Here is a 229,978-nt window from a genome sequence, read left to right on the forward strand (position 1 = left end):
TACGTCCTGGACGTAAAATGGCTCTTTGAATATTGTGTTCTCTACCTACCTTATGTACGTTGCCTAGCGACAGCGACTCTATGCATTTAATCTTGGTGACAGCACGTTGGATTGTCATATCCCAGTTCACGTTTTCCGATGGTTTTTCGTTCATAACTCACCAACGAAAGCGAAAATGAAAATTCGAGGTGCATTCGGACCCCCTTCCATCTACCTATATTCAACATTTCAGATATCTGCGCGCTGTAGATTTTGCTGGGCATCGCGCTCGCGCACAGACAGACAGAAAGATAGACAAACACTTCCTTTTATTATTATAGATGATGCATCAGCTTAACTTAATAATAATTATTAATGGACACATGTCTGAAGTATGTTAATATTAAATTAATTTTTAAAATAATACAGAAAAGGGAAGCATTTGGATGTAAATCGAGAGCTTTGACAGCACCCCAGCGGAAAATTAGATCCCACCAAACCACATATTAATAAAGAAACCCGACGTATCACCATTAACACAGAACACAGCAAATACAGGCGTAATGTCCCCACAGGACACGCCCAGAAAAGAAAAGAAAGCACGACCCAGATAAAACCAAAATTTAAGACCACAATGTAGAGTTAAGGAAATACAATAAATAAAATTTACAGGATAGAACCTGTTCACATAACGTCACCGAGGCCCAAAAAACTAAAATCGCAGGTTCAGAAGGAAACAGTCATAATAATATTCAAGGAGCAATTCACAAGATGCAATTATCGCGCCGGCGACAATTCACAATATCCCCCAAAAAATGACAATAAAAAGTTACATAACCGTCAGGCACGAAGAGATAAAACAACAATAATAATCAGGAGTGATAAAATAAGGACCAGGCTCCATATCTTTTGCTCTCGGGTTGTCCAAGCCCTCGATTCAAATGCACGTTACAACGTCATTTTTGACAAACGTTAAGGTAAATTCGGGTATACAAAATAGTTAGAACATGGATCTCATTAAAAGCCCGCAATAGGGATGAAATTTAACTAACTAAACTCAAATAAATATTCCAAGAGAGAGAATGTTTTTAAATTGACCGAAATAATAATTATAATAATAATAATAATGAATTAAAACAACTTTAGAAACTGGTTTAAGCGTAGGTAGTGTTAGTTCGAACACGGGAAAATGAAATGCCAAAACACGCGGAAAGATTTACCAAAAATTCAGCTGAGATTAACGAAAAAATCACACGCAGGAATGTGTAATAACACACACCACGACAGCAAAATTTTAACAGTATTCATCAAAGGAACGGCACACGGAAGAAACAAAGGCCGTAATCACTCGCAAAATGGAGAAACAATAAAAACCAAGGGAAAATCAACTTTTCAATCGCGGTGGAGGAGAATTTAGAAATTACCTAGGCAATAATGGCCAACTACGTTACAAATACATAACACACTGAAACATGACGCCTTACCACCAAACTAAAATATATTTTAAAATGACAAATGACACACGGACGATCATATAACAAACTTACACAAAATTTGAGCACAAGGAAATGATAACAGCGTACATACCTTAATCCATAATGCCTAGGTAAGGCAACCGTGTTCCAACTATCACTACAACTCACCAGTAAGAAATAAACTTATGATATTCACATTCTAACAACTACATATTTACACAATAAGTACTACAGAACAAATTTACACCTTAACAAAAAATATAATTCCCCAGATGGGAAGGCTTAAGGGGATCACCCTATACCAGTCTGCGAACACATTGTTTTTGCAGCGGGAACGTAAGCCATGTTCGAGACAGCGTCTGCTCTCCAAACCTTCAAGCGCAGAATGATTCACTTCCAAGTTCCCCGCTAAGAGTGACACGGAATAGGCCGGATACTCGCCCTGGTGGACGCTGTCAAAACACACACTGTAGTAGCAAATATAGTCTCATAGATGGCGTACGAGTACGTGTAGCTATCCGCAGTGCAATTATACTCTTACAAATAATAACACCCAGTATAAATATGTGACGAAAGGTTCACTTCTGGTACAGACAGAGTAGGTGACCAGTAGGCAAAGAGTTCAAGGTGCTAAGGCACAATTTATCAGAGTCCACGAGATACGAAGTTTTTATTAATTCAATACTTCAAATATAATAGAAGTACAGTCTCATATAATATATATATAATCGTGGTATATCACAGCTACGTACAATAACTAGGCCGTGAACACGAGGTCCATAGTGGAATGAAATAATTCACCAAAATTACAAGTGCCGATGAGAGACACAATTTAAATATATGTCCAATAGACAGTTGATTGACAAAGTATATGACATAACTAGCCTATTTAGATTAATAACGCTTCAGGATGAACGCACATTTGTCAAGAGCAGATATTGTTTTTTAAAGGGTTGTGATAAGAAGGAATGTTTGCGTGAGTATCTACCATCATCAGGTGAAATTATCGGCATGCATGAATTAGGGTGTGCATTGTTTAAAACCCTTCCAAAGGAGCATAGTAGAGAAACAAGTGAACAGCCTTTACAACATGTTTGCATGCTCTTTGATTGGTTGTGTTTTAGTGCATGCAGGGAGGTAAACAACATATGTAAACCGCAGTGTCGAAATAACGTTAGTGTAAAAGAAACATTTGTAGAGTAAATACCTCATGTTATTTCTAACAGATACTGAGTGTAAAGCAGTTGAAAAGGCAATCGTAAAGTTTTATGCATGCGAAAAGAAAATAAGCACTTTTACTGAAGTAGAGTTAAATGCATTACCAAAGGCATTTTTGGTTAATGTAGCTGCGAATGCTGTAAAGAAGATTTCGGTAAGGTACCTCGTGAGTGGACTCAAGATCCTGTTTTGTCAGAATTTCAAACTTGTAGTTTACATCATGAACACGTAAGTTTAGGTAGAAGACCTTCTGTGAGACAGTGTCGTACATGTCAACTGATTAAACTGTATCACGGGCCTAAAACTAAGGAGTTGTTTTATAAACACGTATCATGTCTGCGAAGAGAGTAAACAAGGGAAAGGTGATGAAACGTGCAGGGAGAAAGATGAGGAAGCATGATGGGCATAGGCTCATCAATAAAGTGATTGAAATTCTTCCCTTCGAGCTTCATCTTCCCTCGGCCCTAGAACACTTTCGCCTGACACGTAGTTATATGCTGTCTGCTAAGGGCATGTCGACAAAACAATCCTAAACAAAGACGTGTAGTTTATAAAAATCTGCTTCGTAAAGTTATGCTGCGTGTGTTATTACCTAGTGCATCAGCTGCTGAGAAGATAGCAGCACTTCTTGTTGTTCGTCCAATAAAAGGTAAGCTGAGTGACAAAGACAGTAAAATAAAGAGGGTAAAAATGTATATATATTCTAAAATAAATATGAATTGTTAAAACATATTATAGTTGTTATTTAATTCTACAGCGTGCCCTAGTAACTTAGAAGAAGGGAGAGGTAAAGGATTAAAAACATACACATGATTTAAAGAACATCCTCTTTATTAATCCATGAATTAAAGCTGTTATTAAAACCAAGCCATTTAACATACAGTTTATCCCAACGACGTCAAATAACACGTTCAACTGAATAGTGATCAGGGTATTTTGTTTTTGCAGTTCTTCGATGTAGAATCCTCCTTCAATAGGTTGTAATCTGAGATCGCGAAGCTTAACACTTCTGACTTGAAAAATGTCAGTGCTTCAGTTGGGTGTGTATCCTTTTGAGAAGACAGGCTTGTGTTTGCTGATGCGAACAAAATCACCTTCTTTAAAGCGATGGTGACGTGGGTCAGATCTTTTAATTACAAGATGAATAGCACCTGGCGAGGTGTATTCCTTGTAACAAGTCGTGGCTTTGTTCCGATAGTGCAATGAAGTGTATCGTTGTAGGTAGATACAAGTCTAAGTAGCAGATCAATCCAACGATATGAACCTTACGCTGTAAATTCTCGTCACATCATTGTTTTTAGTGTACGATTAAAGCGTTCTACAACACTTACCTTGATCAGTTTGAAGAAGCAATGGGCAGCGTTTGATTCTTCAACAATATGTTTACATGCTTCTTTATCTTGAGCTGCTGTGTTAGAACGCACAGTTTGTGCAAAAGCAAACTTCTTTTCTTTGTGCCTTTAAATATTGCGCTTAACAGTCTTGTTACACATAAGACGGCTGGCGTTATGTTTCTATTTACTATTCGTTTCTTCAAGAATTCAAGAAATCTTTCCAAAACAAGCTCCTTTTTGCGTGTTAATTTCCTCATACAATTTCGTCTCGATTCTCAACGTAATACTCGATTGTTCACTCTGCTGGTTTTAACAATGAACAATTCTGCATTTTCTTAATCACGGCCATTTGGATTTTGTTGGTCTGAATAATCTTACTTCCTGTTCATGTCCTATTTGATTCGACATGTCTGTATTTCCTTTCAATATATTCACGGCCTATTTCATTCCATACGTCTGTACTTTCTTGTAACATATTCACAGCCTTTTTAATTCCATATGTCTGCATTTTCTTGTAACATATTTTTCCACTGCAGGACTTCTGACATTTTATCGCAATTCACGGCAAAATTTACGATTCTAACGTATCGTTTCGATATAATCAGGGCAACGAAATGGTACATTTTCTTCCCTGATACGGATAAATAAATGTACTGCTCGCAGTGTATTTATTTTCATTTCATTTCTTTATATAAATGGACATTTTAATTGACCTGTCCGAATAACCCTGTCGTTCATGATTTTAACTTTGTACTTTATACTCTATTTATGATCTTCTTTATAATATAATTTCATGATGGATGCATTGTATAAATTTCTGTGCGTTTCTGTTAGATTTTGAACTACATAGGCGTTATTACCTAGCACTTGCTTTATAACGTAAGGACCATCAAATAGGTGAACAAATTTTGAAAATATCCGCTCGGAAACATGATAATTAGGTGTTTCCTTGATCATTACCATATCATAATTCTTGAAAGGTGGATGAAATCTTTTATCTCGAACAATTTTCAGTCGTCCAACAGCATGTTCTCTAAGTCTTGCATTTACCATCTTGTTGATTTCTACACTGCTGTGTCTTGATTCATCATTTCCCCTAAAATCTTATTCCAGGGTCTCTTTGGTTGTTCGTTTAAATGTACGACACTAGGTATTTGTTTGGTCGAATCATGGAATATATTATTAATACTCCTTCAATTATATCTATAACGTTAATCCATTTCCAATGACTTTCAGAACAGTATATCCTGCAATATTTGGATATCTCCCGCATACATCGCTCTACATAATTGGCTGAAGGATGCCTTATTGTGCATAATATATGCTTAAATTCATTTTATAAATCGCCTCTTGAAATTCAGCCGATGTAAATTGGGTACCTCTATCCGTTAATATTTATTTCGGCTTTCCCATTTTAGGTATAACACCTCTATTTATTGCTTTAAGCACCTGCTTAGTTGTGGCTCTCTGAATTGGCTGCAGTGTCACAGATTTAGAAAATATGTCCATGGTGACAATGATATATATTATGTCCTCTAGTAGCTGGTGGCAATTTACCGAAAATTTCTATTGCAAAATTTCTCTTGGGGCTGTTGGTAGTATGGCAATTGGTTCGTGATTAGTTAGAAATGAATTGTGCTTCGTTCTCTGACAAGTATCACATGTCTTAATTACATTTCTAATGTTTTTTAATTCCTTCCCATGTAAAATTTTCTAATATTGTTCTTCCTAGTTTTCCTTTCCCCGTGTCCTATTATTCTATGAGTATACCAGATAATTCATTTTTGTAATGTTTTGGTACCATTATCCTTAATTTATTCGTATTCTTGTTAATATATTTCATTAACATCCCGTTCTTCAGTAAATACTGATTGTTTTCATCCGGTTGCCTTTTATTCTCTACATCATCACGCCCTCTTCTCATAATTTCTGGGGCTAATTTCTCATCTGATCTTTTTAAGTAAGCAATATCCATCAGTTTTTCTAGGAATTCTTCATCCTGTTGTATTAGCTCAATCTGTCGTATTATTTCTTCATTTTCTGAAGGATTTCTACTTAGTGCATCTGCGAGAACGTTATTTTTCCCACTACAGTGTTCTGCTTTGATGTGAAATTGCTGAATAAATAAGATCCATCGTGTGATCCTCTCACTTGACATCGCCGCTTTAAGTCCAAATGGCAAGGCTTTATGGTTGGTTCGAATTGTTATCGGGAATCCGTGTATAATTTTCTTCCATTGCTGCAGTGCGGAAACAATAGCTAATAATTCTTGCTCAGTGGTCGTATAACTCAGCTCATTGTTTCGCAGCTTACGACTGGCAAATGTTAAATAAGTTTAATTCATACTGTCGTCCGATACTCTTGATATTTACAAGCACCTATATTGGAAGCGTCAGTTTGAAATATGAATTCTCTGGTATAATCTGGATATCCCAATTTAACACTATTAGCTAGTAATGTTTTCATTTCATGAAACGCTTGTTCTGTCTTGTCATTCCATTTCCATTTATTGTTTGCCTTTAACAACTCTTGTAAGAGAGCTGCTGTTTCTATATACCCTTTACAATGATTCGCCAAAAACTGGGTCATTCCTAAAAATTGCCTGACTTGCTTAATTCGTGTTGGGCGAGTTAATACACATATTGCTGGGATTTTTACTGGATTTTGTTTTATCCCATCACCGTCAATAATGTGTCCAACAATATTTGCTCTTGGCATAACCTTGATTTAGCTAAATTGATTTTAAAGCACGTATTTTCTAAATTTTATAGCAAACGATTAAGTTTATTACAGTGGTCATCGAATGTTTCGCTTGCAAAAACCAAATCATCCACGTAGCATATTACATATTCTTTCACCTCAAGCAATAAATTCTTGTCTAGAGCTCTTAGCAATACTGCACAACTGTTATTCAATCCGAATGGCAATCTCCAGTATGCGTAAGATTGGTTGATAAACATAAATCCAGTCAGGAGTCTTGATTATTCTTCCAATATATATGGTGAAATGAAGATGTGAAATCTAATCTTGTAAAATACTTAATTTTCATAAATTTCTTCACCATATCGTTGATCTTCGGCAGTTGATCAAATTTTGGTATTAATTTTTCATTCAATTTTCTAGCGTCGAGACATATTCTCAAACTCCCGTTACTTTTCTTCGCAATTACAATTGGATTTAGATACGGTGTTGTTGTCTTAATGATTCTTGCATCATCTACCATTTCCTGGATAATCTCCTTTACGTCTTGAAGATATTTCTCAGGAATATCGCACGATTTTCCCTCATATGGTGCCCAATCGTACACTACAATTTTGTACTTGAAATTCGTTATTTGGCCAGGTTTGTCCTTGAATATTTCGGAATACTTTCTAAAATTGCATACAATTTTTGTTTTTTTAGCATTCAAGTTGGTTTCAGCAATCTTTTTCCACGTATTTGGTTCTTCCCTTCCATCTTCAACACTCAAAATCCTTTCTAAACTTTGTATTATTTTTCTTCCTTCCTCAGTTTCACTCTGCCTTCTTTGTGCTGTATATTCTTCCACTTGTCTTTGTATTTCTAATCCCTCAAATTTCATAAGTTCTAAGTCCTGCGTCTCTTCATTCAATTTGATTCTATCTTTTGTTATCTTTCCATCAACCTCGATAGTGGGAATCTTATTTCCTGCTTTCTCAAATCAATGGTCATTTCTGTGGTTACCATAAAATCAATCCCAAGGACTACTTGTTACTTTATCCTATTCATTACTATAAATGGATGTTCGAATATAACTTTGCCAATTCCCATCTTTAGATAAGTTTGTATTTTACATTAAATTGTCTTATCTGGTATTATTCCTCGTATTTTAGTCAGCGCAACTGGTATTATGGGCAATTTTTCTCTTTGATTGACTTTATCAAAGAATATTTTTGATATGACACTTATGCTCGCTCCAGAGTCGACTAAACAGTGCGTCTTCAATCCGTTTACTCGCAAGATACTGATGGGCAAGCGTTCTTTGTTATTTCTATTATCTTTTTGCACTTCTTTCAATAATTCATCTGGGTCTATATCCCAAGATTCCATTTGTAGAATATACCAACTTCCAATTTGGCAAGTTAATTCATCCCAAGTACTATCTGTTTCATTTCCTAACCTAAAATTGGCGTTTTTGCCGGGAATCCTATTCATATGCTTGGGCTTCCGGATTTAACTTTTGTTCATCTCCTTCTATTCTCTTATATTCTCGTAGTTCCAAACTTTCAGCTCCTTTTAAGTCTGCGTTTAAGTTCCGATCCTTGATTGCGTCTTCCCATTTCTTCTTCTCTTGGGTCTCTCTTCACAAATCCTGAATGTACTGCCTACTCTCTACTATTATAATTGTTAATCTGTGCTACTTGATACATTGGTCTTCTTCTATAATTGCCCCTATCTCTACCGTTCCTTTATTGGTTATATGGTCGAACTCTTGTATCTATTGTGAACTGTTAATCTTACCCATCATGTGTTGTTACCACTACGTAATCTTTCCTTAATCCGGTAGATGCCATCTCACGCGTTAGCATTGTTAAAGCATTTCTTTTCTGCCCCGTCTTGTTGGGTTATCTTTCAGGTTGGTAGTGTGGGGAGTTTTGACTTGAGAAGATGGAAGGATTGGATTTCCAAGCCGCCTTTGTGGCATATAAAGATATTTTAACAGATTTAAGATGTCTTTATACACATCTCGGCCTTTCGAGAATGTTAATTGCTTATGTAATCGAGGTATTTATTTTTCTTTAATCTTATCTTGGTTTTATTATTGCTTCGTTCTGTGCTCACCAAGGTTGGGTTAGAAAGGCTTCCCTCATTACGCGTGTTTCTAATTTATTTGTGTGTTAACTTTGATTTTCGTTTACCGATTCGCTTTGCTTGTTTAGAGAACAGAAGGTGATACAGATTCATGTGTGTGCGCGTGTGTGTGTGTGTGTGTGTGTGTGTGTGTGTGTGTATGTGATTGCATGCTGTGTGGATTCCGAGACCTTTTACTCATGTCGCTTCATTAACATTCCGCTTGAGCTCATGTTGTATTATTTTATCGCGTGTTCTGTATAATTCATGTCCACTACATAGTGTAGCTGAAGGCACATAAATTTTGGTCGCCCAACATGGCGCTAGGAAAGTATTCCCTCAACGAACGGTTTATAATATTGGCGCCCAACAGTGCGTCAAGACTGAGAATACCCGGCGTGGATATAAAAAATAATAAATGTTAGACACAAGACAAATTTGGTCGCTCAACAGTGAAGTAAGACTGAGAAGAAGATAATAATTAAGACTGGGTACTTATGATTGAAACCAAGAGAATAGAAGGACAGTAGAAGAAAATAAATTATTCTACGGTATTACTTAAAGGAAAATGGAATGGAGAATAAGTTAAGAATTAAGCAAGAAGTCATGCGGATATATAGGGGAGCGGATGAAGAGATAGATGAAAATAATAATAAAAAAAATTGCAATAATAATTTGAATAATTGATAGGTTAGGATGATTAATAGTATTCATTTAGATTACGATATGATTTTACATTGAGGTAGAGATAGTTGGATTAATAATTTCAGAAATGTGATTATAATCTATTAGTAAATAGAGAAATATAAATTTTAGCGAAATTAAGTAATATAAATATTAAAATGACAAGTATAAGTCAGCTCCGCTCGCAATTTGAGGAGTATTAGAAGGAAAAGGATCAGCGGTAGAGTGTCGGCCTCCGGATCCCAAGATAGCGGGTTCAAACCCGGCAGAGGTAGTCGGATTTTTGAAGGGCGGAAAAAAGTCCATTCGAAACTCCATGTCGTACGATGTCGGCATGTAAAAGATCTCTGGTGACACATTTGGTTTTACCCGACAAAATTCATTAAATCTCAGCCATAGACGCCCAAGAGAGTTTCGGTTTACCCGGTCTGCCACCTAGTGGGTGCCTAGAGTAAAACGGAACGTCGATATTGACGATCAGACAGCCAGATGGCGTCAAATTGAAATGTCTGCACACGGTAGCTGAGGCCATACGATTATTATTATTATTATTATTATTATTATTATTATTATTATTATTAATATTATTAGGAGATAAATAAAACAACTATGGAGTTAGAAAAGCGAAAGGAGAGCAGAAAGGAATAAGAGAAATATTAAAAGAAATTAGCAGAAAACAAGAAGATACACGACAAGAAATGACGAGAAAACAAGAAGAAAGACATAAGAAGCAGTTGGAAGAGATATTTGAAAGATTTTGAGAAGAATACCAGTAAAAACAAGAAGAATACCAACAGAAAGAAGAAGAGCTGCAAAGAAACCAGATGGAGGAGATAAAAAAATGGAAGAGAAACAAAGAGAATACCAACAGAAACAAGAAGAATTTATACACTTCGTTCAACGATGTTATAGTGTGATGATCCTTTACGAATAATAGGATTTGTCTAAGTCTGCAAAATATCCATTAGTGTTGGAATCACCACCCCGTTTGAATAAAATCTTTGTCCCGCCAGCCTTTTCTTCAAATTGGGGAAAAATAGTAGTCTGAGGGAGCCAAGTCTGGAGAATAGGGGGATGTGAAACGAGTTGGAATCCTATATCCATTAATTTTGCGACCACAACTGCTGAGGTGTGTGCTGTTGCGTTGTCGTGATGGAAGGGGACTTGTGGGCCAATCGTGGGCGTTTTACTTGCAGCTCGCTTTTCAAACGGTCCAATAAAGATGAATGATATGCACCTGTAATAGTTTTACCCTTTTCCAGATAGTCAATGAGGATTATCTCTTGCGAATCCCAAAAGAGAGTCGCCATAATATTTCCGGCCGAAGGAACGGTCTTCGCGTTTTTTGGTGCAAATTCCCCCTTGGTGACCCATTGTTTAGATTGTTGTTTGGTCTCAGGAGTATAGTAATGTATCCATGTTTCATCCACAGTGGCGAAACGACGTTTAAAATCCTGCGGATTCTTCTGGAACAGCTCCAAATCATCCTTGTAACACTTCACACGATTCCGTTTCTTGTCAAGGGTGAGCAATCGCGGCACCCATTTTGCGGATAGTTTTCTCACGTCCAAATGTTTATGCAAAATATATGTACCCGATCAGTCGAGATGCCCACAGCACTAGCAATCTTACGCATCTTAACTCTTCTGTCATCCATCACCATATCATGGATTTGATCAATGATTTCTGGATTCATAACCTCCACTGGTGGTCCAGAAAGTTCAGTGACCCTTGTGCCCCTATGGCTAGTCCGAAAATTTTGAAACCACTTATAAATTGTTCTAATCGAAGGTGCAGAGTCACCATAACGTTTATCAAGCATCTCTTTAGTCCCCTGAGGCGTTTTGCCTTTCATAAATTAATGTTTAATCACCACACGAAACTTTTCGTCCATTTCTTGAAAATCACTCGACTTCCTTTATTCACATGAATGCCAAAGACAAAGAAATAGACCAATATGGCTGAAACTTGGTGTGCGTTCATTAAAGAGATTCTACTAACTAAACATGACCTCGATACGCGCCGGTGGTGCAATCTCTCGGACTTTGCATAGACTTTTCAAACCACCTTCGCAATACCCAGCACCTACGCCCTGGGACTTATATATCATAACACATACGTTATAAATTTATATAATACACCGGATAATTACATCTCATTCGCACAATGGTTAAAATTTGTAATCAATTTCTATCCGATAGCCACCTCCTTTTTTGGGAGATACCAATATACATCTTACTCAGTGTGGAGCTCATCTAGACACCTTTAAAGGCACACAGACATGCTGTAAATCAACATAATCTCATGATTCTTAATGATGGTTCCCCTAACAGGCTCACTTCTCCTGGTTCATTGCCTAGCGCAGTCGATATATCACTTTGTCGCTACATCCTTGCCTCTATAACTACGTGGAGGATACTAAGGTACACTCATACAAGTGATTACTTTCCCATCATAATTACTTATGGACATAGGTATATTTCTAAGTACCCTCCTTACCACCACTCCACGGGTCAAATTCATTCCCTGCAACATTTCAATGCTTCGTGCTTTAAGTCTTTTATGGTAACACAGTTAGAGAAATGTCCATTAACATAATTATCCTATCATTCAATTATGCAAATAATAACACAGTATCTTGACCTATCCCATCCTTTTAAAGCACCTTCGAATACCATAACACCTGGTACCTCTAGATTAAAGTGGTGGGACTCTGAATGCCAAAAGGTAATCCTCAAACGCAGGAGACTTTTCAGAATATATCGAAAAACTTTAACCCCTTCACACTACTTTCATCTCAAACATCATATTGCTCATGTCAGACGTGTCTTCAATAAAAAACGAAGACAAGCCTGGAAGACTTTAATATCCTCCTTCCATACACATATTTCTGCATCTCAGTTATGGAATGCCATCCATGCCCTCACTAGGGCTTCCACTCATATCCCACGCCCTCATATAACGTCGAATATTCTTAACGACTTTTTAACATCCCTAACTCCAGATCATGTAATTTCTCCTTATACCTCACCTTTCTCTGCTTCTACTAGTCTTCAGTCCTTTTTCGTCCCATATCTCTCCCAGAGCTTACGTCCATTCTTAACTCTTGTAAATCGACCACAACAGGTCCTGATTATATCTCTTATGCTATGTTACAACAATTAGGGATAAAAGCCTACAAGTGCTTGTCAAGTACTTTAATTTTGTGTTAAACACTACGACACCTCCTCCGGAATGGAACAATTTTTCCTAGTCCCGGTTTCAAAGACTTGTCGTCCAATGACCACCGCTCACAATATTATCATCTTGTCTGCGTAAACTATTTCTCAAGATCATGCTCCAACGGTTTCTATGATTCTATGGTATTATTCTCTTCTTTCAAAGTATCAATATGCTTATTGTACAGGTATGAATGCGCAGGATTCAATTAATATGGTTGTCAATGGCATATTATTGGCTAAATCTAGGAAACAGCACACTATTGCTGCCTTCCTTGATATTCGAGGAGCCTTTGATTCAGTCCCCCTGAATATGTTATGGGACGTGTTATTACAGAAAGGAATCCCTCATGCCTTCATAACTCTTCTACGCCATCTGTTAATATATCGCACTCTTATTTTCAAACCTCCACTCACTACACAATCCCCTCGTCAAGCTACTGTCAGCCTCCCTCAAGGTAATATACTCAGTGGAATACTCTTTGCATTATATTTATCCGACCTTGAGCAACTTGCCCTCCAATCTAGAATTCGTATGTATGCTGGCGACATACTTATCTATTTTTCCCATAAAGATGTGGATATTGCTCGGAATTGTATAACACAGCTCCTGATTAAAGTCCAGTTTTGGTTACACACTCACGGGTTATCCTTATCCCCTGATAAATGCTCTTCGGTAATGTATACTAACAAGCGTGTTTATGATTCAGAAAGTTTACTGTGCGATACATATGAAATTCGCATACGTTCGCATCAGAAATATATTGGCATTATAATTGATCGTAAATTACATTTTCCCCAACATTTACAACGCCTACGAAACAGTGCTGCTACATAAATTAAGCGACTAACAGCTATTACGCGTCGTCCTTGGGGAGCCGATCCTGTTACAGCAAAATTAGTATACTGCTCCACCATCCGTGCTGGCTTGGACTACTGCGCACATATCATTGATATTCCATCACCATCCTCCCTTGAATCCTTCATTACGATATAAAATCAAGCGCTAAGAGTTTGTTTGGTGCACTATGTACCACTCCTACTAATGCATTATTAGTAGAAACTGGTGACCCTCCTCTTCTGCTCCGATGTAGATTTCTTGCCTCTAAATATCTTCTCAAACGACTTTTCGTGACCTTGTACCCAAAATACAACTTCTAGCTGAATCATTCCCATCACCTCTCACACAAAATTGTAGTAGTAGCTTATATTAATTACCTTGTTATTGTGTGATCTTTGTGAACTATCCTAGACAATATTCCTTTCGTTTCATTTTTATTTGCAACGAATAGGTTATTTTTATTTTTTCCTATTATTGCGTAATAATGGCTATGCAATTCAAGTGTAGGAACTGTGGGTGTGGTCAGGCATTAAGAAGCTCGAGGTAGGAGTTGGAGAGTTTGAGGGAGAGGAAGGAAAGTATGCCTCCCTCAAATAATGTACCGTACAGGATACAGTAGGTGTAAAGGAGGGACGGGAAGGAAATCGGGGAATTGTAGAAGACAGGTGGTCTAATGTTTTAAGGGGAAGGAGATTTCAGGCTAAGGGCTCTGTTCAGGATCAGATTTCAGGACAGGTGTCTGTGAGAAATCGGTACGAGTCACTGCAGGTTGAACAACCGAGGGAAGATGAGGAACAGGGAACTGTTGCTGAGTTGTGTGGAAGTACGAGGAAGGGAAAAGGAAGGAAAGGGAAATGTAGTTTAGTGGAAAGGAAAAGACAGATGGAACAGGGTCATGGGAGGGAGAAAAGGGAGGAGGAAGTAGTTTCTGCAGAATTGAGGGAAGATAGGGCTGACCAGGAGGGGAGGAGATCAAATGAGGTGGGTAGGGTTGAGGCTCTGGTCATGGGCGATCATCATTAGACATGTGGGGAAAGTGTGTGGAGGAAAGGGCATCGTTAGATATGTGGGGAAAGTGTGTGGAGGAAAGGGATCCGGGTTAGAATGTTGTGCAGGAATTAGGTTGAGGCAGATGTTGACGAAAGTATAAGAGAGGGAAGAGGGAAAGGAGAAGGTGGTAGTGTTTCATGTTGGTACTAACAACGTAAGGCAAGCAGGTATAAGTACCAACATATTTGGGGATGTGTGGGATCTGGTAAATGCAGCACGGGTGAAGTTTAAGGAAGCGGAGATTGTTATCAGTGGAATACTGTGTAGGAGGGATACTGACTGGAAGGTGATTGGAGATTTAAATGAGACTATGGAATGGGTATGTGAGAAACTGGGAGTGAGATTTCTAGATCCTAAAGGGTGGGTAGTGGACAGGGATCTGTGCTCAGATGGCCTTCATTTAAGCCGGAGTCGTACATATAAGTTAGGAAACTTGTTTAGAAGGAATATAGGCAGGTACATTCAGGGAACGGGTTGGCCTAGGGTTCGGTGTTAAGGGAACAGGGAACTGGAAATCAAGTAGGGATGACATAAAAATGTTAGTACTCAACTGTAGAAGCACTGAAACAAAGGAATCCAATTAAGTAATTTAATAGATATATACTTATCAGATATTGTAACAGGAGTTGTATCATGGCTGAGAAATGATATAATGGATGCAGAAATATTCTCACGGAACTGGAGTGTGTATCGTAGAGATAGGATAGGAATGGTAGGAGGGGGAGTATTCATTATGGTGAAAGAAGAATTTGTAAGCTACGAAAATATTAAGGATGAAAACATGAAATTCTGGGTGTAATGTTCATCTCTAAAGATAATAGGCAACTTAATGTCTTTGGAGTGTACAGACCGGGAAAGAGTAGTTGTGGCGCTGAGTAAGAATTATTTGATAAGATGATCAGCTATGTTGGAAGTGATATGGAAAGAATGTGATAGTAGCAGGTGATCTCAATTTACCATATGTCAATTGGGGAGGTAATGCGAACGACAGGAAGCATGAACAATAAATGGCAAATAAGTTAATATGGGAAGGGCAGATGATTCAGAAAATGATGGAACCAACTAGACGAAAGAATATTTTGAATGTTGTGCTGGTAAAACCGGATGAGCTCTATAGAGAAACTGAAGTAATTGATGGTATTTGTGATCACGAAGCTGTTTTGTCGTAGTTAAAAATGAATGTGAAAGAAAGGAAGGGAGGACTATTAGGCAGTACCGTATGGCTGATAAAACAGGCATGAGAGTTTAAAGAAAGTAACTATGATCGGTGGAAATGGTAAATAAAAATGTAAAGAGACTCTGGGATGGGTTTAAAGCTATTGTTGAGGAATGTGAAAATAGGTTTGTACATTTACAGGTGGTAAGGAATGGTAAGGATCCACTATATTATAACAGAGAAGTAAAGAAACTAAGAAGGAGGTGCAGGTTGGAACGAAATAGAGTTAGAAATGGCTGTGGAAGTAAGGAGAAATTGAAGGAACTTACTAGGAAATTGAATCTAGCAAAGAAGTCAGCTGAGGATAACATGATGGCAAGCATAATTGGTGGTCATACAAATTTTAGTGAAAAATGGAAGGGTATGAATAGGTGCTTTAAGGCAGAAACAGGTTCAAAGAAGGACATTCCAGGAATCATTAAACAAGGGGAGAGTGCATGCGAGGATCTTCAAAATGCAGAAGTATAGGGTTATCCTATGAAATTTTTTGCCGCTAGATGGCATGAGTGTACTACTCGGACTAGAATGAGATTGTTTTTCAATACATGTAGTACGTGATCAGGCCTAGGTTATGCATAGTAAAGTTATGAGTGAGAATATGGATGATGCCAATAGTGCCGTATTTAATATTTATCCGAACATAGATAAAATGAATATGATCACTTTAAAAGAAGAGGAAGCGAGGAGGGAGAGTTGTTGGTAATAAACAAGGGCTTTGTCAAAGGTACGATAGAGATGTTTTACACGCTGTCTGCGCGAAAGTATTTTAAATAATAAATACAGGGATATAATCAGTACATATACACTGGTACTATAATTATCTATGAATGTTTGTTCCTTTTAGATTGCGGGCTTATATGAAAATGGGAATACATCGGACAACGGAGACGCCAACAGAAAATAGGTTTACCAGTAGGCCTATATTTCCAAGTGACATGAACTTTAAAGAGTTATCAATCTCCTTTCTGCCTCGTGTGAAATTATCACATATTCACTTGATGGACTACATCGTTTTCAGAAAATCTGAGATCGATGGAGCTCCAGAGAAGAATTATAAGTCATTATGTGATGCCGGATATAATTTATTTAATGAAAAGTTCATTAAAATCATTAAGTGTGTGTTTGAGAGTGATAGGGTATTTGTACTGTCTTCTGTGAAATCACAATTCACCAAAAACAAAGAGTACACTGTTAAGTTGATACTAGATCGCTGTGGTACCGGCATTCTAGCAGCAAGTTGTGAGTGTGTAGCAGGTATTGGACCCAAAGCCTGTTGTAAGCATACTGCGGCCCTTTGTTATGCCCTTGAATACTTCAGCAAAACTGGTTTTATAAAATGTTCAGAAACATCAACTGACGTTTTACAAACATTTCACCAGCCTCCACGAAAAAGGAAAGTACATGGAAGTCCCGTAAAAGTGTCAAATCTGCCCATAGCAACAGGTTCACGGTTATGTTTTGATCCAAGACCAGCCTCACTCAGAAACTAGGAAGGTTATGAATCATATGTGAGATATTTAATTGAAAATTCAGGAATGAAACTGTCTTATTTAGCATTATTTCCCAAATCAAATGTTAACATCTTGTCTGTTGCACATGATCATTTTTATGGAACAGACACAAACTCAAATTATTTATCTCAGTTAGTGTCTGTCTCTGAGGATTCCATAAAAGATATAGAAAGGGAAACAAGAGGGCAATCCAGATGTGCGCTATGGTACAAGGAAAGGAAGTACAGGCTAACTGCAAGTTATTTTGGTAGAATATGCCATACTAAAGATGCCAAAACTTTGGCCCATACAATAATTGCAGGTAGTCAATACCAAAATAAATTTATGAAGTGGGGTTTGGATAACGAATGTCTGGCAAGGAGCAGGTATGAAGAAACTACAGATCATATTGTATCCAAATGTGGGTTGATTATTCATCGCACCATAAACTATCTAGCAGCAAGTTGTGATGGACTCATTGGGAATGACAGAGTGCTGGAACTGAAAGGTGTGCCAAGCCATGAATATGACAAAGTATCTGCCAGTATTGCACCTTATTTAATTGAGGACAAAGATGGCATACATTTAAAGCAGTCGCACAACTATTATTTTCAAATACAAGGACAGTTGTTTATCACTGAAAGACAGTTCTGTAGTTTTGCTGTCTACACAGCTGTTGATATGGTAATCATAAACATTGAGAGGAATGAGGAGTTTATTCAAGAAATGCTACCACAGCTTGAGAAATTTTACTATGAGTACTTTATTCCAGCTTTAATGGAAGAACTAGCTACATGAGCCATGGTGTAATGAACAATGAAGATTGTTTTTATATCATGCTTCCAGCAACTGCTCACTTGTAACATAATATAGTCTATCTACCATGTTTTGCTTTAGTAGGTTTCATTTTATTGTAAATATATAAATAATAGCTATCACATGATTGATCTCCTGAAATTGCACAACATGTAATATACAAAAATAATCCTACCTGACAGAGGAAGTTTGCTTATGTGAAGCTTTGTTTGTAGAATTTTGTATGTTTTCCCTAAGCCTATAGCCCTTTCAATGTGTATTCTTTAAGAAGCAATTCTCCTAGTCATGGTATTTTCCATAGTGGAGAGCTGCCTTTTCCCTTTCAAGAAGGGTGGAACATTTATACTTACTCCCTTTGAGCAAAGAATTCCTCGGTCAACCATTACTGAGTCACCCTCTTCCAACAAGTCAATAATATTAGATTTTATGAACAACTGCCTGTCTGAAACTGATCCACCATACGCATCTAATATAAAACACACAAATCCTGATGGATTTATTGCAATCAGTAGCTTCACAGTGTTACAGTTTTTGTATGTAGAAAATGTTTCCTGTTGGGCACTAGAAACCTTGGGCTTCATTATTGGAATTTCAGTACAGTCTAAAATTACTCTTGTATTAGGATATTGCTTCTTAAATTCCATAGGGGAGTTTTCCCTCATAGTCTTCTGATCAGCCCAAATATTTAATTCTTTGAACTGGAAATACATACAATTTATCCATACAGAAAAAATTAGCCGTACTGCTGTTACATTTAAACCAAAATCATATGCAAGTTCCTTATCTGTTTTGGCCATTCTCAATTTCATCATTGTTAAAAGGAAAAATTGGAAATACCTGCAGACTAAATCTACCCCTTCCCACGGCTTGAAACACTAAATAAAAATGGTCTCTGTTGTCAAAACCTGTGAAGAGTTGCACTGCACCCGATATTGTTAGAAGTCTTTCAATATCAAGTACACCCTCACTATCTTTGTTTTGGCATGCAACATCCCTAAATAAGTTACCGGTACCGCTTGATAATGGAAGGTTCATATTTTCATTAACAATAGATGACTGACACTCTTCAAATGCTGCTATAGGTAAGTCATTGGTGTCCAGAAGCACAGCTGTCTCTTGCCTTGTCATCAGATCATCCTCCTTCTTTCCTCTGTTACGTGCCCTAACCTCTCTCATCTTTACATCTGAGCCGGTGTCAGGAGTCCAGGGAAATACAGATGGCACTGCATGTAATTTCAACCGCGACCTTTTAAAATCAAAATATTCATAGTCATTCGAACGATAATATAATTGCAAGTGGCAAGTACCTATCTTCTGTACCTCTACACACACTTTAACACATTTAATGTCAAATAGCCCATAGACATACTAGTAATCATTTATATACTTATCTACGTACCTAATAACGTCCTTCTATAATCATCGCTCCTAAAATGTGCTGAACAGACTCTATCATTCTTCGTAATCTGGCTCAGTTTAAGATTCTTCCTTCTGATTGAATGTATCCACTGTTTTCTAAGTTTCACATCTTTCGAAAACTGATGGAACGAAAATGTTATGCCTCGGTTTTTGCACAATGGCACACAACAGTAATCCGGGATTTTGCTGAACTTAGGATACCACAATAGTACTTATGAGTCAATTAAATGACAGCGATATTCTAACCTTCAAGCACTGAAACAAATGAAGGTGGAATGGCGTAGTCCGAGTAGTACATGCGCGCTACCTATTGGTACTAGTTCAGGATAACACTATTCAGTCAGCAGTATGTAAAGATTGTTGGTTACAAGGATAATGTCCATAAAGGGGTGATGAGTAATACTAAAGAAGTATTAAAATTTACCTATGATGAAAATAACATTGACAGTAAGATACAAATATTGAAAACTAGAAAAGCAGTTCGGACTGGTAAGATTTCTGGGGTTATACTAAAGGGAATGGGTTGGGATATAGTTCCATATCTGAGATACTTATTTGATCATTGTTTGGTTGAAGGAGCTATACCAAATGAAAGGAGACTTGCTATAGTAGCCCCTGTGTATAAAGGAATGCGTGATAGACATAAAGCTGAAAATAACAGGCCAGTCAGTTTGACATGCATTGTATGGGAAAGCATTCTTTCTTATTATATTAGACATATTTGCGAAATTACTAACTAGTTTGCCAGAAGGCAATTTGGGTGTAGGAAAGTTTATTCCACTGAAGCTCAGCTTGTAGGATTTCAGCAATATATAGCAGATATTCTGGATTCAGGAGGCCAAATGGACTGTATTGCGATTGACCTGTCTAAGGAATTTGATAGGGTAGATCATGGAAGACTACTGGCAAAAATGAGTGCCTTTGGACTAGAAAACGGAGTGACTGAATGGGTGACTATATTTCTAGAAAATAGATCTCAGAGAATTAGAGTAGGCGAATCTTTATCTGACCCTGTAATAATTCAGAGGGGAATTCCTCAAGGCAGCACTATTGGACTTTCATGTTTTTTTTATATATATATCAATGATATGTGTAAATAAGTGGAATCAGAGATAAGGCTGTTTACAGATGATGTTATTCTCTACAGAGTAATAAATAAATTACAAGATTGTGAGCAGCTGCAGCGTGACCTCGATAGTGTAGTGAGATGGATGGTGGGCAATAGTATGATGATAAACTGGGCTAAAAGTCAGGTTGTGAGTTTCACAAATAGAAAAAGTCCTCTCAGTTTTAACTACTGCGTTGATGGGGTGAAAGTTCCTTTTGGGGATCATTGTAAATACCTATGTGTTACTATAAGGAAAGACCTTCATTGGGGTAATCACATAAATATGATTGTTAATACAGGGTACAGATCTCTGCACATGGTTATGAGGGTATTTGGGGGTTGTAGTAATGATGTAAAGGAGAGGGCATATACGTCTCTGGTAAGACCCCAACTAGGGTATGGTTCTAGTGTATGGGACCCTCACCAGGATTACTTGATTCAAGAACTGGAAGAAATCCAAAGAAAAGCAGCTCGATTTGTTCTGGGCGATTTCTGACAAAAGAGTAGCGTTACAAAAATGTTGCAAAGTTTGGGCTAGGAAGACTTGGGAGAAATGAGACGAGCTGCTCGATTAAGTGGTATGTTCCGAGCTCTCAGTGGATAAATGGCGTGGGAGGACATAGTAGACGAATAAATTTGAGTGGTGTCTTTAAATGTTGGAAAGATCACAATATGAAGATAAAGTTGGAATTCAAAAGGAAAAATTGGGGTAAATATTCGTTTATAGTAAGGGGAGTTAGGGATTGGAATAACTTACCGAGGGAAATGTTCAATGATTTTCCAATTTCTTTGCGATCATTTAAGAAAAGGCTAGGAAAACAACAGATAGGGAATCTGCCACCTGGGCGACTGCCCTAAATGCAGATCAGTAGTGATTTAGTGATTTATTCCCATCACGCCCGCTTTTATCCCACTCCACACAAGTACTGTATATTGTCATCTTTTCCCCTCCCCAATTGTGTTTACACTTTCACTGACGTCTTACTATAACACTGTTACGTCCCGTCGTTTTTTATTTCCGACATCAACTACACTTTTCTCTTTCTGTCATCTACAAAATTGTCCATATATTAATTTTCCTCCGTCCAGCGTTCCACACTCTTACATGTATTCACCCCTCAGTAGTTTCACCTCCCTTTCCTAATTGTACCTTAAATGTAGACCCGGTCTTGTTCATTGTGTAAAAAGTCGCTTAGATGGGTCACTAGCGTGAAGATCACCTTGTGTCCTTGTGATTTTCCTATATCCCGTAGTATTGTATAAATAATCATATTACAATCAACTGTCTATGTGCTACGTTTTCTAGTGAACTATTTCAAGTGCTTAGGAACCATATTGTGTGTCAACTGCACTCTTTTCTTAACTCATTCTGCAGGTCATTGTCAATCAGATAATCTTACGGACAGCATTGGTGTCCTACTATATAAGAATTGTGTGCGTGTGTGTAAGTAGTCCAATTACGTATAGGTATTGTGTCTGGGTGACATAACGAGCCCAAATCCATTTCAAGAACAAGAACAACAAGATTGACTGGTTGATTGCAGTAAGGAGAGATGTTCTGTTCTGTTCGTGAAGTTTATGTGGGCTCGTTATTTCGCCCAGACACTATACCGTATGATATTTGTACTAAATCGACACACGCACACAATTTCAATAAAGTAGTACACCAATGGAGTTGACAATGTTTTCGGAGGACGAAGTACTTAAAGATGGACGGAAGTAGACTATGCAGCAGACTCACAAAATGGGTTCAAAGCACGGAAAGTAGATCAAGAAAAGACGTATCACCTAGACAATTAAGAGTGAGGAATTACGTATACAAGACTAGGAGTTATAGGAAAAGCACAGGGACACAAGGTATACTAATCTTCACGCTAGAGTGGCCGTCTCAGCGACTTCTACAAAACATACACACCGGGCCGACATATAAGGGACAAGCAGGAGATGGCAGGGGAACGACGGAGGGGTGGATATATGTGAGAGTGTAGAACTTTGGACAGATGGAAAGAAATATCTGAGCAACGTATATGGGGGATGTAGGGAGGCCAAAGTGTCAGTGAAATCGTAAACAAAAGAGGAAGAGGGGCGACATTGTGTTGATATGAACATCAATAGTGTTTATTTTGTAGGCTCCTAGCATTCGAGTGAAGAATGCGTACTACCATTATTAAAGATAAGGTGTAAACTTTCGCGAAGTTGACTAATAACTGGTAAGATATTGGGGTGATCGCCAATTAGTTGAGTAAGCTGCATGAGAAGGTGGAGAACACACTGATGAACATGTTCTCGCTGAGGAAGTGTAGTACCTGTTTGAGGATGCTGTGCGGGTTGCAGAGGCATTGACGGGCTCGATGTTGAGGGAGTGGGCTGACTGGGTTGAATGGGGTTTTTATAACTCAGAGATTGAGAGGGGTGAGAAGATGTAGTGGATTGCACTAGCTGGAGATACGCAGCTCTATCATAGCCGGGAGAAGGTTTAGGTGGCAAATCCTTAACAACCACTTGTGTGAATTTGCGTTTGCGAGGGGCGTCTGGTAATGGAGAAGGATGTTGAGAGGGTAGGGGAGGAAATTGTTGAACGTTATGATACTCAGAATAAGTAGGTGGAAATAGTCGAGCAGAAGCTTCTGAGAAGGAAATGTTATCAGTGCACATAAGTTTTTTGATTTCCACTTGCTTCTGATGAACAGCACAATCTGATGAACCCGTTTCGTGTTCCCGATTGCAATGTACACATAACTTGACATTAGCAAGACAGTCTGAGGTAGAATGGTTCATACCACAGTTGCGACAGCGAAAGTTAGTGGACTGGCAATTGCGTAGGGTGTGTCCATAACGCTGGCATTTGGAACAAATAATGGGGTAAAATATAAAGGGATGGACTTCTAACATTACATGATAGATTGAAACATATTTGGGCAACGTTTTGGAGCAAAAAACAATCTTGATGGAGCCAGTAGGTAGATATACTGACTGACCATCTTGGAGGGATTTATGGCGTAGGCGATGAACAGAATGAACTTTGACGTCACTCTGAAGTAAAGTAAGAATATCGGATTCAGTTAGATCTTTCTCAACACCGCGTATAATGCCTACGCGGAAGATATTTGAGTGAGGAATAAAGGCATGCCACTTTTGTGTCTCAAGGAACTTATTCTGCAGAAAGTCATTAGCATGATGAGGAGAGTGAAAGTTTACCTGAATCCGGTTACGGCGTTTATACTGGATGGATTTAATAGGAAATTTCCTTTCATGGAGTAGACGCCCTATAGCCATAGGGTGTAGATTGCCAATGTTATTACCTTGTTTGGATGAAACAAAAACAAGATATGGTCCTGGATGGTTTAACGGGTATAAATTACATGCACTAGTATTAGGAGGTTGAACAGGAGGGGGAGGGTTAGGATTGCATTGAGTCGCAGTTTGCAACAAAGGGGTAGGAGTAGAATTATCATTCACGGTTGTATCCATTTTCACTACTTCTTCCCGTTCAACATTACTATTTGACGCGGGATGAAAGTCCCGAGTACCTCCACTATCAGAACTCATGCCACCACGGCACAATCACACGCAAGCTAGCACCAGAACGCACGAGTAAGTTCTAGAAATGTCAGACACCGAACACGAAACCTCGAACACAACGAACCGTACAGGACGATGTCGCGGACGAGACTCAGTAAGGAGAGATCATTGGGAGCCAACCCATGCAAATATATTATGTTCAGATCACTTTATACCTTCAGATTTCGAAAGTGGTCGGCAGGTAGCGTTCTATATCTTTTATGTCGTTGGTTTACTATCTAGCTCTTGTATTGTTATGATAATATGATGGGCTTCGCGTGATATCGGTGTACCCAGTCACAGACCCGATAGTAAAACTCAAAGTATGGAAGAGGCTAAAACGCAATACATACAATTAAAAAGGAGATTATTAATTCAACTACTAATTTACAACACAGAGGAGTCACACAAGGACACAAAGGTACAAAGCTTGACGCCAGATTCAACTATGCTCGGCGACTTGCTTCCTCACGAACATGGCTGGGTCAACATAAAATGAAAAGACAAATGGACAGATATTAAAGTGGGGATTTAGTATCCAACATGACAATTGAGTAGGTAACGCGAATTGTTTTCAAAAAAGGCTGTAATTCTTTTCTTCTACTAACTTCGAGAAACGGACACTGAAACAAGATATGGTTAATTGTACCAACCGAAGTACGACATTTACAGAGGTTAGACTCAACCAACTTCATACGATATAATTGATCAGGCGTGCACATATGATTTAGCCGCAAACGGATAATATTAGTTATGTGACGTCTAGTATAATAATATTTATTAAACCATGGAGAGCGCGGGACGTTTGGAAGAATCGTAATCAAACTCCGTCCTATACGACATGAGGTGTGGCTCCGCTCATCCTGCCATAACTGTCTTAACTTCTCTCGACAACCGCTCCAATAATCAGTGAAGGGTAACGCCAAATGGTACTCAACACCCTAACCTTGAGCAGCCGCCTGAGCCAAGGCGTCCGCCTGTTCTTTATCTGTGATATTTGAATGACCCGGAACCCAAAGTAAAGTAATCCGTGTACCTAATTGGTGTAAATCTAAACAGATTTTACGAAGGTATTGAATATACCAATTTGACCGGAAACTGCGATTATTTAAGATTTGGAGCACACTCAGGCATTCGGATACAATGTAGGTACTATCTAGATGCGAATACTTGATGTACAGTAAAGCTTGACGAATTGCAAAATCATCCGCCGTAAGAATAGCTGTCACCGCTGGGAGTAAGAATTGTTATGAAATGTTAAATCGGCTGAGAAAAAGGCAGCCTCCACTCCTGAAGGGGTGCGAGTTTTGGTCCCGTCAGTATAGAATATTGGTGAAAGAGAATGAACATCCTGGGACAAAGCTAGACGGACATATTTCCTAGCACCGTGTGTCCGGGCCGTGCCAAAGGGTTGAGAACCACCGAATGCTGGTAAAATATGAGCGGGGACATAATAGTTTGCTTGAAAGGGAAGAATGTAATTAGCTGTGGACGGGGTACGTATAATAGAAGTGCGAAGGGAACTAAAGTAATAATATGCCCAGACAAGTGCTGGGTAACGGCGTAGTGGTGTACCTTTGTCTTGATAGTAACGTACTAGTAATGATAATTTAGGGAAGATTGGGTGTGAGGTAAGAGAGAGAGAGAGTCCTTAGAATAAACTTGGCGGCAAGCAATTTTCTCCTGAGATTTAATGGGAATTCCGCAGCCTCGACCAATGTTGCATTGTTGGGGAAGATTACAGAGCCCCAATACATAGTTTAATAAACTTTACATGAAACGAAACCAATTTAGCAAACTTTTGATTGGCCGCCGTGTCTATGAACCCCGAACCATAATCCATGGTCGAACGAATAATATTGCGGTATAACATGAGCATAGTACTGGGATCCGATCCCCAAGATCTCTGTCGTAGGGTAAAAATTATATTTTTTTGGAAGGAACTTACCCATAAGGTGTTGAACGTAAGAGTGCCATAATAATTTCCTGTCAAGGCAAATACCTAGATATTTAATCGACTGGACAATCGGTATCGCAAAACCTTGGAAGCGTATAGGCGGGTGATCAGTACGCTGGGACCAAGAGAATATAACCGCTCGACATTTATCGTACGCCACTTCTAATTCATGATCGTGAAGCCACGTATCGAAATCCCATAGAGTCGTATGTAAGGACTTGTAAATAGCTTCAAGTGATGGGAGACTTAGATATATCACTAGATCATCGGCAAATTGTATCATGCGTGCACTTCGTGTAATAATTTTCTCTAGGGACTTCGAATATAGTGTAAATAAAATAGGACTGAGAATGTCTCCTTGAGGGAAGCCCGTAGACGTCATACGTGCCTGAATATGAGGAAAATGTTTTTAACTGAAGCGTTCTGTGCGTCAGCATGTTCAAGAGAAGATTAACGAAGAGGGGAGGAAAGTTATAATGGTGCAAGTTTTGGAGTAGCACTTGGAGGTCAACATGATCATAAGCTCCACGAAAGTAAACTAAAGATAGCCAGCAAGGGTTCTTTCCGACAGCGTGCTAGATTGATATCAGTTACCAAAAGGTTAATGGCATCAGTGGCAGAGCGACCCGGTAGGAAGGCAAATTGATGTTTGGGCAACAAATTATAAAAGTCTAAAGACCATTTTAGGCGTTCAAGAAGAATCTTTTGGAACATTTTTCGAAGGCATTGACCCAGGTATATGCCCCTGTTACTGTCGGGAACTACGGGATTTTCCCCTGGTTTTAACCGGGGGACCAAATAAAAGTCGTTCCAGGAGGAAGGGTTGTGAGCAGACTCGAGGCAACGATTGAATATCTGCAGTAAGTTCTAGCGCGCCAAGGGGAGAGTTGCTTTAATACTGAATACGAGATCTCATCCCGTTCAGGGATAGGAGTATGGGATGTATTGATGACCAGATTTAATTCTTTGATATCAACTGAGCTAATGAGCGATGAACATTTATTGGAACTAGGAGGAATATAGAAACTATACTGTGGGGCTAAAAAATCCGGAGTAAGTTGCTGAAAGAAGCGTAAATGACCCTCATATTGAACTGTACTCTAGATGAATTACTAATAAGACGGTTGGACAGGCCGGCAATTGCTCGCCATATATGTTTGGTCGGGGACTGTCTATTAAGAGATGCAATGATCCAAGCCAGGCGGAGTTCGTCGTTAAAGACCTTTTTAGTTTTGGGCGACCAGTACTTTAGAGTGTAAGTACGCTTGGAACGTTCCAAAACGGTGAAAGGAGCGAAGGGCTGCCTTCCGTTGTGATATTAAAGCCGCACATTCAGCGTCCCACCAGCGTGCATAATGAATAGTTTTGGGTCGGAAATGTGGCTGTATCGGATGGTATAGATCTAAATATTCTGTGATAATTGATGTGAAGGTATTATAGGGCAGATGTTGACCATCAAAAACAGATAACTTTTGAACCAAAAACTGTTGAAACTGGGGTGTATTGAAGGGGAACATGCGCCTACTCGCTTTAAGCGGGGGCAGAGCGGCTGGTTGACTGTCAGCCATCCTAATAAAATGGGGAAATGATCACTCGGATGAGTGTCCTTGACTACCTCCCATTCCATTCTGTATGCCAGCTCCCTAGAACATATAGTTAAATCTACAGAACTCTTATTTAAAGAGGTGACGTCACTCGAGTAGGTGAGCCGTCATTCAAAATGCGTAAATGACATGAGGCCGCTATTTTATTCCCTTTAGGGCATGAGACCTCGCATCCCCAGCTCTGATGGTGCCCGTTAAGTTCGCCCCCGACGATAAAGGGGTGCGGAAGTTGCGAGAAAAAATTCGTTCAATTAGAATATGAGCCTTGGATTTACGGTGGACAATAGATAGAAATAAAATGTATGTTAGCGACCAAAATGGCGACCACCTGTGTTTCAGGTATTCTATAATGCAAAGGTGTCGAAGAGAATTGTAGGTTCTTAGATACCAAAATGCAAGCCCCATTATAGCTATAATTGTTTTGGCGAATACAGGTATAGTTTGCTGTGTGAAATCTTTTGGCTGGACACAACGAAGTTTCACTAATCAAAATTATATGAGGGTGATATAAATCAATCAGTAAAAATAGTTCGCGTCTCTTATGTACCACACTACTTCATTCCACTGTAGAATTATCATGAGGGGAGGCAGATAGTGCCAATGAATTGATAAGTGTCATTACTTCCTCCTGCATGGTGAGGAGCATCTTTGACCATTTAGAATCGTTTTCTACTGCCCGGGCATAAGCAGATATTTTATCTGAAATAGCTGTAATTGTGGCAGTTACCAGGGTCGAGTCACGGAATCGTTCTTGGTACGAGTTAGCATTAGAAACAACACCCCTAGGAGGAACCGGTATGCTCTTCCCAGATACAAAAGACACGGGAGGTATTGCACTCGTGGAGGAGGAAGGCATTTGTAGAATTGCACGATGTCTGTGTACATCGTAACCTGGGGAACGATCTGTCTAGGCAGAGGCGATGTAACAACTGCCGTGAATTTTCGTTTCCTGGACGGCGGAGGTTGAAGAACTGGAGAAGTTTGCGGGAGAGGAGGAAACTGTTGGAGGGACAAGAGTGGGCCGAATCTATTTTTTAGAGGAGGGAAGAAAGATTCTGAGTTGAAATTAGAAACTTCCGTAACCTGCTTTTTCTTCAATTCTTGTTGGCGTTTATGTTCGGGGGACTCAAAGGATCCCACTGAATGTTCTCCAGAACAGTTGATACATTATCTACGAGAATCCGTAAATTCTTGGGTTTCGTGATCGTGGGCGCAACTGGCACATCTAAGGTTTAGAGCTCTACAATTTTTCCTAGTATGGCCATAGCGTTGACATCTACGGCAAATAGTAGGTTGATAAACAAGGGTTCAACCGGGGTACGAACCTGGTAAATAGAAATGAAGGCAGGTAGCGTCTGGCTACGAAAGGATAACTTAATGGTGCCTGTGGGAATATATGTGACCTGTCCGTCCTGCATGGAGCGTCTGTTCATCCGCTGAGCGCCGACTTTAGGTACGGGCGTTTCAGCGAATTTGCAAATTTCATCTTCAGTCAAATCCCTATGTACCCATCTGATAACTCCAACCTTATGGAGAGACGCTGAAGGAATAAAAGCTTTAAGCTTCTTTTCCTTTAAAATAGGATTTGTTAGGAACTGATTGACCTTGGTCTGAAATTCAATTTGTATCCGATGTCTATATCTCCGAGAGATTTTTTAAAAGCCGGTTTCCACTGATTAACATTTAACATTTTGATACTGTTGTCCAGCCACTATGCGAATAGTAAAACAAATCACACATTATCCTCTACTATCTAGCTCGTTGTTTATTATGTCTGCGTGTCTCATCACGGCCGACTTGATGCGTCGCCCCAACTGTCTCGCAATGTTGTATGGTGAAGTTAATTGTTCAGAGTATCTGCAGGTTAATATTGAGATTCTTTGGTGCATTTCATCTTTCTGTAAACATAAACAAGGTAGAAAAGAAGAAGATGGATTTGTTTCTATTCAATGTTTTGGTTTTCTTGTGTTGTGCTTTATTGCAAGGAAAGGAACTGATTAATCGGGGAAGTTTAGTCGACATGGAAGATGTTCCTTAATTATTGCTTCAATATGTGGATGTGTAATCGATTAAAGAGAATTATTGAGATTAGTGTTTGGCGAGAACTGAAAGGCGTGTTTCATTATTTAATAGTGGCTGAATCTATCATCTTTTTACGTTGATCGGCGAAATTTGGTGTATGTTTTATTGTAGTTGACAATTATACTCCCGGTATGAGTGTGTCTAGTGTGAATCAAGTCAATATAATTGAAAAGGATATGGGTTTTGAAGAGGATAAAACTGCCGTCCAACCAGTGGAAGACCTAGGTAGTACTAACAAGAGTGAGGTATTCAAGAAACCTTTGCTGTTTGTCGGTCCTCGTAAGGGAAAAGTGGTAGGAAAAATTCGTGCAGTTAACAGACCTTCTGATGATTCGCAGGGTGATAGTGACAGTGTACCGGACAGTAGTGATTATATTAAAACGGAAGAACGAGAGGAAGATACTGTTCCTGAAACAAAACAGCAAAATAAACTTTCTCCTGCCCAGAAATTGAAAGATATTGCAGTACCTCTCCCATATAAGGAACCGAATTGGGGTGGTATTCCTGAGGAACATTATGCTTTTGAGGTCTTAAAATCAGGAAGCATTTTGGAAAATATAGATTTGTCTTCAAAGTCCTTTTATGTGTTTGGGCGGTTGTCAACATGTGATGTACGCATGGCTCATCCGACAGTGTCACGGTTTCATGCTGTCTTGCAGTATAAGAATGTGGAATCAGAGGATAAACCAACTGGCTATTACATATATGATCTTGGAAGCACTCATGGGACATTCCTTAACAAACATCAAATCAAGCCAAATCTGTATGTTCGAGTTCATGTGAGTTATTTTTTGTACAATTTATTGTTGTAACCCTAGTGTGTTCTCATATTTATGATAGCTCTTTTTCCTTATATCCATTTGAATGCTTTAAAAATCGAAGTTTCTTGTAATGTGCTACTGTCCATTTTACATTATTGCATTCTTTGTTTTTTATAAGCCTAAATCAGAATATATGAAACATTCAAACCTTGCATATGCCAGACACTTACGGAAACAGACAGCACTTCTTTAACAGGGGCTCATGTTTAAGTATGAGAAAATCATTTTAAAATGATCTGAAGTGAGTAAAGTAGCAGAGAGGAGAGATGTTTCCTTTATACTTACCAGGGACCCATAGAACTACCCCTAGATGTATGTTACGTATATAAAAAAAAATAACTGAGAATATGTTAGTCCAGTGAAATGCGATCATTTTCTATTCCTTTATGGCCATTTGAGATCAAGTTAAGCAACAATCGACATTACTGGAAACCTTCTTTACAGCCCAAAATCTTTTCATTCTTTCTCTTGCAGCCTGTCTTCTTTCCTCTGTCCATCCCCTATTCCATTTCTGTTTGTCATGGAAGCCGCTGAAGCATCCATCATTAATCTATACTTTTTTCAATTCAGGATGTCTTCCCGATTTAATCCAGACTGCTCAAGATTCTTTTTTTACCTCCCTGAACTATTTGTTGGAAACTTTAGGTCTACTGTCAAGTGTTTTAAAAATCTGTTTTGTCAGCCTCTCCTCGTCTATAAAATTCTAGTCCTATGAAAAGCAGTGGACATCTTCTCTCGCCTGGTGTAGTTTGCTTCTCTCTCTCGCTAGTTTCCAACTGTACGATTTCTCCGAGGTACTCGAAGCTGTCAACTCTTTCTTATCTTACCAGGCTCTGTCTTCAAGTGACGAGGGGCTGTTCTGATATTGGCCATGTAGCCTATTTGGTTTTCTCAAAGGGAATTTGGAGTCCTGGTTTATCTGCTTCCTGATTTAGTATATTTATCTGCTCTGTAGCTGTGTTAGTGTTTCTAGACAGGATTGTGAGGTCATCTGAGAATGCAAGGCAGTTGATCTCGATTCCATTGTTTGATCATCCAATACTTGGTTGAGCAGTCCTTTCTTTTCCAGTTCTTTTTGGCATTCGCGAATGATCTTCTCCAAAACACAGTTGAAGAGACCCCTGTTTTGATTTCTAACTCCTTCGAGAGTTCCCTATGAATTTTGCTTTTGAATGGGTGTCCGTTAATGTCTGTTTAATCATTTCAGTTGTCCTGGCATCCACTCTGAATTCTACCAGTATGTAGAACAGCACTTCCCTTCCCTTTTTTGAAGTCTACGAAGAACACTACCAAATCTTTGGAGATGTAGTTTTCCAGTATTTTCGGGCTCCGGATCTGCTCCACGCATGATCTTCCTTTTCTGAAGCCCACTTGATATTCTCCAAGCTGATGATCTATTTGCTCCACTAGCCTTGTCTGCAGTGCTTTGGATAGTACTGTGTACATTACAGGAAAAATGGAAATCCCATGGTAGATAGGATCTGTTCTATCACCTTTCTTCTGTAAAGGATGAATCAGAGCTATTTTCCAATCAACTGGGATTACTTCACACTCCCAGATCTTTTCTATTTCTTGCCTTAAAGTTTTAATTGTGATTTCCCCACCACTTTTCTTTGTTATCGTTAATATTTTACAAAGTTCTTTTTCATCTGGTGGGACTGAATCTTTGTTCCGGATTTTTCCTAGGCCCTTTATCTTTGGGCTCTTCACAGTTTAGGAGTTTCTCAAAGTATCTGGCCAAGATTTCACAATTTTCATCCTTGTTCACTGCCAGTTTTTCATCTTCCCTTTGAAAACTCAAGCTTGATGCTTGATACCCATTTAAGTATTGCTTGGCAGTCCTGTAGAAGGTAATGATATTGTTTTTCTTAAATTCTGTCTCAATGCTGCAGATCTCATCAGAGATTTGGTTTCTTTTGGCTTGCCGGAAGGTCTTTGCCATCTGTTTGCACACTGCTTTGTATGTCTTGAATTTGTAATTCGTTTTGTTTGCATACCATGCTTTGACTCTGCTCTTCTGTCAGTTACCTCGTCACAGTCTTTGGTCCACCATCGGTCTCTGCAGATACATTGTAATGGCGAAATTTTCTTGTCTGCATTTGCCATGTTTTCCCAGATATCTGCCCAGGTCTTGACTTTCCCGCAGCAGTATTTAAAACTAATTTCTGTTATCAAGCAGCTTTCCATGGTTTACCTTTATCGCCCTATGTAGATGCAGTCTTTTTTTGTTCAATGGAAGGGGCCTGAATTTTATGCATTTCAAGAAATGATCCGAGTCTAGATTGGCTCCCTTCTGAACTTCTACATTCATAATTTCTCTAATGTTTCGTCCTGAGATGGCAACATGGTTCAAATGATATTCACCTTGTCGGCAGCCCTGAAGATGGTTTTCCGTGGTTTCCCATTTTCACACCAGGCTGTACCTTAATTGAGGCAACGGCCGCTTCCTTCCCACTCCTAGCCCTTTGCTGTCCCATCGTCGCCATAAGACCTATCTGTGTTGGTGCGATGTAAAGCAACTTGCAAAAAAAAAAAAAAATATATATATATATATATATTCACCTAGGTCTTTTTGCGGAGAGCACCATGTTTTCTTTTTCCTTGGAAGTCTCTTGAAGTAAGTGGACATGAGTTTAAGGTCAAACGTTTCACACATTTCATCAAGCCTTTTACCATTTGTGTTTGTTCTGTTATGAGCCAGGTAGAAGCCAGCTATTTTCCAAAACTGTCGTTCTCTTCCGACTTGTGCATGGAAATCACCCATAAGAACTTGTACACTGTTGTTTGGAGTTTTCTGTAGTTTGCTCTCTAACTGGTCCCAGAGTGCTTCCACTTTCTCAGAATTTCTTGGGTTGTCTTTGTTTATGGGGGTGTATGCATTGAACAACGTATATCTCTCGTTTGCACATTTCAATGTTAGAATGGACTTTTTTTTGCTGAGGGAGAACTGAAGTCCATTGCACAGTCTGTTATTTGCATATTTTGACAAAATGCTTTGCCAAGTTGCTGCAGATTTCTTCCAATTTTCCGTTCAGGTTTTCCTTTGAAGATCCTATATTACTCTGAATCAAAGGTGTTCATGTCTGTGAAATGCATCTATTGTAATGCTATATTAAGATAGTCTTCTTTTCCATTTCATCCAGAGTCTGTTTTAATTTTCCTGTCTGTAGCAGAGTTTGTATGTTGATAGTTCCAAAATAGTGACGCTTCTTCATCCGTAGGCTTCTGGCGATAGTCATCGTCGTGTTCGTCATTAGTCCATCATTGGTCTGGCTACCAGATGGCTCCAAATCCATCTTGCATGCTGGTACAGACTCCCCAGAATCCGAAGGCCTATGTGCGCCACCTGAAGTGACGGTGGATTTCCGTTACCGTGTACCACCAGGGGTAGTTCTTTCTCAAAGCATTTCCAGCATGCATAGTGTTACCTCATGGTAAGATTGGAGGATAGATTGCTCCATCCATTGTTAGAACTACAGTTGTGAGCTGTAAAGCCAGTTCGTCCGCCCTCTCAGCTGTTGGGAAACTTCTTCTTCCGCCATTGAAGCATCTGACTGCAGTCCTTTTTGCCTCAGTTGATCCTTGGGCGTTTATTTAGATAAGCCTTATTCACACCTGTCCTGCATATCTACAGGATGTCGCCTATCAGCCATTGGGATGCACTGTGTTGGAGTTGAGGCCCCCCACCCCAGTGTCTCACACAGGGTTATGTCCTGCCCGTACTCAGTTCAGAGCAGAACTTCAGCGCAAGCTAATTGTGCACAGCGTTACTCCTGAATATTTGAAGGCATTGGTAATTTTTATCGGAAAATAGTGTCTTCCAGTTGTTCTTCCTCCTTTCCTGAAGATCATTTATACTGTCTTTGAGTGGTTTATGGTGAACTCATTGTTACTGGCCCAGGTTTCAAGTTTATTTATGGAGTCTTGTCGTCCTTTCGTAAATGTTGAAGCAAGTACTATGTCGTCATTGTATAAGTACATGACTAATTTGTTTTTAAAATTTTATGTCTCACCGACACAGATAGGTCTTATGGCGACGGTGGGACAGGGAAGGGCTAGGAGTGGGAAGGAAGCGGCCGTGGCCTTAATTAAGGTACAGCCCCAGCATTTGCCTGGTGTGAAAATGGGAAACCACGGAAAACCATTTTCAGCGCTGCCGACAGTAGGGTTCGAACCTACTATCTCCCGAATACTAGACACTGGCCGCACTTAAGCGACTGCAGCTATCGAGCTCGGTACATGACTAATGCCGGGGTGGGTATTTGCAGGGGGCTTAGTGGATCTCCTTGCAGTACCCCTTTGGTCTGGGTGATTTCATTTGAATCTGTGAAAATAACGAACCGTGAAGTTTGAAAGTGTCGTGGTGATGTGTTCTGGATATATTAAGAACTCACAGAAGGAGTAAAATTCATTAAATTTTGTTGCAAGACCAATGGTCTTGTCACTAACCGCACCAAAGTTGGCAACATTGTGGAGCATATTTTGATGTCGTTTCATCTGCACCATGTTGGATTCCTAACCTCTGTTTTGCACTCCCTGTTAGTCAAGTTTTACCTGGAAACCTACCCTATTTAAAGCCAGCGCTCCTAAATTTTGTAAATAGGCATATTTCTTCCAGTCATCTTACACCTTAAAAAATTATATAAGCTTAACTTACCTTCAGAATGAAATAAATAACTTGTATAGACACATGAATTTGGTTTTTGAAAGACTTTTATCATCAAAATACTAGACTCGTGACTTTCTATTTGATAATCCAAGTTTGATTCCTGGTCCTGTCATGGGGTTAACCCCAGTTCAGCAGTCTCAGCCATTCTAAATAATGGTTTTCCACATGTACCTCTGGTGAATACCAGAATCGTACATGCCCACGTAGTCTTTCTTTTCAATCTGGGGCCTATTAATTACGACTACGCTGAACCAAAGAGATTCATCAGCTCTATTTTAAGAATATGGAACTGTTGTCTATGATTTCCTGTGTTACTAAGAGGCTGTGTTAACACATTGTTTGCCATATGTGTACATGAGAACATTAATTGTCTGTAATTTCCCATCCATATATGGGGCCATAAATCTATTAAAAGTATGGATGCGCTACAATCACATTTGACCATTATGTTTGAGGGCTGTTTAAGACCTCTTCCTGACATCTGTTTGTGATATTATATTTAACTAGGTTCTATTCTTGTTCCCACAAGGGAAACACTTTCAGCCAGGATATTACATACAGGACCACTCAAGCAGTCAAAGCGATACATGACATTAGTGATATACGTTAGATGACTACGGAGGCAGCCTTTCTAAGTGAGCACCGTCACGTACGGTAAACGAGCTAGAAAGGGCTGTTCCTCTTTGAGGAGCTTCATTTGATTCTGCCTTTGTCTTGTATATTAAGCCATGACAAAGTGCTAAACGAACTGCAGCAGAAGAAAATGGCGATTTGGCTGGACTTCTGCAGTACGGATGCTTTAGAAGACTGGAAGAAGCCAACTCTGAGTTGCACCGTCTTGTGACCCAGGTAGCAGTACATGGTCCACCTCAGGATATGCAGACAGAAAGAATTTCACAACCCTGGACCAGACGGTGTGCCCAAGCTCTGTGGTGCAACATGCTGTAGATGGCATGTGTTAAGATGGAAAAGAGAGGGTAATCTCTTACAAAGTTCTGTATAAAGGAATAACCACATATCTACATCATTGTATTACTGTGTCAGTATTAATGGCTATTGGCTGCAATAAATTATTATTATTATTATTATTATTATTATTATTATTATTATTATTATTATTATTATTATTATTATTATTATTCCATTCTTCTTGTAGTGTGCTAATGTGACCCCATATGGGTTCGTTATGAGTACTTTGCTAGCCGGCGAAGTGTTTGCTTGTCTTGTGGATTGTTTGAGTTGGTGAGTTGTGATGCTGGTTATTTGACTGAATAGGACTTTGTGAGCAAATCCATTGCTAGGGACTTGGTAACAGAAACCTAGATGATCTATTAAGTATTTAAGCAGTTACGTGGGCGAAGAATTTAACTGCAGTGACTTTGAGACAGGTACAGGCATGTTTATGACTAAGGATGAGGAAGAAAATGTGGGAAGTAAGTATGAGAAGGGAACTGTGGATTCTGTTTCGAACCAAGGAACAAAGAGTAATAAGACTTGTGTAAGTGGTAATTTGTGACCCTGCATTGGTGCTCAGCTTGACATTCTGTTTATGGGAGTTTAGATTCTGAACACTGGGTGAGGTGTCACTTCACAATATATATAGTCTGGTTGTTATAGATGAAATAAAAAGTTAAATGGTAAAAGAGACAAAGTGCAATGTCCAACAAGTCATACTCAGCAGTTACTGTAAGTAGATCAAGCTGGCTAAGCGAATGGGTCAATACAACTCCTTGAGTTCTGTTTCAGGTCTCTGTTGTCTGTTGGCCCAGAGGCTGGTTGGATACTCAAATAGCACAACCAAAAGTTATGCGGTTACAGGGAAACCGCAACAACTGATGGTGGCGCGTAAATGAGGCGTACTAGGCAAGATGAGGAATGAAGTAGTTTGTCATTGCTTTCCTTACTGGGTCAGAAAGTGCTATTGCAGCACGACTAACCCTATGAGTAACAACAACCTTTCATAAGAATCAGGCGCACTGGTTGTGCTCTGAATGTCATTACTCAGCTATACCCAGACCCAAGAATCATGTTGTCACAGCCATGGATGAGATTGGAACTTCGGTGGAAACTATATTTTGGTCTGGGCTGTGCCAAGAGACAGAGGCAGAAGTACTTCATCTATCAAGAAATGGCAGGTCTAACCAATGAATGTGAATTATGCTTTGAATAAGATAGGCCTAAACTAATGGTGAGAAGAACTGTGAAAGCCCTTCACTATGTACGAGAACAACTCATCCTTTCAAATGCATAGGTATGCTAAACCTAATATCAGAACATTAGTTTACAGCCCCATAGGTGTGCATTTGTTCATACAGTTAATGATAACCAATACAACCCAATTTGGGGTCGCACTGTTTAATCACATAATTGTATATAATTAGTTGGGCTACTATATCGTAAAGATATACTCGTTACTGTTTCCAAGACATATATATTTCACTCCTGCTAGCTTTCTTACCTGAGCATTCTTTATGGCGAAGAGTTCCTTTGTTATACCTTATCAGGTGTTAGCACTGCATGACAATCAGAAAGTATCTTGATACTACACAATTAGGTTTGTGACTCTTGTCCTGTTGCTCCCCAAGAAAGTGCCTCTCTGTCAGGCACGCTTGAGGTATGTAATCAGAAGGTCTTCCTCGTTTTGCTGGTGGACTGCGCTGATACTCTTATAGAAATCCCATTATGGCAAAATTTCTGATGTCAGAAGTACTGTACTAATTGTCCTTTTTTGAAGCTTATTGTACAATATTCTTCCATTTGTTATGGTATTTTCTCATTGAAACTGCACTAAGACCTGATACCACTTCAGTTTCTTGTGAACAAATGCATAGTTAGTTTTCAGTTGATCAAATTTAATTTATCAACTCCATTAATTTCATAGTTTAATTTACAACTGATTTGGGTTTTTCGACAGTCACGTAGCCATTTTTACTTATTTTTTGACATCTTCTGCATCTTCACAATCTCAGATGTGTGAACGGTCAATAGCATGTTTACCCGGCCAGTATCCTGCCACGTTCCCGCTAGCATTTCTTTTGGATGGAAGATGCCAGAACTTAGGTTATTGCCCTTTTTTCATTTTCAGGGTTTTCATCTCTTGAGGTAGTCCTTTGCAGTTACATCTCACTGTCCCACAGGCACCTTTCTCAAAAAGATGGGTGAAAAGCGCAGGGCTTGAAAAAAATTTGTCCACATTACACAATTCTGCCAGTATTCTCAAAATCCTCTGTTAGGCTTCTCACCACTTTCTCTCCCAAAGTTTCCTGAGAGACTGCCACATCTCTGCCCTTTCCTGCATAGTCTGAAACTTGCAAAGGAAACCACTTTTCCTGTCGTACAGTGTCCATAATTTCACATCCCTTTTTGTCGATGGCTTTGAAGGAAGGTATTGCTTACACAACAGCCTTCCTGTAAACTTCAGCATAGACTCATCAACTGATAAGCATTTTCCAGGTGAAACGTGTTCCAGGTACATATTTTCTACAATAGAAATGACAGGTATTATCTTGAATAATGGATCATAACCTGGTGACCCCTTAAGAATGTGGTTTTTATTGTTATTTACAATTTCAAGTCGCAGAAGCTGTGCGTTTTGTAATCTACCACTTCTGGATAACATGAGTGAAGTGTGAAACTTATTTCCATTTGGATCCTGCCAGTGCCATTTGCCGCATTTGTAAAAAGAATTACTCACAAGGAGGAAAATCTTGCAACACTAGCAACCTAAAGAAGCACGTCACCTCAGTCCATAAAATTGTTTCTACTGAAGACGAACATCCCAGTCAAAAAACATTTGAAACAGTGGAAGTGTAACAAGTGAAGAAATAGCAGTGGAAGAGCTTGTGCCTGTCCCATTTCAAAGTCATTGTCCTCATCATAGTCATTAACCTCATCACAGTACTCAGATACTAGCCAGCCTACTCTCACATTTTTTCTGGGTAGTAAATCCAAATTTAAACTGGGAGATTATTGATTGAAGGTAATTACCAAGAAAGTAGCTTGCATGATATGTAAAGACAGCTAGCTATTTAGCATTGTAGCAGTTGATTCAGCATCTTGAACTTAGATATCACACCCTCCCGCTTCAGAAGTGACACTACTCAAAATTTGCCAATTTGTTGTTAATGGCACAGCCGAAACAGGTAGAACGTAAAATGACATATCTCAGCCTCCAGTAAGTGTCTGACAAGTAGCAGTGATGTCACTTCTGAGCAGCGTGAAATAGTGGTGTCCTTCATCAGCTGAACCAACACATCTTTGAATACACCATGTACCGTGCACAATTCATTATTCTGTCATTTACCTGGTAGCCCTTCTCTATGTACTGTACCAGTCTTTCCTCACAATAAAACCAACTCTATTATTGCAGTTTCACACCTCCACTTCAAACAACTGAAACTCATTCCTCAGTCTCTTCTGTTCCTTTCCACTTGATTTCATTCAATCCCAACAATGCAATGTCCTGTTTTTCCATATATTCTATTAGTTCTTCTGTCTTGCCAGTAAGGGTCAAGATATTTATGCTTGCTATCTTTGTCGCTGGTTGCCCACTTCACATGTCGCCCAGGACGAGAACACCAGGAACTGCACATCGCTTTTGGGAGACTCCCTAACCGCTTCTGAGTCCTCGACTCGCTCTCGATTATTTTATAGGCTATTAGTACGGTGGGCATGCCACACTCAATGGCATTTTATACCTACTGCCAGGATTCTTTCAGGCTGCCCCTAACGTAGGGAACAGATGCCGTATTACTATATATAGTCTGCGGAAATGGCCATATAAGAAGACTAGAACATGAATTCATAGAGTATTCTAAGTCCAATTATCTCAATTAAAATTTTGCAAAGTGTTTTGATGTGTTAGAATTGAAATTTGAGTATCTGACAACATCGGATCTGAAGTGTGTTACTCCTGCTATGGTAGGAAGACAGCAGTCAGTTTTCCAGTGTGTTAGCTTAGTGGTGAAGCATTTTTTGTTACATTTGTGTAATGAGTGCTTGGTTTACAATTCAAACCCCCAGAAATACTTTTAAGTAAGATTATTTTTTCTTGTTTTACAGATGGTAATTCACTTGTTATTATCCATTTATCATCATTTTCTCTATAGAATGAGGTGTTGTGTGGTCGGCACAGCAAACTCTCTTGGCTGTTATTATTGGTTTTCTAGGCTGTTTATGTAATGTGCAAATATGAAATTTTCGTTCAAATAAAACTGAAATTAGCACAAAAATTTACAAAATAATAATATAAAATAAATCCTTTGAACATGCATCTCAATAAAGTAACACATACGTCATTGGCTGATCTACAGTAACTGTTTGAATTTGCCCCCATTAACAGTAATACATAGTTCAGGGCATCAAATCATTTCCTTCTGCGTGTTTAGCAACCTTTCTGCGTTAAATGAAACAACACCAATGTGAATGTGCCCCGTTAGCTTGAAATTGTCCTCAGGGTGGTTGCAGACATGGCAAATTTTTTCTGTGAGGTCACCTGAAAAGTACCACCCTGAGGACAATTTCAAGCTAACGGGGCACATTCACACTGGTGTTGTTTCATTTAACGAAGAAAGGTTGCTAAACACGCATATGGCTTTTAGTGCCAGGATGTGTCCAAGGACACAGGCTCGCCAGGTGCAGGTATTTTGATTTGGCGCCTGTAGGTAATCTGCGCGTCGTGATGAGGATGAAATGATGATGAAGACGACACATACACCCAGTTCCCATGCCAGGGGAATTAACTAATTATGGTTAAAATTCCCAACCCTGCCGGGAATCGAACCTGGGACCCCTGTGACCAAAGGCCAGCACGCTAACCATTTAGCCATGGAGCTGGACGACATGGCATTGAATCGTATGGAATGATCACAACCAAGGCCAAGTTGCATTCAAATGTTGTTGCACAGTCCTTCCCCAATATGCTGGTGCTTCATCTTGATGAAACCAAATTCTTTGACATAATTGAAGTGATATGCCTTCTGTCAGCTCCCGAATGCCATCCTGCAAGAAAGTAAGGTATGTGCATGCATTTAGTCTATATGGTAATAAACATGGTTCTATCATGGAGCTTTCTAAAATTGCAACCCGCTCGTTCATTGACCAGTGCTGTTGGAAGGCCCTTTCATATTGGATGTGAGGGTTGGCTAAAGCTCAGTAATGGACATTGTGAATATTTAATACTCTTTCAATCATAAATGTGGCCTCTTCACTCCAAAGTACACAGGCAGTAATGTTTGGGTCCTGGTGATGGCACTGTAAAACCCACACAGAATTCTAACCTCAGCTGATGATTCTCTGGTCTCAAAAGTTGCACTCTTGTGAAATGGAAAATGTGTGGATTTTCCTTTTGAACTATTTGATGCACAGCCAGAAGAGCCAGCCCTGTTTAATGTGATATGTGATGGACAGATGTTTAAGGGTCATCAGACATTTTACATAAAACACGTTGGTCATTCTCTGTTATTCTGATGGTGCAATTTTGCCAAGTATCATGCCTGGTAGGTATCAAAATCCCTGTTTCTCCAAGATGGTGTTCTAGGTGTAAAAGAGCGTTGTAGTCTGGATGATGCTGGTACGTATTGCCTTCTGCATGAATCTGCCAGGAAACTGAAAAGAACCTGTTTTCTTGCTTGTATTGTGCTTAAAATACATAGTATTCTATATGATGCTAAGCTATTGACATTTGATTATTTATAGGGGACTGGAAGATGCAAGGCACAATAGTCATATTGCCAAGTAAAAGCCACAAATGTCGAAACGTAATATGTAGGCTATTCATAAGTAATTAACTTTTGCTAACAGCCACAAAGAATAATACAACATAATATGCTGCAGTGATCTCCGCAGAAATTTTCATCAGCCGGGTGGCAGGAATGAGTAGCTGGGCAGGGAATTCTACGTAAAAAATTAATATGATAAAATCTCAATTTATCCCCCTCAGGGCATTGACAATGATAAAAGGTAGGTAAACATTAACTGCAAAATTGAATTATTCTAGTATTATTATCACGAACAAGACATAAGAGTATTTTGAACTAGTGTTCTACTCTACTGCTTCTTTGTTATCATGTAACTCTGGGGCTTACCACTCGGTTGCTGTGGAGTGCCATATGCGTTTGTAACCTCATGCAGAATCGAGTGATCATATGCGATTCCACGCTAATCCATACACCGCTTGAGCACAACACTATGCGATAGTCAAGCTCAACGTTTAAACTCCCATGCAATCGATGCAATTTTGCTGACTAACAAATTTTATTAAATAAACAGTTTTAACTGTTTTACAGTATTTACGTTTTAATTTGGAGCACCCAACGACTCAAATATGTATTAATATTACGTAATTAGTATCTGTCTAGATTGTTAGCCAGGCGGTCTGTAAAAACGGCAGGGCCCATTAAAAAGATCCTAGGGAGAACACTGTGCTGTGGTCTGATGAAGTGAACTTTTATAGGATTTCTGCAGATGAAAAAATATGTGTGTGATGGCCACAAAACAAGAAATATGCTCCATGTACACAGAAACACAAAATTTTTGGTGTCCTTTGGAAGGAAATTCAGAAAACTTGCTACTCCAATGTCCAAAGAAAAGTGCTAACATTTAGTCCGATCAGTGTGCAGATGATATTGAGCCGTTTTGAAAAAATCAACAGGTTGCCTGCAAAGTACTAGCGTAATCTCTCTGTATAAAAGGCGAAGTCTGTAATCAACGCCCAGCCAAAACTTTGGGGATACATTTATATTATAGTGTAGGTGCTCACTAAGGGAGGATGTTTGTTTGGATATTCCTTCACTAAGGAGGCAAAAAGAGGGGTGAATTGTTTAAATGAGTACATCTATATCTCTAAAACTTAACAGTTTACAGACGTAAAAATTGGTATTTGGAATCTACTTTAAAAATAAAAACAGGAGTGAAAAAGGGGTGAATTTTTAAAATGAGTATATCTAAAAAATGTAACATGTTGCAGACGACAAAATGGTACAATTAATCTCTTAATTTTGTTTCCAGAAAAAACACTTAGGGATGGTCAAATCGACTGAAAAAGGGGTTGAATTATTTTTATTAGGATATTGATACCTCAAAAACTGAAGATGTTAAAGACATGAAAATTGGTATTTGCAATCATTAAAAATGAAGAAACAATGTATTTTTTTGTTTTTTTGGAAAGTCCACTTAAGGGGGTTGTAAACGAAATGAAAGAGGGCTTGAATTCCTTTTATGAGGATACTTATATTCCAAAAACTGAAGAGGTTACAGACATGAAAATTTGTATTTGGAATCTTCTTTAAAAATAAAGAAACACATACTTTTTTGTTTTCTGAAAATCCACTTTGAGGGGGGGGGGGGGCATGAAAAGAAGTGGAGGAGGGGTTGAATTCTTTGTGTGAGGGTACTTACATATCAAAAACGAAAGATGTTACAGACGTGAAAATTGGTATTTCGAACCTCCTTGAAAAATAAAGAAACTTTTTTTGCGGGGGGGAGTTGAAATTTTTAATGAGGATATCTTATGTCTCCAAAACTGATGTTACAGTCGTTCATGTTGATAACAGTGACAAAAGCATTTATCATCTATCCTGTAGCAGAACCAGTAAAAAATATTGGAAAATAATATTTTTCAATCTTCTCGACATTGCTGTATTTGATGCATTTGTTTTGTATTCTAAGAATACAGATAAGCCTATGGACCGAGATGAGTTTGTGGACTGCATTGTACAGTGTTAGCTTTAGCAGATGGAGTTCAGCCTGAACATCCAATACTCGGCCAACAAGATGAACATTGTCTGCAACATTTACCTGGGCGAAAAGAAAGATTATGCATAGTTTGTTCGGAAGATCCTGCTATAAAAAGAAAGCAAAGTAACTTCTGGTGCCCTAAGTGTTATTCTGGCATTCATCTTACTTGCTACCATATGTTGAAACACTTCTACAGGCCCATAGTAAAGGGGAGGAAAAGAAAAACTCTTGCGAGTGACTCGAAGTAAAAACTTATGCCCGAAGAAGAGATGTATATAGTTTTTGTTTTTTGTACATAACTTTCTGTTCTTTAGTTTTACGGTAAATATGTACTCTAAGTCTTTTGTTGCTAACAAAAGGGTGAACATTTTATACATTTACCTTTTGTTTCGGTTTTGTATAGTTTTAAAGCTGCGTACAGTGAAAATTGAAACATGTTTTTTTTCAAAAGTGAAAAACTGAAATTCACCACCCCCAATAAAATGGAATCAAGGTATGTACTCTATATTATTACATAATCGCATTCTCTAGTTTATACTGAACAAAAAGATATGTAATATGATATTTTTTACTGTCTTTTGTATTTTTTATGAATTTAAAAAACTTAGACGTTACAGTCGCTTATCACTTAGGAGGTTTTTACGTATCACTTGGAGGGTTAATCTGTAAATGAAGGTCTGCAATACTGTAAACATGCATATACTTTTGTATATCGATCTATATATACAGTATTCATTGAAGTTGATTTTTAGCGATCTAGAAAGTGTGTGTCTGCCATTATAATGTTAATACTTTACAAATCGATAGTGACTGTCAGCAGGAGGGCATTTGCTATTGTATTCAATACTCTCCCACATTGACTTTGACTGACAGTAGGAATGGGGTCCTTCTCCAACTCCTTTGTAACTGGCATTAGTAAGGAGGGCCTACCATTGTAATGAATAATTCCCTTCTCGATTTGACTGGCAGAAGGTAGGGAAGCATGCAATTTTCTTCAATACTTCCTTATACGATTGTGTCTGGAAGCAGGAAAGGGGGCCTACCATTGTAACGAAAACTCCCCAAATCGGTTGTGACCGCACAATAGACAAAGGGGGCCTTCTATTATAATGAAAATTTCCCAACTTGATTGTGAATGGCAGTAGACAAATGAGCCTGCCATTATCATCACAACTCCACAACTCGCACTTTACATTGGAAACAATGTATGAGGACCTCCTCATGCTGTTTCTCGGATAACGCTAAGAGACATGCAATTTAAAAAAAAATATTCACTGCATATACAGTAATTTACTTCGATATCCATATACAACGTAGAATACCATGCGAAGCACGGGTACATTTGCTAGTTAAATAATAATGTGTCAGTAATATTTTTGGTAAAATAATTAAATTGACAGTTTACAGACAGTTTTGTTAATAGGCACTATTACTTTTATCCAGACTAAAATATTTATATCATAGTTTTTAAATGTTTGCACCAGTGCTGATAAAAGTGACACACATTTTCCTGAAGATTACATGTAGAATGTACAAATGCCTATTTTAGAATAAAAGTTCCTTTTGACCTGATCCTAGATAAGCACATCAGTTTGATATTATTTCTATTACATTGCTGACTGGTTATATTTTTGTGCTGTTTCTGTATGAATGTATGTATGTATGCTTTCTTATTTATTTCTTGGTTAGCGAAAGCAACATTTTCCACATAAGTAATTTTCAATAACATTTATTAGACTTTACTGCTTAAAGAGCAAGGTTTGATATTCGAGTGTGATCTGTAATTCATTATCTTTTTCAACACTTTCTCCATTTCAAAATATTTACTTCAGTCTCTTAAACCTCATAAGAGATAAGTTGTAACTAAACAGTAAATCTTACTACATACCTCTGACCATTGAATTACTCAAGGTATTGTGTACGTTTTTCTGTCAGTTGCTTCTCTCCTGTAGGAGAAACATCCTGCTTCTCGATTTTGTTTATAGTATTTACTGGAACCAGAATTACTAGGTAAAATCTGGAAAGAATTTCATTGTAGTGCAGCAGTACACTTTCTGTACTCCAGCTTCAAACATTTTTAGTATAATATTTAAAATTACAGTTAATTTCTCAACCTGTAATGATAAACTACTTTTCTAAAACCTCTCTTTTATTGCATATTTATTTTTCTGAGAACTTTTTCCGACGTATTGTCTTACTAAATCTACCAAACGCAGCATAGATGTTACATCTTCATCTTAGTCACCTACCATTTTCTCTCCAGCTGGGCCATCATCACAAATATTTTTGTGGATTCCTACAATGACACCCTTGCAGGAATTGAAGATGGATCAGAGCAAAAATTTTTCTTACCATGAGCCAAAAGAAGGTAAGCTAATTTCAATAACAGAAAATTGTATTGGATGGAGATATTGAAATTACGTTAAATGAATGGTTGCTAGATGTATGAAAAGAGACATGGAAATATTGAATTACTTAGTAATACAATTTCATTGCTCATATACCTCCTTTTATTTTTAATGATGAATTTATGTTTAAGAAAGTACTTCTTTTGTTATATTCTGATTCATTGGTATAAAATTATTTCAAATAATGTAATGTTCATTTATAAAAAACCAAGGAAAATAAAATGCCATTCAAATCTGATATGGACATAGGAAAATCAACATGTACTAACATGTACATTCTTAATTCTTAATAGACTTTTGTACATCATTACTTACCTCATTTTGTAACCTGATTGGAATTCTTTGCTCCTAGATTTTCATTATAGGCTTCAGTTTCTTTTGACTGAAGTGGTGGTGTTGTTGATTGTTCTTGTAATGTGCAAAGCAGTATGGTTATTGGTCCCAGACAGAAGTTCCTGGCAGTTGTTATCCAAGAAAGAAATCAAAGAAAGATGCCCCTATAAAAAAAACAAGAAGAGTTTTGTTTGTAGTAAATACTACTAACATGTACATTCTTAATTCTTAATAGACTTTTGTACATCATTACTTACCTCATTTTGTAACCTGATTGGAATTCTTTGCTCCTAGATTTTCATTATAGGCTCTTATATCTTCTTGTTGTATGAGTTCCATCTTAAACTTAAGTCCCTCTTTTGTTCCTTCAAAGGACAGTTTGAATTTCTTCTTTCATCAACATATGATCTTATGACAGATTTATTTCCTAATGCTGCAAGAGTGTTATTTTTCCATTTTCTTTCATTGAAACTTATCATCGTATTTATCAGTAATTTAGGCCATGATCGTTGTATAGAGGATTGCTTTTCCACTGTGGTTCTTTCCACATTTTTTTCCCTGCGATTTTCATCATATCATTTGAATGGAATTCTAGTTGCAAAAACATGTTCCCTATGAATACATTCAGGAAGTCTTCAGTTTCTTTTGACTGAAGTGGTGGTGTTGATGATTGTTCTTGTAATGTGCAAAGCAGTATGGTTATTGGTCCCAGACAGAAGTTCCTGGCAGTTGTTATCCAAGAAAGAAATCAAAGAAAGATGCCCCAATAAAAAAAACAAGAAGAGTTTTGTTTGTAGTAAATACTACTAACATGTACATTCTTAATTGGACACTTATTGTGCTTGCTATTCATTCTATATATGATAAGGTAGTTTTCTTGTGTCTTTTCATGTACAGATTGTATATCTATACCATCATTGTGGACTGATACATTCTTTTTGTCAAAGAATCTTGAATTGTTCCTGATAACAGAAAGTAAAGCATGCAAGATCAGTAAACAACTCTCACTGTGATTAAAGTACTAATATGTCCTTAATATCCTTTCTGTTTTGACCATGTGTATCTTCTTCTTTTCTTTATGGGGCCTCTAAATATCAGTTCCTAATTAGCATCGACCTCTAAGATCTTTTGCTACCATGTTTTTCCTTCATTCCCACCTAGACATGCCTGCTCGCTTCACAAAGCTGGAGGTTGTTCTTATTGGGTCTTCTTGGATTTTTTCTCTCTCTTTACCTGGTAGTCCTGGAGTGGAGAGTCTGATTCTACCCAGCGCCTCACATTCAAAAAGTATGTGTTCAGCTGATTCCTCTGCTTTATTGCATTTCCTACATTTGAAAATGTTCTTATTCCTATAGTTCATTTTCAGATTTTCTTCAAGACATGTTGTGATAGCTATCATTTCAGCTTGAAAGACTGTAGTGTGTCTGCCCAGGGTCATCTGGACTAATCTCTCAGTGGTAACATATGATCAGAAAGCATGTGTAGAACTTCCTCTGTTATTACTCTGTTCATTTTACAGTGTCCTAGATTGGGTCTTTGTGCATTCCAGATGTGTATCTTAGGTAATCATTGACTGTTGGATGAAAGCTTATATTGTATTAAGTATGTTTAGTATTCACAAAGGACCCTATCCAATCCTATCCAATTGACCCCCCTAGATATCAAAATAAGAGTTGTTGGACAAGAAGTATATTAAATTACTATGTTGTGTGCACATTCTCAGCAGCTAATGGCAGATAGTTTCAGTGGGAGAGGGGGAAGATTTTCTTGACTTGGAAGAGTCAAATAATGTATTTGTTTACAACATGCGCACCAGACACACATTACTGTGGCCTTTTGTATGATTCATTGTGAGTGATAAGCAAATTGAATGGAAAGAGTTTAGGATTCACCTCAGGTTTAGCTTTACAGCAGGGGCTGCCTGGCCGAGGAGGTAAAGGCTTGCTCGGTTCACCCGGAAGGACGTGGTTTCGATTCCCCGTCAGGAAGTCGTAAAATTTGAGAAACAAAATTTCCACTTCTGGAGGTGCACATGGCCCTGAGGTTCACTCAGCCTACACCAAAAATGAGTACCAGGTTAATTCCTGGGGGCAAAGGCAGCCGGGCATAGAGCTAACCCCTCTACCCCATCGAGTGCCGAGGTTGCAGATAGTGGAAGCCTTTACCTTCCACCCCTCTAGGGGCCTTCATGGCGTGTATGGGGATGACTTTGCTTTGCTTTTTTTTTTTTTTTTTTTTTTTTTTTTTTTTTTTTTTAGCTTACAGGAGACAACTTACTCTTGGGTACTGTAATGGCAATTAATAAAGTTAATATTTCTTGTTTTCTTATACAAGAACTGAAGAAGATGGACTTTCAAGAGAAAGCCCCCAATCTTTCTGAAAAGAAAAGATGATTGCACTGAACTTTCTGTGTAAGTATTTTTGTTTATTTATTAAAAAATGTTGTACAAAAGAATAAGAGGTAATGGCCCCGAAGGAGCAGTACTTGTGCTCAGGGTCAGTGTTTAGCGAAATTTGTTGATTTGGAATATTGAATTTAATCATGCATGTATACCTCATGTTTATGTTGTGTTTAGGTACCGGCACGTCATGTTCTGATTAGTAATTAATAGCATTGGCCTCCGGAGAGGCGTGATGCAAGTCTTTCAAGTTGACACCCATCAGTGGCCTGCGTGTCTGTGAGGATGGTGCCATACCCAGGATGAAATCTAATGTTGAAGATGGCACAAACACACAGTCTTCAAGCCAGAGGAAATAACCAATGAAGGTTATATTCCTATAGAAGTTCTTTTCCATTACTTACAACATTGGCTGAATGGTCAGCGTAGTTGCCTTCGGTTTAGAGGGCTCCGGGTTCACTTCCTGTCTGCGTCAGATATGTTAAATGGTTAATTTCTCTGGCTCGAGGACTGGGTATTTGTAATGTCCCCATCATCCCTGCGACTCACAGATCACACACAACACACAACACTATCCTCCACTACAATAACATGAAGTTTCCCATACAAGGCAGATGTCGCCCACCCTCGCCGAAGGGTCTGCTTTAGAAGGGCTTCACCAGGCTCATAATAGCCACACAAAATAATAATGATAATAATAATAATAACAACGGATCTCTGGCTGCAAAGCTGATTGGATGTTGACAGATCTTCAGCCTTGATGTGGGAAGAGTAGGGTATCCACTAAGGTAGCTGTGGTTTGAATCCCAATTAATACAAGTGAGATTTTCAAGAAGGAAAATCATAATCTGCTGATTTAGATTCTCTGCAACAGTGTACAGTAGGTCCCCATGCCATATGATTTTTTTTTCTTTCCTATTGGTTTTACATTGTGTAATGTATATTTACATTACATTGCATTATACCATTAACTGTTCTTCATGAGATGAAACTTGCATTCTGGCTCGGGGGCTGGGTGTTTGTGCTGTCCCCAACATCCCTGCAACTCACATACTACACATAACACTATCCTCCACCACAATAACACGCAGTTATCTACACGTGTCAGATGCTGCCCATTATCATCGGAGGGTCTGCCTTACAAGGGCTGGACCCGGCTAGAAATAGACACACGAAATAAAATTACACCAACTCAGACAGATCTTGCGGCAATGATGGGATAAGACTGAAGGAATCGACTATGGCCTTAATTAAGGTACAGTCTGATGTGAAATTGAGAAACCATGGAAAACCATCTTCAGGGCTATGAACAGTGGACTTCAAACTAACCATACGTTGAATTCCAAGCCAACAGCTACACGGCCCGAACTGCACAGTCAACTCACTCAGTCATACCTTGTGAATTAAGATAAGTAATTAGTTTTATCTAAATCCACATACATGTATTCCATATTCCGTAAAAATGCCCATTGACAAGCCTTTAAGTTTAAACTTATGTATTTTGATATCATTTGTGAGATTGAAATATCACCTTCCTTAGACCTGTTTACTTTGTATGAGCGAGAACCTTACCATTGTAGTATTGTCTGTACTGATGTGTGTATTCACAAGATGCTGTGACCATAAGAAGAAATACTTCTTGGATAACATTGGAGCTGAAATTAGATCACAAAAAAAATCTTGAGGATGGTCATTAGTAGTTATTACACTGAAGTAGATCTTGGTTCATGGATGTCACACTAACTTTACTATGATGAACTGCTGTTACCTTGATTTTTTTATTTCAGAAAAAGAAAAAAAAACAATAAAAAGGGATAAAGTGCAATATTATGTTATATTGTGTTATGCTTTGTACAATTCCCAGCTTCTGTTGAATTCATGACTTATTTTCCTTTCTCAGGTGTGAGGATGAATCCAACATATTAAATATAACCAAAAATTAAAAAAAACAAAAAAAAAACAGACAACCAAAACATATTTTTAAAGTGCTAGATTTAAGTGAATGTATATGCTTTGATCTAAATTATGTTTTAATAAAAAAATTGAATAGAATTGTTTGCAATTGGGAACAGTGTCTTACTCACAAGTCGAGAACTGTTCTTCACGAGTTGAAACATACATTGTGAAATGTGTGTTTAAATTCATTGTAGGTGGGGCACATGCTGAGGTTCGGAGGAAGCACACGCATGTTCATCCTCCAGGGCCCTGAAAAAGACATGGAGAAAGAATCTGAACTAACTGTTACTCAGCTTAAAGAGAAACAATTGCAGAAGAAAGCTCAAGAGTTAAATATAGGAGCGAATGCAGAACATTCTTCAGAAGATGAAGATAAAGGCATAGATTGGGGAATGGGTAAGGATCCTCTCTGTTTTACTGTCCAAGAATATATTCAGAAATACATAGATTTGAAACTTGAAATGAACTTTCATTTTGCTGTAACTTTAGTTTTATTTATACTTTATATATGTATCATTCATCCTTGTTCGTATGATGAAGTTCTGATAGGGCAGTATACTGAACTGAGTTTTTATTTAGTGATTTGCAATTAGGTCTGTATTTTTATGATATATTGGAGATTAATAAATGTGTTTATGTGATTAAAACATGTTGTTTGCAGACATGACATTCAATTCAAAACTTGTTGGCATTTTGTGATGTAAGTTACTGACATTGCTTTATGATTTAAAAGGGTTGACACTAATGGCTTCAGTGAACTGACTTATGTCCTTTGAAATGTAGATATATTACAGAATGTTGAAGATCCCATGGGTAGACCACGTCATCAATGAGGATGTTATCTGTCATGGTAACAATGTGATAGGAAAGGACCAGGAGTGGGAAGGAAGCAGCCGTGGCCTTAGTTAAGGTGCAGCTCTAGCATTTGCCTGGTATGAAAATGGGAAACCACGGAAAACCATCTTCAGGGCTGCTGACAGTGGAGTTTGAACCCACTATCTCCTGAATGGAAAGCATAGGCCTGATTGTTACAAAAATTATTTAAACATATTTGTTACACATATGTGAAAAGGCAGGCCTTTCAATATCATTTTTCCTACTTCCATTCAGTTCCATTTCCACCTTGGGGAGCACACCACTTTTCAATTTCTGCTCGATTTTTCTTCTAGTCTCCAACTGTACTTTTCCCTACCCCTAACTCCAAAGCAATAGTTTTGGCTTCTACCCCAGGATCTAGTCGTCTTATAGCACGTAGTTTCTCATCCATAGTCACTACAACATTTTTTCATATATAACCCATATCGCAATCTTTAATTAAAATACAATGGAGTGCACAAAACAACAGTCTGATAAACAACTGACAAAACAAAGAACACAGAGTTGCCAACAGAGCTGCTCTCTACGTGTGCTCATTGTTGTTTGTGAGCACTGAAAGAGGGCTTCTATGTCTCATTTGTTTTAGGAATTAGGTTTGACACGTACATACCTACATACGTACATACATACATCTTCGGTATAGACCGTTATGCCTTTCAGAATTCAGTCTGCAATCCTCTGTGGGCTGATTGCAGAAATGGTGTTTAGACGATATCTACGCTTAAACAATGTCTTAGTATGGCTGCTGCATTGCAGAGACATTAGTTATCACTTAGACACTGTCTAAAACTGGTGTTCAACCGACCATGTTTAAACACTGCCGAGAACACGGTTTAACCTCTAATGTGAGGAGTGAATCACAATCATACGTTATGTACCATGAAACACATAATTTCTGTTATCATGTTGAGACGATTCCCGGAAGAAAGGTTAGTCCGACAGCCTCTCTGTGGGTCGTCCGCTACGAAATTGCAGCAATACATAAAGGTGTGGGGAGGTACAACTTAAAATAAGATTTTGCTATTCAGGAGACTTGTTTCTTGAGACTGACAAAGGGACAGTCTGGTAACTGTCAACTTGGCTACAATTCTTGGCAACCGATATATTTTATTATACACGGGATAATTTCCATGGAATTATAGGTCACTTCGACTACATACATGTCAGAATTACTTGTCTCAATCGTCAGAGGGCTGTCACATATATCAACTAGGAGGGATTCACTCATATTTACTGCCAAGTAAGCACACATAGTAGTGACAACTAAAAAGTAGGTTGTATGTGTTTTTTTTTAAATAATCATTGTGGTAATTCAGATAAGTTTTTGGCATCTGTAAGATAGGAAAAGGCAAGTGGTGATGATGGTGGTGATTATTGTTTAAAGAGGAGGACTGGAGAAGAAGAGCCATTGCCATAATAAAAGCTCTAGTATTTGCCTGATATAAAAATGGGGAAGCTACGGAAAACAATCTTCAGGGTTGCCGATGATGCGGTTCGAACCTTTGGTCTCCAGAATGCAAGTTACATCTATATGGCCTATACAACTCATTCGGTTACACATTACTATTGTTTCATCTTCCCTTCGCCAAAGCTATTTATGAGTAGATTACACTCGCTGTAGCAACACTAATGAAAGCTGCACTTCCTCGTATGGTGGTGTGTCGCTTTAGTGTCAATAATAATATGAGATTTAATTTCCACCAAAAGCGAGATTCTTATGTGTGGGCAAGTCATGTTCATGCTTAACCATATTTGAGTAATGTGTAGGAAGACAACAGCTGACTAGCGTTTGGCATGCACACCGACGAATTTCATTGGTTGCAACAAGCAAAGAGTTGCATGACAGATACTTGTATCTCCATTTTCGAACCATTATTGATACTTTGAATGATGTCTAGTTCAACACCAGTTGAAGATTGTTTATGCAATGGAAGATTGTGCGCAACTTAGACGTTGTCTAAGGCTTCAAACTAGTCATCGTCTCTGCAATCGGCCGTGTGAATTTACCAAACGTCCTCACAATCCTCTATTTGTAACTAGTCCTGTGGCCTTATTTAGTTCTATACCTCTTATCTTTAAATCATTTGAAATTGAGTCTTGGTCTCCCTGTACTTCACTTACCCTCCATAACAGAGTCCACTATTCTCCTAGGTAACCTATCCTCCTTCATTCACCTCACATGACCCCATCACCGAAGCCGGTTTATGCGTACAGCTTCGTCCATTGAGTTCATTCCTAACTTAGTCTTTATCTCCTCATTTCGAATATCCTACTGCCATTGTTCCATCTGTTCGTTCCAGCAATAATTCTTGCTACTTTCATATCTGTTACTTCTAACTTATAAATAAGATATCCTGAGTTCACCCAGCTTTCACTCCCGTAAAAGCAAAGTTGGACTGAGAACAGACCGGTATAAAAATAGTTCCCTCCAGGAGTTGACTTCCTTCTTACAGAATACTGTTGATCGCAGCTGCGAGCTCACTGCATTGGCTTTACTGCACTTTGATTCAATCTCACTTACTATAATACAATCCTAGAACTCCGCCATTGTCCGGTCCCAAGTCCGGAATGAGAAAGGAGGAGGGTTTGCTGGTCTGGCACCCAGCTGTAAAATTGCCAACGCCGAGTGTTGGGCGGCGGGAAATAACCTGACTCCCTAAGGGGGCCAACGGCTTCGGGCGAATGAGCCCCTTTGGGTGGGGTGATGGTCCCCACAGTGGAGGAAATGCCACTGGAATCCATTATGCAGCGTCTGTTCTCCAGGTTAGGGGCGGCTGCACAAGGCGTCTGTACTCCAGAGGAGCGGCCTCATTATAACCTCACTGGATCACATCCAGAGTTGTAATTCGGGACCTAGTCCCACACAGGTGACACCTTGACAGTCAACCATGGAAGGTCTTTTAAGGAATACTCCACCGGCTGAACCAAGAGTTCAGAGAAGGCAGCATTCGGATACGGTGGGCTGCCACCTGAAAGATACCGTGAAGTCGGAGGCACGGAAATACCCCAGTACTACATACACGAATGAGACAAAATCAAGAATCAAACCAAAGCAGATAACATACTTCTCTACACACAACATAAACTCACTCATGCAAACCGGTAAACTAAAAGTGATCACCGACATAATGGACCAACACAAAATTCTTATCATGGGATTACAGGAAATTAGAAACACTGACCAGGATGCCTTGGAATCTCAAGGGTACAGACTTTATAAAGGTATACCCGGGAAGAGAGTGATGAAGAATGTCCCACAATTTGGAACAGGATTTTTGGTCAGCCTTAAAATAATAAACTCAGTTCAAGAATTCAGATCACAGTCTCCACGACTCTCAACGCTCACCTTAAAGGCATCTAATAAAATCTATACTATAATAAATGCCCATGCTCCCACTAATGATAAAAACAACTCCTCAAAAGACCAGGAGGAAACAGGAGAATTTTGGGACCTATTGGACCAGACCATAGATAACATCCCCAAACACCATATAAAATTATTAATAGGTGACTTCAACGCTCAACTAGGCAGAGAAAGAAAATACCGTGACATCATCGGAAAATGGCCAGCACACAAGAAAACAAATAAAAATGGAGAGAGACTAGTTGACCTGTGTAGAAACCATAATTTAATCTCAAAATCTACATGTTTTAAGAGGAAACCTCAAAAACTCAAAACATGGAAACACCCTGACTACACTAAAGGAGAATGGCAACTGGACCACGTCTGCATGGACAAATACCACCACAAAGAGATCTATAACGTCAAAGTCCTCCGAGGAATAGACACAGGTTCAGATCACTACGTAGTTAAAATTAAAATTAAACTAACTCCCCAGAGGAGACAACAAAAGCAAGCCCTTAAAACTAAAAGAAAAATAGATCCTACCCAGCTAATCAACAACAAAAATTACCAGAAAGCAACTGAAAAAATAAAAATCACAGACAAACTTGAAGACTTAGTACACAACCTTAAACAAATTGCAGAAGACCTAGCTCCAATTAAACCACGTAAAAAACACCAATGGTGGAACAGTGAATGTGATGAAACAGTGGAGAAAAGACATCAGGCATGGCTATTACATCAGTCCCAAAAGACAGAAATATCCTATCAAAAGCTAGTAAAACAGAGAAAAGAAACTACCCAAGTCTTAAGAAGAATAAAAAGACAACATCATAAGGACACCCTGCAGTTAATTGAAGAACAGTTCAGTAAAACTAAATCAAGGGACTACTACAAAACCTTCAGAAAGCAGCTCCAAAAATATGAACCCCCGACCCTACTGATGAAGGATGAAGATGGTAATGTGGCCCATAACAATAAAGACAATGCAGAAATTCTGGCTAAACATTTCAACAAGCTTTTAAATTGTGAGGAACCTACAGAACTCCTTCATTTGGACACCAACACCCCGATAAAAACATCACCAGAAAACATCAATCCCCCCACAATAAAGGAAGTCTACCAAGCTCTGAATAAATTAAAAAACTACAAAGCGCCAGGAGAAGATCAGACCTTTGCGGAAATCTGGAAATATGCAGGAACCTCAGCAAAAGTTGCCCTCCATCAACAACTTGTCTCTATCTGGATTAAAGAAGAACTACCAGAACACTGGACAACAGCCCTCATTCATCCTCTGCACAAAAAAGGGGACAAAACCGACCCTAATAACTACAGGGGAATCTCTCTCCTAGACATAACATACAAAATATTTTCAATAATCATCCTTAATAGGATAAGTTTACAACTTGAGAAAGAACTAGGAGAATATCAAGGAGGTTTCAGACCCTGGAGGAGCTGTCCTGATCAGATCATGAGTCTTAAGTTGATAATGGACTATAACAGGAGAAGAAACAGAGATATGGTGATAACATTTGTAGATTTCAAGAAAGCTTATGATTGCATCCATAGAGAATCTCTGTTTAAAATTTTAAGACACCTTGGACTACACCCCAAATTAATAAACATGATAAAATTGACTCTCACCAATACCAAGTCAAAAGTGAAGTTTAGGGGTGAAACATCAGAGACATTTGAAATTAAAACTGGACTGCGGCAGGGAGATGGGCTCTCACCACTATTATTTAACTGTGCTCTAGAAATGGTAATGAGGGAATGGTTTAGAAAATGTCCCCCCAAAATAAAGATTGGCCGAAAAATCAAAACAAATTGCCTGGGTTTTGCTGACGATTTAGCATTACTAGCAGTGGACATAAAAGAAGCAAAAACCCAGATATCAGAACTTCAAAACATTGCAAATAAAATTGGCCTCAAAATATCATTTGAAAAAACAGAAATTATGCCCCAAAAACCAACACAGCTAAAAGAAGTCACCATAAATGGTAATAAAATCAAAATAGTAACTCAGTTTAAATATCTTGGAGAAGTAATAACACATAACTTAAATGAAAAAATCTCAATCCAAGTAAGAACAAATAGATTAGCTAAAGCACAAAAATTAACATGGGATATCTACAAAAAGAAATGTCTATCAATAAATTCAAAAATAAAACACTACAACACAGTTATAAAACCGGAAGCTACATATGCAGCAGAAACACTCTTTTACCTGAATAAACAATCAAAGACTGACAGACTTCAGAAAATTGAAAGGAGGATTGGAAGAACCTGTATCAACAAAAAATATCAGAAAGATGGACAGTGGCGGTTAATACCTAACAAAGTCGTGTACAAAGAGCTAGAACCCATTACAGATACTATGCGTAAGAGGAGACTGGGATTCTTTGGACATATCATGAGGATGCAGGACTCAAGACTTCTGAAACAACTAGTACAACACAATCTCGTCTCAAAAAATACCACAACAGGATGTAAATGGATCAGAGAAGTAAGAGAGGATCTGAAGGAAATAGGCCTTACAACAGAAGACACCAAAAATAAGATAAAATTGAATACAAAACTCAAGAATACAAACCTCCGCTTTACCCTTACACAAAACAAACCAACAACACGCACATTTTCAACTGAGGAAAGGGCACGAAGATCGGAGCGTCTGAAGAAGTACTGGGAGGACCGCAAAGCCCGAACAATCCCTTCAAAGAGACCTGAACGACGGACTGACTAAAGTGATCCTATGTGGTCATAAAAGAAGAAGAAGAAGAAGAAGAATACAATCCTAGGAAAATATACCTGTTTCAGCTTTGTATTCCCAATCTGACATTCACTTCTTTTGGATTTCTTACCTGCTGACAACAATTTAGTCTTGGAAAGGCTAATTTTCATACCATACTCATTGCACTTATTTTTAAGTTCCAAGATATTAGACTGCAGGCTTTTGTCATAGGCCAGACTACTTACTACATTTCCACCTACCTGAATCCCTCCCTGCCGCTTTATACCTTTCAGCAGATAATCCATGTAAACTGTGAACAACAAAGGTGAAAGATTACAGCCTTGTCTAACCCCTGTAAGTACCTTAAGGGCAGAAGTACGTGAATAAAACGGAAATTTTGAAAAATAAAATATTTTGCTCTTAATTTGAAAAGCGCGCCTTCCCGAACAAGAATATGTATGATTTATATGCATTTTTATTTGATTTCACAAAGAAATTAAGAATAACGTGAAGCCTTGTTTTTTTGCCACGCCCCACGTTTTGAACACTATTGACATATTTAGTCAATCAATCATAATTTCTTTACTAATTGCACGAGGATCTTGTGAGATGGCTCATTTCAGAAGTTGGTGCTTCCCGCGTGTCGTGAACAAAAGACTGCACACGGACGCAGTGAAAGAAACGTGTTTGTTTTTGTTATTACATGAGGTAAACATACTCCAAAAGTTGTGAATTGTAACTCTTAGAACGTCTTTCATATAATGTATGGTATTTAAAACATGTAAAAATGCCACAAATTAAGTATTTCAGTAAGAAACAACACCATAAAGGCAACAAATGCACGAAAAATACACTGAATGTTAGTTCGAGTCCAGTGCAAGACAATAATTCATCTTCTAACCCCACAAATACAATAGACTCATGTGTTTCAAGTGCTTCAAAGAGAAAGATTAGTTATCATTCAGAGGAAAACAAGGAAGAAAATGATTGTTCTGGTGGCAGTGTAATATTAGATTTAGATATTATATCTGATTTCTTTCGGAACCATGTCATGTGTAAGTACTATCAAAATGTCAATTGTGTGAAGATTGTAGACGATGTAAATAGTAGAAGAGACCTAGCACGTAAAATCATACTAGTATGCAGTATTTGTAAATCAGAACATTCATCTATGTCATTAAGTGTGAATAGAAATAGAATATGTAAGGTAAATATTAGGTTTTCTTATGCAATGAGGTGAATAGGGAAAGGTAAGAAATCAGAACAGGTATTTTGTGCCATAATGAACCTGCCACTTCCATCAAAAACATTTGTCGAAGCCAACAATGTAATTTTATATTCATTGAAACATGTTTCCTTGGGTTGTATGGTAAATGCAGCTAAAGAAGCCAAGCTTCTAAATTACAATAGTAGTGATGTTGTTGTTGCTTGTGATGGAAACTGGCAAAAACGTGGTCATACATCACTGAATGGTGGTGTAAGTATAACATCTGTAGATTCTGGGAAGGTCTTGGATGTAGAATGCCTGACAAAGTACTGCCATGGTTGTGCTGTGAAAATAATTTTTTTGGGCCTAGTAACATGGAAGCTGCAGGTGCTGTGGCAATGTTCAAATGCTCTTGGTGTGAGCGAGGTTTGAGATATGTGAAGTACCTAGGTGACGGTGATTCCGAGGGAGTAATAAAAGTAAATGACCGTAAACCATATGGGGACAATGTTAAAATTGAGAAACTTGAGTGTATAGGCCACGTGCAGAAGAGGTTATGGACTAGGCTTAGGAAACTGAAGAAAGATTTGGGTAAGCAGAAACTTTCTGATGGTAAGATAATCAGTGGTCGAGGGAGGTTGCCTGATGAAGAAATTGATAAGCTGCAGCTGTATTTAGGACTTGCTATAAGAAGAAATACAGGAAATCTTCAAGCAATGAAACAAGCCATAAAAGCAACATTATACAAAATGTCAACAGATGAAGAACCAAGACATGACCTCCGTCCAGAAGGTGTGAATTCATGGTGTGGCTTTCAGAAAGAAAAGGCAGGAGGTCCTAATTACCACCACAAGAACTCACTTTCATTGGCTGTTTTGAATGCCATAAAACCTGTGTATAAGGGAGTTAGTGATGACACTCTGTTGTCTAAGTGTTTACATGGTGGCACACAGAATGTCAATGAAAGCTTTAATCACTGTATTAGGCAACGCATTCCAGAAACTGAATTTGTAGGCTTTAGAACCCTTCAAATAGGTGTATTGGATGCAGTGATATGCTTCAATGAGGGCATGATGTCAAGAAAATATGTTCTTGAAGACATGGGTATAAAGCCTGGGGCAAAAATGTTGAAGGCGATGAGGGGCTTTGACAGTGACTTTGTGAAAAAATCCCAAAAGCAAGTGCAGAATCCACTAAGGAAGGTAGAATTCAAAAAAGAAACAGAAAAAGGAAGAGAGAAGATGAGGAGAGCCAGCAGCAGGAAGAATATGGTCCTGGAATGTTCTGAGATAGGTGTGAGTGAAGCACAAACTTTGACTGCAGTTTCCCGAAAACTTTTTTTTTTTTTTTTTTTTTCACATTTAGGTACACATTGCTCCTATACTATTCTTCTTCTTCTTCTTGCGTTACGGCCTCTGTAGGACCACGGACAGCTCCTTCATGGATTGCATTTTCTTCTTGTCCTCCCAGAACCTCTTCATCCTTTCTCTTCTTCTCTCCCGCTCTTCTTCCGAGATATTCAGTATCCTCTTCTCTTGTCTACTCCAGTATTCTATACTATTCTACCTAGAGATATGAAATTTTGCACACTCATGTATGACTGTACTGCGATACTAAAACTCGAGAACTTTTAGTGTTGCTTCTAAATTGTGTTTTTTATAAACCTTGTTACAATATTTTAAAATTAAATTTTAATTTATAACTGAAGACATAAATATTTATCAAATGTTAACAGTCTAGAGTTTCAAGACTTTCATGCATCTATGAATGTGTGGTGATAATTGGGAAGCAGTGGTACCAGTACTTCAGTAGTAATGTGTACCAGCATAACGACATGTTTCAATAAGACCTTGAAAAATTTCTCATGTTCAAAAAATTCCTTACAAGAAACTAGAAGTCTAAATACTATAAATTGCAATCCATTAGGATCAGAAGGGCTTTGACTTGACATGGTAAAATTGGTGCATTTCTATCTTTCACGTTATAATAGATATTGTGAGAAATGTTATGGTAAGTTTCAGCATTATTTCAGTGGGCGCTCACGTACTTCTGCCCTTAAACCAAGAAGTCATTCTACCACCAGTTCTCACTGCAGCCCGATTGTCAATATAAATACCTTTGATTGATTTTATTATTAATCTGCCCATAATCCCATAGTGCCCCAATATGGCAAACATCGTTTCCCTCGGTATATTCTGTCATATACTTTCTCAAGATCTATGAAACATGCACATAAATGTCTATTCCTCTCGTAGCATTTTTCAGTTACCTGGTGCGTACTGAAAATTTGATCCTGACAGTCCCTCTGTGGTCTGAAACCACACTGGTTTTAATCCAGTTTCCTCTCAACCATTGATCGTACCCTCCCTTCCAAGATGCCAATGAACACTTTGTGCGGTATACTGATCAATGAGATACCTTGATAGTTGTTGCAATGCTTCTTGTTCCCTTGCTTATAAATAGGTGCAACTACTGCTTTTGTCCAATCAGAAGATATCTTACTAACACTCCATATTAATCTTATTTCTCTACAAAGCCATTCCTTCCTTGCCTTCCCACTATATTTCAACATTTCAGATCTATTGTCATCTATTAACAAAGTTTATTTACCATCCTTTCCACTTCATTAGGTGTAATTTAACCATCATCATTGTCCTCCTCCCCATGAGCTTGGTTGTTCGCAGCGTCACCAGGAAGTTTTCCTTTTATGTTGAGAAGATTTTCAAGATTTGTAGTGCTATTCCTGGACTTCTTGAAGGGTTTTAAAAATGTGGTTATGTTGTTATTCTGTTTGCCCTAAGACAACGACGAGTTCTTATCGTTCTGAAAGTGTCGCATGCCCCTTGTGCTAGTTCAAGGTTCCTTCCCTAGATGTATAGGCCTACTTTAATATCTTGGTGCCATTCTCTGTTAGAGCTATGACCAAATCATTAGTTCTAATTAATTTAATTTATCCATCAGAGGGTCTTTTGTCTTTCACCAGTTACCCAATGAATCTTCATCAGCATATCAGTTATGCTCAATTAATTTTTCTATTTCAATTCATCTAATCGTCTTCCAAGTTTCATCTGTCAGTCGTAGTATATGTACTATATTTCCTTACCTTATCATAACATGGTGAAGTCACGACAGACCCAGCAAGCCGTTGATGGATTAAAAAGTTGTTTTTAGGAAAAGGAACATTAAGTCGGATGGATATATCAGAAGACTAGACAATGGACTTTGATTGGGAAAACTGAACATTACGACATTAACAAACAAAGTGGAGGAAATTGTGGATGTGATGGAGGAAAGGAAAATAGATATACTAGGTTTGGCGGAGACTAGATGGAGAGGAGAAAGTAATAAAGAACTGAGGAATTGTTTCTGGCTGTACTGGAGTGGAAAGGAAGGGTTAGTGGAGTGGGAGTAGTAGTGAGAAAGGGACTGAAAGTGGAAGTTAAAGAAATAAGTGATGGAATTATAAAAATAAAAAATTTGTAAAAAGAAAGAGCTTGGAAGTACTTCAGGTGTATGCCCCTCGGGTAGGCTGCACTCAGCAAGTGAAGGAAGATTTTGAGGATCAATTGCAGAAACAGATAAATGGCCAGCACATTATAGTCATGGGAGATTTAAATGCCCAAAAAGGCATGGACGGGAGGGACTACGAGAATGTGCTGGGACCAGAAGGTTGGGAAAAGAGGAATGAAGAAGGAAAGAAATAGCTGGTGTTTTGCAAGAGAAATGGTTTGATAGTAGGAAAGTCATTGTTTAAGAAGAAGGAGAGCCACGAGATAACTTGGTATAGCAGGGATTGGTCACTGAAATCAGTTGTGGACTATATGCTCTTCAACTCTGATATGAAGAGGAACATCACAGATGTGAAAGTAATACCATCAGTGGCCTTAGAAAGTGACCAACAGCTATTGGTAATGAATCTCCGAATACTGAAAGAAAGAAAAAGTACAGAAGCCCAGGAAAGGAAACTGAAAGAGAAGGAAACCAAGGAAGAGTATCAAGAACTAATAAGGAAGACGATTCAAGGACAGGAGAGGTGATTCAAAAGTACATTGGTAACAGCTGCAGAAACAACATGTGGAAGGACTTGCGGAAGGAAGAAATGGAAGGAGACATCATGGTGGAATGACAGAGTGAAAGAAGCAGTAGAGAAGAAAAACAAGACCTTTCTCAGAGACAAGAGAAGAATATACGACCAAGCAGGTGGAAGCTAAAAAGGTGGTTGCAGAGGAGAGGTGGAAGTGGATGGAGAAGTGGACACAGATGATGTAGGAAGATAGCAAAGGCAATCAGAAAAATATTGTATAGAATGATGAGAGATAAAAGGAAGAGTAGACAGTGGAAGTGGACAGAACAGAGGATAAAAATGGTAACCTAGTGGAGAAAAAGGAGGAAATGAAACTACTCTGGAAGGAATACTTAGAGGACCTCCTAAATGTGGTTGAATTAAGTGAAGAAGATCATGTTCAGGGTATTGATGATAGGTGTGAGGAGAAAATAGAGGAGTTAACCTGGTCGGAAGTGGAGGAAGCTGTGAAGAGGATGAAACTGGGAAAAGCACCAGGGACAGATGAGTTAAGTGTGGAGATGATAAGAACTTCAGGGGAAGTGGGTACACAGAGGCTTTACAGGATGAAGTGGGTAGTGTGGCATGAGAAAAAAGTACCAGAAGATTGAAAGAAGGGTATAATAGTACCCATCTTTAAGAAAGGAGACAAAAGAAAATGTCAGAACTACTGTGGTATAACCCAGATGTGTCACTGTGCCAAGATATATGGATAAGCAAATAAGGAAGGCAGCGAATTCAGAGAAGAACAGTATGGCTTTAGACAAAAAAGGTCAACTATTGACCTCATATTCACAGTGAGGTAGCTACAAGAACGGCACTGTGAGTATGGAGAAGATTTGGTGATGGCCTTTATGGACATAGAGAAGGCATTATGATAGTGTCCGTAGGAATAAGATCTGGGAAGCTATGAGAGTAAAAGCAGTAAATGAGCAGATAGTGACAAGGGTGAAAAATATGTATGATGGAAGTGAAAGCTGTGTTGAATAATAACACCGTCCATACAAAAAGGTATGGACGGGAGGGACTACGAGAATGTGCTGGGACCAGAAGGTTGGGAAAAGAGGAATGACGAAGGAAAGACTGTCATTCCACCATGGTGTCTCTCTATTTCTTCCTTCCGCAGATCCTTCCACATGTTTTTTCTGCAGCTTTTACCAATGTACTTTTGAATCTTTCCCATTCCTCCTCTCCTGTTCCCTATGAGAATCAACACTTATATCAGTTGTGTTAAAGTCAGAACCGAAAGAACTGGATGGTTTAAGTTAATAAATGGTGTAAAGCAAGGAAGTGCCCTCTCAGCTCTACTATTTATAGTGGTGATGGATGATATAATACAGAAGATAGCACAGACCATTGGGGAGAGAAGAATGAAAGCAGTGTTGTTTGCATATGATCTACTGATATGGGGAAACAGTGAGAGTGAAGTGCAGGAACAGCTAAATGTATGGGAGGAAGTTGTGTCATCTTATAGAATGAAGTTCTCAGCACCAAAGGGGGAAGTGCTGGTAATGATACAAAACAAGAACCGAGCGTATAATGGCACGACATTAGCACGAAAGTAGTTGAAAAGAGCTGAAAGTTTTAAATACCTGGGAGGTGTAATTGAAGAAAATGGAGGAAACAGGATGTAAATCAATGAAAGAGGAAGGTGTGCAAATGGATTCTTAAGAGTGTGGGAGGATTGATATGGAACGGATGTACCACAGAGATGTAAAGGAATTATCTCCAAGACTTATTTTGTACCAATTTTGACATATGGATCAGAAATGGGGGTGATGAAAGAGAGGGATAAAGAGTGAAAATGAATTTTCAGAGGTGTCGAGTAAGTTTAACAAGAATGGGCAGAGTAAGAAATGAGAGAGTTTGGGAAATGGTAAATGAGGTACCCCTATAGGAAAAGATACATGAATCAAGGATGCAGTGGTATGGACATGTTAAGAGAATGGGAGAAGAGAGGATACCAAGAAAGATGTTAGAAATGAAGTTGAAGGGAAAGAGACCTCGAGGAAGACTGAGGGACAGATGGCTGAAAGGTGTAAAGAAAAGCTTCGAGGCAAAAGGAGGGAACTGGGCGACAGTGAAAGAAGAGGAATGGTGGGTGAACAGAAAATTATGGAGAGGAATACGTTCCAAGCAGACTCGGCTTGTGGTTGGAAACTGCTCCAGATGAGAGATGAGATATAATACGATTTGTGTCTTGTATATTTAAAATTTCATTTTGATGTGCATATAGTGGGCTTGCATATTAAAGCACTGCTGGCAGTAGAGACCTCATAATATACTTCCAGTCAACACAGTGATCACCAGACACTAAGTGGGCTGAGTGCTGGCTAAGGACAGACAAATATAATACTCCAAGGTCACTTGGTATGTCAACTTGGAAGAGCTCCCTCACTAAGTGGTCTCTGGGGTTGGCAGTATTTTAATTTGAAACCACTGTATGCTGATATACAATTATAATCATCCTCCTCCTTTGATCTCAGCTGCCTTGTGCAGGTATTTTGATCTGACACCATTTAGGGTGCCTGTATCTAAATTTTGGTGCTCCATTTTTCTCTACTGGATAGCAGAGAAACAGAGTTCTATTGGATGATGAATGGCTTGTTATTTATTAATCTTGTTGGGTAAACACCAAATGTATTATTATCAGAGATCTTTTACATGCTGACATTGTACGACATAGTGTGTTACATTTCTTTTAAATACCCTTCAAAGATCCAAATACCTCTGCTGGGTTTGAGTCCACGATCTTGGGATCCAGAGGTGAACACTTAACATCTGATCAACAGAGGGAGCTATATACTGTATTGACATAATATGTTAGATCACAGCAATACATTCATGAAACAATCTCTCTAATCTATGTAAATAAAGTTGTAGGGGGTCCGCTGTCTGTAATTTTCTGTGTTTTGCCAATTTTTCAGATATCCAATTTAGATCAACTCAAGACCGTATCAGTGGTTTTTAGCTTTCGTGTGTGTTTGTCTGTCTGTTCCACCATCACGGCGAAATGCCGGATAGATCTTGACCAAACTTTATATACAGAGTATGCCCATCCGGAAGGTTTAGATAAACTATGATTTAAAAATCGCTGAATAGACTGGGGGTTTATAGGGAAACGACAACAGTTTTCTTCCATTTTCTCTTACACTATAAATTTTTTGTAAAATCCGTGGACTATATGTGAATTGTCCCTTCATTTTAAAGAACTTTTGTTATGAGCATAATTTTGCTTATTTTTCAAAGAACGGAGAAAATTACTACTTTCTGCAGGTTTCATGCTCTGCATTGAGTGGCCGGCAGACCAACAACAAACCTACCGGTTACCATGGCAACGTCTCGGGCTGCTTGCCAGCAGGGAAGTAAGATAATGTCATTTTCGTCAACATTCCTATAAACTCGTGGTTCTTGGTTGTTCGTTGCTTATAAGGTGAGAGAGAGAGGTCATTGTGCCATTCTGTGGGATATTTGTGGAATACCGTTGGAGGTTACAATCGTCTTTGAATAGCACTAAAGAGGTGTTCATATTTGAACATTACTGCAGAGTGTAGCCCATGATTTCACACTATATGGTGTTTTCTGGCATTTGCTATAATTTTAACTGTATTTCTCTTCTATTTCTGTTTTCTGCTTTAATTTCTTGCCTCTTTAGGCTTAAGTAATAACACCATAAGTCATCATTTCCTATCTGTTTACCCAAGAGTCCCTGCACCTAATTTTCTCCTCTCTTACTGCCTCCTTGTATCCGTAACTCATATCATCACAGTTTAATGACGAACTTTTCATTTTACAATACATCCACTTGGTATTTACATATTTGTCCTATCCGGCTGTTCTCAGTTATAATCCTATTTTCTATTAATTTCAACTTTCTTAACTGTAATACTTTCTTCCTTAATTAGTCCGTATATATGCAAGTGCTAATCCAGAAACCTGGGTACACTTTCCTATGAGGAAAAATCCCAAACTGTTGAAATGTATAACTTTTCGGCCCCGGAACATATCGAAATATGGAGGCAATTTCAATGACGGTGCAGACCTTCGTTTTGGGGTAATTGGTAGCTAAACAGTAAGTCGTATCACAAAATAGATAGCACAATCGGCTTTCAATTTGGAGAGATCTACAACTTTGGTCCTATGTCATATTGTCGTATCTTGATCCCTTATACGTTAGATAAAGCTGCAATTTTCAATATTAAGTTAATGTTGTACTTTTTACACGTATATCTTATTGTTTATCGCACTTATAGGAAAGATAGAATCATCAAATTCGGTACACACATTGACATGACTAGTGACCATATGTCAACCAAATTTTATGATTCCAGGTGGAACATAAATATCTGGAAAATAAAGTAATGTTTGATAACTGTACCCAAATTTTACTCTGTTTAATGTTTCTAACTCAGTCTAACCCATAAATATAGGAGAAATGAGACAATTTAATAGGAACAACCATGTAGAACACTGAAAGAGGCGTCTGATGGCAGAATCCGGTCATTGATATGACGTACCGTTTAAAAGCAGTAAATCTTGCAATGAAGGTCTGCACTTATAAATGTGTCCATGCTGATCTGTATAAATAAATTTGTAGGGGGTGCGCTGTCTGTAATTTCATTTGTTTTGCCAATTTTTGAGATATTTATCTGATTTAGGTCAACTCAAGACTTTATCAGTGGTTTTAGCTTTCATGTGTGTTTGCCCATCTGTCTGTTTGTCCATCTCTTCCACCATCATGGCAAAACGACTGGATAGATCTTAACCAGACTTCATATATTGAGTATACTCATCCAGGGGAAGGTCTATTTTCTCTTATACTGTTGATTTTCTGTAAAATCCGTGGATTAAATGTGAAACGTCCCTTCATTTTAAAGTACTTTTGTTATGAGCATAATTTCGCTTACTCTTCAAATGACAGAGAAAATTACTACTTTCTACGGGTTTCATGCTCTGCATTGAGTGGCCGACAGACTGACATTGAACCTGCCGGTTAATATGGCAATGTCTCTGGCTGCTTGCCAGCAGGGAAGTAACATAATGACATTTTTCGTCAACATTTCTGAAAACTTGTGCTTGATATAGATGTTGATTCCCATAGGGAATCTGAAATATTTGTCCTGAATGAGCAAATTTATAATACCAATATAAATGGTCCGTTATTGGACATTATAAATTTTCCAGCTAGCTCATTCTTGGTTGCCAGCGTTTCGCCCTCGTGTGCTAGGGTGGGCTCATCAGTTGGTACCTAGCACACCTACCAATACGCTGGCTAGTGCATACCGTGGAGGCCACTGCGTAGGCTAACTGGAGCCACCGGCAGTGCCAATGCACTAAGAGACTTTGTCTCATCACTAAAAATTGATGCCTGCTTGGCCATCAGATGATATAGATGTTGATTCCCATAGGGAATCTGAAATATTTGTCCTGAATGAGCAAATTTATAATACCAATATAAATGGTCCGTTATTGGACATTATAAATTTTCCAGCTAGCTCATTCTTGGTTGCCAGCGTTTCGCCCTCGTGTGCTAGGGTGGGCTCATCAGTTGGTACCTAGCACACCTACCAATACGCTGGCTAGTGCATACCGTGGAGGCCACTGCGTAGGCTAACTGGAGCCACCATTTTCATGGCCGCTGACAGTGGGGTTCGAACCTACTATCTCCCGAATACTGGATACTGGCCGCACGTAAGCGACTGCAGCTATCGAGCTCGGTGGTTTATGAACCTGGTAGGGAGCTGTGTATTGACGAATCCATGATGTTGTGGCGTGGTAGGCTGATGTTTCGTCAATACATAAAGAATAAGAGACATAAATACGGCATCAAGCTGTATATGCTCACGGAGCCAGATGGAACAGTTATAAATTTTACTGTCTATACCGGGATAACAGATGACTTAGGTGGGAAAGGCCATGCTGCAAATGTAGTGCTCCATCTTATGCAAGGCCAGCTACATTCAGGACATGCACTCTGTATGGACAATTTCTGTTATAGCTATTCTCTGTCTGCTACTCTTCTCAGTAATGGGACACATTCTACTGGTACGCTCAGAGTTGGCAGGAAGGAAACACCAGCCAGCGTAGTTGAGAACGAACTAAAAGTTGTCTGCTCTTATGCTAACGGCATAGCCGTGGGAAAGTGGCAGGATAAGCGCGAGGAACGATTCATTTCCACAGAATATGAGCTTGACATGGTGGAGGTCAGCAACAAGAGAGGGGCCAAAAAATTGAAGCCTAAAGTAATAGTGGAGTATAATAGACATATGTCAGGCACAGATCACCACGACCAAATGATTTCCTACTATCCTTTTACAAGAAAAACAACAAAGTGGTATCGAAAATTAGGAATTCATTTGGTTGAAATGATATTATACAACTCCTACATGCTGTATAACAAGTTCTCTGTAAAGAAGGTATCACTTTACGACTTTCGACTGGCAATAATTGAGGAGTTATTACCAGCTGACTACAGGCCACCGTTTCGTAGGCTTCCAAAATCTCTCGCATCGTCTACAGGGACTCATTTTGCCAGTAAATGTGCAGCTAAGGAGAATGGACATAGACTGAGGAAACAATGCAAACAGTGTTACGAAGAGGGGCGGTGCAGGAACAGCATGTTCTACTGCAGCGAGTGTCCAGGACATCCAGGCTTGTGCCTTGAGAAATGTTTCATGGAATTCCACAAGAGACAGAAATAATTGACCACAAAGAATGGCATGTCTCCCTGTGTTTGTTGTAGCACACTGTATTGACTAGTTACATTGTACAGCTTATGGAGTATTGTAAGTAATATAAGTATACATTGTTCATACAACAATAATAAGATTCTACTGCACAGTATTTTTGTGTGAAATATTAAAAAACTTATTTTTCTGTTGTAAAGAAGTTCTACAATCGAACAAAACATTATTTTCCTCGTTTCACTTCATTACCAGTCATGACGCACGTGCTGCTTCAAACGGTACCGAAGGCGAAAAGTTCATCGGTAGTGCCGCTGACGCAGCGTGTGCGTCATGGCTTGTATGCACATAAATAATATTGAAATAATTAAAATAATAATTTAATGCATAAGGACACAGAAATGAACTCCTTTAAACGAAAAAATATTGCGGTAGCACGGTAATGGTTGCCGATGTTCGAGCGGCTGTGAACATGTTAAACAACTTTTGTTATGTACATAATTTTGCTTGGTCACTGGGCACTCTTTCCTTTGAGGGAAAATTCCAGGCTATGAAATGTATTACTTTTAGGCCCTGGAAAATATCAAAATATGGAGGCAATTTAAATGACGGTGCAGACCTTCATTTCGTGGTAACTTCATTCTATACAGTATGTCATTTCACAAAGGAGATTACCGGTACACAATCGCTGCTCAGTTTGGAGAGATGTTCAACTTTGGTCCTATGCATTATTGTCGCATCTCTGTTCTTTATACTTTAGATAGTGCTGCGTTTATCGATTATAATCAAATCTCTCAACTCTATTTGGACTGGCATTAGGAAAAGGGGCCTGTCATTATAATGAGAACTATCCCTCTCTATTATGAATGGCAGTTGGCATGTGAGCCTGGCGTTATTGTAGAAACTCCCAAACTCAGTTGTGAATGGCAGTAGGAAATGTGGCCTTCCATTATCATAAAAATTTCTCCAACGTGCACCTTACATCGGAAACAAAGTATGGGGTCCTCGCAGTTTTTTTTCTCGTATAGCGCTAAGAGGCATGCTATTTAATATACAGTAATCTTACTCACTGTGTGTACAGTAATTTACGTAGAACTCTGTATACAAGGTAGAATACCGTAGCAAATGACGGGTACATTTGCTAGTTTGAAATAAAAACATTCCTAAATTACTTGAAATGTATACAGTATGAGGTATTTTACTATAAATCGTCCATCCCAGGCAGGGACGACCACTGCTAATGGGAAAATTGTTACAAAATTATATTTTCAATTTAGGTTACATAGAAATTGTCTGAATCTATTGTGTGAAAATGTTAAAAATTTCTGCTCAAATACTAATAATAACAACATATATGAACTAAAAAATTTATTCAAACTGCTCCATTATAAAGAAGTATGTTGTGAAATGTATGGAGTTTCTTAATATGTTTAACACAGTAATTATATCTTGTACATAGATGGCATAAATTTTGTACTTTCAAATCTCACAATAACGTTTTAATTAGGGTCTCTTATTTATTGATCTTCTTTGTCTGATTCCTTGGCTGAATTGTATTCAGCATACTGTCCTTCAGTTCAGAGGGCCGTGGCTTCAATTCCCAACTGGGCTGGGGATTTTAACTGCATTTGGTTCATTCTTTTGGCTCAGAGACTGGGTGTTTGTGTTCGTCTTAGTACACTTCTGTTCCTCTACATCCATCATACCACGCTACCAGCCACCACAGAAGTACAATAGTGAATACATTCCTTCACATAGGATTGGGATTGACAAAGGTATTTAATTGGCTGTAAAACTCGGCTAAATCCACATCAGTGGGTATTCTTCAAAATAGTTGGTTTTGGTGGGAACATTGCACAATATTTCTATGAGCAACAGTGGAATGAGTATCTGTGGAATGATAGATATCCCAAAATATTGTCAGAATACATGCAACAAATTTAAACATTGGTTTAGCAGTGTTACAGGTGATTTTATCATATTTTGATAAACATTGATGACATTGTTTCTGATGCAGGTGAGGATGCTGATGAGGAAACAGACCTTGCAGAAAACCCATTTGCTTCAACACAGAACGAGGAGTTGTTCATCACAGATCCCAAGAAAACCTTACGAGGCTGGTTTGAAAGGGAAGGTTACGAGTTGGAATACGATGTGGAAGAGAAAGGATTTGGACAATTCCTCTGTAGGGTTGAGTAAGTTATTTTTCATTTACAGCTTTCCATACTTTTCTCACTCTATCAATTTCTCAAGAGTTTTCTTTTCTTTCATCTGTTATTGAACATCGTAACTTTTTCTCAGTTGTTAATTCAGTAGGTAATGCACATTGAAAAACTACAGTTAACTTAAGCTCACCAGACAAAAAATTAATCTTTTTAGTGCGCATGCACAGATGAATCATTAAGCCTGTACAGATGGTTCAGCGAACAAGTCCCATGCTCAACCGCGCACACACTGCCACTACTTGAGCATAAGGCAGAAGCGATCAGTAAGACATTGATGTTTCAAGCGGACAGTGTACGTGAACATGGGTAGATGCAAGGATATGACAGAGTGGCAAAAAGGGGTAATCATGCCTGGCCGTGCCCATGGCCATATGGTCTATAAAGTTGCTGAATTTTTTGGTGTTTTGTAGCGGACTGTTCATTGTGTATACAAGCAGTGGTCACAAAACACGATGTCAGAATTGTGGTCGGAAAAAATTCCTGGCTGGGAGGGTCTGGAGACTCATTTTGTGGCTTGTGAATCAAAATCGCTTCCAAACCCGACAGGAATTGCTGCAGTCAGTGAATGAAGGTCCATCCCAACATGTTAGCGAGAGAACATTGCAATGGGAATTGCATGCAATGAATATTTGAAGTCGGTCACCTCGCAAGAGGCCATTACTCACACACGTCCATGAGGCTGCGCATCTTCAGTGGGCTAGAAATCGTCGAACGTGGACAGTAGCTGACTGGTGGAACGTAATATGGTCTGAGGAATCACGGTTTTGTTTGTATTCCAATGACTCAAGTCATCGAGTGCACCGAAGGCCAAATGAAACATTTCTTCCTGGATGTTTGCAAGGTCAAGTTCAAGCCAGAGGAGGGTCTTTGAAGTTTTGGGGGTGTTTTACATATGGATTGGGCCCACTCACTGAGGTGACCACTAACATGAACCAGAATGTTTATTTAACCCGACAGTGGTTGCTAGGATGAAAGTAACGCGAGTGGTCATGCGTTGAGCAAAATGCTCAAGGTATGATATGACGTGTTTACACAATAAATACCAACTGATTTCAAGAATAAATGTATTAACACGTTAAATGAACATCGAATAAATCTCAAATGGTTATAAAGAACATTAAAAATTACAAATAGTAATAAAACCTCAAATGGTTATAACTGTATCTGGAAAAAACAATTTCCAACTTTCTAAAATAGTGTGTGCGTCTTTCGCAGTGCCTTTTAAATAAGGAGGATGAGTCGCTATATTTTCAGCACAAGTACATGAGTGTGGATTTCTTCTTGGTGGGTGTCTGGCCCACTTTGTCACCTTATCTTTCCCTATATAAACGTTGTCACTAAACATGTAATTCTCATTTACCTCCAACAAATGTTGTTCGCCAGCTAGAGATTGCTCTCCAGGCATGGTTCCATCAGCACGTTCTTTTAGATCGGACTGTTCACTTTTACAGTCCGAGTCACTGTTTTCGCCCTCGTGTTGATGACTAGGAATTTCATCGAACCAAGCTAAAATATTACGACTTGAAGCCATCGTCATACACTAATTACACAACACATTAATACAATAAGTTGCAAAGAACTGTTTCAACTATGAAACAACATACAACAGTAGCAAAACTATAACACACACAGAAATTAGTGCCAACATGACTGGTCATGCGTGGAGCAAAATGCTCACCGTTGATGGTCACTGATGATTCCTCCCTCCCTGGCCCTTCTCAAGGTCACAAATGTGCGTTTCAATGCATCCGTCCTTCTTTCAAAGCTGCAGTGCGAAGGTATATCAGGACTCAAGTTCGAAACTACATGCTATATAAAAGAGCAGACGATTTTCATTGACCTTAGCAGTTTGCTAATATAGCGACCACTGGCGGGTCAAACATTCTGGATGATCAGGTGTTGCCTTTCAGTCAACATCTGCATGATGAGTATACTATTGATACCCCGATTTTTCAAGAAGACGACAGCAAAGTTCATCAGGCTGGACGCATATATGTGACTGCTTTTATGAACTCCCCCCCCCCCACTCTGTTATGTCTCGATTGGCTTGCAAAACCACCTAACTTGAACCCCATTCAAAATTTGTGGGACATGTTGGAACCGTGGGTTAAACGCCGACATCAGCATCCCCACAATTTGTTGGAATTGCACGATCAAATCCTCAGTGAGTGGCTTAACCTGGATGCACCGTACCTGCACAACCTTGTGCAATCATTTCCTAACCGATTCTAGGTGGTTAGGCGGAGTTACACGGTAATGATTTCTCCCAGGGTGACTCATTTTTTTGTCCAGATAACTTATTTACACTTGTCATATTGAAGTAGTTAAACCAGTTTATTTTCCCTTGAGTATGTTTTATGTAACCAAATTTGTCATGTTTATGCTATAGTAAATCCTCTATAGAATTCCTTTGTTAAGAAAGCTGTACGTTCTGAATGCCCAGGCATTTGGATAACAATCCATTGGCCGTGATGATGGATGGTTTGCAATCTTCATTTATTTGTGTGCACCATCTTTGGTTACTCTCACTGAAAAAGCCATCAAAGACTATTTCTTAAGTGCTTCCATTATCAATAGAGAGAATATTCAGCTTTTTACATTTAGTGATTTTAGATTTAGACCTTGGTAATAATTTTTCTGTATCTCTCTGCGACACCTGTGGATTTTAGTATTCTGTCGAAATTACCCATTTTATACCAAGAAAAGAATCTTTTTAATCCATTCTCATAATAAAAAGTTATACTACAATTTCAGTCCCTTATCAGAATATTTGGTTTTTTTTCTTGATTCAAAGATATTGTGTTTTCAAAATCATAATCTGTACATACATACATACATACATACATACATAGTTACCGTATTTATCCATGTAATTTTCCCACACTTAAATTTGAAATGGAAATTTGGGGGGAAATAAAATTTTGCATAATTTTCCAGCCATGATTATATGAAAGTTTTCTGTTATTAATGTGTTTTCTATTTTTTTTTTTTTTTCCAAAATGTGCAGTTGCAAGCATTAAGCCATTTTAAAACCCAACATTCTTCCGTTGAATAATGCAAGAAACATATATAGAGTGGTGTTCAATATGTCATGGCTAGATGCTACGGAAGGTAACACACAGAATCGAAATACTAAGCCATCCTCAAGGTTACAGAACAGATGCATGGCTCCTAATATCCCAGTAAAGGATGCTACTTTTTGTGGATACAGGTATTTTAAGCAGTGTTCAAGCAACTGGGTTGATTACCAATTATTTGACATATTCACCTCTTTTTCAGCCATTTCTGTTCATGAAGTTATCTGACAACCTGTAATGAAATAGTCACTTTCGAAGATATTAATCCTGTTATGACATTTCAAAACACTTAATTTATAAAGAAAACCGGGCGAGTTGGCCATGTGGTTAGGGGCGCGCAGCTGTGAGCTTTCACTCAGGAGATAGTGGGTTCAAACTCCACTGTCGGCAGCCCTGAAGATGGTTTTCATAGTTTCCCATTTCCACACCAGGCAAATGCAAGGGCTGTACCTTAATTAAGGCCACGGCCGCTTCCTTCCCACTCCCAGGCCTTTTCTATCTCTGTCGGAGCGATGTAAAGCAAATTGTAAAACTAAAAGTATTTGAAAGGCACAATGGTCTACACTGAGGCCCTACAACAAAGGCAATTACGTCAAAAGTATAGTGTGTAGCCAGCACATTCTGAGGTCTGTGTCATTTAATGCATTTAACATGGTCTGTTACGTTCATTTCCATAAATATTTGTTAGGTTTACAATGCCTCTCTAGCCATAGCCGTATTGTTTCAACAGCTCCTCGTCAGTTTGTATGCTGCAACTCAGAAGCCCAAGTGGCAACACTAGATTAAGAAGACCATTCAGATCATCAAGCTGTGCATAATGCAGACCTGCCAATGATGGATTTTCTGTAAATTGTATGGATTTCATGCTAATGTTACGGTATTACAGTTTAGGGCATCTTTATTATGGATAATCTTCTTTATAACGTTCCACATGAAAAAGAAATGTTTTATTTTAAATGAAGCGCCAGGTGATATATTTTGACATCACGATACCCAAAGAGCATACGCGCATTCATATCATGCCTTGGTCTGGCCATCTGGTTGGTCTTTGTTCTTGCCTTGTGCAGCTTCACAATATGGTGCCATATTCATTCAGTCAGTGATGACCCATGGTTCTTGGTCCAGGTCGTAGCAGGGGAGAGGTGATACTCCCACGTGGCTTATCCCAGGTGGTGGACAGGGGGGTCCTAACCGGCTTGCCGGCGGACTTGAGGAAAGTAAAATACCTCTCACGGACCAAACACACAACCCCCTGTGGGTGGGGGACACAGATGAAGAATACACATACAGTATCCCCTGCCTGTCGCAAGAGGCCAATAAAAGGGACGACCAAGGGATGATCAAATTAGAACCATAAGACTACTTGTGATTTGTACCACCACGCGGGGAGCACCAGGGGTCGCTTTTACTTCTGCGTAGTACCACCACGTTAGTTACCCAATAGGTTTGTGATTAGTAGCAATAGAGTACGTTGGCGGCTTCTACAGTTCCTATAATTCGTTCCCCTATATGCGCAACACCATGGGATTAGCGACACCATCATTCTGTCTTGCCTATGCTTGGTACCCACTATGTGAGGAACACCAGGGGATAGTGCAGGTCCCTGTGGTTAGTCCACTTATGTGAGGAACGCCATAGGTTTGCGTTGCCTGTAAATAGCGCTGCATTGAGCAAAACACCATAGGTTTGTGTTACATATGCGAATTTCATTACCTGTGAGTAGTACCATAATGTGCGGAATACCGCGAGTCTACGTTACTTTTGATTAGTACCGCAACATGACAAATAGCATGGTTCTATTTTCCTAGCGATATGTACCATTTTGAGCGCCCGTAGACCTGGATTTTGGACCCGTTTCAATTACAAACATCATCGGTTCAGTATTGTTGTATAGGCGCAGTCCCTTTATCAGTAATACTATTATTTAACGCTAGTTTCTGGGAATATGGGGCATTGCGGGTCGGATCCACTGATTGTTTTAACTTCATATCCATCCATTCTTCGTCCTCACGTTTTTGAATCTGGTCAGTGGAATATTCTGGATTTTTAAATTGTCATACAATTTCGTCTCATTTCGTACCATTAGGGGCCGATGACCTAGATGTTAGACCCCTTTAAACCACAAGCATCATCATCATCATCATCATCATCATCATCTTGGTCTAGGTTTCTTATGCAGCAAATGAAAATACTGTGCTCCAAATGTATCATGATAGATATACAGAAGAATGGCCATGTTTAATGTTGTTGTTGTTGTTGTTGTTTGAGTCATCAGTCCATAGGCTGGTTTGATGCAGTGCTCCATGCCTCCCTATCCTGTGCTAACCTTCTCATTTCTACGTAACTCATTATCATCATCATCATCATCATCTGGGTATCCTTCCAGCTGGCCGAGTAGGACTTTTGTGGACATTAATCCTCCATTGGTTCCTGTCATTATAGAGTTTGTCTCCTTTCACATCCTGCAGTGGTCTACTGGGACGTTCAACAGGTCTCCTTCCAGGCACTGCCATTTCCAAATATTGTCTGGGGGTTCTAGTCTCTTCCAACGTACAGGTCACTTGCATATCATTTCTGATGCAGTCATTTTTAACTTTGTCTCTTCTTGTTTTTTGCATAGCGGATGATAAAAATTGCATTTCACATGCTTGCAGTTTGCTTATGTCTCTTTTCAATAACACACAGGTCTCCAACCCATATGTCATGATTGGCAGGAGGTAAGATTTGAACATTGTTTGTTTGGCTTTTACGGGAACTGCTTTGTCCCACACTGCGTGGAGTCTTTTGTCACTCTGTTCTGGATTTCCAATTTAGCACTTTCCTGGTTCAGTACAATACTTCCAAGATAACTGGAGCTTTCTACACATTCAGTTCTCTCTCCATGATGTTTGAGGTCATATTCGCTGGGTGTTCTACTCAATTTCATTGCTACTTGTTTTCTTCTTACTCACAGTTAACTTATATTCTTTAAATTTGTTGACCCAGCAATCTAATTTCCTTTAGACTTCTTGCTCCGTTTCTCCCCAAATGGCAACATCATCTGCAAACACTAATGCATTCAAATCTTCAGGTTCTGCAGCTTTAATTTCCTTAATGATTACATCCATGAGTGCAAGGAAAAGTAGTGGAGATAGTGCACTGCCTTGTTGTACACCTCTCTTTGTTTGGAACCATTCAGATCTACCATTCCCTATTTGTAAACTACTTTCACAGTTTTCATATAGCAATTGAATCTTACGAATTAGAGAACTCGGAGCCCCTAGTTTATGCAGACATTCCCACATTTTGCTCCTTGGAACACTATCATAGGCTTTTTATATATCTAGGAACACTACTATCAGATCTTTCCCTTTTTCCCAGTACTTTTCCATTAGTTGTCTAACAGCAAAAATTAGGTCTATTGTTCCTCTGTTGCCTCTGCAACCGTGTTGTTCTTCTTCAAACTGATGTTCTACCCTTGTTCTTAATCTCTTCACTATGATCTTTTCTAATATCTTGAGGCAGTGTGGTAGCATGGTAGTTCCTCTGTAGTTTGTGCACTTTCTTCTGCTTTCTTTCTTGCATACTGGTATGATCAATAATTTTTTCCATACCCCCTGCGGGTGGAGGACGCTCATGTAGAATACACCTGCGGTATCCCCTGCCTGTCGTAAGGGGCGACCTAGGTGTGGACATGGATTGCAGTTTGGTACAATGTGTTGGACCCCCTGTGGATGGGAGGGGCTGAATACATTCACGGGCAATACCTGCCTATCGTAGAAGGCGACTAAAAGGGTCATGTGGCCATGGTCCCCGCTTTATTTTTTATTGTTTTTTGAGGGTTAGTTGTAGACCGATTCAAAATTCTTGATGTGCGTGCTGTTTGGAGATGGGCCTCCTACGTGTGCGATTATGCTCGAAAGCCCGCACAGTGACCACCCAGGGATCAGCGGGTGGGAGTGTCATATCCTTGCAGTAGTATCCTCCTGACAACACAGGTCCCCGCACAGCCGAATGCCAGAAGGACATATTATTATTAATTGTTTTTTTTATTTTTTCTCTATATTTAGTGCTCTGTACACGCTATGGGGTACATGCTATTGTGGGTGATTGGAGGAAGGGAGTCCTAGTGCTCATTGCCTCAGTCATCCCGTATTAGACGTCCAACATCGGACCCCCGTCAATACTGGCTACGACCAGGTGGGTACAGTAAAACCTCGTTAATTCGAAGTCGTTGGGACTAAAAAATCGGACTTCGAATTACGTGATTTCGAATTAACCGCCAATTCGCAATTCAGAAGTACCAACCCTTGCCGCGTTACAAAATATCCTAAGGCCCGTTACTGCATGCAGTTAACCTTGCTTCACAGTTTATACCTTTCAAATGCCATGAAAAAAAGAACTATTTCCAAAATGTATCCAAGAAGGTGCATTTACAGTATTCAAATAATGCACTCAGATTTCTCACTGGTAAACATAACCTCACGCAACAAAAGAAAGAAAAGAAAAGCACGATTCAAAGACGAGGAGAAATCTATGCTGGCTCCCATGTGCAAGTGCTTTATTAATTGGATTACTATACTGCATGCATTTTAGATGCCTTGTATTTACACAGAAAGTACCCGATGCCCTTAAAATCGAACTTTCCTATGACTCTATCCTTGTACGATTTCCTGCCATGGCACTTCTCTCGTACTTCAGAAACGTAAACACTTGCCGTGTCACAAAGTATTCTAAGACCCATTAATACATGCAATCACCTCGATTCACAGTTTAAACCTTTCAAATGCCATGGAAAAAAACTATTTCCGAAATGTATCCAACACGGTGCATCTACAATGTTCAAATTGTAACCGCGGTCTCTGACAAGTACAGTTACACATAAATAATAATATAGAAATAATAATGATAATGAGATAGGAAAGTGACGCAGTGGCGGAGAATTCATATAAACCAAATACAGGGAACACTTACAGGCCTAAAAATGACAACTAAGACAGGATAGTGGAACGTGCTGGGAAGCCCTATCTATGAGGTCCATGGGAACGTATGACGTTATGGGGGAGAAAAGACTTACAATAAACACCCTCTAGCTCAACTATATTAAAAATGACAAGAAAGTTTTACAAAATACAGTTCCACGACACGGAAACAAGACATACATAAGTAACTTAACATAAAATTTGATTTAACAAAGAAGGTGATGCTACATTAAAGGTATAGTTTAACCCTTTATAGGGCAAAACTTTTTTTGTTCATAATGGTCAAAAAAGTAACATACTTACCTTCTAAAGTAAATGCTAGAACCAACAAACCTTTAATCAATAGCAGCTAAATCCTTTTATGATAATCACTACTAAAATTGTTTGACAAAATTTTAACCACAATCCTATTAGGGACATGCGTATTTTGTGGTCAATAAATTAACCACATCCATATATTATATTCATTTATTGAATTTGTTTTATTGGACTCATTAACTATGGTTTTGAATATACATTCAGAGAAGAAAGTCATCAATATCTCAAGTGGAGAAGCTAAATTCACAGTACATTGGGTCCAAATGGGCAAGAGAATACAAAGCTTTGAAAACTATTGGGCTCTTTTGCTCTATTAGTAAAATTATACTGTGGAGGCTGCAGACTTAGACTCGAGGAGTCTGAATCTGGTACAGTATCATAATATGAATCGGACGTTGAAGCTAAAGATTGCTGGCTCTTATCTGCTTCGTCCGGATCAGCTGAATCACACATGCTCCCATCCAAATCCTCTTCCATCAATTGTGCACTGATGGTACCGGCCAATGATTCGCCACTGCTCGTACTAGTACATGCTACTGGTATGACTAAGGCATCCTCAGCATCTGAATCTGTTCGTAGTGTATCCCACAGTTGCTCAAATTCAGATGATCGTAGATGTGGCATACTTCTGCAACAGTAAATATAAGAAAAAATGTAAGAAACTGATTTATCAAAATAAAAGATACAATAATCATGCACCAGCATTATCTCTTTCCTCATCCAAGACTTCATTTTGTACTATGGACTTTCTATACTATTTCAAAGAGCATCTAAGCAAGCTGTAATACGTTTACGAGAGTTTTCAAGTTACTGCTTTCATATTATCTCCATATCATCTAAGCACAATACATTCTTATCAATATTTCAACTTTAGTCTACAAAACACACTTTGTACTCACCTAATATCACAGTAAAACCACAGGAAACTGGAGAGGAACTAATAATTCAGCAAGAAAAGCAAGACCTGCAAAGTGAAAAAGTGAGGTTAGATTGGACAGCTGGTTACAAAGCCTAAAGTATAATCACATATATGGCTAAAAGTTTCGCAGTCAATTACAGTCGTAGCAAAAACTATTACTTTTACTAATAACTCACTGATATAACATAGTATTATTCACATAAATAACAGAAATATTAACTTACCAGATGAATAAACTTCGTGTGCCGCTATTAGCTATCGGAAATGCATTGTGGTTAAAATTTTGACCACAAAAATACGCGGGCACTTCCCTCTGATGGCTGTACTGAAAACTAAGGTTGTGGTTAATGTTGGGCCCACAAAGCGTTCTAGCTGAACACTGATGATGATAAGGTTGAGTTTTGTAGCTAAATACAATATATATTCAACCTTATCTGAGGTGGTTAATTAATTAACCACTATCCTATAAAGGGTTAAAGCGAAAGTATTTAATGAATGAAAGAATTGAAACTACGGCAATTGGAACCTAGGGTAAACTCGGACACATTAAATTAAACTTTTAATATGACATTAAGCAAAGAAATAATGAAACTCAAAAGCAATTAAACTAAATGAAACGAAACCAGAAAACATTGAGAATAACATTGCAAAAACACTGAAATAACACTTACCGCGGAACGATGGAGCTCCCGAGGGTAGTAGCCCTCGAGCGCGAACGCTCGCTTGGGCGGTCGGATGGAAATTGACGCCGAGCTCACGCATCATTTTTCGAAGCCGGCCACAAGGCCGGAAATGGCCCGATAACAATCAACCAATAAGATCAAACTTACCCTAGATTCCTGGACCTTTTTGCCAATAGGAAATCTTGTGACCATATATGGTCATTTTAACATCGTTAGCAATTGCACAAGTTCTGGAACATTACGATTACAACACCAAAATTTCATCATTGGAAAGCACACTTGCAGTACAGGTACAGGATGCTCCAAAATAAATCACCTTACAAATTTTACATCAGATTACATAAAAACTACATTTTTAAAAAAATCACTTCAAAACACTTTTGCATGTTGCAATGTTCATACAGTTCAATATTTCTTGCCGTTACATAAAATTCCAGTAGAGTCCAGAGTTGCAAAAAATTAAATTCTTCAGACAAATAAAAAAATTAAAATTTACATTTCCAAACACACTGTAGTTTCAGTTCTCCGTCCCACCGACCGGTGACACAAATAATGCAATTGGATAAATCACTGACAAACATAACCTCACGCAACGAAAGAAAAAAATCGCACAATTCAAAGACGAGGATAAATTATGCCGGTTCCCCTGTGCAAATGCATTATTTTTTTGGATTTCTGTACTATTTGCATTTTTAGATTTCTTTGTACTGGCATGGAAAGTGCCCGACGCCCGTAAAACATTGTAGCTTATCGAACTCTCCTATGACGAGGGGATAAAGTATCTCGCTTCCATGTGCATTGCAACGCACTACTATGACCCCCATCCCTCACCCTTGTATGATATCCTGGCTGGCAATTTCTCTTCAAAATCTCTTTATTTGCAAATGAGGTGTCTACCTCAGTGGCAAATGGTACACTAAAATACATTATTGTCAAACACTAAATATTAAAATAACAAGAGAAGAAAATTTTTCCTATAATACAATATTATACAATTTACGCTAACAATGTTTTCTATTAAACACACAGCTCATCCTTAATAAATTTATATTGTTTACAAAATTCTAATTATAATATCTCCTGTACTACTTACAAATATAGTCAACTGATATACAGTATGTGGAATTGCTTCAAATGATACTATAAAACTAGTATAGGCTACCATTAATATTTACATTGCATTTATTTATTTACTATTTTTTTTTTTACCCGTTCTGGATCCTAAGTAGCATAACGACCTGCTGCGTCTTAACCAGAGCCCCTTTTGCCACCACTTTTCAGAGTTCCTGAAGGGCCTTCACAGCTACCGTAGCGGTCCCAGGGCCCTCGAAGTCCCCACTGTACTTCACCCCTACAGGCAGTCCCCTACTTTGGCTGTCCAAACTCCTTAGATCAGGGGATGGAATTAATTTATTCACACACATTTTTTTTATTTACAATAACCTGCACCGGTCGAATGCCCTCTAACACTTCATTTATTTTCTCTGTTGCTGTTTATTCTCTTCTTGAATATCTCTACAGATTTTTTAAAACCATAAGGCCGTTTGGGCTCGCATGAAAAGCAATGCAGTTTCACCAGCAATAACAATATTGTTCGGTGCCTACGAATTTATTATATGAGCCACGTTTTTTCGTCAACTGTCGGCGTCGCCTGTGTTTGCGGATTCTGTTTTCCCGCACACTGCCTGTTGTGTGATATTACGGTGTTCCTTAAAAGGTTGAATACAAAAGAATTCCGATTTCATTCAACTTAGCAATCATGAAGCGCACTGTAGACCCACCGAAGTGAGTGTAAGTGCGGAAAGCTACCCCTCCACGTTCCGGAACACGCGTTCTATTATGACGCGGAACGGATAAATTTCAGGTTGAAATTACTCTGTAACATACTATTGTTTTTAAATGTAAAGGCAGTTTCGAATTAAAAGTCTGAATTTCGGTAATGGGGCCGACATTGTACTTCGAATTACGAATTATCCATATTTCGAATTAAACAATTAAAATAACATGCAAAACTATATCTCATGTTTCCGGGAACGAGAGTTTCTTCGAATTAGGCGGGATTTTGAATTATCGAGGTTCTACTGTATTGCTTTGGCTGCTTGGTTCAGCTACAGAGACCCCTGATCAGAATGGGTGACATTCGGGGAGGATGATTTTGGGCATGGCGTCTAAACCACATCTGCCTGCCTCCTCGGGTAGTTCACTACCCAAGTCTTTAACCTTTTGATCAGTGAGTTTTGGTGACACAGGCCAGCAGGAGTGAGGTTTTTCTTGACAATTTTGATTTCTTAATTTTAAGTTATTTTGATTCTAACTTTTCTCTATTAATAAATTTACATAATTCACACTTAGGTACATAAACTGATACTTTCAATTTAATTGAAATCAGTGGCATAGATAATATTTTTCTAAAAATAATGAAAGGAATAGTAAAATTGACAAAAATATTATTAGGTCTACTCTCTATGTGATCAAGTTTGTAAACTTTACAACACACTTACTTGATTTTACAACAGTTTCACTTATCAAAATATCTTTAAGGTATGGTACTGACCCAGGAACTCAAGTTTTTCATCGTGTTCAATGTCCATATCCTTTCTAGTATACACAGTGAAATCAGGGATAAACCCAGTTTCAGAGTCTCAAAATATAAACATCTTTATACCAACCCTGTGTCGCTTTGATGGAATTTACTGTTTCCATTTTAGGCGACCTTTCCAAGCAACTAGGCTCCCATCAATACAGATATTTAGGAAGATATAGAATATAGATTGGAATTTCTCTCTGAAATAGTTTATTATAAGCCTAATTTTTGAAAAGTCTCTCATCTGGACGTTGTAGATTGTTGTCAGAAAAGTGAAGCAGCCTTAGAAGGAGGGAGAAATTGTCAAGAGAGGTCACTTTACCGAACATCGGAGTTTTTTACAATTTATTTGTTGACCCATAGTTTTTCAGTTTTTTTCTTTCCACTTATGTAAAGTCGACTTTTCCTTTAAGTCCGCATTATCCGTAACAAATAAGTAGTAGGCCTACTTGTTCATTTCTGACACTATCAGGTTCATAATATTACTATCATCAACTTCTTTGAAAATCGACACTTCAAGTCTTGAATTATTGTCATTATCGTCCAATTGAAGATTATCACTAACGCCTGAATTTGATGGATCAAAATGAGCGGAAAGCATAGCAAGAAACCTGCCTACAGAACTCGACTTTCTTCCTTCGGTTTGAACAGCTGACAGCTTAACCTTCTTTGTGATAGCGGAGCTCTGCTCTTCCTTTAAATAATCACTATATTGTAAGCATTTATATATTATAAGCTCTGCACTTCGTCCTCAATTTTCATGTTGTCGTCTTTCGAGGAATACCCAATTTCCCTCTCATCGGACAGAATACTATCACTATCATAAATATCAATTTCATCGTCAGACTCCTCGTTAGTTAAAATATTACTTATATCTTCCGGAGCAAGCTCGCATCCTCGATTCGATCCCGCCATTACCATGTGTATTTGTTTACTATCAGAGAGTGTTTGTTTCTACGGAAACCAGAGATGATGGAAAAGACAAATAATGTGTGTTTTCAAGGAATATTCATGCAATGTACTCGCAGGAAACAATGATAGAAAACAGTTCCCGGGTGTTGTAATTTGTAGCACAATCGCGTAAGAAGTTAGGTTACGTACTACGGATGCTGCGACAGAACTTCGTCATAGAACATACAAGCTGTGATAAAACACGGAATAAAGTTCACTGAACATATCAAACAGTCCCAACTTTGTTCTAAAAACCTGCCAGTATGATGTCAGGAAATAATTTCAAACATTCAACATAAAACATGAATAGACGACGGTACTGTTCAGAAGCAAACTTCGAGAACATAAATAGACGGCAGTACTGCTCATTGGGTTAACATTTGATTCCCTAAGGGAACAAGCGTAGCGTATTAGTCTGGGTTCCAGCTTCCTTAGGTTCCTGGTTGTTACCAGCACCGATGAGCAAGATTTCAAGCTGGTCAAATCAATTATTTTCAGTTGACACATCGAAGTTGTATACGGTGAACGTGAGGATCTTAAGAAAATGCGCAATGGTGGTTTGCTTCTGAAGACGAGCACTGTGCTCCATGCAGATCAGTTGCTTAAGTGCGACCACTTTGGCAAAATTACCGTCAAAGTGGAAGAGCACAAAACCTTGAATCTGGTTTGTGTAGTTATTTTCCACCATGATCTCGTTTTGAACACTGACGATGAATTGATGGAAGACATGAAGCACCGTGGCGTGACACACGTCCGGCGCATCATGCACAAAGTCAACGGTGAAGACGTTGCCACGGTTGCGTCCATAGTCTCCTTCAAAATGTCAGTGTTGCCAGAGAAAGTCAAGGTAACAACCTATTGTCGCGATGTGAGGCCGTACATCCCACCTCCTATGTGATGCTATCATTGCCAGAGATTTTGACACATGGTATCTCATTGTTCGAATCCATCCATGTGTGGTACATGTGGAAGAGAAGCTCATGGCGCGGAAGAGTGCACAACTCCATATAGATGCATTAACTGTCCTGGTTTTCATTCTCCTCAAGATCGGAATTGTCCGGTATACCTGAGTGAGAAGAAGATCCAAGAGATTAAGACTTTGGATGGTCTTTCCTACCAGAAAGCAAGCCATAGGTTTAATTCTCTGAATGCACCGGCCAAGACACTAGACTTCTGCATGATAGCACAGTCTCTCCCAGGTTCCTCATTTACAACTGGAACACCTTCCCAGAATATCACTGCACCCAAGGCGGCAGTTGCTCCTGTGAGCAACGCCGCAAAGAGAAAGAGCTCGGAAGGTGGGTTCATCCCAGCCTTCAACCACAAACAAGCCTGTGCTGGCTAAGAATCCTACGGCGGTACAGCAGGGGAAGAAGACCATGTCTCCTTCCCTCACAAGGTTGGCGAAAAACGCGCCTAAGCCGGTGGAGGTAGCGTCGTTGACCAGGGCTGGGAAATCACCTCCCAGCCCGTCTAAACTAGAATCGACTGCGGGAAAGTAGAGCGCCCTCACAAGGCGTTCTTCCACTTCTCCTACGAATGGGGTCTCACGCCCTCCACTCGAAGGGTCTGAGTCTGCGCCAGCGGGTTTTCCTCCTGGAAAACTTGCACATTCCCCTCATAGGAGAAACCGTGCTCTGGACTAGGTCGAAGAAATTCTAGGCATGCATCACCTTGTCTGGTGACGAGATGATGCACATGGAGCATTTATCTCCATCTTCAGATGGGGATGTGAGTGTAGGTTAGGTAACATTTTACTGCTTCTAACCTAAACCTCAGAAGTCCACACCCACGCTTCTTGCTGAGACATCTTGCTGAGCTGCGCCAGCTCATTAGCGAGTATTTGGCGAATGCAGTCTGTATTCAGGAAACAAATTTCAGACCGGGTCATCATACGGTCTTGAGGAATTTTCGACTATCCTCGACAGAATGACATTATGCTGACCGGCTTTCCAGTGGCTTTAGCATTTTTGTCCGTTCTGATATCTACAGCAAAGAGATTCTACTAAGAACCCCACTGGAGGCTGTAGCAGTTTGCATTCCGCTGCCTGTCATAGCAACAGTGTGTAATGTTTATTTTCCACCAGGCCAGCCTCTTAACATAAATGATGTCACTGATCTTATAGATCAGCTTCCACCTCCCATCCTCTTATGGGGAGATTTTAACGCCCATCACCCCATATGGGGTTCTGAAGCACTTTGCCACAGGAGAAGGGAGTTGGAAACATTAGTAACAGAGCTGGATTTATATATTTTGAAAACAGCTGAATCAACTCATTTCAGTGTACGTTACGGCACATACTCTCGAACGTTGGTTCCATGGTTTCGGTGGAATACACACGATGGTCTCTGACAGTGATCATTTTTCCATTATTCTTAATTTGTTGAAACAAAAATCCGTCGACGCTCCTCCTCGATGGATTCGAAGTTCACAGCTGTCTTTAATGACGAGACCAGGCAGGCCGTAGACGGTGATATAACTTGCATAACACAAGTTATCCTTGCTGCTGCTGAGGAGTCCATTCCCTCCTTCTCCGGGACTCCTTGCCGAAAACACGTTCCTTGGTGAAACGAAGAAATTGCAGCAGCTACAGAGATGCCAACTTTCAAGAAAGACAATTCATAATGCAGCCGTTAGGGGGGTGTCTGTAGAATTATTATTATATTTTTTTTTTTCCTGAGATCTTACTAACTTACATATCATTCAAAAATCAGTGAACAACATACAATTCAACCAGATGTAACATATTCACAGACTGGCATATAAAGAGTGTATGATTCTTACCTGCTAAAATAACAGGTGATCTGCAATACATATCTGGGTGGAGGTTGAAGGATTATTTCTTTTGTTGAGTATTGTAGTTGCTCCCTTAGAAGCTTGTAGTCCCTGTTTGGTAAACGTACACTAGTGACATGCTTTTTCTTTTGATATCGTGTGCATCCTCTACACCAGGGCCTCTCAAACGCCCAAACTCTCACACGTGCAGAGCGAGGTGCATAGGCTCTGTGCACTGTGCATCAGTCCGACTCGCCACAACTCGGCTTGACTCGGATGGTGTAGTGTGCTGAGAGCGACGAAGCGTTCGGTGGTAGACGGCTTGTTTATCAGTGAAATAGATAAGCGCACGACAACATAATAATGGAGGAACCTGTTTCGATGAAAGCAAAGACTTCCGAAAGTCCATTTCAATCCAACTGGGAACTTTCGTATTTTTTTGTCTGTCGTGACCATAAAGCCAAATGCTTAATCTTTGGGACGATAATTGCGTACGTAAGAAAATCGTCTATTGAAAGACACTTCAACAGATTACATTTGGAAAATTATTGTGAAATCATAGAAGACGCCAGAGAGAAAGAATTAAGGAAGTTAAAACATCTTGAAGAAGAGCATTCTATATCCACTAATGAGGTTTGTTCTAGTACTGTAGCATTTTCATTTTGGTTACGGGTTCTGCAATTTTTAAAAAATGATGTTTACATTCCTCTCAAACATGTATGCGTATTTCTAATTCACTTTTTCTAAATATATCTAATTTAGGGCGAAGAAGATGAAGGGTGTAGTGACACTGTTGTTAGAGCTAGTTATAAATTTGCTTTACGGCTAGCAAGAGCTGGGAAGTCGTTTAAGGAAGGGCCACTAATAAAGAGTATTTTGTTGGATGTAGTAGAGACAGTGAATCCTACTTTAGCTCCAGCATACAGCAGAATACCACTGTCCAGTATGACAATAACTCGACAAATCAGCGACATTGCAGGGAATTTGCGTGAACAATTGGCAGCCGAAACACAAGACTTCTGCGTATTCCATTGCACTTGATGAGTCAAAGGTTATTAGCGACACATCCCAGTTAGCCATTTTTTTACGTGGCGTAGACGACGACCTGCATGTAACGGAAGAGCTCCTAGATGTGATTTCAATGAAGGACACTACTACAGGTGCGGATATTTTAGACACGGTCGAAATGGCAACTGAAGGAATAGGGCTCACTTGGGAAAAGCGAGTACATAGCCAAAACCAAAATCTGTTTTCAAGATGAAATTTTTCAAATCAAAAACAAAGACCCTCTAACAGCATCCAAAGAAATCTAAAAACATTACTAAAAAAACACCCATTTTCTTCTAAACGAACAAGAAACTGCAAAACTCATTACAATGAACCCAGGACTACCAACCGCTAGAGCATACCCGAAAATTCATAAGGACAACGTCCCAATGAGACCTATAATAAACTACAGACCGAGTCCAACTTACAAACTGTCGCAATTTATCCAAACATTCCTCAAAAAACACGACGTATTTTTAGCCAAAAAAACAATACGAAATTCAATAGAATTCTTCAACACTACAAAAGAAATAAAAATAGAACAACACCATAGACTAGCATCATATGACATAATAAACATGTACCCAAACATACCCACGCAAAAGAACCATAAAAGTAATAGAATCTAATCTCAAAAACCACAGCAAACTCAGTACCCTAGAAATAGAAGAGTTCATAAAATTACCCCATTTTGCTATCAATAACAACTATTTTAAATTTCATTACACCATATATCACCAGCAAGGTTTACCAATGGGATCCCCAATATCAGGTATATTAGCTGAAATCTATATTATATAGAACATCAAGAAATCCAAAAAATAGACAATATTATTTTCTGGTGTAGATTTGTTGATGATGTATTTGTCATAATAGATAATAGATACACTAATGAAACCAAAATTTTAGAACATTTAAATGAAATAGACTTGCATATAAAATTCACCATGGAAACAGAAAACAATCACACCATAAACTACCTAGACATATCTATAACCAGGCACGATAATCATTTAACATACAAAATATACAGAAAGCCCACACATACATCCAACACAATAAAAATAGACTCCACCCACCTTAACGCATACAAGAAAGCAGCATACTATAGTATGATATATAGAGCCTTTAATATACCACTAACAAAAGAAGAACTAAATAAAGAACTCAACTTGATCCATGAAATAGCCAGATAGAACGGATATAAAAAAGAAATGATCAACAAAATCATATACAAAATAAAATAAAAAATCAACCCAAATCCAAATTAATCAGAACTGAAAAAACCAAGAAAGATTACGTACTATTCACCTATAACAACACCCATATATACCCCATAACGAACATCTTCAAGAATCGAGGCCTAAAAATAGCTTATAAAACAGTAATGCCAGCATCATACATAATTCCAAATCCATTAACAATAAAAATCAATATAGCCACTGAGGAGTCTATCGCATGAAATGCAATGACTGTGAAGCCAGTTACATTGGACGTACTGGGAGGAACTTCCAGATACGGTACAATTAGCATATCAATGCAATAAAACATAGACATTTTTCAGCCATAGGGCAACATATCGAAGATTACAAACACAAATTTACAAATATTGAAAATGACATGCAAATTCTAAGTACTAACTCCAAGAGCCCCTTACTCAGTATAATGGAAGAATTTTATGTAAACCTAGATCAATATGTCAACCCAAATTTTAATTTGAATGAAATTACAGAAAAAACCAATGCCGTCATCCCCCTTCTAAAAAACAATTACCTAAAAAATGTTAAGAAGCAACACCCGATATACATAAAAGAACCGCCCAGAGACACCCCCCCCCCCACTCCAGTCTCACTCCCCCAGTAGCCACTCCCTCTACCCCTTCAAACTTCCCCTCCGCAGCCACAAGCAGCAGCTCTAGACAAATGCGCAACAGTACTCGACGTGCTGCCGTGTAATGCACAACATGGTCAACATCTAGAGTAAGTACACACACTCTTTTACCTCTAACAAAAAACGTAGTAGACGCAACTTCTCACACACTTCGTTTCTACTTACAGATAAATACGGCCTACAACATAAAAGGAAGAAGCCTTCACGCTCTTTCAAAATCAAGATATCAAGTATTGTAAAACAAATTTACACTTGATAAAATTATACAACACCAAATTAAGGAGCACGTCGCTAAAACAAATTTTTATTCTTACAAAATGCATTTTACTATCAACTAAGCATTAGTATATATTATGAGTCTTGTACATATATATTGAATATGCCTCTAATTGAACACTAGACAACTACCCAATTCTTCAGTGTCCTAGTCACTTCAAGACGCTCATACTACCAGCAGAGGAACATGGTGAAACAAACAATATAGTTATTACAAGAATAAACCCTCGAAATGTTTTAATCAATTAGCCATAAGTTCTAACGCAAAATAGTGGACACTTCAAGAATACTACTATCAGTGCATACATAGCATTGCAAGTTTCAATTTTTACGCTGATCAAAACAACAAAAACATTTGCAAATGACATGTCCTTTTATACTACATAACCCTTTTACAATCCAAGAAGAGAGAACTTATTTTACTGTTTTAATTGTATCATTTGTTTTAGACGGTCTGTTGAATTGGACAAATGTCACGACTGTACAATATTTTCCATTGTGATGTTTTAAGAACCAAATTTGGTAATTGTCAGCTGAGGATGACCCTTGAAGGGTCGAAACCGGTACTGTGGATGATAGTATGTAAATAAATGTATTGATAAGGTGGAGGCTTCATTATCAATCTTATGTTGTAGCTACAATCAATACAGAAATGAAACTTATAGATTATGATGAGGTAGGATGGAAATAATTATAAAACGACGACAGGAGAGAGAGAGGAAAAGAGTTCAGAGGTTGAAAAAGAAAAATCACCTGTGACACCTGCTGCTGATGGTTTGCACTTTGGTACTTTTAAGTGCAAACTGTCTCTTGGAAAGGCAACTCAGAGAGTGATACGTGTTCTTCCGAAGAGTCCAAGTAAAAAACTTGCAGTTGTACGAAAGCTTGTCTATAAAACAATGGCATCTGAATCATCACAAATGGTCAAAAAAGTGCCTAAAATTGCAGCTAAATTTCTAACCCAAGAAATTAAAGAAAAAGTATGGGCATTTTATGCACGAGATGATATCAGTCGTCAGGCACCAGGTAGGCGAGATTACAAAACAATCAAAGATCAGAGTACAGGTGAGAGACAGAAAGTTCAGAAAAGGCACATGATAATGACAGTAAGAGAAGCCTGTTCTTTTTTTGTAAGTGAAAATCCAGATATTCACATTAAAAGAAAGCAAATTCTATGATTTGAGGCTTTCCTCTGATATGCCGCACAATGTGCGTGCGTGCATGCTACCTGTACTTAGCACTATTGATGGCTCAGTCGAAGAGGCTGTTAAAGGTAGCACCAAGATTCAAGTTACACTGTTTTGTGAAAACCATTCAAGGAAATTATTTTGAACCGCGGAAGACAAACATTCACTCACAAGAAGCTGTAATTCAAATTGATTACGCAGAGAACTATTCCTGTGTAGCACAAGATGAAATCCAGAGTGCACATTGAAACAGTTTAAAAGTAACAATATTTACATGTGTAGCATGGTTGAAAGGTGGATCAAAGGAATGTTATGCAATTATAAGTGATGGTCTAAGCCATGATAAATGTTGTGTTTGGGTTTTTCTTAAAACCATAATTAATGACTTAAGTGAAACACATAATATAGCAAACATAAAATTTTTTTCTGATGGCGCTGTAAGCCAATTCAAGAATAAATATACATCAGGTAATCTCTGTTACCTAACTAATGACTTTGGTATTGATGGTGAGTGGCGCTTCCTTGCCACCTCTCATGGAAAAGGAGCTGTGGATGGCATAGGAGGGACCATTAAGAGGATGGTGTGGGAAAAAGTCAAAGCACGACAAGCAGTTGTTACATCAGCCGAAGACTTTTACAAGATAGGCAGTGATGCTGTCAAGGGGATTTGCTTAATTTTAGTAAACTGTGAAAAAGTAAAGGAATACAGAGGCTTCTTAGAAGAAAGATGGAAAACTGTCAATGCAATTCCGAACATCCAATCAAGCCATTACTTCCGGGCTTCTTGTTTGTACCAAGGCAATATTGTAACTGGAAGGACTATAACATCGGAACTTCATTTACACCAAATTTGGCAAGAAGGGGGTGATAGTGAATCAGAGAGTGATACAGAATCTTGGGCAATTCAACCAGGATCTAAAATAAGTTACAATGATACATATACAGACACTGACTCCACTGGAAACCAAGAACTTGACCTGCCCAAGGTATCAAAGAAGAATATTAAAGGAGGGCAATACTTACTTATGGAACATGTGAGTCAAAACAAAAAGCAGACAAAACACAGATTTGTGATTGTGAGTCAAGGAGGTGTTGAAGATGACAGTTTTGAAGTTTACTACATGAAACAAGTTTGCAGTGGCATTTCCAAAGACATTCTTTACAAAACAGACACAACAAAGAAATATGTAGTTAAGTTTTCAGAAGTGTTAGGATTATTACCAGAACATGACATAAAACCAATAGGAGATAGGATTTTCTATAAGTTTGCAATTAAAATTCCAGGACTATAAACTGTTGTTCACAATTTTGAACATTATGTCATATAAATACGTTGTACAATGATACTTGATAGAATTGATATTAACGAAGTACTTAATTTAATATAGGCTTGTGTATAATTGAATTCCCATGATATTGAGCCTTTTGTCCCATCTATAACGTCCCATCCGTAACATGCTACTCATACACTAATATTTAATTATATTGCTTACAATAATTAAACTTTAAAACTTCTTGTATCATCAGAAAAGGGATGTTTTGAAATTTACTTTGCTGCAAGAAAAGAATGTTTTTTCCTTCTGAGTTCACAGAAAATCTTCAAAGTTACACATACCAGGATTGTGGTGTCCAAACAGCTGTCCCATCCGTAACAACCATTAAAAGTTATATATTACATATAATAACTTTAAATTAGAGAAAATATTTTATAGGAATGTACTTGAATAAATAGTATGAACATGTAAAATCAGGTATATCCATTTCACTATGATTTTGTTCTTATAAACAAACTTTAAAGCTCTAAATTAATCTCTGAATGTCCCATCCGTAACGATGGAATGACTCGACTGTAGAAAATAAAGAAGAAAACTTTACAAAAATTAAAGGCATTGTGGTTTTTTGTAGATGCAGCAAAAGACTGAAAATTGTTCATGATGGTGATTAAGGAATACATTTGATAGTTACCAATCTATCCATTTCCACCTTGTAATGTTTAGTGCTATTAGCTGTCATCCTTGGAGGTCATTGTCGATTTTTGGTATTGTCAAATATTTAAAATTGGCAGGAGGGCGTGATTAAATAGGTTCGTGCAGCTGACTTCCCTTTGGATTTTGCCTGAAAAGAGCTGCACCACCTCAAATACAAGGATACAAGATTTTTTGAGTTACTAATCTGACAAACATAGTGTTTCATTTGTTGTTATTTGCTTTACGTTGCACTGACACAGATAGGTCTTATGGCGACGATGGGGCAGGAAGGGGCTAGGAGTGGGAAGGAAGCGGCTGTGGCCTTAATTAAGGTACAGGATTTATTTATTTATTTATTTATTTATTTATTTATTTATTTATTTATTTATTCATTCATTCATTCAACATAGGGCTACTTTAGTCAGGTTTATGGAGATTTGTCTTCTTTTTGTCAGCCCAACACTGTTTCATCCTTTCTGAACGTAATTTTCTTTCTGCTTCTGGAATCACTTCCTATTCTCTGCTTGTTGATTTTCATCTGTAGTCTAGTGTGTTTATCTTTCAATATCTTTAGTGTATTTGTTTTGTATTTTAAATCTTCTATTGTAATATGTAACTCTCTCATGTCTTCCTTAAGTTCTGTGATCCATTTGATATTATTCTTACTCTCTCTCTTTCATATTTTTTCTATTGTTTTCCTACTGATTCTATTTCCTGCTGACCATATTAGATGCCCTAAGAATGATATTCATTTCTTTTTCATTGTGCTAGTCACAGGATCTATTTCTTTATAAACTGTTTTATTGGAAGCTAGTCTCCAGACTCCGTTTACTTGATAATTTTTATTTAAACAGGTTCTCACTATTCTCACCTCTAACTTGTATACTCTATCTATTGCAGTTGTGTTTGTTGTTTTGAATAATGTTTCACATGCATATCTAATTTGTGGCTGGGTGACTTTTTGTAGTGTTTCAATTTGGTTGCTATTAAGAGAGACATTTTATTATATGTATTCTTGGTAACATGTTGTGCTGTAACCATTTTATCTATTCTATTTTGCCATGCTGGTTTCTCGTTCAGGTTATATGTGATTATTTCACCTAAATATTAAAATTTTTGTACAATTTTTATTTCTGGTCTCCCAGCTTAATTTTGTTTGCAATCGGAAGTTGAGTTAGCATAATTTCTGTTTTTCAAATGAAATTTTCAAACCAATATTTTGAGCTATTTTCTGTAAAGATTGTATTTGTTGTTTAGTTTCCTGAATATCATTGGCCAGAAGAGCTAGATCATCAGCAAATCCTAGACGGTTCAAATGTATGTTGTCCTTCTGGGTTCCAATTTTTATATTTCTTGAGTTATTCTTGTACCATTCCCTCATAATGTAGTCTAGTGCACAGTTAAAAAGAAGAGGTGACTATCCATCACCCTGTTTTAAACCAGTTGTTACCAAGAATGGTTTAGAAAGTACTCCTCTGAACTTAATTGTATTAGTTAGAGTAAGTTCAATTAATTTGTTTAGCTTTGGGTGAAGTCCGAAATTTCTTAAAATTTTTAATAATGATGTTCTGTGGATGGAGTCGTAAGCTTTCTTGAAACTATAAACCAGGGCCTCTCAAACGCCCAAAATCTCATACATGCAGGTAGCCGCTCAGAGTTCCTGTGCACAGTGCATCGGTCCGGCTCGGATTTGGAGCGCTACGGAGCAAGGGAGGAAGAGGGAGACAGGGGGAGCGAGAGAGACAGGCGTGGGGAAAGAGAGAGACAGTGCTATTGCTCCAACTCGACGAGTGGGGGTCTGCACTCTGATCAACCAAGCAAAGTCGTCTTTTGCACCGTGCACAGTGTGTGCACCAGGCGCATGCACCCTGAGAGGCCCTGCTATAAACGTTATTGAAAGGGGCTTGTTCCGTTTTCTGTAATATGCCATGACTAGCTTCAAAGTTATTATTTGTTCAGAGCAGCTTCTCCAAGGTCTGAAGCCTCCCTGGTATTCACCTCACTCTTGACCAAGTTGTTCTTTAATCTGATTATATAGTATCTTAGAGAAAATCTTATACGTGCAGTTAAGAATGGAAATAGCTCTGTAGTTGTCTGGATTACTTCTTTCACCTTTCTTATGAATTGGATTCATTGTAGCTGTTGTCCATTGTTCTGGGAATTTTTCTGATATCCAAATCTTTTGTAATATCATATGGAGGGATGTCTGAGTCTGTGCAAAAACCTGGTCTTCTGCACACACTTTGTAGTTCTTCATTTCCTTACGTACTGTTTTAACTTCTTTTGCTCTAAGTGGGTTTATATTTTCTGGTTTAGTTTTTATCGGAGTATGTGTACCGTATCAGTTAATAAGAGCTTTTCAGGTTCATCACTATTCAAGAGCTTGTTAAATGCTTCCGCCATAATTACTGCATTTTTGTTATTGTTATGCACTATTTTTCTGTCTTTATTTTTCAACAATAATGTGGGGGTTTGTATTGTTGCAGTTATTTACCAAAGGCTTTGTAATAATCTCTAGAATTGGTTTTGTAATAATTTTCCTCATTAGAGTTTATTAAATCTTTTTGATATTTTCTCTTAATTCTTCTAATAGTTTGGGTGAATTCTTTTCTGACATTCTTAAGGTTAGTGGCATTTTCTTCTGTTTTGAAATTTTAACCAAGCTTGATGTCTTTCTTATGCATTCTATCACAATCAGAGGTCTACCAGGCATGTCTTTTCCTTGGATTTAATGGAGCTAGATCTTCTGCATTCTGTTTAAGAATTGGTATTAGGTCATCTAAATTGTTTGTTAGTTTTGTAGTTCCTGTTCTTTGCCGAAACTGGGCATTCTGGATTAAATGATGAGGGTCTTGTGTCCTTTTCTCTTCTCCAACTCTATTTTGTCTTTTTCTTCTTAATGGAGTAAATTTAAGCTTGATTTTAATTTAATAATGATCTGAACCACTTTCCATTCCTCCTAGAACTTTGACATTGTGGATTTTCTTGTGAAAGAATTTGTCCATACATACGTGGTCTAGCTCCCATTCCCCTTTTGTCCAATCAGGATGTTTCCAAGTTTTAAGTTTTTGTGGTTTTCTTTTAAAATTTGTAGATTTGGAGATTAGTCCATGGGTTCTACAAATTTCTGTGAGTCAACCTTTTCTGTTAATATATTTATGAGGAGCCACTTTCCTACTACATCTCGATACTTCTGTTCCGTACCCAGTTGAGCGTTAAAGTCCCCTATAAGGATCTTGATGTTATTCAAATTTATTTTATTCATTGTCTGATCAAGGAGACCCCAGAAATTATCGACTTCTTGCAGAGTTTTTGTTAGGAATTTTTTGTCATTGGTAGGGCATGAGTATTTATGATAGTATAAAGTTTGTTTGTGGTTTGTAAAATTAGAATTGCAATTCTCGGTGAGATTGCTTTAAAATCAATTACGGAATCTATTATTTTCAAATTTACTATAAATCTTGTACCAAACTGGGGGCAATGTTTCATGACTCTTTGGCCTGGCTTCCCACTGTACACACTATGACCTTGAGATTCAAACGGATCTTCTGTTAAATTTCTCATTTCTTGGAGCCCTACCAGAAGAATATTTTGCCTATCTAATTCATCTGTGAAGTTCTTGAGCTTTCCGGTTTTCAGTAAGGAGTTTATATTGTGCATCGCATATGCTTATGTTTGATTCTATGTTTGTGTGTTTGGTTTTCTGTATGTATTTTTGAGTGTTCAAATTCATTCTTGTCTTTTAGGCGACTACCCACCAAATCCGATGTAGTCTTCTCCATCCTTAAGGTGTTGGACGGTGGTATTCTTTTACTAAAAGACTTTTCCATATCTGAATATCAAAGGTTATCAACCTTAAGTGGAGCCAGCTCCGATTTACAACTACGGTTGTTAGTTGCAGAGGATATTCATTCAGCCACCACTAACATATGAAATAGACGCTGTTGGGGTACCACCACTAACATGTGGAACCATCGTGCCCTTTATTGCATCAAGATGTTTATTTTCTGGCTGTAATTTTATGGCTTTAAGCCAACCCTCCTCTTTTTTCCGGGCTTGGGACCGGCAGCAGCAACTACTGAGCTACTCGTTCCACCCAGCAGATACTGCAGGCAAGCAATACACTTTTAATGATTGAAAATTATTTATTTATCATAGATGTTTCAGGAACAATATGCATTCCCTTCATCATTGAAGTCAAATCAAGGAATAGAAACAATATAACACTGTCTTTTGTTTAGCCCACAATTTAAAGGAGTAATATATCCTAATTCACCATATCATTGAATAAATAAACATTAGCGAAATATTATGAAAATTATAACAAAAAAATGTAATATTTTGATGTTAAATGAAAATACCTAAATCAATTTAAGATCTTCAAGGTTTTTATCTTTTTCTTCCTTAAATGATCAGATGCTAGTTTATACAGTGGGTTCTTATCTGTACTTCTTTCATTTAACCCTAGAAAACTAACGTGGTATACAAGGAACGTTAAAGCTAACGTGTAGTCATTTTGATGAACAAATATACTGCTATATAAAAATTACTTATTGGTACATATTTATGTATTTTACATGATACATTTCTTTGATAGAGTCTTGTTATCATACACAAACATTCCGATCACATTCATCGTCCATTGTTGCATTCCAAACAGCATCTTGATTGATGTTCCCCACATACAGCTCTGGAACAATGACAACAATACACTTTTGTCATCCTCTGTTTCTTGCTTGGGCAAAAGGCACATATCTTGCCTTTTCTTGATTCAGGACCTTCTGCTTCATCTGTAGGCATATTCACATGAAGTATTTCTGCCATAGATGAGCGCAGCATGTGGGGCAAGTTGCGCGTTCCAAGGCTATGTGTCACCCATGGCTTCATAAGTTCATACTGCAGCCCTTTTGCAAGTTGCCTCCTAGTCAAAGGCTTTTCTTTATTGTTGAACTTATTGTGAACATAAATCACATAAGAGTTCACTAGAATAATATTCAGCATACCAAAGAAAACACAAAGTGGTCATCTTGTTTTTCTACTATAATTTGTTTGATTGTTCATCTAATCTAGCGTGTCCACACCACCTTTCGTGTCGTAATAATCCTCTATTATAATTGACTTCTTCGATTTTGGATTGATCTCTCCTCTTTCATGAGTGGTCGAAAGAACTAAGACCACATTGTTCAGCTTGGTTTTGTACGACAGAAGTGTTTTCTCTTGGTCAAAATAAAATATAGATGTGCCTACTTTTCTTGCCGTATGATTCCGTAACGCAGGTGGAATTTCTCGTTTATTCTTACAAATAGTGCCTAGTATTGTCAAGTTATATGGTGGTTTCAATAGGTCGGTTGCCATGGGAACAGAAATGAACCAATTGTCCATTGCTATGTTGCGATTGCTTCCATGGACACTCTTTGTTAAGGTTTTCACAAAGAAATCCGCTAATGGTTGATTAGCAGGTGCAGTGTTTTTACCAAGATATGGCTTTGCATCAATCATGTACTTAGTTTTATTGTCACTTACCATAACAATTTTGATGCTATACTTTGCTGGCTTGTTAGGAATGTATATTTTGAAAGGGCACTGCCCTCTAAGAGCAAGAAGTTGCTCATCAATCATGAGGAATGATTTAGGCTTACAAGATTCCCTACAGGGAGATATAAACTGTTCCCGAATCTTTCTTATTGGAGCAGACTTGTCTGTTCCTCTCCTCTCAAGCCTTGTTGTCTGGTAATAAAAACGTAAACATTCATAAAGAAAGTCAAATCTGTCACAACTCATTGTGGCTTTGTACCTCATACCTGAAAATTCTGCGTCAAACATTTCCTTTGTAGGTATGTGGTTATTCTTCTGCCATATTTAACAGGAATTTCAGATGAAAACATCCAAAAGGTGTGTGATTCAATACCTAGACAGAGAGCAGAAAGGATTCTTGTTAACTAAGTTCAAATAAAACAGCAAACATAATCCAGCAACTTTAGTTGAATAGCGAATTATACTTACGGCAAAGCTAAGGCTTCATCATAAAGACTTCGCACAGCACATAACTTGCTAACGAGACAGGTCTCCGACGCGACCGATGTAACACCAACCACAGCTCAAGGACAAATGAAGGTACTGAAGGAACCAGGCTGAGTTGCGAGAAGGGGTGGGGGAGAGAAATTTTATCATGGCCGTCGTCCTTTTGATGAAGCGTTAGTTCCCTAGGGTTAAATTTGGTTCAAAGTTTTTTTTTTTTTTTTTTTTTTTGAGCAAGATAAATTTCTAAATTTTCTAGAACATTCATGAATTTTCCCTTTTTTGGCCGAATGTATTAACTCAATGTCATTAGAAACGTCTGTAAATTTATGATTCTTTTCAACCATATGCTCTCCCATTGCCAAATATCTTTTATGTTTGACTGCATTATGTTCTTTGTACCTTATAGCCAAACTTCTTCCAGACTGTCCTATGTATCGCTGCCTATATGTTTGGCATGTCAATTTGTAAATTCCTGACTTATTAAATATACATTTATTCTCAATTTTATCTGAATTGAAAATTATATTATTAGTATTATTATCAGTTTTGTATGTGACATTGATGTTCCTTTTTCTGAAAATTTTAGCCAGTTGATAAGAGTGCTTATTTCAAAAAGTTAGAACTGCAAATTTCTTTTTCTCCTTTCGATCTTTAACTAAAGTTGTTTTTGGTTCATGTTTAATTTTATTTATCATTCTATTAATAAATTTTCTGGAGTATAGGCACGTAGTCGGAGGTGCATATGGCCCTGAGGTTCACTCAGCCTACACCAAAAATGAGTACCAGGTTAATTCCTTGGGTCAAAGGCGGCTGGGCGTAGAGCTAACCACTCTACCCCATCATGTGCCGTAGTTAACAATGGTGGAAGCCTTTACCTTCCACTCCTCCAAGGGCCTTCATGGTCTGTACGGAGGTGACTTTGCTTTGCTTTATAGGTACGTAGTTCATTATAAATAAGGTCTTTGGTACATGTGATTTTACTAACAAGCTGAAGAAGAGAATTTGTTGTTTTCTCGAAACATGTACTTGTGTTTGTATATAAGTTTAAATAATAATACATTCTAAATTGTATTGACTAGGCAGAACCTGGACACAATTAACTGTTACCAGTTTCTTTATGTCACGACGATTAAGTGTCCAGGTTTCACATCCATTTAGTAATGTTGTCGTGACTACAGCTTGGTACACTGTAAACTACGTGATACTGTACTATACTAGAGAGATAAATATTAATATGAAAAACACTCATTACTGAAGAAAAATGTAGAAGATCGCAAACCGTACTGAATACCATACACGCCGAGCTAGATAGGTTAACCATGTGGTGAATGTAAATATTGGAATTGGCAACCAAGTTTCAAGATCGCACTCTGCCGATATAAGTCGATATGAATGGCAGCTTGGGATTGGTAGGATGTCCATTTAGAAGTAAAGCAGTGCAGAGTATAATCTGTTTTATAGTTATTGAAATGAAAACCCTTATTGAAGCATTGTACTATCTTTTAGAGCACTCATTTAGGTGAATAAACTTTGAGTCTTTGTGCTATATTTTGGATCAGTATTCTCTATGATAGTAAGTTTATGGCCTGCTGATTATTTGTGTATTTAGACTTCCCATCGAAGCTGCTCGAGGAGGGACTCTAGTGGCTGAAGCTTTGGTGAAAGGAAAGAAGAAAGAGTCTGTGGTCCAGTGTGCCCTAGAAGCCTGTCGCATTCTTGATCGTTACGGTTTACTCCGACAAGCTAATCATGGTATGGGCTAATCAAATTTTTTTTCTCTTCTAACAATTGTAAGCTATCACTATAACGATAAAGTGACTGTTTTTGTGACTTTGATTATCTATGTTTGGTCATTTAAGTATGAAAGACATTTATCTATTTATATTTCCAGCAAACGTCTGTTGATTGGCAGGTAAAGAGATAAAAGAGTTATTGTCCCTGTGTACAGTTTTACTGATTTGTTTAATGACAATGCTATTCTTTTAGAGTTCGACCATGAGGAGAAGACTTATTACCAGAATACAGTTATTATAGGTCTGTTTACAATTGGCCAGTCGAAAGTAACCCCAAAGAAATTGTTACTTTTCTAGTATTAGCTGTAAATAAAGTACAACAGTGTGTATCAGTACATATTGTTTACCTAAAATTTACTGTGCATAGGCCTTCTTATTTCAGTGAACTTGTGACTTTCCCCTTTGTTGCTCTATGTTAGATATATCTGGTTTAATAGACTTCAAAAATGTAATATTACACATTATAAAGTCTAATAAAAATAATATAAATAAATAAACTGGCAAATATTAAAAATAAATCATCCACACTTGTTGGGATTGGTGAAGGAAGAGCCCATCTATGAAATCATAGCTCTTTCATATGAGTGTTATTTTGTCTGTCAATAGCTTTGTACAGGACCTCCGTAGCTCAGGCGGCAGCGGGCTGGTCTGTCACCAGTGGGTTCTGCGGTACACATTCTAGTCACGCATGTGAGATTTGATATGTCTTCTGTGTTGATTCGCTAAAATCATGGTTGTAGGTTTGTAAAGAGTGTTATATCCAGCAGGTTGTGATTAAAACGAATTTCACTGCCCCAAAAGGTATTTTATGCGTGCTTATAGAGCGTTATCTCCCTCTGCATAGGAGTTCCTGTATGATTTCTTAATGATTCATGTCAAGGCAGAAGTCAAGCACGTAACAGTGTTTTCCGATACATGTGTTGGTCAAAATAAAAACAGTAATGTTGCAGCCATCTGCATAGCTGCCTTACAGGATTCAGCTACCCTTGAGACCACAAATTCCTGGTGCCCGGTCATATACACATGGAAAGTGATATGGATCATAGTATTATACAAAAATGCAAGAGAAAGTTTAAAGGTAATATTGAACACACGCATGACTGGGCACAGATGATGAGACAAGATGCAAAGAAGAAGCCATTCATAGTCAAAGAAATGCTGGGAAATGATTTCCTTGACTTTGCTTCACTATTGGAAGGCCGTCTGTAACATCGACAGGTTAATAACAATGGTGACCAGCTGAACTGGAAGGAAGTCAAGTGGCTACGTTACAAGAAGGAGGCATTGGGCATTCTCTTCTACAAGACTACCCTTGACGATGGGGCATTTCAAGAAGAAACTTTTTTAAGGAGCAAAAGAACCAATGCACTTATATCACTGAAGACATACATTGTAGCTTTACCAATCTCTTTCTCGAAGAATAAGGGCTTGCTTAATTAACTGAAGTTTGTGTTGTCTAATGTTGTACACCCCTTCTATCAGGCGCTCACTACAAGTGCAACTATCCAAGAAGTGTATCCAGACACAGTTGCGCATGCAAAAGAAAATGGGTAAACCACAGCTTTAGCGATGGGTGCAAACCACACGTTTACCTCAAATAATCATACACTGCTGTCCAGTTTCTTTTCAAGTAACTTGAAGTGTTTTTTTCTTCAAAAATTAAAAGAGTAAAGATGTGTAATTTTTTATAATAGAACCAAGATATATTGCTTTACACTGACTTGCGTGCACAGTAATTTGCCTCTTTTTTAAGTTACAGGTCTAATTTAATTTTACGTACATAGAGTTTGTTGCTGTTCTATTTACCGATCGTTAAACAAGTTTAAAGTGTTTATTTTTATAAATATAATATAATTGCTATTGTATTTTCATTGTTTTGCAATGTGTTCTAGAAAGAAAACACATAAAAATAAACATTTGCAATAATAATAATAATAATAATAATAATAATAATAATAATAATAATAATAATAATAATAACAACAACAACAACAATACTGCTTATAATGGTAAAACATATTTTAACATTTTAGATTAAGGCTGGCATCCAAATATTTTAATCTAAGCATAATATTGATGCAAAAATCACCACTAAACCACCAAAAGAGAAGTATTTATATATATTGATGATTTTAGGGAACTCTTCAAACTTTTAATTAATTTATTGTACATCTGGTGTTAACATATTTTACCCACCCACCAACCCACCAATTATTTTCTCGTTTCTTAGCATCTGTTGGCACCACTAACAAGATAGTGCTTGGGAAATTTCCATCAGAACAAGTGCGTGTGGAATTTCCATCAGAACAAATAAAGAACAGTTTTACCTTGAAGTCTTCCACCCCTATCACCTCCTAAGTCGATAGGTAAAAACTCTGTTGTACATACCCATAGCCCCTATCTTCCTCTCTCTGCGAATTGTTGGGACGTTTTATCTTGAGTTCTACTTTGAAGAAGTGGGTAGAGAAAAATCTTCGAAGTAATATTGGCTGAAGCAGTGGATCACTGGAGATCCCAACCTCACTACTGATGGAAGGGTAGGCTTCTGCTAAGTTTACAGTAAGGAGATAAGTTAATTTGTCCCTGTTATCTTTTTGTGATTGAGGACTACGATTGCATTTCATTGTAGCATTTGTAGGCCTATTCATTTTTGTGGCAAGTTATTTTGCTGAAACCCCATTCAAGCCGTGAACTTTCAGAAATTTATATCGCTAAAATTAAGTAAACATTAGTTTCTGGACGATGAGCTAGAATGTTACCTCGAGACAACCACGGCGGTCCCTTGTCACAGAATGGATGAAAATTAAAAATTGGTATTTGAACTGTGATTCATTTCCTGTGAGAGAGACTTACATAATGCAACTTTCTAAAACTCGTTTTTAAATAATTTGTAAGTAACTCTCATCAGTGCTGTGTTCAGGCTCTAGAGAACTCTGTATGCTACTGCCAAATTATAACTGAAAAATCCTTTAAAACTTATTTTCATGTAAATTATGAATTGATTCTCTTACTCCCACTTTATAGCTTAATTCTTTTGGAAACATTATCTTCTGTAATCGTTTTTCTTTTTTTTTTTCTGTATGAGACATTAATTAATGTTATTGTTTTTACATCCCACTAACTACTTTTACGGTTTTCGGAGATGCCGCAGTGCCAGAATTTTGTCCCGTGGGAATTCTTTTACGTGCTGGTAAATCTATAAACAAGGGGCTGACCTTCAAATGCCACCAGACTGAGCCAGGATCGAACCTGCCAACTTGTGCTCAGAAAGACAGTGCCTTAACTGTCTGAGCCACTCAGCCCATCGTATGAGATAGTTGCATGATGTATGCTAAGCATTAATGCCAATAAGCCCAACAACAGAAGTAGAAAGTTAAGATATAGGAGCATTGTCACTTTAGTCAACGATGTTATTTTTCATATCAAATGTCAAAAAAGAAAAAAATGCGTGATGTAGATCAGCGCAAAACTACAGCGATTGCTCTGAACTGAGTGCAGAAGCCTTTCTATCACACCCTCTGAACAGCGACCATCAATAATTTAATTAATCAGTTAAATTATTGATTTAGCAGTGGACTGGCTGAAAAGTCTGGACATTAAGTTTTGAATGCTGACCTGTAAATTACAAACTTATTTAAGAAATATGTGTTTATATGTATTTATAATGTATCCTTGTTTTGCCATATGAAATAAATAAATAAATAAATAAATAAATAAATCATTTAGTTCAGATCTGTGTACTGCAATGGTGGGAGGCAATATCCCACTGCAAACACTGGAGCACTGGGCGAGTTGGGCGGTTAGGGTCGTGCAGCTGTGAGCTTGCATCTGGGAGATAGTGGATTTGAACCCCACTGTCGGCAGCCCTGAAGGTGGTTTTCCGTGGTTTCCCATTTTCACACCAGGCAAATGCTGGGGCTGTACCTTAATTAAGGCCCTGGCCACTTCCTTCCCACTCCTAGGCCTTTCCTGTTGACACCTATCTGTGTCGGTGCAACATAAAGCAAATAGAAAAAACCAAAAAACACTGGAGCATCCAGCATTTAAAGTTTTTTAAAAGAAAATACACAAACAAAATCATACCACATGCAGCAAGCTGCTGGGAGAACTTCTGCAGGACAAAATTCACCTCACCATTTCCAAAAACTGTGAAAGTAGTTAGTGGGACAGAGTTGGAGAAGAGTGGCATGCCTCTTTTGTAGCCTATTACGATTGTAGAAGAAGTTAAGAGATGTCTTGAGCAAACATGTGGGAAGGTAGCTGCAGTCAGAGAAATAGGGTCCTTCAACAAAATTCAGGGTGGAAAGAGATAGCAAATGTAGCCAATGTGCTACAAGGTGATGTAGGTGGAGCAAGACGAAGCCATGTATTTCACGGTGTTTTTAAGCCTTTTTTTTTTTTTTTTTTTTGTGACATGGTTCATTGGAAACGATTTAAAAAATGTCAATTGTTATAAGATCCAAAGACATGAATTTATATATTGGCTACATGAATATTTTGAGAAAGAGCGTGATAATGGTGGGCCACTTCTTTGTGTTACAAAAGTGGTGGATCGAGTTGTGACGCTTTGAAAGTAGGTAAGACAACTGTGAAAAGTGTCCAATGGATCTTAATCTTGCTTAGTTAGCAGAGGAAAGACCAGTTTAAGTAAAGTACTGCGAACTTGGCTTTCGTTGGAAGAAATTTTCAGGGAGAAAAGCTTTAATGAAGAGAAGTGAAATTGTAGCATGATGAGGTAGATTTTTGAGGGAAATTCTGAAGATTAGTCTTGATTGGGTGATGTGATTAGATGAAACATGAGTAAATGCCAGACATTCTAAAACGGTGGCCTGGACAGGTGAATCTGAAGCAGGGATTTTCAAAGCATCTATTGGGACTATTGCAAAAGGAAGTAGACTTATTTTGCTTCATTCAGGTGGCGTTAATAAATTTGTTCTGGGAGCTGTGCTTCTTTTCAGATCAAAGAGCAGTTGTGATTATCATGAAAAAATGAATGGCATTACTTTCACAACATGGTTTAAAAATATTTTGCTACCAAACAAGTCCCAATTCCGTAATTGTTATGGACAATGCTCCCTATCACTCTGTGCAGCTAAACAAAGTACCAACAGTGAAAGACAGGAAAGATATGATTCTTCTTTGGTTGGTGGGAAATAATGTACCGGCGATATATGCAGATATGACAAAGTCGGAGCTGCTACTAAGTGTAAAACTCCCTAAGCCTAGATTTTGCACATACGAAGTTGACTCCACTATGTCTCAGGGCCGTAGGGCAATTAGGCTTCCTCCTTACCACTGCCACTTCAATGCAGTCGAGCTAATTTGGGCACAACTGAAAGGATGTTGCCAAAAATAACAAATCTTTCTGTCTCGATGATGTCGAAACTTAGTGCACCAGGCAGTCAAACATTTTATAAAGGATAAATGGAAAATTGTTGTCACACCTGGGAAGATCTACTAAAGCCAAAGGAAGCTGATGGAATTGTTGAATGTCGAGTGGAAGAACCTATCATATCCATGGGTAATAATGACAGCAGTGACTCAAGTCATGCTAGTGACAAGGACGAAGACACTAATATTTACAAGGAGTGTGGCGTATTCCCTTTGGATTAGTTAATATGAGTACATAATTTGTTTCATTTTATTGCAATACAAGCTGATGTATCCATGCTTCACAACAGGATTTTCAGAAAGACTGACTTTGTGATTTTCTTAACTGAAGTCAACATATGTCATTACAAAAACGTCAGTAGGAAAGTGGCGATTAAAAGCAATATTATCATATAAAATACTTGATTAAACGAAAACCTGCACATTTTCTCACTTTTAACGAATAGTACTACGGTGCCAATCTAACCGTCCAAAGTTCCAGAGCTGGAATGACCAGGCCGCAGACAGCCATAAACACTCCTCTGCCTTTATTCCGTTAAATATGCACTTTGTTCATTCCTCAGAGTAGGGATTGAATAGCTTGAATGCTTTGAAGAACCAGTGTGTTACGTACCAGTAGTATCAGAAAATTTATGAACCAAAGGAATGGCATGCTAAAGAAGAAAATTATCTAACTCTCCAGCTACTTCCCGCCAATATTCAGGCAGGCTGTTACACTCGGTACGATAGGGCGAGTTGGCCGTGTGGTTAGGGGGGTGCAGCTGAGAGCTTGCATCCAGGAAATGGTGGATTCAAACCCCACTGTCGGCAGCCCTGAAGATGGTATTCCTTGGTTTCCCATTTTCACATCAAACAAATGCTTTGACTGTACCTTAATTAAGGCCACGGCCGCTTCCTTCACACTCTTAGCCCTTTCCCATTCCATGTCGCCATAAGACCTATCTGTACCGGTGCAACATAAGGTAAATTTTTAAAAAAATACTCGGTACGCAGCAGTAATATCGATACGACCACTAATAACACGAATATTCGAGAATTAAATTTCAGGCCTTCCCCTACAATACCATTTCACTCAGCATGAAAAAAAACAAACATTTACAGCCTAGATTTTAGCGACTTATTCCCCGAATTTGTATACCGATTTTCATTAAGATTACACCACTAATAACATCAATATTTCAGAACTAAATTTTAGGCCTTCCCCTAAACTACAATTTTTCTTAGCCTGAATTCAATTATTTATGGCCTAAATTGTAGCGAGTTATTCCCCGACTTCGCCTACCCCCGACTTTCGTTAAGATACGACCGCTAATAAGAATTAAATTTTAGGCCTTCCCCTAAACTATCATTTCACTCAGCGTGAATACAATTATTTATGTCCTAGATTATAGTGACGCATTTACCGACTTTGAATACAGATTTACATTAAGATATGACCACCAATAACATAAATATTTGGGAATTACATTTTAGGCCTTCTACTAAACTACCATTTCACTCAGCGTGAATACAGTTATTTATAGCATGGATTATAGCGACCTATTCACTGACTTTGCATACGGAGTTTCATTAAGATACGACCACTAATAACATAAATATTTGAGAATTAAATTTTAGGCCTTCCCCTAAACTACCATTTCAATCAGCGTCATTAAAATTATTTATAGCCTAGATTGTAGCAACTTATTCCCCGATTGTGCATACCGATTTTCATTAAATTTTCTTCAGCCGTTTTCTCGTGATGCGTGTACATACATACATACATACAGACAGACAGAAATTACGGAAAATTAAAAAGTGCATTTCCTTGTTACTGTGGACACGACTGATACAGAAATACCATCCTTTTTAAATTCTGAGCAATGTACAGACAAAACTCTTATTTTATACATATAGATTTTATTATTTGACACTACTATTCTATAAACATGTTGAAGTTTGTTGTACCAGCGACATTTTTATTACCATGGTGCCACTATTTACAGGGTTTAGGTTTTAATGTTGTTATTATTATATTATTATGTTTGCAGACTGAACGCTGAAAGGCATAACAGTCTATAATGATAATGTATGTATGTATGTTTATAATCTGCTGTTATTTAGTTATTATGGTTATTCTATACTCTGAGTGTGCTTAATATTGACTGGAATATTTTATTATTATATTAATACTATTCTTGGAGTGTGGTTAATTTTGACTGGAGTGTTTTGTTATTATATAATGTTATTCTTGGAGTGCAGTTAATTTTGACTGGAATGTTTTATTATTATATTTACACTATTCTTGAAGTGTGGTTAATTTTTACTGAAATGTTTCGTTATTATATTTATGCTATTCTTGGAGTGTGGTTAATTTTTATTGAAACATTTTATTAATATGGTTACACTATTCTTGGTTTTCAGTATATTATAGGTAATTTTTGCTTATTTCCATTTGCATTTAAGTTGCTTTAACACAGAATATGACCTACATCTGCATGAATTATTTTACAAGTTCATGTTTGTTTATATCGCATAATAATAGTGAAACCGAGCTCGATAGCTGCAGTCGCTTAAGTGCGGCCTGTATCCAGTATTCGGGAGATAGCACGTTCGAACCCCACTGTTGGCAGCTCTGAAGGTGGTTTACCGTGGTTTCCCATTTTCACAGCAGACAGCCGCTTCCTTCCCAGTCCTAGCCCTTTCCTGTCCAATCATCGCCACAAGACATATCTGTGTCGGTGCGACGTAAAGCCAATAGGAAAAAAGAAAATAATAATAATAGTGAAAGGACAAGGAAGAGAAGGGGGACTACTTATGCAAATCATTAATGGCTGGCAATCACATAGTACTTAATTGATAGCCAGTGTCCCTGTTGAAATTATTATGATTTTTACATATTTTCACAGCTTCCCATATAATCCTGAACCTGAAGTGTTTAATGTGGATAATAGCTTAAACATCTTGGAACATGACATCGTGACCTGACAATAGGGCATGCTCAGCTATTGCTGACTTGTCTGGCTGGTTGAGACGGATATTTCGTTGGTGTTCCTTGATATGAGTACTGATGGACCAGCATGTTTGGCCAATGTATACCTTGCTGCAAGTACAGGGAATTTTGTACACCCCAGGGTGTAATAATGGGGACAATTTGTCTTTGCTTTTACATAATCTGTGAGAAATATTTTGGACGATGCCAAACACAATTTTAATATTGTGCTTGTGGAGGACCTTGTCAATTCGGTCTGTGGTATTGTGGATAAAAGGAAGGTAGGCAGTTCCCTTCAATTCTTCATTGCATGAACTTGCTTAGTGTCCGTCTGGGATGCAGGGCTCTATAAATCTGTACATCATTGTAACCCTTACCCTTGAATGTGACTTTGAGTGTGTCCGTCTCCTCCTGGATAGTTGCTCATAAATTTGTTTTGCCTTCGTGGTGGATGTCATGAGAATGCCATGTTTTTGTACTGGATGGTGGTGAAAATCTGCATGGAGATAGTGATTTGTGTGGGTCGGCTTATGATAGGTGGGTGGTATGCCGTAAAGGGCTGTCTGGTTTCGTTTTTACAAGGACATCCAAGAAAGGAAGACGTCCATCTGATTTAGTCTCCATAGTGAATTTAGTTGCTGACCTATCTCCCGACCAACTGACCCCGAGCTGCCTTCCACCCGGCCTTATATAGGCAAGGGTGGTATCGCATGTAGCAAGGCAGCACGGGCATTAGCCGCGAGAGAGGCAGCGAGGGAGTCCCAGAAGGTAACAGGTAGGGACCCTCTTCGGAGGCAGCCCTACCCAGGGAGTGGCACCCTGCCTATGTAAGTCCCAGAGCACACTGACCTGGTGTGTAACATCTGGTATGGGTCCCAGCTCAGGGTTACGAGTGAAGACCTCAACGGCATCTACGGCGGAGAAGGTGGACTTTGGTACGGCGGAGATGGCGGAAGGGGCATAACCGTAGCGTCTGTACTCCAGAGGAGCGGCTACGAAAGGCGTCTGTCTCCATGTTAGGGGCGGCCTAATTTTGAACCTGGCAGTAGGTATAAAATGCCTTTGGGTGTGGCGAACCCATCATAACAATAGCCTATACGGACAAAGCAGATATGGCGCCTCGGAAAAGGTTAGGGCGTCCCCTGCTAAAAGCGACGCGCAGCTCTTCAGGTGCTGGGGAACTGTGAAAAATGGGCAACCAGCACCAAACTACATCAAAATTGCAACAGTAAATGTACTAACACTGACGGGAAAGACAGAAGAACTGGTTGACTTCATGCCATCCAACGCAGCATTATAGAAAGAAACCTGGACTGGGACACATTGTTGGAGGAGGAGTGGTGGAAAGACCGAAGAAAGTGGAGAGGAACCATATTTGCCCCTACCCGGCTACAGCTGGATAAAGGGAAATTATGATGATGATGATGATGAGTGAATTTAGTTGAAGGATGCTGCTGATCATACGTTTAGAAATTGATGCAGTTTCTGAGGACCTTCTGTGTAGACCACAAATGTATCAACAAGATCCCTCCACCAATTCATCAGTTTGACGGGCGCTGAAGACATAGCCTCCTCCCCGAAATGCTTCATAAAGAAATTAGCCATTGCCTGTGACAGTGGCCTTCCCATAGCCACACCATCCTTCCATTCATAAAATTGCCCATCCTACAAGAAATAGCTGAAAGTCAAGCAGTAATGAGGTAGCTTAGTAACATCCTCAGGGAACAATGCTCAATAAGAGACATGACCTAAATCAGTTGGCACTTTAACGAATAAGGACTCCACATCCAAATTCACCAGAAGTGTAACGAATGTGAAGGTTATGGTTAACAACTTTTCACGAAATATAGAAAGTCCCTATGTATGATTCAGTATGTCCTATATGGGGCTAGAGCAATTTGCGTGGATATTTACCAAAACATATGTAGAAGAACCTATTGTACTAACTATTGATTTGAGGGGAAATGTTTGGATAAAGTAACTAAGACCTAAACAGAAATCTTGTCCAGTAATAAAAAATAAAACAATAATCCATCACAAGTAGGTACTCATGAAATTCATATTCTTATAAAATTCCTAAAATATATATATATAAAGTTCAAAGTATATACTCATGTGTATTTTGAGCTACCTGTCCCTAAAAATTGCCTTAATTAGCATAGCACTGTTTTGAGGTGCTTATTTGCTTATTTTGGTGAAGCCCAGTCATGACCAATAACAAACTGTATGCCTGCTTCATTGATTTTATGAAAAGCTCTTGGCAACATTAAGCATGATATCCTTTTACGTTAGCTGAAACATATTGGGCTTTACAGTAAAGTTGTGAATGTTGTAAAGAAGCTATACCCATATATGTCCAGTTAGTGACACCCCCGAGGGGAACCTTTACAGTGCCAGTACCGATGTCGCTTAATTGCGCTCCTCTGCTGGCCTGTTTAAGAAAATAAATATAAGAATAATAAGTTTATAATTGCTGATAATAATAATAATGATAATAATAATGATAATAATAATAATAATAATAATAATAATAAGTAGTGAATTTAATTGTCTATATTGTGATTTGCGGTTAAGTGAGAGTAGGGTGAAGAACGAAACATTGCACGTTGTGTGGGCCATGGCTGTGTTAGGCGTAATATGAAGTATTTATAAATTGTTTCGGACCAGCGACAAGGGCCGAGCCTGGGTGGTGACCCATCCAGACTCTGACCACGCCCGATGTTGCTTAACTATATCAGGCCCTGTCGCTGGATTGTTTTACCGGAATACATGCGTTTTAATCGTGTATTTGGGTGTGTCAGTGTTGGTGACACTGTTTAATTTTAGAAATAACAGCATTTGTAATTGCAGCATTTGTGTGCATCCCGCCTAGGCGTCCTGTCGGTTTCCAGTGCTTCGGTTACGGCGGTGGTGATTTCTGTTCTGTGCAGTTGTAGTGGATGACTGATGGAATTTATTGCTTTGTTAGGGGTGGACTTTGAGATGACATGAGGATTGAAGACCAAGTTCTCACTTCCACAAGAAATGGCCTTCTAGCCTTCCCCCATCTTGAGGTCCCATTGATAGTCCTTTGGTAAAAAATGTGCAGAGCAAACTTGAGCATTGATGGTATCTGTTTGTTTGCATCTTAAAATCCACTGTCTTTGAACATTCTTATCTTTAGGAAAAGTGTGGTAAACAACTTCAGATTTTCTAAGGCCATTGATTTTGTAGTCAGAAACGGCACAGTTACTGTGGCTACCCATTTTTAAAACTGCATTATTTTACTTCAAAATAAATCAACCAGCTGTAGCACAAAGCACACACTTATGACAGGCGACAATGGCTTGTCCGCACAATGACGTCAGTTTCAAGGGATCCTCCTGGCGACTGCAGTGAGAACTGCAATATTGGTCTACCTGATAGTTTTTCTAGTTACCTTGGGTCAACTATAGTAGCGATACGAGAGACATTGACAGCACACTGATATGTGCTGGGCTTTCTTTGGCTGCATGTGATACTCTTTCTGCCAGGGCTTCCAAGAGGTATTTTCCATTACGATAATGTGTGACTGCACGTGGAAGTGTATCCTAGGAATGCCTCCACAACATTGCTAAACTTCTGTGGCCTGCCGAATCCCAAGATTTATTGCTCATCAGTCATGTCTGGGACCAGCTGGCTTGCCAACTTCTACAGTCTAGAAGTTTACACAATCTAGAGGACCAGTTGCAGTAAATATGGGCAGATAAACTGCAGGATACCAAAAAATATCTGTGTGCCTCCATGCCTGCTCATATCACATCTTGTATCCAAGCTAGAGGTGGACCCACAGGGTACTAGAGTCTACTTTCATTTATTCAGTCTTCTGCAATAAACTATTGTTTTGCTCTAATATTATAACAACTTACATCAACGTTACAATCAGCCATATTAAGTTTCATGCAATTCTGACAACTCTTTCTGGTGTGCGATTGTATTTTTAGATTGCATTTATTTTTGAGCAGTAAATTATTAAAGAAAGGAAGAAAGAAAGAAAGAAAGAAAGAAAGCTTTAGGTCAAAGGATTATAATAGTGTTTAAACTAAAACCTTACATAGTTGCACTACTTTTTACTTTGTTTGTTGTGGGCTGCTCTATGGCATAGCTATTGTTACTTCCTTTGTCTGTGATTTTAGGATCAAACGACAGAATATCCAATCAACACTCTTATAATTGCTTAAATGGAAAATGGCTGGTTATTTTCTTTTGAGGTGTATTTCTTAGTTGATCCTAATAAGACTGGAGTAGCATGTTTTCATCTCATTGAAAATTTCATCAACTGTGAACTGTATATACAGTTTGAGGACAATCGCTAAATCTATTATAAATGTACAAAATATTTTGGAGTCACACTTGACAGAACTCTGTTCTTCAAAGAACACCTAACAAGGACAGCAGCTGTACTGAATTCAAGAAATAACATCCTTGTCTACTGTACAGCAGAATACTGTTCTCGTGTTAGTCTAAATAGTTCCCATACAAAACTGATCATTGTTTACCTAAATCAAACTATGCACATCATATAACAGGCGCACCTAATCTATTTATCCATGAGTATATTGCAGGCACTGAAATGATCAGGTTCAGTTATAGGCATCCTCCAGTCAGTACAGCTAAAGACCTGGCAGAACTAACGCCCATATCAATCTGGCCTGTTAGCAAGGATTAAGTATACAGCTCTCCACCACATCTGTATAGTTTTCTCAGAGACTCTGTTAAACCTGATGCTTTCAGTTTGCTTCACAGAACATGGTTGACACCGAGCAAGATCAGAATAAATAATGTACATCTGCCGAACTGTTGCATGGAAAATGGAAAGTCCTGAGTCCAATATGCAGATGTGGAACCCCCTTACAAACTACCAAACATATTGTCGAGGAATGTCTCCTCTCTTCCTACTCTGGAAATTTTCTGGATTTTTTGGATGCTTCTCCAGAGGTGCTATAATTTTTGATAATTTACACATTAATTTGTAACATTCTTCTTTTAGATTTTTTCCTTCCTTAAGTTGCATGTTTGTAAGGTATTACCATATGCTAGATACAGTAAATAATATTAATTGATTAGTTTTCAGCATACTCTGGTTATGATCTGTAGTTTCTGGAAACAAATGAAGGAATATTTTGTGAGGTAACATGCTGGCTCTTCAGTGGGACTAAGAAATAGATTATTTGACATATTTGTAATGGTTTTATATTATTTATGCATCTCATTGCACATCTTAATTCATATGCTATTGTTGTTATAGAAAGTAAAAAGCGCAAAGCAAAGAACTGGGAGGAGGAAGACTTCTATGATAGTGATGAAGATACTTTCTTGGACAGAACAGGAGCTGTGGAGAAGAAAAGAATGCAAAGAATGCAGGCAGCTGGAAAGATTGAAACACAAACAGAAACCTATGATTCATTGGTGAGTAAACTCACCAACAGTCAAGCACGAGCAAGCACTTTATGTCATGGAGATGTGCATGCTTCGCTGGTCACTTGGACTGACCCGGCTAGATCATGTCACATCTGTTTCATTGGCTTTATTTTGACAACAGGTACATGAGTGTGAATGTTATTTCATATTGTTTAATTTATTTCATTTGATAATTAAATATATTCGTCCAGTACACAAACAATAGAAATTTGAAAACTTCGGTTCAAGAGATCTACTTAGGCTAATATGCCGTGTCGCATTTCTAAACTCTGGAGTTAAATCCTTGAGTTATACTTGTATTGAGTTTATATTTACATCAATCAATTAAGTAATCCTTTTATATCCTTGCTCTTTTGGCAAATACAAAAGTTCAAAAGTTATAATTTCAGCAAACTATTTTATCTCCAGTACATAATATAATGATGAATGATCCACATTGTCTTTTAACTAGTTTTGATCTTTTGCTCTTTCCATAGTTTGCTGGGTTGATTTCACTGGAAACGGGCGAGTTGGCCGTGCGGTTAGGGGGCCATTTTCACACCAGGCAAATGCTGGGGCTGTACTTTAATTAAGGCCACGACCGCTTCCTTCCCATTCCTAGGACTTTCCTGTCCCATTGTCGCCATAAGACCTATCTGTGTCGGTGCGACGTAAAGCGAATAGCAAAAAGATTTCACTGAAATGGATATGGTATATGAATAATACCGTATTTACGTGAATAATCTCTGCCGCCGAATAATTCCCGTGCCCTAATTTTAGGAAGGATCATTTTGAAAAAATGAAATGAACTAAATTTCCTTCCATTGAAAGAGTAACGTAGGCATAAACAAACATTTCATATCACTCCTTAAGTTTCACATGACTTTTACGCAAAAATGAACATGACGGATATAGCTACTTTGCCTGAACATATTTGAGATGATAAACATGCATTATCTCTGCTATAAAATATATTTGCTATGAAAATTAGCAAATAGGCCTTCTTACGTGACAGGTATTTCATTAATCGGAACTTGTAGTAGGCTCGATTCGCTGTAGATCGGAAGATTCTTTGTCTTTTTCTGCATCACTAGAATCCTCTCCTAAATTACAGTACTTGCAAATTTGTCACATTCCACGTCAAAAACACTTCTCATATGCAGTCTCCTTTTACTCGGATAGTAACACGACCCGTGGTGAAAAATTCTTTTCGTGCAGTGTAAACACCTGAAACAGACACACTTGGAAACTCGTTTGTTAGTTTTGCGATACAGTAAAACCTAATTAATTCAAAGTCGTAAGGACGCAAAAATGTGACTTCGAATTACGTGATTTTGAAACCACCAACTTGTAATTCAGTAATGCCAACCCTTGCCGCATCACAAAATATTCGAAGATGCATTGCTGCATGGATTCATAGTTTAAACCTTTCAAATGCCATGGAAAAAACTATTTCCAAAATTTATCCAACAAGGCACGTTTACAGTATTCAAATAATGCACTTAGATAACTCACTGGCAAACATAATCTCACACAATGAAAGAAAAAAAGAAAAAAATTTATTCAAAGACGAGGAGAAATCTATGCTGACTCCCCTGTGCGAGTGCTTTATTAACTGGATTACTGTACTGTATGCATTTTAGATGCCAAATACTTGCACATAAAGTACCCAATGCCCTTAAAACATCATGGCTTATCAAACATTCCTATGCCGAGGAGAGGAAGTAGGAAGCCTCTCGCTTGCGTCTGCATTACAACACAGGACAGTGACACTCTATTCTTGTACGACTTCTCGCCATGGCACTTCGTAATTTAGAAATGTTAACCCTTGCCGCATCACGAAGTATTCTAAGACCCATTAATGCATGTAATCACCTTGATTCGTAGTTTAAACCTTTCAAATGCCGTGGAAAAAAAAACCTATTTCCGATATGTATCCAACAAGGTGCATTTACATTATTCAAATAAAGCACGAGGATAAATCATTGGCATTCATAACCTCATGCAACAAAAAAAGATTAATAATAATAATGTTATTTGTTTTACGTCCCACTAACTACTTTTTAAGGTCTTCGGAGACGCCGAGGTGCCGGAATTTAGTCCCGCAGGAGTTCTTTTACGTGCCAGTAAATCTACCGACACGAGGCTGTCGTATTTGAGCACCTTCAAATACCACCGGACTGAGCCAGGATCGAACCTGCCAAGTTGGGGTTAGAAGGACAGCGCCTTAACCGTCTGAGCCACTCAGCCCGGCCAAAAAAAAAAAAAAAAAAAAAAAAAAAAAAGGATTGAAAGAGAAGGACAAATTATGCTGGCTCCCTGTGCAAATGCCTTATTTTTGGATTACCTTACAGTACTGTTTGCATTTTAGATGCATTGTTCTTGCACAAAAACATCGTGGCTTATTGAACTTTCCTATGACGAGGGGAGAAAATCCTTCCCTTCCGTCTGCATTGCAACACAGTATTGTGACCCCGTCTCCTTTAAAACCAAGTCCGTTTGATCCCAGCGTTAAAAAAAAAAAATGGCATTGACAATATTGTTTGGTGCGTACAAATAGATTATAATTATGAGCCACGCTTTTTCGCCAACTGTCGGCATCGCTAGTGTTTGCGGATTTTGTTTCTCCACACATTGCCTGCTACATGATATTGTGGTGTTCCTTAAAATGCTGAATACAAATGAATTACGATTTCATTCAAAGTTAGCAACTATGAAACACACTGTAGACACACCGAAGCGAGTGAAAGTGTGGTAGGCTACCCGTGCACGTTCTGGAAGATGTGTTCTACCATGACGCTGGGAAAATTTGAATTTCAATTACTTTGTAAAATACTATTTTATGAAATGTAAAGGCAGTTTTGAATTAACCCTTTCCCGCCCACATTTTCACTCCGCTTATCCCCAAGTTTGAACTTATTATTTAGGAAACATTGAAGCAGAGCACATTGTTCCAGAAAAAGTTAAATGTTATAAAAACTATTGATCCCAATGTATTCACATTTTCAACAATATTAGAAAACATCCCATCCCATCCACTTTTCTATTCATTGAGTCACAAGGTTATTGGTTTAAACCTCCACCCCCTGCTGGTAATAATCGACACAGAGCTTGGCTGGATTTGTCACATTATCATGTTGTCTGAATCCGTTTTAACCAATAATCACGTGATTCTGGAAGTGGAATGGTGCCCATGTATATCAGCTTTTATTTCCTCTGAGCAAGTGTCTTCCCATTGTGTATCTATATTTCTGGAATGCACCTGTTTGAATGGTGCATTGATATGCAGTAGAAGTCCGTTATAGCGAAAATTTACAACAGCGGAAAATTTACTCGCTATAGCGGATTGTCATTTTATCCGATTTTTGTTTAAAAGTCGGAAAATCCCCATACACATTAAAATTGATATGAAAAGGCAATCAGTTTGTTCAAAACTTATGTTTCCGCGGATGATATCCATACTATGGCTTGTTTGTTATTTTTCGAAATCTGATACTATGTGAAGATGTATGTTTAATTTCATTCTGAAAAAATTACAGTACCATATTTCTCAGAATCCAAGACGAACCCCACTTATTCCTTCAAAAAATTAAATCAGGCTAAAAAAGTGCTTTGTAAAATCATATGAATGCTTTTGTTGTACAGTAGGCATTTTTAGACTATTTTTAGATACCGAACATTGGCTTTCATTATGCTCACCCCCCTTTTTTTTTCTTTTTCGGCTGCACAATTATTCTTTATTCCTGTGGGTTTAATGACCATTAACTTAAAATTGGCATCATAATACCAAAGAAAACTCATTGAAAATTTGCCGACAGTACCTATTCCAGGCATCTACAATACGGCGATCCATCAAGAAAATATTCTTGCTGTCTATAAAACTGTTACAGTACTTTTACTTGGCGTCAGATATAACCGGCTACCGCTACATGCATGTCTCGCTTGCCGTGTTCGACCAACTTCAGCAGCTAGCGATGTATAGGCCTAATCGTGGACGTTGAAGGTCAACGAACAAGTTTATTGCACCACGGTATGGCCATTCCGCCCTTGCGTTTTTCATGCACATACCTCACAATTTCATCTTCAACTTCTTTAAAGCGTCCTTGTTGCGGACCACTGAATGCATTTTTTGTACAGTGCACATTTATTTAGCTATCTTTGTCTTCACGCTGATGCCAAATATTGGCTTTAGTTAGGCCTATGCCATACTTTTTTGCGGCTGCACAATTATTCTACATTTTCGAGTGTTTAATACCGGACAAGTTGGCCGTGCGGTTAGGGGTGTGCAGCTGTGAGCTCGCATTCGGGAGATAGTAGGTTCGAACCCCAATGTCGGCAGTCCTAAAGATGGTTTTTCATGATTTCCCATTTACACACCAGGCAAATGCTGGGACTGTACTGTACCGGGAACGGTGGTACGGAACTAAGTCCCTGCAATTAAAATTTAAAACTTCGCGCTACGTGCCGGCTCAGGAGCAGAAGACAGCCAGGGACAGCGAGCAACCTGTGTGTGTGACATAGAGCGGGTTGATGTTACAGCCTGCCTTCCCGTGACACAGAGAGAGCCTACATCGGTATGGAATGTTCAGAAGGTTCTTCGGCTAATAACCTTCTTCACAGTAATAATTGGATAAAATCTACTACATCATCATACATCCCCATATTTTATCTCCATTCCTACAAGGTTTGATAAAAATCTGGCAAGAGACAACGAAGTTGTTGAGCAAAATGTAAAGACATATTTTGGCTTGGATCATGTATAAATTGAAAGCTGCTTCCCTCAGCAGAACAGTGTATGTCATAGTGTGTGTGGAGTTCGTGCAGTGAGCAACGGGCGAGAACACGGATCCTCTATGCCACAGCCGGTCGGCTCATGGGGGCCGCGACGCTACGCGAGTGATAGTCTCATTTTGCCGAGTTCAAGACTTAAACTCCACATTCGAATTCATAAATATTTCAGCGAGTTACAAGGATAGTCTTATTTTGCCGAGTCTTCGACTTAAACTTTACGACACTGTGTGTGAACTTGAAAATTTCCCGTGATTCACGAGTGATAGAATCTAGCCTCAGTTAAGATTGATTTAAACTTTAGTGGTGATTTATTCGGACAGATGTTTCGGACAGATGTTCATAACTCATGATTGATGAAACAATCTGAACAGTGATAAATTGTGAACGATATTCGCATTGCCAACTAATTGAAATATTTTGCAAATTTTGTCAGAACTTTTCAGACTGTGACAAGTGATTAATTAATGAATTAATTTCAATCTATGACTGTGTCATCGGACTTATAAAAATCGTGGAATTTTCGAATATCTTGTGCATTCAGAGTAGACATTGGACTGTGATTAGTTTCAATCCGCGTACTACGCATTTAATTTGTGCAGACATTGAACTGTAAGTTAATGATAGACTGTGAAACGCTTATTTGGACTGTGCATTCGCTATAGACAATGAGCTGTGTGGTAATGACTGACTATTGATATTTATTTAGGCCGTGCATTCATGGTAGATATTGAACTGTGTTAAGAGGTGAAACACGCAATTGAACTGTGCACTCGTGGTAGACAAGAGGTGAAACACGCAGTTGAACTGTGCACTCGTGTTAGACATTGAACTGTATTAAGAAGTGAATTACGTATTCAAACTTTACATTCATGGTAGACATTAGACTGTGTTTAAGGTGCACATTTACCAAGAAATTAAACTGTTTATTCATGACTATCAATGAACTGAGCCAACGGCCATAGCCGTGTTGAAACACCGGATCCCGTGAGATCTCTGAAGTTAAGCAACATTGGGCGTGGTCAGGAGTTGGATGGGTTGCCACGCGCTGTTGGTGGGGGGTAAGGGAATGGAGGAGCGGAAAGGAACTGGCCACCCTACCGCACGTAAACTCCGGCTCAGGAACACCTCTGCGGAGGTTCGGACCTGCCTTCGGGGAGAATAACCCTTACCTACCTCAATGAACTGTTCGTTTAAACTTCGGGTTTTCAATAGACAGTTTTTTTTTTTGTGTGTGTGTGTCTGATCAAACCACGGGCTGTGGAAGAGTGAAACCTATTTCATTTAATTTCAAATTAATGAACCAAATCTGTTTACAAGTGAAACATTTTCTTTTTCAAGTGATTGAGTTAAAATTTCACGTAACCCTAAACAAATATTTAACTGTTTCAAGTACCACATTTTCTTTAGTCAATTTTATTGACAGTTGGTTACGTTACACTACGAGTGATTCTTGTGTTCAACATTCAAATCTGTTATTCGAGAAACTGTTTCCGTATACCAGGTGCTAATGTGTACAGTCATAAGTCATTCTCCGTGCAAACAAATCTCAATGCTCACATTACTACGTTATCCCGATCTTCTGGACGTCGTATGGATATTTCAGAACTTCTAGAATTTCCATCATGGGAGAAATCGTGGTTCCATGGTGTCAAGAGGAGACTGATGGCAGTAAGAGGAGAGCAGCAGGATTCCGAATACATCACCAGACTGGATGAAGAAAGAACCATTTCCTGCATATATGCTGTATGGAGGTGATATAATGTTGAACACTGTTAATAAATTCAGACTTGAAAATAAAAAAAACTTAAGAATCATTTCAAGAAACCCCTCTTCCTCTATAAGCACTTCAATCAGAACGGTACACGCCCTAAGTCTAATTCATGTCGTCAAAGTACCATAATTACTGTTACAGTACCTTAATTAAGGCCATGGCCACTTCCTTCCCATTCCTAGGCCTTTCCTGTCCCATCGTCGCCATAAGACCTATCCGAGTTGGTGCGACGTAAAGCAAAAAAACCCTAGTGTTTAATAACCATTAACTTGAAAATTGGCATCATAATATCGACGAGAACTCGTTGAAAATTTGCCGGCAATACCTGTTCCACATATCTTTACGACTGTCTGTCACGATAATATTCTTGCTCTCTATAAAACTTAATTTTACTAACAGTCAGGTACAGTAGACGCGTTATAACTCTGCTTTTGAGTAGCCGTGGCCTTTCTAAGAATTCTAAGGCTCGCATATTTGGTGCCACTCTGCAGATTTGAGAAACGTTTTTGTAGAGGCTAACAGAATGTCATTCTGTCTTCACTGTGATATTCATCACTGTTAGACCGCGAATGCAAGATGACACTTGATTTTTCGCGAGAGATTTTGAGGAAAAAACGTCGTCTTGCATTCGGAGAAATACGGTATCAGTCCAGAGGTTTCTTCTTCAAATGGCTTCACCTAACCTAACCGTATATATGTCATGAAAACATATTTGAAACGCATGTAGAGAAATTAGTTATCCTCGCTAAAAATTTACATGTGAATAGCCTTTCCGAAATTTAACTAGACGCGAGAAAATATGAACTATCCTCTGAAATCAGTGATGTACTCTGCCATATCTTGAGATGTATCACATTCTTACTTAATTTCAGTATATAACATTCAAATTAGGAGATCGTTTACTTCAGCTGTTATTTTTAACGAGTTATCAGCTGCTATTGGCTACTTGTTATCCTCTTTCATTTCAAATTTTCTTTCGAGAACAGTAGTCGTTGGGCATTACTAATTGACTCCAACACTGCCTTCTAATGCCGACGAGAGAGCTTGCAAATGCACGTAGTGAGAAAACTATGCCGTACCAAAGATGATCAATCGCATTTTGTGGCGAATGTTTCAGTTTTCTTATTTAAACTGCGTCACCTATCCTAACTTAACCATACTATACATATGATGAAAACATACTTCAAGCGCTAGTAGAGAAATTATAACCTTCCTGCTATAAATTTACATGATAATAACCTTGCTGTAATATAACTAGATGCGAGAAAATATAAGCTAACCTGTGAAATCAATTATGCACTCTGCCATATCTCGAGATTATCCCATTTTTACCTAATTGCAGTATTTAGCATTAAAATTAATTGATCGTTTAGTCAGCCTTTATTTTTAACGAGTTAAGAACTGTTATCAGACACGTTATTTATTTATTATGAAAATATGTTCTTTTTCATTTCAAATTTTCTTCACGGAATAGCAGTCGATGGGTATTACAATAGACTCTGACATCGCCTTCAAATGTCGACGAGAGAACTCGCTAGTGGTCATAGCGAGGAAACGGTAATGAAGATAATCGATTGCCTGTGACATAATCGCTGGGGTGCATAAATATCGGTAACGGAAAAAATCGCGAATGCGTCATTGATAGGGCTTCCGCTGTAACCAAAGGATAATACACAGTTTAATACAGGAATTTTGAAGGGACAGCACAACATTGTCGATATGACGAGGTTCTCGTTATATGCCATACTCGCTATATCGGACTTCTACTGTATACGCATTTGGTTGTGTCACTGAATAGTTTGTCACCTCCTAACATATGTAAAAAAAATTCTCATAATACTCTGTTAAAGTTATGGACTGGTTCAGCATCATCATTTGGAGTAACGAAAGGAAATGTTTGTGTTACTTGAACTGTCGCCGCATCACCATCAGGTCCAATTTCACGATATCCATTTTTACTTATATCACTGTTATCACTAAAATTATCTTCATTGATATGTTAGTTACTCACTAAAAGTTCTCCTCCACCCCTACTCAACGATTCTGTGTCATTTTTTCGCCTATATTCAGCTCATTTTCAATATCCCCAGTACTCAATCCCGCCATGTTTACGAACGAAACAGCTGGCCCGCACCTGCAGAAGTTCAAGACCGTTGCCTAGACAACTTCAAGACAGATTATCGCTCTTCTTTCACTTCCTAAGCCTTTTAGATAGCACTGCGTGTTCATGAATGCCTTATAAACACTTCACTGCCGAAAAAATACAAAACCATCGCATAGATCACAGACGTGTGCAAATAATAAAGCCGGGCGCTTTCGGGCGCTAAGGACCAGAAGGCAAAGTGAACAGTTGGGCACTAAGGGCGGGAAAGGGTTAAAAGTCTGAATTGTTTTCCATTTAAATATGACATATAGGGGCAGTTTTCTTCCATCTGCGGTTACGCAAAGCATAACTGTACACCCAACATTGAAAACTACGTGAACCAGGAGCGTGTTGCCAAACTTGACGCAAATAAAACCCGCACCCCAATTTCGTGCCCCAAATTTTTAAAAAAAAATTGCAGGGATTATTCGCGTAAATACGGTATGTAATTGTGCCAAGTTTGATATGTAATAAATTGATGCAGTCAAATCAGAATTGACAGAAAGAGATGTGATATCATATCTTTAAGTACTGAATAGTGAAAAATGATTTTGAGACATTTTTATAAGAGTCCCCAGTATGTTCATGAACCATCAATGAATATCATAACAGGAGTACTTTTTTGTTATTTTCAGCTGAAGAAACACAGTGATATTGTGTCAGAACTGCAGGAAGTAGAATCACAACTTCAAAACATCTCTTCTAAAATTAATTCATCGACTGCAGCAACAGAAGGTGATGAAGTGGATGCATTGGATGCTTTCATGACAAATTTATCATCAGAAGTTCCAGACAAAAAGTTGCTAGTTAAGCTGAAGGTAAAAGAAAATATTTATTTTGTTGCTTTCTGTACGGTTCTAGGAATCTGCAGAACGTAATTGTGTGTTATTATGGTATTGTTTCTCATATTAAGATTCTGTAATTATATGATTATAAGCTCTATGTTTTAAAAGGTATCTTATCAGCTAGGGCATTTTCACTCTAGTCTGACCTTTTTAAGTTTCTCAAATTGTTTTGTATGACCCTCATCACAGACCTATACTACGTCCGTGCATTTAGAATTTTTTCCTTATGTTTCAAAACACAGAGCAGGAAAGATGCAGTTTAGACAACACATAACAAATGATCACACAACAATTACAACAATTAACTGACATTGTTATTTCGTACATTACCGGGCGAGTTGGCCATGCGGTTAGAAGTGCGCAGCTGTGAGCTTGCATCTGGGAGATAGTGGGTTCGAACCCCACTGTTGGCAGCCCTGAAAGTGGTTTTCTGTGGTTTCCCATTTTCACACCAGGTAAATGCTGGGGCTGTACGTTAATTAGGGCCACGGCCGCTTCCTTCCCACTCCTAGGCCTTTCCTATTCCTTTGTCGCAATCAAACCTATCTGTGTCGGTGCGACGTAAAACAAATAGCAAAATAAATTTTTCCTTTATTTAACAACCACATGTGATAAATTGTGCTAGTCATAAGCTTTGTTCAACCATTGATTTCTCAGAATCATATTTTCTTGTCATGCTCATCTTGGAAACTTGTTGCTTATTTTGTCTGCCATCTAGTAGGCCTAGAGTAAAATGGAATTTTAAAATTGATGAGCAGACAGCCAGATGGCATCAAATTCAAATGTCTGCAGACAGTAGCTGATGCCATACGATTGTTGTTATTGTTGTTGTTGTTGTTGTTGTTGTTGTTGTTGTTGTTGTTGTTGTTGATTAGTACAATATGCAGAATGTTAATGTGCATCCTAATTTTGATGCTTTGCTGGGCTGAGTGGCTCAGACAATAGAAGCGTTGGCCTTCTGAGTCCAAGTTGGAGGTGGGGGTTCGATTCTGGCTCAATCTGGTCTTATTTCAAGGTGCTCAAATACACCAACCTCATGGTGGCAGATTTACATGAGAACTTTTGTGGGACAAAATTCCAGCACCTTGATGTCTCCAAAAACCATTAAAGTAGTTAGTGGTACATAAAATCAGTACATTATTATTCATTTTGATACTTTATTTAAGGAAATGATATTTGAAAAGAAATATTTATGCATTGTGCTAAGTAAACCATCCATGCTCTAGAGCAGTGGTGACTTATTTTGAATACTACGTGATTGGCACAGATTGAAGGCTAGAGGTAGTGTTCATTCGTCACAGTGAATAAGGACACAGATATAATCTGTCCATGAAATCTGATATCTATTAAGTGAGTTCTATGCCATGATTTAAGGATGACATTTTTGAAAAATAACTACTCAAGAATGTAGGTAGATCCGAACATAGCTTGACACAGACCATACGATATTAATTTCCTTCACTTTGCATATTCGTTAAAAGTCATATTTACTTGTTATGTATCTCAGATGGTATAGTGCTGGCCTTCTGAGCTCAAGTTGGCAGGTTTGATCCCTGCTCAGTCCAATGTTATTTGAAGGTGCTCAGATATGACAGTCTTGTGTCGGTAGATTTACTGAAACGATAAAAGAAATCATCGTCATCATTATTATTTTCTGAGTCCAGTTTCCCAGGTGTGGTGTACTAGTGCTTGCCATCTCGTCCTGTCTGCATACATTGTCTGTTCCAGGACATCTTTACATCCGAGACCTCTCTCCTCCACATCTGATTTCAGTGCTTCTATCCAGTGCTTCCTTGGCCTTCTGCTCAGTCCTTTTCCTTAGACAGTAAGGTTGAAGCATTTTCTGGCAGGTCTCTCGCTTTTTATTCTGATAATGTGCTCATACCATTGAAGTCTATGCTTATTTTTTTACACTGGTACTACCTAGAGGCCTCAGTGCCAGCTACCCTCCTACTTATTTCATTCCTGATTTCATCCTTTCAAGTAGTTTGGTTCATACTTCTAATAAATCTTATTTCCATTGCCTGAATTTTGCTGTAGTCATTGTTTAGTAGAGTACATGCCTCTAAATCTAAATCATATGCGAAAATTGGTACAAAGTGGGTGTGGTACAGGGTTGTTTATGGTTTTCATGGTATTTTGCAGTTTCAAAGTAGGTTTCTGACTTAATTGTAAAAGTTTGATGCTTTCTGTGTCCTGCTGAGTATTTCCTGCTTGACAGTGTTGTCTTTTGAGATTGTACTACCGAGGTACTTGAAGTGAGAAACTGATTCCTAATTTGGTTCCTTCCAAAAAGTGGTTTGAGTTTGATTCTTTCCTCTTGAAGGTCATTTCTATGGTCTTCTGCTCATCTTCAGCTCAAATTTATTGAACATATTGTTCCAATGAGTCTGTACTTCAGTTTCTCTTTCTCCTGTGGATCAAAATTCTGGTACATTGTCACCTGCAGAAACATTTAATGGAAAGTAAAACAAATAGTATTCTTTATTTATTATTTGCAATTAAGTTGTGACCTTTGTGACATGAGACATAATATAACAAACATATATGACAACATTAACCCTTTCGCACTCAGCGCGCCGATCTATCAGCGCGAGAGTTTATGGCGAGAAAGCTCACAGCGCCGATACATCGGCTCTGTCCTATTTATGGATTTTGGTCATTTGCGTGGCTGTTAAATCGTAACAGTTAATCGTGAAGGTACCTTAAAGCGTTGAAATATTTTTATTTTCGATAAAAGAAATCTGTTGACCGTGAATGTTTATGTTGTGGTTATTTGAAGTTGTTATTGCGTGGATCTTTTTTGGTTGGTTTATGAATACAGCAATTTGATCTTCATATGAGTTTAGGTTAGAGTATATTTCGTTTCTTTGATATATCGTGTGTTCGCTGCACTTCGCAAACTATAATTTTTCTCCTTTCCATAACTCCGTTGTTGCACGTGCTTGCGTCATCTTTTTATCGTAATGGCTAGGCCATATTCAAGGCCGAATGAGGCCGATATCCTTGAATTTTCAAATGATTTAGACAGTAATAATGACCTTTTTCCGAAAGTGATTCGCATTATGTGGGAAAAGACACAGTCACAGCTGCTCACCGTACATCGGACCGCGAGGACCTGACATCGATGACCGTTACATGTACACTGAATAACTTTTTTGCAATGCTTCATGAGTGAATTGCAGCATACACATAATACTGATATTAAATTATACAGAATTAAACGTTCTTTCTTTCATAGCTAAGAGTAAAGAAGGAAGACACAATAATGTCTGATTTTTCAGTCATTGAAAACCAAAAATTATTTTTTAAATTTATTTTCAAAATTTAATAATTTTTTTGGGCTTTACCAATAACAATACATCCTAGGTATATTCATTTCTGAAATGCTCATAGTTTCTTGTATTAGTGTGATTTATTTTATTTTAATGTGTGTTAAACTGTTTGCGTGTTGATTTTTTGTAATTTGGTTCGGAAAATGACAGAAATTAGTCTGTGTGTCTTCGAGCAAACCCCTGCATATAGGTTGAGTGCCAAAGGGTTAAAGTGAATAAAGAGGTGGAAACAGTGTATGCTGAGCTAGATGAGGCTATACAAGGAATTGATAGTGATGTGAACTTTTTTTTTGTCATGGGCGATTAGAATGCTGTTGTAGGAGAGGGAGCTTAGGGGAGTGCAGTAGGCTATTAGGCAGTAGGTTCATTTGCATGGACTCTTGAGACTGCTTTGCAATTACGGTTGTTTAATTTCCATTCAAGATTCAATTTTCTTTTGCATGTGTTTAATGTGAATTTAAATTTAAGTTTTTGATTGTGATTATGTGGCTTTTTTTCTGACGTATACATTTTGAATTGGGAAATCATGATTGAACTAGAGGTTATGTCTCGCTATATAACTCTTACTAGCTACCGTACATTTTCAAAATTTCCTCACCAATGACTTTCAAGTTATTTATCTGAAATATTTTACCAACATGTCCATCTTCTGGGAACCTAGAAGAATTCGTATCGTGAATACGGTGCATTAACATGTGTGCATTATTGTGAAAAAGGAATGACGAATGACAAAAGGAATGACGAATCATGCTCGATTCTCAAGAGCAGTGAACCTCAAACTTAAATTATGCTGCTGTTAACTATTAAAATGTGGCAGTAGATGACTATTAATGAAAAGGCTTTTCTCAATAACAATAAACCTATGTCCATTGTGCATATTACTGGGTGTAATTATTTATTAAAGAATTACGAATCTGTGATCAAAATATTGTAACTAATCCTGTTTCTTGTGATGAACTGTAGTTCTAAGGTACTGCTTACAAAGCACACATAAACTGTATTTAAATGAGTGTACCTCATTCGTTTATACTTTACACTTGTGACCAGTGTACAAATTATTACAACAACTCATTATAAATACCAATTTGAGAATGGGAGTAAGAAGATCAGTACTAGTGGTGTAACATGACATCTATTATCCAAAATTACCTTCATTATCATGATCAAAAGTACTATAGATTTACTAAAGCAAACAAACAAGTACACTCACAAGAGCTTAATATTCTTCAAAGGGGAGTTTTCATGGTTGAAATGTACAATTTACGAATATGCAGCAATAAGATTCCTTTCAGAATTCACAACTCAGGAAAACACTTAGTGACTCACTGTTGAGAAAAGACATTCGCTTGTTACGAATGCCTAATATATTTATTATTATTTATATTTGATGAGATATGGTAAAGAAAGTCATATATAAGGAAAACAAATGTAAAGAAACAGTGTCTACTGTTAAAATAGATCTGAACATTGAAATTTTGCAATCCTAAGTACAAATACCGTATTTCACGGCATAATCGTCGCCACCGCGTAATCGTCGCATCCTTTATTTTCAATACAAAAATCGGACTTTAAACCTTTAATTACATAATCGTCGCACGTCCAAATTTTGTTCACTAATCTGATTAAAAGGTAAATGGAACTGCAACGTAAGTTGCACATGAATGCGCAATTTAAATACGTGTATGGTTTATGGGCAATTTGGCAACACAGTCACGTTTGCGACATGTTGCACAAAGTATAAATAAATAATACCGGTATATGTACGACGCATGGCTTACCGGTAGACTATCGGCAGTTTGACAACGTGGTTGCGAGACAGTGTACTATTTATTCACCACCTACATATTATGAGTTCCCATTTGAAATACGTAAGGCTGTAAGCTATCGCTTATCGGCAACGTCGCCAGGAAATACCGGCTAGGTAGGTTGAATGGACCTCGGACCAGCCCTCAGATACAGGTAAAATTCCCTGACCCGGCCGTGAATTGAACCCGAGGCCTCCGTGTAAGAGGCAAGCACGCTACCCCTACACCATGGGGCCGGCTCCTGTGTTATTGCACACGAAGTGAAATCCAAGACGATAACGCAGATTTCCACGGAATTATTCAGCCGAATTATTTACGATGTCTCAGTTGTCATCGCTAGACTCTTATCTTACTACTACGTCATAAGTGTCCGGGCATGGGATGAAAACTTTTATCCAAGCAGTCAAGATAATTATTATCCAATGCTATTAAAGTTTTATTTTATAAACTCGTCAGTAATGTAATGTAAAATCATCAATAACTGGGAAGAAATATTAACCCAATTACCGTATGTTTAAAAGAAATTGAAAAAAATGAATGTTTGTTACTGACGTCTCGGAATACAGTCAACTATACAGTAGATTTACACCGCGCTAGCTAGAGCTCCGGTTTGCGAGCTTTGCGCAAGCGCAGTAGTGTGTCGCAAACAACGAGCTAAACTGATAAATTGTTGCATGCTTCCTTGCTGCCTAACAGTATTGGCTGCTCTGGAATGGACAGATCACAGATGCATTTATTTGTAGACATGTGTACGTGAGAATTTAAGTTTTTAATTTGTGGTTTGGGTGTTTGCAGAAATAATTTGTTTTAATAGTGAACAATTACGGAAAGTCATTTATATCGCAAAACATTAACGTGTGAAGCATTTATAAGCGATTATGGGTAAATAAAGAAACTATTCTGCGGGCTTCAAGCTAAGCGTAATTGCCTTCACTGAACAGCACGGGAACAGAGCTGCAGAAAGAAAATTTTCTGTGAGTGAAAAGTTGGTGCGTGACTGGCGGAAAGTAAAAAAAACAAGCTAAAAAGCACAAACCCTTCTAGACGCGCGTTTAGAGGTCCTAAAACAGGGAAGTTTCCTATAATTGACGAAGAAGTGTTTAGGTACGTCAGTGAAATACGTAACAATGGCTGCAGTGTATCATATGAAATGTTACAAATTAAGGGACAGGGGGTAGCGCGCAAACACAACATACCGGTAACTCAGTTTAAGGCGACTCGTGGGTGGATTAAGGGGTTCATGCGACGACACAATCTGTCAGTCCAAAGGAGAACAACACTAAGCCAAAAGTTGCCTGCTGATTACACGGACAAGATTGTAAATTTTCACCAATTTGTCATACGTTTGCGCAAGGAAACTTCGTACTTGCTTTCTCAAATCGGTAATGCCGATCGGACTCCAATCTTTTTTGATATGCCTCGCAACAGCACTATTGCGCTAAAAGGATCACGGAGTGTATTAATGAAAACCAGCGGTAGTGAGAAGTTGCGATGCACGGCAATGCTAGCCATTACAGCTGACGGGAGAAAGTTGCCGCCTTACATCATTTTCAAGAGGAAAACGATGCCTAAGAATATACAGTTTCCCCGTGGAATTCATGTACGAGTGCAACCAAAGGGTTGGATGGACGTAGAACTCGTGCTGGACTGGGTTAAAACTGTGTGGAATAGAAGACCTGGTGCACTACTAAAACAACCAGCTCTGCTTGTTTTAGATAGTTTCCGAGGTCACCTCGTGAACGAAGTGAAGCAAATTCTCACTACAAATAAGACACGACAGATAGTCATTCCTGGTGGCCTAACATCTGCTTTGCAGCCACTAGACGTATGTGTTAATAAACCCTTTAAAAACCACTTACGTCGATTTTACAACGAGTGAATGATGAGCGGCGATCAGCAATTGACGCCCGCTGGAAATATCAGGCGTCCACCCTTGGACTTGTTATGATCGTGGGTGAAGAAGAGTTGGGATCTTATACCACCTGAACTAGTCTCCAAGAGCTTCAAAAAGTCTGGGATTTCGAATGCACTAGACGGTTCTGAAGATGACGCAGTGTGGCAGGGAGACGAAGAATCTGATACTGGTATTAACAGAGGCGAGGACGGCGCATCAGATAGCGAAACCTGCGATAGCGACACCGAAGATTTGGAATAAATTGCGTACCGGTAAGTCCGCATTTCACAACAAAGCGATAATTTTTTGCAAGTGTAATATTTTAACTTTAATACTCAAATTAATGACAAATTAACTTAATACGTTCATTTTTATCTTCAGGTTGGAAAAACGTTCGCCGAATTGTTGCGAAAAATTATGAATTTTGTTTTAGACTATTTTAATTATTTTGATGTATAAACGCGAGTATTACGTGCATCTTAAATTTGTATCAAATACAATTTAGTTATAAATACATTTTTTGAGTAATACAAATACTGGTATTAAATATTCATCGTATAATGGTCGCACCCTACAATTTTTTCGAAAATTTTGGTATAAAAAGTGCGACGATTATGCCGTGAAATACGGTAAGTGCAGTAGAAGTCCGTTATATCCAATTTTTCATAAAAGTTCGGAAAACCCTGTACACATTAAAATTGGTATGAAATGACAATCAGTTTGTTCAAAACTTGCATTTTCGTGGTTGATATCCGCACTGCGGCGTGCTAGTTTTTTTTTTTTTTTTTCAAAATCCAATACTACACTAGTGTCCAAAAGTTAAGCATGATTACTAAACGAGGCCATACTGCCTGATAGGAATGTCAGACAGATTGCTGAACAAACGGAAGCTGAATCACACACCATATGTCACACAACTTGTCCAAAAAAAAAAAAAAAAACAGTGTCAGAAAGGTTCTGATAGCTAAGACACACATTTGACAACAACTAACGAAACTTGGCAATGTCTTTCACAACAAAATATGCTGTTAATAGCGTGTATGGTTACCCCTAACAGCCACACATGCTTCGCAGTGATGTGGCATGCTCTCTGTCAGATGGTCCAAGAGCTCTTGTGGCAGTCGATCCCATTCCTCCGAAAGGGGAATGCAAAGGTCTTAGAGGGTCCTTGGTGGAGGCTGACAGGGTGAAATTCGCTTCCCCAATGCATCCCAGGTATGTTCTATAGGATTCAGATCCGCAGACCTCGCTGGCCAGTCCATGCGATGAATGTCGCCCCAGCCAGAAATTCATCCACGAGAGCAGCAAGGTGCGGTCGGGTATTATCGTCCATTAAGAGGAAGTCTGGACCAACCATACCTCTGAAGAGTTGAACATGTGGTCTCAGTACCTCATCCCTGTATCTCCGAGCGTTAACAGTGTTCCTCAGACCACCCATGAAGATGTGCAGGTCCGTACAGCCATTCAACATGATGCCGCCCCACATCATGATGCCACCACCACCATACTGGTCCCGGTCCATGATGTTCCTGTGGTTGTATCGGCTATCCAGTTCTCTCCAGATGAATGTGCGATGGGAATCGTTCTGCAAATTGAAGTGGGATTCATCTGTGAAGAGCACATGTCTCCATTCATTCATGGTCCTGTTTCGATGTTGACGGCTCCACAGAAAACGGGCCCGTCTCTGTGCTGGAGTGATCAGGACGCACACTGCTGGACGTCGGGCAAACAGCCCTGCTGTTCTGAGCCTCCAGTACACAGTTTGCCGGGAAACGGCAACCGCTGAGACGGCTGCAAGCTCTGTCGACATTTATCTTGCAGGTGCACTCCGATTTTGTTGGGTGGTTAAGGCCAGATATCGGTCCTGCTGTGGAGTGGTTACCCTTGGGTGACCTGGTTCTGGCCTACGACTAGCATCTCCTGTGTCTCGGAATTGTCTCCAAAGCCTGGAAATGACACTTTGTGGCACATTCAAGGATACTGCGACTTTGGTCTGTGTCTGGCCTGCTTCCAGGCGGCCGAGTATTCTACCCTTCAAAACGGGGTCAAAATGGCGCCGTCGTGCCATTATGTTGTGATATAGATGTTGATTCCCATAGGGAACATTAAATATTTGTCCTGAATGAGTAAATTTATAATACCAATATAATGGTCCGTTATTGGACATTATAAATTTTTCCAGCTAACCCATTCTTGGTTACCTGCGTTTTGGTCTCGTGTGCTAAGTTGGGCTCATCAGTTGGTCCTTAGCACACCTACCAAGATGCAAGGCTATTGCATACCACTGAGGCCACTGCATAGGCTACTTGAAGCCACCAGCAGTGCCAATGCAGTATGAGTGACTATCTCTCATTTCCAAAACTTGATGCCTGCCTGGCCATCAGATGATATAGATGTTGATTCCAATAGGGAACATGAAATATTTGTCTGATGACCAGGCAGGCATCAATTTTTGGAAATGAGAGATGATCCCTCATAGTGCATTGGCACTGCTGGTGGCTTCACATAGCCTATACAGTGGCCTCCACGGTATGCACTAGCCTTGCGTCTTGGTAGGTGTGCTAAGTACCAACTGATGAGCCCAACTTGGCACACGAAGGCGAAACGCAGGCAACCAAGAATGAGTTAGCTGGAAAAATTTATAATGTCCAATAACGAACCATTATATTGGTATTATAAATTTACTCATTCAGGATAAATATTTCATGTTCCCTATGGGAATCAGCATCTATATCATGTGATGGCCAGGCAGGCATCAATTTTTGGAAATGAGAGATAGTCTCTCATAGTGCTTTGGCACTGCTGGTGGCTTCAAGTAGCCTATGCAGTGGCCTCAGTGGTATGCACTAGCCTTGCGTCTTGGTAGGTGTGTTAAGTACCAATTGATGAGCCCAACTTAGCACACAAGGACGAAACGCAGGCAACCAAGAACGACTTAGCTGGAGAAATTTATTGTCCAATAACAGACCATTATACTGGTATTACCATTATGTTGTCACGTTCACCACCAGGCTACACTCCGCACGCTATAACAGGGCAAACACGACTGATGGAATATGGGGCGCAGGCATTGGCTGTGTTTACCTTGTGGTTATGCCGCTAATCAAAGCAGGGAACACTCCTTTCCTACACAGAGCGGACACATACGATTGGTAATTGCATATGTCGTGTGATTTGTGGTCTGCTTCCTGTTGCCCTGCTTACTCGTAACTTATGCTTAACTTTTAGACACTAGTGTACGTGAAAGTTTATGTTTAATTTCAATCTGAAAAATTTATAGTATTATCCTGAGGCCTCTGTAGCAGACATTCCAGTTTTCTTCTTCAAACAGCATCACCTAACCTAACTGTATAGTATGAAAATGTATTTCAAGCGCATGTAGTCAAATGATAACCTCCTCGCTACAAAATTACATGGGAGCAACCTTTTCGAAATTTAACTAATCGCGAAAAAATATAACCTATCCCGTGAATCAGTGATGTACTCAGCCATATCTTGAGGTGTATCACAGTCTTACTTAATTTCAGTATATAACATTAAAAATTAAGTGATCATTTACTTCAGCCTTTATTTCTAACGAGTTAACAACTGCTATCGGCCATGTTATTTATGCATTTATTATGAAAATATCTTATCCTCTTTCATTTTGAATTTTCCTTTAGAGATCAGCAATCAACGTGTATTGCTAATCGACTCTGACATCGCCCTCGAATGTTGAGGAGCGGGCTCGCAAGTGTACATAGCGAGAAAACGATACGGTATCAAAGAGGACTGATCGCATTTTGTGGCAAATGTCTCAGTTTTCTTATTCAAACAGGGTCACCTAACTTAACCGTACTATATGTATCATGGAAACATACTCCATCGCCAGTAGAGAATTGATAACATTCCCGCTATAAGTTTATTTGGGAATAGCCTCTCCAAAATTTAACCAGATATGAGAAAATATAAACCAACCTTTGCAATCAGTGATATGCTGTGCCGTATCTTGGGGTGTATCGCATTCTAACTTAATTTCAGTGTTGAGTATTAAAATTGCGATCATTTACTTATCCTTTATTTCTAACGAGTTATGTATGGAAAAGTATTAAAAACCACAGAAATGGAGACGAAGATAGCAGAACTCCTAAAGACAATTTTGGAAGAAAGTATGGCCCAAATGAGAAGTAGCATGGAAAATGTGATCACAACAAAAATAAAAGAAACAATAAGCCAGGATATATATATATATATATTATTGTATGGTTTACAGTCACACCACAATAAAAGTATTTTAAAACTATTTACACGTCTGAACACATTAAGTCACAATGTCAGATTGTTATCTCTTATATAATTAACACCGTTTTGAGTAGCCATCAGGAACTCGGCTGAATCTCCTGAGAAGGCTGTTAGAGGGCATTCTTGGATAATATGCTGAACAGTTTGTCTTTCAGCACTACAACTACACATGGAAGATGGAATTTTCTTCCATTTATAAAGGGACTCTGCACAACTGCCACAATTAGTTCTGATCGGTTTAGAGTACACCAAATTTTTCTGGCGAGCTCAAAACCTGGGCTTAGATCTGATGCATGGCATAGTTTGCTGTTCTGGTGTTGCAGAGGTCTTCCATAATTGCTTCCAGCTGTCATTCATGTTGAAATTACTTTCAGCAAGCTTCCTTGCAGTATTCAATGGAGGGTGGCGAGAGCGAAGTATCTTCCTGTTAATAACAGGGAGGTCAAGATGTACGGGAAGAGAAGAATTGTTGCATATATTATTGTACACCCTGGTAAGTCCTTGTTCTCTTCTCATTGATGGTGGTGGTATGTGACTTAATGACGGCAGCCAGTATGTTGGAGTACGTCTGATTGTCCCTGATATTAAAGGCATGGTTTGGTCGAGCTAAGTATCAACAAGCTTAACATGAGCGCTGTTTGTCCAGATTGGTGCACAGTATTCAGCCATGGGATAAACTAGTACAAGGGCAGAAGTCCAAAATGTAGAAGTTATCGACCCCCACGTAGTGCCACACAGTTTCTGCAGGATATTATTTCTGATTCTGAGCTTGGCAGCAGTTCTGGTAAGATGTTCCTTGAACCTTAGAGTCCTATCTAGAATGACTCCTAGAAATTTTTGATACTTGGTATGTGAGAGTAATCTGCCATCAAAGTGAACTTTCAGTTCTCTGTTCGCTTATTTATTGTTGAGATGAAACGAAGCAACTACTGTCTTTGCTGTGCTTGGCTGTAACCTCCAGTCACGAAAGTATCGCTCCATAGTAGAGAGGTCTCTGGTTAGAATATCCTCGATAACTTCGAAGTCTATGTGGCTAACAGCAAGGGCCCAGTAATCTGCGTACCCAAACTTCCTAGATGTAGTCTCTGGCATATCTGCTATATATAAACAGAACAAAAGGGGAGCCAGCACAGAACCTTGTGGGAGACCGTTATTAAGATTCTTCAGTGAGCCAGGAAATGAAACAACACGTGATAAACATAACAGTCATAAAAACAAGTCACCTACAGTCCACACGAGAAAAACAGAAATATCAGTACCAGATTACAAGAAAGAAAACGAATAGAAACAAATCACAAAAGAACGCAACCAAGATGACATAATAGAGGTGACATCGCAGTATGAAAACACCAGAGAAAGAGAGGAAACCAAAGAACTTAAAGGGAATTGTAGGAAATGAACAGAATGAGGAGTACCGGAGAGAAGAATTAACTGAAACCCAAAAAATAATCAGAAGAAGAAAAAGGGAAACAGTCTTCATTGGAACAAGCCTGACTGAAGATGAATTACAAGCCAATGAAAGGACAGCCTGGCTATTCGTAGGCAGATTGAAACCTAGTACTGCAGTGGAGACAATCATGTGATTCTTACATGGGAACGGAATAAAAAATGATGTTAAATGTGAATAAATAAACACAAGTGGACTAACAAAAGCATTTAAAGTCAGAATTGCCTTCAATTACCTAAGTGACAAAGAAAACCCAGAATTCTAGCCAAATAGAGTCCTAGTAAAAATATACAGAAGAAAACATGACCATAATGAAGACAGACAGACTCTCTGTATTAGGCTTATACATAAATCCAACAAAAGAAACAGAAGATGAAATAGAGCACATAGCAAACACCATATCTGTGGTGAAAATGTAATAAGAGCAGGGTACTTAAATTGCAGGCTGGACAAACAAAATGATGAAACAACATTAATAATGGAACTCTTCCAGGAAGGAGGCTTCACCTTAATTAATAGGAAGGAAACAGTAACATACATAGCGCCAAACAGAGCCAGCACAATAGACGTAGTATTTTATAGAGAAACATAAAAGCCTGTAAGCAAGAAATCCTATACAGAGGAACCTCGATTATCCGTTCCCGGAAACTATGTTTTCCCGGATTATTCGTTCAGATTATGTGGTCCCGCGAGCATGCTAATTAAATCACGTTGTAAAAATCCTGCATTATCTGTTCCTCGAAGAAACTATTTCCTGGATCAACCGTCCAGAAATGTCAGTCCCATCAATGCTAAATCCTTGATAAAGCGTTTTTCAAGAAACTGTATCTTATGAAAGGACGGCTACAGTGTCCCTATGGATCTTGGCATTAACGTCCCGTCGTGATAATTAGAGCAAGTACTGTACCTTACTGGAAAAGCAATTGGCGGTGAACCTGCATAAGGGACCATCTTAGCATCACATTTGGCTGGTATTGTTTAGAGAATCCTCAAAAATCATAAAGCAGAGAGTGGCCACAACAATTGGAAGGAGTCAGAGCGCGTTTCGACAGCTCTTCTTGAAAACGGAACAAGTTTTGTCAAATGTTCGTAGTTGCAAAATGTCTACATTATGTCCAGGGTTAGATGTTTATTTTCTTATTTTTTTTCTATCGCCGAACAGGTTACGGCACTTTCCTCAGGGCATGAAAAGAAGAGATCAAGATCGTGAGACATCGGATGGTGGTCTTGGGAGTGAACTGTAGTCCATTCCTCCTGGAAGCAGTCATACAGTATCATCGAACAACATAAATCACCATTGAAACACGTGGCTCAAAAATATGAAGGATTCATTTTATGTGGATAACTGTGTTCCCTCAATTTATTCAGAAGAAGAACTCGAGAGGTTCTTAAACCAAGCTACAGAGATAATGGCCGAAGGAAAATTTGAACTGAGAGGATGGATGGTCTTCAGGAGTCAATATTCAAGTTCTGTTCTTGGACTGCTGTGGGATAAATTTGAAAATAAGTTATTTTGTGATGTCATTGGAATAAGTCAACCCCAGAGAGCAGTGACCAGAAGATACGTCCTGTCCGCTGCACAGAGATTGTTTGTTCCATAGGTTTCAGCTGCCCCTGGACACTTTGTTCAAAACCGATTGTACAAGAAAGTTGGAAATTAAAATTAAGCTCAGATGCTGAACTACCATAAGAACAGAGTCAGAGCCGCATCTAATGAACGTAAGAGTTCCGAGATGGATATCACAGGAGGAGAAAAATGTTTGTACATTGCATACCTTATGCGATACATCCACAATTTCATATGCAGCAGGAGTATTTCTCAGGTGTGAAAATGATAAAATGAAATCTAGAATTGCACCTTTAAGAAGAATAACTATTCCAAGACTGAAGCTAATGTCCTGTTTAATTGGAGTACGATTGGCTAAGCTTGTAAAAGGTGGACTTCATATGGGAGAGATAAGAGTATTTTACTGGACTGATTCTGCAACAGCTCTGCACTGGATTACTAGAGAAGGGCAATGGGGAACGTTTATAAAAAACAGAGTCGATGAAATTCATGACCTCTCCAGCACTGAAGACTAAAAACATGTTCCTTGTTAGGACAAGTCGGCTGAAATCCAGAGGCTGTAGCACAATTAAAGTACTTGAATCTCAATGGTGGGAAGGACTGATTTGGCTGAAACTTTCCAAAGATGACTGGCCGAAGTCTGACTTGGATGCCAATGAAGAACTATTCGTAGTTGACCAAGAGAAAGAAAACTTGTACATGATATGCATAGCTGTCACCAATCACCAAAAGAAGTGGTACTTGAATTATTTCTTGACTTACACTAAGATTCTGAGAATGGTAGCCTGGATTTTGCGTTTCGCAAACAATACAAGAAAGAAACATGAGTGACGTATTGGCGGGGAGCTAACTGTCTGTGAAGTGGATGTTGCTGAAAAATCAATAGTGATGATCATACAATGGGAGATATTTGATTCAGGAACAAAGATAATCCCGAAGACGTGTGTTTTGAAGGCTGTAATGTGATTATCAGACTTAAAACTGGATTAATAGGACATCGAGATGAAGAGAAGTGTTCATTCATTTCATTTTTTTGCTCCATGGGTTTTTATCTCTGTGGAAGTTTGTACTCAGTATGGGGCTGTAAGTATGTCATTGTTTATGTAAGTGTGTTTTGACAGTTTAGAAAATAAAAAGTATGCTTCAAGTTTGTAAATTAGAATGAAATATTGAGCGGAAAGAGTAAAATGGGTAATTTTACTTCAGTTCCTGACACCTTCCCTTGATTTGTAAAAATTAATTTATAATTATTTTATTGATTGTAGTACAAGTATAAATCTTTGTAACAATAAAAGTCTTCACATTACAGCCTACATCTTTTATATTGGGAGATAAGGTATCTTGCTCTAAAAATTCTGCCTGAATTTTTTACAATTATTTCACCTTTATTGTTCAACAGGTGATAAGCACATTTGCCAATGCTCTTGTTAATGATATAAGGTCTGTGATATAACTTATTTTAAAAAAAAAATCTTTATTAACTATTGAAGAAATATGTAGAACTTTGGGTAGCCCTTCCTTGCCTGTTGAAAAAACCTAAGATTGTTGCTAACCTCACATAAATATTCTCTTCCCACGCTTTTACACACGACTTACACAGACTGTCATTTGAAACACAGGCAAGTTTCACAGTCAGAACATTGCACGCATCTCACATCTCACAACAGTATTATTCAACACGTCATTCAAATCATTCACACTAATTTTAGCATGAGATATACATTAATCGCTCTGTTCAATTGATTTCCCGTCATCTCATGCATTTTGCCATTCTCACTTTCCTTAAACATTCCCCTCACACCAACATAACCTCCAACACAATTATTCCTCATAAAATCTTCAAACCCTGAATCTTCATTTCATTTACTAATCCTTCCTACAACCCCATCATGTATACAATGTGACTTTTGACAATTTTGGTCCACTCACTCTTATTACAAGATACATACCATCATAAATTGCCTCAAGCTCATTCACATAACTCTTTGCACATGTTCCATCACTTACACTCACCCTATTATCAACACTGAAATCACTATCATAATTACTGGGTGAGTTGTCCGTGCCGTTAGTGGCACGCAGCTGTGTGCTTGCATCTGGGAGATAGTTGGTTCGAACCCCACTGTTGGCAGCCCTGAAGATGGTTTTCCGTGGTTTCCATTTTCACACCAGACAAGTGCTGGGGCTGTACCTTGATTAAAACCACGGCTGCTTCCTTCCCACTCCTAGCCCTTTCCTATTACATCTATCCCCAACAGACCTATCTGTGTTGGTGCGATATAAAGCAAGTAGAAAAAGAAAAGGATAAAAACCTTTCATTTCATCTTTAGATTCCCAAAATTTCTACTAAATTCACGTACAATTACTCCATCTCAGTACCCATCTTGTTAGCTCCCACTCGCACATCATTTATGCCATTACAGTAGAACCTCGATAATTCGAAATCGGTTAATTCAAAATCCCGCCTAATTCGAAGAAGCTCTCGTTCCCGGAAACATGAGATATAGTTTTGCATGTTATTTTAATTGTTTAATTCGAAATATGGATAATTCGTAATTCGAAGTACAATGTCGGCCCCATTACCGAAATTCAGACTTTTAATTCGAAACTGCCTTTACATTTTAAAACAATAGTATGCTATAGAGTAATTTCAACTCGAAATTTATGCGCTCCGCGTCATAATAGAACGCGTGTTCCGGAACGTGGAGGGGTAGCTTTCCGCACTTACACTCACTTCGGTGGGTCTACAGTGTGCTTCATGATTGTTAAGTTGATTGAAATCGGAATTCTTTTGTATACAATATTTTAAAGAACGCCGTAATATCACGCAACAGGCAGTGTGTGGGGAAATAGAATGCGCGAACACTGGCGAAGCCGACAGTTGACGAAAAAACGTGGCTCATATAATAAATTCGTAGGCACCAAACAATATTGTCATTTCCGGTGAAACTGCATTGCTTCATTTTAATGCGAGCCCAAACGGTCTTATGGTTTTTACAGGATAAATTGCCAGTCGGGAAAACGTACACGGGTGAGGGATGGGGGTCATAGTAGTGCGTTGCAATGCACATGGACGCGAGATACTTTATCCTCTTGTCATAGGAAAGTTCGATAAGCTACAATGTATTAAGGGCTTTGGGTGCTTTCCATGCCAGTACAAAGCATCTAAAAATGCAAACAGTACAGAAATCCAAAAAATAATGCATTTGCACAGGGGAACCAGCATAATTTATCCTCGTCTTTGAATTGTGCGATTTTCTTTTTTCTTTCGTTGCGTGAGGTTATGTTTGTCAGTGATTTATCCAAGTGCATTATTTGAACATTGTAAATGCACCTGGTTGGATACATTTCGGAAATTGTTTTTTTCCATGGCATTTGAAAGGTTTAAACTGTGAATCGAGGTGATTGCATGTATTAATGGGTTTTAGAATACTTTGTGACACGGCAAGTGTTTACATTTCTGAAGTACGAGAGAAGTGCCATGGCGGGAAATCGTACACAGATAGAGACATAGGAAAGTTCTATTTTAAGAGCATCGGGTACTTTTTGTGTAAATACAAGGCATCTAAAATGCATACAGTATAGTAATCCAATTAATAAAGTACTTGCACATGGGAGCCAGCATAGATTTTTCCTCGTCTTTGAATCGTGCTTTTTTTTTTTTTCCTTCGTTGCGTGAGGTTATGTTTGCCAGTGAGATATCCGAGTGCATTATTTGAATACTGTTAAATGCACCTTCTTGGATACATTTTGGAAATAGTTCTTTTTTCATGGCTTTTGAAAGTTATAAACTGTGAATCAAGGTTAACTGCATGCAGTAACGGGCCTTAGAATATTTTGTAACACGGCAAGGGTTAGTACTTCTGAATTGCGAATTGGCGGTTAATTCGAAATTACGTAATTTGAAGTCCGATTTTTGAGTCCCAATGACTTTGAATTAACGAGGTTTTACTGTAATACTATTACTCTCAAACCTCTTAACAGAAGTTTCATTGATCTCAACATCACCAACCTAACATTAATCGTTGCAGATTGTAAATTTCATTTTTTTACCGTATTGAAGATCTACTTTTGATACAAATTCTTATAATTTTATTAAATTCCACCTATTCAATAAATAATAATAATAATAATAATAATTTTTTTTTTTTTGCGAGGGAGTGTGGAAAATCTTTCATAAGACGCTTGTGAGGGTCCGCACTCAACAAGTGTGTGGAGATTCTTACCCACTAAAAACCACACTCCCTTTTCCCACAACGTTTATCTCCGCCCCGGACACCGCTCTCGCATTACTTCAGGACGGATGTCATGCTTAATGCATCTCGTGCTTCATCTTCCCTCTTCTGCTTTACTGTCTGTCGTAATCATCCAGGTCTTTCTTCTGATGCAGAATATTTTCTACGTAGACTGCCACCTGGTCCCAAGACTCTTGACTTCGTAGCATTACTCACACAATCCCTTCTGGCGTCAATTCTCCCTGCATAAGTTCTAAGTATCTTCTTTGTGGCAGCCAATGAACACACACAAAGAAAGTATGTAATACGTCATCGATATCACCGCAGTACGTAGGTGGTTTGAAAAGTTCTCGGAATGTACTAGAATAAAGTATCTTACCTCGGTGGAACTGCTTTTATTTTTCAACAAGTCTCCCTGTAGACTAATGCATTTGGTCCTGCGATGTTCCAATGCCTTGATCCCATCTCGAAAATGAGATTCCTCCAGGCCTGCAAAATACCTCTCCAATTCGGCTGTCAGTTCTTCCCTTGTAGAAAATCTCCGTCCACCGAGGAAAATTTTCAGCTTGGGGAATAGATGAAAGTCTGATGGTACCAAATCAGGTGAATAAGGTGGATGTGGCAACAATTCATACCCCAGTGCATGAAGTTTTGCCATGGCAATAACACTTGTGTGCGGCGGACCGTTGTCCTGATGAAAGATGACATTTTTCCTTGCCAAACCAGGCCTTGTTTCGCATATCTTTTCCTGTAGTTGGTCTAGGAGGTTTGCATAGTATTGCCCCGTAATTGTTTGGCCAGTAGGAAGATAATCTATCAGCAGAATGCCTTTTGCATCCCAGAAAACTGAAGCCATGACCTTTCCGGCCGAACGCACTGCCTTTGCTTTCTTTGGTGGTGGTGGTGAATCAGCATGTTTCCACTGCTTTGACTGCTGTTTTGTCTCTGGGGTATAGTAGTGGACCCAAGTTTCATCTGTAGTCACAAACCGGTACAAAAAATCTTGTTGGTTGCACTGAAAACGGGCCAGACTTTGTTCGGACATTTCCAATCTGGTGCGTTTATTGTCTAATGTCAAGAGCCGCGGCACCCATCTTGCGGATAATTTTTTCATACCCAATTCTTTGGTTAAAATATAATATACCCGTTCAGAAGACATCCCTACAGCTTCAGCATTCTCCCACACTTTCAGTCGACAATCCTCCATGACCATTTTATGCACTTTTGTGATAAATTCTGGGGTCGTAACACTTTTTGGCCGTCCACTACGCGGATCATCATCCAAGCTCTCCCGACCAAATTTAAACTCGCTGGTCCACATGGCAACAGTTGAAAATGAAGGAGCAGAGTCCCTCAGTGTCTTCTGAAAGTCGGCATGAATTTCCTTTGCTTTCATACCTTTCTTTACAAAGTATTTAATCACTGCTCGAATCTCAGTTTTTCCATTGTCACAAATCACTACGCGGGAACAACAACAAAGAGTCGTCACCACACTCCTGCAGCTAGAGCACTGATGCGCCTCGTGTTCACTCACAAAGGATGTGTGATTATTGCGTGGGAACCTTGTTGCTCTAGCACTGACATCTAGCGGTGATTCCGAGAACTTTTCAAACCGTCCTCATATATGCACACCGGATTTGTTGCTAGCCCTAGTCTATGAAGAAATTTTTGGAAGTATCCATGACCTGTCAAGAACTGTGTGAGATAGTAGTTCACTTCACCATGATTTCGGCCAACCCATACGCCCAGAGAAGGTATCAGTCTTTTTGTCCATTTCCCTCTGGAATCATCTTCCCATCTTGTTTGCCATCCCTGCATTCTGCGACTAATAATGATGATAATGATAATTTGCATCACTAACATTAATCTCCTCACTTACACTAACATCTGCAACTTCAGATATTTTTGTCATTCACCAAACAATCTAGACCACCTTCACGGAAAAGCTCCTCTTTCAGTTTCTAAAACTTCCTTATGAGCATCAATCGCCACAGTGTTATCGTCATCAACACTAGGTCCTCCAACAAATCTTCCCTAATTTATTTACTACCCCACTCCCCACATCTCTCTGATTATCAATTCCTTCCCTTATTTATCATTTGCTTTTTTTAATAGTACTACCCCAGTTATGAATTGCCATTGAACATTTTACCACTCTCATCAAGTTTTTTCCTTAACTCTTCCCCTACTTTCTTGAATTCCTCCTTGATTTCCTCCTTTGATTACCAATTTCCTCCTTCAATTCCTTCATCTGTTCTAACAACAGTTTCATCAAATAATTATTACCCCCACCTGTTGTACTGCATTGATTTTTCCCATTCTTCTTCTTCTTCTTCTTCTTCTTCTTCTTCTTCTTCTTCTTCTTCTTCTTCTTCTTCTTCTTCTTCTTCTTCTTCTTCTTCTTCTTCCACTATAATTCAGTACACTTTTTTAGAGAACGTATTTTCCAACTGATCATTATTCTCATTAGATTTTTGTATGTTTGTGTTAATGTTACTACCTTAAGTTTCAGTGATCACTTTATCAAGAACCAACATATTTCTTTTATGCACTGTTCTATTCCTCAGTACAATCTCACTCCTTTTCCTACTCCATAATACAAGCAAATCAATTCTAACACCAACTCATGACTTTTGACAACATGTGCCCATTTAGAACACGCTTCACATCTGGATTTGATTTGTGCCTCACGTTTGTAGTGCCATAGGTTGTTACCTGCATTCCTACTTACTTTCATTAAATAAAATATTTACATTTCAGCATGACCTTGTAGACCCACTGGCTGACAACTTACAAGGGGCTGCCAACAACCTTCTTTTGACCTTGAATTCATACTCATCATCTACTGTACCTTCAGTGACACACAATAATATGAATTATGACAACAATTTCACTTCTACCATATTTTTGAAACATATTTTGTATCAGATAAAGGTGTCAGTCATCCAAAATGAAGATATTAATCAGCAAATGCATATTTAAAGTAATTTAAATATACTAGGCTTATGAAAAACACAAAGAAAATTGTAGAGAAAAATCTTTTACATTCAAGTTACGCCAATAAGCTTGCTCAAACAATAAAAATGAAACATTTAGTGTGGCTATTAAGCCACAAATGAACACACTTATAATTGAAATACAATATCTACCCATTTAGGAATAGTTTGTTTCGGTATGGTAGTCCTGAAAACATTGGGCTATACACAATCCAACCTTAAACTCCTTGCACCTCCAGCTACTTTCTTTTCTTACGTGCTTACTACTTTCCTTCTTACCTCTGGCTGAACACACCTTGTTATTTGTTGGAGGAAACTTTCCTGGAAAATGTGAGCAAAAGTCCTGTCAACTCTCAGAGAGGGAGCGGGCTTCAGCATAGAGATGTCCCCTCCTTTAGCTGCTAACCTCAAACTGATTGCTTTCATATAATCCAAAAGAGGCATCTCCTTCTAACCCCAACTTGGCAGGTTCGATCCTGGCTCAGTCCGGTTGTATTTGAAGGTGCTCAAATACGACAGCCTCATGTCGGTAGATTTACTGGCACGTAAAAGAACTCCTGCGGGACTAAATTCCAGCACCTCGACATCTCTGAAGACCATAAAAGTAGTTAGTGGGATGTAAAGCAAATAACATTATTATTATTATTATTATTATTATTATTATTATGAAGAGGCATCTTTGATTTTGATATATCTTTATATAGAATGAAACCATTCGCTGTCACTATCATTGAATCGGCATAAGGATATGTTTGGACAGTAACACAGTTGACAGTGCGATAGAGTTGGCGCATCGAGTGCTTTGTAGAGGTAATGGCAAGGAGAAACTACCCTTTTCATCGTTTCAGTCTGAACTGCCCGATAACTGCTGCATTCTAGTGGATACTAGATAAACTTCTATCCCCAAGCAGGGAATGGGAATCATATGGGATACATGCAGCTACATATAAATACACAAGAAAATCACGCCCCTATCATATACATGCGCCGTCTACAACGAGGAAAGCAGTGCGCCCGTATCGCGTACGGGCATAGTGTTGAAAGTGTTTTGAGTTTTGCTTTCCGTACCGCTACATTCTTCAATTATTTCTGTGTCTCTATATACCTCACTCTTCTCTATCTCTTTCCCACTCACTCTCTCCCCCATTGGAAGCTTGCTCTCAACCACCCTGTGAGTCCTAGACAGCCCTGCGCCAAGCACAAAATGATCTGGTGCACTGTACATCCTAGCCTTTCCCATCTGCTTCAAATGACACTCAATTACGATACATTACTGAATTACATTTCTGAATGCAAAGGAAATATGCAATGCTGTAAAAACATAAGTGAAGAAATCCTGTCTGTTCTATTATGTATTACTTCTTTTTAATATTTTTTTTCTATATAATTTATATTTTTGTTATGGTATTAGGTGAAATTACCATATTTATCATGTAAAAGGATCCACTTTTGCATGAGTTGCATAACTAACTATTTATAGTACCAATAAATTCTGTTGCCTTTATTTATTGAGTTCTATCATCCCTCCTACTGTAATTTGATCCTTTTATCGCTGAATACTGTATCCATAAATTTCAGTCACAACTTGCAAGCCTAAGGCAGGAAGAAGCCCGGTTAAGGAAGCTGGTAAATATAGCTCGGCCTGCAAGCTTACCAGAATTAGCTAAACCTAAAGAGTTGCCTCCAGTGTCCAGACCTGTTGTTGCTGCAAAAACAGGTCCTATGAAACGTAAAGCTACCAGTTTTAAGCCACAGGTATGTGGAACATTTTGTATTCTTTTTGAATGTAAAGGAAATATGCAATGCTGAGTGGAGATTTGATTTTCCCAGTCATAATATTGATCAAGGGTCAATGTTGCTGTCAAACTTTGATAAACACACACAGTAGAATATTTATTATTTATTTATGTTATTTGTGTGGAGTATGGGTTCATCTGCTGTGACTATCCTTTGACTAACTTTTCTACGTTGACGAATGAAGACATTAAATGAAACCAAAACATCATTGAAATACTAACAAAGTTAGAAGATTTTTACAGTAGGGAGTGGCAGGTGTAAAGTTATGTGGGTCTCCAAGTATCTAAGTAGTTGCCTGTTACTTTTATCCGTACTGGGTGTTATAAGCCAAATTGTTCCTTCCATCAATTATTTGATGTAATCTAAAACTATTCAGTTGTGTCCTTTTGTTCTACTCTGCAGTATATCTTTCACCTTGTTGTCTAGATAAATCACTCGCCCTTTCTAATTGTCTTTTCCCAGTTGTTCCTAACGAGGATCTGTTTTAAGATGTCATTTTCAAAGAATCTGTATGTTAATATGTACTTGTAGACTATTTTTGAAAAATATTTTACTTTTCCATAGTAGTAGTGGTGGTGGTGGTGGTGGTAGTACCTTCTAGTCATGAACAGTATAAAATGCTCTTCTCTCCCAAGTGTGGAGGACCAGCAACTAGGGAGGGAGCATTCATTCATTCATTCATTCATTCATTCATTCATTCATTTATTTATTTATTTATTTATTTTTATTTATTTATATTGTAATCTTTACTGATTTGTTATTTAATAACAGTATAGTAGCAGAAAAATATAACCATGCTAATGCTGCAAAATTATTCAGCCACAATAATGTACTATGGCATTAAAACTATATAGAGGCTGCCTGGTCAAGGCGGTAAAAGAGTACACGGTTCGCCCGGAAGGACATGGGTTAGAATCCCTGTCAGGAAGTCATAAATTTAAGAAACAAGATTTCCACTTCCAGAGGTGCACATGGCCCTGAGGTTCACTCAGCCTACACTAAAAATGAGTACCAGGTTAATTCCTGGGGGCAAAGGTGGCCGGGTGTAGGGTTAACCACTCCACCCCATCAAGTGCTGAGGTTACGGATAGTGGAAGAAACCTTTACCTTCCACCCCTCCAAGGGCTTTCCTGGCCTGTACGGAGATGACTTTGCTTTGCTTTATTAAAACTATACTAAAAAAAAAAACAAGGAAGAAGAATGTTTAAGTCTGGAACTATGGATTACTCATTTTGGAAATCTACATTATCAGCAAGTAATTGAAAACACTAGTTAATTTCATAACAATGTCAATACACTGAAGAATAAAAGATGTTTACAATTAAATTAATTTAAAACTAAATCATTAACTTGCAACCATCTGAATATTAATTTAGAACAGGGTTTTTATATTAATCGGTGTCCAACTGAATCTTAAACGAGTACTTGATGGTGAATTAAACAAACAGAAGAATTTACAAATTAAAAATCAAGAATAAATAAACCGAATTAATTTTTTTCATCACCCTTGTCTGGGGAGCTCCTGGATTGGGTTGGGTTGGGGCTCTTGGCCTTCATTTGCCCTCTTCTTGTTCTGATCCACTTCGATGCTTCACTATTATTACAGTGGGCTCGCCACAACCTAAGGCATTTTCAGTAGAATTATAGCCCTAGCCTGACAGTGCGATCCAATGGGCACAGAGCTCTTTTGTTCTTAATGGCTACATCACTTGCTCGGACAGTGTTATCACCTGTTCACATAAATTGGGGGGGGTGTGTGTGTGAACATATCAAGTGGATCATTCGAAAACCATTGGTCTCCTTTCATTAGGTCAGGCAAGATCATTGGTCTGGATAGACCACATTTGCATGGCAAGCAAAGGAAGGGGGTCTGGGGATGTAAGCCTCTAATATTCCCCAGGAGCACAACCCGTATCACCTTTCGCTTAGGAATTTTTATTCTGGTATAGTCGGCCTACCCTTCAAAATTTTGTGGTTTTATTATATTTTACTATTAAAGTAAAGTAACTATTCAGCACTTGGTGGTTGGTCCCCAGCAGTGGCAGTGAACACACATTAAAAAAATTCATTTTGTAAATTCTTGGAATTAAAGCAAATTATAAATTCAGCGAAACCACCTCAAACATTTCATTACTTCTTGCTACATTTCTTACTTATTATTCACTCCTGTATACCCCTGTCAACCACTAAATTATCCCCTCTTTTCCATGGTCTTTTTAATTATGTTAGTTTTAACTTACTATACTTATATATTCTACCTTCTGTCTTCTTACACAATCTCCAGTTTTACTTTACATTCCTATGCAGTGCACTATATTTTCCTCATTCTATCCATGCAGTAACCCTCATTTTAATGTTAAATTTGATGCTGATACAATTTCCGTTGTATTTCACCTCCCTTCCCCATTTTTAGTCACAACTAATACTTGACTATTTTATGGAGCAATATCTTCTAGTATACTCATCTCACTACCAAAATTTCTTTTCCCCATCAGACATGAATGATAAATATTTTAATTTAGGTATATTTTTTGTTATAGCCAAGTGAACTGGTGGGTCGAAGTTCACCAAAAAGTGAGGTATCTGCTGCTGACATTGAGGAAGAAGAAGAGGAGGAGGAGGAAGAGGAAGGGAACGAAGAGGATAAGAATAAAAATAATGATGGAAAAAGTATCTCTGTGAATGAAGTTTCTCTCTCTGGAAGTGTCTGTGATAGTGATTTTCAAGATGGGCCAGCTAAGAAAGAGGCATTAAGCTGCTCAGAAAATGAAAGAGAAGGTAATTAGAGTAGTTATAATTATTAAATAAGAAATATAAATGATTTGAATTTAAATTGAGGTTTTCCAAGTGGAAATTTTTTTTTTTTTTTTTAATTTGTTTAAATTGCGATGTTAACTCTACAAAACCTGTTGAATTTTAGAGAGGGTACCGTCACCAGACAAATCAAGCTTGGTTGTGAAAGAAAATCATAACATAGCACCAAAGATAATTGGACCATCTTTGCCTCCAACTGGGATTGATTCAAACAGTGAACCATCAGAGAAGCGAAGGAAAAGAAACAGGGGTAAAGCCTCTCGTATTAAGGTATATCTTTTACTTATAATATGTTAAGCTTTTAAGCATGCTAATTAGTTGTAGAGATACTAAATATTCTAAATGAAAATGTTCTGTTTGTACTATTGAAAGTAGTATACTGTTGTGCAGCTGTGTAGATGTACAGTGCGAGCCTCAGTCAAAGTTGTTGTTTGTTCCATGTGCCATATCTGAGTAAGCCTGCTGATCCATATGGCTCGCCCAGTGATGTAACAGTCTTGGCTACTCTGTGATAAGCTTCCGTACAGCGTAAGCATGATTGCTTCTTATACAGCAGAAATTGATTGGCTTATTGCATTTGATGGCATGGCAAGAATAAAGGTGGTGATAGGATTCTAAACTTTGCTGAAGCTCTTGAACTCGTCATCATTAATAATTTCTTCAAGAAGAAATCTTCTCACCTATAGATGTATTATAATGGCAATAAATTGTGCCAGATTGATTATATCTTCGTACAATGGTCTGACTTAAAGCTTGTCCAATGTGCGAAGGTTATACCTTATGAAATAGCGGCAGCCCAACACCATTCACTACTTGTCCAAATACACATCTAACCTCGTGGAATGGTTCTTAAAGCAGGAATGCATAAAGCTTCCCATGAACATCTAGGTGCGACTAAACCTGGGCGTAGAAAAATTTATCATCAGACATGGCTGTGAACTGAACGAGGTCAAAAACATGGTGCAGGCTAAAAGAACATCTATCAGAGGTTTCTTGCCTCAGAGACAGAAGAAAATTGGATTCTCAATTTGATGCTAGAAAGGCAGCAAAAAGAACAATTGCAGTGACAAAGTCAGCCTATTTCAATGAGGTATATGAGAATCTTGATACACCAGCTGGAGAGCAAGATATCTACAGACTTTCCAGCACTTTCACCCCTGTTTTTTTTCTTTTTTTTAAATCATAATTATGGACACTATCATGAAAGACCTGCAGAAATTGGCACCTTGGACCCTCCTGTATGCCAATGCTGTGTTATTGGCTTCTGTGAATAAGACTGAGCTACAGCAACAAGTGCAAGCATGGAAAACCCCTCTTGGGGTGTTGGGACTACGTCTTAATATTAACACATTGGGTGCCACGTGCTGCCAGATGGTGTCACGCTGGTCTTCAAATTTAAGATGACGTGACACCATATGGCTGCACACAGGTCTTGAAATCAGAGTTGGTGTGACATCATATAGTTGCATACCAGAGTTTTGGGCAGTGCGCCGTAGAAAATCAGCTGTGACATCTATGCATGTAAAATTGGTACTATCTGAAGAGCGAACTACGGGGTCTATTCCAGCTATGTATTGCTACTATGTGCCACCATATGGCACCACAGTATTCTTCCAAAGTCAGTGATTGGCCAGTGGTCATTCTCACAAGTGAAAGCGTCCCAGGCATTGTTTTTTCCTAGTTTATGTGCAAATTATCATTCAGTTTGTATAATTCTAAAAAAATATAAAGAAATGGAAGATGTTGGTAATATTCTTGGTGGAAATGGTAAGCGACCTACCAAGAGGAGAATTAGTGAGTTGAATATTTGTGAATTACTGATGGATTCTGATGGCGAGAAAGATGTAAGTGTTGATGACAGTGAATATAACGCTAGTGATGATGAGTGCACTGCCAGCGTGACAGATGTATTGAGTGATGCGGAAGATTGTGGCGATATTGATAGTGACATTATAGGTGCGGACGGTGCTGGTGCAAATGGTGTACACAATCATGTGAACAATGATGACTGGGGTCCTTGTGTAGGGACACAGAAAGACATTTCATTTACAAGCCAGGAGCATCTAAATCTTCAAATTGATACTTCTTCAGCCACAGGAGCATGCACATCAAGAATTTTGAATCGGTCTACAACTAACCCTAAAAAGAAAATAAAGAGCAGACCGATGGCCACATGACCCTTTTAGTTGCCTTCTACGACAGGCAGGGATTACCCGTGGATGTATTCAACACTTCCCATCCACAGGGGGTCCAACAGATGGTACCAAACCACAATCCGTGTCCGCGCCTAGGTCACCACTTTTAGTCGCCTCTTACGACATGTAGGGTACACTGGGGGGTGTGTTCTTCATCTGCATCCCCCACCGACAGTGGATAACAATATGTAATGTAATATGAGGACTTGTTTTGCATTTCACTAGGTTTTTGTAAATATTGTGTTTGTTTGAATTATCACATAAATTTGACGTATTTGAAATTTGTGTTGTTCATTCCACATAAAACATCAAAAAATTCTGTGACACCATATGGCACCATGCTATATTTTATGTTTAGTAAAAATTGATGTGACACCAAATTGCATCACACATGACCATGGTATAATGAGATAAAGTTTACTTAGTACATCACATTAATATATCCCAAGATTATATAAACAGCCTAAAAGACATATTATTGCTGTGGCACCAGCGGAATACTATTGAAATTCATGCTGGCACCAGTGGAATAGTGTACTACAATCGGCTCGGCACTCAATGTGTTAAAAAAATGGAGTACATGATGACAGATCTGAATTTATGGATGCCATCCAAATCAGTGGCATCGACCTGCAGAAAGTAAAGGCCTTCATCTTGGCTCAGCCATCACTGCTGATGGGACCCTCAGTACTGAAAGAGCCAGGTGCACGTCGGTAATGTGAGGCTGAAGTGGCGATCTATGGCTGGTGTGCTCTGTGACAAAAGAAAATAAGTAATTAAAGTCAAAAATGTATCCAACTATTATCTGTCGAGTTGTATTGTATGGTGTAGAGTGTTGGCCTGCAACAAAGCAAGTAGAACATCGACTTGATGTTATGGAAACCAAAATGCTTCACTGGATTTCGAGCCTGACACTCCACGATCATCTCACCAGTGATGACATCCATAGTAGATATGGAATTGCACCAATCACAGAGAAGACAAGACAGTGGTACAGACATATGCTTCAAGAGCAGACAGCACATGTATCTCAGGAAGTGGTTTGACCATGGAAGTTGTGGGAAGATGATCAGCAGGAAGACCAAAGCAGCGAAGGCCTGAGACCTTTATACCTATTGAAGATCGTAGGTCTACATCCCAATCAGGCATAAGATTGTGCCAAGTGGAGAAACAAAACCAAGAAAGTGGATCCGGTGCACTGTGTGACAAGCACTGAGGATTTCATGGCTTCTGAATTAAGCGTTTTTGTGAATGCTATAGATATTTTTAAGCATGAATCTGTTGAGAGAGTGAAAAGAAAATTCTGCCAACAGTTTTCTGGAGCATGAGTGCCACTATGTTACAGAATTAACAAAATTGTGAATAAATTCAGTATTGTGGGTTTAGTACTAAACAGAGAACTAATTAAATAACCAATTGTCTTAACTGACAAAAAGAAAAAATGCAGGATATTTGTGTAAGACTTGAGCGATCACCCACAAAAATCTAAACTGGCTCAGAATTGTGACGTCTCATATTCTTCTGCACAGCAGGCAGCAAGAAAAAAAATGTAAGCCTTGCAAAGTCACAGAAGTTCAAAGTTTAACCCCAAGAGATCCAGCTGCATGAAAGCATTATTGGAATTTGTTTCTTCAGTCTGTGAACAGTGGTAAGTTATATCCTGAATTAGTGCTGTTTTCTGTTGAGGCGTGGTTTTATTTACATAACCTGGATGTGAAAATTCACAAAATAACTGGTATTGATCATGTGACAATCAAAGAATATAATTAAATTTCACTTCACGACCTTAAAATAGGAGTTTGTTGCGCTGTTAGTCCTAAAAGAATTGTAGGCCCAATTTTTTTAAACTACATCCTGTAATTCTGACTGATATATAGAATTAATTCTGAACAATATTTTTCCTCAACTGACTGAACCAAAATGTCACATGCCACTTATAATTCAATTAATGCAAAGCTGAATCTTTGTGAGTGTGAATATCTGTGGAAATTCTGAATTCAGGCAGTGTGTATGTTTGTTTTGATTGCTGTAAATGCAGAGAAACACTGCTTGCACGAATAAGTAGAGGGGAGTGGCAGTGTCATTTCTTTGTGAGCATAACACCAGAAGTGAGAATGTCAAGATGTTTATTTCAGATTTTATTTGCAGTGAACCATCAGTGGACATTAAATTTTTTGGCAAGATCACAGGAATTGAGGGCATAATCAATTTTGTGTGTTATATTCTTTCCCAATTCCTAGAAAACTGTAACCTGAAACTTTCTAGGTGACATTTGATTATTTCCAAAAGTCCATCGGCAATATAAACTTCATTTTGTCCACTATGTTCAAACCAAGTTGAAAAATCAGCAATATTCCCTTTATTAACGCAGTCAGTCCAAAGAAAAACTTTCTTATAAGATCTTCCACATCCTCACGGGCTTTCAAATTACAGTAAAACCTCGTTAATTTGAAGTCGTTGGGACGTAAAAATCGGACTTCGAATTACATGCTTTTGAATTAACCGCAAACACTTACTTCGGAAATGCTAACCGTTGCGGCCTCACAATATATTCTAAGACCCGTTGCTGCATGCAGCTAACCTTGATTCACAGTTTAAAGTTCTCAAATGTCATGAAAAAAAAACTATTTCCAAATGTATCCAACAAGGTGCATTTACAGTATTCAGTATTGGATAACTCACCGGCAAACATAACTTCCCACAATGAAATCAAAAGAAAGAGAACATGATTTAAGACAAGGAGAAATCTATACTGGCTCCCCTGTGCAAGTGCTTTATTCATTGGATAACTGTACAGTATGCATTTTAGATGCCTTGTGCTTGCATGGAATGTACCCAATGCCCTTTAAACATCGCGGCTTATCGAACTTTCCTATGACGAGAGGAGAAAGTACCTGACTTCCATCCACATTACAACAACAGTACAGTGACTATACTTGTACGATTTCCTGCCATGGCACTTCTGAGACCCATTAATGGATGCAATCACCGTGATTCTCAGTTTAAACTTTTTAAATGCCATGAAAAACACTATTTCAGAAATGTATCCAACAAGGTGCATTTACATTATTCAAATAATGCTCTTGTATAAAACAATGACAAACATAACCTCACGCAATGAAAGGAAGAAAAACATGTGCACCATACGGGTACATCATTCATATAGTGCTTTTTCCCTAACTGCCTCATATGCTCCGTCTAATAATCTAATAAAAATATGTTGGATGGTCAAATAAATATAATCATCTCCTGAAAATTCCAGGACGTCACGCAGATAGGAATGAAAATAATTACATCAACTTAGGTCTGCGACCAAATAATATTACAATTATCTATGTTTGCAAAAATCGTTTGTATATTTCATCCCATCTGACATACGCATTCATTTGTCTGCATCGATACTGGCTTATTTCGGTGAATACCACATGAGAATCATATTTTGTTGTCAAACCATATATTCATTCGCTGCACAATACCTTTCAGGGATACACATTTCAATTAACTTTCCTTTTTAACGTGGACTCAACCGAGAAATGCACAGCCTCTTCCCCAAGTCTGTCCCCAAAACCACTTCCGATTAACTGTAGCCAATAAGAAAATAGATCTTAGAATTTATCCATTGATTATTTATAAGTACTCCATCTGATATCTCTTCAGATAATGAAATGAATAAATAGCAAGAATTCCGGTTAAAATCCTTATCTCCTATTTTATTGAAAGTCCATTGTACTTGGAATGAAGTATGATTACATTTACATGTTCAGTTACATTCTTAGGAATTCCAATTCCAAATTGAAATACAATTGATATTTTCTTAAAATATTATAAAAATATCATCGAAAATAACATTAAAATATTGTTTCAATATTTTGAAATATTATTAATTCATTGAAATATTATTGAAATCTTGTTAAAATATCCCCTAAACATTATCGAGATGTCGTTGAAATGGTTGACATATCTTTGAATATCATTGTAATAACGTTGAATTATTCCTTAAAATTCATTAAAACGTCATTGAAATGACTGAAATACCTTGGAATATCGTTGAAATAATGTTGAAATATTCCTTAAAGTTCATTGAAATGACTAAAATACCTTGGAATATCATTGAAATAATGTTGAAATATTCCTTAAAATTCATTGAAATGTCATTGAAATGACTAAAATACCTTGGAATATCGTTGAAATAATGTTGAAATATTCCTTAAAATTCATTGAAATGTCATTGAAATGACTAAAATACCTTGGAATATCGTTGAAATAATGTTGAAATATTCCTTAAAATTCATTGAAACATCATTGAAATGACTAAAATACCTTGGAATATCGTTGAAATAATGTTGAAATATTCCTTAAAATTTATTGAAATGTCATTGAAATGACTAAAATCCTTGGAATATCGTTGAAATAATGTTGTATATTCCTTAAAATTCATTGAAACATCATTGAAATGACTGAAATACCTTGGAATATCGTTGAAATAATGTTGAAATATTTCTTAAAATTCATTGAAATGACTAAAATACCTTGGAATATCGTTGAAATAATGTTGAAATATTCCTTAAAATTCATTGAAACATCATTGAAATGACTGAAATACCTTGGAATATCATTGAAATAATGTTGAAATATTCCTTACAATTCAATGAAACGTCATTGAAATGAGTAAAATACCTTGGAATATCGTTGAAATAATGTTGAAATATTCCTTAAAATTCATTGAAATGACTAAAATACCTTGGAATATCGTTGAAATAATGTTGAAATATTCCTTAAAATTCATTGAAACGTCATTGAAATGAATAAAATACCTTGGAATATCGTTGAAATAATGTTGAAATATTCCTTAAAATTTATTGAAATGTCATTGAAATGACTAAAATACCTTGGAATATCGTTGAAATAATGTTGAAATATTCCTTAAAATTCATTGAAACGTCATTGAAATGACTGAAATACCTTGGAATATCGTTGAAATATTCCTTAAAATTCATTGAAACGTCATTGAAATGACTGAAATACCTTGGAATATCGTTGAAATAATGTTGAAATATCAAGAACATTATTTAAGTATCACTCAAATATCAATTAAACATTATTGAAATATCATCTGAATTTCATTGTATATCCCTACGAAATTCATATGTATTATCTTTACTTTCTTTGTTTTCTCAAGTCTTCATCGTGCAATAACGATAACAATATAAGTAAGTTCCATAAATATGGTTCAAAAATTACCATTCAGCTATATACCGACTCAAATAAAACCGAAAATAAAATATGATTTATACTAGGTAAACTAATTTAGTCATATAACCTCCTGAAAAAAAAAATAAAAATAAAAATAAGTAGGAATAGCCTACCATAACACACATGTGCAAACAAGCTAGTCAAACATCTAGGAATGCCATACTTCCCTTCATAAACAATCATCTTTCCGTGAAATTAAGACAGAAAATGGTATCGGAAATTTATCTGTTTACGGGCAGTAGTCATTTAAGTCATGAAGACGTTTCCTCCCTCCAAACATGCGCTTGACAGGAAATCAACTTGAGCATAGCTTATTATGTGAGATTCTTCAAAAAAAAAAAAATGTTAATTTTCAATCGTAAATGCCTTGTTTTTTGATATAATCATCGATGACCGTACACCACAAGTAGCCTGTAAGTTCATTAACCTCTTACAATCGTATGCATGTGCCATACAACCCGACCTCATATACCGCTACTTAATTCACATGACGAAAACATCAACTATAACCTAACATTAGCGTTATGTTGCTTAAATATTACTAACTGCTCAAATGTAGTCGTATTTCACCAAATACACATTCTATCTATAACAATTCCTCATTACTTATACACTTCCGTATATCCATTATTTTAGCCTATAATCTCTTAAAATCATCGATCATAACAAGGATTCCATATAACAAAATCATTCGTTGCTTTACATATGGCGCAGTATACGTATATTCAATTCACATAATTTCATCACACATCATGGGTTTACAGTATTCCGTAACACAAGCAATCACTTATCCCCAGCAAAAGAACGCATGTATTAATATTTCAAGTTCTACTTACTTTTGGTGTCAAGTTATCGTAAAATTAAGTTCTGTTAATCTAGAAGACGGTCTTATACCATTCTGCATTGCACTGGAGTTGAATTACACAATGAAAGGCATAAATCTTCAGAATCACATTGATAACGTCAGTTTTCAAAGCTTCACATAAAATAAACAAGCATTCCTACTCATTGAGTATAGATTTGAGATGTCGAAGACTACCTAACTCCATATCCTAAAGAAGTTATACGGATTCCTTTTTAATGACACTATTCATGGAACTTTTATCTTGAAGAATTAAACATTAACCATACTACAATCATATATTAAAGTAGTCATTTACTATCGTTCATCCAAATATAAGTAGTTTAACTATGAAAAATAAATGTATGGAACTTGACTTATCTTGTTTTCGTTATTCGACTGGGATGGTCTTCATTCTGGATCTCCTTTGGCTCCCGACTCGAGTTGCAGTTCACGTCATCGTTGGTTACTGGTGACTGGCCTTGGGTGTGGATGATGGCTGGTAAGGGCTCCGACCGGACTGTGACCCCATTCTCTTGGTTTACTCAGCCATAATATCTCCGTCGATTACATGCAATGGAAACATAATGGAGGATAGCATTAGATGCGTTCTCCAGACAGGAAATAAATAATTTTGAATATATTTTATCTCTCTGGTAAATTACTCGTCAAGATGCAATATTTAGTGCAGTACTTTAAGTATTTCTTGCTTGTCGCTAGCTTGAACAGTAACCTACCGATCTCTAAATTTTTTTTTTTAAGATTTCAGCTATGAGTTCGTATTGGCAACTATTACGGGGCAATGTCTTCCTCTTTCCTTTCACTCCTTTCACTCCTTTCACGCCTGATGCTTTTAATTCGTATTTATGGTTTATATACCGCCGTAATTATACTACTAGCAGTTCTCTTCTCCGATTTCAACCTCTTCTTTTCTTGTATACCGATTCTTGCTTACAGTTTCGTTCCGATGATCAATACGATTTTTTTTTAAAAAGGTGTTTGTTTTTTTTTTACTCGGGACAACAATCTGATTTTTTTTTACTCACGGCCATTTGGTTTCCTTAGGTCTGATCGTCGCAATATTAACTCATGGCCTACTTGACTTGTTATATCTGCATTTTCTCTCTAGAATATACTCTTTCATTATATAACTTCCGTCATTTTTATCGCGATGCATGGCAAATATTAGGAATGTAACTCCCACTCATGACGCAAATCGGGCAATGAAATGGTACACATGATTCAAAGACGAGGAAAAATTATGCTGGCTCCCCTGTGCAAATGCTTTATCTTTTTGGATTTCTGTACTGTCTGCATTTTTAGATGCCTTGTACTGGCATGGAAAGTGCCCGACGCCCTTAAAAACATTGTGGCTTTTCGAACTTTCCTATGACAGGGGAAGGAAGTCTCTCGCTTCCATGTGCAGTGTGCACTGCATAGCAACACAGTACTTTTGCCGGCTGGCAATTCTCTCCTTTAAAACCATAAGTCCGTTCGGCCTCGGCATTTAAAGAAATAAAACAAACAAACGAACAATGCAGTTTCATCGGCTTTGACAATATTTTTTGGTGCGTACGAATTGATTATAGGCTCTAAGCCACGCTTTTTCGCCAACTGTCTGCATTGCCAGTGTTCACGCATTCTACCTCTCCGCACCCTGCCTGCTACGTGATATTGTGAATTGTGACTTTCCTAAAAACGCCGAATACAAAATAATTACGATTCTGCTCGAACATAGTAGATATGAAGCACACTGTAGATACGCCGAAGTAGGTGAAAGTGCGCAAAGTTACCCCTTCACGTTCTGGAAGATGCATTCTTTCATGATGCGGAGAAATTTTGAATTTAAATTACTCTGTAAAATACTATTTTTTTCAATATGTAAAGGCAGTTTCGAATTAAAAGTCTGAATTTTGGTAATGGGACCGACATTGTTCTTCGAATTACGAATTATCCTTATTTCAAATTAAACGATTTAAATAACATGTAAAACCGTACCTTATGTTTCCGGGAACGAGAGCTGCTCCGAATTAGGCAAAATTTTGAATTATCGAGGTTCTACTGTATTCTTATTTTGTTGAAGCCTTGGAGTTGAAGATTGACATAATTAAATTTTTTGAATAGTGTATATCTGTCAGGTAAGCGACTTGACAAATCCACCCACCATTTCCATACATCACCTGGTTGGATTTCAGTTTTGTAAGGAAACACTTTATCTTGCTGACTATTCAGTTCAAAAAGGCATATCAGTATGCACCCTCATGAAAATCACACACCTCATTGTTCTAGAACAGGTATGTATGTGTGATTTCCTTCTACTCACTTTTTGTTTTGAAAAGACGGGAGTTTGGTGCATGCGACTTGATCAAAATGACTACTTTTACTGGAATGTTCAGCATTTCAGGAGTAATTTTGCATGAACATATTTTCTCTGTTTATAAGGTATCATCATCGTCATTAAGAGTTTCTTGTTTTCAGGCAGGTCTGTTGGGAAGAAAAGCGTCTCCACTTCCTTCTGTCTGCTCACATTCTGTTGTCTTCTATCTTCTCCATTCAAGTTCTCTGGCCTCAACACCCTCCTTGGCTCCATGCAGCTATCTGTCTTGTGGCCTTTCTCTAAGTTCCCCCTTTTCATTCTCATATCAAACATCCATTCTTTGCATGTGTTCATACCACTGTAATCTTGTTCTCTTCTAGCTGGTATGGATTCCTCTTCCACTCTCACTCTTTCGTTCCTCCATCTGTCCAATCTTGTCATTCTAATCTTACTACTAAGAACTTCATCTCACAGGCCTGTATCCTACTTTTATCTCTTTCCTTTATTGCCCATGTCTCTGTTGCATAAATCAGAATGAGAATATAGTAAGTTTTATATGAAATATAAAAACTACAACTCTGAAGTACTTTTCTGCTCCATAAACCTCATATTTGTTTAAATAATTGGTCTGCCTTTCGTTCCTTTCTTTTATTTCCCTCCTGTTTCTCCCACTTTCTTCAATGATGCTTCACAAATATTTAAAACTGTCTACTTTCTGCAGTTCCGTGCTATTATTGGTTATGAAGTATCTGTGAAGTACGGATGGATTTATAGGATTACTAGCTGATGTACCTGTGCTTCGCTACGGAATTCTACATTGTATACAGAATTGTACGTTAGGTAGAGTACACGTTGTGAGCAAGACTGTGTTAAATTGCATAACTCTTCAACGTTACCCTAGAAACGCTACGAGAAATTCACCAAACGTCTTTTCTCATATGAAAACTGCGTTAGGGAATTTTCGTTGTAATGGTAGGCCCACTTGCCTACCATCAGTCACAATCAGGTTGGGGAATTGCATTATAATGGCAGACACTCACTCTCCACCTGCCTTTTTACATCCTCAGAAAGACTGTCTTAGTGGTTTTCCCAACTGAAATGAACATAGGTCATTGCAATGACGCCAGTAGGAATGGCACGAGTAAAAGCAATGATTTCACATGAAATACCCGATCAAATGCAAAACGATACATTGTTTTCACTTTTAATGAACAGTACTACGCTGCTGACCTAACAGTCCAAAGTTCCAGAGCTGGAATGACCAGGCTGCAGACAGCCGTGATCCGTGAACACTCTTAATCTATTTGTGTGTGGGGTTGAGTCAAATAGTGGAGAGTCCTAGGGCAAAAACTATGCCCTTTTACTAATCTGTTCCCTAGGAGTACCCGATGAGTCGGAAAATCTCAACTCCCTACACTGGCGGTGGAAAAATCTATCATTTTTTTCCTCCAAACCAGAGGAAAAACCCCCTCTTCACTGCTAATTTTGAATAAAATGAATGTAGAATTTAATAAAAGTGAAGAGAAAGAAACTCTTTTTAAGAAACGGCTCTTTTCAGGGTTGAATTTTGAGTTATTTAGTGAATTCTGGTGCTATAATTTGGAATATGCCTAAATTGTAATTCTAGACCATGTCATACTATTACTACTACTTAGTGAGCTTCTACCTTAAGAGTGCACACTGCTCATTCAAAACAGCGCGACAGAGTAGGGATCGAATAGATGGAATACTATGATGAACCAGTGAGTTACGTACCAGCAGTACGGTATCAGAAAATGTATGAACCAGAGGAATGACATACTAAAGAAGAAAGTTTTCTAACTCCCCAGCTATTTCCTGCCAATAATCAGTCAGGCTGTTATACTCGGTATGCAGCAGTAATCCCATCTATCGGAGTTGAGCGGCAGCATAAGAGACAAAGAACATCACCACAAACAATGGTCAATGTAATGTTATTGTTGATCAATGGTGTGCACTTTCAATATTGTAGGCCTGCACTTTTAGTTTTCTTTTGACTTCGAAATACCACTCTTATCATAGTCGATACGGTAAAATTGAGAAAAACATAAATGGTCGGATATTGTATTCTCTGTAACTTTTGTTATGTAATACTTTCCGATAGGACCAATAACATACGTATTTAAAAATTACATTTTGGGCGCCTTCCCCTAAACTACAATTTCATACAGGGCGAATAAAATTGTTTATAGCTTAGACTGTAGTTTCTTATTCCCCGACTCTATATACTGATTTTCATTAAATTCTGTTAACCCATTTTCTCGTGGCTCAGCATTGATATGGACTTGGCACAAAAATACAAATTCATGAATATCTGTGTTATCAAGGCCGGTACGGTAAGAATGTCATAAAAGATCGGAAATTTAATTCTATATAACTTTAGTTATGTAGCATTTATCAATAGGACCTGTAATAATATAAATATTTGAGAATTAAATTTTAAGCCTTCCCCTAAACTACTATTTCACTCAGTGTGAGTAAAATGATTTACAGCCTAGATTGTAGTGGCTCATCCCACGACTTCACATGTCGATTTTCATTAAATTCTCTTCAGCTGTTTCCTCGTGATGCTTGTACATACATACAAACAGACAGACAGAAATTACGGAAAAGTAAAAAGTGCATTTCCTTGTTAGAATGGACATGACCGATACAGAAATACCTTTCTTTTCAAATTCTGAGCAATGTACAAACAAAACTCTTATTTTACATATATATAGATTCAATAGAGTCTTTTCTTCTTCATTTGTCATGCCGAGTCTCCCAGACAGCGATAACCACAGCTAATGCTTTTCGGTCTTTTTTCAACATGGTAAATTGTTCGTACTCTGTATACCAGCCTAGTCTTTAATATTGCTTAGGCAAGATGTTCATCTTCTCCCTCTTCCCATTTGCCCTTCAATTTATCACTTCAAAATAAGATGCAGAAAATTGTATTTCTCACCACAAAATATATGGCCCAGGTAGGCTATCTTTCTGCTTTTGATTGTAACCAGTAGTTCTCTTCTATTGTGTGCCTGTTTTAAAATCTGTTCATTGTTTACATTTTGAACCCAGGAGACTTTTAACAATCTTCTGTGTAGCCACATTTTGATGGCTTCCAACTTCTTAACTGTGTGCTGTTTCAGGTTCCAGTCTTGACACTATAGAGCAGGGTGGTCCGCACATAGCATTTTACAATGTGCTCTCGGAGTTTTGAATTGAGAGCATAATTACATATTGTAACAAAGATATCCAAAGCGGGATCTAGGGCATCGGTAATCCAGCAACCAAGGCACTTAAAACATGCTTGTTGGATTGTATGCTGTTTATGTTTTAAGGCCTGTACTACGACTGTCAGATAAACAGTCAGATAGATACATAGGCTGCAGTTTTGCAAATTAGAAGTTAAATATTTTATTGTGTATTACCAACAGATTTTAATAACAGTATTGTTATGCGGAAGATGTAGTAACATTCTTATTGCGTTGGTAATAAGGTTACTGGAAATATAGTGAAATTTAGTGCGGTGGTATATACGTGTTCCCTGGTGTTTTAATTTGTTTAGCAATATTCCTTTTGAAATTGTATTGCTAGAGTCCAATATCAGACTCTTATTAAGCTATAATTTGGAAGTTTAGGTTACTGAAATCTACACATAGGAAGAAATGTTAAAATTAATTGACTTTGTAACGAAACTCAGAAATTGTTGTAGGAAGTAAAAAGACTGAAAATGTAACCTGGACACAGAAGTTAAGATTCAGGTTATGTATCTTATCAGATAATTCCTACCACACAGTATGATTTTGTTTTTTGGCCAATACTATCTTTGAGGATGTGCATTACGGCGAAAGTAAATATATTCGTAATTAATGCCACTGTATGTGGCGTAAGATCATTAATTTTATTGTTAATTCAATGTATTATTGCTAATTTAATAAGTAGTTAGTTTCTTTATTACAAGACATCGTTAGAATAGTAACTGGCAAGGCTAGGAAAACAACAGATAGGGAATCTGCCACCTGGGCGACTGCCCTAAGTGGAGATCAGTAATGATTGATGAAAGCAACAACGTCATATACCTTTACTCTACATGTGCGTCGCGGATAGATTTGGAATAGAACTTAAGCTTTTGATACGCACTTTAATGATTAGGAAGTGTGTACTATCACCTCTAGTACGCTGCCGATTATCATTTAGAATTTAAAGATAAAAATGTCATGATGTTCCGTATTGAAATGTATCACAATTAAATTGAAATAACAAATAACGTAGTTCAACCTATTCAGTACAAATAAATAAGAAATGTAGTTACATTTCTATTTAATTATAAGCGGAAGCATTACCGGTTTCGACCCCAATCTGGGTCATCGTCAGCCGTATAAAATGCAAAAACAATGCATAGGTAAATAAGAAATTAAAGAATGAGTCTTTCATGAAAACTGTTGAAGAGGCAAAATAAGATGATGGGGATTGAAACTGTGCGATTTTTAATCGTGAAAACTAGAAGAAGTAGAAGGTCAGTCACTTATATGAATTAAGGTGCGATCTTCTGAATAGTAGCACAATACACGCAAAGTTCGGCACTGTCTCCAAATGTTTACAAGAAGAGGTCAGGCACGAAGTCGCAACATAACTTAATGAATATGAAGTCCAAAATAGTGTAGAAATCGAAGACGAGTCGAAGCGAATTGCTAGCTCCTGAAGATCAGCGCAACACAATCAATGTCCGGCACTGTGCTTTCAAATGTCGACGGAACTCGGTGAATAGCTTGATGATCCAGTCCATAATTGTTTCAGTTGTGAAAATGTGCGTGTATATATATAAATAATACAATTTAATATAGTTAAAGTATGTAACTAGCATCTTGTAGATTCTTTAGAACAGTTGACGTAAAAAACAATTGTGAAGAGAAAAATAGTATAAAGCGCAATACCGGAAACAAATGAAAAACGTATATGCACAGTGCGCTACTTCTTGAAGATAAGAATTCAAGTCGTAATTGAGGTAGTCCAAGGCAGCGCAAGGCAAGAGCTTAAATTTGAATGTAAAGACCCAAAATGCAGGTGGCACTGTAGTATATACCTCGATTTCTTAGAAAACACAAAAATTAATAATAATTTCTCTAATATCCTTTTTTGGGCCAGATATGTTGATGACACATTAGTAATCTTAAATGAAGAATCAACCAACGCAGCCTTTCTCCTTAAAATATTTTCTATTTTACTCATTCTTTTCTCGTTTCAGACTCATTTCAATAATCTAACCACAACTCAACTTCAACTACGGTTATTTTATCAAGAGTTCCCCCGATAAATATACATTAAGAAAATCTTGTATTTCTCCAATTTATCTTCAAGATTAACAAAATGTACACGTCTCCAACACGAAGAAGAACCTTATCGCCGTTTTTAATTCCTCATTTGAACACTGACTTGTTGAATTTTTAACCAACATAAATGAACTTTATTTCATCATCATAATTATATGTTTTAATCTTCATGCCATTTTATCATATCTTTTAGCTTTTGTATCATCATAACATCAATGTATTTAATTGTCTTGCCATTTTGTCAAATTTTAGCTGAAGATGTTCCATAATCGGAACGAAACATGTACTAGAGATTATATGGTTTATATTATGTAATTAATAAACCTATTATATAGAAATTGATAAGTATTGGAAGGTGGGAACCTACTCATAACTTAACCTTAGCCTCTACACTTCTTCTTTTTAACAACGTTGACTCTAACATTAAATTCATCCTTGAATCAGAACACAACAAAACTCTTAATTTTCTAGACTTAACTATAACTAGACATCCTTCTTCTTTAACTTACAAAATTTTCAGAAAAAACCCAAACAGCAACCACAATACGTCAAGATTCTTCACACCCTCAAGCACATAAATGTGCTACTTATAACAGCCTAATTTTTCGTGCCTTCAACACCCCTATGTCTAAAAAAGATTTAAATAATGAATTGAACACCATCCGTACTATCGCTAAATTTAATGGCTTTAACAACTCTTTCATCAACAAATTCAAACACCGTCCTAAAACTACGTTATCAAAAGACAAAGCCAAACCCACAGCATTTTCACTTTTACTCACTCAAGATGCTTATAAAATAACTAATGTTCTTAAAAAACACAACATAAAATTTCTTTTAGAACCAATAACAGAAATCTTGATATATTACACAACTCTAAATCAGTAAATAAATCTAATGCTTTTTCTAATTCCGGAGTATACAGATTCAAATGTAACAGCTGCAGCTCCTCATACATCGGACAAACTGACCAGAACTTTAACATCAGATACTCCGAACATATCAACGCCATTAAATACAACAGATTCTCTGCTATAGGACAACACATACAAGACTCCAAGCATAATTACACCAATATTGAAAAAGACAGAAAAATACTTAAAATCATTAACAAAGGCACCCTCCTAAACACTACTGAAAATTGTTTTATTCACCTTGACCAATACTTCAACCCTAATTTCAATTTAAATGACATTTCTGAAAAACACAATATCCTATTTGACTTCCTAATTCTTCTTCTCAAAAATTCTAAATTTCAAAACCCAAATTCTGTTTTCCATGCCTTACAAAGTTCCTACCCACGTTTTCTACCTCCAATAACCCACCCTAAACTACCCCTCCTTTATTTCCCTATCTTATCCTTTCCCATCCTCTTTTAACTTCCAATCCTTTTAATTTTCTCTTATCTACTAATCCTCTTCCTTTATTAACTTATTTTATCTTTTGTTTTCACCTCTCCTCTTGAAAAAAAAAATCCTACTACTTTACAAATTGAACTGTATATACTACAGTGCCACCTGCATTTTGGGTCTTTACATTCAAATTTAAACTCTAGCCTTGCGCTGCCTTGGACTACCTCAATTACGACTTGAATTCTTATCTTCAAGAAGTAGCGCACTGTGCATATGCATTTTTCATTTGTTTCCGGTATTGCGCTTTATACCATTTTGCTCTTCACAATTGTTTTTTACGTCAACTGTTCTAAAGAATCTACAAGATGCTAGTTACATACTTTAACTATATTAAATTGTATTATTTATATATACACACACACATTTTCGCAACCGAAACAATTACGGACTGGATCATCAAGCTATTCACCAAGTTCCGTCGACATTTGAAAGCACAGTGCCGGACATTGATTGTGTTGCGCAGATCTTTAGGAGCCAGCAATTCGCTTCAATCAAGCGACTCATCTTCGATTTCTACACTATTTTGGACTTCATATTCATTAAGTTATGTTGTGACTTCGTGCCTGACCTCTTCTCGTAAACATTTGGAGATAGTGCCGAACTTTGCGTGTATTGTGCTACTATTCAGAAGATCGCACCTTAATTCATATAAGTGACTGACCTTCTACTTCTTCTAGTTTTCACAATTTAAAATTGCACAGTGCCATTCCCCATCATCTTATTTTGCCTCTTCAACAGTTTTCGTGAAAGACTCATTCTTTAATTTCTTATTTACCTATGCATTGTTTTTGCATTTTATTCGGCTTTGATGACCCAGATTGGGGTCGAAACCGGTACCACTTCCGCTTATAATTAAATAGAAATGTAACTCTACATTTCTTATTTATTTGTATTGAATAGTTTGAACTACGTTATTTGTTATTTCAATTTAATTATCACTTAGAAGGTAAAAAATTGTTGGACTATTGGGACTCGAACCCATAAATAACTACTGGCAGCATCAAACGACGTTGCCGTATCAACTGCGGCTACCGAGGAAGCTTGCTGTTAAATTGCTTGCGTGCAACTCATATAGTCAGCAGTAACAACTTGCTACCTTGGGAAATCTTTAAAAATTCTGTGATAGCTGTACAGGAAGTATGATACATTTTATAAATATATACATAGATTACATATAACAACTTATTTTTCGTATAGCATTATGCAGATGTAGATTCATCTTGATGTGTGCCCATCCTGATTCTTACAGTAGCGTTCCCCAATAGAAGCAAAGTCCCATATAAGAGCGTCAACTGCCTCTCCAACTTCGGCATAGCTAAACTTGAGAATGTTCTCCCAGATTGCACATAAACGAAAGTCGTAGTACGTGTTTTCAATTGAATGTCACAATAAATGTGCAAACTGCTACATAAATTTAAACTGCACTTTTATCTGACTCTCTTATTACGGGCCCTTAAGGTAGCAGTCTTGTTCTTTATCATGCTGAAAATTATTAGTTTTGTTTTGTCAACATTTATAATTAAGCCCATTTCTACACGGGTGCCATTCAACTTGTCTAGAATAGCTGTAAGCTGTCAATCTTCTCACTGAGGGTTATCATATCATCTACATATCATAGTGTGATTATTTCTCCATTGATCATAGTGTGATTATTTCTACCCTTGATGCATACTCCCACTTCCGTATCTGATAGTGTTTCTTGGAAATAGTATTGGAGTATAGGCTGGACAGTAAAGGGGAAAACACACGTCCTTTCCTGACTTCTCGACGAACATTCAGGTGATTTGTCACTCCTTCGTCTGTCGTGACCGGCTTTTTTTTTTCCAGTATAGGCTTTCGATGATTCTGATGTCTTTTTCATTTATTGCAGTTTCGTTTAACAGTTTCATGGCTCCCTCATGTCCACCTCTGACAAATGCTTTTTCGTAGTCTATGAAACAGGCATAGGCATCTTTCGTTCTTTGCATTTCTGTAGAATGTTCGTTAACTTGAAATGTTTCTAAATCCAAACTATGTTTCTTCAGTGTTTTCTTTGCTTTTTTTTTTTTCTACTCTAAGAACAGTTTTTAGCAGAAGGCTCATGAAACTGGTAAATCCATAGTCATTACATAATTTGGAATGTAACTTCTTAGGCAAGGTAATGAAAATTGATGTCAGTCAATCTTCAGGAAGTTCTCCGGTGTCATATATATATCATTGAAAAGTTTTACAATTTTATCAACACTATCTTTGTCGATGAGTTTCAGAATCTTGAACAGAATTTCATCTGGTCCCATAGCCTTTGTATCTTTTAGAATCGCCATAAGACCTATCTGTGTAGATGCGACGTAAAACAAATAGAAAAAAAAAGTCTTTTAGAATCACTTTCTTCTAATTTTAAGATTGTAGCTCCTTCAGAATACTCAGGTCTTCCATCAGCAGCAGGATGATTTTCATTGTATTCTTTCCATACTTCCTGTTTATCATAAATGTCTTCCAAAACAATAGGTCTTTTCTTTCAACTTCCAGCAAGTTACGTATTTCACAGTTTTATGCATATAGGATTGTCATGTTTCTAAGCACGGTTTTCCATTTCTTGACATTTTTCATTCATCTAGTTGTCTTTCGGTTATCCTTATCTTTTTGGCCAATTCCAGGCGTCGCGTGGTTACATAAGTACAAACAAATTGGGATTTATGCATAATAACGTTTAGATGATAACAACCCCCACAAATATCATTTCTTGTAAACCTGATGTATGCGATTTTATAAAATTAAATGTAACAGTCGGTGTTTACATGGAACGGACTTTTAACTTTACATACCTTTACGCTTTTTCTAAATTGTGTGAATTGTGGTAACTTTTATTGGTAATGTTAAGATTTTGTTTACGAGAAGGACAAAATAAACCAAATGTGTAAGTTGCTTAATGCCTGGCGCAATATAGTTAAAGGCGATCGTCGCGTGTTTACTTGACAGCGTTGCGGTATTACACACGCAAATCAGTGCTATGATGACATGGCATCAGGGGCTAATAAATCTTAAACTCTGCATCAAATACAATCACTAAATGATAAAATGTATATTTAATATTGCACTAAATAATAAATAAGGGGTGTGATGGTGCAGCAGTGGAGCTGCTTGGAACCATCAAGATGGACTGGGTTCGAGTCCCGATTAATGCATGTGTGATTTTCAAGGTGAAAGCCACGTTCCGTGGTTTGGATTTTGCGTAAAAATGAGGTCCCGTGGCTCATGATAGCGAGATTATCGGTCACATGAAACTACAAGCTTCATTCCTCCTCCTAATAATAATAATAATAATAAGAAGAAGAAGAAGAAGAAGAAGAAGAAAAATTTAGGTATATAACTATAGATACTGCTACTGACATGTGGCCTACTTAATAAAGCAAAGTGCTTTTATGAATTGTCACACATTTATTTAACACTAACAGTGAATGTAAAATGAACTAAAATATTTTAAAATAACTGAACATTCAATGCTTAAGCAGCCTACAGTTTGAATGAAGGCTTGGTCAGAAAAAATATAATAAAATGAAAAAAAAATTTGTTCATTCTGCTTCGGGTGTAGACTCATCAAAATACCATTTCCCATGAGTAAAACGAATCACCGGTAATTTTCTTTCGATTTCACTTACATTTAAAAAGCACTCCTCTTTCGTCAGTGGTTCACAAAACAGTTTAGCTTCATCATTGCACCTGTGAAAACTGGTTACAAAATAAATATCACCATTACTTTAAATTATGGTACAAACATAATATTTTGAATGTTTCTTTCTGCTGTATTTTCCAAGTATGAAGTCGCCCACTTCAAAAGCCGTATCACGGGGTGGATTTTTGTCATCTGCTTCGATCTTGTAGTCTAGATGTAGAGAGTGTGTGGTAATAGTTTCAGAATATTATTATTTTCTTGCCTGAACTTTATATTTTTTTAATGGTTCCACATAATGAATATCATGTGTTCCTGGTAGTACACAGAAATGTACTTTGGTCGAAGTCCACAAAAAGAGGACCGACCAATTGCGTGATGAGTGTATTCTTGTTTAGAAACTTAGTATACGTCTTGCATTGTGACACACATGAATAGTTTCTTTGTTTTAAATTTTTTGTCCAGAACTGTCCTTTATGGAGATAAAAACTCTTGCTCGAGGAGATGGTCAACTCATATCATCCGAATTAAGAAATTAAAGTTCTTGATTTGGAAGTGAGACTTCCTGCGCTTGCCAGAGGTGGATGAACTTACACAAAATTTTACACTCAACACAGAAATAACTTCCCGTTTCTTCCGCGGACTCACTGGTAAAGCCTGCTCCGAACACTTTACACGTTTACAGCTTTCCCCGATGTTTGTATGTGCATTTATAAGCAGGCATTGGCGTACTCGGCTATGCAGTCGATGTTGATAGTTGCATTGTTGGACTTGTAGAACAGGAAGTAACTGTTAATAAGCCCTTAAGTTTTTTCTGAGCTCTGTTTTTCTTCACCGATTTTCATACCTGTTGTCGGCGTATGTGTAACCGGGCAGGTGTCATCGTCCTTCTCCTTGCATGCCTTTCCCTTTCCTTTCTTTTAAAATCCTCATCATTCTTTTTCTTCTCGCAATTCAGTTTACAGCGTTCCTTGTGAGTAAGCGGCATTATTAAATATCACTCAGTGTGAACACCGATTGCTATTCTAAAATACGTCCTTTACAAGTGAGTGTGACGCAGAAACTGAATCCTGTGTGCAGCGTGTTGCAGCAGCGGGGAACTTCCTGGTCGTCTGCTTGCAACGTATTTTACTATCAGCTTTGTATGAATCCATTTGAAATTTGAAATGAATGATATAACAGCTTGAAAGGGTGTACAGTATTGGCTTTGCATACTAAGTTTTATTCAAAATGAGCCACACACTTTTCGTCTACAGAAACTTTTATACCTTTTCCGTCGCATGTTTACACGGCCTGCAGCAATACATTTTTCGCTTTATTACACCTTATATAACCTGTTAATAGCCTAAATAAGTACTTTACTCTGAAGAGAAAGAGCATTAGAATTAACATTTACTATAATTATTTTCCTAACTTTTTATAATAAACAGGAATTCCTAAAAGTATTGAGAAATATCAAATTAATTTAGCCTCTACATAAAGGTTCAGTTAACCACAAAAACTGAAAGACATCAATAAATGAATACATATCATAAAATTGGTAACATTTCATGTTTTATCTATCATAAAAACAAATTGTTGGATTTTATTTTAAACTTTACTTTTTCCTACTTGAGTGGACTATTCTCTGGAATCAGCCTTTTCTTAATTTTATGTTTCATTTTAAGATACTGAGTTCTTTTGTTGTTGAATTTCCTATGTTCTTCCATGAGGTCCAAGATATAATTTGTCATCCATTTTTGTTTTTTAACTTACTATCTGATTAAATATATTTCTTTCCAGTGGTATCAATGGTAGCCTTTATTTGTTTCCAGCTTTCTTCAGCATATAGCTACTGTTGTAAACATTCTGAAATTTTGCCTTAAATTCTTGGACAGCCAGGTTTTTTCATCAGTTTCAGAAGAGAGCTTATTTCTTTAAGCAACCTTCAATCTCAAAACTGCGTTAGCCACCGATGGATTGTGGTCTGATCCAGTATCAGTGCCAGGATAAGTTGTTACTTTCCTCATGAAACTCCTGAATCTCTTATTAATGTGTGAAATCAATTTGGTTTCTTATTATTATATCATTTTCTTCACCATCTGCTGGAGATGTCCAGGTGTACAATCATCTTTCTGGAAGTTGGAACCAAGTATTGGTAATAACCCTTTCTGTTTCTTGGCAAAACTGGGATAGCCTGTTACCATGGTCATTGCTTTGTCCCAAGACCTCACTCTCCTACCAAGTCACTTCACCTTCCTTTTCCTACTTGAACATTTAGGTTTCCCATTATTATTGTAATGCTATTCTTTTCCACTGAATCAAGGATCTTAGTCACACATTCATAGAAGTTTTCTACTTCATTGTCATACTTCGTGTCTGCTGTAGGAGCATACACCCTATTAAATTTATTTGAAGAGGGCTGCCATTAAACTGCAAGAGCATAACTTTGTCTGATACTGGTACAGAGCTGGAGATATATTTATTATATTCTTCGCAAATGAATATGCCTACTCCATTGCAGTGGTTGTTTATCTTCTAAACTTTATCTCATGACAGACTGCATTTGCCACACCATCTCAGCTCGCTTATCCCAAGCTAGTCAATACTAAGCTTCTTCATCTCATTTAATGTGTTTTCCTGTTTGCCGGCCATGAACAAACTTCTCATGGTCCATGTAGTAGCAAATCTTAGATTGGACTGCACTACTTTGAGCCTGGAGATTCTTTGTACCCCCTCATCCACTCCAGGGCTGCCTGGGACTTCTGGCCGTGATTTGATAATTTATCTAACATTGCAGTCACTGTTAAATATATTAAAACTAGCTCGCATGATTCCAAAAAGATCAGTTCAGAGGTCAAGGTTAGCCTTATGTAATCACAAAGATAAGGTCTGCTCAGTAAGTCATTTTAATTTTCTTAATTTTAGCTTAAATTATTATTTAAGTTTTTCTTGATCCTGGATTATAAGACATGCTTTCTTCTTTTTATTTTATAATGTAAAGCAAACAGACCAAAAAAGGAGATTAGTCATTTAGAGGTGTTGTGCAACAGAAGGAGCTGTAATGAATTTATAATGGCAGATGCAAACTGTAATATTGTTAGTAATTAAGTAAGAGAGACGTGTATTTTATAAAAATTGGGTTGTATGTAATTTTACATGTTTTAATATTTGACAAGTCTGGTATTTTAATTGCAATGCGTCTATAAGATTGAGTGTTATGTGATTTTATAATATGATATTTTAATTTTAAATTACCTGGTATAAGAAAATTCATATATTTTACTGTATATGGAGGACTTAAGTACCTGTATGGCATATCTTAAATATGATAGATCAAGTCCAAGAAGTGTATGTTGATTTGTAAGCCACTGAGGAAGAGAACAAACAAGGTTCTTGAAACATTTAGCGATATAAATAAAACACCTTACATATTTAACTGCAATTTCAGTGGTGAATTTAAGTTAGTACAGACCATAAGCAAATAAAACCATAATGGTTAAAATAATAAATATTTTATAATTTCTCGTCATAGTGATGTCCTGGGGACGTAGTTACCAGAGTGCTTTCCTGTTGCTTGTCTGGTGTATAGTCAGCAACCGTCTAACCTGGAGTACAGTTGCTGTTGCCAACTACCCCTAACCTGGAGAACAGACATTACCTGTGTTTTTTGTAACTGCTCCATTGGAGAACAGATGCTATATGATAATATTCAGTGGCATTTCCTCCTGTGAAGGATGATCACCTTATTAAGGGAGCTCCTCTGCCCTAAGCTGTTGGCTCACTTAAGTGGTCAGGTTATTTCCTGCCGCCCAACACTCGATGTAGAGTAACTGGCTGTGTGGTCTACTCTTAGAGTTTGGTTGCAGATAATTCAAAAGTGAAGAGATTGGTCACATATTGGATGCAAATTCATTTTTAATGTAAGATTCACTGTAATATCTGTATTTCAACTTTGTCAGGTCATGAACATCCCGCTGCCATATGTGGCAGTAGATGGTACTACATGCGACTGTCTGGCTAGTACCAAACCTCACAAACTAAAGGAGAACTAATGGCTATGGGCGGAAGAGTTCTCCTTATGGAGGAAATGCCACATAAATTCATCTGAAAGCTGCCTTGCAGGTATTGCAGAGGGCTGAAGGCTATGGGAGGTAATCTCCACAGAAAAGGACCTTGATTTTAGGCCTTGCAAGTCAGTTAGAGAGTCTTTGTAAATTTTGGTTTCAATTCAGATAAGAGCCTCAGAAGGCAAGATATTCAATTAAGGCAGCAGCTTGAGTAGATCTATACTGGGTATGATGGTTCATGGCTGATTAGCAGGGCCATGTGACCTGCACAGAGAAGACAGGTAACACAAATTGGGACCTACTGAGAAAATTGGCCATGTTCTTAGGGCCACGCAGCTGTGAGCTTGCATCCGGGAGATAGTGGGTTCGAACCTCACTGTCGGCAGCCCTGAATATGGTTTTCCATGGTTTCCCATTTTCACACAAGGCAAATGCTGGGGCTGTACCTTAATTAAGGCCACAGCCGCTTCCTTCCCACTCCTAGACCTTTCCTATCCCATCGTCACCATAAGACCAATCTGTGTCGGTGCGACGTGAAGCAAATTTTAAAATACGAATTGGGACCATTAGTACAGTATACTCATCCTTATAGGAAAGTGCGAAGAACTATGTCTCTGCAGTCTTTGGTATATATATATATATATATATATAAGAGAGAGAAAGAGAGTGAGGCAGTGGGTTCAATTTCCAGCCAGGTCAGGGTGTTTTTACCTGGATTGGAGGGCTGGTTCGACGTCCACCCAGTTTACGTGTTTACAATTGAGGAGCCATCTGCCGATGAGGTGACGGACAACGGCTGAGAGGATTCGTCACACTGACCGTGCTGCACCTCAGAATCTGCAGGCCTTTGGGCTGAGCAGTCAAGGCCTATCCGGGCGATGGGGTTGCTTTGTTTTTGTGAGGAACTCGCAGATCTCATAGAAAGAAAAAAGCCATTCTGGCGTGGAGGTAAAGCCAAGTGGAGAGGTAATGGGATGAAGAAGTTGAGGAAAAAGTATATCCCACACTGGTAAGGTATCAACAAAGAGATGAGGAATGGATTTGGATTCAAATGTCGTGGAAGGGATCAGTGACATCCAGTATGTCAGTGAAAGAATAATAAATACCGAGCTCAATAGCTGCAGTCGCTTAAGTGCGGCCAGTATCCAGTAATCGGGAGATAGTGGGTTCGAACCCCACTGTCGGCAGCCCTGAAGATGGTTTTCCGTGGTTTCCCATTTTCACACCAGGCAAATGCCAGGGCTGTACCTTAATTAAGGCCACGGCCACTTCCTTCCACTTCCTAGCCCTTTCCTATCCCATCCTCACCATAAGACATATCTGTGTCGGTGCGACGTTAAGCAAAATGAAATAAGGAACGATATTCTGGAAACGATCGAGTCAAAAGTTAAGCAAAATTCTACTCATTTAAGTCCGTTTACCTGCACAAGTTTCACGAGCTGCTCCATTTACAATAAATGTTCAAAATGGTGTCCCCTTTCATCAATGCAGGCATAGCATCATGGCACAAAATTCTGTTGTACTCGTTCAAATGTCCCTGGTGTCGTTTGAACAGCATCACAGGCAGCGAGAATGTTTGCCAAGAGATCCTCTTCAGTCTCGACAGGTGTCGTGTACACGAGGCTTTTCACATGACCCCACAAGATGAAATCAGTTGGGGTGAGATCAGGTGAAGGAGCGAACGTCTGTTAAGAATGGACGGATGTTAAACAACTTGGATTATTAATAATTTTTGACTCAAACGTTTCCGGACTAAGTTTCCTTATCTCAAATTGATCCATTTACCGTCCTCCATCAGCCCTGAAAGTTTGTAACATCATCACAGATACACCCTATATAAAGGAAAAGCTGGCACTGACACTGGTACAGGTTTATGCACAACAGACCAGGTGCAACCAGGATGATAAAATCCAATTTCTGGATGGTCTAGAAATGGCCATCCGTGAAGATAGGGCCATCATTATAGGAGACCTGGATGACCTGGATGCACAGATTGGGACTGACTGAGAAAGTGATGAGGCCCCATGGTTATGGTAAAAGAAACACGGAAGAAAAACTTCTCTTTGACTTCTCCATGGGGAATGGTTTGGTGGTCAAACGCAGCTCGTCAAAAAATGAGTCAGTTCACAAGATACAGTTGGGATGGAAAAGACATTTATTATGGCTACTGAATAGGTAATAAATGAAGCCGCTTGATTTTGTTCAAGTTGCCTCACAACATAACATACTCTTCCTTCCATTTCTGGATAAACAATAAGACTTGAATCAGTACAAGCTTTTAAATATAAACTTAAACCATCAGGTTTTGTAAATATGGTCTTGGTTATGCCACAGAATCTGCTAGGATAAATACTGCAATAGTATCAACACAGATGAAGAAAGGAGTAGGCTTGTGGCTGATATCAAAGTAATACCTTGTGAGACCCTCGACAGTGACCACCAGTTATTAGTAACTGATTTGAAAAATTGTCGGATACCAACCAGAAAGATTCCAAAGATCAAGATTTGTGAACTTAAGGAAAAAGACTAGAGAGCTGACTAACAGCACCGGATAAGAGATCATTTTCCAACGGATGAAGTGAAAACCAGAGGTGACAAACGGACCAAACTGGAAAAACATCTTGCTAAAGGAACCAATTGAAGTCTATGGGAAGACAAACGTGAAACTTAGGGAGAAGGAAACATTATGGTGGAGTGAGAGCAGCTGTAAGAGCAAAGAATTCATCGCTGGAAAAAAAAGGCCGAGAGATTATAATATCAGAACTCATAAGGGATGAGGCAAGGTCAAAGACCTTGAATAGGTGTACCGAGATATTAAGCTGAAGTTCAAAAGGGTAGTTCAAGAGGAGAAGACAAAGAGTTCAGAGATTTTCGCACAGAAACTGGTTGAAGATAGCAGAGATAGAATAAAGTTATGATATAGTGTGGTCAAAAGCAAAAGAAAACTGATGGACACCATCAAGGCACTTGAAGATGGAAATGGGAATATAGTCAAGAAGGAATACTACTTTTTTTTTACCAACACAGGTAGGTCTTATGGTGACGATGGGATAGGAAAGGCTTAGGAGTGGGAAGGAAGTAGCTGTGGCCTTAATTAAGGTACAGCCCCAGCATTTACCTGGTGTGAAAATGGGAAACCACAGAAAACCATCTCCAGGGCTGCCGACAGTGGAGCTTGAAGCCACTATCTGCCGGATGGAAGCTCACAGCTGTGCGCCCCTAACCGCACGGCCAACTCATCTGGTGAATGTGTTTTTTTTTGCTAGGGGCTTTACGTCGCACCGACACAGATAGGTCTTATGGCGAGAATGTTAAATTAGAGAGGTTGTGAAGAACTTTTACATCGCGATTGCTTCCACACCATTTGACGGCATTGCAGAAATGGCAATGATTCATTGCTGTGCAAACTCACTTGGAACACTATGAGTGTGAAAAGGAAGTATTCCTACATCCTATTGTAGCAATTGATGAAACGTGGGCCCCATTGTACGATCCCAAACTGATACACCCTTCGGAGGTAATGGCATCATTATGAGTTCCGATGAAACTCAAAAGTGTGTGATTCTGATGTACATCTTTCGCATACCATACTCCAAGGACAGAGTGTGAATGCGCAGTATTACTGTTCATTTTTGCAAAATAACCTGCAATTATCATTGTGCAAGATGCGATAACACTTTCTTCAGACACCTCCTATCATTTTTCAGGACAACGCTTAGGCACTTATCATGCAATCAGTGGCTGATTTATATGCTCGGTAGGGCAGGGAAGTGCTCTATCATCTGCCCATACTCCCTGGACTTAAGCCCCCTGCGATTAATTTGATAGTAAAGATGCTTCATGGCATCAACTTCCAAACTTACCCATAATTCTGCAGGCCATAGACCACTCTATTAGCACTATCCAGAGACCAAGCGCTGCTACATAAATGCTGTAGCTTCCTCATCCCTGGCAATAGGTTTTACTCAATGCTGCAGGGATTGTAGACTTTGAGATGTATCGTTTGTGAAAATGAAAATCCACAGCCTGTTTCCAGTCATTCGACCGGGTCAGGAATGGAATTTATGAAGCCCCCATCTAGCAGCAAGGATAGGAAATGTGCCAGCTGCTGAAGCCTGTTGCACTCCTCTGGGGGAATGATTAATTACTGACAAATGAAATGATATTGGAGAGTGTTGTTGGAATGAGAGATGACAGGCAAAACTGGAGTACCCAGAGAAAAACCTGTCCCGCTTCCTTTTTCTCCAGCACAAATCTCATGTGGAGTAACCGAGATTTGAACCACAGAACCCAGTGGTGGGAGGCCAGCGCGCTGCCACCTTAGCCACGGAGGCTACTGTCTCGATTGTAATTAATAGTTGCCACTAATATTATTATTACTAATTTTTTAAAATAATTTGATTATGCAACAGTGGGGTAGGAAAGGGCAAGGAGTGGGAAGGAAGAGGCTGTGGCCTTTGCATTGTGACCCCAGCATTAGCCTGGAGTGAAAATGGGAAACCATGGAAAACCATCTTCAAGGTGGGGCTCGAACCCACTATCTCCCAAATGCAAGCTCACAGCTATGTGACCCAAACTACGCGGCCACTTGCTCGGTGCCACTAATAAAGAAACAGCCCTTATATATGATTATTTTAATTTTTGCATACCCCCAAGGAGTATTCACGTACCTCTAGGGGTATGTGCACCTCAAGTTGAATACCACTGGTCTCTAGCACAGGTAATATTATTCTCTCATCACCTATACCAGAGGCTACAGGGTAATTTTAGCACTTAAAATTAATTTTGACTTCCATTGGCAAGTATAATTTTAATGATTTCAGGGTCATAATACTATTATTTTCAGATAGAGTCTGAGTTTAGCACTTAGAAATTAATTATGATTTCCATTGGAAATGAAAATTTAATGATTTTTGGGGCATAACTGTATTATTTTCAGGCCGAGTCTGAGAAGAATTTTGTGGATGACTACGATGCTTCAGATCCTGCTTACTCAATGTGGGTACCTCCAGAAGATCAAAGTGGTGATGGAAGAACAAAACTCAATGATAAATATGGCTATTAATTGTAAAATATAGTGTTTGTTTGTATCATATGTTGTAATAGAACAAAATAATATTATTTAATCAAAGTCTCCTGTTTACTTTTTTTTTAATATTTTGAATTAGAATTTGGAAATATTTGTTATTTTGTGCAGATGAGGTGCATTCAGCCTTCTGAGTACAAATAAGAAGAAATTGGTTAAAATCTCACTGCTGGGGCCTGTTCCACAAAAGTATGGTCTTGTACATTACAAGTAAATTCTCTAGTAACTTGTACAAATACCAGAGTTTCTGTTCCACAAAAGAATTTTCTACAGTTGTACTTTACTACTCCATACTTACAAATTACTAGTAAATTTTTATAGGCGTGTTCCACAAAAGTACTAGTACTTGTAACTTACTAGCGAAATGAGAAGAATTCTCTACCAGTGAAAGGACAATAATATATAAATGTACTAGTCCTATTTAAATACGCTTATTTTGGATACATTTTGATAAATATGTGGTCTAGCAGTAGTGATAGTGATGGTGATGAAAATGAAAACTATCGTCTGTACAGGGAAAGAATAAACTTCCAGTTTAACACTGTATTTGAATACAATGAACGTTTTAGGTTAAGCACAATACAAGTGGAAGAACTTTTGATAGATATTGGCCATAGCTTAAAATATCCTACGAACAGAAATAAATCTCTCTCTGCTAAACATTTACTAACAACATTACATTGGCTAGGAAATGGTGGTCAGTACCATGGTACTGCAGATATGCTTGGGATGGCAAAATCTTCGGTCTGTGGTAGCTGCAATAAATGATATAAAATTTCCTCAAATTGTTTGTTGGCCTGAAAATGCTGAAAAAAACATATTCCAAGAAGGACATTCCTGGAATCATTAATGAGCAGAATATCTCTTACGTACGTCCAACTTTTCCCCTCAAAACCTCCATGAGCTTTTCCCAAGTCAAATATTTCCATCCAACCATTTATTTTGTCTTGTTTTTTTCAGACTCGCTGTATCCACCGAAACGAATATCTTTCCTACCTTCTATTTCCTTCAAAATGAATAACTTTGTTTCTCTTGACATCATTTTAACAATTCATGCAGAGTTTGCAATTTCGTAACAATTAAGTTTGGCGGCCGAATATCGTTATTAGCGGCATCTGATTCCTAATGACAGACCAAGGTAGGTATAGTATGTTAGACTCTCGTAGAACATACGCGAGGATCGCGGAAGAACAGAATGGGTGATAATAACGGAGTAATTTCCTATCATCAAAGAAATAAACTGAAAAATAACATCGTAGCATTAAAAAATTCACAGGAATATTAGTTCTTTCAATCTTTGCTGCATAAGTTACAGTAAAATACGATATTACGATAAATGAGGCAAGCATAACCTAATTCAACGAATGGAATACTAGGATAAACAGCTGATTCATGCTATGACGTAGTATGTTTATTGATATGTCGTCACTTGTAAAACTTGTAACAATTCACTGGTAATATACAAGAGACTATCAATCTTTTGTGGAACAGAAATGTACAACTCCATACATTACAAGAACCCACACTAGTAACTTGTAATGTACAAGACCATACTTTTGTGGAATAGGCCCCTGGTGATTCTAGATTTGATTTTCCTTGGTTTCCCACTTCAACTCCAGGAAAATGTTGTGATGTTACTTAGCATTAGAAAGACCGTACCAGTCATCTTGACTGTTAAGGAGAGCCATTCACCTAGATGTTAGGCCCTTTAAACAACAAGCAAACAAAAAAGACTGTTAAGAATGTTTTATTTCTAAATAATTCATACAAATTTATTTTAACTCTCCTACATTTAACAAATTATAATGAATTACAGCAGTAAGACTTCCCTCAAAATATCAAAGTTATATAATAAATGTGGAGAATTTTTATGCTGGTGATTGTGATCTGTGCATATTTTGGGAGTTTAACGTCTTAAAACTTCGCCCCTTGCAACCCAGAAAAACGCGGCCATTATGTGTGTTATTTTCATTCCGCTTGTCCCTAGCTTGCAACATAGAGCATCTGTTTATTAGTTCCTTATCGCAACTGCCTTCTTTCATTTTAATTTGGTTGTACACAATGGAATATATATCAGTAGTGCATCATCATACACTAAGGGCTAAACCTTGTCGCTGCAACCATTCTCCTCTCAATCCTGTTGTTCTCTTTACCTTCCTTTTAGTTTTACATCCCTTCAAGTTTCTCACATCCTTAAAGTATGTCTTCTTTGGTCTTCCTCTTCCTTTCTTTCCCAGTAATTTTCCTTCAAAGACATTAACTAGGAAGTCATTATATCTCAGGATATGACCTACAGATTATATCTTCCTTCTTTCCATATCCTTTTTCAGTCCAGCATGTCTTCATCATTCTTCTCCAAATCCACATGTCAGTTGCTTCCAGTGAATCTCTTTCCTTTCTTCCAATAGTCCAGCACTCACAACTGTAAAGTAGTACACTCCAGACAAAGGATTTTACCAATGCCTTTCTTGTTTCTAAACTTATGTGGATATACCGGGTGAGTTGGCCATGCGATTAGGAGCGCACGGCTGTGAGCTTGCATCCGGGAGATAGTGGGTCCGAATCCCACTATCGGCAGCCCTGAAGATGGTTTTCCATGGTTTCCCATTTTCACACCAGTTCTTTTATTTTGAAAGGCATGTTTAGCAAGACCTGTTCTTATTTTTATTTCCTTGATGCATCTATTGTCTTCAGTTGTAATGCTTCCTAAGTAACAGAAATGCTGCATTTGTTCTATTTTGGAATTTCCTATTCTTATGTTTGTATTGACTTCCCCGCCATCTTTGCTCACAACTAAAATTTTGGTTTTCTCACTATTGATTTTAATTTTGTAATGTTTTGATGTATCACAACAGAACAGTCAACATTCTATTTAATTCCTTCTCAGAGTCTGCTATTATGGAAAGGTCATCAGCAAGTCGAATGCTGTGTTAAATATAAAGTTACAATCAGTTGTTTTGCACAGTTTAGCTCTTATCATTATTTTGCTATGTCAGCATTTTCAATCAGATAAGGAATTATTGCATTATTTATCAAGTCTGAAGGAGAAAATCCTTACTGTGATGAGTTGACTGATGTACACTAGCATCAAAAAGTTTAAACTCAGCTTAAGAAAACTCCAGTTCTTCGTATTTATTAAGCAGCAGATTAGGATATTTCAAATGACACAAATTTTAAATCAAAATACAAACATAGGTATCCAATGTACACAAATTGGCACACTATAAAACAATTTATGCTTCAAATAATGGAAAACAATGTCTCTTAGAGCTGCATTGTTCAAACTCTTATGCTATCTATGTGTCCCCCTTTCGGTCTGATTACTGCTTAACAAATGTGTGATATACTTTTGGTTAGTTTTTCCAACGTGTGTGCTTAGGTAGTTCCGCATGTCTGCAGAAGTCATTGCCAAATATCTTTACAACTGTTGACAGAAGATTGTTTTGCTTTAGTATCGAGTTCGTCCCTCAACAACTCGATGGGTGATAAATTGGGTGTCTGAGAGAGTCAGGTCGTTACTTGTGGAACTCCTGATGTATCTTTGTTTCTCTCATACTGTACTTCTTGCACAGCTTTGATGTGTGTTTCAGGTTGTTGTCCTGCTGCAGAACAAACCCTTTTCCAATAGGTTAAGTTCCAGATGGTACTGCATTGCTCGAGAGAATGCAATGGTACTGATCTTTCCTCAAGATACCTTCCTTTCTCGCCAAGTCTCCCACCTTTTTGTTACCGAAACAACCCCTAACTGTAACGCTACCAACCCCTTCCTGTACTTCACAGCTGGTGTTAGGCAGACTTGTAGCATTCTTTCTCCTGGACAACAGCGGATGTACTGTTTAAGATTTGACCCAAACTTTTCATTTGACTCATCAGCCCATAGGACATTTTTCCACTGGTCAGTGGTCCAATGCTGCTGTTGTCTGGCCCTCTGGAGTTTCTGATATTTATGTCTGCATGTTAAAAGATACCTTTTTGGCTGATACGCATCAATACAACCCAACATCACATAAACAATAATTCTCAGTCAACACCAACACTGGTTTTTTTCTATTTCTGTTCATTTCATCACAGATGTATACAGCAGATAAGACCAACAAACACCAAAGAAACTTTGAAACCATGATTTTTTATAATTCCACTAACAGTAAGTGCAAAATTGATACTCTAGATCAAATTTTTTGTCTGTACATGCTGAAATATGGTTGCCTAAGTAATTTTTGCATGTTTTCTTCACTGTATTGGATATAGCTGGTATCAGTGCTTGGATTGTATACTGGGAAATTACAGAAGAAAATGTGGCCCAACGTGAGTTTCTTTTCAAGCTAGCACAAGAACTCTGCTCTGCACGTGTTTTATCAAAAAAAGGAAGCTGTTAGTGCACCCACCAAAGCACTTGAATGAAGTGAAGTGCCAGACCTTCCAGATTGCAGGTAGCAAGGGTCCCAAGAAGAAAAAAGAAAAAGTGTCTGCAGTGCAAGAAATTTGTATGTAGCCTGTATTCAGGAAGTCTTCATCTAATCTGTATTAGATGTTTTGATAAGATAGTGGGTTTGACTGCAGTTAAAGATAAAAAATGTTCAATGTAGTTATTTTGTGTTCTGGATTTCTTGGGTAACTTAACTAGTAGCAATGCAAATTGGATGTGTACTTCCTAATTTTTACATACAAATATTAGATAATGTAGATATTACATCATAAAACTCTGACTAAAGGAAAACCCACCTAAAATTCAAAATTGGAGTAAAACCCTCAATAAGAACAAACTGCTTGGGATTTGTGTATGATCTAGCTTTTCTAGCCCTCGACTTGAAAGAAGTTTGTGTCCAGATCACCAGTCTGCAAAAAATCACCCTAAAAATAGGATTACCGGGCGAGTTGGCCGTGCGCGTAGAGGCGCGCGGCTGTGAGCTTGCATCCGGGAGATAGTAGGTTCGAATCCCACTATCGGCAGCCCTGAAGATGGTTTTCCGTGGTTTCCCATTTTCACACCAGGCAAATGCTGGGGCTGTACCTTAATTAAGGCCACGGCCGCTTCCTTCCAACTCCTAGGCCTTTCCTATCCCATCGTCGCCATAAGACCTATCTGTGTCGGTGCGACGTAAAGCCCCTAGAAAAAAAAAAAAAATAGGATTAAAAATATCCTTTGAAAAAACTGACATCGTGACCATGAAACCCCAGAGCATAATTACCAAAAAATTAACATAGTTCTACAATTTAAATATCTCAGAGAAATTATCATACACAATTTAAATGAGCAAGAAACATGGACAAATAGAACTAACAAAATGAAAAAAGCCCGATTTCTAACTTGGTTGCCGGGCTGACTGGCTCAGACAATTTAAGCGCTGGTCTTTTGACCCCAACTTGGCAGGCTCGATCCTGGCTCAGTCCAGGGGTATTTGGGGGTATTTGAAGGCGCTCAAATACGTCAGCCTTGTGTTGGTAGATTTACTGGCACATAAAAACTCTTGCAGGACAAAATATTGGCAACTCGGTATCTCTGAAAACTGATAAGTAGTTAGTGGCATGTAAAGCCAATAACATTATTATTATCTAACCTGGTCAGCATACAATCAGAAATGCATTTCAGTAGGGATGTAGGCAGAGAAAGTTCGCGCCAGATAGCGCTCGTGTACTAATGGGTAAGCGCAAGGCGATTGTCTTATGTTTCTCCCTGTCAGCTGCGAATAATGTATAGAATGTGACCGAGTTTTCTGTGCTAAAGCCGATTGTATCTTCTCTAATTTTACTCCAAGACTATATTAATTAATTGTATAGGTATATCCCCTAGTATATTACGGACGATTTTCAGCGTTTAAGCTTTAAACAGCTGCAATATGAGCTACGGAACAGAATTAGAAAATTCTAACGCGCTTTATTATCCAAATAATGAATAGGAGTCAGCATGCCTTTGAGTACTGCGCATTGATAAATATATGTACATCCACAAGACTTAAATCATAAATAGATATTTAAACACGCACTCACTCCCCTTACTTATAAACTTCGATTCATGTATTTCTTTTAAGGTTGATGGCTTACATGAAACTGCAGATATAGCCTTTGTCCACCACCAAAAGCATGTGAATATTCTTGAGTCTCAGTGCCGGTTCCTTTGAATATTTGACCATCAGCCATAAGGTGAAGATCACTATCACAAATTTCCATCTGATGGATTATTTCGTATTTAGAAAATCGGAAATAGATGGAGCACCTGTTTCCAACTACAAATCATTGTGTTATGCTGAATACAGACTTCAGTGAAAAGTTTGTTTTGTTTATAAAAGGTTAATTTCAGTCGGATGAAATTCTAAAATGCAGTGCTGTGAAATCCGAGTACACAAAACATAAGACGTATAATGTGAAGTTTATTTTAGGAGTACCTGGTGACATTATAGGAGGGAATGTGAACATTTTGTTGGAGCAGGCCCCAAGGCATGTTACAAGCACATTGCTGCTGTAAGCTACGCATTAGAGCACTTCCCCAAGACTGGTATTATTCAGTGTTCAAAAACATGCAGTCAAAATTTATAAACTTTTCAGCATCCCCCTACCAAACGGTTGAGGCCATTTAGCCCTATGAAAGTGGAATGTTTGCCCTTGGAACAAGTTTTGCACCAGTTATAACTCTAGTCGAGGGGTACATCTGTCTGAAAACAAGGGGGCTGTTTTCAAGGGCATTTTCTCTATCAGGCCAAATGTTCAATTCTTTAAATTGGCAGTACATGAAATTGATCCAAACATTAACTATTCTCCCAACAGTACTTTTATGGATTCCGAAGTTAAGGCCTAGTTTTTTGTCAGATTTGTTGGTCCTTAGCTTCATAACTGTCAAGAAGAAACACAGTCTGGGTTCAAGAGGGAATATCTGTAAATTGTATCTGTTTTCTCCCAGAACAGCAAACACCAAATTACAATGTTGGACGTCTACAAATCCTGTATAAAGCAATATGGCATCAGGATTATGCATTTTTTGCTCAACAACCAAATTACCTGTAGTATTTTTTGAGTGCTCATGTCTTTGAAAATGAGAGCCACAAAAATGTAACATTCACTTCTTCCGGTATATTCACGATTTCTTCCCGTACTTCAAAGGAGGTTATTTCTGCGTATTCCGATATTGTAGGCTCATCGTGGTGATCCAGCAATTTTCTGGTGTATGGCCTCTTCCTTGATTTTCTTCAGTTCGTGGTCCACGGAAAAAGCGATGGAACAGCGCCCGGTTTTAATCTTGATCTCTCACCTTGAAATACAAATGCATAAATTCGGTGGTTGTTATCAAAATGCCTAATCAGTTTGTAGGTAGAAAATAGGAATTATTTCCCTTTGTAAATCGCACTTGCCCAACAAAGTTTTCGTGAAGTCACCGGGTTGAAAATAATGGGAACACACTTTAATATTTTCAGTCAGATTCTTCTCACCGAAATTTTTCCTTCTAATAGCATGTAACCATTTCTTCCTCATTTCTTTATTTTGTAGAAACTGGTGAAACGAAAATGAGCTTCCCTGATTTTTTCAAAAAGGAACACTGGAATAGCTCGGCATAGTCACGAAAATAACAATTTAAGCAACTTAAATTCGTGGATATTTAGCGGCATGAGTACACAGGAGACAAATGAAGAGAGCATTGCGCTTACCCAGTACAACAGCAGTGCACTCTATCGGTGCTAGTTCTATACATCCCTATTGATACTTTTATACTATCACTATAAAACCATAACTCTCCCGGAAGCCACTTACGCACCTGTTCCAAATTAAAAATTAAGGAATAACAGATCACTAGAGTTGTTTTTTGTTTTTAATTTTTAAAAGATTTGTTGATTTAAAAATCAAAAGGTGGTGTTTTGTGTTTTCATTATTTTCTTGGAAATTGCATAAAGATAAAACACTTTCTTTTTTGCCTAATCACAGATGAGTGCTTACTTAGGGCAGTCTGGTCTTTATTTCAGAAACATTGTGGTGAGTGTAGAAATTACTGCTGCAATTTTTTGCAGCTGCAGCTTTTATTTATTAATATTGGTAAGGCAAACAAATTATCATAACAGCTGATCATGTTATTTATTAGTAATATTGAGGTTACTTAGTTGCAGATAAGCAAACGTTGGAGGAAAGATCAATTGCATTTCAGCTCCTTAGTAGAGTAGAATATATCAGGTAAAAATCAAGTGTTTCGGAGGACCGAGATGATACTAGGGGGAGTAATGAAATAATAAATTTTGACTGTGTATTTCAGTGTGAAATGGTACGGTACCTTATTTGGAAGATGTTGAACTGGTGAAATGAGTTAATGGTACGATGGTGATTCTTGAGGGCGATTTTTGCCAAGATACTGATGATTTGCCAAGTGGAAGGGGAAACACTGGCCTTCAAAACAACCATTCCCATTCCCCTTTGGAGGACAATATACGGCAAGATTCCTTCATATCTTGTGTTGCTTTAAATGATGAACATCCAGCTGTGGATCTGAAACTAACTGATGTTAGTGACCAAGATTTGAATGGAGACTCACACTCCACCGGAAAGGCATGAGTTTTTAATTGTAGGGCCGATTGTACAAATGTTTAAGACTAAAAAAAAAAGAGTTACCGAGCTCGATAGCTGCAGCCGCTTAAGTGCGGCCAGTATTCAGTAATCGGGAGACAGTGGGTTCGGACCCTACTGTCGGCAGCCCTGAAGATGGTTTTACATGGTTTCCCATTTTCACACCAGGCAAATGCTGGGGCTGTACCTTAATTAAGGCCACGGCCGCTTCCTTCCCATTCCTAGGCCTTTCCCATCCCATCATCGCCATAAGACCTATCTGTGTCGGTGCAACGTAAAGCAAAAAAAAAAGGCAGTTAGTTAAAGCAGTAAAAATGGAAAGAAATTCAGGTACAGCCATAAGAGTGAATGTAGGGGGCGAATAAGACGAGCAAAGGCACGGTTCATGAACAAAAGGGAGAACACACCAAAGGTTCAATTGCACATAACTCTTACTATAAATTTAAAAGGAAATTAGGCTTTACAAATGTGTTCAGCAATTTAATACTACCTTATTGAGATCAGTAAAAATAATTTTTTTGTTGATACTGAAAATTTATGTAAATGGCCCATTTGCCATCCTGGTAAAATACGGTTGATATGTTCTTAAAAATCTGACTTTATACGTTAAAAGAAACAGAAACCTCTTTACATTTTTTTCAGACATTTCTCAAAGCCAACTAACGTCACGCCATATATGGCAAAACACCAAGTGATTTAAACAGGAAGGAATGCAAGATGTAACTTGACGTGACAATGGGAAAAGTTCTTTTTTAACCACATATTATGCAGTTACTCATCGTTAGGGATTGGAAGTTCTTGCATTTCCGCATATTTTTCCCACCATTGTATGAATATGCTGGTAAATTATTTATGTAAATCACTAATATCTGAACAGAGTATGACCACTTATTGTGCATAAAAAAGCATATTTTTTCTTTTTTATTAGATGCATCATATTTTAGGTTTAATCCCCTAAAATGGCATATTAAAAAGATATTGTCATTTTTATTATGCTTATAAATGTATGTCCTCGCATTTTCTACTAATATGTAATATGTTTCACAAGTGCAAGGAATGTGATTGATGACAAAGATAACTCGTAGATAAGAGGGATCATTCAGATAATAAATGAAGATTTAGCTGCGCAGTATGAAGAAGAGGGAAACAGAATTCAGCAAGGAAGAGCAGGATAGCGAGTAGGCAGCATGACTCACTGATATTTGATATATGAAGCTGGGTGTTGAGTCTATGATGCAAACCCGGTCCCCCCCCCACACACACACACACACTTGGGAATCAGTGTTACCAATCTTGCTATTTTACACTAAACCAATCGGGTTTGAATTATTGTTTAGCTACAAGAAACTAAAAATTCAGTACTGTCTGTATAGGACATTAGCTACTTTTTGAAGACTTTTGTTGGTATAGGGATTTAGCTATTTTGCTATGGCTGAGAAGTGACTTCCTCTTTATGGAAGTTGACAAAACTGTTAGCAATCACAGTGTGAGAGCTTCACTTGACAAATCAGTCTTTCACAATTGCAGTGGCCCAGCTTCGGGAGCGGCTAATTGAATATTTTGTTTAGGCCAGTCTTAACAGTGCTGAGTGCGTTATGTCTGAGTTTTGGAATGGGATTTAGCAGAAGTCACAGGTGGGCGGCCCTAACCGCACGGCCAACTAGCAGCAGTAACTGAGTTCCTTCCTTCCCATTCCTAAGCCTTTCCTACCCCATCGTCGCCATAAGACCTATCTGTGTCGGTGCGACGTAAAGCAAATAGCAAAAAAAAATAAAAAAAATTATCAACTCAGAAATTCCCTTCACAAATACACCAATGATATATTCCAGATAAAAGCACTTTACACACAACTTATGTCAGTTAAGAACTAATATTAGGTTTAATGATCCGCTTAATCCATATAATCAGTATGGACCTATATAACGAAAATTGTAAATTGCAACAAACTTATGTCAGCCGGTGTTACAAGAAAGTAATGCCCATGCTGCCTTTCTAGCAGCAGATATTTTTCTGTTTAAGCTCAACAGTAAAAAACTCAGAAAACCAGGCGAGTTGGCCATGCGGTTAGGGCCGCGCACCTGTGAGCTTGCATCCGGAGATAGTGGGTTGCAACAAACTTATGTCAGCCGGTGTTACGAGAAAGTAATGTCCACTATTCAGAAGTCTAAGAAATCAATACATGTGGGTTTGTGTTGACAAAACAACGGACTTTGAAGGTAATTTTGTAACAAATTAAATTAAGTAGTGCAGGTAGGCGTAAAGGCTACCAAGATGAGTTTTTCTTCTGAATTTATTTCTACAGATTCTAAAATACTGTATTGTAAGGCATGAGAGAAGAAAGTAGGTAGTGAAACACAGTATCAAGTATTGCAGCATATAAACACATCCAAATATAAGGATTCATTTGCTAGGAAACATAATACAAATTCTGCTATGCAAAAGCAGTTTGTGGAGTGTTTAAGGAGTGGGTTAACTCAGTTTTACTCAGGCCTCTGTCAGGCCTTTTTAGCAGCAGATATTCTTCTGTTTAACCTCAACTGTAAAAAACTCAGAAAACCAGGCGAGTTGGCCATGCGGTTAGGACCGCGCACCTGTGAGCTTGCATCCGGAGATAGTGGGTTCGAATCACACTGTCGTCAGCCCTGAAGATGGTTTTCTGTGGTTTCCCATTTTCACACCAGGCAAATGCTGGGGCTGTACCTTAATTAAGGCCAAGCCGCTTCCTTCCCTTCCTAAGCCTTTCCTACACCATCGTCGCCATAAGACCTATCTGTGTCGGTGTGATGTAAAGCAAATAGCAAAAAAATAATAATAATAAACTCAGAAATTCCCTTCACAAATACACCAGTGATATATTCCAGACGAAAGCACTTTACGCAAAACTTATGTCAGTTAAGAACTAATATTAGGTTTAATGATCCACTTAATCCATATAGTCAGTACGGACCTATATAATGAAAATTGTAAATTGCAACAAACTTATGTCAGCCAGTGTTGTTGTTGTTGTTTGAGTCATCAGTCCATAGACTGGTTTGATGCAGCTGTCCATGCCACCCTATCCTGTGCTAACCTTTTCATTTCTACGTAACTATTGCATCCTACATCTGCTCTAATCTGCTTGTCATATTCATACCTTGGTCTACCCTTACCGTTCTTACCACCTACACTTCCTTCAAAAACCAACTGAGCAAATACTGGGTGTCTTAAGATGTGTCTTATCATTCTATCTCTTCTTCTCGTCAAATTTAGCCAAATCGATCTTCTCTCGCCAATTCGATTCATTATCTCTTCATTCGTGATTCGATCTATCCATCTCACCTTCAGCATTCTTCTGTACAACCACATTTCAAAAGCTTCTATTCTCTTTCTTTCCAAGCTAGTTACCGTCCATGTTTCACTTTGATACAATGCCACGCTCCACACGAAAGTCTTCAAAAACATCTTTCTAATTCCGATATCAGTGTTTGAAGTGAGCAAATTTCTTTTCTTAAGAAAGCTCTTCCTTGATTGTGCTAGTCTGCATTTTATGTCCTCTTTACTTCTGCCATCGTTAGTTATTATACTACCCAATTAACAATCTTCATCTACTTCCTTTAAGACTTCATTTCCTAATCTAATATTTCCTATATCACCTGCCTTCGTTCGACTGCACTCCATTACTTTTATTTTGGACTTATTTATTTTCATCTTGTACTCCTTACCCAAGACTTCATCCATACCATTCAGCAACTTCGAGATCTTCTGCAGTAATACCAATATAAATGGTCCGTTATTGGACATCATAAATTTTCCAGCTAACTCATTCTTGGTTGCCAGCGTTTCGCCCCCATGTGCTAGGTTGGGCTCGTCAGTTGGTACCTAGCACACCTACCAAGACGCATGGCTAGTGCATACCGAGGAGGCCACTGCGTAGGCCCCTTGAAGCCACCGGCAGTGCCAATGCACTGTGAGAGGCTTTGTCTCACTACCAAAAATTCATGCCTGCTTGGTCATCAGATGATGTAGATGTTGATTCCCATAGGGAATCTGAAATATTTGTCAGATAAAATAACAATATCATTGGCAAATCTCAAGGTTTTGATTTCCTCTCCTTGGACTGTGATTCCCTTTCCAAATTCCTCTTTGATTTTCTTTACTGCCTATTCTATGTAAACATTGAAAAGGAGAGGGGACAAACTGCAGCGTTGCCTCACTCTTTTCTGGATTGCTGCTTCTTTTTCAAAGCCCTCGATTCTTATCACTGCAGACTGATTTTTATACAGATTGTAGATAATTCTTCGTTCTCGGTATCTGATCCCTATCATCTTCAGAATCATAAATAGCTTGGTCCAATCAACATTATTGAATGCCTTTTCTAGATCTACGAATGCCATGTACGTGGGCTTGTCCTTCTTGATTCGATCCTCTAAGATCAGACATCAAGTCAGGATTGCTTCACGTGTTCCTACATTTCTTCTGAAGCCAAATTGATCTTCTCCCAACTCAGCTTCAACTTGTTTTTCCATTCTTCTGTAAATAATACGTGTTAAAATTTTGCAGGCATGAGATACTAAACTAATGGTGCGGTAGTTTTGACACCTGTCAGCACCGGCTTGTCATGCTGGTTTCTCCTAAGGCAGTCAGTAATTTAGAGGGAATGTCATCAATTCCAGGTGCCTTGTTCCTATTTAGGTCACTCACAGCTCTGTCAAACTCTGACCTCAATATTGGGTCTCCCATTTCATCAGCATCAACAGCCTCTTCATGTTCCAGAATCAAATTATCTACATCTTTACCTTGATACAACTGTTGGATATGCTACTGTCATCTTTCTGCTTTGCCTTCTTTCCCTAGAAGTGGCTTTCCATCTGAGCTCTTAATATTCATACACCTAGATTTCCTTTCTCCAAAGGTTTCCTTGATTTTCCTGTATGCAGCATCTACCTTTCCCAGGACCATACAGCCTTCAACATCCTTGCACTTCTCCTTCAGCCATTCTTCCTTAGCTATCCACTTGATTCTTTAATCGCCTGTATTCTTTTCTGCCCTCTTCATTTCTAGCATTCTTGTATTTTCGTCGTTTAGTCCTTGTGCAACATGTTCCTTGAAACAATCCCTTACACTCTTTTCTTTCAACTTGTCTAGATCCCATCTTTTTGCATTCTTTCCTTTCTTCAATTTCTTCAACTTCAGATGGCATTTCATGACCAACAAGTTGTGGTCAGAGTCCACGTCTGCTCCTGGGAAAGTTTTGCAATCCAACTCCTGGTTTCTGAATCTCTGCCTAATCATAATGAAGTCTATTTGATACCTTCCAGTGTCTCCAGGTCTCGTCCACGTATACAGCCGTCGTTTGTGGTGTTTGAACCAAGTATTGGCAAGGACTAAATTATGATCAGTGTAGAATTCAACCAGCCGACTTCCTCTTTCGTCCTTTGTCCCAATCCAAATTCTCCTACTGTACTACCTTCTCTTCCTTGGCCTACCACTGCATTCCAGTCTCCCATCACAATTAGATTCTCGTCACCTTTTACATATTGTATTAAATCTTCTATCTCCTCATATATTCTTTCGATTTCTTTATCATCCGCTGAACTAGTAGGCATATAGACCTGCACTATTGTGGTGGGCATTGGTTTGGTGTCTATCTTGACGACAATAATTCTTTCACTATGCTGGTTGTAGTAGCTTACCCGCTGCCCTATTTTCTTATTCATTATTAAACCAACTCCTGCATTTCCCCAGTTTGATTTTTTATTGATAATTCGGTAGTTGCCTGACCAAAAATCTTGTTCTTCCTGCCAACGTACTTCACTTATACCAACTACATCTAATTTTAGTCTATCCCTCTCCCTTTTCAGATTCTCTAACCTACCACAACGATTCAAACTTCTAACATTCCACGCTCCGACTTGCAGAATGTCAGTATCCATCTTCCTGATGATCGTCCCCTCTCGTGCAGTCCCCACTTGGAGATCCGAATGGGGGACTAGTTTACCTTTGGAATATTTTACCCGGGAGGAAGCTATCATCAGTACATCATTCATATAGAGAGAGCTGCAATGCCTCGGGAGGTAGTTACGGCTGTAGTTTCCCATTGCTTTCAGCCGTGTAGCAGTATCAACACAGCTAAGCCATGTTGAGTATTATTACAAGGCCGTATCAGTCAATCATCTAGACTGCCGCCCTTGCAACTACCGAAAGGCTGCTACCCCCCTTTCGATGAACCATTCGTTAGTCTGGTCTCTTAACAGATACCCATCCGATATGGTTGCACCTGCGGCTCGGCTATCTGCATCATTGGGACACGCAAGCCTCCCCACCGTGGCAAGGTCACATGGTTCGCAGAGGAGGCAGCCAGTGTTACGAGAAAGTAATGTCCAGTATTCAGAAGTAAATCGGAGACGTTAAAAGGTATTTTCCCTAATATAACTCAGTTAACATGTCCTGCACATGGACTCCATTGCATAGCAGAGACTAACTACTTATGCAATTCTTAATCATACACAAATTGCCTGTCTTTATTAAGACATTAAAATTCAATACATCTTTCATCTTTTATCAGGACATCTTCACTTGAAAAATAAATGTACAGACTTTAAAATTGTTACAAGGATATTGAACATATTAAGTATAAAAATTCAATGATGATTGCGTCCAGCTAAGATGCGATGTATGAAATGTCGAAGGCCTTGCTCCAAAGAGGTGAATGAATGATTAAAATCAACTATGTGGGAGTTCGTGGCCGAAAATCTATTATGGAGCAAAAAACACCCAACGGATTTTACGTTTAAGTAGAAAAGGTAATTTGCTTAATATCTTTGAAAATATCACTATAAATTCGGATTAGAAATGTAATCTCTTTCACAATTTAAATGAGATCTCAGAGTTATACATTCTTAATGAAGAAATTATTAATAATTTTCTCAAGCCTATACAAGAAAATGTTGAACTGGTGAAATGAGTTACTGGTACGATGGCAATTCTTGAGGGCAATTTTCGCCAAGATACTGATGATTTGACGACTGGAAGGGGAAATACTGGCCTTCAAAACAACCGTTCCGCTTTGGAAGACAATATATGGCAAGATTCCTTCATATCTTGTGATGTGAAAATGAAAATGATGGGGCTGACTGAAGTGAAATGGAAAGATAACGGAAAGAAGAAATTGAGGATACACATTATACTCGAGTGGTGGCCAAGAGGCAATAAACGGCGTGGGACTAATCATTTTGAAGCAATTGGCGGAGTATGTTGAATTGGTAGAATGTACGAGTGACAGAGTAATGAAGATTAGACTAAAGATGAAGAATGAAGTGATGGACTTCATACAAGTGTATGCACCACATACAGGAAACAGGGATGAAGATATTGAAGGATTCTTGGAGAAAGTAGAAAGAGAAATTTCAGGTGTGGAAGTGGTTATTATGAGAGATCTGAATGCACAGATCGAAAATGAAAGACAAGGAAAGGAATAAGTCATTGGACCATATGGATATGGGAAAAAGAATCACGAAGAAGAGGAACTAGTGGACTTCTGTGAAAGGAATGGACTTATAGTGGGGAATACTTCGTTTCGAAAGAAAAACAGCAGGAAAATTACGGGGTATGGGTGGGGCGACAGAAGAACAAAATTAGTAATTGACTACTTTTTGGTGTAAAGGACAAATCGCAGGAAGTTGATGGATGTGACATCTTTACCAGGAGAAGCATTTGATGGGGACACAGAGTTGTGGTGGCAAAATTACGGTTGGGAAAAATGAAAAAACTAAAAGAGAAAAGAGAAAGCAAAATGAAAGTATGGAAATTGAAAGACAAAAATGTACAGGAAGATTTTCAGGAGGGATTGAAGCAACAAATCCCAGTTACTGAAGTGGAAAATATAGAAGAGGAGTGGACCAATTTTAAAAAGGCATTTGTTAGTGCAGCAGAGAGTGCTTGTGGCAGGACATCTACAAGAGTGAAAGAAAAGGAGACACAGTGGTGTAATGAGGAAGTGAGGAAAGTGGTGAAAGAAAAGAAGACAGCCTGGCGAGAATGGAACCGAAATCAAACAGAAAAAAGCAAACGAAAGTATCTCAACAGCAAACGGAGATGTAAGAAGGTGATGGGAGAAGAAAAAAGATGAGTTGGGAAGAATTTACACAAAAAATGGAAATGTGAGTGGCAGTAAAAGAATGCTGTATAGACTTGTAAGAGGACAAAAAGAGTTACAACAAAGCTAGTGAAAAAGGAAGATGGGGAACTGTTAACACACCCAGAAGAGATAAAGAGTAGATGGAAGGTGTATTTTTATAAGCTGTTGAATGTGAAATACTGTACAGGGGAGATAAAGGCAATACAGTGTGAGGACTCAACAACAGAGGATGATATAACAATGCAGGAGGTGGAGTTAGCAGTACAAAAGATGAATATGGAAAAAGCAACAGGGATGGATGAAATCAGTCTGGAAATGATAAAGGCTGCTGGACCTGTTGGTATGCAATGGTTGTACTGACTACTAAAGTGTATGTGGAAACACAAATGTGTACCAGAAGACTGGAAAAAAGGGATAATAATACCAGTGTTTAAGAAAGGGGACAAGAAAGTTTGTGGTAACTATAGAGGAATCACACTTATATCGCAGGTAGTTAAAGTACTGTAAAGTATATTAAAAAGAAAAATGAGAAGAAAGATTGAAGGAGAGTTACTAGAGGAACAATATGGCTTCAGGAGTGGAAGATCTATAGTGGATCCAATCTTTAGCATGAGACAGCTGATGGAAAAGAACTGGAAATATGGAAAGAATCTTGGCATGACTTTCATAAAGGCAAATGATAGTGTGCCCAGAGAGAAGGTTTGGGAAACCATGGTTAAAAAGAGACTCGGAAGAGAAACGTTAAAAATGATCAAGCAATGAACAACAACTGTGTTAGCAGAGTACTGACTCCAGTTGAAAAGAGAGAATGGTTTAGGAATAAGATGGGACTAAGACAGGGGAGTGTGCGGTCACCTCTTTTGTTTATTATGGTCATGGACAAAATTGTAAAGGAAACAAAGGAAGCCTAGTGAGATGAAGATAGTGCTATTTGTAGATGATGTGATCTGGGGAAAGGACAGCAAAGAAGTGCAACAACAACTAGACGTACTGAATGAAAAAAAAATTGAGAAGTATGGCATGAAATTCAGTACAGAGAAAAGCAAGTCTATGGTTATGTCGAGAGGGGAATGGCAAGAAAAGGGCACTGAAAATTGGAAGTCAGAATCTGGAAATTGTGGACAGCTTTAAATACCTAGAAAGTGAATTAATGCAAAATGCTAGGGTGGACATGGAGATTAGCAGGAGGGTACAGCAGAGTAATGCATTCTACCAAAGTGTAAGTAAACTTGTTTAGAGCAAAGAAGTACCAAGGAAAAGTAAAGAGTTTATGTAAAAAAATGTGCCATGTACCCATACTGCAGCTGAGACTTGGACTTTGACTGGCAGGCAAGAGAGTAGAATTCGAGCCAGTGAGATGAAATTCCTAAGAAGTATGATAGGATGATAGGAAAAACAAAGAAAGTGGGAAATGAAGGTTAAGAAGGAAGTTGGGATAGGAAAGCTAAATGAGAGAGTTGAAAAGAATCAACTAAAGTGGTTTGGACATGTAAAGAGGATGGAGGAGAATAGAATTCCAAGACAGATGCTGGAGGCAAAGTGTGAGGGCAAGAGATCAGGAGGAAGACCTACAACAAGGTAAATTAAATCAATGAAGAGCAGCATAAGAAAACAAAATTTAGACTGGGACAAGATCATGGAAGAGGAATGGTGGAAGGAAATAGGAAGATGGAGATGTGCCATAAATACACCAACCTGGCAGGAGCTGGATAAGAGGAAATGATGATGATGATGATCCTCAGGCCTAGTTGCCACATTAGGTCAACACACATTCACACCCCCCATGCTGGATCAGCCCCTCTGCAGTTTCCCCTCCTAGGTAGCTTGCCTCCCAAACAACTTCCCAGTACAGCACTTAGTTAGTGCTGGAATTCGAGGTGAGCCAGGCCGATTTGGACAGGGCAGGACATGAGTAGCCAGATGTGCTGTTACATTACTTAAGATTAGTTAGCAGATTTATTTTATGTTTTGCTTATAGGTTATTTCTATTTTTAGGCCAAATTTACTACCGTGCCACAACCCTCAAAGCAGCAACTTGTGCAGTTTGCATCAAATATTCCACCTCCTTGTAAATTTGCTTACAAAGCAACCAAGGCTTGCAACAGTCTGTGCACATTACAGACAAAACAACCGTTCCCCTTTGGAAGACAATAAACAGCAAGATTCTTTCATACCTTGTGTTGCTTTAAACGATGAACACCCAGCTGCAGATCTGAAACTAACTGATGTTAGTGACCAAGATTTGGATGGAGACTCACACTCCACCATGAGGCATGAATTTCTAATTGTAGGGCAGATTGTACAAATATGTCAGACTAAAAAAGGAGCTAGTTAAAGCCGTAAAACTGGAAAGAAAGTCAGATGGAGTCATGAGAGTGAACATAAGGGGCGAATAAAATGAGTAAAGGCACTGTTCATCAACAAAAGCGTGAATCACACAGACAGGGTCACCTAAGATTTTCATCTGTGCTATTTTAAATTCACTGATATTTTAGTAGTGTCTTTATATGACATTTCATACGTCACATTTTATTTTGACGCAGTCGTCATTGAATTTTTATACTTAATATGTTCAATATCCTTGTTACAATTTGAAGGTCTGTACATTTATGTGTTGACTGAAGATGTCCTGATAAAGGACGAAACATGTAATGAATTTTAATATTGTGTTAATAAAGGCAGGCAGTTTGTATTGTAAAGGTGGGATGTATGATCAAGAATTGCACAAGTAGTTACTTATGGCAATACAGGCTTTACGATGAACTTTATTTTGTGTAATATCAGAGGCTATTCATTCACATTATCCAAGTGGACAAGTACTGACCTTGTAATTGAAACAAGGATATTGAACATCTTAAGTACAAAAATTCAATGACAATTGCAACGAGCTAAAATGCAATGTATGAAACATCATTTTCACTGTATTCCTAAAGCTGTTTCATCATTGGAAGCAGTCAGGATTCTTTTACACCAGTTTTTATTTATTATTATTATTTAGCATATGATGAATACAATATTATATACAATATATACAACTACCATCTCAAGTTCATAACTAAAGTTCCATGTCAAAATTTAATAGCCAGTGAAGAGCTTCGTTTGAGACACAGTTAAGTCCTCTACAGAGCCTCTGTAACCATGCAAAGGACACTCAAATGCAATGTGATCCACTGTCTGCTCCTCTTGTCCGCAGTCACATTGCGGTGATGTCTTCCATCCCCATTTGAAGAGAGTGGCTCCACATCTACCTTGGCCGGTCCTAATTCGATTTAGCATCCTCCACTGCCGTCTGGGAAGAGAAAAACCATCTGGGCACTTGCATGGGTTCTCAATGATGTGATGATGTGGTAATGAGGATTGCTGTTGCCACTGTTCTTTCCAGGCGTCCGATACATTAAAGGAGGTGTCCTGTAAATTCATTGCAGTACGCCAAGAAGGGTGTCTGGATTTCAGTCGTTTAGCTGGGGAAGCTGCTATGTCAGAATGAATAGGGAGGAGAGGATTGTTTTCAATTTTCCTCCACAAGTTAAGCAGTGACTGTGATCTTCTTAGGGATGGAGGTGGTATGAGGCTTAGGGTGGGAAGCCAGTGTGTGTTAGTTGGTCGGATGCATCTTGTAATGATATGCATTGCTTGGTTCAGCTGGGTGTCTACTAATCCAGTTTGAGCACTGTTAAGCCAGGTAGAGCAGCAATATTCAGTGATGGAATAAGAGAGTGCAAGAGCAGTGGATCTCAGGACTTGAGCATTAGCAGCCCAGGATGTACCTGCCAGGTTTTAGAGGATGTTATTTCTGGTCTTGATCTTGGCTGACATATTATGGCGGTTATTCTTGTAGGTCAAGGACCTGTCCAGGGTGACTCCCAGGTATTTTGGGTTACTACAATACTGTAGATTCTCTCCTCTGAATGGTATGGTTGGTTTGTACCCAGCACTTCTATTCCGCAAGTGGAAGGTAGACACAACAGTTTTCTTGGGGTTTGGTCAAAGGTTGTTCTGATAAAAGTAACTGTCTAGAATCTTTAAGTCTGATGTAAGCGTCGACTCAGGCTCATCGAAGCGTTGGTGTTGGGCAACCAATGCGATGTCATCTGCGTAGATGAATTTTCTGGATTTAGTTACAGGAAGGTCATGTGTGTACAGGTTGAATAGAAGAGGGGCCAATACAGAGCCCTGAGGGAGTCCGCCATTTATCTTATGTACTTTGCTTCTGGAATCTTCGGAAAAAATCTGGAAGTCGCCTGCAATTATACTTGGATTTTGCAGAGATGGAATTGGCGGAGATGGCCAGGGAGTTCCAGGAGGTTATGATGCTGATAAATTTGAGAAGGAGCTTATCTTGCCACACAGTGTCATATGCAGCTGTCAGATCTAAGAAGACGCCCGTGCTTACCATTTTGTTCTCAAATCCATTTTCAATATGGGTAACTAGTGCTAAAACCTGTTCTTCACATCCTCATCCAGGTCTAAATCCAGCTTGCTCGACTGGAATATGCTGGTTTATTGTCGCAAAAATCCTGTTATGTATCAGCCTTTCCATAAGCTTCATTGTAACACTGAGTAGTGCTATTGGCCGGTAACTCTCAACTTTTGTTGGGTCCTTAGATGTTTTTAATATAGCTATTATTTGTTTTCTTGAAGACTGAAGGTAGGTTACCTGTCTCTAGTATGTTTGTGAAGAAGTTAGTAAGCCATTTAGCAGCAGCTGGTCCAAGATGAAGAAGGAACTCTGGATATATACCATCAGCACCTGCCGCTTTGCCAGGTTTTAGACTTTCTAAGGCCTACTTAGTTTCTTGTAGTTGAAATGGGGCAGAGAATTCAGAGGATCGTTGAGCCGAACGTTTCTTTTCCTTCAGGAGGTGCTTTACTTGCCTTCTATGATGCTTTTCAACTGAGACCTTTGAGGTACAGATCATATGCTTGGCCATGTCGTCTAGACTGATGCTTGTTTTCGGTCTAATTTTACTATTTGGTGTGTCCAATTTCCTGATCAGGCTCCAAGCTTCCCTGCTGGAGTGAGTGAAGTCTAGGGGCTCTACTGTTTCTTGCCAAATTCTCTTCCTATTTTCACCTAGGGATTGTAACAGTTCCGAAGCTGTATCTGGGTCACCATTGGCCTCAAATTCTTTGAAGAGCCTTTCACTCTCCTCGTTCCAGCCGGGGATGTATTGTTTACGATATCCTCTTGGGATACATCATTTTGCTGCACTTTTAACTACACCGATGAATCTGCTGTAGTTACTATGGATAGGTCTTATCCATCGCAGGTTGGAGTCAGTCTGTTTAGAAAATTCTTCCCAATTGGCTTTTTGAAAATTCCATCTCTGTTTCGGGCAGGAGTGAACGATGGGCACAAGCAATCCAGACTGGAGAATTATTGGTCTGTGCTGACTGTGAGGAAATTTGTTGAGCACTGTGCATCGTATGTTGCTGAGTGGGTGTTGTGACTGCGTTACAAAACAGATATCCGGGGTGTATTCTTTGTTCCATCGTGCAGAAGAGAAGGAAGCCTTATCCTTGGCATCATAGATAAGCTTAAGGTTTTCAGTTTCCATCCAGTCAGTGAGCTTTTCCCCATTCTCTTTGTATCCCCATAGTGTGTGATGGCTGTTGAAGTCGCCTGCAATTATACTTCGATTTTGCAGAGATGGAATTGGCAGAGACGGCCAGGGAGTTCCAGGAGGTTTATATACGTTAACTACTGTCAAATCACAGACTTTGATTGAGGTAGTAAATATTTCATTATCTGAGAAGGATGGCAAGACTTGATAGTGGGTAATATCACTCCTCACATAGGTGGCAATCCCATACTTTGCGTGATTAACTGCTGACACTAATTTAAATCCTGGAATTCTCCCTCTGGATTGCAGCTGGAGATCATTTTCCATGTGGGTTTCTTAAAGCAGGATGATATGAGTCTGGTGTTCTTTGAAAATCTTTGCTAGGTGTTCACACTTTGCTCTGCTTATGCCCTCGATGTTAAGCTGGCATATTTTCATCGAAGGGCCAATGTTACGAACTTGAGGGCCCTGAGAAGGGCCTCTAGGTGTGATTCTTCTCCGTTTTCCTTGACCGGGAGGTCGTATACGACAGTTCGGTCTCATCTTATTCTGATGTTGCTCACTTAGCACCACCCAGGGGACATGTGTAGGGTAATTTAAGGTTAAACCTACGGACATGAGCAACAGTGGTCCCCCTTTTACACCAGTCATTTGCAACATTTGACAAAAACATATTCACTTTAAAAGCAGTTCCAGGGGTTGTAGGAGAAACAGTGAAATAGAAAGTAACACACATTCTCTCCAAATATCCTGGGTATAATGTACTGCATGAAATTGTGCATGTTCTAGAAGGCAAAGCACCTACAACACCAACAGAACAATCATTATCTACAGAACAGTTAGCAGGATTTGTGAATGCCCCTGTCACTTCAAGCAATTTAGAATGGAGTTTTTTGCGCTACAAATCTTTGCTGAGGGACAACAGACAGAGATTTACTATGGAAAGCATCCATCACTCCCTAGTTGTTAACTACAATAGTGAATTCACTGGTGATGATGCTGGTACTTCAAAATCCATGAAATAATGATGTAAGTTACAGATAATCATTTTATTTTATGGAAAGTCATTCAAATTGATGATGCATATTTTGTTGCGTATTTAGGTATTTTTAGGACATAAATGCATATATGTTTATACAGTTTTTAGCAAACGAACTTCAGATCCCCACTCATCATTGACAGCTGTTAAGCTTTATGGCAGTTTTCACTAAAAGTAAAAACACTTAAAAGTAAAATACAGTGTCATTTAACCTAGCCAGGGTGGGACGCGTGGTGTAGTGATAGGTCAATGGACTGGCTAGCTAGCTGGACTCGCACCATTGACAGAGCAACAGATTTTTAACACCTTGCATTCTATGCTAGAATGCAGAGGAAAGAGGACTTCATTATGGTAAGTTCCAGATTTCAAGTTTCTAAGTACACAGTTCAAAAAAATTAGGGGAACATGTTTTTGAACATATGCCATGCTCCACAAAACAATACCTCACACCCAGGTATATTACCAACTAAACTTTTATTCTTTACCATTGAAGTATACAAAAGAACATCCATGGATTTGAATTCATTTTCAGAACACAAATGGAAATATCCAAATAGGGACGAAAACAAAGTAATAACAATCCTCCAGGGTGGATTTTTATCACAATTGGAGAGCTTCAGTATGGTGTATGTCCTCCACGAGCATTTATCACAGCTTGGCACCTACGTGGCATGCTCCTTATAAGTCGACGGAGGTCACGTTGCGGTATCAAATTCCATTCTCCAATGAGAGCCTGTTCGAGGTCTTGGAGAGTGTGGGGGAACAGGGCGCCCACAAACACTTCTGTCAAGCCTATCCCACACATGAACAAAACGTGTAGCAATGAGAAAGAAGTAGAGCTGTTAAGGGGGAAAGTAAAAAAATCTAGAAGAGGAGGTGCTAAAGTTGAAGAAAGAAGCAGAAGTATGCAACCAGGAGAGAATGAAGAAATCCATATTTGTTTATGGTGTCCAGGAAGATGAGAAGCAGGGGCGAAGCGTCGGGGGAGACAGGGTACACAGCGTGTACCCTTAAAATTTTGTGAACGAGAAATTGTCTAGTAAATTCAATTATTTTTATAGAACATTAATTATTTCGAAATACAAGACATTATTGTATTCCCCGCTTTACGTATTTTCGACTCACTGCGGCAATGCTCGGACTCGCGTCAGTTACATGAAGCACGTAGACAAAAGTAGACGCTGTCCATTCTGTGTATTTTCCCTTTGATTTTCAAAGCTTTCAGATAGAGCAGCACTAACGCTATCTGTAGGTGCTGACTGTGGAACTATTACTTTCCTATAGCGAGATTGCTCCGCCCAGTAGACAGACTTACCAGCGTCTCTTCTTGCTCTCATTGGCTAGTATTTGGACCTCACTTATAAAGATGCTCTTATTGGCTACCATCTCAGGCATGCTTTAAATGTAATTAATTTCAATTGACTTTATTATAAGACACGTCTAAAAATAAAATAACGATATTCAAATACGAAATGTAGCAAAAATACACCTAATAAATGATTATTATTATTTATCGATACGGCCACCTGTGGGCCACGTTTACACAATCTTCCTCCTGTCACGTAGACTGATACCCTTCTCTTTAAACTCTCGCCAAAGATTCTTGAGTCTTTGACTTATTCTTGCTCGTTCTTCCACCGAGATGTTCCGTGGCTTCGCATGTTGCTCTTCAGACGCATCCCTCAATCCCGCAACCTTCTTCCTAAATTATGTCCTTTCTTTTATATCCTCCTCCTTGATACCTATTTCTGCCAAGTCATTGTGCACCTGTGTAAGCCATCCCGGTTGTTTTTTCCACCTTTCCTGCAGAAGAAGTATCCTGTTGGCCAATCTCTCAGGGTTCATTCTTTTGATATGTCCATAAAACGTCAGTCTCCTTTTTCTCATCACAGTCGTGATTCTTTCTACTGTCTTGTAAAGCTCCAAATTCGATCTTAACCGGAATGTGTTTGGGTCACTCGTCGACTTTCTAGGGCCTAAGATTTTTCGCAAGAATCTTCTTTCTCTTTTTTCAAGGAGTGGTTCAGTCATCCTCGTCAAGGTTTCTGCTCCATAAAGGCACTCTGTTCTCACCATTGTGCAGTAATGTTTTAACTTGGCCTGAATAGAGAGAGACTTGGACTTATAGGTGTCATGACATAGTCTGAATGCCAACTCCATCCTTCTCACCCTCTCCTTTAATCCCTCCCTTTCATCTCCATTGGGGGTGAGTATTTCTCCCAGGTATTTAAATTTTTGCACACGCTGGATATCCCCATGCAATGTAACAAGTCTGTCCGTGTCGCCTTTTTTATAAATTCCATGAATGCTGTTTTTTCGAAGGAGATTCTTAACCCTGTTTTGACTGCAACATTTTGTAGTTTTTCGACTTGTTTCTTGGCTCTTTGACGGTTGTCTGTAATAAGAACAACATCGTCTGCGAAGGCAAGGCAATCCAACATCATTGCATTTTTCCACAACCTATCTTTACCCCATTCTTCATTCCATTTTCAGTCATTCTCATCCTCCATTCCCTAATAACTTTTTTCTACAATGCAGTTAAAGAGTAGTGGAGAAAGGCTATCTCCTTACCTCAAACCCGTTTTTATCTCAAATGGATTTGAGAGTTCGCCCATAAATTTGACTTGAGAAAAGACGTTTGTAAGAGATTGCCGAATTATGGCCAGAGATTTCTCATCCACTCCAAACTCCTGCAGAACGTTCATGAGCACTCCACGATCTATGGAATCATATGCCTTTTTGAAATCAACGAAGGTTATGATTGAATTATAGCACCAAAACCCTTCAAGTACATGCATTTTCTTGCCCGCCAATATTAGTTACGGTACGGCAATATAACGGAAACGAACAGTTACAGTTTCAAAGTTACGAATGTGGTGTGAGACGTGAGAGCAAGATGGCTAATAGGGTATGTGTGTGCTAGTGAATAGTTACTGGTGATAAAATATACAGTGCAGTTCTTGTTTTCTCGTGTGGCAGTTCGTGTTTATTGATGATAGGCCTATCATGGCTTATGCATTTAACAGTCCTGACTTCGATTCAGTTGTGTACTTACTTAACAATGGTATTTCCCCCTTGCCATTAGAACAAAAGATAACGATAAAAACTTTACAGAAACGGCCTGACCTAACATTATCACAACAGGACGAAAAATTTGTTCGAAAATTTCTGAAAAGCTGGTATGATAAATATCAATGGTTGTATGGAACTGGTAAAGGTCGTGAACAAAATTTATTGTGTTTTTATTGCTTGATATTTGGCGTTGACAGGGAAGATTCTTGGCGCAGAAGGAGTGTAAACACCATAAAATTTTCGAGAAAAAAGCTGAAAAGCATGCGGCATCTGAGAATCATATGAATGCGCTGAGAAATTTTACATGTTGGGGTGGTGCCGTATCGATTATGCCATTTCAGAGGGGCAGATACTACAGGCCATTAAACACAATGGAATGGTTTCAAAAATAGGAAAATTATCAGCAGATTAGTAGACGTTGTTTGCCTCTTAAGTATTCAGGAATTGCCGTTCAGGGGTCATCGAGAAAGTCAATGTTCTTCTTTATGTTCATTTAATAAAGGGAATTACTTGGCTGCTCTTGACTTACTGGCTTCGGAGGAATCTTTCATGAAAGACCATTTAGTATCAGAAAATGTCTTCAAAGGTACTTCTAGTGACATACAAAATGATTTGATGAAAGCTGTCACTGTTGCCGTTCAGGAACGTATTCGGAAAGAGATAGGGCCTAGAATTAGCTGAATTAGTTTCTGTCCAAGCCGAAGAAACTACAGATGTTTCCGTTAAATCACAATTAAGTATTATTGTGAGGTATTATGTTAATGGTAAAGTCGAAGAGCGGTTTCTAGGCTTTTATGACGTGTCTGCTGATAAGACTGCTAGGGGTTTAGCTGATGTCATAATCTCAATTCTGAAAGAATTGAACATTGATGATACGAGACTCGTATGTCAGACGTGTGGCGGAGCTACAGCAATGTCTGGTCATAAAGGAAGTGTCCAGGCAATTGTCAGACAGTCTTATCTTCATGCCACCTTCGTACATTGTCACGCCCATCAACTCAATTTGGTTCTTCTTCCTGCTGCGAAAACTATAAAAGAGGTGACATTGTTCATATGCAATTTATCTGTCTTCCACACATTCTTCTCTCGTTCTTCACGTCGTGCAGAATTGCTGAGAGAGCAAGGTTTTCTGCTTCCTCATCCTTCTCCTACCCGATGGAATTATCATTCTCGGGCTGTTATGACCGTGAAAAAATATTATTCCGAGTTGAAAAATGCAGGAATAGACAATGTATTGAACAATCACAAATTTTTGTTCCTCCTCTGTCTCTTTTCTAGAATTTTTGTCTGCACAGGCTTCTTGTTTAGCATTCTGCAGTCGAAAACGTTTTCTGATGTAAATTTGTTTATTAAAGAAGGTTGCTACTACTAACATCAGATCTCTCAGAAGTGATAAAGTAACTAAAGAAATTGAAGAAGAATGTTCTGCTTTGTGGTCAAATGTCGTGAATACTAACCAGGGTCAAAGAAGAGTTGCCTACGAGGTTCTTGATTCAGTGTTGCTTCAATTAGAAACTCGTTTCGGTAATTACGAAAGCCTTCGTTTCATAGAACTACTTGATAAAACTAGGCTAAATTTAATATTTATCGTTCACAATCTCCCCAACAGTATTTAAACGAACTCATGGCCATGTACCCTAAAGCTTTCCATGTAGATCAACTTAAGAACGAACTTATCAACATTTACTCTGGTCCCGATAAATATATTCGACCCCAGCAACTATTGGCGTACATTCTTAATAACGAACTCCAGAGTGTGTATACGGAAACAACAAAATTCCTAAACTTGATGCTATCTATTCCATTAACGTCAGTTTCTAGTGAACGCGCTATGAGTGCCTTGAAACGAATTAAAACCTATTTAAGGAATTCGATGACCAACCAGAGACTGTCCAACGTGGGAACTCTAGCTATAGAGAAGGAACTGCTGTGGCATCTTAGCAAGACGCCTGAATTCAAGACGAGAGTAATAGACATATTTACTGAAATGAAGGACAGGGGGATTGAACTCATTTACAAGAAACGAAAATCTATTATTAACCCCTCATTAAATTTACACAGCAATGAATTATATTGCTATTTTAATTCTAAAAGTATGTTATTTTGACAGTTCCCGCAGCCTATTTATTTATTATTGTCCTGTTTTCTATGGCGTGGCTCAGGCTATATAGAGCCTGCTATTATGCCCAACCATTGTACACTATTTGATTTAAATTCTACAACATACTCTAACTGTCAATCAGCAGGTCTTTTTCTAGTAGACGGCCAATTAGGCGACCTGCATGTCTGTGAAGATGAGGGCCCTACCTAGGATGATTTCTAATATTGAATACGCCACACACACCCAGCCCCCGAGGCATTGGAATTAACCAAATCCCCGACGCGGCCGGGAATCGAACCCGGGACCCTCTGAACCGAAGGCTAGTACGCTGACCATTCAGCCAACGAGTCGGACACTCTAACTGTGCAACTTATAGACTAACTGGTAAAGCTCATGGCATAGATCCTACCGTTAATATTTACAGGAAGAAAGTACAAATGTGAAATGTCGTATGGCTTTTAGTTCCGGGATATCCCAAGACGGGTTCGGCTCGCCAGGTGCAGGTCTTTCTATTTGACTCCCGTAGGCGACCTGCACGTCGTGATGAGGATGAAATGATGATGAAGACAACAGATACACCCAGCCCCCATGCCATTGGAATTAACCAATTAAAGTTAAAATCCCTGACCCGGCCGGGAATCGAACCCGGGACCCTCTGAACCGAAGGCCAGTACGCTGACCGTTCAGCCAATGAGTCGGACATTATCTTAGATATATTCTATAGATTATGTTCTGTATATAAGTAATGTTTGCAACACCTTCCTTTGAACAGCTGAATACTAGGAATGTCTCTAATTTCAGCCGGCAGGGAAGTCCACAGGCGGATAGTAGCGGGGATGAATGAATCACTGTAACTAGTAGTGTGATGGGTAGGAAAACTTAGCAAGGAGTTAGTTAATGACCTTGTTTGGTGATTACTTCTGGATGATAGATTCTGAAGGTGGGAGCCTCCATGGCTCAGACGGCAGCGCGTCGGCCTCTCCCCACTGGATACCGTGGTTCAAATCCCGGTCATTCCACGTGAGATTTGTGCGGGACAAAGCGGAGGCGGGACAGGTTTATCTCCGGGTACTCCAGTTTTACCTGTCATCTTTCATTCCAGCAACACTCTCCATTCTCATTTCATAACATCTATCAGTCATTAATAATCACTTTGGGAGTGGCGACTAATAGCCTGTATGTGATTCACTCATTACATCCCTGACCCGGTCAATGACTGGAAAACAGGTTGTAGGTTTTCATTTTCAGGTACTGAAGGTCATCTCTCAAGTAAACCAGTATTTTGCTCCGTAGAGCACTATGAATAACTGACACAGAAATAAAAGGAGTGCGTGTAGGGTTTATACAGTAGGTTGTTATGGGACTTGTCTTAGTTTCAGAGTCATTAATATAATATTGAAAATATGATTAAATAGCATTAAAAATATCTGTCTACCCCTTTATTTAGCTCACGCTTCGCCACTGATGAGAAGGAAGGCAAGGTGGAAGTAATCTGTAAAGTGGTGGAGGTTATTCAGAATAAGATGAAAATAAATTTTATTGAAGTGGATGTAGATGATGTGGAAAGAGTCGTAAAGCTAAAGGTCGCAGACCAGTTAGAGTAAAGCTACAATCTTCTTTAATGGCAGAAATAGTGTTAAGGAATGCCAGTAGTTTACAAGACACAAAATCTGGGTAAAGAGAGATATGGGTGAAGAAGGAAGTGAAAATATGAAAACTCTGAAGCGACATCTATGGAGGGCGAGACATCAAGGGCTGAAAGCACACATAAGGGGGCAGCGGCTGGTGGTGTCAAATGGAAAATGGTTCTGAGAGTATGATATAGATGTTGATTCCCATAGGGAATCTGAAATATTTGTCCTGAATGAGTAAATTTATAATACCAATATAAATGGTCCGTTATTGGACATTATAAATTTTCCAGCTAACTCATTCTTGGTTGCCAGCGCTTCGCCCTCGTGTGCTAGGGTGGGCTCATCAGTTGGTACCTAGCACACCTACCAATACGCTGGCTAGTGCATACCGCGGAGGCCACTGCGTAGGCTACCTGGAGCCACCGACAGTGCCAATGCACTAAGAGACTTTGTCTCATTATCAAAAATTGATGCCTGCTTGGCCATCAGATGATATAGATGTTGATTCCCATAGGGAATCTGAAATATTTGTCCTGAATGAGTAAATTTATAATACCAATATAAATGGTCTGTTATTGGACATTATAAATTTTCCAGCTAACTCATTCTTGGTTGCCAGCGCTTCGCCCTCGTGTGCTAGGGTGGGCTCATCAGTTGGTACCTAGCACACCTACCAATACGCTGGCTAGTGCATACCGCGGAGGCCACTGCGTAGGCTACCTGGAGCCACCGGCAGTGCCAATTGCACCATCCCGCGTCCAGGTTGACTACACGAGTTTCCAGACTAGCTCTTGATAATACTTTCATCTGCCGAATATTCTTGGGTTGTGAGTTCCGCGTGAGAAAGAAACACCGACGGCCTACGGTAAATACCAACCTACGTAAATGAACGTCTTCAACACGCTATTAGTCGGTTACCGGTACCGTATATTTTTGATACCAAAATTTATCGCAAAAATCAGATTATCGTGGCTTGCCAAGAACACCGTACATGATGTCATCATGATCGCAATGAAAATTAATCATTCCAAGCCTATATCTAGTACTTACTCTAAGCAGACATTGAAAGAATCCAATATTACTCTACTCAACTTTTATTCATAAATTGATTTATGGATGAATTGGAATAAACGTTGATTACCTTGAAAATCATTTATACAGTATAGCAGGTTTCCTATTCAATCAGTTTCTCAATAAATATATTGATGTTGTCTTGAAGAAATAGGTTTGGGAAAACCTCTGATAAATAAATAAAATAATGAACTTAGGCCTTATTCATCTGAATCATAATCTTAGCCTATCGAAAAATTGTATTATAACTAAGTAGTTTCCAAGGAATTCAAATGAAAGGAAAAATAATTAAATTACATAATAAGTAAAATTACTCAACATAATTGAAAAAGTTGGATAATTGCAATAATTATTATAATGTTTGTAATGAATGAATTATTTGGATGCATCCGAAAGTTCTAAGTAAAATAAACTATATTCCTACTATATACAATTCAAATTAAAGTTCAATTGGAAAATGAGGAAAACGCAAAGAAAATGGCCAATAATTAATGACTCAATTAATTAATTAATTAATTAATTAAGATCTGGAATCTCTGAAAATTAAATTAAGTTGCTTCTCGAAACCATCAAGATTCAATTGCCTGAATTAAATTCGCATACAATTACAGAAATGTATATCACTCGGTTGAAAACAGTTCATCTCAATGTCCACGCACAGTAGAAAAATCGTGTGAAAAGATTACTGTCTGATTCTTAGGTATTTTACTCTATTCGAAGTTTCAATTTGTTCAATGTTTCATATTTTGTATCAATTAGCCTCCATATAAGCAAAACTAAGTCCACTTTAAGTCGTAAGCATTTTCAAATTATTTCCATCGTAAGGATTACATTGCTAAATTATTCAATTATTCCTTTAATTCATGGTTAAATTTCAGCTAAAGTGCGTATATGACTTACCATAACATTTCCAAGTATATTACGATTAATATTCCAACGAAATACCATGTGTGGAAAAACTGACACATAGGAAGACTCTATCTTCACCTAAAATCCACATATGAAAGTCTAAGTTACCAGTGATGTCTAATATTGCTCCAAAAGAGTAATAAATAAATCGTGAACTGACTTGCCGTAAGTGAGAATATATGAAAACAGTCGTAGTTATGTCAGTGAAGGTCTAAATGTTTATGTAAGTGATCTCTTGGCTCTTCGAAGATCCTACTTATTCAATTAATTCTTTAGTGATGGCATTAAGATCGTATCCTAAACTGTATTATATATATACCGGTATATTAGGGAATAAAATAGCAATCAGAAACAGTACGTTTCACCTCCGACACCTTAGCATGTGCAACCCACACATACTACCATTTCTCGAAGAAATACTATGACCGACACCTTAAATAACAGTAACTATCACCATCAAAATACACTAGCAATTCATCTGCTAACTATATTCATTATTTAACACTTCCATTATCGCGTAGCATTTATAATTGAAGCACTCATTCCATCAAAACATAACATATGTACTATCACCTGCACATATATATATTCATTACCATTACTGTCATAGTATCAAATAAATAGTACACTGTAACCTTAAAATTGTGCCATCAAATTTCCTTGTAATACTCCCTAAATACGATCTTAACGCTTGCTATTAGTCAAAACCATCATGCATATAAATATTAGGTTCCTCATAATACTCTAATATTTCACTGACAACAAATTATGAAAAAAAAAATATCAATCACTTCTCCACTCTCATATTGACAGATTTACGAACGGCATTTCACTGGTACTTTAACGCCTATGTTTGGAATTTACGGTAACTTTGGATGAATACCTATTTCCTTGTGAACACACACACGTATATTAATTACGCACACAAAATGTTACTACATATATTATACATTAACCCAAAGAATAAGGTTTTCTACTTACGATACGACTTAAATGGGGACTTATCTTTGCTTATTGGATCTGGCTTCCATCTCGCTGTTGATCGTCATGGGATGGTAGGTCTTGCTCCCTGGTTCGGCTTAAGTAACAAGGAATCATCTCGTCATCACAGCTGACTACTATCCTCCTGGATCATCCATCTCGTCAAGCGTTACCATAGCCAGAGTAGTCCTCGCCTCAGCTTCTTAGAACATCATGACGGCCTCCATTGCATCAAGGACAGAATAATACAAGGCATTAGTGGATTTACACATGGTAATCTGCTTAGTAATGCTAATGTGGTCAGTATATTTGTTTTCTGTTCCGCTTAATTTGCCTATAAGACTCTAAATATCGTCTTGTTTCAAACTGCCTTGCTCGCCGAAACGTTATGAATTTTATGTGCTTTAAGGATTGCACTCTGTTCCGTCTACTTCAGTTCTCTTGATGTTATGCAGTATCGGGCAAATAAAATGTTCCGAGCCCAACCGTGACGTAGTGAAGCTCCAACTTGACGTTTCTTATCAGCTGGTCTTTTATCTCACGTATATGTCAAATACAGCTGGTGTTCGGCGGGTTATCGTTGACTTGATCTTATCTCTAACAGTAGACTAAACTCTCCAATTATTACTGGGTTTCTTTACGCGATTCCGTCTTTCTTGGTGTAGTGCTCAATTAAGAATCCTTTCTCTAATGGAAGATTTTTTTTCAATAATGGATTTAAATAATCCGCTCTCGTCATTCTTTCGCACTGCCTTCTAAAAAAAGAATTCCTTCTGTGATTGCCGGTTGAATTTATCATCTCTTCAGTTCATACAGCTGTTAATTGTTTTTTTTCTGACCCGCTAATAGCCGAAGCGCCATTTTTGTTCCAAATATAGTAACTATAGAACGGTGAAATGGCACATTTACTCCTCCCACGTTGACTTAAATATATGGCTTGCTATATATTTATCCTATATATTTCTAAGATCATAATGGGACTTTTCACTGTTCATAGTTAAAATTTTGAGAGCATTACTGTAAGTTTTTTTTTAATTAGATTAGTTCGTTCTTCTCATAAGCCATTCCACTTCTCATTCCTTATTTAACTACGTCATTTGATGGATCCTAATTCCTTTGTTCCTTGTAATATAACTTAATATTTGCCGCATTGTGTATTCCTTTACTTCTACCATTCAGATCGTGAACTTCATAAAGGTTGTTTCCAAATGACCGATTTATAACAAATGGTCCATCGAATAAATGTATGAACTTTGCAAATACTTTAGTGGATACGTTTGAGATTGCTGGCTTCTTTACTAATATAAGGATTGATTTCCCACGAGTCTACTCGTGTAATAACTATGAATTTTGGAATTTTTCATTGCGTTTTCAACATTCTCCTTGTCTTTCTATAGATAAGTTAACATTCTTCTCCTTCCGTCTGGTAATCTTGACGTCCACTTTCGTTCGTCTTCTTCTCTTCTTGCTTTCGTTTTCACCTTTGAACATGGTTCTTTCTCTTCATACGTATTTGCTTGCCATTTCTTTGAAGTAACCTTCGGTTTTCTTATGAATCGTTTGGTCAGTACTGTGCTAGCCTCAAGTAAATGAATTTCTTTCTCTTCTTCTTGCAAATCTGCCTTATGCATGTTTACATGATTCTGCATCTGCCAAATTTCTGCTTGAACTATCTTGGTTTCCATTTTTCTTCTTTTTCTTTGTCTCTCCTCCATTCTCGCAATTTGCTTCATCTGCTTTCGTTGCCATTCTTCTCGTATGTCTGGTTTTTCTGGTTTTTCTCTTCTTATTTCTTCTCTGAATAGTTCTCGTTGTTTCTCCTTCGGTTGTTCAATTATTTTCAGTAGTTTTTCTTCCCGGTTTTCAACATCTTCTTCTTTCTTCTCCTCCGGTTTCCCAGCTTCTTCTGGTGATGATCTTCGTTGATTTTCATGTTCTTCTTTCTTCTCCATTCCTCCTTTAATTTCGGCTCTCCATTCATCTATAGTGTTAATGATCTCGTTTGCAGTTGATCGTACTTTCAAGATTTCTTCCTTTATCTCCATTACCATTATTCTGTGTTTTCTTTCTCGTTCCCTAGTTATCTCTTCCATCTTTTCCTGATATTTGATCAATTCTTCCTTCTGTTCTTGATGACCTTTCTTCATCTCTTCCTTCATCTCCTGCTTCATTTCTTGTTTCATCTCCTCCATCATTTGCCTCTGTTTCTCTTCCTGTTTACTAATAATTTCTTCCATCATTTGCTTCTGTTTCTCTTCTTGCTTCCTCTCCTTCTCTTCCTGTTCTTCCTTCTGTTTTCTCTCCTTCTCTTCCTGCCTCTTCTCCTTTTCTTCCTGTTCTTCCTTCTGTTTTCTCTCCTTCTCTTCCTGCCTCTTCTCCTTTTCTTCCTGTTCTTCCTTATCACGCTTTCGGTTTTCTTCCATCATTTGCTGTTGCTTTTCCATCATTCCTCTTAAGATTTCGAACATTCCCTGTTGTTCTTCTTTCTGTCTCCTCTCCTTCTCTTCCTGTCTCTTCTCCTTTTCTTCCTGTTCCTCCTTTTGTATTCTCTGGTATTCTTCAAATTGTGCTTTTAATTGACTCAATGTTGACATCTTTACTTTTACGTATTATCTCCGAATTCTCTATTATTTCAGAAAATACTCTAATTCTGCCCTACTTTCTCTATAGTTCAATATTCACAAATATTCTTATCCTTACTCACTCAACTGTACTGATACAATGCTTAAATATAGGCTTAACTACTCTGACTAGGCTTTGCTTACGAGGATGACCCAATTACTCCACAAAATATGAAACATTTACCTTAATGACTAAGATTCCAAATCCTAATTCTGGCCTAAATAATTAAAAAAAAGGTTCAAATAACTCAACTTATCATCTACTTCCTATATCTAAGTTATTTCATAATAAATGGTGACCAATATGTTAGTAACATCCCTTACATTCACTTATAATGTTTTATATTTACAATTATAAAGTCCTCATATTCTACTTTAGCTTCCTCTGGACAGAAATTCGATTTTTTTCTAGCCATCCTGAAATATTTTCTTCCTCTCATCCATCCGTTTCTCTCCCCTTTTACTTCTGATTATTATTATTATTGGGCATCTATTCGATTTCACATTCCACTGTTCTGCTGTGCTTCCTTCGATCCCAATATAATATCTGGTCAAACGACAATTTTTTTTATCAGATATGACTAAATTTTGCATGATACCTCCATTTTCACTCCATTATCTGGTCCATACATTCAAAATCCTCTGTGAATCAACTCCTAAAATATACCTTTCCTTCTTATCAAGGCTCTCTCAGTAAAATTTGAAATTGCCACATGTTTGTGTAATTCTACAATACTCAACAACTCCACTTCTTGACCTTAATATCTTTCTCTTCATTCTGAATATGACGTAACATCATATGAATATGGTTTGATAACCAACATCTCTCTCCCACGGTGTTTTTCTCTTGAATTATTCCACTATTGCGGCATCAATTACTACATGTTTTAGCCACATTTTGCCCCACAGTGTCCTCCTATATTTGCTACAGATTACTCCCACGGTGTCTTTCTCTTGAATTGCTACACGTATGGACGACAATTTATCTACAATTGGCGACCATTCGTGTACACCTTTTCCTCATTTCGCATGGCACCAATTTAACTACAAGTTTTGGCGACCCTTTACTGCCACGGTGTCTTTCTCTTGAATTGCCCCGCAGTTGGGCAGCCAATTAACTACATGCACCATCCCGCGTCCAGGTTGACTACACGAGTTTCCAGACTAGCTCTTGATAATACTTTCATCTGCCGAATATTCTTGGGTTGTGAGTTCCGCGTGAGAAAGAAACACCGACGGCCTACGGTAAATACCAACCTACGTAAATGAACGTCTTCAACACGCTATTAGTCGGTTACCGGTACCGTATATTTTTGATACCAAAATTTATCGCAAAAATCAGATTATCGTGGCTTGCCAAGAACACCGTACATGATGCCATCATGATCGCAATGAAAATTAATCATTCCAAGCCTATATCTAGTACTTACTCTAAGCAGACATTGAAAGAATCCAATATTACTCTACTCAACTTTTATTCATAAATTGATTTATGGATGAATTGGAATAAACGTTGATTACCTTGAAAATCATTTATACAGTATAGCAGGTTTCCTATTCAATCAGTTTCTCAATAAATATATTGATGTTGTCTTGAAGAAATAGGTTTGGGAAAACCTCTGATAAATAAATAAAATAATGAACTTAGGCCTTATTCATCTGAATCATAATCTTAGCCTATCGAAAAATTGTATTATAACTAAGTAGTTTCCAAGGAATTCAAATGAAAGGAAAAATAATTAAATTACATAATAAGTAAAATTACTCAACATAATTGAAAAAGTTGGATAATTGCAATAATTATAATTATTATAATGTTTGTAATGAATGAATTATTTGGATGCATCCGAAAGTTCTAAGTAAAATAAACTATATTCCTACTATATACAATTCAAATTAAAGTTCAATTGGAAAATGAGGAAAACGCAAAGAAAATGGCCAATAATTAATGACTCAATTAATTAATTAATTAATTAATTAAGATCTGGAATCTCTGAAAATTAAATTAAGTTGCTTCTCGAAACCATCAAGATTCAATTGCCTGAATTAAATTCGCATACAATTACAGAAATGTATATCACTCGGTTGAAAACAGTTCATCTCAATGTCCACGCACAGTAGAAAAATCGTGTGAAAAGATTACTGTCTGATTCTTAGGTATTTTACTCTATTCGAAGTTTCAATTTGTTCAATGTTTCATATTTTGTATCAATTAGCCTCCATATAAGCAAAACTAAGTCCACTTTAAGTCGTAAGCATTTTCAAATTATTTCCATCGTAAGGATTACATTGCTAAATTATTCAATTATTCCTTTAATTCATGGTTAAATTTCAGCTAAAGTGCGTATATGACTTACCATAACATTTCCAAGTATATTACGATTAATATTCCAACGAAATACCATGTGTGGAAAAACTGACACATAGGAAGACTCTATCTTCACCTAAAATCCACATATGAAAGTCTAAGTTACCAGTGATGTCTAATATTGCTCCAAAAGAGTAATAAATAAATCGTGAACTGACTTGCCGTAAGTGAGAATATATGAAAACAGTCGTAGTTATGTCAGTGAAGGTCTAAATGTTTATGTAAGTGATCTCTTGGCTCTTCGAAGATCCTACTTATTCAATTAATTCTTTAGTGATGGCATTAAGATCGTATCCTAAACTGTATTATATATATACCGGTATATTAGGGAATAAAATAGCAATCAGAAACAGTACGTTTCACCTCCGACACCTTAGCATGTGCAACCCACACATACTACCATTTCTCGAAGAAATACTATGACCGACACCTTAAATAACAGTAACTATCACCATCAAAATACACTAGCAATTCATCTGCTAACTATATTCATTATTTAACACTTCCATTATCGCGTAGCATTTATAATTGAAGCACTCATTCCATCAAAACACAACATATGTACTATCACCTGCACATATATATATTCATTACCATTACTGTCATAGTATCAAATAAATAGTACACTGTAACCTTAAAATTGTGCCATCAAATTTCCTTGTAATACTCCCTAAATACGATCTTTACGCTTGCTATTAGTCAAAACCATCATGCATATAAATATTAGGTTCCTCATAATACTCTAATATTTCACTGACAACAAATTATGAAAAAAAAAAATATCAATCACTTCTCCACTCTCATATTGACAGATTTACGAACGGCATTTCACTGGTACTTTAACGCCTATGTTTGGAATTTACGGTAACTTTGGATGAATACCTATTTCCTTGTGAACACACACACGTATATTAATTACGCACACAAAATGTTACTACATATATTATACATTAACCCAAAGAATAAGGTTTTCTACTTACGATACGACTTAAATGGGGACTTATCTTTGCTTATTGGATCTGGCTTCCATCTCGCTGTTGATCGTCATGGGATGGTAGGTCTTGCTCCCTGGTTCGGCTTAAGTAACAAGGAATCATCTCGTCATCACAGCTGACTACTATCCTCCTGGATCATCCATCTCGTCAAGCGTTACCATAGCCAGAGTAGTCCTCGCCTCAGCTTCTTAGAACATCATGACGGCCTCCATTGCATCAAGGACAGAATAATACAAGGCATTAGTGGATTTACACATGGTAATCTGCTTAGTAATGCTAATGTGGTCAGTATATTTGTTTTCTGTTCCGCTTAATTTGCCTATAAGACTCTAAATATCGTCTTGTTTCAAACTGCCTTGCTCGCCGAAACGTTATGAATTTTATGTGCTTTAAGGATTGCACTCTGTTCCGTCTACTTCAGTTCTCTTGATGTTATGCAGTATCGGGCAAATAAAATGTTCCGAGCCCAACCGTGACGTAGTGAAGCTCCAACTTGACGTTTCTTATCAGCTGGTCTTTTATCTCACGTATATGTCAAATACAGCTGGTGTTCGGCGGGTTATCGTTGACTTGATCTTATCTCTAACAGTAGACTAAACTCTCCAATTATTACTGGGTTTCTTTACGCGATACCGTCTTTCTTGGTGTAGTGCTCAATTAAGAATCCTTTCTCTAATGGAAGATTTTTTTTCAATAATGGATTTAAATAATCCGCTCTCGTCATTCTTTCGCACTGCCTTCTAAAAAAAAATTCCTTCTGTGATTGCCGGTTGAATTTATCATCTCTTCAGTTCATATAGCTGTTAATTGTTTTTATTCTGACCCGCTAATAGCCGAAGCGCCATTTTTGTTCCAAATATAGTAACTATAGAATGGTGAAATGGCACACAATGCACTAAGAGACTTTGTCTCATTATCAAAAATTGATGCCTGCTTGGCCATCAGATGATATAGATGTTGATTCCCATAGGGAATCTGAAATATTTGTCCTGAATGAGTAAATTTATAATACCAATATAAATGGTCCGTTATTGGACATTATAAATTTTCCAGCTAACTCATTCTTGGTTGCCAGCGCTTCGCCCTCGTGTGCTAGGGTGGGCTCATCAGTTGGTACCTAGCACACCTACCAATACGCTGGCTAGTGCATACCGCGGAGGCCACTGCGTAGGCTACCTGGAGCCACCGGCAGTGCCAATGCACTAAGAGACTTTGTCTCATTATCAAAAATTGATGCCTGCTTGGCCATCAGATGATATAGATGTTGATTCCCATAGGGAATCTGAAATATTTGTCCTGAATGAGTAAATTTATAATACCAATATAAATGGTCCGTTATTGGACATTATAAATTTTCCAGCTAACTCATTCTTGGTTGCCAGCGCTTCGCCCTCGTGTGCTAGGGTGGGCTCATCAGTTGGTACCTAGCACACCTACCAATACGCTGGCTAGTGCATACCGCGGAGGCCACTGCGTAGGCTACCTGGAGCCACCGGCAGTGCCAATGCACTAAGAGACTTTGTCTCATTATCAAAAATTGATGCCTGCTTGGCCATCAGATGATATAGATGTTGATTCCCATAGGGAATCTGAAATATTTGTCCTGAATGAGTAAATTTATAATACCAATATAAATGGTCCGTTATTGGACATTATAAATTTTCCAGCTAACTCATTCTTGGTTGCCAGCGCTTCGCCCTCGTGTGCTAGGGTGGGCTCATCAGTTGGTACCTAGCACACCTACCAATACGCTGGCTAGTGCATACCGCGGAGGCCACTGCGTACGCTACCTGGAGCCACCGGCAGTGCCAATGCACTAAGAGACTTTGTCTCATTATCAAAAATTGATGCCTGCTTGGCCATCAGATGATATAGATGTTGATTCCCATAGGGAATCTGAAATATTTGTCCTGAATGAGTAAATTTATAATACCAATATAAATGGTCCGTTATTGGACATTATAAATTTTCCAGCTAACTCATTCTTGGTTGCCAGCGCTTCGCCCTCGTGTGCTAGGGTGGGCTCATCAGTTGGTACCTAGCACACCTACCAATACGCTGGCTAGTGCATACCGCGGAGGCCACTGCGTAGGCTACCTGGAGCCACCGGCAGTGCCAATGCACTAAGAGACTTTGTCTCATTATCAAAAATTGATGCCTGCTTGGCCATCAGATGATATAGATGTTGATTCCCATAGGGAATCTGAAATATTTGTCCTGAATGAGTAAATTTATAATACCAATATAAATGGTCCGTTATTGGACATTATAAATTTTCCAGCTAACTCATTCTTGGTTGCCAGCGCTTCGCCCTCGTGTGCTAGGGTGGGCTCATCAGTTGGTACCTAGCACACCTACCAATACGCTGGCTAGTGCATACCGCGGAGGCCACTGCGTAGGCTACCTGGAGCCACCGGCAGTGCCAATGCACTAAGAGACTTTGTCTCATTATCAAAAATTGATGCCTGCTTGGCCATCAGATGATATAGATGTTGATTCCCATAGGGAATCTGAAATATTTGTCCTGAATGAGTAAATTTATAATACCAATATAAATGGTCCGTTACTGGACATTATAAATTTTCCAGCTAACTCATTCTTGGTTGCCAGCGCTTCGCCCTCGTGTGCTAGGGTGGGCTCATCAGTTGGTACCTAGCACACCTACCAATACGCTGGCTAGTGCATACCGCGGAGGCCACTGCGTAGGTTACCTGGAGCCACCGGCAGTGCCAATGCACTAAGAGACTTTGTCTCATTATCAAAAATTGATGCCTGCTTGGCCATCAGATGATATAGATGATAGATGATAGATGATAGATATCTGATGGCCAAGCAGGCATCAATTTTTGATAATGAGACAAAGTCTCTTAGTGCATTGGCACTGCCGGTGGCTCCAGGTAGCCTACGCAGTGGCCTCCGCGGTATGCACTAGCCAGCGTATTGGTAGGTGTGCTAGGTACCAACTGATGAGCCCACCCTAGCACACGAGGGCGAAGCGCTGGCAACCAAGAATGAGTTAGCTGGAAAATTTATAATGTCCAATAACGGACCATTTATATTGGTATTATAAATTTACTCATTCAGGACAAATATTTCAGATTCCCTATGGGAATCAACATCTATATCATCTGATGGCCAGGCAGGCATCAATTTTTGATAATGAGACAAAGTCTCTTAGTGCATTGGCACTGCCGGTGGCTCCAGGTAGCCTACGCAGTGGCCTCCGCGGTATGCACTAGCCAGCGTATTGGTAGGTGTGCTAGGTACCAACTGATGAGCCCACCCTAGCACACGAGGGCGAAGCGCTGGCAACCAAGAATGAATTAGCTGGAAAATTTATAATGTCCAATAACGGACCATTTATATTGGTATTATAAATTTACTCATTCAGGACAAATATTTCAGATTCCCTATGGGAATCAACATCTATATCATCTGATGGCCAAGCAGGCATCAATTTTTGATAATGAGACAAAGTCTCTTAGTGCATTGGCACTGCCGGTGGCTCCAGGTAGCCTACGCAGTGGCCTCCGCAGTATGCACTAGCCAGCGTATTGGTAGGTGTGCTAGGTACCAACTGATGAGCCCACCCTAGCACACGAGGGCGAAGCGCTGGCAACCAAGAATGAGTTAGCTGGAAAATTTATAATGTCCAATAACGGACCATTTATATTGGTATTATAAATTTACTCATTCAGGACAAATATTTCAGATTCCCTATGGGAATCAACATCTATATCATCTGATGGCCAAGCAGGCATCAATTTTTGATAATGAGACAAAGTCTCTTAGTGCATTTTCACTGCCGGTGGCTCCAGGTAGCCTACGCAGTGGCCTCCGCGGTATGCACTAGCCAGCGTATTGGTAGGTGTGCTAGGTACCAACTGATGAGCCCACCCTAGCACACGAGGGCGAAGCGCTGGCAACCAAGAATGAATTAGCTGGAAAATTTATAATGTCCAATAACGGACCATTTATATTGGTATTATAAATTTACTCATTCAGGACAAATATTTCAGATTCCCTATGGGAATCAACATCTATATCATCTGATGGCCAAGCAGGCATCAATTTTTGATAATGAGACAAAGTCTCTTAGTGCATTGGCACTGCCGGTGGCTCCAGGTAGCCTACGCAGTGGCCTCCGCAGTATGCACTAGCCAGCGTATTGGTAGGTGTGCTAGGTACCAACTGATGAGCCCACCCTAGCACACGAGGGCGAAGCGCTGGCAACCAAGAATGAGTTAGCTGGAAAATTTATAATGTCCAATAACGGACCATTTATATTGGTATTATAAATTTACTCATTCAGGACAAATATTTCAGATTCCCTATGGGAATCAACATCTATATCATCTGATGGCCAAGCAGGCATCAATTTTTGATAATGAGACAAAGTCTCTTAGTGCATTTGCACTGCCGGTGGCTCCAGGTAGCCTACGCAGTGGCCTCCGCGGTATGCACTAGCCAGCGTATTGGTAGGTGTGCTAGGTACCAACTGATGAGCCCACCCTAGCACACGAGGGCGAAGCGCTGGCAACCAAGAATGAGTTAGCTGGAAAATTTATAATGTCCAATAACGGACCATTTATATTGGTATTATAAATTTACTCATTCAGGACAAATATTTCAGATTCCCTATGGGAATCAACATCTATATCATCTGATGGCCAAGCAGGCATCAATTTTTGATAATGAGACAAAGTCTCTTAGTGCATTGGCACTGCCGGTGGCTCCAGGTAGCCTACGCAGTGGCCTCCGCGGTATGCACTAGCCAGCGTATTGGTAGGTGTGCTAGGTACCAACTGATGAGCCCACCCTAGCACACGAGGGCGAAGCGCTGGCAACCAAGAATGAGTTAGCTGGAAAATTTATAATGTCCAATAACGGACCATTTATATTGGTATTATAAATTTACTCATTCAGGACAAATATTTCAGATTCCCTATGGGAATCAACATCTATATCATCTGATGGCCAAGCAGGCATCAATTTTTGATAATGAGACAAAGTCTCTTAGTGCATTGGCACTGCCGGTGGCTCCAGGTAGCCTACGCAGTGGCCTCCGCGGTATGCACTAGCCAGCGTATTGGTAGGTGTGCTAGGTACCAACTGATGAGCCCACCCTAGCACACGAGGGCGAAGCGCTGGCAACCAAGAATGAGTTAGCTGGAAAATTTATAATGTCCAATAACGGACCATTTATATTGGTATTATAAATTTACTCATTCAGGACAAATATTTCAGATTCCCTATGGGAATCAACATCTATATCATCTGATGGCCAAGCAGGCATCAATTTTTGATAATGAGACAAAGTCTCTTAGTGCATTGGCACTGCCGGTGGCTCCAGGTAGCCTACGCAGTGGCCTCCGCGGTATGCACTAGCCAGCGTATTGGTAGGTGTGCTAGGTACCAACTGATGAGCCCACCCTAGCACACGAGGGCGAAGCGCTGGCAACCAAGAATGAGTTAGCTGGAAAATTTATAATGTCCAATAACGGACCATTTATATTGGTATTCTGAGAGTATCCCGTGTCAAAACTGAAAGCGATGGACAATTATGACAGAATGGAAGAGGAAGTGATGGCAAGGCAAGATAGAAGGAAGGACGGAGAGCAAATTATGGAAAGTGTGGAGGCAAGTGAAGAGAGCAACCCAGGAGGAAGTGGGCAGTGCAGGGCGGATATGGAAAAAGGAAGTCGGGAAGTGTTGAGCGAGGGAGAGTCTCGAGAATCAGTAGGAGCAGAGTGCAGTGGACAAGTTAACAATAAAGGTGGTGATAGGCCTGACGAACAGAAAGGAAAAGGATCTATGAGCAAAGGAAGAAGTATGAGTCTAAAAGACTTGTGGGGTAAAAAGTATAAAAGTTTCGAGGATAAAGAAGGAAGAGAGTGACAAAAAATGTTAAGGAAGGGAGAAACGGAGCAAGAAAGTGAGAGGGCTATAGTAACAAGAAGCAAGATTAGGGGAGGAAGCCTGGATGGAGGGTAAGTTATAACAAAATTGGAAAATAGGATTTGTGAATATTGAGGGGCTGTAAGGCAAATTAGGTAATACATAAGGTTAAAGAAGTAGTGGAATGTTACGATAATGTGGCACTCTTGGAGACATGGCTGAAATAGGGAAAGACATAACATTGGGAGGGTTTGTGGTTAAGTATAAATACGAAAGAAAGGAGCAGAATAAAGGAAGAGCTTCAGGAGGAATAGTGGTTCTAATAAAGGAAGAAATTAGTGGATTAGTTGAGGATATTGAGACAGAGATGCAAGAAGTGATCCGGATCAGATTTAATATGGGGAGGGAAGAAGGGAGGGCTAAGAAGATGAGTTTGGCATTTGCATATTGTCAGCCTAGGAGTTCGTTATACACAAATAATAAGGAGTTATTCCTGGAAATTAGTATGATAAGAGGGACGTTTGAAGAAGAAGATAGTATGTTGTTATTTGGGGACTGGAATGCGAGAATAGAAGAACAGAGTCCAGTGTATAGTAAAGAAGATGGAAGGGAAATGAGGGAAAGTAGAAGAAGTGAAGATACAGTCATAAAAAGTTATGGAGAAAAAACTTTTAGAAATGTGTGTAGTGGGAAATTTATATATTCTAAATGGTTGTAAAGAGGGTGACAGGAAGGGGAAACTGATGTATGTTACAGAACAGGGAGGAAGCATGATTGACATAGTAATAAGCTCAGAAGATATGTTAGGAGAAATCATAAGGATGGAGGTAGGAAATTGGGTTGAAGCACATCATTTTCCAGTGTAGATGTTGATAAAAAGGAGGGTAGGGAGGGACAAGAAGAGAGAGTTAAAGAAGAGGGAATGTACTGGGGAGAGGGTATATTAAATATAAATGGACAGAGAAGGTAAAACAGGATTTGGATACAATAATAAAAGAAGAGTTACAATTAGTAAGGTATGGATGGGAGGTTGTGTTGGAGGAAAACAACATAGATAGAGCTTTGGAACTGATGTTATACCCAATTAAAAGGGTGGCACAGAGAGGGAGACAGGTGGAGTAAAAGGAGAGAGGGGGGGAAGCCTGGTACAGTAAGGAGTGTGAGGATTTGTGGAATAGGGTTATGGATGTGTTAAGAGAGTATAGAAAAAAAAAGTGGGAGTACAGAAAGAGAAATTTTCTGTAATTCAAGGAAAGACTACAAAAGATAAATCAGTGGGAGAAAAAAGTTATGGATGAAAGAACAAGGGAAGCAATAAATAAAGAGTGTAGGGCAAATAAAATGGAAAAATTTGAGACAGAATAAACAGAAGAAACAAGGGTGGAAGGAGATTTGAGAAACCAAGTATTGAGGATGAGCAGTGGGTGAATTATTTTAGTGAGCTACATGGCAGAAGGGGAAAGGAATGGTATAGAGGAAGGGAGAAGAAGTTATTTGAGAGATGGGGGGGGGAACGATATATGAACTGGACAAAGAAATCTCAAAAGAAGAAGTTATGGAAGTGATAGGTAAAATCAAGAGTGATTGGCAGAAGGATGCAATGATATTAACAATAGGTTATGGAAAGAATTAAGCAAAATAGGGCTGATGATAGAGGACATAGTGAAGTTATTTAATAGGATTTTTGAGGGGGGACAAGCATCCAAAAGAATGGGAAACAGGAATTGTATGTCCAATATACAAGAAAAAAGGTAATAAAAACAACACGAACAATTATAGAGGTATAACGCTGTTAAATTCTCTAAGTAAAATATATACAGGAGTTTTGGCAAACAGATTAAGAAATTGGGCTGAAGAGAATTCAGTTTTGTCAGAGTTCCAAAGGGGATTTAGAAGAGGAAAAAGAACAGTAGACAATATAATGATAGTGCAGATGATCTCAGATAAATACATGATTTTGGGAAGAGGTAAACTGTATGTAGCGGCTATTGATTTTGAAAAAGCGTTTGATACAGTAAAAATTGGGTAGGTTGGGGGTTTCTGGGAAGATGATATGTGCAGTGGAAGTGATATATAAGGATGTCAGGTGCTGTGTTAAGTTGGAAGAAAACAGGTTAAGTAGGCCAATAGAGTGTAAGGTGGGTTTAAAGCAAGGCTGCAAATTATCCCCGATATTATTTATTAATGACATTTTGGATGTGTATGGTGGGAATAAATGGGTGGCACCGGTTCTTAAGGGGATGGAGATACCGAGACTGATTTTTGCGGACGATGTGGTATTGATGACTTTAACTGCTGGTGGGATGCAGCAAAGTTTAAATGCAGTGTCAGAATATGCAAAGAAATGGGACATGAAAATTAATGGGAATAAATCTAAAATGTTAGTAATGCTGAAACATAAAGGGAGAAAAAAGAAATGACGTGGAGGGTCCAGGGAGAGAGGATAGAGCAAGTAAACAAGTAGGAATATTTAGAAGTGATTTTAAATAGAGGTGGGACATGGGAGGATCAAATTAAGAGAGCAAAATGGAAGGGAATGGCAGCCTTAGCCTTACTTAAAATTTTAGTGGTTAAATTTCCAGGTATAAGTTATAAAACAGTGAGGTTAGTCTTAAGATCAGTAGTATTTGGCAGGGTAATGTATGGGGTTGGACGAAAAGACGGCTAACTTAAA

The 229,978-nt window shown here is 38.4% G+C and overlaps 1 protein-coding gene across 1 annotated transcript; it reads left to right on the plus strand.

Moving 5' to 3' along the window:
- Positions 1-29,670: 29,670 nt before the first annotated feature.
- Positions 29,671-182,442, plus strand: LOC136857005 (kanadaptin). The gene is made up of 10 exons (XM_067135339.2): positions 29,671-30,640; positions 51,378-51,579; positions 72,104-72,281; positions 102,578-102,720; positions 116,390-116,550; positions 125,882-126,064; positions 149,230-149,406; positions 151,989-152,226; positions 152,369-152,532; positions 182,248-182,442. Exons 1-10 carry the CDS (start codon positions 29,993-29,995, stop codon positions 182,371-182,373), a joined length of 2,220 nt encoding a protein of 739 aa, XP_066991440.2. The 5' UTR covers positions 29,671-29,992; the 3' UTR covers positions 182,374-182,442.
- Positions 182,443-229,978: the final 47,536 nt, after the last annotated feature.

The sequence above is a fragment of the Anabrus simplex genome, chromosome 1, assembly GCF_040414725.1.
Source record: "Anabrus simplex isolate iqAnaSimp1 chromosome 1, ASM4041472v1, whole genome shotgun sequence".
Taxonomy (NCBI): Eukaryota; Metazoa; Arthropoda; class Insecta; order Orthoptera; family Tettigoniidae; genus Anabrus; species Anabrus simplex.

Coding starts and splice junctions, on each gene's coding strand:
- LOC136857005 (XM_067135339.2), top strand. CDS start 29,993: ATGAGTGTGTCTAGTGTGAATCAAGTCAATATAATTGAAAAGGATATG. Junction 51,580..72,103: donor AGGCATAGATTGGGGAATGG/GTAAGGATCCTC, acceptor TTTCTGATGCAG/GTGAGGATGCTGATGAGGAA. Junction 102,721..116,389: donor ACTCCGACAAGCTAATCATG/GTATGGGCTAAT, acceptor TTGTTGTTATAG/AAAGTAAAAAGCGCAAAGCA.